General features: G+C 39.5%; 1 protein-coding gene across 5 annotated transcripts; it reads left to right on the top strand.

Annotated features, from left to right (window-relative positions):
• The first annotated feature begins 48,471 nt into the window (after positions 1-48,471).
• Positions 48,472-231,021, top strand: SMARCA2 (SWI/SNF related BAF chromatin remodeling complex subunit ATPase 2). 5 transcript variants are annotated; one of them, XM_077148315.1, is made up of 34 exons: positions 48,472-48,646; positions 61,704-61,964; positions 64,975-65,104; positions 70,135-70,566; positions 77,836-78,100; positions 86,127-86,253; positions 88,261-88,434; positions 90,454-90,627; positions 92,952-93,122; positions 101,546-101,599; positions 104,251-104,381; positions 104,600-104,657; positions 105,297-105,397; positions 106,776-106,923; positions 111,386-111,549; positions 112,886-112,952; positions 113,625-113,735; positions 116,377-116,619; positions 118,002-118,115; positions 126,096-126,203; positions 126,842-126,928; positions 130,475-130,521; positions 132,867-133,033; positions 138,624-138,787; positions 146,421-146,648; positions 150,100-150,177; positions 155,277-155,495; positions 182,292-182,509; positions 192,986-193,039; positions 205,428-205,533; positions 206,005-206,106; positions 208,376-208,508; positions 228,622-228,764; positions 230,125-231,021. In XM_077148315.1, the coding sequence occupies exons 2-34, from the start codon at positions 61,740-61,742 to the stop codon at positions 230,158-230,160; spliced, it is 4,779 nt and encodes a 1,592-aa protein (XP_077004430.1). In that variant the 5' UTR covers positions 48,472-48,646; positions 61,704-61,739; the 3' UTR covers positions 230,161-231,021. The 5 variants fall into 5 exon arrangements, with proteins under 5 accessions (XP_077004430.1, XP_077004433.1, XP_077004432.1 ...); XM_077148317.1 differs by lacking the exon at positions 48,472-48,646 and adding an exon at positions 49,133-49,366; XM_077148316.1 differs by lacking the exon at positions 48,472-48,646 and adding an exon at positions 50,643-51,016.
• Positions 231,022-268,995: the final 37,974 nt, after the last annotated feature.

The raw sequence follows: 268,995 nt of genomic DNA, 5'->3' as shown, positions 1-268,995 counted from the left end.
TGACAATCTTCTTTTCCCCTCTTCTCCTGCTATTTGCAGCCTATTATCCAATGATTCTCTTTTGATCCAAAATGAATAATTTGATTTTGTTTCCAAGAGTTAAAAATGGGAAAGGGAATCACCTTAATGGTTAAAATATAGGCCAGCCATCAAAAATCAAGTTTTATTGAGACTTTGGGACAGATCAAAGATCAAATGAATGAATAGTTCTCTAGGTCTAGCTTTATCCATCATTAAATCAATTTAAAAGAATGTGGCAACGATGACATTATCAGCCAATAAACCTCTAATAGTATGTTAATTATGTATTAACTGAAGTAACATATAATATGAGGACCATATCTCCTTAGGGACTAGGCTAAAAGACCCTATATAGCCAGATTAGGTTAGAGGCTCTTTTTCCCTGGACTACATATATTAGAGTCAAACAAGAAACAAAGGACGGGAGAGAAGTTATCCAACATGTAAATAGCATAACTGGGTATGAGAGTCGGTTGATCTGCTCCAAGGGGCTGGTTCTAAACAGCACAGAACCACAAATTACTTCTTAGCACTACCTCTGCAGTAGATTCTTAACATTTTTTATGGCTAAATATATAATGCTTCAAATCTGTATATGATATTTCCCATCAGAGGGAGAGGGCATAATCATAATGAAGTAATTGAATACTTATTGGTCTCCTGTTAAGGTGAGAGAAATTAAAGAGAAAAGTTTGCAGAAGTATGACAAATCACATTAAATAAAACAAAACTTCATGGTTCTTCCACGTCCTTGCACACTGAGTGCAGGTGGGGATGACTGAATAATTTGAAGGACCTACATTTAACAAATCTCAGATGTACATTTGAGGATCTGTGGAAGCTGAGAAATCTTTTGTCAGAAATGCTGAAGCCCATCTTCTTGAAGGCAAATGTCTCAGCAGAGTTTGTGTGAAGACCTAATCCCTTTCCCAACAACTACTTTAGGTAATTAACGGGATGGTTGGGTTCTGTTGATCAACCAGGTAAAGCCCAATCACAGCCATGCTCTTGAAAAAGAACCCGTGGCCCAGTAATGATTTGGAAAACAAATTTCTTATTACAGCATAAACTGTGATCAGGATATACCCTCAAAGTCTGTCTGAAGAGTTGTATGTATAACCAAGTGGGCATTCCTGATTTTAATTTTGGCAGGGCATGCTTTGATATTCCCCAGGTAAAATTTCCCACTTTTTGCAATTATGTCCTTTTTAAAACAATATACATTTCCTTCATTCACTAAATATTTAGTGAGTGCCTTTGAGTATACAATGTTGCAGATACAAAATTGATTAAAAAAAAAAAAAAACAGGTCCTGCTATCAAGGCATTTAAACAAGTGGAGGATTCGATTTGCAAATAAGCAATTCCAGTATAAAAAGAATTCCGTGATTTGGTGATCTACAAAGTTGAGTGGCAGATTAGGATAACACGAGTCAGTCTGTCCTGGCAAACATCCTAGAAGAAGAAGAACCATAAAGAAGTACTTTTTAGGCAGACAAAAGATTTTAAACTGTATGCTGTGAATAATAAGATACCAAGAGTTCATTGTATACAGAGTGACATAACCAAATTTAGATGGGAATTCCTGGAGGCCAGGCAAATGTCTAGAACTGCATTGCAATAGTTAAGAGAGTTGATAGCCCTAATCACTAGATACGGGGATATGTTGTTTGGGATGTGAGGAAAGAATGAAAGCCTCCCAGATTTTTGACTAGGGAAACTGGGTGAGGGTTTGAGCATATTCTACTATAAAAAATATAGGGTGGAGAGCAGGTTTTGTGAAGGATCTAGGTGTGGCTATCAAAGCAGAGAACATGTTCAGTTCTGGACATATTGAGCATGCAGTGGCTATAGGATATCCAAGCAGAATTATTTAGAAAACAGTATAACAGAACTATTTAGACCCCAAGCTCTAGGGAATTAAAGCTTGGACTAGAGACTTAGATATAAAACCTTAATAGGGACAAAAGGTCCCCAAAGGTGAATGAAATTGGAAATGAAGACACCAACATTTAAAGAGAAGGAAGAGAATTAGAAGCCAACCAAAACAATGAAGGACCAGCCAGTGCAGATGGAGGTCATCCAGGACAGAAAAAAGTGTCATGGAAGATAGAGCCAGAGCTCCAAGAATGGGAGAACAGTAAGCAGTGCAAATCATGTAAGATGAGAACTAAAAACACCTATTCTATTGGAAAGTAGGAGTTGAAGCAGGGTGGTCTCAGTGCAGTGATATGGATAGAGTCAACTTAGAATGGACCAAAGAGTGAATGGGTAATGTGAAATGATGCAGAGTGATATTAGGTGGCTCTTTCCAAAAGAATAACCATCAAAGGAAGAAGCACACGGGTGTAAAATCTATGGGACATTAAAGGGTTTTGTTTGTTTATGTTTTAAATGAAAGGGGTATGCAAAATCTTATGCTGAGGGGAATGACTCATGGAACACTGAAGATAGAAAATAGAAAATGGCGTTATTGATGAAGCAAGTTTCCTAAGGAGGCAGGGTGGAATAATAGCCGTAGTGTCTATGGGTAGATTTGTTGCCCTTGAAAGGAAGATTGTTCTTTGCTAGAGGTGGGGACAAGGTAAGAGTGGACATGGATGCCAATGAGTTTATGGGTAAACAGGTGGGAAAATGAAAGAAGCCCCTCCTGATAGCTTCTCATCTCTAAATTAGAAACAGGGTCATCCCAAAAGAGAGACAATTGAAAGCTTTGAAGAGTGGTGAAATTTGGAATAGCAGCCATGGGAAATGGGAGAAGCACATTTAATAGGACTGCCGAGTAACAGTGAAGGCACAAGTGAGATTAGTTTCACTCCAAATTTATGGTCTCCATTCTATGTGGTTGTGATTTTTCTTTTCCCTCCAGCAGAGCAGTGCTCAAGGAATGTTTACAGCTAAAGAGGCTCCATGGAGGATTGCCTGAAGGACGCGAAGTCCATCCATCTCTCCAGATAGTTTAGATCATATATCCAGATCAAAGAAAACTATCTGAATTAAATAGGTGGGCCACATTGTTTTGGCCTCTTTCATTTTTGCTCACTTTTACTGAATCACATTTTGGCACCGGGCCTTGGCTCACTTTGAGGGACTCAATGGGAAACAGTCACAGGCCTCTCACCACTGTTAGTGTCATGGGGGATCTGAGAAAGACAATAACCTTTCGTGTCCCACCCATGAGGACACAGAGAACCATTTCCCTGAGGCTCAAATACCAGGAAACAATTTGTTTTTCATAAGTAATAAGAATGTGTTTACCTGGTATAACGTGAGGGGTGGTAAAGGGCATGGTCTTAAAACCAGAATGCTTGGATTTCAGCATCTATCGAGACCCATTGACCTTGAGCCTGGCAACTTCTCTATGCCTCAATTTCCCCATCTGTAAAACAGTGAAAATAAGAGTACATGCCTCATAGGGCTATGGAGAGAATTAAGTGGAATAATCAATGTAAAAGTGTTTAGCATGGTTTCTGGCAAATCACCAAGCCTCAACAAATATTAGCTATATTGCTATTATTATTATCTTACAACTGATCATTTGTGGCTTTATTTTTTACCTTCACCCTCAATGTGGCATGGGGACCTCTGGTCTCTACATAATGTTATTTCTCCAGTTTCCTTCACCTATACTTCACTTATTTTTTAATCTTATATCTACCTAGCATCATTTTGGAATGAGACGTAATATAAGAAAGTAAAGGAGGCCTTTACAAGTCAATAAAGATAGAGATTATTCTGCCTATTTTTGTCCATTTTTCAAAAAGTTTCAAAGGTAGGAATAAGGGCTTGGAACTTTCTTATCCAACATTTGAATCTAGAAATGCAAGTTTTCTTAAAGTTCTGAAGTCCATTTCACCTGATACTGACTTTTCTTACAGTCATTCTTGATTGGTCCCTATGAGAACTTAGCCCTGACTCAGTATTTGTTCAAATACTTCTCATTGCAAATAAACAACATGTTACTCTAAATTGCAGAGTGTGCTGGTTTGAAAAGATTTATGTTACCTAGAAAAGCCATGTTTTAATCCTGCTCAGTCTCATGGGAGCAATGATTTCTTCTAATCATTATTCATCACTATAGGTTGGAAGCTTGTTTAGGTTATCTCCATGGAGATGTGACTCAATCAAGTGTGGGCATTAAGCTTGATTCTCCACCCATTCCAGGTGGGTCTTGATTCGTTTACTGGAATCCTATAAAAGAGGAGACTTCTTTGGAGAGAATGCCTTTTGAGAACGACGAGAAAGCCACAGCAGAGCGGAGAAGAACCACAAGGCTGAGAGAACCACAGAGTCCACCAGCCAACGACCTCTGGAGATGAGGAGAACGTCCCTGGGGGAGCTTCATAAAGCAAGAGGCTTGGAGAGGAAGCTAGCAGACGATGCCATGTTTGCTATGTGACTTTCCTGATGAGAGAGAAACCCTGACCATGTTTGCCATGTGCCCTTCCACTTGAGAAAGAAACCCTGAGCTTCATTGGCCTTCTTGAACCAAGGTATCCTTCCCTGGATGCCTTAAAGTGGACATTTCTGTAGACTTGCATTAATTGAGACATTTTCATGGCCTTAGAACTGTTAAGCTGGTAACTTATTAAATTCCCCTTTTTAAAAAGCCATTCCATTTCTGGTATATTGTGTTCCGGCAGCTAGTAAACTGGAACACTTAGATAGACAGATTACTGTACCTTGAAAAGCAGCTACAGGGCTTGATTTAGGGGTCAGGGGACCTGGGCTTAGATGCCACTTCTGCAACTTCCTAGCTCTGTGCATTGGAATTCTCTAAGCCTCAGTGCTTTTTATCTTCTAAGTAGGGTTACCAAAATTAATCTCATCATATAGTTGTGGGAAATAAAGAAGATCATGTATGTAGAGAATCTAACCAGGTACTCAACAAAAATAAACAAATAAATAAAGTTAAATCTTCATCCACTACAGGAGGCCACATTCAAGTAACCATTCAGAATTGTACCTGAAAAATTAGACCAAATAATTCAGTGCTCTCAAATATATATAAAGCCTACCTGAACGTACTTAACTCATTGAATTTAGTTATTTGAAATGCATATCCCAGCCACTTAAGACTAGTTAGTTAAAAACCAAAGCCAAAAAAAAAAAAAAAAACACCTTAATTCTTTTTAAAGAGTATTCTATAAGTTTAATTTTGGTATCAGAATATCAATTTAGCTAATAATATCTTAGGAGAAACGTGAAAAATATCCCAGGTTGTGCTCTCTGCTTTAAACTAAATAAGTAGCCCGTAAAACTCCTGATGCACAAATCGATCTACTTTCTCTCCTGGTGGATAATAACTTCATTGTTGTTCTTGTTGTTTGTATTGTTATCATTGCTGCTTTCCTTGCTACATAGACCTATAAGTACATGCAGAACAAAGACAGTTTTTGCTTTGCTTTGGGTACAGGGTGTGGGGTGGTTTAACCCAGGTGTTGGTATAAAAAGGATAGCAAAAGGGTTCAGGCCATTCTTTAAAGAAATAGGAGGACTCCTTCTTCCCCCTTTCAGGAGCAGTCTTGAATATCAGAGGGCGTTGTGTTGGTGGGCCACTCCTGCCTCCGCAAAGCACCCCTGAGAAATCAGTGTAGGGCAGCACAAAAAGAGCCCAGCTACAATGGTTAGTCTTCAAAGGGCCTCATTTATTATATTGCTCAGTGCCCTGCAGAGTTTGCTTCAAGCTCATAACTGCCACTGATTTCAAAGAGAGCTCTGAACTTGCACACATTCCGCGAGGCACTGTGCAGGATAAGGAATAGGCCAAGTGGCTTTAAGCCATGTTCAGACATTTTTTAATGTTCATAAATGTCTTTGGCACCATCACTTTCATATAGAAACCCACTTACCTCCTGCCACAAAGTGTGAAATAAAGCCGTTTTCAAGTTTAGGTAGGGAATGATCTGGAAATTGGGCTAAATCTTAAAACTGCATGGAGATGGAAAGTGGGATATACAGGCTGGAGCGCAGCTCTCACTACATCATTTCTAAGGTCAGAATGCCATGACAGTCTGCTTTGTTAGACACCATCAATGCCACCATTAAAGGTTTAAGACAGTAAGACAGGGTAATCTCAGGAGTTCCCAAATGACTATGGTGTTCAACTGAAGGCTGGCTTCTCCTGGCTCTAACACATCGCAAGAGAGGTGGTCAATAGAGAAAGGTGGATGCATCATATCAGTTGGGGTTCAGTGGGGGCTAAATTGGCACAACCCTGGGGATCCTTGAGTAAGGGGTTATTATTTCTACCACATTTCTCTACCTCAGGAGATGCTGAGCCAGAATGTTGTAGGAATTCAACTAGGACCCATCCAAAGGCATCCTTCTTGCCTGTTTGTAGAAAAATTAGTTGTCTTCCTCAATGCAGTTTCTGTGGTTCCCTGGTAATCCAGGCAAGAAGCAATCACTTTGTGCATTCCTCAAAGCCTTCAGGTACGCCATTCTTCAGGGAACCCACTCAATGGCTCCACGAGCACCTTGCTTTTGGAAGATGCAAAATAAAAAAGTTGCCCTATACATGTGCACTGTTCAATTAACATCTACTAAATCATGGGCAATGCATTCTATTGTGTCATCTTTAGTAAGAAACAGAATCTTATTTATTTGAGAAAGAAGAATTGAATAATGAAAAATTAGATTTTAAGAAATCAAGGGGATTTTCACTTATAGATAAAATCCATGGGCTCAGATTGCATCCTGATCAGAAATCAGAAAAAAAAAATCCCCATGTCTTTGTCTTTCTTCCGGCCTGTGAGCAGTTACAGCCATACAGGTAGATGAGGCATCACAAATAGTTTCTGTAAACTTATCAAGCCACATTTATTCACAGTAGCACCCCTAAATTTCCCATTAACAATGTTAACATATTTGACTAGCCAGTCTTTGCTTACTTCTGTTCTTAATTACTCAGTGCAATATACCAATGGGTTGCCTTCTATTTTAGGAGGAGCTATCTACCCCTTTTCATAAAACACAGTGTGTTTCTGTCCATTCTTCCTTTCTTCTTCCTTCCTTCTATCCGCCTTTTTCTCCCCTCCAGTATCTATGTTGGGCAAGGCATGGTGCATTCATATAGGTCCCACCTTAAACACAGTTATTAGTTTGTTAAGCAACTGGAATGCAATTTACCAGAAATGGAATAGCTTTTAAAAAGGGAATTTAATAAGTTACAAGTTTAGAGTCCTAAGGCCCTAAAAATGTCCAAATTAAGGCACCAACAAAAGGTTACCTTCACTGAAGAAAGACTGATGCCACCCAGAATACCCCTATTAGCTGGGAAAGCATGTGGCTGGCATCTGCTGGTTCTTGTTCCCAGTTCCATTGCTTCCAGCTTCTGATGCCAATAGTTTCCTCTGAAGGTATCTGTGGGCCTTCTCTTCGCTCCCCCAGGATGCGACTCTGGGTTCTGGCTTGCTTAGCATCTCAAAGGAAGGCACAAGGCGATATCTACTGGGTTCTGCCCCTGCCTAGGCATCTGCTTTCCCTGTTGGCACTCCAAGCATCTCCAAGCATCCATGTCTCTGTCAGCTCTGAAGCAACTGTTCTTCAAGCATCTGCATCTGAGGTTTCTTCAAAATGTTTCCCCTTTCAAAGGTCTCCAGTAAACTAATCAAGAGCCATCTGGAATGGGTGGAGTCACATCTCTATCTAATCAAAATGTCACACACACAATTGGGTTTGTCACATCTCTGTGAGAGAATCTAATCAAAAGTTTCTACCCTACAATGCTGAATCAGGATTAAAAGAAACAGTTGGCCCTACAAGATTGGGTCAAGATTAAAACATGGCGTTTCTAGGGTACATAATTTCAAACCGGCACACCACACTGAAAAATTAAATATTGATTCAGGTACTGTTAGTAGCACTGCAAAGTATAGAATGAAAGGAAATGAACTGAAAAATATAGGATGGAAGGGAATATATGGATACTTCTGTTACTAATGGCATTACTTGCAACCTGTAGTGTACCTGAGATTTTACAAAGTCCCTTCCCATTTATAATTTCTCATACAATTCTTTAAATCCTTGCTTCTTAGAAAAGTGTGGTCCACGGACCAGGAGCATCAGCATCTCCTGGGAGCTTGTTAGAAATGCAGAATCTCAGGTTCCACCTCAAATTTACTGAACCGCACTCAGCATTTTAGCAAGATCCTCAGGTGATCTGTACATACATTGAAGTTTGAGAAAATCTGTTCTAAATATTACTATGCAGAAACTCCTTTTCTTGCTTTACAGAGTGAAAAAGCAACAACTGAAATTCAGAGATGTTCAGTTATCTGATAGGATGCAGGGCTCCTGTTAGATAACTGTCAAAGACCAATATATTCTTTTCACTACACTATGTACCCTTTTTGCATACCCCTTAAAGAAATGTCTCATACCTCTTTTAAGGCCTGACAATTCCTAGTCCAGTATTTCATAAGAAATGCTTGTGCAATAATTATTGCCTGTTATTATCCTCCAGTGGTAAGTAAGCAAATACTAATCTCCTGCTCAATCATATTTTCCTTAAGTAGGCTAGCTTTGCAGCCTCTTTTCTTTAAGGTTTAATATTGATTACATCCAAGAATTTTCACATTGAACATTTTCTCCAATTTGATTATTTCTTTCCAAAGAAGAACATGTTATCTAATTAACAATTTTTTAGGTTTCTGTCAAAAATTTCCTTTTATAAACAGGCTTTAAAAGTGATATAACTTGGAAGGAAGGGGAAAGACAATAACACATAGCAAGCACTTCTTTGTGCATCAAGGTCAGGGTTGCTTATGTGTTATCTCATGATCTTCAGAGAAATCTAAGGGATTGGTTCTGTGACCCCATTTTACAGATGAGGAAGTTGAGACCAAAAGATGATACTGTGACAATGCTGGGAGTCAAGCCAGGTTCTGTTATGTCATACTGTCTACTTCCAGAAGTAAGTCTTACCCTAGTTAGCATGCAAGTTGACCCAAAGTAGAGGGTCTTTTGGCTTTCATCACCATTGATTATGAGGCAGTTTCCACCCATCACATTTTCTAAAGGAAAAAAGTAGTTGCCAAACCCGTCCCAGTTGTAGGGTAGAGGTGAAGATATGTAACTTGAATGAAATCAAACCAGAGAAACCAACCAAGGGATGCAAGCTAAATATACAGATCTTCCCCAAAAGGATTCTAAAATCAGCAGAGGAGTGTTGCTGGATAAAACTCTTTGAAAAATCCATTATAAAGATCTTATCAACTAGCTAAAATGCAGACATATGATCTAAGCAAGGACCTCCAAAAGAGTTAGTTTTAAATTCTTCTTGTTTGACATGTTTAGCAGGAAAATGTCACCTTATTCTCTAAGAAAGGAGAGGGATGAATTGATTTCTTCAAGCTGGTCGAGCTGAGAAAGTTACCTCCTGGGCTTTCTTCATGATTGCTTTAAAATATAAGACCTCGGAACTACAGTTTTCCCAACTTAGTTCTGTCTCATAATCATTGGACAGGAATGTTCTCCTGGGTTACTCCTACTGCAGACAGTTCATGTGGAAGTCTCTCTTCCAGTCTTAAAGACTAAAATAGAATTGTAAGTATTCATATTTTAATATATACTACAACTGTCTTGCTATTTTGGCACTTGAAGGATGCAAACTTTCAGATCTCTTCTAGAAACATGACATTACAAAAGGAAAGACCATAATTAGGAACAGAGCTGTGTAGTCCTCATTAACCAGAGAAGTGGTTTCTAACAGGGAGGTTTTACTTTTAGTCCAAGAAAAGTCAGGAAGGTGGTGCCATGGGAGCCCAATAAAGATTTGAGTCAAGTTGTGCTGACTGGAATTGATGGAGGTCAATGTGAAATGACTAAAAGGCAAAGAGCAACAAATACTTCAAGCAGAAGAGATCTAAGTAGGCAAAGTCTAAAGAATCATGTTAAGTTCAATCTTGTTTAAATTTTATTAGTATTTAAATCTTGATTACCCAAATTCATTCAGCCTTTACACATTGTGATAGAGTTGGCCCTATTAGCCAAGGATGTTATGGTAACTGGTTGTACAGCTAGTGCTGTGCTGGTTACAGCATGTAACCAGAATAATGCTTTCTGAATTGATGTTGGGTGTGAGAAATCTCCTGTGACTTAAAATAGCTAAGGAATGTGTATAAAGCCAAGCATAGGTGAGTCTCAAAGGTGAATGCAGGCTTTGCTTTGGTTCTTTCATCTCCACATCCATTTCCATGTTGCCAGAACTATCTATGCCAGGGCCTCCCAATGGCATGAGACATGTCATAAACATGTCCTGTGGTTTTTTACAACTGTCTAAGGGGATTTGGTCACTCAAATCACAAGCAGACCATATTATAAGCAGTTCAGTGGTGAGTCAGTCATAGGAAGAGAAGAATATTCTAATGAATTTCATTTATTTATATTTTCTGCATAGGTACTTGTGATATGTTTGCTTCCTGGGAAAGCAACAAAAGATTCCACAGAGAAACTTTTCTTTTTTCAAATAGCAGATTATCTAGCACTCTTTCTCTCTTTTAGCTGATTTCTCATCACCATCTTTCAAAACCGAATTAAGGGAAAACTACCTAATTTATTCTATGAAGCCAACATCACCCTCATACCAAAACCAGGCAAAGATATTACAAAAAAAGAAAACTACAGACCAATCTCTCTAATGAATATAGATGCAAAAATCCTCAATAAAATTCTAGCAAATCATATCCAACAACACATTAAAAGAATTATACATCATGAAAAGTAGGATTCATCCCAGGTATGCAAGGATGGTTCAACATAAGAAAATCAATTAATGTAATACACCATATCAACAAATCAAAGCAGAAAAATCACATGATCATCTCAATTGATGCAGAGAAGGCATTTGACAAGATTCAACATCCTTTCCTGCTGAAAACACTTCAAAAGATAGGAATACAAAAGATAGAGGGAATATATGAAAAACCCACAGCTAATATCATCCTCAATGGGGAAAAATTGAAAAGTTTCCCCCTAAGATCAGGAACAAGACAAGGATGTCCACTATCACCACTATTATTCAACATTGTGTTGGAGGTTCTAGCCAGAGCAATTAGACAAGAAAAAGAAATAAAGGCATCAAAATTGGAAAGGAAGAAGTAAAACTATCACTGTTTGCAGATGATATGATACTATACGTCGAAAACCCAGAAAAATCCACAACAAAACTACTAGAGTTAATAAATGAGTACAGCAAAGTAGCAGGTTACAAGATCAACATTCAAAAATCTGTAGCATTTCTATACACTAGTAATGAACAAGCTGAGGGGGAAATCAAGAAACGAATCCCATTTACAATTGCAACTAAAAGAATAAAATACCTAGGAATAAATTTAACTAAAGAGACAAAAAACCTATATAAAGAAAACTACAAAAAACTGTTAAAAGAAATCACAGAAGACCTAAATAGACGGAAGCGCATACCGTGTTCATGGATTGGAAGACTAAATATAGTTAAGATGTCAATTCTACCTAAATTGATTTACAGATTCAATGCAATACCAATCAAAATCCCAACAACTTATTTTTCAGAAATAGAATAACCAATAAGCAAATTTATCTGGAAGGGCAGGGTGCCCCGAATTGCTAAAAGTATCTTGAGGAAAAAAACGAAGCTGGAGGTCTCACGCTGCTTGACTTTAAGGCATATTATGAAGCCACAGTGGTCAAAACAGCATGGTATTGGCATAAAGATAGATATATCGACCAATGGAATCGAATAGAGTGCTCAGATATAGACCCTCTCATCTATGGACATTTGATCTTTGATAAGGCAGTCAAGTCAACTCATCTGGAACAGAACAGTCTCTTCAATAAATGGTGCCTAGAGAACTGGATATCCATATGCAAAAGAATGAAAGAAGACCCATATCTCACACCCTATACAAAAGTTAACTCAAAATGGATCAAAGATCTAAACATTAGGTCTAAGACCATAAAACAGTTAGAGGAAAATGTTGGGAGATATCTTATGAAACTTACAATTGGAGGCGGTTTTATGGACCTTAAACCTAAAGCAAGAGCACTGAAGAAGGAAATAAATAAATGGGAGCTCCTCAAAACTAAACACTTTTGTGCATCAAAGAACTTCATCAAGAAAGTAGAAAGACAGCCTACACAATGGGAGACAATATTTGGAAATGACATATCAGATAAAGGTCTAGTATCCAGAATTTATAAAGAGATTGTTCAACTCAACAACAACAAAAAGACAGCCAACCCAATTACAAAATGGGAAAAAGACTTGAACAGACACTTATCAGAAGAGGAAATACAAATGGCCAAAAGGCACATGAAGAGATGCTCAATGTCCCTGGCCATTAGAGAAATGCAAATCAAAACCACAATGAGATATCATCTCACACCCACCAGAATGGCCATTATCAACAAAACAGAAAATGACAAGTGCTGGAGAGGATGTGGAGAAAGAGGCACACTTATCCACTGTTGGTGGGAATGTCAAATGGTGCAACCACTGTGGAAGGCAGTTTGGCAGTTCCTCAAAAAGCTGAATATAGAATTGCCATACGACCCAGCAATACCATTGCTGGGTATCTACTCAAAGGACTTAAGGGCAAAGACACAAACGGACATTTGCACACCAATGTTTATAGCAGCGTTATTTACAATTGCAAAGAGATGGAAACAGCCAAAATGTCCATCAACAGACGAGTGGCTAAACAAACTGTGGTATATACATATGATGGAATATTATGCAGCTTTAAGACAGAATAAACTTATGAAGCTTGTAATAACATCGATGGACCTTGAGAACATTATGCTGAGTGAGTCTAGCCAAAAACTAAAGGACAAATACTGTATGGTCCCACTGATGTGAACCGACATTCAAGAATAAACTTGGAATATGTCATTGGTAACAGAGTCCAGCAGGAGTTAGAAACAGGGTAAGATAATGGGTAATTGGAGCTGAAGGGATACAGACTGTGCAACAGGACTAGATATAAAAACTCAAAAATAGCAGCACAATAATACCTAATTGTAAAGTAATCATGTTAAAACACTGAATGAAGCTGCATCTGAGCTATAGGTTTTTTTTTTTTTACTATTATTATTACTTTTATTTTTTTCTCTATATTAACATTCTATATCTTTTTCTGTTGTGTTGCTAGTTCTTCTAAACCAATGCAAATGTACTAAGAAACGATGATCATGCATCTATGTGATGATGTTAAGAATTACTGATTGCATATGTAGAATGGTATGATTTCTAAATGTTGGGTTAATTTCTTTTTTCCGTTAATTAATAAAATAAATAAATAAATAAATAAATAGGAAGCAATTTAAAAAAAAAACCAAATTAAGCTATGCTTCATTGATAACAAAAGGACATAGGACCAAAATCTAGGTTCCAGTCTTTGCTTTGTTACTAACTAGCCCTTTGTCTCTAGGCAAATTAGCTCACCTCACCTGACCCCACTCTGTCTTTGTTGCTTTGTTTTGTAATAATAACTTTATTTATTGACACTTTTTCTGCAGCAGGAGCTATCTAAGCACTTTGACTAGACTCTTTCATTTAAACCTCAAAATAACCCGATGGGTAGGTTCTGTTATTATCTCCATTTTGCAGGTGAGAAAATCAAGGCATATTAAGGTTGAGTTGCTCACTTAAAGTGGCACAGCTTGAAAGGGAGAGAGACAGAATTTGACCAAGTTTCCTGAGCCTATATTCTGAACCCCTAAACTACCTGTTCCTCTGATTGCTTGATTTCCCTGGCCCAGGGAGGTTTTGTTTGTTCTATTAATTCCTAATTACACTTAGAGATAATTGAGCTTAATTTATGTCGCATATCTATGCAGCTGTGTGCTGTTTAATGTTTCAGTGCCTTCATCTTGTTTCTCCAACCAGAGTAAAAACGTCTGAATGAGCAATGGAAAGACCACTTCCTATACGATTATAAGTGAGGTTTCCCGTCATTTACAGATTCCTTCCTTTACAAATGGAGCTAATAATGCCTGGCTTATAAGGTTGTTGTGAGGCTCTGTGCCAGTTTGAAAGGATTTATGTACCCTAGAAAAGCCATGTTTTAATCTCAATCCCATTTTGTAAAGGCAGGCCTTTCTTCTAATCCCTATTCAGTACTGTATGTTTGAAACTGTAATTAGATCATCCCCCTGGAGATGTAACTCAATCAAGAGTGGTTGTTAAACTGGATTAAATGGAGACATGTCTCCACCCATTCCAGGTGGGTCTTGATTAGTTTACTGGAATCCTATAAAAGAGGAAATATTTTGAAGAAAGCAAGAGATTATGAGAGAGCAAAATAATATAGCCACAAGAAACAGAGAGTCCACTAGCCAGCGACCTTTGGAGATGAAGAAGGAAAATGCCTCCCAAGGAGCTTCATGACACAAGAAGCCAAGAGAGAAAGCTGCAGATGACACCGTGTTCGCCATGTGCCCTTCCAGATGAGAGAGAAATCTTGACCATATACATCACATACCTTTCTAGATGAGAGAGAAACCCTAAACTTCCTTGGCCTTCTCGAATCCAGGTATCTTTCCCTGGATGCCTTAGATTGGACATTTCTATAGACTTGTTTTAATTGGGACATTTACTTGGCCTTAGAATTGTAAACGAGCAACTTATTAAATTCCCCTTTTTAAAAGCCATTCCATTTCAGGTATATTGTGTTCCAGCAGCTAGCAAACTAGAACAGGCGCCGAGATCAAAATGGCTATAAGGTGAAAAGCACTATGGAAATCAAATCTGTTTACTAGTATTTTAAAATATCAGCTCTTTCACAGGAAACACTCTGACTTATGTGTTGTAGTCTCCATGGCATGTAATACTGTGCCCTCAGAGTTGTGAGATGCTAAAGTGAATGTGTTGATCATTTCTTTGCTGTGTACTTTCATCTAAAAAAGAATTTTAAAATGTATTCTTACTTGTCATTGCACCATAAATTGATGTAGCAGGAAGAACTGCTTAATGGTAGATGGGAGGCATGGAGAAGTAACATTTACTGAGTATCTAAGTTTGTCCTAGGCACTGTGACCACTGCTTTTTGGACATCTCATTAAATTTCTACCATCACTCTATGAGAACGATATGAGGAAACTGAGACACAGAGATGTTCAGAAACATCCATAGAAAATGTAGCTTTTAAGTGGGAGCTAGGATTGAAACAGAAGTTTTTCTGGCTCTGGCAACTAGGTTTTCCACATTGAAGATAGGATTTTCTTTAATATTTATATGCTTAAAGTTCTGTGTGAATATTGTTCATGTATCATTTTATTTAAATATCCAACTTAATAGCAAATATGTTCATTATAAAAATTATGACGACAGAATGCAATAGTATGAGGTTTAGGATCATAAACACATACACTGGAAAAGAGCTTTAAAAAAGTCAACAAGTTCAAAAACCCACCTAATATTTTCCAGCTTCTGCTCAAATATGATATGAAACTCACTGCCTCCAGAGAAAACAATTTCATCTTTGAACACTTTAAAAGTAGTACTGCTAGGCTATCCCTCAGGCATCTCAAACTTAATATGCTCAAAATTTAATTCATAAAATAGTTTCATAATTTTGTTTATAGTTAATTGGGGAGCTGGGTTTGCCAGAGGAAAGTAAGTGCTAATGAAGGTAATATTATACCATCAATAATTAACTACAAATTACATTTCAAGCTTCCATTCATTCTTTCATTACTAAGGCCAAAGGAAAAGGTCAGTAAAAATTGTTTCCCTGATTCCTTGGGATTTCCCAAGATCACCTTGCTAGAGCATAGTTTTCGATGTATATTAGATAACAATTTTATCAGTCAGGGTTCCCAGCAAGAAATAGACAGTACTTTTAAATGGGATTTGAGGCATGTTAATAATGGGACATTGACATAGTTATGGGCAGAGTTAAAGGAAATCAACAGTTGATGGTGCAGCATCCCAAGGCTATCAACAGTGGAGTCATTTGTGCCTGTAGGCCTCAGAAGATGAGGTGAGAGAGTAGGCATCACCACGCAGGGAGAGGAGCCATAGAAGAGTCACCTTCAGATGACTGGGAACCTACATGGAGGCCTCCAACCAATTAGAAGAAGCATAGAAAGAGTCTCTGTGTATGCTAATGAAGTTAAGCTGGTATTAAATTTAAAATGCTGGTTATATATTTTGGATGGTAAATTTGATCCCCCATACTGTAGGATATATATTCTTCTCAAGTGCACATGGGTCATTCTCCATGATAGCCCACATATTGGACACAAAACAAGCCTCAACAAATTTAAAAAGTTTGAAATTATGCAAACATCTGCTCTGACCATAATGGAATAAGCTGGAAATCAATAATAGGCAGAGAACTGGAAAATCCACAAATATATGGAACTTAAATTACACACTCTTAAACAATCAGTGGGTCACAGAAGAAATTGTGATATCTTGAGACCAGTGAAAATGAGAGCACAACACATCAAAACATATGAAGGGTGCATGGGTTGTTCAGTGGTGGAATGCTCACCTTCCATGTGGGAGACTGGGGTTTGATTCCCAAACCATGCACCACCACCCTCCCCCCAAAAAGTATGGGATGCAGCAAAGTCAGTGCTGAGACAGAAATCTGTAGCCCTAAATGCTTACATTAAAAAAGAAGAAGGGCAGTGCAAGGGTGGCTCAGCAGGCAGAATTCTTGCCTGCCATGCCAGAGACCCAGGTTTGATTCCCAGTGATTCCCAGTGCCTGCCCATGCAAAAATATATATATAAAGAAGAAAGAGCTAAAATCAACGTTCTTTAACTTTGTACAACTGTAGAAAGAAAAAGAACAGCAAACTAATCCCTTAGCAGGGAGAAGGAAAGAAGTAACAAAGATTAGAGTAGAAATAAGTGAAATTGAACATTCAAAAAATAATAGAAAAATTTTAAAACCACAAGTTTTTTTTTTGAGAAAGTAAATTAAACTACAAACCATCAGCAAGACTGACAAAGAAAAAAGAATACACAAATATATAAAATTCAAAATGAGAGGTAAGAAATTACTACTGACCTCATAGAAATAAAAAAGACCATGAAAGGATAATATGAACAAATATATGCCAACAAATTAAACAACCTAGATAAATGGATAAATTCCTAGAAACACCCAAACCACCTACACTGACTCTAGATGCTATCAAAGTACCTCAACAGACCAATTGCAGGACATTAAATCAGTCATGAAAAATCTCCCAACAGATATAAATGGACATTTGTACACTGGTGTTTATGGTGTCAATGTTCAAGATTCACAATGGATAGAGGTGGCCTAAAGGTACAACTACTGAGGATGGAAGGGTGAATGAAGTATGGTGTATACATACAATGGACTGCTGAGCAGATGCAAGAAGGAATGAAGTTGTGAGGCATGCAACTAGGTTGATGAGCCTTAAGGACTGTATCTTGAATGAAATGTCAGGAACAAAAAGACAAATATTATCACACTTCAATCATATGGACTAACAATAACATAAAAACTTGGTGAACTGAAGTTGAGAACATGGGTTATCAGGTTGGGGCCTATTGTAAAGGGTCCTGGATTATAAACTCTTGCAGCAGTAACATATATTCAGGAGGTGTAACTTTTATTCCTAAACTCCGAGATACTGAGCTGTTTACAACCTGGTCATTCCCAGAAACTTCAGGTATTTATGTGACATCTGAGACTCAGAGTTAGAGCTATGAAGCTGTGAAAGTCAGCAGTACCCCACACAGGAACTGTTTAAAAAGTTGAAAAAGTGATCAGACTTCAAGTAGAGATATTAATGAAGCTGATCTGGATAGGACTAAGGAATATCAGAATACAGAGTAAATCATGATATCGTCCATATTTTAAAACTTCAACTTCTGTGTGAGACTTAAAGGTAGAGATATTTATTTGGTGCAAAATGTATATTTTAGGTCACACATTTCCTAATTTAACTTGTATGGTCAGTTTAGTTGAATACCACAAGTACATGAAATCTTGAATAGGGTGTGAGATTTTGTTGCTTTGTCCAAGTAAGTGTGATGCCTGATACATCCCAGAGCAATTTGGGTAATGAATACAGAAGTATTTGCAAAGTCCCCCAAAGGGAGAAAGGAGTAACACTCAGCTTCCCCATTTGAAGAATTTCTGATATTCTAGCAAGCAGTAGGGACAAGCAAATCAATAGGCTGGGCTCTCAACCTTGGGGTTTACTTCTATGAAATTAATCCTGCAAAGAATAGGCTAAGCTTACTTAAAATTGTGCCAAAGAGTCATCCCCAGAAAACCTCTTTTGTTGCTCAGATGTGGCTTCTCTCTCTATTCCAACTTGGCAGCTGAACTCACTGCCCTCCCCACTACATGTATATAACTTACAGGGGTGTAAATCTCCCTGGCCACATGGGACAGAAATCCATGGATGGGCTGGGACCCAGCATCAAGGGATTGAGAAAGCCTTCTTAACAAAAGAGGGAAGAAAGATATGTGACAAGATAAAGTTTAAGTAGCTGAGAGATTTCAAACAGAGTCAAGAAGTTATCCTGGAGGTTATTCATATGCATTATATAGAAAATATCTCTTTTCAGTTTATGGTTTATTAGAGTTGATGGAGGGAGATACCTGAAACGATGAGCTGTATTCTCGTAGCCTTGATTCTTGAAGATGACTGTATAAAAATATAACTTTTACAATATGTGCAATTGTGAAAACCTTGTGTCTGATGCTCCTTTTATCCAAGGTACAAATAGATGAGTAAAAAAATATGGATAAAAAATAAGTAAATAATAAGGCAGACAAAGGCTAAAATAAATTGGGTAGATGGAAATCCTAGTGGTCAATGAGATGGAGGGGTAAGGGGTAGGATATGCATGAGTTTTTTCTTTTTTCTTTTTATTTCTTTTTCTGGAGTGATTCAAATGTTCTAAAAATGACCATGGTGATGAATACACAACACTATGATGATATTGTGAGCCACTGATTGTATACCATGTATGGAATGTATGTGTATGAAGATTTCTCAATAAAAATATTAAAAAATAAATAAATCTTCCAACAAAGGAAAGACTAGGCTGGACCTGATGGTTTCACAGGTGAATGCTACCAGTCATTCCAAGAAGAATTAATACCAATCCTGCTCAAATTCTTCCAAAAATTTGAAGAAGAGAGAGTACTACCTGTAGTGGTTTGAAGATATATGTACACCAGAAAAGTATGTTCTTAAATTTAATCCATTCTTACAGGTGCAGACCGATTGTAAATAGAACTTTGGGTATGGCTACTCAGGTTGAGGTATAACCTACCTCATTCTGGGTGTGTCTCAATCCTCTTACTGGAGTCCTTTACAAGAGAATGAAGTTCAGACAAAGAGAAAGAAAGTCACAGAAGCAAGAATTTAAAAACAACAAACCGGGAAGAGAAGAGAATGATCAGTAGATGCTGCCCTGTGCCTTGCCATGTGACAGAGGAGTCCAGGATTGCCAACACCCATTCTTTGGAAAGAAAACATTTTTTTGATGATGCCCAGATTTGAATATTTTCTTGGCTTTAAAACTGTAAGCTTATAAGTTAATCAACGCCCACTGTTACAAGCCAACTCATATTATGGTATCTTTTTCCAGCAACTTAGCAAACTAAAACACCAACTAACTTATTCTATAAGGCCAACAACACCTTAATACCAAAGCCAGATAAAGATACTACAAGAAAATAAAATTGCAGACTAATTTCTCTTATGAATATAGGTGCAAAAATTATAAAAAAAAATACTTGCAAATTGAATCCAAAAACATGTTAAAAGAATTATATACCATGATCTGTCCCAGGTATGCAAAGGTGGTTCAAAATTAGAAAATCAATTAATGTAAGATACCACATTAACAAAATGAAGGGGAAAAAACCCCTAATCATCTTGATTGATGCAAAAGAGGCATTTGACAAATCCAGCATCCTTTCATGATAAAAATGCATAGAAAAGTAGGGATAGAAGGAAATGTCCTCAACATGATTAAGGGTATAAATGAGAAACCCAGAGTAACATCATACTCAATGGTGAAAGACTGAAAGCTTCCCCTCTAAGCTCTAGAAAAAGACAAGGATGCCCACTGTCATCACTACTATTCAACATTGTGTTAGTAGTTCTAGCTAGAGCAGTTAGACATGTGAAAGAAATACAAGGCTTCCAAACTGGAAATGTTCTAGCTTGCTAACTGCTGGAATGCAACACACCAGAGATGGATTGGCTTTTAATAAAAGGGGATTTATTTCATTAAAAACGTGTAGCTCTTCAGAGGAAAGGCAGCTAACTTTCAGCTGAGGTTCTTTCTTACGTGGGAAGGCACAGGGTGATCTCTGCTGACCTTCTCTCCAGGTCTCTGGGTTCCAACAACTTTCCCTGGGGTGATTCCTTTCTGCATTCTCCAAAGGCCTGGGCTGAGCTGCGAGGGCTGTGCTATGTTGAGCTCTCTCATTTAAGCATCCAGCCAATTAAATCAGACATCATTCACTGCAGCAGGCATGCCTCCTAGCTGACTGCAGATGTAATCAGCAACAGATGATGTTCACATGCCATTGACTCACGTACACAGCAACAGATGATGTTCACATGCCATTGACTCACGTACACAGCAACAGATGATGTTCACATGCCATTGACTCACGTACACAGCAACAGATGATGTTCACATGCCATTGACTCACGTACACAGCAACAGATGATGTTCACATGCCATTGACTCACGTACACAGCAACAGAACTAGGCACCATCACCTGGTCAAGTTGACACCTGAACCTAACTACTGCAGAAAGGAAGAAGTAAAACTTTCCCTATTACAGATAACATGATCCTATGTAGAGAAAATCCTGAAAAATCTACAACAAAGTCACTAGAACTAATAAACGAATTCAGCAATGTTGGTGAGGTACAAAATCAATGTGCAAAAATCAGTAGTGTTTCTGTACACTAATAATGAGTAATATGAGGAGGGAATCAAGAAAAAATTCCATTTGCAATGTCAACTAAAAGAATCAAATATCTAGGAATAACTTTAACCAGGGATATAAAGTACAAAACATTGTTTAAAGAAATCAAAGGATTCCTAAATAAATGGAAGGACATTCATATCCATGGATCAGAAAACTAAATATTGGTAAGATGTCAGTTCTATCCAAAATGATTTACAGATTCAACACAATCGCAATAAAAATTCCGGCCGACATTGCTGTTGGAAAAGCTGAAATGAACAAGCCATTTATCACATTTACTTGGAAGGGTAAGAGGACCAAAATAGCCCCCAGAAAACCTTCTTGAAAATGGAGGATGAAGTTGAAGGACTCATACTTCCTGACTTTAACCCATATTACAAAGCTACAGTGGTCAAAACAGAAGGGTACCAACACAGGATAGATATATTGAGAGTTCAGAAATAGATCCTCACATCTATGGCCAATTGATTTTTGATAAGGCTGCCATGTCAATTCAATTGGCAAAGAATAGGCTTTTCAACAAATGGTGCTGGGAAACTGGATATCCATATGCAAAAGAATCTCATAACACATAAAAAAAATTAACTCAAAATGTACCAAAGACCTAAATGTGAGAACCAGAACTATAAAACTCCTAGAAGAAAGTGAAGAGAGGCATCTACTAGACCTTGTGTTAGGAAATGGGTTTCTTAGACTTTACACCCAAAGCACAAGCATTAAAAGAAAAAACGGATAAATGAGACCTCCTAAATATTAAAAACTTTTGTGTATCAAAGGACTTTGTTAAAAGGTGAAAAGATGGCCTGCACAATGGGAGAAAATATTTGGAAACTGTATATCAGATTAAGTTTAATATCCAGAATATATAAAGAAATCCTACAGCTCAACAATAAAAAAGGCAAGCAACCCATTTTAAAATTGGACAAAAGCCATATCTTAAAACTTCAGCTTCTATGTGACACAAAAGAGACAGATGTTTATTTGGTGCAAAATTTATATTTTGGGTAGTGTATTTCCTAATTTAACCTGTCTGGTCAGTTTAGTTGAATACCATAAGTACAGGGAATCTTGAATAAGGCATGTGATTTTGTAGGTGTGTCCAGGTTAGGTGTGTCCAGGTGATGCCCTGATAAATCCCAGAGTGACTTGGACAGTGAATAAAGAATTTGCAAAGTCCCCTTAGGGGAATCGGGAGAAAGGGGGAAAGATTCAACTTCCCTGTTGGGACAATTTCTGATACTCTTGCAAGTGGTGGTGACAACCAAATCAATAGGCTGAGCCCTCGATCTTGGGGGTTACCCTTATGAAACTTATTCCTGAAAAGGAAAGGCTAAGCCTACTTAAAATTAGACCTAAGAGTCACCCCCAGAGAACTTCTTTTGTTTCTCAGATGTGGCCTCTTTCTCTCTCTCTAAGTTGACACGGCATGTGAACTCACTGCCCTCTCCCACTACGTGGGACATGACTCCCAGGGGTATAAATCTCTCTGGCAACATGGGACAGAAATCCTGGGATGAGCTGGGACCCGGCATCAAGGGGTTGAGAAAAACTTCTTGACCAGAAGGGGCAAGAGAGAAATGAGAAAAAATGAAGTGTCAGTAGCTGAGAGATTTCAGAGTCAAGAGGTTGTCCTGGAGGTTATTCTTATACATTATATAGATATCCCTTTTTAGTTTATGGTGTATTTGAGTGACTGAAACTGTAGAACTGTGTTCCAGTAGCCTTGTTTCTTGAAGATAATTGTATAATGATATAGCTTTTACATGTGACTGTGATTGTGAAAATCTTGTGGTTGATGCTCCCTTTATCTAGGATACTGGACAGATGAGTAAAAAATATGGATTAAAAAAATAATAACAGGGGGAACAAATGTTAAATTGGGTAGATGGAAATACTAGTGGTCAATGAGAGGAAGGGATTAGGGGTATGGTATGTATGAGTTTTTTCTTTTCTCTTATTTTCTTTTCTGGAGTGATGCAAATGTTCTAAAAAAGGATCATGGTGATGAATATAGCTATGTGATGATATTGTGAGCCATTGATTATACGCCATGTATGGAATGTTTGCATGTTAAGAATGTGTATGTTTGTATGTTGTTTTATCAATAAAAATTATCTCTATATATGTATTTATCCCCCCAAAAAGGACAAAAGACTTCATTTCTTCAAAAAGGATATACAAATGGATAAAATGCATATGAAAAGATATTCAGCATGAATGGCTATTGGGAAATAAAAGTCAAAACCACAATGAGATTTCATTTCACACCCACTAGAATGGCTACTATTAAAAAAATAAAAAGCAGAAAGCTACAAGTGTTGGAGAGTATGTGGAGAAATAAGAACACTTGTTCATAGTTGGTGGGAATGTACAATGGTGCAGCCATGGTGGAAAACAGTTTTGTGGTTCTTCAGAAAACAAAGTATAGGATTACTATATGACCTAGCAATTGCACTTCTAGTATATATATAGAATTGAAAGGAGGATCTCAAACAAATATTTACATGTTAGTGTTCACAGCAGTGTTATTCATAGTTGCCATGGATGAGAGCAATCCAGTGTCATGATGTCATGTCCATCAATAGGTGAATGGTTAAACTAAATGTGGTATATATACACACAATGGAATATTATACAGCCATCAAAAGCAATTAAGTTCTCTTACATGCATCAACACAGATGAACCTTGACGACATCATATTGAATGAAATAAATCAGACAGAATTTTGCAAATATTGTATTATCTCACTGATATGAAATAACTAGAATGTACAAATTCATAAAGTCAGAAACTAGAATACAGGTTACCAGGGTCCAGAGTACAGGTAAGGAATGAGAAATTAGAGCTTAAGTTGTTCATGTTTTTGTTTGGGTGGTGGGAAAGTTTTGGTAATGGATGATGGTGATGGTAGCATGATGTTGTAAATGTAATTAACAACACTGAGCTTTATATTTGAATGTGTCTAAAAGAGGAAATTTTAGGTTGCATATATGTTACTGGAAAAATTAAAAACCATAAAATTGTACACACAATGAACTCTAATGTAAACCATGGTTTATAGTTAATAGTGTAATTATAATAATATTGTTTTATCAGTTGTAACAAAGTTAGCACGCTAACATAGCTTTTAATAACAGGGAAAACTGCATTGTGAAGGGGGTATATGGCAACTGTCTACTTTCTGCAGGATTTCTCTGTATCCTTACAATTTCCATAATTAAAAAAATTTTTTTTACTCTTCCCCTTGGGAAAAAAAAAAAGGGAACAGATAGTACATTCAAGTGGGTTTGAGACATATTAATGATGGGACATTGACAAAGCTATAGGAAAGGTTAAGGGAAAAATCAACAGAGGTGGGTAAAGCATCCCAAGGCTATCAACAGTAGAGAGCCATTTGCACCTGCAGGCCTCAAAGGGGAGAGCAGGTACCACCACCCATGGAGAATTGCCATAGAAGGAGACCCCTTCCAGAAAACTACGCTTTAGGTGGAAGCGTCCAGCCAATCAGAAGTTCATCAGAGACAGAAACAGGGGAATGGACACCCTGACCTCCCTGTTCCCACCCCAGAGTTTCTGCCGGTAGATCAGAGCACTCGCTGGTGCTAACTGGAAGACAGAAGTCAAGGTCTTAACTAATACAGTCCATGCAAGTCCGTCCCTCTGTGACACAGAGCAGAGCCCTTGTGGGTGGAATGGTTCTAGAGAGGCAGATGGCGAACGTCCAGTACTGCCACATTCCATGGAAACCCATTCGTTCCCCAAATCTCGTTTTCCTTCGTATTCCTTTCATCACTTCTCCAACATTTTCTTCCATCTCCATCTACTAAATCAGTGTCAAGAATGTGGGCTGTCTTCAAAGCAGCCTTAGGTCATGGAGGGAAATGAGAGTCCTATAGCTCTAGCAGATTGTGACATGAAAAAAGGTTAGCATTTATCTTTGGACTGCACAAATGAATTCTAAAGGAAAATATGTGACCTTTCCTCCATATTTTGTGTCATAATTAGCAGACCAAACTCACTAAGTAAAAAAAAAAAAAGAAAGAAATACACACACGTATTTAGAGACTAGTATTCACACATCAAATAATTCATTTTTCTTTTTTCTCTGGTTCCTTCTCGAGACTTTCTTTAATTGTTCTTTGTTAACGCCTTTATTAGGCTCTAAACATTGGGAATGTATGTTCTAAACTTTGAATTACCAATCTAATTGCTTTCTCCCCATCCCCAATATGTTCAAAGCCTTCCCTTTTGGGAATTATGCCTGAACTAAAATTTTCTGGGGAAGGGATCTCATTATGAGCCAGATTTTTCAAAGGGGTCTGCTTCTGTCCTCAAAGATAAGAGGTCCAACAGATAGAATTTATATCAGGCAAGCCAGGCACATTAGGAGAAACAAGGAGGTCCTTTATTTTATTGAGGAATTCTTGAGATCAAGTTGACACAATTTTTTTTACTTATTTTTATTGCATAGTATAGCATATATACAAAGCAAGGAAATAAAAAAACAAAGTGGACACAATTTTAAAGACAAGTTCAAGGAAACATTTGCACCCATATTACTTGGGTGTTAGTGTGATATTCTTTTCACAGGCGTTCAGAGCTTGGGATAGTTTTTTTCAGACTGATATGAATCAGACACTTGTTTACCCCAAAATGCACGTACAATAGGTTTGACAGTGGGACAGTAATCGAGACCAATACAATTCACTGATTAAGAGGACAGATTCTTATACAGCAAGGATTGAGTAAGGGCAACGTTTTGTCTTAAAAGGTTGCTTCGACACCTGCAACTTCAGCAGTGATGTCGCCAAAGTTTCGTAATTCTTTAATGTATCTGTATTTTTCCCCTTAATGTTAGTAGTGTGACAAATACACCAAGAAATATTCCTTTTGAATTCACATACTCATTTATTTAAGTATTTATTGAGCTCCTTCTTTGAGACAAGCATGACAATAGGGGTAAGACATGATATAAGGAAAAAGGCACAATCCCTCTTCTTAAGGAACTTGCCAGGTACGTGGGTGACAGCCTCACACCAAAATGGGGGGAAATTCTGAAACCAGAAGCTTGTTTGTGACTTGGCTCAAATGACATTTTCATTTATTTCATACCATGAAACTAACAAGGGCCTGTGAGACAGTAGGGGAGAAAAGATGGGAGTTGTCAATGTGCCGCGGCATAGAGCAAATGCTCACAAAATCAATACTATTGTGTTTATTGATTGATCCTATCTCAGAAATAGTCTCACATCCATCCCATTCCTCCATCTTCTTGACACTATGTGGTTGAGGCACAATCTTCATATTCAGCTGTTGCAACAGCATCCCAACCAGTTTCCTTGTGTCTGGCTTCTCTCACATAGTATAATATTTTCAAAGTTTATCCAGATTGCAGCAAGAATTAGTATTTATTCCTTTTAATGGATGAATAGTATTCCAGCCTATCAATACACCATGTTTTTTTATCCATTCATCCATTGGTGGACATTTGGGTTGTTTCTACCTCTTGGCTATGCTGCTATGAATATTTGTGTATATATTTTTGTTTGAATACCTGCTTTCAATTCTTTGGGGTAATATATCAAGGAATGGAATTTCTGGTTTATAGAGTAACTTTGTGTTTAATGGATTGAAGAACAATCAAACCACTTTCCACAGTGGCTGCAATTTCTCCGCATCCTCACTAACTTGTTATTTCTGTTTGTTTATTTGTTTGTTTATTATTATAGTCATCCTAGTGGGTGTGATATGATTTTTCATTGTTGTTTCTATCTGCATTTCCCTAATGACTAGTGATGTTGAGCCTCTTTTTATGTGCTTTATTGGCCATTTTTCTATCTTATTTTGAGAAATATCTATTCATAACCCCTGTCTGTTTTTAACTGGGTTCCCTGCTTTGTTGTCATTGAGTTATAAAAGTTCTTTATATATTCTGGATGCCAGATCTTTATCAGATATATGATTTGCAAACATTTTCTCATATTCTGGGGGTTGTCTTTTCTCTTTCTTTATGGTATCCTTTGAAGCAGGAAAGATTTTAATTTTGATCAAGTCCGATTTATCTAATTTTCTTTTGTTGCTTGTGCTTTTTGGTATCATATCTGATAAGAATCTTTTGCCAAATCCAAGGCGGACAAGATTTATTCCTAGGTATTCTTTCCATTGTTGTTTTTGAGATTTAAGACCTAAAGTTCCAAATACTCTTGAGTACCTTGCAGGTGCAAAGAACTGTTAAGATTTCAAGAAAAACTGTGAATTGCAGACTGAATTACTAGAATGACCTTGACATAGGTATGATTTTAGTGTTAGCCTAGGTCTCAAGATTGAAGCTTCAGAAGTGCCGAGTTGGAACTGAGGTATGTTGTAGATCGAAAGATTTGGGATAGAAGTCTTTTAATATATATTACAAGATAAATTAACTGACCTCCAATTAAAACATTTAAAGCAAAAATCTAATAAACATCAAGTGGCACTTGAACTAAAAAACACAATGCTATTTGTGTAGGGTTAAATGTTAACAAATGCTCCTACGGTTATGAATTGAGTATAAAAAAAGTCATCCTACGTAATGCAGGAAAGGACAAAAAGTATTTTCTTTTTTAAAATTTATTTATTAATTAAAAAATAAGAAACAAAATAAAACATACATAATCAATAATTCACAATATCATCACCTAGTTGCATATTCATCATTTCTTAGAACATTTGCATTAATTCAGAAAAAGAAACAAAAAGACAATAGAAAAAGAAATGAAACAAACACAGGAAAGAAAAAAAAAAGATTATACCTATCATACCCCTTACCCCTTGTCTTCATTGATCACTAGCATTTCAAACTAAATTTATTTTAATGTTTCTTCCCCCTATTATTTATTTTTATTCCATATGTTCTACTCATCTGTTGATAAGGTAGATAAAAGGAGCATCAGACACAAGGTTTTCACAATCACACAGTCACATTGTGAAAGCTATATCAAATTCAGTTATCATCAAGAAACATGGCTACTGGAACACAGCTCTACATTTTCAGGCAGTTCCCTCCAGCCTCTCCATTACATCTTGAATAACAAGGTGATATCTACTTGATGCATAAGAATAACCTCCAGGATAACCTCTCAACTCTGTTTGGAATCTCTCAGCCATTGACATTTTGTCTTATTTCCTTCTTCCCTCTTTTGGTGGAGAAGGTTTTCTCAATCCCTTGATGCTGAGTCTCAGCTCATTCCAGGATCTCTGTCCCATGTTTCCAGGAAGGTCCACACCCCTGGGAGTCATGTCCCACGTAGAGAGGGGTAGGGTGGTGAGACTGCTCGTTGTATTGGCTGGAGAGAGGGGCCACATCTGAGCAACAAAAGAGGCTCTCTTGGGGGTGACTCTTAGGCCTAATTTTAAGTAGGCCTGACCTATCCTTTGTGGGGTTAAGTTTCATATGAACAAACCCCAAGACTGGGGGCTCTGCCTATAGCTTTGGTTGTCCACACTGTTTGTGAGAATATCAAGAATTCAACTTGGGGAAGTTGAATTTCTCCCTGTTCTCACCACTCCCCGAAGGGGGCTTTGCAGATACTTCTCCACTCACTGATCGAATCACTCTGGGATTCATCAGGGCATCACTCTGGACAAACCACCAAAATCTCATGTCCTACCTGAGATTCTAAATACTTATGGCATTCAATCAAACTATCTACATAAGTTATATTAGAAAATGCACTAGTCAAAATATTAATTTTCTACCAAATAAACATTTTTTGCTTTAGTCTCACACAGAAGGTGACATTTTAAAATATTAATTACCATCTATTTTCAGTACCCTGCAATAATGACATTCCTTTGTTCTTCCTCATGCAAAAACATTTTTTAAATTGTACCTTGTACATTTCATTATTATTATACACTCTAGGCATTCCTAGATTATACCATCTCAATCTTTAACATCTATCTTTCTTTCTGATTTCAATATGTCCCCAGCCCTCCTCCCTCTATCATTCTCACATGCAGCTTCATTCAGTGTTTTAACATAATTATACTACAGTTAGGTAGTATTGTGCTGTCCATTTCTGAGTTTTTGTATCCAGTCCTGTTGCACAGTCTGTATCACTTCAGCTCCAATTACCCAATATCTTACCCTATTTCTATCTCCTGATGGTCTCTGTTATGAACAAAATATTCCAAGTTTATTCACTAATGTCAGTTCATATCAACGAGACCATACAGCATTTGTCCTTTAGTTTTTGGCTAGTCTTACTCAGCATAATGTTCTCAAGGTCCATCCATGTTGTTACATACTTCATAAGTTTATTCTGTCTTAGAGCTGCATAATATTCCATCGTATGTATATACCACAGTTTGTTTAGCCACTCATCTGTTGATGGACATTTTGGCTGTTTCCATCTCCTTGTAATTGTAAATAATGCTGCTATAAACATTGGTGTGCAAATGTCCATTTGTGTCTTTGCCCTTATGTCCTCTGAGTAGATACCTAGCAATGGTATTGCTGGGTCATATGGCAATTCTATATTCAGCTTTTTGAGGAACCGCCAAACTGCCTTCCACAGTGGTTGCACCCTTTGACATTCTCACCAACAGTGAATAAGTGTGCCTCTTTCTCCACATCCTCTCCAGCACTTGTCATTTTCTGTTTTGATGATAATAGCTATTCTGGTGGGTGTGAGATGATATCTCATTGTGGTTTTGATTTGCATTTCTCTAATGGCCAGGGATGTTGAGCATCTCTTCATGTGCCTTTTGGCCATTTGTATTTTCTCTTCTGAGAAGTGTCTGTTCAAGTCTTTTTCCCATTTTGTAATTGGGTTGGCTGTCTTTTTGTTGTTGTTGAGTTGAACAATCTCTTTATAAATTCTGGATACTAGACCTTTATCCGATATATCATTTCCAAATATTGGGGAGGCTGTCTTTTTACTTTCTTGATGAAGTTCTTTGATGCACAAAAGTGTTTAATTTTGAGGAGTTCCCATTTCTTTCTTTCTTTCTTTCTTCAATGCTCTTACTTTGGGTGTATAAATTATAACATTTATAAGATATTTCCCTACATTTTCCTCTGTTTTATGGTCTTAGACCTGATGTTTAGATCCTTGATCCATTTTGAGTTAACTTTTGTATAGGGTGTGAGATACAGATCCTCTTTCATTCTTTCGCATATGGATATCCAGTTCTCTAGTCACCATTTATTGAAGAGACTGTTCTGTCCCAGGTGAGTTGGCTTGGCTGCCTTATCAAAGATCAGATGTCCATAGATGAGAGGGTCTATATCTGAACACTCTATTTGATTCCATTGGTCAATATATCTATCTTTATGAGAGTACCATGCTGTTTTGACCACTGTGGCTTCATAATATTCCTTAAAGTCAGGCAGCGTGAGACCTCCAGCTTCGTTTTTTTTTCCTCAAGATACTTTTAGCAATTTGGGGCACCCTGCCCTTCCAGATAAATTTGCTTATTGGTTTTTCTATTTCTGAAAATTAAGTTGTTGGGATTTTGATTGGTATTTCATTGAATCTGTAAATCAATTTAGGTAAAATTGACATCTTAACTATATCTAGTCTTCCAGTTCATGAACACGGTATGCCCTTCCATCTATTTAGGTCTTCGTGATTTCTTTTAACAGTTTCTTGTAGTTTTCTTTGTATAGTCTTTTGTCTCTTTAGTTAAATTTATTCCTAAGTATTTTATTCTTTTAGTTGCAATTGTAGATGGAATTTGTTTCTTGATTTCCCCCTCAGATTGTTCATTACTAGTGTATAGAAACACTACAGATTTTTGAATGTTGATCTTGTAACCTGCCATTTTGCTGTACTCGTTTATTAGCTCTGGTAGTTTTGCTGTGGATTTTTCAGGGTTTTCGACATATAGTATCATATCATCTGCAAACAGTGATAGTTTTACTTCTTCCTTTCCAATTTTGATGCCTTGTATTTCTTTTTCTTGTCTAATTGCTCTGGCTAGAATTTCCAACACAATGTTGAATAACAGTGGTGATAGTGGACATCCTTGTCTTGTTCCTGATCTTAGGGGGAAAGTTTTCAGTTTTTCCCCATTGAGGACAATATTAGCTGTGGGTTTTTCATATATTCCCTTTATCATTTTAAGGAAATTCCCTTGTATTCCTATCCTTTGAAGTGTTTTCAACAGGAAAGAATGTTGAATTTTGTCAAATGTCTTCTCTGTATCAATTGAGATGATCATGTGATTTTTCTGCTTTGATTTGTTGATATGGTGTATTACATTAATTGATTTTCTTATGTTGAACCATCCTTGAATACCTGGGATGAATCCTACTTGGTCATGATGTATAATTCTTTTAATGTGTTGCTGGATTCAATTTGCTAGAATTTTGTGGAGAATTTTTGCATCTATATTCATTAGAGTGATTGGTCTGTAGTTTTTGTTTTTGTTTTTGTTTTTGTAATATCTTTGCCTGGTTTTGGTATGAGGGTGATGCTGGCTTCATAGAATGAATTAGGTAATTTCCCTCCACTTCAATTTTTTTGAAGAGTTTGAGCAGGATTGGTACTAATTCTTTCTGGAATGTTTGGTAGAATTCACATGTGAAGCCGTCTGGCCCTAGACTTTTCTTTTTGGGAAGCTTTTTAATGACTGATTCAATTTCTTTACTTGTGATTGATTTGTTGAGGTCATCTATTTCTTCTTGAGTCAAAGTTGGTTGTTCATGCTTTTCTAGGAACTTGTCCATTTCATCTACATTGTTGTATTTATTTGCATAAAGTTGTTCATAGTATCCTGTTATTACCTCCTTTATTTCTGTGGGGCCAGTGGTTATGTCTCCTCTTCCATTTCTGATCTTATTTATTTGCATCCTCTCTCTTCTTCTTTTTGTCAATCTTGCTAAGGGTCCATCAATCTTATTGATTTTCTCATAGAACCAACTTATGGTTTTATTGATTTTCTCAATTGTTTTCATGTTCTCAATTTCATTTATTTCTGCTCTAATCTTTGTTATTTCTTTCCTTTTGCTTGCTTTGGGGTTAGTTTGCTGTTCTTTCTCCAGTTCTTCCAAGTGGACAGTTAATTACTGTATTTTTGCCCATTCTTCTTTTTTGATATAGGCATTTATAAATTTCCCTCTTAGCACTGCCTTTGCTGCATCCCATAAGTTTTGATATGTTGTGTTTTCATTTTCATTTGCCTCAAGATATTTACTGATTTCTCTTGTAATTTCTTCCTTGACCCACTGGTTGTTTAAGAGTGTGTTTTGAGCCTCCACATATTTGTGAATTTTCCGGCGCTTTGCCTCTTATTGATTTCCAACTTCATTCCCTTATGATCTGAGAAAGTGTTTTGTATGATTTCAATCTTTTTAAATTTGTTGAGACTTGTATGTGACCCAGCATATGGTTTATCTTTGAGAATGATCTATGAGCACTTGAGAAAAATGTGTATCCTGCTGTTGTGGGGTGTAATGTCCTATAAATGTCTGTTAAGTCTAGCTCATTTATTGTAATATTTAAATTCTCTGTGTCTTTATTGATCCTCTGTCTAGATGTTCTGTCCATTGATGAGAGTAGGGCATTGACGTCTCCAACTATTATGGTAGATGTGTCTATTTCCCTTTTCAGTGTTTGCAGTGTTTGCCTCATGTATTTTGGAGCATTCTGGTTCAGTGCATAAATATTTATGATTGTTATGTCTTCATGTTGAATTGTTCCTTTTATTAGTACATAGTATCCTTCTTTGTCTCTTTTAACTGTTTTACATTTGAAGTCTAATTTGTTGGATATTAGTATGGCTACTCCTGCTGTTTTCTGGTAGTTATTTGCATGAAATATCTTTTCCTAACCTTTCACTTTCAACCTATGTTTATCTTTGGGTCTAAGATGTGTTTTCTGTAGACAGCATATAGAAGGATCCTGTTTTTTAATCCATCCTGCCAGTCTATGTCTTTTGATTGGAGAGCTCAATCCATTAACATTTAGTGTTATTACTGTTTGGGTAGTACTTTCCTCTACCATTTTGCCTTTTGTATTTTGTATGTCATATCTAATTTTCCTTCTTTCTACACTCTTCTCCACACCTCTCTCTTCCGTCTTTTCATATCTGTCTCTAGTGCTCCCTTTAGTATTTCTTGCAGAGCTGGTCTCTTGGTCACAAATTCTCTCAGTGATTTTTTGTCTGAAAATGTTTTAATTTCTCCCTCATTTTTGAAGGAGAATTTTGCTGGGTATAGAATTCTTGGTTGGCAGTTTTTCTCTTTTAGTAATTTAAATATATCATCCCACTGTCTTCTCGCCTCCATGGTTTCTGCTGAGAAATCTACACATAGTCTTATTGGATTTCCCTTGTATGTGATGGATTGCTTTTGTCTTGCTGCTTTCAAGATCCTCTGTTTCTCTTTGACCTCTGACATTCTGACTAGTAAGTGTCTTGGAGAACGTCTATTTGGATCTATTCCCTTTGGGGTACGCTGCACTTCTTGGATCTGTAATTTTAGGTCTTTCATAAGAGTTGGGAAATTTTCAGTGATAATTTCTTCCATTAGTTTTTCTCCTCCTTTTCCCTTCTCTTCTCCTTCCAGGACCCCCACAACACGTATATTTGTGTGCTTCATATTATCATTCAATTCCCTGAGTCCCTGCTCATATTTTTCCATTTTTTTCCCTATAGTTTCTGTATCTTGTCGGATTTCAGATGTTCGTCCTCCAGTTCACTAATCCTAACCTCTGTCTCTTGAAATCTACCATTGTAGGTTTCCATTGTTTTTTTCAACTCTTCTGCTGTATCTTTCATTCCCATAAGTTCCGTGATTTGTTTTTTCAGACTTTCCATTTCTTCTTTTTGTTCGTTCCTTGCCTTCTTCATATCCTCCCTCAATTCATTGATTTGGTTTTTGATGAGGTTTTCCAGGTCTGTTTGTATATTCTGAATTAGTTGTTTCAGCTCTTCTATCTCATTTGAACTATTGGTTTGTTCCTTTGACTGGGCCATATCTTCAATTTTCCTGGTGTGATTTGTTATTTTTTGCTGGCGTCTAGACATTTAATTACCTTAATTAGTTTATTCTGGTGATTGCTTTCACTTCTCTTACCTAGGGTTTTCTTGCTAGATGAATTTGTTGTCTATCTGTTCTTTGACCTTCAGTTCAGCTTTTTCTGGACCTCTAGCTTAGGTTTTATTTAACAGAGGATAATTTTTCAGTTCTTGTTTTCTTGTTTCTTGCCCTGCTTGTATGGTGCCTTTTCCCTCCGCACCCTTAGGAGGGTCTACGTAGGTATTATAGACTCCAGCCGGGTTTTCCCGGACTAAACTGGCCTCCTATCAGGGGCAAGGAGTCACCTGCTTCGGTTTTCCCTGAGGGTGAGACCCAGCAGGTTAAAAGACTTTCCTGTGAAGTCTCTGGGCTCTGTTTTTCTTATCCTGCCCAGTATGTGGCACGTCTGCCTGCGGGTTGCACCAGCAAAAGATGTTGCGGCACTTTTAACTTTGGAAGACTCTCCCTGCTGGGGGCGTGGTGGAGATGGAGGAGAGGTTGTAGGCTGGTTTTAATGGCTTCAAATTGCCAAGCCCTGGGGTCTGAATTCCTTGAGGGAGGGATTCCACCTGAGTTGGGCTTCACCCCTCTCCTGGGGAAGGCACAGGTGGGAGACAGCCCTGAAAGCAGCCCGTTTCTGCCTATGTCTGGGGCAGTTGCAGCCTGAGAAGTCCTGCCACTGAATCCAGAGGCTGCCAAGTCTCCGTAGAGACACAGCCACTAAAGCCTCCATTTCCTCCCCTTTCCTCTTTTTCCATGAGCCCAATGAGCCACCTCTGCCTTGACCAGGTTTAGAGTCTCTTTCCTTTCCCTCTAGGAAGCCGGCTGTGGGGGAGGGGCACCGGCCGCTGGCCACTGCAGCTTGGGGAACTCACGGTTTTGGGGGGGCTTGCAGCCGGTCCAGCTGGTCCCAACTTGGGTACGCAGTGTGTCCTGTCACTGACGTGGCTCCGGGAGCTGTTCTGTACTGTTTCTGGTTATTTAGTAGTTGTTCTGGAGGACGAACTAAAACGCACACATTACTAAGCTGCCATCTTGGCCCCTCCCTCCAAAAAGTATTTTCTAGTTCTAAGTAAGCAAGACAAGGTGAAGACTTGGCTTATACATAATAAATGCTCAGTAAAGAGTTTGTTGTATGTAAAATGAAACTCCTGGAAAATAAGCTAACTTGTGGTGACCAATATAAATGTACTCTTTTGAGAACTGGCCTTTCAAAGTAGATTATTGATCAGGAAGAAGTAAGTGGCCACATTTTATAGACTAGCATCTCTGAAAAGAAACAAAACAGAAATAAAAGAAAGAAGAAAGCAAGCCTATAAGCCCAATATGGGGGGAAATAAACTCTTTAATGAAAGACAAATTATTCACAGCACAGAGGTATAGCCACATTCTACAGGTGGAGGAAAACCCAGCAATCATGTGAAAATAGTCTAGCATTTTTCTTATTTAAATAAGCCAGTGTAATGATTCTTTCCTCCCATTCCCTCCCTTCTTCTCAACTTTCCTTGTTCCCTTTATATTCTAAAGATTTTTGTAGTAATGAGAAAGATCAACAAGACAGAGGTTGTAAGCAAGGATACAGATAGGAAAGTGACATTGTCCATGGTCTATAGAACTAACAGTGGTTTATATAGTTTTCTGGTTTGTGTAATAAAGGCAGAGAGGGCAAATAGCAACCTCTTAAAGGGTTCTAATCATGATCACAGTGCTAATTTCAATACCAAATATGTTTGTCAAAACTCATTAAATTTTACACTTAAATGTAAGTTATATTTGATAAAGCCAATGGAAGGAGAACAGACCGGCCAGTCTAGAAAGCAGGGAGAAGTTGTCATGCAAAGAGAAGCAGCCTATTGCTCTCCAGCTGAAAAGAGGAATTTACCAAAGCTAGAGGGTCCAGCAGGTTGGTTTTCACTCTGGAGAAAGTAGAGAGAAAGACTTATTAACATGTATGATGCAGAATTTAAAATAGATCCTGCAATCTCTGCTCTGGTCCTGGAACCAAAGTCCTGTACATTAGTACAAAAATGAGAGCAACTGTAACAAGAATTCAAAAGATTTTGATAATTATCAACATGGGATCAGGGTGGTATGTGATAGAAATTCTGTCGTCTTAGCTGTTTGTTTTAAAATATGCATGCTTTTAATGAAGACCAGGAATATACAGAAGGTAGAGGGAAAGTTGGGTGAGACATCAGTTTTCTCAAAATAGGGAGAATTCTGAGCAGGTGCTTGCCTGGAAGTATAGTCTCAACTTTTCACAGTCTCCTGCACTCCTCCAACAGTAAAAAAAAAAAGCACTTTTGTAAGCTGGAGACTAATAGTAGAAAATGACAGTTAGGCATGGTATTCTAGACAGTACAAACAAATTAACAGCAACAGGACAAAAGGAACAACAGAGAAGACTACTGAGGAGAAAATAAAATTTGTAAAATCAAAAAAAAAGAGAGAGAGAGAGAGAGAGAGAGAGAGAGAGAGAGAGAGAGAGAGAGAGAGAGAGAGAGAGAGAGAGAGAGAGGTAAAGTAGCTGAGTAAGAAAGAGAAAGACATTCTGCATACAGGATGCTGGGGTATGGGGGTTCCAGCAGATGAACAGAGCTGTTGGTTCTGAGGGTTGACAGTCTCTTATAATTGAAGCCCAGAGGTGACATACCACCCCTACTCCACACATGTATAAATCATCAGTACCTCCCCGTCATTCTATGCACAAAGTCTAATTTTTCCCAAGTTCTTCTGCAACATCTTCTTTCAGGGTGATGGTTTGCAGTCATGAAAGCAATCCCTGATAGCTCCTTTTCGATCTTCCACATATATTAGGTGACATCTCAAAATCATAGAATTTGTGACTATCCCTTATAGGAGCATGAGCCCAACCAGTGGATGCATTTTAAAATATTCTTTCTTGAGCAGGCTGTAAAATCTCTATGAATGGAAAAATAAGCTAAAGAGATACAAACAGTATGCACTACTGTTGGTCTGCTATTAACTTGGGTTGATTTTGGTAATAGTGAATTGTATGTATCAACAAGACTTTTTGTAATAGAGAAGTCATAATTTAGGAGTGCTTTCACATTTATCTCTGCTACAGCATAAAGGGAATAGATTATGTGAAAATGCAAAATAAGCCCCTATTATTCACTTTCCTTCCTCCCTCCCTCCCTCCTTTCCCTCCTTCCTTAGTTATGTCTGTGTTATTGGAAGAGAACTATGTAAATTTCTTAGGACTTTTGGCAGCACTTAAGGAGGTTTATAGTGAGTTTTCTCCCCAATGCTCCTGTACTGCTTTCCTCATTATTGTAGAAAGCAGAACAGCTGTGCTGACAGGGGCATCACCATCGTCATTACTAAATATTTATTGAGCACATCCTTTGTGCTGAGATCAGAGGACACAGAGAGGTAGTGATACTGTCCCAGAGCTTGTCAAATGAAGGGCTCAGGTAACAAGTAGAACTTGTTAAAGAGAGAGTAACCACAATGGGGCAGCTGGAAAAACCTTTCCTGGAAAGGAAATAGCATCTGAGCTACAAGAAGAGTGCAAAGGACATTACAGGTAGGTGGTATGGCTTAAAGGAAGGCAATGAAGCAACTATTATTTTTGTGAGTAGCATAAGAAATAGGACAGGTTGGCCTTAGAGGTTCTGCAGTAGGAGACAAGGCTGGAAAAAATGGACTCCCGTTAGAGGAGGAGCCTCCAGTGCTTGACTAAGGAGACTGGATTTCATCTTAGGAGCAGTAAGGATTCACCTAAGTTCTTGAGCACGTGAAAGATGTGCAAAGCAGTGCTGTGAATGAGATTAAAGTTAACCAGGTGTGTAAAATGAACTGGAAGGGGGAATATCTGGAAACAGGGGAAACAGTGAAGCAATAATTTATTATGACGACTTTTGCAACGTGAAAAATTCTTATGGGATAGTTAGAATTGCAATCAAGACACAATCCGGTATGTAAACTCTGCTTACGACGGTACGAATACATATGCAATGGTAAACACTTGGAGGAACTATGAGTCATAACAGTAACTGGTCTGGTCTAGGCTGGTGGAATTACGGATGATTTTTTTCTTTAATTAAAATTTTGGTAATGTGGTCATGGTTTGATGTTACAAGATATGCATGCGAATAATAAAAAAAATGAAGTAAATGAGACGTTTGGTGGTACACTAATTTTAGATAAAATGATGAATTTTGCTTTGTGCATAGAAAGATAGAGGATTCCATGCAAATGCAAATGCCTTTTGGGCAGCTGGATATACAGGACTAAAATTTTGGAGACTGGTCAAGATTTGACACCCTGCTTTCTGAGCCGTATGCATGGCTGAGAATTCTGAAAGGGTGTTCAGAGCAAGAAGGGCTGAATCTTGCATGCTTGCCCAGGAGGGTACAGAAGTAAAGTCCATTGGGGGCACTGAACATAACTCATCTGAGAGAAAGGAGGAGTGTTAAGACCTGTTAGGACAAAGAAGCCAATTCAAGTTAGTAGTTTATAAAGTAGTTGATCTCCTACAAGAATTAGCAAAAAATGAGGCCTGAGAAAAGCCATCGTTTCCAATTGCTTGTACTGATGGAGCTGAAAAAATGATAGTAGCCTCATTTATTGAGTGTTGACTCTGCATGAACACCACAAAACATCCTTTACATCTATTGTCTCATAATTATCACAACACTTTTTGTTAGGTGCTATTATTACATGATCCCCATTTTACAGATGAGGAAACTGAGACAGAGAGCTTAAGATGGAAGGAAGCTTGGAGAGTATCTGTTCCAAGTCTCCTGACTATTAAATGAAGCTAAAAGGACTCACAGGTGATTTGGCCTGAAGAATCTCATGTGAAAAAAGTGGTGCTTACTATGGAGAAAGGTTATGCACCCACATTCTCCCTTGATTTCCTCAGGGTGTTGCTGAACCCTGCCATCATTTGTTATGGATTTTCAAAATTGATATTAAACAGACATCAGTGGTGCTTCCTCATATTTACTTTCCACTTTTTCTCAATACATAAATTGTCAAAATGTACAAATTTTGATACTTACGTTGCTCAATGCTATTTGGCTCCCCATGCACTTTTCCTGTTTCATGACTAGGAGCATTATATTAGATGTCATATATGGTGATACTTTTTAAACCTGGTAATAGATCCATCACTAAAGTTGGGATTTTTTTTCAGAGGTAGGGTGTCAGATGGATGTAGTTCAGGACAGGAGAAACATTGTCATGACCCAGTAAAGAAACACTGATTAAACATTTAATCACACAATGAAATACCATTCAGCTGTAAAAAGAAATATGTTCTGATACATGCAACAATGTCATGTTAAATGAAATGAGCCAGTCAAGAAAGGACAAATCATTGAAATGAAGCAAACTCATAGAGTTAGAATCTAGAGCATAGGTCACCAGGGACTGGGTGCAAGTACGGAATGGTGAGTCAAGGCACAAAAGGTGCAGTTTCTATTTGGTACAATGGAAAAGTTTCAGTAATGGATGGTGGTGAAGATAGCATAACACTGTGAATGTAATTAGCAGCATCAAATTATATATTTGAATGTGGTTAAATGGGGGAAATGTTAGGTTCTATACATGTTAATAGAATAAAAATCTATTTTTAGATCCGTGGAACTGCACAGCACAACACAGTGAACCCTAAGTTGAATCATGGACTATGGCTAATAGTATAATTATAAGAATGTGCTTTCAAAAAAAAAATTACATATTGACAATTCAATAGTATAAAAGAAGGTTTTTAGATTCTAAGTTGCCTCATTAATCTTGTGTTTCAATATATATGTTAATAGATGAAGTCTTAGATGGAGTTAGTTTTTAGATATTTTTTGCCCAGGTTTTTCAAAAGTTCCCTGAATACACAAATTAGCATAAGTAAGATACTATGCATTGATGGCTATCACTGAGCTGAAAAATATGATCCTAGAGTCTTCTTTTTCTCTTTTAAGGGAAACTGTGTGGTGAGTAGAAAGTGCGAGGAGCGAGGAGTGAGGAGACTGAGATTCTAATCTTGGTGGGCAGCCATGGGCAATCCATTCAACCACGGGTTCTAGTGTATTATGTTTACTTTGTGCACGGAACCTGAGGTTCACAGATTGGTATCTATTTTTTGAACCAGTGCCTATTATGAGCAGTTATACTGTTACAATTCGAAGTAAGACATTGATATATAGCCTGTGACAGCTCAAAGAATAGTCATATTAGCATTTGAAGGACGTTTGAAGGAATAGTACTTTATCTAGATCATTAAACTATGCCTTCACTATTTAATTATTTTCCTCAATTGATAAATATTTATTATGTCAGTGTCAGAAATAATAGCTCAACATTCTGGTCCTAAATTCTAAGGAATATAATAAACATTGATATTGGCCATGAGAACTGCAGAATTATCAGGCACTACTGGTTACTGTCAGTACCATCAGTTGATAAATCACACTGTAAAACTGAGGGGCTACCTAAAAACAAATGCCCAAAATAGGTGAATTATTTAAAAAATAGTTCAGTAAAATGTAAAGTTTGAGGTGTCAGCCTCTTTATGAGACGGACATATTCCCAAACCACAGGTCTTACGTATTAAACAAAGAAATGTTCTGTTATGAGAACATTATCTCATAACAGCTAACTCCTTATTTCCCCCCAAATTTAAGAAAGTCTGTTACAAAAGGCCAGAAATAGTCTATCATAGCAACATTCCAACAGATATCACAATGTCTCTGTAAGATAAGCAATTGAATATGAACAAGTCCAAACCAAGTATGAGATTTCCCTTTATGCCCAACACTTACTGAAGTCAGGAAGACCCATTCTGCTGAATTTCTCTGAAGGGGAGATAAAAAGCTTCCTGTCCGGCATGTAAACCTGGCCCCGTATAGAATCCAGACACTTGCAACCTGTTCCCCAACCTTCTTATACTTGTTTTATGTATTCGTCACTTTCTGGCTTGTAAGACTAAAATAAAGACATACCTTCAATAGTTGTGGAATGTGTTTCATCTCTGCCTGTGGAGAGGTTGACAATTTTTCCGCAAAACAGATTATTCATCTCAATTTCATTAAAGAGTCGCCTATGGTAATTGTAGTGGTCTTTTCTGTTTCATATGCTCCTGGCTTATTTTCTATTCTTATCTTGAATTTGCATAGAACATCAAGTATAGAAAAGCTACTGCTATAAGACGATATCAGATCACACTGTTGTGTATTTAACGTGAAGAAATAATTTGGTGGGTGATGTAAACAACCATGCTGGAAAAGGGCAGCAAGCAAATAAAAGGTGATGGATATAACTGAAAAGTCTGGTAGCAGCTGAAGGTGGTCTAAATACTGCAACAAAATTTAATAAAATAACATGAACACATGGAAATAGTATATTCTGCTATTGTGGTATTTGGATGAAGTTGAGGTGAACTATGGCATCACATTGGTATAGAAGCACATTATCATTCAGAGAAATAAAGTACAAATCAAAAGACAATAGTGCAATGCCCTGACAAACAAAAGTTAAAATATTGAAGCAATTTATGGCAATACAAATATCTCAGGCTCTACTTAAAATTAGGCCTAAGAGTCACCCCCAGAGAACCTCTTTTGTTGCTCTGATGTGGCCTCTCTCTCTCAGCCAACATGACAAGCAAAGTCACTGCCCTCCCCCTCTCTACGTGGGACATGACTCCCAGGGGTGTAAACTTCCCTGGCAATGTGGGACAGAAATCCTAGAATGAGCTGGGACTCAGCATCAAGAAATTGAGAAAACCTTCTCAACCAAAAGGGGGAAGAGAGAAATGAGACAAAATAAAGTGGCAGTGGCTGAGAGATTTCAAACAGAATTGAGAGGTTATCCTGGAGGTTATTCTTACACATTATATGGATATACCCTTTTTAGTTTAAGGTGTATTAGAGAGGCTAGAGGGAAGTGTCTGAAACTGTAGAGCTGTGTTCCAGTAGCCATGTTTTTTAAAGATGATTGTATAATGATACAGCTTTCGCAAAGTGACTGTGTGGTTGTGAAAACCTTGCTCTGATGTTCCTCTTATCTACGCTATGGACAGATGAGTAAAAAACATGGATTAAAAGTAATTAAATAATAAGGGGAACAAAGGTTAAAATAAATTGGGTAGAGGGAAATACTAGTGGTCAGTGAGAGGAAGCAGTAAGGGATATGGTATGTATGAGTTTTTTCTTTTTTCTTTTTATTTCTTTTACTGGAGTGATGTAAATGTTCTGAGAAATGATCATGGTGATGAATATACAACTATGTGAGCATTGATTGTTCACCAAGTATGGAATGTTCATATGTTAAGAGTGTTCATGTTTGTGTGTTGATCGCACTTATTAATAAAAATTTAATATATATTTATATATATATGTATATTTCTCAGGCTCTGAATTCACATTCTGATTCCAAATGTAGAACTGCCCCAAAATGTGTCTAAGCCTCAAAACCATGCTGATGACAGTATTTATAAAATCCTTTCTTGACTAATCAACAGTATATAGTGAAGTATTATTGAAAAAATCCTTCAGAATGAAATTTCCCTCAGAAAGCCTCTCTGGGGAAAATTAACCCATCCTTAGGGCAATTAGAATGCATTTGAATTATCTAGAATAATATTTAGATTTAAGGGGTTTTTCTAAGCCTAGATATGTTTGGGTGTGTAAAATATGTACCTTTAGTTTTTTAAAAGTCACAGAGAGATTAGTTTCTTAGAAAAATATCTGAAATCATTACAGTTACTAATACCTCGATATCAGTATTTCCTATCCTCTTTGGGGAAGATAGCCTCGAGTATCTGATAAAGGTATGGGCCGTCTCAGCAGAAAAAACACATTAACACAGCTATGGAATTTTGAACATCATTTCAGGAGGCTCTCAAATGCTCCATAGACCGTTTATATTCCATGATCCTCCCCTACCCCAATCATGGGTTAAGAATCTCGTACTGACCACAGATTATCAGGCAGTTTTTACATGAGCAAAGCAGATCACTCTGGGTCTAGAGCTGGACCAAGCTGTGTTAAAAATTTTGACTTCACTGTTTAAGTATCTCCCAATTGTTTGATCATGGTCTCCTTCCAGTTTAGTTTGGTAATGGATGCTGGCGATGGTAGCACAAAATTATGACCGTAATTAACCGCACTGAGTTATATATTTGAATGTGGTTAGAGGGGAAATTTTTAAATTGCACACATGTTACTAGAGTAAAAATTAGTTAAGAACATAGGACTGTGCAACACAAACAGTGAATCCTGTTGTAAATGAACAAATATAGTTAATAGAACAACTATAAAAATGCTCTTTCATGAACTGTAACAAATGTACCACACGAAAGCAAGGTGTAAATAGTAGGGTGGACCGTGGGAACTGTGCATGTTATGGATGATTTTTCTGTAAACTTACAACTTTTCTAATAATAGAAAAGAAAGGACACATAAAACATGATTTATGTATATTTATTCATAATATATGTATACAGTATTAACATATAAAATGCATTATAAAACATACACGAAATGTTTCATGAAACATTTCATGAAACGTTTTCATTTCATAATTGTGAAACACTGTGAAATGTTCCATTTCACAAAAACTATGAAGGAATGAGATGAAGACGATAGTAAAGTTTTAAACGTCTTGCTGATCATGATGATGTTGCACCATCAAAGGTTAACATCTCCAGGTAAAATATATTCTTAGGCCAGAATTCATCATTAATGATAGCTTATGTCTAAATTTCATGTAGTCTTTTGGATAATTGTGAATGGTTTTTAACCTTTCTCTTGTCAGATCCTGTTTTTACTTCTCAACATGGTGGACAATGTGCTATTCGAAGTTCAAGCCGCAGATCTGACACTGATTTTCACCTGGGCTGTCATTACTGGCAGTCTCTCAGTCTTTGATTTCTCTGTAGAAATCTTTTTAAGCCATTTGCTTCCTAAATAGGAGGGTTGCTTGTTTAAAACTAGAAAATATTACCTTGTGAGTCCATTTACCATCGAATCAGCTTCAGGTGATATCAATACCCAGAAAGTGAAAGAACCAGAGGGGACGCCACTGTCAGCCCTCTGTGTTGGGGACTCCTGCCCTGGCCTCATGGCCTCTGCATTCGTCAGGTACAATACAGGGTATATGGCCAGCTGACTCAGGGACCATGTAAAGGCCCCACAGTGAATGAGTGTGATAAACATTAATAAGGCTCATTTAAAAAATTTTTGCATCACTACATTTCTTTTATCATTGAAAGAAAAAGAAACAGACTTTCTAACATTCTTCCCACCTCCCACTGATTTGTCTTGCCCACTCCACTTAGGAGAACCTGCCTTAGGCAAATTATCTGTCATCTCAAAAAATGTTTTCTCATCGGTAAAATGGGTTTAATATCACAAATCTCAAAGGATTTAATGGCATATGTAAAGGGCTTTTACAAATTCTGGCATACGATTTAAAGGAGAAACAAAAGGGAGTTACTATCATAATTATTATTAGTCTATTACACAATTACCATGTATTCATTTGTGTTATTCTTAGCCTAATTAAAAAAAAAAACAAAAACCCAAACAAGCAAACTCCTCTCAATACTCTTCGTGTTATGGCAAGAGCTATAGCTTCTCCTCACCTTCTCTCCCTTAAACAAAACAAAATAAAACCCAAAAACATGTCAGCCTTTTCAGCTTAGAAAATAATACAAAGCTTCTGAACACTTAGTAATCTTGTTCATTAACATGATAATTGCTAACAACAAAGATCTTATGAATTCTCTATAATTTTAATATATGTCTCATCCTTTCATTCAACAAACTTTTTTTTTTCTTTTAACAGCATACAATGTGCTGGGCACCCTGCTAATTGCTGGGGCTTCAAAGATGAATTGAACTTGCTCTACATCCTCCAGGCACTAACCATCTAGTGGAGAATACCAAACAAATAATCGCATCAAAGTGATAAGTGCTATAATGGAGGTACACACTGGTTGCTATGGAAGCAGAATAGGACAAGGGGTCTCCTCTGCCCGGGGAAGGGAAGGAGGGCCACTGGAAGGACGCTGGGCCATTGCTGAGTCTTGGAGGATGTGGGGTGAGGACCTGCATTTCAGTCAGAGGGAATGTGGACGAGGAAGGAAGTCTCCTTTGGAACCAAAAGATAGACCAGGTTTCCCAGAGCTCAGGCATTTTGAGATGGTCAATGAGGCTGGTAGGGACCTGTCCAGGCACAGCCTTGGAGAACACGCTAAGTATGAAATTTATCCTATAATGGATTGAGAATGGACCGAGGACAAACTAGAAAGTGATATGATCACAAAGAGAATTGAGGTGGTATTTTGGAGGAATGATTGTGAGGAGACAAGATCTACTGGGATTATTGATTGAGGGGAAAAAAGGAGAGAGAGAAGTGTTTATTTCTACAATAAATTTATTTGCTAATTCTAAATACATTTCTCCAATAAATTTATTTGCTAATGCTAAATTCTCTTCATTAAATTAAATGTCAGCTGATTCAGTCTGTCAAAGCTTAGTTTCCATTATTGTAGATGAAGTACCTATTCCCTAAATGGTCTTACCTGCTCTTCTTTGAAGTTAGGCAACATTTTAGTAAACATTAACAGCTTGTCTGTTGAAACTAGAAGCTCCCTAACTTTGTGCATGGAATTTTTCTTTATGAGTATTTTGTCACTAGATATCAATTTTCAAACCCAGTATCTTACTCTTTACAGAACTAAAGCAGAGTTACATAACAAGTGAATATGGCCACACAGAAATGAAAAAGTGACTTCCATCCCTTGATGCCAAACTAGAAAGAGAAAAGCTAGTTCTGAGAACACATTATGACTCATCAAAGTCCAAAACGAAAAGCTTCATGTGAATATAGCATCCTGTGCAGCCTCCTGGAGTCCTTTTAGCCTCCAACCATATTTGCTTTTGTGTGATTTTCTGCAAAACAAAAGAATCCCATCATTTTCCTCCTTAACATCAATTGTTAAATTTTGCCTTACCTCAGAGATGAAGCTCATGCTAGGTGTTCTGCATTCTTTTTGTACCAAGTGAATGATGGTGCTCTTTCATTTCTCCTGAGTTTAGGACTTATTTTATAAAATTCTTATTTGCTGTAATGCAAACCATAAACAAGATGATTCTTCAGAGGAAAGATCTGAAGGGAGAAGGTGGTGCTTTCTTAGACTAATGTGAGGGAAAAGGAGATGAAAAATCTATATTTAATCTGTGCCCCCAATGAAGATCTTGTTTTTAAATTCCCATAGTTGTGCCTCTAATAGATGGATACCATCCTCTCCTGTAGCCCCAAGTACTACATCAAAATTTTATGTGAGCTGAAGAATACACACATATACAAAGGGAATGCTTTCTTCTTTACTTTCCCTTTGACAAAATGCCAGAAGGAATGGCCAGTCTCATCATCAGTGTCTTACTAAGGTGATGTTCTCTTTGAAATTTGGCATGGCAGGTGGAGGTGGGATAAAGGACACTCATTCGTGAGGGAATAAAGATGAAGTCATCGATTTCTGCAAGTTGGCATGTGAGGTTGGCATGCAAGGGAAGCAAAAACAAATTTAAACCTAATATTATCTAATGTAATGTACATTGTCATTATCTTACAGAGCCTTTTATAGACAACTGAGTTATCTGGCTATATGATTAGTTGCAATTTATTAGACAGTTAGAAGTTAGTATTTTTATTATACTTTTACTACAATTTTTGCTTAAGATTTCTTGCTGTATATTTCTCAGTTAATAGTTATGTTGGCCCTCAGGCAGGGAAAACAAGTTCTTACAACGGATTCTTCAGGGCATACTATACTCTATTTCACTTAGGTGTGCTATCTTTTGTTGTCTTGAGGTTCACTTTGGGCTAGACAGAAAATTAGGAGGACAAAGTTAACAATCAAGTAACAAGGCCTTGGAAAACCTCAGGATGGGGGATAATTGATACTCCTAGCCACTCCAAAAACGGTGTCTTTGCACACCAGGCTTCAGCTAGCAATGGACTGGCATGTGAACAATACCTGCCACATAATGCCACATGGAGTATTTGGTGTTCTTTCCACGGCTTCTTGTCTTCAATTTATTCAGCCTGTAGTTTCAAGCATCCTAGAACTGCATTTCAGATCTGGTTGCTCAAGTAGAGTCAATGTTGCAATAGCAAAATGGTGATAGGATAGGATTTTACTCTAGGGGAAAAAATCCTCAACCAAAGTCACAGTGCACTTGGAATGACTAATTTAAGCCATTACATTACAAAATAAGGGATAAATCATAGTTTTCATAACACTCCCGTGTAGGAACAGTTTTAATTTTAAGAGTCAAGCACCTACATTAATCTGAGTCTAAAATAATAGGCCCCTGATTTAAAATCTCCCAACATTCTTTCACACTTCATAAAACTAAAAATAAAATTGTCTCAGCAAACCCTGACCTATTGGTCCGACCAAAGTACCATGTTTCAAAGAAAATTAGAACAAGAGATCTCAAAACCGTGAAGTGCCCGAGGTTTACTATTTGTAGCCTTAATTGGTCTTAAATGTGGAGTGGGAGAGAAGAGACGATGGGCTGTAGAGAAAAAGAGATTTATTCCCCCTCTTAAATCAAAAGCAGATTCCGTTCTTCAACTGCCCCCGAGCTCGCTTGCCCCGCCCCCGCATCGGGTTGTTTTTCTATATTTTTGTATATATTTTACACGAAAATGACAGATGAGGAAGGTTACAGTGCTATGTCTACTCCACGGAATATACAGAGGGGTTAAAGCGGGCTTATTTATTTATAAGGCGTTCAGCCTCTCAGCTGTTTCTCCCCTCACTGGCATTTGGAAGCTTGCAATCCTTTGGAGAAGAGACTGATTTGGCAGGAATGTTCTTTGTGCCTGCTACCCTATGGGGGGGGGGGGGGGAGGGAGCAGATTTGTAATTACAGCCCGGGGTGGGGAACGGAGAAGAAAAAGTTTCAACCGGCACGATAATGCCCCCTTTTTTCCCCCCTCGGTCAGCACCGTGCCACCAACAGCTTTTGGTGCCACTTAGAGCCTCTCCCTGTCCCCTCCTTTTCTCTCCGCAGGCTCGCACTGGCAGGCGGAGACAGTTAAATTCCAGCACCTTCCCCACATACCCCCAAACTACTACGCGCTATTACTACGGCTTCCCTCCCTTTCGCTTCGCCTCCTCCTCCCCTCCAGCCTCCCCGGAGGCGGCCCGCAGCGCCTGGGGAAGAGGACTGCCAAGGCAGGAATAACAGACGCCCAACTCCATCAGGGCTCGGGGCTTTCTGCGTCCTGCGCAGTTTATCCGCCCCAGGCAAAAACACAGCCCTAGAGCCGGCGCCTTGCAGCCACACACGGATCCAGTACAGTAGAGCTGTCTCGGTCTACATTCTTGCACACCGCCCCCTCCTCCCCCCGCGCTCGCGGAGTCGCCGAGCCGAGCGAGTGACAGGCGCGTCCCACCAACCCGCGCCCGGCCGGGCAGGGAGGAGCGGCTCTCGGGGCCAACTGCGGCGCGTCTTCCGGCGCCCGTGGAGGCGGCGAGGGTGGGACGCGGGGCGGAGCCCGAGTTTAGGAAGAGGAGGGGATGGCTGTCATCAATGAAGTCATATTCATAATCTAGTCCTCTCTCCCTCTGTTTCTGTACTCTGGGTGACTCAGAGAGGGAAGAGATTCAGCTAGCACACTCCTCGCGAGCAAGGTAAATATAACTTACAACTCCTTTCTCCTCTTTCCCCTCCCTCGGGGCTGCCCGCTGGAGCCGCGGCGCAAACCCCCTCCAGCACTGCGCCGCCTTCGCTGGGGATTATTCATTATTCTCCTAATTATTATTTATTGTGCATGCACGGAGACCAAAACAAACAGGCGGGCCAACCGACACAACAACAAAAAAGCCCGCCTCCTCCCCGCGGGCCTCAGGTGGAATGCTCTAACGACAGCTGCCGGGCGGGTGTGGAAGAAACGGGAAAGTTTCAACTGAACCTTGCTGTTCTAATAATAATAATAATAATTACTACTTAGAGGGAGCCAGGAGGAAAAACCAACAAACCACAGCCTTGACCCTGTGTAGGCAGTCGGCAATGCGCTGCCAACTTAAGGTTGCAACACACACACACTCGGCAAGGTTGTAATCCGCCCCATCCCCTTAAAAGCCGGGGGGGGGGGGGGGAGGCTTGGGGGGAGGTGGAGGAGAATGGAAACGCGACAGTTCATCCCGAGCAATCCTCCCCGGAAGAGTTGGAAGGGGAGCGGGAGAGGAGGACGAAGAGTCCGGGCAGGCGGCGGGGCGCCAGCGGACGCGGCTGCCACCGCTCCGGGGGATTTGTTTAAAGGGCTCCGACTGCGGAGACGCGAGTGGATTGCGGCGGGAGAAGCCGAAGCTGACGCGCGGAGAAAGCGGCAGCTACAAGCCGCCGGGCTGGTGAGCGCCGGATCCGAGGTGTCACCTGCACTTTCCGCGTTCCCTCCGGCGGGGACGGGGCCGCTGGCAGATAGACAGCAAGGCCTTTGGGCAAAGCGGCTACGGGGCGGGGGGAGGGCGGGGGGTACGCCCCGGGCGCTGCGGGCATCCCTGCTCCTGGTACCTGGCGGCCGTGCAGGCTCGGGTGTTGAAGTTCGGGGTGTCCGGCCCCGGCAGCATCGCTGGGAGGGAGAGAGGAGGCCCCGAAGAAGGAGGTCGGAGGTGCCAGCCAGGTTCAGTTACACTACCCTCCCCCTCCCCGGGTTTGTTTTCTTTTGCTTCGCTTCTTTCCCTTGGCTAGGGCTTGGGGAGCAGCGGGCGTGGGTCGCCGGTGATCGTTCGGGTGCTAGGGGCTCGCTGGGGCCCAGGAGAGCCAAGGCGGCTGCGGGCCGAGGAGGCCATGATCCGGATAATCCTCTCTGCCTGACTGTCACAAACAGAACTCTCACGCACCCGGGCAGCGGTGGTGGCGTTCGCCGGCTAAAAGGGAAAGGGCTGAGGGGGAGGATAGGGGGTAGCGAGGGAGGGAGGCTGGGAGATGGGGTGGGAGCTTCCTCCCAACGATGACACGGACCCCTTCCTTCTCGCTCCATGCTTTCGAGTTTGCTTTATTCCCATCCCAACCTGGTTTACCCCTTACTCAGCTCTTCCAACCCCCCTTCACCCGCCCGCCTTCCCTCCTCCCGTTTGCGTTGCAAATGCTGCCATGCCATCTGCAAAGGTGTCGCGATGCACTTCCCCAAATAACCGGTCCGGCGCGCCAGTCCCCGGGCGCCCACCGACCGCAGAGCACACGCCGAGCCCGGTGCCCTGGTACCCTGCACAGGCCTCACAGCCTGGGCGCAGTTGCACCTTGTGGGGCGGGGCACAGCAGTGCGGGCTCCGGGACACCCAGCGCGCTGGCCTGGGCACTCGCGCCGGTTTCCGGTACACGCGGGGAAACCGCCTGCTGCCAGTGTCTGCGCGCTTGCCCCCGCCTCCGCCGCCCGATTGCTATTATTTTTATACGGTCGCCGTTTGCGGCGTATGGTGGTGAGCGCCAGGCTTGCCGGGCTGCTTGGGGGTTGGGGGTGGAGAGAAGTTGGACGTGGATCAGGCAGGAAAAAAAAAAAAGTTTGGCAGGGAGGCTAACTACGGTGGAGGGATGGGAGGGGGCGGCGAGCGCCAGCAGCTTGCGTCTCGGCGCCCTCGGGGCCGGGGCGAGGGTGCCTGCGCGTGAGTGTGAGTGTGCGTTGTGCGCGTCGGGGCGAGTGCGTCTGGAGTCGCCGCGCGGGCAGCCGCTCCCGCCCGCGCCCTCCCGAGGAGCTCAGGGAGGGAAAGACGAGGTTTGGCGGCGGGAGCTGCTGGGGGTGACGTGCTCGTGTGAATGTGAGTGTGTGTGTGCGCGCGCGAGCGGCAGAGAATCAGGAAGTCACAGCAGCGAAGCGCACACAGACATGTTTGATCGCCGTGACATGACGCGCGCGAGGAAGGAAGCGGCGGCGGGGGCCGGGCCCCGGGCTCCGGCGCGGGCCTAGAGCTCTGGGGAAGAACCACGCTCCGGGCGGTGGACCGCGCCGACCCCGCAGGCTCTCGGAGTCCCAGCGCCGCTTTTTGTTCCGAGTCCCCCAGGTAAGCAGCCTGCGCCGCCACTGCCACCGCCCGCGTTGTGCGGAGCTTTCCAGCTCTTTCCCTGCCGGCCCCCTCTGATCTCCCCGCTCGCCTTTCCTGCCTGCAAAGTCAGGCAGGCGGGGGGAACTGGCTCCTTGTCCTCCCATCGATTGCGTGGAAAACTTTACAGCGGGAGGCACCGTGGAGGAGGAAAAAGAAGGCCTTGCTGGCTGCTGTCGCTTGTCAGACCTTTCTCCTTCAGGTCCGGAGAGTGTGAGTCGCTGCGCCCTGGGGCTGTTCCACCTTCAAACTTCGGGCCTAAATGTGCCTCCGACTCTCGCAGGATTTGCTCCAGCAATAAGATAAATATTCAAAGTCGTCCATTTGGTCTGGTCAGGCGTTTGGATTTTTTTAAGGGAAGAAGGGAGTCGAGGGAGTGGGGGTGTTGTGCAGAATCCATTCCTTATTTAATATCTGCACCGTGTGTTATGTAATTTTTGTAGCACATGGGTGCAAAGCCCATACTGGGCTTCTCCCCTCCTTTGTTTATATAACTTTTGGGAGAGTTTTGTACGGTTGTCGTCTTTTTTTCTCCTTCCCTAGCTTGGTGAAGGTTAGTGCTTTTGAAAAAAAGCAAGCGGCCCGAATTAGTATTTTTTGAAGCGGTGTCATCATTGTCTTCTGGTCATTATGGAGACACGTATTCCTAAATACTCACCAACTGTGTAATGTTAGAGCGTAAGGAAGACATTAAAAATCCACGTTTGCTTGTTTACTGCATTGAGTCGCTTTTTACGTCTATGTGTTACCGATAGCTGAGTTAACTTTTAAAATGACATTTCAAAGGACTTTTTTTTTTTTTTATGTCTGTTTGTGTGCTCTGCTTGAGTGGACAGTATTGTTGGCTGCTTCTTGAGTAGAAGACAAATTTTCACCAACCATCTAAGACTCAGAAACTCCTGACAGCTCTATCAAAATAAAAGCCATGTCCAATGTTATATGTGTGTATATACTGTATATACATATTCAAATATTTTCAGATTTTTTTTTCCCAACAGTTGTTTGGGAGCGGTAGGGGGCTGCTGACGGCAGCACTACCCAGGCTTGCTTGCCAGTATTGCTTCCAGGCTACTTCTAGCACACTAGAAAGAGTTAAGGGGTGTGGTGGGTTTGAATCTGAGTTGGTGCATTGTTATGCAAATTGAGACACACTTTCTCTTTTAGGAATCTAATTGCCCTTTTATTCTCCTGAACTTTTTCTTTTAAGCTCTTTCACAACCTATTAAGTTCAAAAGATATATATTTATTGAAGTAGATGGAGAAAATACACCCTATAGATCAGAGGTCCATTTCTCTTGCTGGGGGCATTAACCATATTGGTTTACAAAAACACACATTTGAAAGTAAGTTAGGAGTTTGGGGTATCCAAACCCTTGACGACTTGGCAGAAGTGAGGGAGAGCTTCCTTCAATGCAGCTTTTCTCTTGTGAGTTACATCCCAGCATCAGAACTAGCTGCACTGTGGTGTTTCATAGAAAATATTCACCGCAAGAGTGTGTTCAAAGCAGCCTTAGATCTTTTCTTTTGTTCGTTTTTTAAAGTGGTTTTTGAGCATTTCTTGTCAAGTTTCTTGAAAAGTGCTTTGACCAACACCTGAGGCTTGGAATTGACACAAAAAAAGTGTCTCAGCTTGCAGTATATTGTTAATGCTTGAATTCTGCTTAAAATATTCCTGACACGATAACTAGAAAGTGATACTCTTGCAGATAATTATTTAAAACTTTTTTCTTTAAGTTTTAAACATTATAGTGCATCTTGTTCTCTTTCGAGAGATAATTTAGATACCCCTTATTTTACTGAAATGTTTAGATATTTCATTTTAAAGACATTATATATTGGCACAAGACCATAAAAGGGAAAACTTTCGTAAATTATAAAAGTGGCTCTGTCCTCCAATGTTTTCATGTTTTGTTTGTTTTTCTTTAAAAGTCTTCCTTTGTAAACAAGGCCTTTGTTTGTCAAACTCTTCTAGGTCAGCAGCTTTTTGATACTCCAGAGAAGTAATAAATCATACTTTATGACATCTTGCTATGCTGCCATGAGAAAGACTAAATTATCACAGATATAATAATGCTAAAGCGTATTTCCCAGCACTAGCAAATGAGAATCCTCATTTAACCACAGCAATTTGGATTCTAACTGTTTCTGGTCAAGATTATTTTAAGGGAAGTCATGGACAAATAGTTGCTTAATGTGAGTGCCCTTAGAAACATTTCTATGCCCGAGTCACATTGCTTTTCTGCAGCATTTATACAATCAACTCATGAGAAAATTCCCCAATGTGAAAAGCCATACTTGGGAGGTACTTCTAAGTTTTACATTATTATTATTATTTTATTTAAAAGCATTAGTTTCTGAATCATTGCTTTTTTGTTAAATGTGTTTGTAGATTATTTTTGACTATAGGAGATGCCAAGACTTGAAAGACTTTGTTTAGCAGAATTTTAATCTCTAGCCAGTTAATAAAGTGATGCATCTTTCCATACATAGGTGGGAATAAAAAAAATACAGATGGTAGTAAGTTTTTGGAAGAGAATTTAGGAAGGCCTGGGATGTTTATTTTTCTATGTAGAAAATTGTGACTTTATATTTGCAATGAAGTATAGGAGACTAAAACTTAGAACTGCCAGTCAATAGGAAGGATAGTATATTTATTTGCCTAAGATATTTATCATAAATTCAGTAGGATCTTGCAACAATCTGGATTTGGAAAACTTTACAGCTTTCTGTTTATTGTAGCTTTATTATTTTTTGCATTACAGTAAGATATTTGAATGATTACACTTAAACAGCAAAAAAAAAATGTGCTGGTAAAATTCAGGGGCTATAGAGAGCTGGGTCTTTTGAATGTTTGATATAAACCTCCTTAATTCACTAGTTCAAAATGATGCTTTAGATATGGAACACAGGATATTTGCCTTAAATCTTGAAATAAGTAGTCCCTTTCTAGATTTATATAATACATTAGTTTGTCGTCGAGGCCTACTGTGAATGTTGTTTTATTAGATATAAAAGACTTTAAGGAAATGTAGACAATTATTATCAGGCTGTATGTCTGTATGACTTAAAATGTCTTAAAATATTGCAGTATTCTATTGTATTTTAAAAATATGATCTACATCTGTGCAAACACAAAGGTTTTAGAAACTTTTTACAAACTGCCCTAGTTGAAGAATAGGCTGGCCCTTTTGTAAATTGATGAATGGAATCTACAGACATTCAAATAAACATTTAAAGTTGAAAAAATCTTTACTATAATTATACCCCCACCCTGCTTTGTTGTTGTTGTCAAACTGAATTCAGAATTTGGGAGTTAAAATTACTTAAAAGGAGAAATTGAGGGAATATATTGGTTTGCAGCTTAACAGTAGTCCAAAGGACATTTTTTTCCCCCAGGTTGTATTTAGATTGTCTTTTTCTTGTTTAGAATGGTTATAGATTTCTTTACCTATGTGGTATGGAATATTTCAATTTCCAATATCCCTTTGGGGTGATAAGTCATCACGTCTGTAGACAGAATGTCTCAAGGGAGCCCTCTCCCCTTCTTCCCCCTGTTCTACATTTAACTGGGCTTATAGTAGCTTTGCAAATATTTGCAGTTGTTTTGTGGTTTGCTGCCTCGCTGTGCTCCTTTACATGTTGAAATGCTTTTAAGCCAAGTCAAGAATTCTGTAAAAAATCAGATTATCTGGAATTGAGAATTTATGTCTTTCAGTGAATATACGTGAATATTTAAGCATACAAATAGCAAAGGAAAAGCTCAGAATGAGTTGAATGGGGTGAGGTTGCGGTGGGAGGAGGACAGGAGTGGGGGGGCGGGGTGATCCTCCCAGATCTGAAGCCCTGAGATCACGGGAACCAAGCCTGAAGAGGCTGTGTGAAGAGCACTGTACTGGTTTCACTGGGTTGCCTGAGACCAGAAGTATCAGTAGGGGAAAATATTCAGAAGTTGATGTTGGTGATTCTAGAAAGACTTCACTTCCAAGCTAAGGCATGAGTATTTTATCCAGTGCATACTGATGAAGTTTTGAGCAAAGGAAATCATAAGCCAAGCAATATTTTAGAAAGATTAATTCGGCGGATTGAGGATTCAAGTGGTGGATCAGAATGGAAAACCATAGAAGGACCTGGCAGTACTACACAATTGTATGCTATAGCTCACAAAGTCTCTTTATATCTAATATATTATTTGATTCATATCAAAATTGGGGTTGTAGCCAGCTACAATTATATTTATTTTGTAGATGAGGAACTTGAACCTCAAAGAAGTTAAATGAACTATGTGGTGATAAAAAATAAAGGCACATTAACATTGCAAATGGCCATTGTCCATTTTAATTGCATTTAAACTTGAAGGGTTCCTTCTTGAATTTTTGTTGCTACTATGAAAGTCCGGACAAGTGGAGCTTATCAAAATGCAGCATATCAAAGCTTGTGCATCAAGCTTGGTTCATATAATAGTAGAAGTTACTGCCAAGTAAATGTGTGCCAATTCAACCAGATACATTTTAAATGATGTATTTCAGACTCCTACCTCTTTAATATATAAATAAAATCATCTTAGCAGGCAAAGAATGAAGTGACTTTCATCCATTCCTAGCATTCAAGATGAGGCTGCCTTGCAAAGGGTCCTAACCTAATTTAGGAGGGGCAGGCATAAGTGTAAATATATGTAAATACGCACGAGATATTACATCTCAAGGTGCCATGCTTTGAAGTTAGGTCGGTTTGGTTTGGATTGGCGTAGTCTTGGTCAATTGCCTAGCAGTTTGGGTTCAGCTGAATCTTAGAAGTGGTAGTTTACCCATGATTATCTTTATATCTACCGACAGATGTGTTGGGTTAGAGGGCTGCTTTGCTGAAGTGCTGCTTTGTTGAGGGGCGTCTAGCATGTTTTAAAACAATTTTTTCCTTTGTGGGTCCTCACCAAGGAGGTGGTCGGATTGCGTAACAAGTGGATCTTCTGAGAAGGTAGCTTGTGGCATCTATAGGGGTGATCCTATTTTAAGAGCCAGAATCTGTTAAGGCAGAGCTGGGGTGGGGGTGGGGGCTCAGCAGGACAAATTAGCCCCTGCAGAGTTTATCTTCTCTTCTGTTGTACACAGAGTTGCCCAGAGCCTTTGCCAGGCCTGACGCCCTGGAAAGGACAGTTCCCAGGGCAGTTTATTTAAACTGAGGGCAACAGCTCCCATCCTAATGTTTCCTTGATTGAAACATGAGGAGTTCACAGAAGCCAAAAAAACAGCACATTTTTAATTGAACAACTTTTTAAACACCTATTTGAGTTTGAAACGAAGGGTGGACTGATAAGAATAAGTCCGAGCATGCGGAGGAAATGTTTTTCTAGCGTTTTGATCTCGCGGCTTATAATGTCAACTTTAAGCTCAAAGCGGTTTTTATCCATGTCGCAGATCATGTGGCGCCCAGTTTAAAGTTGTTCGGCTCCGGCCAAGAAGCAGCGTGGGACTTGGTAATGTTTCACCACCTATCCAGACAACCTTGGCCTCCAACAAAGAAACGTCTTAGATTTATTTCCTTTATCTGGGTGGCTGCCCTCCTTACCCTCTTCCCACTCCAGCATTAAGAATGAGAGTGCTCGTGTCCCAGTTCTAGAAATGTTGCTACTTCTTGTGGTGAGTGAAGTATCAATTTACGGAGAAAGCTACATTAAAAAAAAAAAAAAAAGCCAAAACAAGAAGAAGCCTTCGGGAGAGGGGGGGAGACAAATAGACATAAAAAGAACTCTTTCCTGAGCCTTGTGGTTGTCCTGTAAGGCCCAGAAAACCTTAGAAAGACTGCATTACTCTTGCGGATGTGAACGAGACCTGCTTTTTATTTCTAATATTCCAACTTTAACCTGTACTTTGAAGTCTTTCCCATAAAGCTAGCAGTGAAGAGCCAAGATTTCCCCTCCACTTCCTCATTAATTTAAGAGGTATTGTCCAGTCAAGGTTGTGCTTCTCCAGACTCTTTCTATGATTAGAACAGAAATTTCTAGGAAACGTTTGTGTTTCGTTTTTCACTCCAGGGCCTAGCTGAAATGCCACCTTCTGCATTAAGCCTCCCCTAATTCCCCATCTTCCTTCCTCCACCTCTCCAAGCTGAAATTAATCTCTCCCGCCCTGTGATTGCATTGGACTCTTAGCTAAATCCTTTCTTATCTTACAGGATCTTCCTTTTTTTTTATTTTTTTTTTATTCTTGTTACTATTTATGTGTAGGTCTTATTTCCTTAACAGACTTTAAGAGTCCTGGGGTAAGCCCTCTGCTGGTTCTGTACATCCTACACGCCTCTTACCCAGGACTCGGTAAAGTTGGGAATAGGTCAATGAAACAGACTGCATGTTTCATCAAACCTCACAGCCCTCTTCAGTTCATGACGATGTCTTCATCTCATATCCTTTCTAGAGCTTCTCTGTCCCTTAATAAATGAAACTATTTTCCCAGCCAAATCCTAGTCCTGGCAAAATCTTCCTCCCATCATTTCTTTCTCTGTTTCTGTGTCCTCTAGCCTTCGTTCCTGGGCACAGCTCTGGCCCAAGTGACAATTGTCTAACCTGGTGGCTGGCCTTACCTGATTGGGTTAAGCAGCTCGGGAGTCAATAGATAAAAAGTTCTTTTTGTGGTTTCTCTCCTGAAATAGTGTGGCTTTGGGTGAGCCAGGCGTCCCTTCCTGCTTTACAGCCTCCATCATTTAAATGAGGATGTGACAAGATGTCTCAATTTAAGTCACTGAAAGTATTAAGAAGCATGTGTGGGCATATTTAAATATTACTGCATATGTGTGGAGTCTGTGGCATTTCAGTTGATTGCAATAAGACAGTAAGGCGAAGTTTTGTCATGGTCATCGTGGTTGGACTGGTGACCCTTAAAATTCCATGAAGATGAGCTCCTTTTAATATGCAGGTGTGTGTCTTGAGCTTTTCAGCTAAGGTGATTTGAGCTGAGGGAGGATGGTGTGGTGTCTGGGGTTGTAGGAAGCTCCTAGGTCTTTTATTTTTAAACACACACACTTGCCAGTTATAAAGGAAGGAAAGTAAGAGCAAAAAGAAGACAGGATATGCTACAAAAAAAAAAGTCTTGGCTGTGGCCCTCAGGGAACCCTGATCTGAGATAGAGGGAGGTGTAAAGTGAAAATAATATAGGAGGCCAGGAATGCACTTGTAGGGGGAGGTTTCTGTACCCCCCCACACACATTTTATTCATTATATTAGCCACGTAATTGTGGAACAGATCATTCTTTCCTGTGACAGTGTAACTCCCTTTTTCCTCCAAACCAAAATAAAAACAGATTTTGAGTTATAACCATTACTCTATTGAGTTATTTTGGCCCTCTCCTTCCCCCTCCCACATATACCCACCACACTGTCAGCACCCACCCCATCATTTCATTAGTGCTTTGCCCCCATGCCCAGAGGAGCCACTGCAAAAGTTGGAGAGGAAAGAAAGGGGTTAGGGTTTGCAGGGATACCAGCCAGGTTGGTGAGGGAGACGTTGCGTTGGCCAATACTGGTCCCTAAACGTTCACCATACTAACTTAGTAATAAATGCCCCTCTGCTTGAGACTTAGAGCTATTTGTAATTTGTGCCTCCTTCATACTGTAAAATGAAGTTGTTATCAGAAATGAAGAGGAAGGCTGAAGAGGCCAGGACTTTTGGAGGAGTGATTCCTTTGAGTGTTCCTCCTCTTTGGTACATTTGGATGATGGTAGCAAGGGCTGGGTCCTAGGACAGCCCTCAGTTTACCATGGGGGTTCGGTGATAAACCTTACCATGCACAGGTGGGGAGGAATCAAATACTCTGGACAGCAAGCACGGAGTCATGAATCGGACCTATGAGCCTTTGTAGGTAAGGACACCGACACCCAAGAGAAAAGCATTTCACCCAGGGCCCTAGAGTTGGTGGTGGCCCTGAGACTAGAACCCAGGTCTCTGGACTCCCAGTTAGAAGCCAGCAAGTTTCACATTCAACTTTTAGGATAGTCCAGATGCCTGCCACACGTAGGTGTGTGGCACGGGGCAGGTGTCCCCATTTGTTAAACTGTGTGCTTTCTTTGAGCCATGCACATTCATTGCATCCAGGCTTCTGAAGGGTCTCTTTTTGTTTAAAAGTATTCCTATATAACATGTTACTGTTTTAGCATTCCAGTTATATGCCCATAACGTTCCCTTTCTACTAGGATTTTTCCCTTTACAAAATTTTTAGTAGTTTCCTTTAACAAAGGTGGGAACATTTTTATGGGATGTATACCAAGATTCCAAGATGAAAGTGATAATATGTATAGGGAGCATATATATTTAATAGTATTTATTAAAATAGAAAACACGAGAAGTAGAAATATCAGGCCAACCAAAGTATTTGTATCTTCATTGTTCAAACTTGCGGTATATTACAAGTAATACCTACTAAAGCTGATTTCAAGGTAAACCGTAACAGGAAGTAAGCAATTTCCTTTTATTCATTAAAAATCGAAGGGGCGTATTAGTTTGCTAATGCACATGAAAGAACATTATAACTTGTAGCACCCCTGAATTGACGTCAGCATCCTAAATTTAAAATGCTGACTGAACATGTGTGTGTTTATGCGAGGGGGTGGAATGCAAAAAAAAGTTACTTCCGCCTGCTTTGTTAATCACGTAGAATAAATAATAACACTAGCTCTGTAGTGAATTCAAAGCTATAATTCTCCTTCGGAGCTCTCCTGTAGTTTTAGAAACCACTTGAACTCAGTTCTCTTACCCCCACCTTGCATCAGCAAAACTGATTGAGTGATACCTTGCTTGTAGTCAGTCCACAGTAGCCTTACCTGCTTTCTGTTTTTGACCTAATTTATTTATCAGAATGACCTAAATTCTTGTCTACCCTCTTCAAGCACTGATTACTTTCTAGTTTTCATTTATAAAAATAATTGACCCTATTAATAGTTCGCCACTGAAATTTTGCCCGCAGTCCATTCATTCATCAGATATTTTTCGGGCACTTTTTTTTTTTTTTTTTTTTAAAGGAAAGACAGAGAGAGAAGGAAGGAAGGAAGGAAGAAAGGGAAACATTTTTAAACATTTTCTTGTTTTTATTGTATTCTGTTTCTCCGTTTTTGTTACATGGGCTGGGGCCGGGAATCGAACCGAGGTCCTCCGGCATAGCAGGCAAGCACTTTGCCCGCTGAGCCACCGCGGCCCGCCCTTTCGGGCACTTTTTACATGCTGGCTCCCGCTGGACGTGGGGGCTCAGGAGTAGTGGAGAACAAAAGGACCTGTCCTCACTGCCCTCACATTTCAGAGATTCAGCGAGTGGGGATGGTAGGTAGCTGAGCTTGGAATTAGTGGGGTTTTTGAATTTCCCCTTTTGACTGCTCACTTCACTGTGGAAAGAGCCTTGCCTCAGTCCAGCGTTGTCCCTTCCGCTGCATCGCTAAGCAACAGGTAAGCAAATCACTCCGGCTGTCTCGGTCTGTATTTTGTGAGGTTGACAGCAGACAACCCTCCGCTTCCTGTGTGGACAAGTGTGTATCTCCAAGGTAACATTATAATATCTAACAGTTACTGTCACTAGTGGTATTCTGCTCTCTTGCTGAGATCACTGATCTCTGTTGGAATTTGGAAAACAGCTAATGTACTTGTTCTGGCTCACCTCCAAGGTGCATTCATACCCACCCCGAGAGGCCATTCCCCAGTGGGGATGCCAGGAAGTCTTGGAGCATGGGTGATGGAGAATTACTCCTCTGAAATTGGAGAGGTGGAATTCCCACACCTAGTCTGTGATGGGCCCCCATCCAGCAGCCACTGTGGGCAACTTCTCTTGGGCTAGCTTGTCTAGGGACAGGCCTGGTACGAACCCCTTGCTTAACTGCCCGGCTGCTGTCTACTTCAGTTAATTAGCTGGCAGGAAGACGTCTTGCACTGCCCCTTCCCATCACTTCCAGGACAATGGGGATGGTTCGGGAAAATGATGCTAACTGAGACTGTTCTATGCCATACACAGGGCTGTGTTTTTTCACATTGGGTTTAAATGCCAGAATAGGAAAAGTTAAATAAGTAGCTAGTCATTGTACATTTGGGTGCTTGAACCCATGTTTGTCCGACTCTCATAGCCTCTGCTTTTTCCGTGATTGGAACTTCTCTTTCTCAGTTCAAGAAATTGTATCCCCCTACCGCCTTTTAACTATAGAGAGTGCTTTGTAAAGTTGGATGCCCACTCACTTATGAAAATGGGTCCTGGTTGAATACTGTTTTAGGGGGTTTATATTTGAATGGCTTGTGGGGGCTAAAGACACAAGGTGCCCAAGCTACAGTAATGGAGAGCATCTATAGACTTCAATAATACATTTCTAACTTGTTTGGAATTCTGCTTATGTGTTAAATCTGAGTTTCTCTAGTGCGTCTTTTGGTATCATAGATGATTTATATCTTTCTGGGGAGTCATTTAGAGTTTGTTTTTTTGTTTGTTTGTTTTTTAAACAAGTGGTCTTCATAAAAACTAGGGCATACAGATATATATATCACAGTCACTGGAACATCTGGCCTAGACAGGGCTGTTCTGTTTGATGTTTTTTGCAAAAATGACACCATCAGATTCTAACAACTGTTTCATCCTGATCTTAGCATCATGTTTAAAATATCCCTTTCTTTTTTGCTTCTTTCCACCTTAGCCCTGCTCAATTGACAGGCAGAGGCAGTAGAAGTAGATGTCCACACCTACAGACCCTGGCACGATGCCCCACCCGGGGCCTTCGCCAGGGCCCGGGCCCTCCCCAGGACCAATTCTCGGGCCTAGTCCAGGACCAGGGCCATCCCCAGGTTCCGTCCATAGTATGATGGGACCAAGCCCTGGGCCTCCGAGTGTCTCACACCCTATGGCATCGATGGGGTCTGCCGACTTCCCACAGGAAGGCATGCATCAGATGCACAAGGTAAGAGCGTGTTCTCCTCATTGGGTTTATCTTCTGTGTTGTGGATAGTGAATATTCTACAGAAAAATCTTTGTTTGTTTTTTTTGTCAAACTTGTTAATAAGAGAATCAGGCTATATCTCTGTCTTGTCTTGCATATGATTAAAACACACATTTTGAGGCACTTTTATTGTTACAGATGTTATACCAGTTGGTAAGATCAGACCATGGATTTTTAAAATACTAGATAGAAAACGCAGTTCTGACAAGTAGATTCTGTGATTTGTAGGTTGAAGGCATTTTGGCTTGGTGAATAAGTACGTAAATGAACACATTTTGTTTTCTTTCCAACTGTGTGTGTTGAAGTTTGTTATTCACTAATGAACATATCGAAAATGTCTTCCCTGAAAATGTAGACTTTTATGAAAAAATTAGATCCCAAAGGGTACAAGGAGAAAGAGTCTTTTCCTAATGGATTAATTTTTTTAATGGCTTTATTGAAATAATACTGTTTCTAGAGATTTCTTAAAATGCACTTTGCTCTCTCTTTCCCGCTCTCTCTGTGTGAGGCAGTTTTATTCTGATTTTGGGAGAGGGTGCTGATCTTGCACAGCCCAACTCTTTGTTTCTAAACTAAGGTTATAATCACCTTCTATTTATGGGTTTGCATTGTCGCTGTTGGGATCATATCAGTACAGTTTGGGGTATTATGCCTTCGTAGGAGATGCAAAGAAGAGAGAAGAGCCCTTTGAGAAAGTAAACAAGATCCTCTGCAACAGTTTACTTTGAAAATTAACAGTAGCCAAAGAAAATCTATGAAGCCACTGCACATTCGGAAGGTTTGCCTATGAGACAAGTAGAGATTTTATATCCAACTGGACGTCACAGGGGGATGGGACAGTGGGGATGCCTCTTGGCTCAAGTAGGCAGTGGTGGAAGATACTGGCTTAAAACAGGATCACCACTCAGGTGGGAAAATCCTTCAAATTGTGTAGAACTTTAGGTCAGTTTAACAGAGTTTATTATGAGAAGTGAAACAATGCTGAAAGAAATAAATGGTTAATCCTAGCTTCACCCCAGGCAACCGATGTCAAGAGCCTATTAAACATTCTTTTCACACCTTACTGTTCTCCTTGCCTAGTTAAAAAAACTGTTGTACATGTGTACTTGTACATGGGAGTGATTTTTTTTTTGCTTTTCTTTGACTATAAAAGTTGTATTACTCCTGTTAATTACTCTGAACCTTTTTCCTCTTTTCATTTAACAGTATAATACTGATATCCCTATAATATCCCCCTCCTTGTTTTTTCAAATCCAGTTTTCACTTGTCAGATATTTAAAGAAAAAGATGTGCTTGCTTTTTATATCATATCATATATTTTAGAGGGAATAATGAACATATTGACATATTGAAGTCATTAAATTTTGTTGTATTTACATTAATTACGTTAATTTGGGAGAGTTATATTAGATCTGATCTGTCACTTGTAAACCTCAGCCCAAGTGGGTCAAATAATTTCAGAATGAGTTGAAGATGTCTCTCCTCCAAAATGAAAGATAAAATTTGTAGGGAATATTTAGCTAACCCCCATTACTATATAAGCATTTTAATTCAATGTGAGTGAGTTGGGGCAGTGATTATGTTTTTGCACTGGATTATGTTTTATCAATCGTTTTCTCTTCTGATCCCTTCCTTGTATTTTGTGACCTAGCATCTTTGCCACACTTTCCCATATTCTGTACTCCCATCAGTGTTCCTTTTTTTGAGTTTTAGTTTAGTTTTGCTCTTGTTCTTTAAATTTTGCATTTTTTGCCTTTCTGTTTTTCTTTACCCCCTCAGCCCCTCAGAAGGCCCAATGTAGGAAGAGATAGGTAGGTGCCTAGAGCTCATACCTGCTGACCAGATGCTCTCCCTTTTTATTCCTTGTCTTTCTGCTCCCTCTCCATCTGAGATTGAGAGCTTTTTGCTTTTCAGCATTACTGGAAATAAATAAACAAGTGCCCTAAATACATCTGCTTGGTTGCTTTGATTTCCTCTCTGTTATTACTGTCTAACAGACTTGGTGACACCCTTTATGCCAGATTCTTTCCATTTTTCTTCTGAACATCCTCTTTATGGTACATTTTTCCTCTTTTTAAGTATATGCTTTTGACTCTGCAGAAATTAAGTTTCTTTTCTCCAAAACTGCAAACACTCATACTTTCTTGCTTGAAGTCATTTGGTTTCTATAAACTTCTGGAGCTATTCCTTTCAGGCTGTTTTGATGAAAATTGCTATTCCAGTTTGGGGAGGAATAGACTTTTCCTCTTTCAAACACATGCTCCATGGCCCAATTCTGGATTGGATTAACAACAGTTCAATAGCTGTTTATTGTGTGTCTGTTATGTGCAAGGCCTCAAATCCTGTTTTGGCCCCTGGGTTCCTTATTTCTTTCCAAATTGTGCCTTTGAGCTTTTACAGTCTTCTTCCCATCTGTATTTGTCCCACTGTCCTTCCCTTTCCATATCTTCCCCATTCGCTGCTCTACTCCGTCTGTTCCTCTCTTCCCAACTGCCATGGAACCTTCTGGTTGCAGCTTTTAAACTTTCCATAGTTCTTCCCCTCTGGTGAAAAAAAAATTACCAAAAATATAGATCGTCCCAGATGTTTCAAGTCCTCTTCCTTCAGACTTCAGACTAACGTCAACATACAAAAGATTTCAAGACATATTTAAAAGGGTATGGAAAAATAGCTTATATTTATCCACCTTGTGAACAGGACTTCGTTTTTATTCATAGGTTCTGACAGAAGGACCCAAAATTCAACTGTTTGACTAAAGCCCTAACCACCGCCTGACAGACGGATTTTCTTATGCTGTTGGTGTAGTTTGTGTGTGTGCCCCTACCAAGGGGATGTAAGAAGGATGAGTATGGATGGGAAACAAATAGTAGTGCTTCAGCCTTGAAAACCCTAGGGAACGGTTTTAAAACTCTAAGTAAAGATACCGTACCGTGAAGAAGTGCCTCCTAACGGATGTTGCTTAACGTTGCAGCCCGTGGACGGTATCCATGACAAGGGGCTCATAGAAGACATCCATTGTGGGTCCATGAAGGCCACCGGTATGCGGCCGCCCCACCCAGGGATGGGCCCTCCTCAGAGCCCAATGGATCAACACAGCCAAGGTCTGTGTCTGCTGCTCATCAGTTTGGTTCCCTACCCCAGTTTCTCCATCTTTCCTATTGCTTAGTTTTAATTCTTACTTCCAAAGAATGCGCCTGAGAAAGGTTGAATGTCCCCCCATCCTCCCCAACACGACTTTATTGTTGGCTATTTTAATATAATGGGCAATTTTATTTTCAGTACCCTAATAATTTTACTAGCCACCATGTGTCCAAGTACTCTGTTAAGTGATGTATGTACTCTATCTACAGTCTTTAACGTGATTTGTAAGGTGAATAATGGTACTTGGATTTTATACATGGGAAAACTAAAGCTCAGAGAATTTACTTTATTTCCCTAAGTTTACATATCCAATAAATGATGGGACCAGAAATAGAATCCAGGTTTGCCTCCCAACAGCAGCATAAATGTTAAGGTGAGATGGACCATTCTTTTCCCTTCAGATACACACTTGTCAACTGTGTATAAGGTGGTGTTTCTCTGGTAGTGGAATCACCTGCCATTACTGGTGGGCGGCTAGATTGGTATGTGGTATGTCTTTTCTCCTTCACGCCATACCTGAGCATGTCTTCTTTCCTTTATCCATTATTGAAGGCCTATTGGGATAACTCAGAGCTTTTGAATATACTGTAATCTGTGTTAGAATCGTTGTGTGGCCATTTTAGCATGTAAGGCATGGGTAAATCTAGCACTAATTAACACTAATATGTAGATTTCTACTGTGGGGATTATGGTTTATGCATTTCTGTATATACGCCTATATAATTAATGTGTGAGTTTTTTCTCCAACCATGATCAGATATCCAAGATTTTGGCAGTGAAGATTTTTTTTTTTTGCATGGGTAGGCAGGGGGACTAGAACCCAGGTCTGCTGCATGGCAGGTGAGAACTCTGCCACTGAGCCACCGTTGCCCACCCAGTAGTGAAGATTTTCATGCAATATAAATAAACATTAAAATAATGGAGGCAAAGGAGTGCTGATCAACAAATAATTGAACAGGTTTTTGAACACCCCAGACTTTGATACGAATTTTGGCGTCAAACTGGCAAAAGTGTTATTGACAGCTCATGGAATCTTGACACAGATCAGAAAAATAGTCCGAAAGACCAGGATTTTTTGCAGCATAGAAAGAAAAAATTTGACTGTTCAGTGTTAAGAATGGATTAGGATAATGCTTCCCAGACCTATCATTTAAATTCTAAGGAGCCAGGTGTGTTCACAGATGTAAATCTCATTTTTAATGCCTTGGAGGTATAGATGAGTTAAAGTTAGTGATTTTCGAAGACAGGTGCTTGCTCTGTCTGCTCCTTACTCCAGTTAGGGTGTTGCAGTATCTCTGGGAATGGGGTCCTAGAAAAAAACCCAAACAGAACACTGAAAGGCATGAGTCATAATTGAGAGGACTTAACATCTTTTAAAAATTCTCTGATCTCAGATTGCTCCCTTCTTCAACTTAAGAATGATGTCTGATTTATCTTTGGCTCTTTAACACTTGGCACAATGTCTAGTACACAACTGGATAGAGTCTAGTCAGTTAGGTAGAAGAGTGATTCTCTTCATTCGAAAGTCAGTGATCTTGAAATATATTTTAATTTTAATGTAATCTCAGTAAGTGGTAATTACTTTGAAATGTAGGGGACTGCATTAAATGGCATCAGAATGAACATATGTACTATTTTCCTTTAATAATAAATTTCACTTACTATTTAAAAGCATATTTTTGAATAAAGCAGTATTAATACATCATATTAATGTATGTCTTATTCTATATAATGTCAGTCTTATTCTATATAATGTTTTTTAAAAAATTAGACTGTGTAAATAGCATGGGTCTTTAAAAGCTCCATTGTGTGAATCCATTTGTAAACACAGGTAAAGAGAGGTGTAGTGTTGATCGGGAGGCTGCCAGTTTTTACTATCCAGCAAACTATTAGATTATTTTGGAGTATTAGTTGAGAAGCAAAACCATTTCCTTTAGTAAATACTGAATCGTGTACCTTATCCCAATAATAACATTGTTTATTTTTTGTCCATTGGATGGAAAAAGCCTTCAAAACGGTATATAATATTTAATGTTTGTGTGTATGTGTGTGAAGAGAATATTCACATAAAATTGGCACTTATATGTTCAAGAGTTTTAAAAGGAGAGAGGTTGTTGCTTCTCTCTGAGGCAAGGTGAAACTAGGAAGATGGGTCCTTGAAGACTAGGGAAGGAAACTGCCACTTTTTAACTACTTTTTAAATGAGCAGATCAAACAAGATTTTAAAAAGAGCAGATCATGCTGCTGTCCTACAGACAAATATCTATTCACTCTAAGGCAATTTCCTCACTCTGTGTTCTCAGCTAAAGATAATTACTAAAATATGTTATGTTGTTTCATCATTTAGATTCTGTCTTTCCTCTAGTTTTATGGAATGCTAGTCATGTAGAAAAAAATCTGTCTTTTCAGCTGAGACACTGTCACATTCTTAATGTCATACTGTGACAGAATGATTCTTTTAACATGCCCTATAAATTCTGGGAAATAATTTTTTCCACCCCCAGTTTCTACTTATCAGATTTGAGGTAAAATTTCGTTATATTGATTAATCCTGGGAAATGATTTTTATCCTATTCTTGGTTTCTTTTTTTATCGAATGTGAGGCACAATTTCTTTCATATTGATTTTCAGGCGACCGAGTTTTCTTTTCAGAGCCTGAATTATATGCTTACTGTAACTGTCTCACCTTCGTAACTGTACATTGCCCATAGTTCATAGTTTAAAAGTGATTTGGTAAGCAGTGTTACGCAGTTGAGTATAGACTACATCGTTTGTCATGTTACTTTGTATAGATCCTATAGGATTAAAATATTTGGTCCCTTGTGTAATAGGCATCCTATGACTTATCATGGGTGAGCTGGAACTAAGGATCTTAGGGAAGATGCAGGGCTGGCCGGGAAGGTGTCAGGAGGTGCTTTCACAGGGTCCAAACCACTATTTGGCATGAGCGTTACAATTGCAGGATGAATATAAGCCCAATTAAGAAGGAAGAATGTTAAGGAAGATGTTAAGTGAACACTATTGACATTATCTAAATGTTTATTGTTATAAATAACATGCCGAGATGTAAATTTCTGCTCTTCTTGCAGGCTGATTTCAAGGGGATTTGCTTGGCTAACTTATCTGACCAACTAGACCCTAATGATCGCCAGGTTTTTGTGCTCCTTAAGGAGCAGGGATTTGGGGATTGAGAGTTCGCAGCCCTTCCATTTCTCTTCCGGGCAGATTTCTTTGAATGAAATTCTGCTTCTCACCAATTGATAGACCAAAACTTATGTTTGGCTTCGGGGATCATGCTAAATTTGTTTCCCTCTCCAAATGGCAATTTGAGCTAAAAGAAACTGTATCCTTTAGTTTCTCTAGACCTGTGAGTGTTGAAGGGAATCCTTCCTGGGGTAGTTGGCAGGTATTCTTGGGCCTCTGTGATTCAGCATAAATGCACAGAGCTGTTTCAACTCAAACTTGACCTCAGTCCAAACACAGACAGGATGTCTAAACACCGGTGATGACTGTGTTAATTGCGGCACCTATTAAAGGGAAAAGACCTCTTAATGAATACATCTTACGTGTGTTGTAGGACTCCTTCGAGCTGATTTATCAGCACTTGTTTGAATTCGGTGCAACATTTTTGATCGCTGAAGGCCACTGTGTCCTCTCCCTCATCTTGGGTCTCCCTCCAACAGCACTTAGTCGTATGTTCTTCTAGGAATCCTTTGGCCAGGCTATACAGAGCATCTCCTGAAATAAGTTCCTTAAGATTTTTGTGTATTTTGATTTTTTTTTCCCGAAGAGAAGTGTTCTGTGACTTCCCATTTAAATCTCTTAAACCCAAACAGATGACTTTCAGCTTTATGGTATATCGTAAATAGTTCTGGATGATTTTTGACTTTCAGGTCTTTAACTTATTTTTATATAAACAAATTTGTATTAGATCTTGGAAAGGACACACATTACAGTCAGACAGACCTTGGTTTGAGTCTCGGAAGCTGCTCATCTTTAATTGTGTGACCTTGGGTAGCTCGCTTACTGAGGCTCAGTTTCCTTGTTTTCAAAACTGAAGTAACTGTACAAATCTTCTGAGATTGTTGTGAGGATTGAAGAAACCATGCATGCCCCACTCACATCCCCTTAGGTCCCCCTTATACTAGCATGTAGGCTTCTGGTACCTTCCTTACCACACAGGGCAAGGTCCTTGGAGACTAATTCTCCCCAGAGCCTCACCCCACATCTTACCCTTCCACATAGGATTGCTCTCCCATCTCCCACGACTACAGGAGTTGGCTTAATAATGCACCCCTTAGTGACTATCTTTCCTTTGTCACACAGCTGCCAGTGTCCTTTCCTCTTCCAAATAAATTAGCTGTACCAGTGTTCTTCTCATGCTCTGCCTCTCGAGGAACTCAACTGAGATAGTATGTCGTGTCTTGCCCAGTACCTGCAATAGTATAGGCCCTTAATAAATGTGAATTATTCATAAAATGCATGATAATAAACCAAATAATATTTGGTATCTCAGCAAGAGACTCTTCATGCCCCATTGCGGTATATTAGATTCCTTCAGGTTTTTTTTCCTCCAGATCGCAGGGACTTTAAATGTAAAGTACTATCCTCCATTTCTTTCTTTTAGGGGGAAAATCATCACTCGCCATTTTCCTTCTAGGTCACAGGTAGCTGTGACCACTCAGTCCAAACTGAGATGTGCTATACATGTAAAATACTGGGTTTTGAAGATTTACCTTGGAAAATAAAATATCTCATTAATGATTTTTAAGTGTTGGAAGGATAATATTTGAGATATATTGAGTCAATAAAATAGACTATCAAGATTAATTTTACCTGTTTGTCTTTTGTTAATGTGGCTATTAGAAAACTACAAATTACATACATTATTAGACAGTGCCGTCCTAGAATGTTATCAGAGTATTCAGGAATGCCTCTCTCTCAAGGTCGTTGGGGGCAGCCTGTGATCTCCTTTTCTGTGTTATTTTAGGTTACATGTCTCCGCACCCATCTCCGCTGGGAGCCCCCGAGCACGTCTCCAGCCCCATGTCTGGAGGAGGCCCCACACCTCCCCAGATGCCGCCGAGCCAGCCAGGGCCCCTCATCCCCAGTGATCCGCAGGCTATGAGCCAGCCCAGCAGAGGACCCTCGCCTTTCAGTCCTGTCCAGCTGCATCAGCTTCGAGCTCAGATTTTAGCGTACAAAATGCTGGCCCGGGGCCAGCCCCTCCCCGAAACACTGCAGCTGGCGGTCCAGGGGAAAAGGACGTTGCCCGGCATGCAGCAGCAGCAGCAGCAGCAGCAGCCGCCGCCACAGCCGCAGCCACAGCCGCAACCACAGCCACAGCAACAGCCGCAGCCACAGCCCCAGGCACAGCAGCCGCAGCAGCAGCCAGCCCTTGTTAACTACAACAGACTATCCGGTAGGTTCATATGCAGCCAAATGACTAATGTGAGGGTCCAGCTTGGATAAGAAAGACTGCTCCCTCCAGGGAAGTTCAGGGTTGGTGTAAGCCCAGGGCTGACCCAGCCTTTTGTTGCACCTCGCTCTCTTTTCTACATCAGTTGCTCCACTTAGATGCCCAAGATTCTAGGTCTCCTCTCACTGCAAGCTCTGGACCAAGGAACAAAGCACTAACACCTACAAGTTTGCATTCTCTTTCAAAAAGTTCAGGGTTTCTCAGAAGCCCATCCCCAGGTCTCAGGTTAAGAACCCCTGCATCCTTCACAAAATAGAGCCTTTTGTGAAGGCTCTATTAGCTATTTTGTGTTTGTTAATTTATTGACTTATGCCCCTTTTGTTACAAAAAGCATTTAGAGAGGCTTACAAGAAACGTACCAGCAGTAAAATAATTATGAAGTAGGAAATCAGAAGTGTGAGGGAATATATAAAAAGAAGTCATTGAAGTCCAGGAATGTGGGGGCCACAGAGTTGTCACAGGTACTGTCCTTCAAAGACAACTTGAGTTTTCTAGAAGAACCAAAAAGAGCCAGGGTCAGGCACCACATCTCGCCATCAGGAAGGAAGCTGCTTACCAGTTTCACAGAGGACGGTGAGCCCTTTCTAGCATGAGAGTATGAGAATATAATACAGATTTCCCAGGTGGCGTCATATTTTTTTTAATTACTGTTATTATTATTACTATTATTGAAGTACTGCATGATAGAGACATGAATAGCATTTGTTCCTAATAAATAAAGTAACAGATTCCACCTGGCCTTTATCTTATAGTGCCCTAGGATGAATTCTGAGACTTTGCTGTCATGCAGGGGTGGAGATAATACAGTGCTATGGTGTGGTCTTCTCATGCTCAGGCTTGATCCCAGTGATAGAAATCTGACGTCCCAGGAGCTGTACAGTGATCTTCCATGAATCTCATTTTCTCTAGGAAAGCTTCATTAAGAACTGGATAAGCAGAGAGTTTCCGGTTCTCCTCTTAGGAGAACTTTGGATTCCAGGGAATGGGATGCTTCCTTGACCCTGACACCATTTCCTATGAATGAGCCTTACTCATTTGAGCAGCCTTGACCTGCTCAGCTTTGCAGACAGTCAGTTTGGGATATTGGTACATTTTCTAGTATTTGGCACATTTCCTGGAATTTGGCACTTAGCCAATGGGAGAGAATTCAGCTAACTTTTTTTTTTTTTTAACATTTAACCTTTTGATTTTCTTTTTCTGGTAGAAGAAGCTCCAAGAATTGTCCTCCCTTACAGATAAACTCATGTGTTAATAGCAAAAAGTAGCCTTGAGAATGTGTTTTTTAAGACCAAGAGTGCATCATTTCATCCCTAGATTGCTGTGTGGCTACCGTGCAGCTATTTGGTAGGTAGAGGGTTGTATAGAGCCAAGCAGCTGAGACCGAAAAGGTCAGACCACACCGAAAATGGCAATTTGAACACTCACCATACTTAGAGGTTTTAAAACTGCAAAACCCAGGTCTTGGAGGTACAGCCAGGTATAAGAAGAAAAAATATATACATGTATGTGCATGGCTTATACTTACCAAGTGCCCGCTAGCTTACCTCAGGTCCAATCTCAGTCATAAGTGCCTTGCCCGTGTCACACATCTAGTGTGCAACTGGAGAGCTGGGATTCAGACCCCAGCCGTCTGACTTGGGAGCACGTGTCCTTAACCACTTCCCCGTACTCGCTCCTTCACAACAGAGAGGCACATGAACATATAGACAGGGAAAGAAGCTGTCACAAAGTGTGTGTACTAAAGCTCACACATTTTACTCCTGTGTGCCAAGTGGAGGAGTGTCTCAGCTCCTTCCTCAGAGCCATTTTACTCTTACTCTAGACACAGTCCTAACAACTCTGATGACCTTTACATCCCACATCTTGGCGTGGAAGGGGTATTAACTAGAAGGATTTTTGTAGCAACCAGAGAGCTGACACCTTGACAGGGAAGGAAGTCCTGAGCCTCCCTAAAGGTAGCAGTCAGGGGTCTTATTAAAGTTTGTTCTGGGGTATCACCTTAACACAGACCTTCATGTCAGTGGCATTTGTAAAAATAACACAGACCCAACAGGAAAAAATTCAAATGTATTAAGAAGGCAGGAAGCAGAATGATTCATCTGAGAAACCTTTTAATCTAAAGTTCAAATAATGAGAGGGAATGAAGTTGTAAAATTTAAAGGGTGAAGTTTCAGTTATCTGAATACTTATCCATAATTAAAATTCCATGTCCTAATAAATACCATCCTGAGTGCATTTTCTGGATCATTTCCAGAAGAGAGGGCACCTTTTTTTAAAAAAAAAAAAAAAAAAACCTAGCTCCAGTTCCTAGGTCTTCCCTCATCAGTCCCCTGCCATTACAGGGAATTCATTTTATTACCCACCGCTCATGTCTTTTGTATTTCCAGCAGTTGGGTTCATTAGAAAATGAAAATATTGGGGCAGGTAGGACTTTATTGGAGAGTAGAAAAGAAGGCTATGGATGGAGAAGGAAAGAAAATATCTCCTTCAAAGAGCATGAACCCATTCTTGCTACTGCAGAAGACATTCTGTCTGGCAGCATTGCTGAACTTGTCCCCAAATTTCAGATTTCATTAGGGAGATGGATAACTTGACAAAGACTTTTTTGGGGGATTGATATTTAGGACAATTTAAAGTGAAGCAAGATTACTTTTTATAGTTACCACAACACACTATTTATTCACTGCTTATCTACCTCTTGCCCCATGGAAAAAAAAAAAAGTATGATTGCTTACAAACACCCCTACTGATATGTTAGAAAAAAATAAATTTAAGTGCATGAACTTATGGAGAGGTAGCGGCATTTCCGTTTTTCTTTTTTCCCATTTTCTAATGTTATTCATGTGTGAAGAGAGACTTTTTGGTTGGGGTGGTCTGCCTCAAACCTTCTCCAAAGTTATAATTCACCAAAAGCGACACCGTCACATCCACTACCAGAGAATTACGGTTTTACTTGAGAAATTGCACACCAAACAAAATAACTCTTCAGCACGGTGGTTTCCCCCGCAGAGTGTCAGCCTCTCTTATAATGGACTGTGTCCTTGTCTGCTCTAGGTTTCACTCAAATCTAGCCCATCATTTTTCTTTTCAGTGTGATTCACTTTTCCTTTTAAAGATTACAGCAAAAGGGGAAAAAAATGGAACCTGAAAAATAATTCTTTTTGTTTTGGAGTGGGGAGCTGATGGTAGAAAATAAAAGTTTTATTGCTCTTTTTTTGTTGTTTTTAGTGATTCCCTCCCACTTCCCTCTTGTTTTTGGTTATCTACAATTTTTTGGTATGTTCAATTTACAAATACCTCATTACGTTTATTTTTTTCAGCCTGTAGAAAACACTTAAATTCTTATTTAACACATAGAACTGTTATTTGCATAAATAGCTCTGTGTGCCAGTGACAAAATAGGAGCAATGAATGCACAGAAATTCCATGCATGTAAAATGTATATATTTCAATGTTTGTTTCCTTATTTCTTAAATTCAGGCATAGGGATGCATCCAATAACCCCCTACCCCACCAACCACCCATGGGCTCACCTCAGGATTGTATTTCCATCTTAACCCCTAAGGTGAGAACTGATGATAAAGCAGAAGACATTTTGTACCTCTGAGAATTAAACTAAGATTGTTTATGGTTGAGAGGGAGTAGGAGATAAGCTAAAGGATGTGATTTGTCTTCCACTTGAGGGTATCAGGACAAGGTCTTCTCATTTAGCAGGCCAGCAGGCCTGGTGTAGAGCAGATGAGTTCTGTTGATAGAGAGGACCTAGGAACAGTCAGGCAAATGAACCCAGTAAGCTGCCTGAGGGACAGGCGTGCAAGCTAATGAACAGGTAGTTATTTTCTGGGCATGTCTAATCTCAGCAAGCTGTGTTCAGTTCTTTAGCCTCTGTAAATAAAGGTTTTTATACAGTCTGTAGGAGGGAGGAGAAAATAGACCCACGCAGTAAATGAACTTGTGTTATTTAGTTAGGAAATGGAGTTTGCTTGTAAGCAACTCTTAACAGCAGATTAGCGAGAAGCGCATGGCAAGCCAAATTATCCAAGCATCTGTGTTGAGAAGTCTTATTAAACTATAGAAACATTTTTTTTTTAATTTTTGTCTGTAGAAGCATTTTGAAGTTTTCTATAGGGAAAAAAAAGTTACCAAACATATATATATGGCACCAAATTTTCTTTTAAAAAGAAGGCTTTTCCATGGACTTTTTCGTAAAGCTGAGTAATTAAATTAGACTTCTCTATCTCTGTGTCCTTGATGGCAATAAAAAGGACAAGACCCCAGGGGTGAGTGCACACACAATGTCTCATTGAATCTTGCCCATCATCCTATGAGGTGGATACTGTTATTATCCCCATTCTACAGATGAGTAAAACTGAGGCACAGAGGAATTAAGCAACGTGTTCCTACTCACAGCAACTTATCAGTGATGGAGCTGAGTTGAAATTTATCTTACCTTGTGGAAGTATACAGGTTGTTTTAAATGGGCCTGTTTTGTTTTCAGCAGTTATAGCACTTTTTTTTTTTTTTTTTTTTTTTTAAGGAAAGACAGAGAGAAGGAAGGAAGGATAGAAGGAAGGAAGGAAGGAAGAAAGGGAAACATCTTTAAACATTTTCTTGTTTTATTGTATTCTGTTTCTCCGTTTTTGTTACATGGGCTGGGGCCGGGAATCGAACCGAGGTCCTCCGGCATAGCAGGCAAGCACTTTGCCCGCTGAGCCACCGTGGCCCGCCCTATAGCACTTTTACATTGGGGATTTGAATAGATTAGTCCATGTTTGGGTTTCTCTCTGCTTCTCAATGTTAAAGGTGAATCAATCAGATAAGAATTTCCTTATATTTAGAGAACAAGACTGGCCATATATGTATCAAATAGATTTCGGAATCATGGAATAAAAATGTCTTAATTGTAATCCAGTGATTACTTGCTCTGGTTACTTTCCTTTGGTCAAATGCCATTTAAAAAATAGTGACTTGAAGACACCTCAAAGAGCTTTCATAGGCTTTCTACATAGATCTTTACAAGGAGTAATGCTAAAGAAGTGAGTGCGCACAATAAGTGAAATGTGAACACATCTATTGTACATTAACTATTCATACTGTTTGAACTTTGAAAGGAGGAAAAATACTTTGAGAACTATATTTAAAGTAATTATTATGATATCTTACTAGAAAGACACATTTTTAAAAAAATTAAAGGTGGTAGTTTTTACAGAACCTAAATATATTACATTCATAATTCAGTATGCTTATAGCAAGACTTCAAATATATTTAATTCTACCAGTTTCTTGAACTTAAGGAGAATCATAGAATCCCAGAGATTTGAAAAAAGTGTTAGAAATCTCAGTCTCCTCTCTTTTGGCTGGATCATACAAAACCTAAAACAACTCAAATGAAAGGTTACCCTGTTTAAAGAAATTATTCTAAAACCTCCCTCCATAACTCACTCCTATGCTTAACAATCCTGAAATTTAACGTTTAAAGGTGGGCTTCTCTTATATATGGATGAAAAGAACTCTCAACAGAAAATGTTATGAAAAGCTATGCATTATGTAAAGGACTTCCCATTCAGAAAAAAATTAGAAACTACTTTAGATTAAAAAAAAAACCTCTTTGTTATGATAGTACATCTGCAATACCTACAATAAAAAATAAAAAGAAATACATTTTTCCCCAAGAATTTTTTCATTACCTGCTAGAACCAGGGCTACAATTAACTCAAAAAGAAATTTTATCTAGCCCTTCCAGATTTTGGAAGGTCTGGTAGTTTTCCCTTATTCCAGAGGGAGAGGGAATAAAGAACACATCACACACACACACCACACACACACACACACACAGACACACACACACACACACGCACTGTAGTTTCCTAAGCAGTTTGTTCTGATTTTTCCCATTTCTCCTGTCAAAATGTTTACTTATAGCTATCCTTGCATTGCCATTTAAACCCATTTCTAAATTGTGCTTGCTGGAAATTAAATACATGTGTCCAATTTTTCATAATGTATGTCTTTGTATGGTTAATTATTAAGTTGCTCTGAAGTAGTTAGACTATTTTTTTTTTTTTAACATGGGCAGACACCGGGAATCAAACCCGGGTCTCTGGCATGGCAGGCAAGAACTCTGCCACTGAGCCACCGTGGCCCACCCTATTATTTTTGCTACCACTTAATAACTTTAATTTTTCTGAGAAAGGATATAGAAAACACTTGGAAAGAATACCTATTAGTAGTTTTAGCATCTACTTAGTGAGATCCCTTTTTTTTTTTCATTTTACTAACTTGACTCATCTGGTAGAATCATTAACATTTTTATTTATAATTTTCAGTAAGTAAAAATTTACCTTCACTTTATATGAAGCGTTTCTTGGTTTTGGTCCCTGCTTGGAAATTAATGTAAACTCTTGAAATTTAATGTGGTAAATTATTTTAAATTAAGTACGTTTTGATAAGCTTGATGATTGCATATTGCTTTATTCAGATAACATGAGAAAAGTGTTCTTATAACTATTAATAATTGCTAATTTTTATTAGGTGAAATGAGCAGATTTTTTTTTCTACACTGAATGTTTTTAGAAATATTTTCTACTATATAGTAAATATTCTTAAGTTCCCGAGACTCACTCAATAACCTGAAAGATGTTTTATAGTTTGTTCAGGAAAAACGCGTACTCTTTTTAGTTCAAATCATTGGACAAAGTCTGGACAAGCTCTTTGCCATGTGTGTAAAGCAGTAGTTCTAATAGCAGGGCTGTTCCACCTCGGGATGGAAATATGCCTCTCTGAAGGGATCAGGGTGCAGTGGATAAAATGTGATTTCAGGACTATACCCAAATTGCATCTGATGATTATGTGACTCCCTTCCTTTTTTGGAATTCTGATTACACTTGTAATTCTTTTTTAAAATCCACTATAGCACTAGATTAAAAGCTGGCAGTCCTTTCGTAACCAATTTATTACTTAAGAGTCATTTCTTGGACCACTTTCGCCAGTGTACATTAGTGAATACCATTTCCCTATGGGGAAAGATGCCAGGTTCTTTTTCTTTCCTTTTTTCTCTTCCCTCCTTCCCCCCTTCTTTCTTTTTCTTTTTACCTTTTCTTTCCCCTTCCCCTCCTTTCTTCCCCTCCTCTCTCCCACTTAGATGTTTAAGACAGTCAGTTGTCCCCACTCTTGGCTCTGGGAGCAACTGCCCATGTCTCTCTTGTCCGGCAGGCCCGGTGTCCGAGCTGAGCGGCCCGAGCACCCCGCAGAAGCTGCCGGTGCCCGCGCCCAGCGGCCGGCCGTCACCAGCGCCCCCCGCAGCAGCCGCAGCTGCGCAGCCACCCGCCGCCGCCGTGCCCGGACCCTCGGTGCCGCAGCCGGCGCCGGGGCAGCCTTCGCCCATCCTTCAACTGCAACAGAAGCACAGCCGCATCAGCCCCATTCAGAAGCCCCAGGGACTGGACCCCGTGGAGATCCTGCAGGAAAGGGAATACAGGTAAACGCACCCCCACCACACACACACACACCCCGACCGAGGGGCAGCTCCGCTTGTGTTCTAGCAGGAACCCTAAATCCTGGGTGAGTGTGTGGACAGGGTGAAACTCAGGTTACTGAGAATGACTTTCAGGACAAAGTCCTAAAGAAATTTGCTGTGGAGGGGCCTTACCTTTGGCTCTGGGTTGGAAGGACTATGCTTTTCACCCAACTTCAGCCAGAACAGTTTCATCTGCCCCTGTGACGTGCCAGGCGTTGGGCTAGGCCCTGGGGATATACAGATCAGAGGCCCAGGCTGCGGGAGTTCACGTGGCTCCAAAAAAGTGGGCGTCTCACCCTTAAGAGTATGCAATGAGAAGACTGGACACTGAGAGTGATGTGTTGGCCTAAAGTTAATGTTACAACCTGTGACACTCAAGCATGCTTTGGTTGCTTGTTATTTAGTCTTTGTTTTAATTCATGCATTTTCTGACCATGGCCTGGTCCAGCTTTATGTAAGTGTCTTTATATGGGGTTTACAGTTAAAATCATACTAAGAAAACTTAATTTCTTCCTGATTTGGCACAGTTATCTGAATCAGGGGTCAGCAAACTTTTTCTGGAAAGGGCCAGATACTACATATGTTAGGCTTTGTGGGCCGTGAGGCTTCAACTCTGTCCTTGTGCTGTAAAAGTAGCCGTAGACAATAATGGACTGGCCATGTTCTTATAAAACTTTATTTATAAAAACAGGCTGCAGGTGGGACTTGACTTCAGGCAGTAATATACAGAGCCCTGATATAAGTGGTTAATATTGAATACAAAAAGGAGTACAGCATTGAGTCAAGATAAAACAAAGCTTAGGGCATGCTGTCTGAAAGACTAACATATTCTTCCAGAAAGGCAATATAGCTAGTGAACGCTGCCACTGACTGGCTGGCTGTGTTACCTTAGTCAAGATATACCTCCTTTCTGTGACTCAGTTTCCTCATATGTTAAAAGAGTCTTAGTATTGTCTCTTATAGGGTTGTTGTGAAGATGAAATGAACACAATACCTGATATGTAGTATTTGATAAATAGTTGTGATCATTATTGTTTCCCAAATATTACTCAATTTAAAAGAAAATCCAAGTTTAAAAATTATAGAGAATGTTAGTAAACAATGCCTGGACTCCCTTTTAAAACATTATTTTATTTTATTTAAAGGCACATAACTTGTTTGTTACAAGATTAAAATACTGAGCTACCAGGTTTGAGGTTATTTGCTATTAGATATGTGTCATCTTTTGGATAAATAGTGTTAACTTTAATCTCATTACTATTACTATTCATAAGGTAAGAGTTTTTATGTTGTTGTCTCCAACATTTCAAGAAGCCCTGGTGTTTTAGTGTCCTGGCTGCTAAAGCCAATACCACACAATGGTTTGGCTTAACATCAGCAATTTATTGGTTCACTGTTCCAGAGGCTAGAGGGTTTGCTTTTCCCAGGGTCTGTATCTTCTAGCAGACTGGAGATCTTTGGGGTTCCTTGGCTGTTCTGTCACATGGCAGTGCACATGGTGGTGTCCTCTCTCTCTTCCAGGTTCTGTTGACTGTTGTCTTCTGGCTGGTCCCCACTGCTAATCTTTTCATGTCTGATTTCCTTTGCTTAAAAGGGCTTCATTCATGTTAGATGAAGGCCCACCCTCATTCATTTGGGGCACACCTTAACTATTAACCTTTTTAAAGGTCCTGTTTAGAAATGGCGTCACACCTACAGGACCAGGGGTTAGGACCCGAACACGCCTTTTTCAGAAACATGATTCAGTCCCCAAGACCTTTAGAACTGGATACTCATCATCAATTAATATTTCGGTGTTGATAGGCAAATTTTGTTAGGTGAATAATTGCTGTGTTTTGTATATTAGCATGTATACTCATCTGGAGCAGAAAAGCAGTACTTTATGTTGCTTTTGAATAAAAAAAATTTAGTCAAAAGTGTTGAAAGATAGTAATAGCTTAGGGAGCTATCATTTAGTTATTCCAGAATTTTAACTTCCTAAAGCTAACACTTTTTTCCCTATCTAGAAGGTATTTGTGCTACCAGTACCTTTGTTAAATAATGCAAAATGCCCTTATAAGTTAGATACTCGATACTTAGAAATTTTATATAAAACATCTGGATTTTTTCATTCTTCAGCCTCCTTTTTGTTTGTGTGCGTATGTTTTGAACTCTATTTTGCTGACTCCAAAATTTTCTTTATCACTTTTGTCAGAATTTTAACTGCAGGCCTTTCTCATCTTGAGCTCATTTTAGCACCTTTTTGGGAAATGATTCCTATGGATAGTCTTCCAAAGTACATAGTATCATGTAGTTCAGTTTAACCTATTCCAATGTGTAAAAAAAAAACATTTGTCCTTCACTCTTGTATTAATTTTTAAAAAAAGTTTATTAATGTCTTATAAGTTATAAAACATTGCAGAATATGGTAAATGGATATTTTTCATAGTATTATTATTATTTCTTAATAAATAGCTTTTCCGTTGTAAAACTGCATGGCTTTTGGAACAATTAATCTGAACAACCCTTGGTCCAAAAAACTGGTGTGTCCTTTGTCCTAAAATTTCCCATGGCCATCTGTAGAGGAAGCATAGATTTGTACTGGGAGCATTGCAGGATATGTTTTATCTTTAGTTATAGAGCAATAGCTGGTTTCTGCCTGCATGAAGATGAATTGTTCAACTGCAGAGATTAGTTAAATTCATCCCTTTAAAAGGGTTAGATTAAATCCCTTAGGCACTTGTAAAAGACAGCTGAGAAACAGTTTTCCTTTTGACCTTCTGCAATAGAATGACTTATGAGCCTTTAGCACTGATAACTGGAAAAGTCCTGGGTATCTTAATCATCGGATGGGCAATTTGAGCAAGGTCTTTTAACAAAAGCCTTTTACAATTTGATGAACTTTGAGCGAAAATTATCTGTCAGAAATTCTTTAACAGATGTTAATTTTTTTGACTGTCCTAATATCACTTACCTTGTCTGAAAATTGAAAGAAAATTGTCAGAATCTTAATTTTTTTAAAACTTTTAAGCCACTTGGCTGCTTTTCCTTGAACATCATAAAATCAGAATGTTGGCAAATTAATCCTCTTTGTTCATCATAAGTAAGTTTCTTTATATGAATACTTTGCCTCAGAGCTGTACGAACTCTCCAGTTAAATATTTTTCCCCGTTTAAATTGGTTCCTTTCTTTTCAACTAGCTTTCTTTTACGATGGAAGTTTACTGCTTCCTTCTAAGTGGTAGAAAGACATTCCATGTGCTTTATTTTTTATTTTTCTTTCTTTTCCTACATTCTCAACTTTAGTTTCTTCCACTTAGAGTTAGATATTTGATCAAAAGAAATTGTCTGATTGGCTTGTAAACTAATTCCACAATGCTTTGCACAAAAGAGGTGGCTCTCCCTAAAGAAGTTTATTTGGGGAAAGCATCTTTGAATATGTCACTCTTCTTTGGTATCAAGTCAGAGTTTAGTACGAAAACAGTAGTATGTCCTCCTTGTTTCAGGAGGCAAACATAGGCTGCTTACCTGTGATTTTTTTCTTTCTTCCATTGCGACCCTGAAAATTCCTCCTCAGAAATTACCTACGACCACTTTGCCAGCAGAGTTACAAAAAAGTCAGTCTCTCTCTTTAAAGTGTCACTCAGCTACTTGAAGGAACAAAATGTACCAGTGTCATTTTCTGTTCAAATAACTCTCCTACAAGAATCATGAACTTCTCCTTTGGACCTGAACAAATATCGGTTGCCTTTAACGGAACTCTTTTTCTTGCGAGAACAGTAACCAACCCCTCTTGATTTGCTGTTCAATCTGTATGAAAAACGTGAGTGACCTAATTCTGCTTCAATTTTCTGTACTCGTGATGACAGTAAATGAGCCTCCTGCAGTTATGCAGTATTACATCTTGTTGTTGTTTCGGGAAGTTTAGAATCCTGAATCTCTTTATCGGACTACCTGCTGAATCCCATTGATGGGGAGATGAAATTGTCTGGAGAGGAGCATTATTTAAAATGAAGATTTCTATTAACAATAACAACAAAAAGATAAATTGTCTATGTTAAAGGAAGTCCCTCCTGTCCCTTTGCTACCCACCCCCGATGTGCTGAACCGAATGCGTGTAATTTTACTATGGAATATCTTTCCAGACTACCGAGCCCTCTTCTCCCATAGTCCACTTCGAAGTTCTTGCCTCCCTTTCATAAAAGACAGACTTTTTTTTTTTTGCTGGGGAGTCTGAGATTCACTTATGAATTATTAGGCACTTTTGAAAGGGGCCCAGCTTCCCACCTCCTCCACTGCCCCAGCCACCTTACTCCTCGTCTACCCCAAGCCTCACCCAACCCCAGCTCCCACCTCCCAGGTCAGTGTGATTTAATCTCTACAGTATCAGCCTTTGTTGTCCTAAGCTTATTTATTTAGTCCTAGTTCCATACATAATTCTTTGGAAGATTAGGGGGAAAAATCAGCTATTCCTCTAATTCAGCACCTGGCCACTTTTTCAGAGAGTAAACCAGAATACCAAAGGGTAATTTGAGTTCTAGGATATTCAAATACGAAGGATCTGTAATGAATGTAGAACCAAGGAAGTAGGATAACCACTTCCTTGGACATCACTACACACTACTATACTTAATTTTCCCTTTAGTATGGACTTCATCCTACAAAAGTAAAACTGTGGGGTTTTTTACCCCTTTAAACTGTGTATTTGAAAAAAAATATCGGCGGTGGATTTTTGTCTTAACATTCTAATTGTTAAGTTATATCATCTGTTGCTGTGTTTTGAGGTTTTTGGCTATGTGGATATTTAAGAAGCTGAATTGGATAAGTGAAGTAGGCATTTGTTCCATATGGTAAAAAAAAAAAAAATTGATGATAATCCCATGAGCATTCGTAGTAAAAGGAATGTGGAAGAAAATTGGGAGAGTTTGAACAATGTTACCAAAAGAGAAAAATGATGAAAGTTTATTGTTGTTTGAACAAATTTTTAGGCTGTTGTGTGGTTAAACCATGTTAAGGTGCTATTGTTTGTGATGGTATTCACAGTTAAGTAATGAAAAGCTAGTGATAAAACACTGTGATTATAAATTATTCCATAAATCAGAATCAATGGTATGTGTGTGCCAAATTAAATAGGTATCTCTCAAAAATATTATATTCAGCAAAATCAGTGAAAAAATAAGCGTTTCTTTCACTACGATTTTTAAATTTTTGAGAGAGAAGATATTTTATTTCTCTCCCAAACCAAACAACCAAAAGTTGTTAATAAGCACTTTTCTTTAATATTTTTATTGAGAAATCTTTACACACACCTTCCATACATGGTGTACAATCAATGGCTAACAGTATCATCACATAGTTGTATATTTATCACCGTGATCATTTTTTAGAACGTTTGCATCACTCCAGAAAAAGAAAAAAGAAAAAACTCATACATACAATATCCCCTCCCTCTCATTGACCGCTAGCATTTCTGTCTATCCATTTATTTTACCCATTGCCCCCTATTATTTATTTATTCTTGAACTCATTTGTCCATACCTTGAATAAAAGGAGCATCAGATACAAGGTTTTCACAATCACGCAGTCACATTGTAAAAGCTATATAGTTATACAGTCTTCTTCAAGAATCAAGGCTACTCAACCACAGCTCAACAGTTTCAGGCACTTCCCTCCAGCCACTCCAATATATCATAAACTTAAAAGGGATATCTATAAAATGCTTGAGAATAACCTTTTGACTCAGTTTGAAATCTCTTAAGCCACTGAAATGTTATTTTGTCTCATTTCTCTCTTCCCCCTTTTGGTCAAGAAGGCCTTCTCAGTCCCTTCATGCCTGGTCCTGGCTCATCTGGGAGTTCTGACCCACGTTGCCAGGGAAATTTACACCCCTGGAAATCATGTCCCACACAGGAGGGAGGGCAGCGAGCTTACCTGCCTGAGTTGGATAAGCACTTATTTTAATAGGAGAAGCTGAGGGTGGGAAGGGTGGTGTTTTGGTTTTGCTAAAGCTACCGGAATGCAACATAACAGGAATGGGTTGGCTTTTACAAAGGGGGTTTATTAGTTTGTATTTTACAGTTCTAAGGGCATGAAAATGTCCCAGTTGAGGCATCACAAGGACGATACCATCTCTGAAGAAAGATCGATGGTATCTAGGACAACTCTGTCACATATGGGAAGGCACATGGCTGGCATCTGCTGGTCCTTGACTCCCAGCTTCCATTGCTTTCAGCTTCTGATTCCAATGGCCCATGCTCTCAGCTTTTCATGTCTTTCATCCTCTCATAAAGGACTCTAGTAAAGGATTAAGAGCCACCTTGAATCGGATGGGTCACATCTCACCTCAAACAAGCGACAATCACAAGGTCCCACGTGCATCCACAAGAATGAATTAAAGGAACATGACTTTTTCTAGGGATACATAACAGCCAAAACTTCTGTAGGTGGGAAAGGGTATATGGAAACATTGTACTTTATGTGCAGTTTTCCTGTAAGCCTAAAATTACTCTAAAAAAATATATATAGTCTATTTTTATATTTGGGCTATATGAAGTATTAAGGTATTTTGCTGCATGTAAGTCTCAGGAAGTTTTTCTTTTTAATCTTAAATTTTTAGCATCATAGAAGTTGACAAAACCATTATATTACTTTTAAACAGAATCCCTAATTATCAGCTTTTATGGTGGCGGTCCAGGGCTAGAAAGTATATTTTAATTATCTGTAGTGTCATTACAGTGGCTTTGGGGTCAGGTAGACCAGGATCCCAGTCTGGGCTCCCTGCTTGACTAGCTCTGTGAGGTTTAGATGTTTTACTACTTCCAAGTTTCAGTTTTCAGTAATAGGGGACTATAAGAGTATTTACCGTATAGGGGTGTGTGTGTGTGTGTGTATGTGTGTGTATATGTGAATGGGAGAGAGAGAGAGAGAGAATTAAATAAGATTGTACATTAAATGCACTTAGTGCAGTTAATGTTAACTTAGTTTAACTTATTACCATTTTTATTACAATTCTTTCTTTTGTTGGAATATATTCTAATATAGTTTTGCCCCAAATATGGAGAGAATTCTAAAAATAGATTGAAGTGGAATATAATTATTTAGGAGATTAAAATGTTATTAGGATTCAGGTAAACTCTAAAACCAGGAGCATATATAGATACTAATAGGAGAGTCCTAAATGAATGATGAAAATTAGCTATCTATTATTTTCTATTCTGCTTTTATTATGAGGAAGAACCTATAGTTATAGTTTTGATGGTCTCTAAAATGAAGATCCCCAGCAATTCTTCATAGAAACTCTAATAGCTTTAGAGTGTTATTAAGTATGATAGTATTTTTTAGTACTAAATACGGATTTTTATTTAGTAAAACTTGATTTTTAAAAAATGGCCTAATTTGCCTTTTCTTTCTGAAGCAAGCCCTGCTCACAGAGGAAGTGGTTGTGGTTGGTGGAGCTCTCACTGAATGTTTCGGGTCGGCTGCTCTCTATGGCCTGGGTGCCTAACACTGCTCTTGCCTGCTTTGCCTTTACCGCTGTCATGGTTGGCATCTTGGCAAGGCGGGTAAAGGGCCCTGCGCCTTAGGGCAGAGCTTTAAGTTTAGAAAGAAAACAGTTGTCTCGGTACTACACTCTGATTAGATGGAATTTTGGAGCCAGTTAAATTTTCCTTGCTCTTACTTTTCTCTCACTCTTGGAATAAACAACAGCATTTGACTTTCCTCCTAGAAGTCTTCTTAGCCTTCGTTCCTCGATGTTAGGGAGAGGTTATGTGGAAACTCAGAGGGTTGTGTAACATGCAGCACCTGCCTGCATTCTTGCAAAGGTAGCTTTTCTCTGCATGACATCGGAATATCTAGTTTGGTGTCAGAAATCACCCATCAGTATCTGAAGTATATTTTGCCATGAACTTAAACCTAAGGTTATTGTTTATCATTTAAGACTAAATTATAATTTATATTCCTGCACCCCTCTCTCCCCCACCCCCAACCGGTTTTATTATCTCGTTTAGACTTCAGGCTCGCATTGCTCATAGGATACAAGAACTGGAAAATCTTCCTGGCTCTTTGCCACCAGATTTACGAACCAAAGCAACCGTGGAACTGAAAGCACTTCGGTTACTCAATTTCCAACGTCAGGTAATACCTTTTCCCCAGTGAATCTGAGATGTAGGAAATAAATGTAATTGTTTGTAGAGTGTGATCCATGCGTTTCCTTTAAGTCTATTCGAGATTGTTATAAAAATATAAACTTAATAAAATAGCAGCATGCAGCTAAAAGTAAGGAAGATGAACTACTATATTATTCTGTTTTTCTTTTCGGTAAATCTGGAATATTTTTTCTCGTCTATAGTTTACAAAGTTAAAGTTATAACTTTTGGTTACTGTGTATGAAAGCTGGGAAACAAATGGGATAGCTCATGTTTGCCTTTATGACTCCTAAGAAAAATAAGTAGGTGGCAGATTGGAGCTTCTTTAGAAGCACATATATAAAACATTAGCCATGATTATGAGAAAACTTAAGCAAATGTGATAGCCACTCTACTGAATGAATAGCTCGTCATTTATACAAACACATAAAACCATGTTTGTAACTGTTGATTATTTACCAAAACCTAAGTTTGGAGCAGATCCATATTTTGACTAATGAATATTTTAGTGACTTAGTATCTGTTGTTCTTATGGTTCATAGTAGTCACTTATTAATAAAAGTTGGTTTAATGTTAGAATTCATGAGTTCTAAATCAGTAATAGGCTAGTGGAATGAAAAAGAGCTAATTTCCACTTTGGTGAATTTTGGCTTGTGGACCCAAAAGGAGTGGGTCCTCTATTCCACAGACTGCTTCACTCAGCCAAACGGGATAACGAGGGTTTTGTTCTCGTTAGGGTAGTTTTGTTTTGTTAAGGCCTCAGGGCATGAATTAATAATGACCAAACGTAGTTTGGAAGTATTGGATTGCATGACTTGGTCTGTTGGAGGATGTGACTGAAATCACAAGGCTTTCCCCACTTTCTATGGTCGTAAGAATTTGGTGTACATTTGAGTTACTGGTTCTAATATCACAAGAGGACATCAGAGATGGTTAGGGCCACTTGGCTACAGGTTTGTGAGTGTAGATTTAAAATTAAATAGGGAAGGGAAAAAAACCTCTCCATGTTCCATGTGGTTCTTTCTGAAAGGTAACTTCAAAATATGCATTAATTGGGTGGGTGATGGTGACACAGTGGCAGAATTCTCGCCTGCCATGCTGGAGACCTGGGTTCAATTCCTGGGGCTTGCCCATGTAGAAAAAAAAAGCACTAATTAAGTACTTAGTAAAAATTTGTTAAATGAATGAATACTAATAATAAAATTACATTCAGATTAGTTTCATTATGCTGGACTCGTAATGGTCTCTGATTTTTGTTTAATATTATTGAAAAACCTGTTCTCTATGACATTTCAATTAATTGCAATTGTTGCAGATTTCAGATTCAGATGAATTATTATTTTAATGTATATTCCCAATCCCTATAACTGCTGTCACAACATAACATAAACTACAGATATTATATTTATATCATGTGAAATAAGTCCATGATTTAATGTAAAATTAAATATCTTATAAAGAATATATCATTGTAGGAATGGAAAGAAGCTACAACTGATACATGCCATCCTTTATATGAGACTGAATTAACATTGTTTGAATACCTGCTGCTACCATACAACAGGAACAGAAAGTAATTCTTTTATTCTTTTTGCAGAACATCATTAAAGTTAATCCTTAAGCACAAAGGGAATGTTAGTATCGTATTTAAAGTAAAGTGAAAATAAAATAGGCCTACTAACTAATTAGCATCATTAGAATAATAAAATAGGATGAATTAATTTGTTCAAAAGCCAGGACAACATTTACTCATTTTATTTTACTATGACAGAGCTATAATTAATCTGAATTGTTATCTGGAAAGAAAACGTATACCATCTTTGAAAATACCGTGTATATGTGGCATCATTGTGTTCCTGCATTTAATAAAAGCCTAGCTGCGATTGAGAAACTCGTGGGGAGTCCCCATTCTGCTCCATTAAATAGAAAAGAGAGAGGGCCGGGCTTGGGGACTCGGGGTCCGTGTGGGGAGGCTCTGACTGTCACCTCCTGACAGCTGCGACAGGAGGTGGTGGCGTGCATGCGCCGGGACACGACCCTCGAGACAGCTCTCAACTCCAAAGCTTACAAACGGAGCAAGCGCCAGACCCTACGGGAAGCCCGCATGACGGAGAAGCTGGAGAAGCAGCAGAAGATTGAGCAGGAGAGGAAACGCCGGCAGAAGCACCAGGTGCTCAGACACCCTGCTTTAGTTTCCTAGGGCTACCGTAGCAAATTACAAACAAACGAGGGGGCTGGGGTCGGGGGCTTAAACAACAGAAGCGGGTCTGGAGGCTGGAAGTTCAAAATCAAGGTGTTGGCAGGGCTGGTTCCTTTAGGGTCTCCGAGGGAGAAACCTTCCGTGCTGTCTCCTAGCCTCTGGCGATTGCCCGCGGTGCTGAGCCCCTTGAGGCTGGTGGCTGCATCCCTCCAGTTTCTGTCTCCTCCTCTCTCCTGGGTGGCCGTCTTCACCGTCTCTGTGTGTGTGTCTCTAAGTCGCCCTCTTCTTTCTCTTGTCAAAATACCAGTCATTAAAGTTAGGGCCCACCCTAAGTCCAGATGGCTTAATCTCAGGATCCTTAACTAATTAAATCTGCAATGACCCTCCTTTCAAACAAGGTCATATTCTGTGGTTTCAGGTGGACATAAATTGGAAGGGTGGAGGGCATTATTCAGTCCAGTACAGACCCAGGCCTTTTCATAGCCTCATTTTAACAGATGGAGTCGTAATGACTGAGAAATGTACCATGGGGATGGTGAGGAGATCGCAGGACAGAAAGGTTCCTTACAAGTTGCATAGTCCAGCTACCCCAGTTTATAGATGTGGGCGCTTAGGTCAGGACAGGTGTGTGGGTGACGTGCTCAGGGCCAACTGATCGATCAGTAGCACGTAAGGCAGGTGTCGTGTTCTTGATCCACGGTGTCCTTGTTTGCCAGCTGCTGTGACAGATAACCACCAAATGGATTGGCTTAACCACAGGAATTAATTAGCTTAGGGTTTCGGAATCTTGAAGTTCGAAATTCACACATCAGCCAGGCCAGGCTGTCTTCCCAAAATCTGTGTCGTGTGCCCACGCTGGCCTGCTGCAGGCCTTGGGGACTCTTCCACCTGCACTTCTGCCTCTTGTTGCATGAGAAGCTCTCTTCCGGTTCCTGCTGACTTGCAGTGTCTGTCTCCTGCCTGTGGCTCTCTCTGTCTCCGGCTTCTGTTTTCTTCCCTTTATAAGGCCCCCAGTGCTAGGGATTAGGACCCCCCACCCTTTTTCATTGGGCCGCAACTTAACTAAATGCAACATCGTCAACATGCCCTGTTGACAGTGGGTTCACAGCCACAGGGACATGGATTAAGATGAAGAGCATGTATTTGTTGGGGTGCCTAATTTAACTTAGCACACATGGTCACCTGCTAACTGGTTGGCATGGGTGGGTTTTCCTAACAGAAAATCCTGGGGAAAGGGAACTTGGAGAAGAAAAGAACACAGCAAAAAGTTGTTTTTGTAACATATAAATTTAGTATCCTGGGCTCTTTTGAGAGCCCAGTTAGAGGTTTCACAGGGGTAAATATTTCAAAACATTCCTTTCTAGAGGATGGAAATATTTTGATGTAGGATTTGATTTTGTGTCATAATCCTATAAATTTTTTTGTTTGCTTTTCTGAGCCTAATATAGTGCTCAGCTTAGTTTTTAAAAAATGTTGGATTTTATTGTAAATAGGGTACACATTTAAAAAGGAAATACAAATTGTGTCCATTTTAGATCTGTGTAAACTTATTTTGAAGCATTAAGCAAATTTAAGTTAAAACAGAAGAAACATTACCTTTGTAGCACCGTTCTGTTTTGTTTTTTGTGTGTGTGTGTGTGTGAAAATACCTGTCTCTCTTCTCAGGTTTATTTTAAAGTGATTTGCTTTAATTTTTATCATAGTCGTTATTTACAATTTCTCTCAGCTTCCTCATGTTTATACGATCACATGCTCAAAGCTGAGAAGGGTTGCAACAAACAAACAACGCTAACTTTGAGAGGTTACCTTTCTGTGAGTGTGAAGCCCATACCTCAGCTACCGAGACACGTGAGCCCACCCGTGTGTCTCGTTTTCCATTTTTGTTAAATAACACACTGGGGGTTTTCTTGGACTGCATTGGAACCTCCTGGGATATTTGGATGTGGATATTAAGTATCATCCCTCCTTCCCCCCTTTGGATCCTTTTAGGAATACCTGAACAGTATTTTGCAACATGCGAAAGATTTTAAGGAGTACCATCGGTCTGTGGCAGGGAAGATCCAGAAGCTTTCCAAAGCAGTGGCAACTTGGCACGCCAACACTGAAAGGGAGCAGAAGAAAGAGACAGAGAGGATTGAGAAGGAGAGAATGCGAAGACTGATGGTAAGGGGCCCACCTGCTGGAACCGGGGAAAATGCTCCATTCACATCCTCTCTGTGTTGAGGAGGTTAAATATGGGGATAGTAGGAGGAAAATGTGAAATATGCTTATCAAAAATATTAAGGAATTTCTTTTAATTTCAGGAGGATTGAGTAAAACGTTTTATCATTCTTAAACAATAAATGCCACAAATTCGAGGGCACAACGGACAAGTATATTTCTATGTCCTGTGGTGTCATTGCTGTTCAGATCATAGCTTGTCAAATAAAGCCAGGTTCAATATTTTGCAGGAGTTTGATAACCAGACATTGGAAGGATGGAACTAATGACACAGGTTGTCAATAAGCAACTCATTAAATTGTTTCTTGAAAACTAAAAAGGTCTCTTTTTGCAGCTTCTGGTGTTTATCTTACTTTCTTTTAATGGCCAGAACCATTTATTCTCTAATAGTATAAACAGTAGTGTTTTTAAAAGTTAATTTTGAAATGCTGCTCTTTTGGCAACAGCTATATTATGTCGAAGGCCATTCTCGGATCATTGCATTTGCGCTATGATCTTTTTAAATAGCTAGCCAAACACAGAAGGTGTTCATTGTAATCATTAGCTTGAACGTTCGGTCTTATTGACCATCTTTTTTTTTTGTGGTCCAACCTCAGAGTTTACAGCCTGGATTTTAGAAAAGTGTGTGTGATCTATAAGGATAAGGTACCCACAGACCCCATCTGGGACATAATATCTGACAGGATGAAGATAAAGCCATCAGCCAACGTCCATAATTATGTCCCTGGCAAATTCTCAGTGACGCTATCTTCCTTGATGATATGCATTTTGTTTTCATTAATTTCTTTTGAATTAGAATAAAAACCATATTTTAAAGGCTTCTGTGTCCAGGTCCTGCTAAATCCTGCCATCTTATCCTGGGTCCTTCTCCTTTTTGGGGGAGGGAGGGGACAGTCCAAGAGATGTCAGGATAGTTGGTGTGACCATTTTATACTAATTTGAACAGTGAGCAGCAAATTTGTCTGATTCAACTGAAGTGAAACTATATTAGAACTTCAGAAACAGATTGGTTTGACACTAATGATTAGACATTTGCAAATCATTAATTTTTGTAATTAAATGATGGAATATACAGATAACAGAGAAACTGAAGGTTTTTTTTTTTTAATCACTCTTTCTTCAAGTGAGATCAACCATAACCAAAAGCAATTAGAGTTATAATAGCATTCGAGGCTCGTGCTCATCCGCAGGGTAGACGGCAGCTAGACTGAGTGATGAAATTGCTGTCACTCGGGCGAATGCTAGCGTGACGCCTTGGACGGAAGACCCTAAGCTTTTCTGTAATGGAGTTGCCTCTTGAAGACTTTGCTGAAGATGTTTCTTTTATCCTGGCATCACAGGAGAAGAATATTTTTGCGTGTCCTTTTATTGGGATGCATCCTAAAAGATTTCTCTTGGGATGGTTCAGAGTACATCCGTGTTTTTATTCCATTTAACCTCATCATGTTACTTACTGAGAGGTAGAGGTGGGAATTACTGTATCTGTTTCATTGCCAAGAAATACCAGACCTCACGTGCTAAATGATTGTCTCCTGTCACCAAGGCTCATAATTCAGTGCTGGCCTGTGACAAAAATCTCCCGAATCTGATCTTTCCTATCAATTACATTGTTTTTAGTGCCAAAGAAGTTGCCTTGAGCTATAAAAAGTTATTTTGTTAAAAACTCTGTTGATTCCTTATGGTTGGAAATACTTCTTGAAATATTTAAGAATGAAAGGATATTTTGTCTGGAATTTGCTTCGAGAAAATCCGCTTTGGTGCTGGTGGTTAATCTGGAGGCTGGAATGGTAGCAATGAAACAGGTGTGACCATGAGTTGATTTTTGTTGCTTGGTGTTAGCTATATGAAGGTTTACTATACTGTTTTCTCTGCTTTTGATTATATTTGAAATTTTTCAAAATACAAACTTAAAAACAAACCAGTTGGTGACTTGTCAAATTGTAACATTTTTCTGTGTGCATTTCAAAAACATAGAAAAAAAGAACAGTTGACTCAAAGTGCTTGCTCACACCATACATCCCTTGGTGCTGGTCTGACAGTGGGAAATGTGTCCTAACTTTACCAGGAGCCCCCTTTTCCTGGCACTGAGGTGTCACTTTGCCCTGCCCTGCGCCAGACTGCATGTGATGGCTTGTGAAGCCTGGCTCATTGCTTTTCTACAATCCCTGCCAGTCCAAGTTCAAACCATCAAGGGCAGGGATGGGTAGAAAATGGAGTTGTCTGCAAACTTTCCTGACGCCCTTAACATGCCCTCCTTTCTCTACTAGGCTGAAGACGAAGAAGGCTATAGAAAACTGATCGATCAGAAGAAAGACAGGCGCTTAGCTTACCTTTTGCAGCAGACCGATGAGTATGTGGCCAACCTGACCAACCTGGTTTGGGAGCACAAACAAGCCCAAGCAGCCAAAGAGAAGAAGAAGAGGAGGAGGAGAAAGAAGGTGAGTGGCTCCCTGCAGTGCCTGCTGAGTCAGTGATAAAACATTGGCAGGGCATGTTAAGCCATAGATTATTCTTTCAAACATACTACATGCTGTACTCATAGAAGGATTAGATGATTGAATTGCAAAAATTACATGGGGATGGCATGAAAAAGTCAATTTGGTATTTTAGACAACATGCTAGAGATGAGGGCATAATGGATAGGATGCATTCAACTGAGAAGATTCAGTTCGTATTTCCATTGTTTAGTACCATGTTTAAAAATTATCTTGTGACGTAAAAGGAAACATAGGAAGTATGAACATACATATAAGCACACACAGATGCATGCATGCTTGGGGGTATGGTAAGAGGAAATGGGAAGCATGGCTGCTAATAGTACTTGCTTAAGTTTATTGTCAGTGTGGTCAGGAACTGCTGGACTAAGAAACTAGAGAGAAAATTAAGAAGAAAATGCAGTGTGCAATGTCCAAAGGAAGGCATAAGAGATAGCTGTGGGATCCTTTTGGAACATTTCAGCCTAGTTATTTGGACAGATGCCCACGCCAAAATAGTTCATCCAGTGCTGCTGCTGTGGTGTCACAGCAAGGTACGTATGCAGAAAAGAATTTTAAGTAGTTACAGAAAAAAATAGTCTTATGTAAAACATATGCTAATTATCATGAAAAAGTAAAGGGTAAGATTTAGAATCTCTTCTCTGGAGATATTATAATTCAGTTTAGGGTAATCCGCTGTGTGCAGAACTATGAACATAGATCATCTCTGAAACTTAGGTAACCTGTAATCCAGTTTTTGGTTGATATTTTGTTTTCATGACAGTATCTGATTGGGTTGGGTACAAACATCAATAGAAAGTCTTCATCAGAATTGGGGGGATTGAGAACTTGGAGCATTTAATCATTTATTCTGTGCACTGAATAACTGAAGAAGATGTTTTTCAGAAAATAATTAATTTCATGGCTCCTGAATTCTTATACCTGTTTCATAATTAAGGAGGAAGAATAAATGATTGAGAAGGTGCCTCATTCTACCTGATTTCTTTAGTGTAAGATAGCTTACCTTATTGTGAAGATAAACGGGGGATGACTCAGGTCTTGCATTTAGACATTTAGTTGGTAAGAAATACCTTATTTTCTTGTCAGTGTGGCATTATAGACTTTGCAGAATCCCAGCTTCCAAATCCTGACTTAAAAGACTTTTTCAGAGTGGGTGAAGAGCACACAGGCAAACAGATACAATTCTATAATATCCCATATGTGGACCAAGTAAGTGGCAGTTGTAGAGGTTGTTGCAGAAATGTGAAAGGTCTCTGTTAGGGTTTTAAGTACCAGAGGTCATATTCTATATTTCCACATGATTAAAGGCTAATGGCCCTGCTTTGAGCTTCTGGCTTGCAGCTAATAGATTTTTGTCATAGCATTAGATAGTTGTATCATCATAGGCAAGAAAAGATATAGAATAGAGTGTTATTGATTGTGCCTGTATTTTTGTGTTAATTCATACAGAGCAGACGCACCTGTCATGATATTTTTCATGGTGCAGTCTACATTATCCATAGGTGGACCCTTCACTTCAAAACTCTCACCTTCAGGTTTATGAATAGCATTTATTCTTTCTACTCCATACATTCAGTCAGCACATATTATCTGAGCATTTACTAGGAGCTAGTGTGAGACCATAGAGGAGGGGGTGGGGAGGGAGATGGAGAAAGAGAGAGAGAGAGAGGAGATACATTAATCAATATGTACCCATTTATGTAATTATAAACTATGATAAATGCTATGAGGGAAAATTAGGAGTCAAATTGGAAGTGAGATCTTCTTTCCTGGCAAATGAATAATAGATACCAAAACAAATGTGGTCTGCCTTGAGGATATCTCTGGGCATCTACTGATGCTCTTACATGATTGAATGTGCAGAATTATTACTTTATGACCAGCCATCTACCTCTTCCCCTGCATGATCTAAGGATCCCTAGCCTTTGAACAGTTCCTGTCATCAGCAGAACTGAGGAGCAAGGGATGTCTGTCCTTCCTGGGCCATCTTGCTGGGAGAAGTGGGATAAAGAAGGAAAAAAGAAGCTGGGTACCTTCCCAGTCCTTCCTGAAACCTGTCTCTTTTACTGGCTTCAAGATTTAGTTCCAAGTGAATGACCCAATTCCAGATTGGGTCCCCTTTATTCAAGTGCAGATAAAATGGATGCTTTCAAAAGCTGATTATTTGCTATTTTGTATTATCTGTAGTTCTTCTCTCCTCCGTTAGAGTGAATGATTGAGAGTTGCTTGTTCCAGCTTCTCTATGGTAGAGGAAAACTTCTTTGTAAGCTTCCACATTCTGTGCTATCCCTTTCAGCATTTCTCTACAATAGTAAATATTAAGCTCTTCCTAGCTGCAGTTTTTTTTTTTTCAATTAACTAAGGTTGGATCATATTTCATTCCTTTTCCATGTGAGTATCCCCTTATTGCAGTACCATTTGTTGGATTTTTGTTTGGTTGGTTTTTTTTTTTTTTTTTTACATGGGCAGGCACCAGGAATCGAACCCGGGTTCTCAGGGATGGCAGGCAAGCACTCTTACCTGCTGAGCCACCATGGCCCACCCTGTTTGGTTGGTTTTTTGTTTGTTTGCTTGCTTGTTTGTTTGTTTGGAACGTGCATGGGCCAGGAATCGAACCCAGGTCTCCCGCATGGCAGGTGAGGATTCTACCACCGAACTACCCTTACACCCCCATCAATAAACTTTTGTTCTGAGAAAACCTCTATCCAGTGGGGCCATAGGATTGAGCTGTTTAGCAACATTTATAGTTAACTAAGATACAGATAACTCTAAGAACTGTACTATTAAAGATGGGTGTGGTTGGCCTTAATTAGAGAAAGATTACTTTTTCCCTTCAGTGTCAAACTAGTGTACAGTTTTTAGAACTGGGTCCTGGTATAACAGAGAACGCCTTTTTCTTTCTTGTGTATTTTATTGATTTTATTTGTTGTCAGCGAATAATAGGTGGGCTTCCTTTAATGCCATGACCTTGTTTAATTTTCTCTTCTCATTACTCAAGCTGTTTCTATGAAGTATACATTTATCAATCAATTAGAAACTTCTTGTTCCAAGGCTTGTCTTCTACTGATGCCCTTGAAACAGAAGAAGAGAAGTTAACTATATGTACTTTGTTAAATGTCGCAGGAGGAATAATTTTAAAAGTACTGAAAAATCTCATTGTGTGAAACGATTCTGCAGTGTTACGGGATAAAGGTGCTATTATGTACTCTTAGCACGACCCTGAAATGTCTGACCTCTGTTGTGGTTGTTCTCTGACATTTGCAGGGTGATAATGGGGGACAGGCAGGGATCGGGCCAGCTAAAGCTACCAGGCTTTGTTAACGAGCATGCTAAATTAGTACATTAGATGAGCGTCCAAATCATGTTATAAGCATAAATTCATAGCTGCATAATAAAACAGATCATACTAACTTGCTGTCATCCCTTTGGAGGATATTTCATTAAAAGATCTATAATCCAGTGCTTCAGTTTTTTTATCTGAGGAAGGCGGTAGGAACGGTCCTTGCTTCGTGTTGTGACGATTACATGGGAAAGCTTATCTTAAGCATTTAGGCTACTACCTGGGACATAGTAAATGCTTGATAAAATGTTAATTTGGGGGGCACACAATTCTGTAGCACAAATGTGGGATCGTGATGATTGAAATATGGTCATAAGTTATTTTGAAAAAAATATTATTTGCGTACTGTTTGTGATGTTGGGTTTTTTCCTAGTTGAGGATAAATAGGTTATTTGTAGGTAGGATGTCTTTTAGGACAGTGTCAGATTCCTTTACCATTGAGGCATGCAGAAGAAAAATGAGCATTTTGTTGAATTCTCCTTATGACTCCCCCTCCCACAACTCCCACAAAGATAATTTTTAAATTATGCGTCCTCTAATTTACACTGGTTCCATGTGATAACCAGGCATTTCTGGCAGTACCTTAGGGACAGATTTTCCTTAAACGGTGGGTAGGAATTCATGCTAGGAGTTTTGGCCCTACTGCTTTAAAGGCAGACACTTCAGGAGTTCAGCTTCCAGAGCTGTTGACTTCAGGCCAAAAATAAATATTTAATTCCACCTTCCAGATCTTACTGTAGGAGGCATACCAGCAGAACTATGCTCATGTTATTTATTTGTGACATTTATTTGGAAATCCGTGACACTGATAGGAATATACTCAGAGAATACGTTGGGCAGTTCTGGGCCAGGTGTCTTTTCATTGTGGTGACTCTCTCTCTCCTTATCAACCACTCAATTTATTATTTATTGTAAGTAAATCTCAGGACTGTGAAGTAGTGGAGGAGGATCTTTGCAGGCATAATGTACTGACCATTGTGCTGATAGAAAATGTGTTTTTATCCTTCTTAGGTATCAAAAGTCAGAAAAGCCCCTTAGCGTAATTTTTGGTGGCAAGAGAATGAAATGCAAAGTATGAGGGTTAAGACATTTGCTTTAAATTCAATTATTCTCTGATTTTTCTCAATTCTTTTCTCTCTAACTTTACCCCCTAAGATGATATAGTTTACTGCAGCTTTCCTTAACAAGGAGATTTTCGTAGGTGAAAGAAAAGTCTAAGGTAGATCTGCACATTTGTGTGTAGTGACTCTCATCAGCCTAGGTGAACACAATACCACGGTGATTAGATTTATTTGATTAGTTCAGCATCAAAATGAGTGAAACCAGAAGTTTGGATTAGGGTCCTGCTTAACTGGATTGACCAGTTACTTGAGTAAAAATGTTCCGATTGGTTTTCTCTGCATGAAACAACCAAAGAAATGTGCAAATGCCTGTTAATTTGATATTCCTGGGCATTTTTTTATTGCCTGATCACCTCTCTTAATGCTTAAAGTTCCACTTAAATGATAGGGAAAATAACCCAAGTGGTTTCTGAAAGCTTAGGTTTCCATTGAAGCAGAATGAGTCAAGATGCCAGCACATTTGAATGTTGTTTCAGTGTATTATAACAACACCTGCTGGGGGATAAAATGCCTTCACTTTGTAGTGTGTATTATAAAATATTTGTTATGAAACTGTTTCTTTACACAGTGAGGCTGTTTGTAGCCTGGGCTGTTGAAACCTAAATGAAGAGTCTCATTGAAGTCTGTTTTCTAGTGTTCAGCTGAGATGGGGTTCCCATACTTAGGACCCATTTTGCTCCTTGGCCGTGCCATTGGTTGTTTTATTTGGTTTCTGCAAGGAGGATGGGGAGCCGTGCACATGCCTCTGTGTATTTGTGAACATTCCTAAATGGAGGGTGTGAATTGACTTTGGCCTTGGAAATTGGGAAACCAAATAGTCTTTTGTTATGTGTAATTTGTTTCATGTTCCCTAACATGACTGGGTTAATTACACTCCTTCCTCCCTAGATGAGCATAATTGGTTCCAATTTTTGGCAGATAGGAAGAAGCCAGTGCAGGAGTTCCTTCAGTCCCATTATGATTAATGTGTGAACTGTATGGTTTTTGTTTGTTTGTTTATTTAAATCACTGAAAGTAAGCTCAGGCATCAACCGGTAATATTGATAGCATATGTTTGTAATTATATGACACAATTAACTATGCAAAACTTCCTCAAGAGGCAGGAGATATGGTAACAGCTGCTACATCAGCACCAGGCCATTTCAGCAGGTGCGAAGAGACTGAACAAGGGGTGCTCGGACAGTAGCACCAATCATGGTGGGATTGGAGATAATTTTGAACCACAAAAGGGGAGGGTCTTTTTATTTTTATTATCTTTTTTAAGATAAGCACCAGTTTGATGTAAGAACCTGGATTCATGGAAGCAAAGCTACGAAAGATGATCATCAAACTGAAAGACTCCAAAGCATGATGGGAGAACTGGACCTGCCCTGCCATAAAGTAGACTGCCTTCTGCTTTTCACCTCCTATAAGAGCAGAGCAGAATTGGGTGTGAGTTCAGAGCATCTCACAGGAAATCTCATAGAGTGTGGTACAGCAAGGAATTGTGTGTGTGTTCTCAACTGCTTTATGACTTGCAAGCACCTTGGCACCTAATTACGGTAATAACTCATGGTGCGTGTGTGAAGTGGAAGGCGTTGTCCTCGGTGGTGTCATTCATTTGCCTAATGGTTGGTGCCTCTTCGGTGCCAACACTCTTTTAGGTGTGGGAATACACCCGTGCACAAAACAGACAGAAATCCTTGACCTCAAAATTTTAAAAGACAGCTTTCAGACAGAATCATAGCCACTCTTATTAGAAACATAAAGGAATTGACCTTGGATTAGTGTTGACTGTTTTTCTGTGGGGAAATTCAAGCTCGCAGTGTTCGTCACGTCACATGTAACCTTGGATTGTACCTACTGGAGTAGTGAGCCGTATGTAACATAGGCACTGTCATCAGCCATTGCTGTTTTGCAGAAGCGAGAACCAAGACATAAAGAGATGTTCTTAAGATCACACAGCTGAGGTCCCTTGTGCTTAGTGATAGAGCTGGGATTCATACTCAGTTCCTGATTCCAGAACCTACTTTCTAACATGTGCTATTACATTGCCTCTCAAATTTGATTTCCGATGGAATTGTTAAAATTAGTTTAAGGGACTTTAAGTGATGAAAAGACCTGATTATGAGACACTTTTTAGACAACACTCCAGGTAGTCTATAGCATATTCAGATGAGATTATCTTTTAGAATAGCTTCGATTCTATTCATTGATGGTGCTTCAAGTCTATTCATGTACTACTCATTGAAATAGTGATCCATTTTCTCCTTGGTAGAGATTTGAAATTGGCTTATTCATGGAGTCTCATTTGATTGTCTTTGTTGGCCAAATTTGGAGCTTATTTCTAATTTGTATGGAAAGAATAGTGGGATTAATTGACTTTTTCCCATTAATTATAACAGTCGCCAGAGTGTAGTGTCTGAGAATTCAAAAACTGGAACCCTCAGTGCCTGATAGCAGGGACGGTATCTTTTCTGACCTGAGGGGTTCTGGCAGTGGGTTTTCTGCCTGGTGCATCCGTAACCTAATAATAGGGCCTAGTTCTTTGAGATGCCAGTCTGTCCTTTTGAGCTTGTAAATGTTTTCAGTTTGGGGTGGCAGAAACAGGAAATTAAATCTTGGGAAATTGTAACTGAAGGGAGGATTTTATTTCCTACTTTTTGGTAGTAGCTATATTTTTGTGTCTTGTGCCTGGGCATGCATACATACGTACATACACATGTATAGGCATTTTTATGAAAAAGCAAAAAAACTGAACTGTGCTGTAACTGTCCAAACATTTATGGAATTGGTTTTCTTCACTGTGGATAAAAGACTGGATTTTTAGCATTAAACCCTTTCTGCACAAGATTTTTTTTTTTTTGGTTAAGAAACAATTAAGTTGTTTTCACAGAAGGCAAAACTGTGTTATAGAATCAATGTCTTAAGTAAACAACGTTGACTTAATACTGATTCTGTATCATTATATATATTTTTAATTAACTAAAGGGCCCATGGAAGGAAGGCTCATTTTCTTAAATGTCTTGATAAAGGAAATGACTAAAGCTGTTTTTTGTTTTTCATTTTAAATACACAGAAGTAGTTTAAGATTTTCAGCAACAACTCTAAAATAAGGATGCTGTGAAAGTGATATGGAAGATTTCACTTGTTAGACGGATTGTTATGAATTTAAGAAATTTTAGACTGTTTTGTATATAATAGAGATGAGTGTCCCTCAGGTATGTATAAAGTGCAACATAATCCTAGCATTTCATTTTGGTTGTTTTTGAGGCACATAGAGATCAATGGACTACGATATTGAAATAGTTGAGAAACGGTACTGGGCAGAATTTTCAGGAGTTCACAATATCTGCATTAAATTTCCCCATATACTGTATAGGGACATACCAGATACATCACGAGAGCCAATTAGGTAGCATTAAAAACATCCAGAGAACACACAGAATTTTGCATTATTATACATTTTTTATGACTAGGAAGGGTGCATGACTTGTTCTTGTTGGACATTTTTAGACCGTGGCTCTTTAGCACTGACGCAGACTTGCTTAGGGGATAAGAAGGTTGCGTTATTTCCCACCAGAACTTGTCTTCACAGTACCAAACCTGAGAAGAATGTTTCAGAATTTGACCGCTATCGTGATGCTGCCACTTCTTAGGCTTCTCTGGGTCCCTGAAGACAGAATTCACAAGCTTCTAGTGTGTTGACCTCGGACCTTACGTGACTTTAAATGACTCTGTGCAAGTTGTTAATGAGATACACACGGCCTTAGCTTGTGAAGAGAAATAGAAATAAAAGGCATCGAGTTTTGCTAGATGGGGATGTGTAGGAATGAAATACTGTTACATATGAAGAATTGCCAGGAAATCCTTCCTGGACCCATTTTCTTAATTTACCTATAACATCTGACATGGTTGTTTTGCAGAAGGCTGAAGAGAATGCCGAGGGAGGGGAGTCTGCCTTGGGACCAGATGGAGAGGTAAGGGGTTTCTAAGTATTGCTGCTGTGTTCTGCGCCATAGCGTCCCTTCCATGTCTTTCGGCACCATTCTGTGTATAATAATTTTCTTTTTCCCTCACCTATTCATTTTTAAGTAAAAATAGTAACCTATTAGCCTACTAGAAAATTAGGATTGTATAAAATGACATATAGGGAAAAGTTATTATAAAATGACATGTTAAGGAAAAGTTATTTACCTCCATCTCAGCCTACCAGTCAACTAATATTAAGTTTCTTTGTGAACGATTCCAGAATGTTCTGTGCAGCTATAAGCATATATTTATGAATATGTAGAATATGTAAGAATCCGAGGTGATTCTATAATTACATTTGCATAGGAAATAGTACGGAATCATTAAAATATGACCCAGATTCTCTAGTTTTATTACTAGTTTGAAATTATGAAAGTGCGCGAGGCGAACCATTCACATATTTGGTGAACTATTTTTTGACATTTTCTATGAGTTTACAATATAGTCTCTATTTGTATATTCACTGGCATATTCCTTAATTTTAGTTCCTCTTATTGCCACTATTCCCCAGAAGCATGCGATTACAATTTTATTTATTGGATATTTTCCTGAAAGCTCAGGGTCTATGTCAGTGTTTTACAGTGAGGAGGCACACGCCCAGAGCAGGTTGGGAAGGGAGTTTGTTTCAAACTGCCTTTCCTTCTCATAGATTGTGATAAACGTGCTTGGAGGTTTAGGGTGCGAGGTGGGTCACCCCTTCCTGGTTCTAGAACCATTGTGCATGTAAAATGCGCTGTATTGTGAATGCAGCCTGGATGCAGAGAAAAAGGTTGAAATTACCATTGTATGCAGAAACCTCTTGAACAATAAATGGTGCTTAACCACTGTAATCCATCACAAGGAAAGAAAGGATTGGGATAAGTGTCTAATGCGTAGGAAATTCTCAGTGGGCTGGTTTGGGGGGAGAATACCGTATATTAGAGCACTTAGAAACAACTCTAATTTGTGAAAGCCTAGCCTTACCTAAGCATGCCTCACATCGGTCTGTAATTAACAAGTGCACAGGGAGGGATTTAACATGTTAGCGTAATAGTGCTCTTATCTCTTATTACCTCTTGGAAAAATTAGCTACTGATCTTGAGCCTGTGACATATGCCTTTTTTTCCTCCTTAATCTTAACGCATGTCTTCTGTTTGCTGAAGTTTGCAAGGGGAACATCTTGCTCAGTTTCTTTTGAAATAATGCTCTTTTTACACTCTGCTGTGCTCATTCAGTGCTTTTGCTGAAGTTCTAATTCCATCCACAGAGATTTCCAATTTTCCTTGAGGCATGACATAAGCAATAAAACAAGCTATATTATAATAGTTAAAGATAATGGAATATGATTTTTCCAAGGGAAATGATGGCAAATGGTAGATTTCCTTCTTTATCTTATGCGTGTATAGATGACCTTTTACATTAATGAGGAAGAAGCATCATCTTGGCTTGAGAAGTAATGGTGTTCGCAACCATTGCTTTAACACACATAAAAGAAGGGGGATAAAACCATCTGGAGTATGCCTTTTCTTTTTTAAAAGGTTATTTTTGTGGGTAATCGCTAATATATTATTTCTTATTCTTACAGCGCTTTGTATAAAGAATAGGGGGATAAAACCATTGTTTTTGGCATTTCTTACAAGAAACAGAAGATAACCCACAGCACACTGTTTTCCCGGCCATTCTTGCTGAACTCCAGTTAAGGATACGTTAGGGAAAAAATCTTTGGAATTAATGAATTGTCTAAACATTCCATTTCATTACTTTTAAGGAGATGGATGACTTGAGCTACGTACAAATCAAGCATTTCCGAACAGAGGTCTTGCCTAGGGGTCTCTTCCTAGAAGAATGGTCACCCTGTAATCAGAAGCATTTATTTGCATAAGATTCCTCCGTTTTAGGCTTTTTAAAACAATGTATTGCCTGAAGTAAGCTACACAGAGCCTCAGCAATTTCATTTTCTCTCTTAATTTTCTGAACAAGTAATTTTTCATGGAGAGTCTAGTAATAACCTTCAGCTCAGTCTTGGTTGATTCACCAGGTTGCAAATGAGCAGAGCTTTTTTCTTTGTCATGCTGCACCTACCAACACGGTGGTTTGGTTTTGCATAATAGACAGTAGTTCTGCAGAAGCCTAACCAATCATGAATGAGATGATTTTAAGTAAGAAAGGAATGTATCCACAGGATGTTGGCTAACTCATCGTATCTCCGGTAGGACTAGAGAACCCAATTTAGGGCTCCATGCAGCGTTATGCCATATAGCAGGTCCTGTCGCTGCTTCAGAGAAGAGGCAGTAGCTTGGCAGTAGGAATACCACTACAGTAGCACTGCTACCACTGTTGTCTGCCCTTGCAACAAGAAGTTCCTGTCGGTCCCCAATTCCTTGAATTGCTAGATCCTAATTCAGAGCCTAGGTGGGTCCATCCAGGTCTTGTGTCTATAGCCTAGCCGCAAAGGAGGCCCGCAAATTTTCCCACTGTGGGAGGTGGCTTCCCACTTCCCACCAAGACTCAGAGTATGGTGAAATCACCAGTCACAGAAAGAGGTTTGAGATGATGAGCACCCAAAAAGCTGAGGAACATCTTACCATCAGGAGATGATGTGTGTTTTCCTCCTTTCTAGCCCATAGATGAGAGCAGTCAGATGAGTGATCTCCCTGTCAAGGTGACTCACACAGAAACCGGAAAGGTCCTTTTTGGACCAGAAGCACCCAAAGCCAGTCAGCTGGATGCCTGGTTGGAAATGAATCCTGGGTAAAGCAGAAACACTGGTGTTCTTTTTGTCTTTTTTATTTTAGTTGCCCTTGTAAAATCTTGATGTTTAAAGAATATGGCTCTTTCTGAAATGGCTGAAATTGACATTTGCATTTGTCGTTTGCACTTAGAACATATCAGTTATATTGTATGTATAGTTATTGTTTTTAATTTAAAGAACTAATTGTCTACTCTCTACCCCCCTTCTTTTCCTGTAGCTACGAAGTTGCCCCTAGATCTGACAGTGAAGAGAGTGATTCTGATTATGAGGAGGAGGTGTGTATGTACAGTATACAAATTCTGTATTTGTGAATTCACCTCTATGTAGAAATCTGTTTGTAGCCCCCAAATCAATACCTAGTTGAGAGGTGGAGGTAATGAATCCTTTGCCAAGTTGAGTCTTAATCTCAGAACTCAGAAATGGGGGATGTGAAGCAGCCACAAAAAGCAGCATGCTTACAAACCCCAGTTCCTCTACAATGAACACATGTGGGGCCATGAAAGTTCCATCAGCATCATCAGGGATAACGTTTTTATTAGAAGGAGGTTGTTAAGATGTTTAAAACCTGTCTTTGAAGAGAGGGTTATAGAATTTGGCTAAGTAAATGAAAGCAGATGTGGTCTGCAGGACTCTTTGATAACCAAATAATGATAAATCTCCATCTTTCCCACATGATCTTTTCATATTTATTCTTAGGACTGTGGGTTCTAGGTGATACCCAGGGGTCCCTTTAGTTCTCTGATTCCATGATTTAAACAGCAATGGAATCATGTATTGTGTACTTTAGATAGACTATACATTTACTTCCTCTCTTGGTTGTATTTCTTTCATTTGTGAAGTTGAGTGCTGTGTAATCTGACTTCAGAGAATGTCAGTCATACAGAGTCTCTTGTTAATCTTTCTTCCTTCCCTAGGATGATGAAGAAGAGTCTAGTAGGCAGGAAACCGAAGAGAAAATACTTCTGGATCCAAACAGCGAAGAAGTTTCTGAGAAGGACGCTAAACAGATCATTGAGTATGTATTGCTCAGAGTTTTCTTCCTTGGAAATGAGATTCATGAAGACATCGTTTTAGAAATTTTCTTTTGGAAAAATTGTGCAAGGAAGGAAGTAGACTTCATGCCCACACTGCACTTACCATCAGATCCCAGGGTTTCAGGCTGTTCTGCTCCTCCCTTCCATCCTCTTTTCCCTCCTGGATCCCCTCCCTGCAGCTCTCACTCCTGGCTGCACCCCTGTCACTTGCATTGCCATCCCAGAATGAACTGATCACACTTCCCCCTGTAGTGGGTTGCTTTGCCTGCCTTTCTTCCCTCTCTTAATGATATCAGCATTTACCCAGGAACAAAAGTGTGAAGTACTGTTTTCTTCTCTGTTGCTGAGTGCCCCAGCTCCGTGTCTCACCGCTTTCTTGTCCATCCTTTATACCAGCGTCTACAAATCCTTTTGCATGTACAGCTCTAATATTAAAGAAAAATTATCGTGAAACAATTTGCAAAATGGGAATTCAAAAAGGATGAGATTTTTAAACAGGAGAAATAGAAATGTTTCATCCTTTTATTCCTGGGTTGTGGGTCCTGCTTTAGAAACGCTTGTTTTACTGGTCTGCCCGGGCCCCTTTCCTGGAGGTTTTCAGAAGCTTATTTATAGGCTCCTTATTGCCTATAGAATAAAATAATGTGCTTTTTAACAAGTCGTAGAAGATGAAAGACTACCCTTCTTCTCTTCTATCTCTGTCATCTTCGGCCCTGTCTCACTTGCCTTCCATGCCTTAGCCAGGGGTCAGTGAATAGAATTTATCTTGGTGTCCTAAGACTTTAGGAGAAAGTTGGCATAGTGTTAATCTGTAGGTGCCGGGTGCAAGCTCTTCTTGGTCATTTGAGGTCAAGCAGCTCTGTCTTCAAATCCTGGTTCCACTTCCTTTCAGTGATTTGACCTTGGGCAAATTAGCTACCCTGTGAACCTCAAGTTTTCCACATGCATAAAATGAGAAGGATAACGTCGCCCACCTTGTTTAGTTTTGGTGAAGATTACAAATAATGTATGTCAACTGCAAGGCATATAGTTAGTGATATATAAACCATACTTATTGCAGCTATTTTAGTCTTTCCATTCTTTTTGTGTGCTTGTGTGTGTGCTGTATGGTGGGGGTCACATTTCGTTCATTTCCTTGTGATTGTCCCATTATTGCAAAACCATTTGTTGAATTTTTTTTTTTTTTTTTTTTTGCGGAGGGAGGGGGCAGTGCTTGGGCTGGGAATCGAACCCCAGTCTCCCACATGGCAGGTAAGAATTCTACCACTGAACTACCCTCACACCCCTCCATTTATTTTTGAGCAAAGTTACATAATACCCAAAATATCTGCATGTGATTCTCCACTTTCCCTGTCCCAGGACAGCCAAGCAAGACGTGGATGATGAATATAGCATGCAGTACAGTGCCAGAGGTTCCCAGTCCTACTACACCGTGGCTCATGCAATATCTGAGAGGGTGGAGAAGCAGTCTGCCCTCCTCATTAATGGAACCCTAAAGCACTATCAGGTAAGCGGTGTGGTTTGTGTTTCCTTGGCAAAGCAGTCTTTTGATTGGAGCATGTCATAGACACATGGTAACTGCTTAAGAGGTTTTGATGGGGGAGAAAAATTTCAGGTCAAATTGCTTAAAATATTGAGATTCCCTCCATTATTCCCATAATTCCACTTTTGAAGTACTTCCATTTTACCTTCGTTACTAAGGCATTCTGGTTTTCTCTTTTATGGTTTTGAGATGAATTTTATTTTTAAGAAATACTGGCTTAACATTTGAAGTAGTTTCACTGCAAATTTCTTCAAGATGGGCTATGTAGCCACATTGTCTTGGTGTAGGGAATATCCATGCCTCATCTTGAAGTAAAATGGAGTATTTCTGTAAAATTTTAGTTGTGGCCCTAATTTCATGCTCTTGATTCAGCCACCTACGAGTAGTCGTCTACTGCATTTATGTTTTTTTTTAAGGCACAGTAAAGTTGTGAGTATCTATGATTATGAAAACTGCTTTGTAAATAGATATTTCATTGTCCTGGATGGATTGAGGTCAGCTCTTCTCTTGTCTTCTATCTCTTACCACTTGTTTTCCTTACACCGTCTAGTGTTTCTCAAATGGTATTCCTTGGAACATTAGTTACATGAGCCATTTTCTCAAAAAGAAAAATAAAAGGTCCCATGTTCAAATAAATATATGAAATAGTATCAGTTGAAACTAGAATCACTACATAATTTACTGTTTCAAATTCAGACTTTAGAGAGTGAAAAGAAGTCCTTTATTAATAAAAGGCATAACCCAGTACTGTCCTGAGCCCACCAACATATGATCACCGTGCAGTGCCCTTTCTTGGTCATCCACGATGCACAGCCATATGCTAACGGCTCTGCAGGGATAAAGTTGTAATCTGTAATTGTACATAAGCATCCTGCAATAAAACAACTTGTATACTGTCTTATTTCTCAAACTGCTTTGACCACCAAGCCCCCTTTCATATATCACCTACTAAATAATTTCTGTTGTCTTCTGGAATCTACTTGAGGAAGTGCATGCTTTGTGTACCAGTTGTTCTCAAACATTTTGGTCTCAGGTCCTCTATATTCTTAAAACCTATCGAGGACCTTGAAAGTGTTTTTCTTATGTGGGTTATAGTCATAAGTATTTATGATATGAGCAATTAAAACTAAGAATTAAAAAATACTTAGTAATTCATTAAAAAATAACAGTAATATATTACATGTTAGCGTAAGTAACATATTTTATATGAAATAAAGCAGAAAATTGAATTTAGTGGGAAGAATGGCATTGTTTTACTGTTATGTAAATATCCTTAATGTCTGGATTAATAGAAGACACCTGGATTCCCATGCCTGCTTTTTGCATTCACTATGTTGTCATATGTTAATATGGTTGGAGTGTATGGAAAAAACTCAGCTTTAAGCGGATACGCAGTTGGGAAAGAGAACAAATTACAGTTTCGTATAGATTAGTTGCAATTTGGAATCTGAAACCATATTACATCAATGAACTTTTCATACTTTATTACATTAAATATCCATTAAGTCATCTTTGAAAGGTTATTTTTCCCATGCATGATTTTGAATATCATGCGTTGGTCATTTGGAAAATCCTGGTCAGTTGAGCTGTGATCTTCCAAATGTTGACATGTTTCATTATACAATATTAAAAAATTTAATTCATTGATGACACCGGAACTCAACTGGAAACATCTTTCAGAACTGAGAAATTATCAAATTCACAGTGGGAGAATCAAATTTTCTAATATTTTAATTTTTATTTGAAAGCCTGAATTTTATCATTGGCAGCAAATACTGTCAGTTGTTTTTCTTAAAGCAGTAGGCTCACTTAGTTCAGGGAAAATATCTGGCATTTACCCAAGTCTGAATAACCAGTCATTCTTCTAGTTAAAGATGTTGTATCATGAGAAAAGCAGTGATGTTAGCTCACAACTCAAACAGTGGCGTAAGTGCTTTCCCTTGAGACAACCATCTTACTCTGGTATGTGGCTGAAGTGCTTTATATGGTGTGCTTTCCATTTTGTCATGCAGAATTCAAAAAAAACACATGCACTCGAGAGGCAAGGTTTATTGAAATTAGTAACTTTGACTACCTCTTTTACGGCATTCCTAAGTGAAATTGGCTCTATGTTTAATGCCATTGTGTGTGTGTGAAGAATGCAATGACAGTGTAAGGACTGCCTCTTCGATTTGTGCTAAGGGGCCATTGGTGTTTACCCATCACTGCTTTTGCATCACCCATAGAAATGTCAACACAGTGAGAAAGGCAAATACTGCCTTTGCCTTATTATGGAAATTGTTTTTATCATGCAAACCTTCCTGAAAAAGTCTTGGGGACCCCCAGGAGTTCCTGGAACACACTTTGAGAACCACTGGTCTGACCTCAGTAAAGTCACATTTTTTCCCAAAGACCATGTCACTTTCTTGAGGTCCAGATTAGTTTTTATCTTGTTTGACATAGCTGCCAACTCATAGTATGCTCTAATAGGTGTTTTTCTTTTTTTTGATATGTCTGTGTATGGGAGGTCCATTTCTTTTATTATTCCTAAGTAACGTTTAATGCCACTTTGATTTCCTCCTGCCATCCAGCATCTTTTCAAGCACTCTTCATGACTATCTTTCCAAACCAATCTCCTCCTACTTTTATAGATATATGAATTGCTGTAGATTCCCTGAACATGCCTTTTACTGTCCTGCTCTGAGTTTTTGCTTCATGAAGTTCCTGCTCCCTCAAATATGACTGTGCATACCTGCCTGATGAGATTTTTCCCATTTCCCACAAACCAGTCCAAATTGTGGCTCAAAACCTTCCCTGATGACAAGTTATTATCTAATTAATAAATATTTAAGTTTGACCTAGCTGAGGCCTTCCTGCTGTCTGGAGCACTCCAGAAGCTCGGTTCAATTCCCAACCCCCCAACTCCATGACTTGGGAAAGTCCAAATCACTTCCCACAATTTTGGAGAATTTCTTGTTCTCTCTTGCTGCCAGTTTCAGCTTCTTTTTTTTTTTAAATCTGCAAATGATTCAAATGCAAATATAGACCCCTTTACCAATGCTCTTAAAAAAAGAAAGAAAGCTTCTGAGTATCCAGATTCTCTGGCATTTAGTTGACTTTCCCAATGGTCTGGTGGTCTCGGGATTATATGACTGGCACACAGCTCTCCTGCCCTCCTGCTTGTGGTCTCCAGTCTTTTCCCCCGTCTCCTGTCTTTTCCCCATTCTCTCCCAGATGCTCTTCTTGTTTCTCTCCTCATCTCCTGCTGGTGCTATAGTTCTCCCAAAACTTTTGGGAGACCTTGGGGTCTTGCATGGTACTAGGTACCCCAAGTGAATTGTAAAAGTATTTCCTCAAACCATTACCATGCTCCCCATGAGAAAAATTCTGGTCACTACAATTTTATGCACATAACAGTGATGCTGTCAACCACTTCCCCTCGGTGGGGTGTATGCATGATTGGCTTGTCTTCCCCTCAACTCCTTACACACCTAAATATTCATCTGCTGGTCCTTTGCACAGAGTAGTCATTTAATAAATATTTAAAACAAATGAACCACTTGCTTTGGTCTTGCATAAAACAAAGTAATATTAACATTTCCCTAAGCATAACTTCATTAGGAAGCTAAATTGACTTTAGCAAAAAAAAACCAAACACACAAATATATATAATTTATCCTGCCATTTAAACTCAGCATCTATGGTGCGATAGTAGGAGGAAATTGGGGGCAGAGGTGGGATTAGTTATTTTTTGTTGTCACCCAACCTGTCTGGTATTCAACATGGGAAATCCAAAGCTGAGTCCCTGGTGCAGTGTTTTCGTACTTTAAATATACGTTGCAAGTGTTTCTGGACACACAGCCGTCAGCATGCTGCCTGCGGGGATACCCACATTGCAGAGTCCCTCCACCAGGAAGAGAACTGTGCCCCCTGGGCCCGGAACAGTGTGCGCTGGCCCTAGTCACCCTTACCCAGCCCCTTCCTTGGGGCGGGCTATTCACTACCACAAAATAGTGTTTCTATTGATCCGTGACTTGCATTCCAAACCTGCCTTCTGGTTTGTCTTTAATCCTCACATTGGCTTTTGTTCTTGGAGTGGTTGGAGTAGATTTTGGTTGGGATTTCTTCATTGATAATAATTCTAGAGTACCATATACTTTGAAATGCTAAGTAGGGATGAGTGGCAAAGCTGCTTGAAATCCCACCAGTTTGCCCTGCCCGTCATTTCTAAATCTGATTAACACTCGGCACCTGCCAAGCAGCAGGGATTATTACTGGCTCGTCTTTTAGATTCTTTTTGTGCTGCTGGTGCCTCCCCACTTTCCTACTGTGGGAAACCCACCCTATAGCACCGAGGAGCTAAGAAGTCACAGCCTCACTTGAGTTGTATTTGTATTAATTACCTGTGCAGATCTTGGGTAATTGAAGCAATTACTCTTCATTTCAGCTCCAGGGCCTGGAATGGATGGTTTCACTGTATAATAACAATTTGAATGGAATCTTAGCTGATGAAATGGGGCTAGGAAAGACCATACAGACCATTGCACTCATCACTTATCTGATGGAGCACAAAAGACTCAATGGCCCCTATCTCATCATTGTTCCCCTTTCGTAAGTAAAGTCATTTATTCCACAGTCATCTTTCTGTGTATTGTAGATTGCCCTATTAGTAGCTTGTCCTTGTTTTTCACTCAAGGCAGAATTGTAACATGTAGCAGATTGCCAAGAACATGCATTCTGAATTTAAGTTTCCATTCCTCCCCCTCAGAGTGGTTATTAAAGCATGGGACCAAGTGATTTGTCAGTTATTAGCATTGCAGTCTACACCGCCTACAAAGTGGGTCTCCTTAAGTGGCTCACGAAGGAGAAAAGTTTTTTGTTGTTGTTGTGTGTTGTTGTTTTTTTTTTAAGAATTCTTTTTGCCCCCTTATTCCAATTCCAAGTTTTTTTCTGTAGTTTATATATTCTTAAATCTTCCTTTACTGTAGCTTTTAATGCATAGCCTAAATAAAAATCATAACCACACATTAAACTGACCTCAGTAAGTGCAGCTTAGGTTTTAGTGATTTTGCTGCTTCCTAAGGACAGGTCTCTGCTGTCCACCATCGTATTCCCAGTGCCTCGCCCAGCGTGTGGCTCTTTGTAGGGTTTTTCAGTGGGTGCTCCCCAGTGAAGGAATAAGTAACAATTCACAGCCCCTTCCCTTGGAGTTTAGTGTACCCGGCCATAGGTGTTAGGTTGTAGCTTTAGTCCCTGAGATGTTGTTATAGATCTTATTGCTAATGCAAATTTAGACCTTGAGTAAAAATAAGGTTTCTCTTTTTGTATTTTTGTCAAAATTTTCTAAATAACTACTGTTGCAGCCCTTTTTATCTCGACTGATTGGATCTATAATATTTAGGCATCCTCAGCATTTTATCTATATTTTAATTATATTTTGCTTTTTACTAATACTTTGTGTATTCTAGCTCATTTATTATAGTGACAATTGAAGGGATTTTTAAAAAGTCATTCAGTATTTTTTCCCCTTTCCTTATTGGGAGATTTAGTTCATATTTTCGTGTGGTTTTATGATTTCTTTTTCCTGACTCAACTTTTCTCCGAACTTCTTTGGCTGTTTCTAAAGACTCACAAAATCATTCTGGCAAATGCTGTTTTTCAGTACCATAATGAAACTTAGGTTTTTGCCCTCTCAATTTATGTATTCTTTAATTTTTCTTGTGAGATTTTTTTTTATGAGCTGCAAACAAACGTGTCATGCTCTGTGGCAGCTTATTTTTAACTTATCTCTTATTTCCACACCTTTGAAATAACTATGTATTTGAGATATTTTATATTCACTAGGCCTTTTCCAGGTGAGGCCTGAAAATGAACAAGAATATCTTTTTAACCACTGATTTTTATACAAATGTTTTTTTCTGTGTTCTCTTTTGTTGTTGTTCTATAGGACTCTATCTAACTGGACATATGAATTTGACAAATGGGCTCCTTCTGTGGTGAAAATTTCTTACAAGGTTTGGAATGCTGTATTTATATATAAATGCGGAAACGCAAAAAATAGACCATACTTTCTTCATTCCATATGCACATCTGTGAACTGTATTTGGTTGTAAAGTTTTGTCATGTACATCATGTCCTAAACAGTGAGAGTTAATCATCCCAAGAAGATTACTGTAATAAACCGTAATTACTTTCAGATAGTGAAATGCAGAAGAAAATTGTTAATTATCACATTGCGAGGTTTCTGATGAGAGCAATACAAATGACAAATATTGCACATTCTGTGCGCCTCTGACGGCCTCGCTGTCGGCTGCTACCGTTCCAACTGTTCCTGCAAAGTCAGGCAATTACTGCGACGCCCGGGCCGCCTGCTGTATTCTCTCCCATAGAAATGGAGCCTTTCAGGGGATCAGCGGGTTCTCTATGACTGCAGAGTCACCGTAATTTCCTTCTCTGTCTTTCCCCTCCCTCGGCCCTCATTGGGAAAGCCTCTCTGTGAGGTTCTGAAGAGTGTCAAGAGGCAGGCGTGCTTAGATAAGCCCTTTCTTCATAGATAATGGGTGTGTGTGATAATGCATAGATGCACACTCCTTGGTCACGTGTCTGTGCTCCATTAAGCTGTGAATGGTGAGAAGGAAGGCACTGTTACCTCCATTGGGTAATATGTGTATTTTCTTTCCACTCAGGGTACCCCTGCCATGCGTCGCTCCCTTGTCCCTCAGTTACGGAGTGGCAAATTCAATGTCCTCCTGACGACTTATGAATACATCATAAAAGACAAGCACATCCTTGCAAAGGTATGTTGAAAAAAAAATTCTTTCATCTCTCATTATGGGCCATCACACCGAAGCGTAGAGTATTTCCCAAATTATATTCACTAGTATAATGTGATGGTTAGATAGATGGCTTGTCTCTTTCTCTCTCTTTTTTTCTCCCCAAAGAGTCAGGTAGAATTTGGTTATGGGGCTTTAATTTGCTGCATGCCATATGTTTTGTGTGTGTGTGTGCTTCATCCTGGGACGCATACTTATCTTCTCAAGAGTTAGTGGGTTTGCATCTCTTTAAAAAAAGTCACCTGGATTCCTTCTGCAATCCTTTTCTCCCCAGCAACCCTAAATGTGCTTGTGAAAGAATAATTGTTTTTGTTGCCCAGGGTTATTGTCAGTAGCATTAACTTCATTTCTCTTAGGCTTTGTTTCTCTACAGACAAGGAGGCACCTCTCCATATGGTCTCCTCCGAACGAACATTTATCTGAGCTGTGGCTTTTTGTGCTTTCCCAGTTTTAGGTTTTTCCTGGTGAAATAATGGGTTCTTACGTTTTTTCAGAATTACTCAGGGCTGTTTCTGTGACTACTTATGTAGTCTTTTCTCCCTACAACCTATATGTGTCTCCTGATTTGAATGTCTTAAGCTATCTTGTGTGTATGAAACATGATTTTGTTTCCACTTATATTGCCTTGTTTCCTAATATTTGTATGTAGAATGATGGAAGTAGTTTGTTTCAGGGAGCAACTATGAAAGCTTCATTTTTTTTCTTTGGTCACTTCTTCTACCCCATGATATTTAGAAAGCACTATAATCTGAAACTAAGTTATGGCCAGAATGGAACAGAATCCCTATTTCTGGGGTCTGTCTCGGCATTGAACCTTTGCTGTGGAAAGTGAGATTTCCCTTCATGGCACAGGAAATATCAGAAAGAAAATGTGTTCCTGGGGGGGTTAATAATTGAGATGGCACTGGCAACAATGCTGTGTTCCTATTTCTTATAGTCAGAGGTGAATTTGGCAGTGTCAAAAATGACAGGTTTTCAGTATTACTATGGGAATGTGTTTGTGCACTAGAGATCTTCTTTAAAAAAAAAAACTCATATTGTGTCTCCTGCATATGTATTTCAAAATTCATCTGAGATGCCTGGTAATGAGATCCATTCTTTTTATTTGTTACTGGAGAAATGGAGCTATAGAAAGGGGTAGTAATTTTTTCTGTGTGGAAGACCTAATTAGTAGTAGACCCAACAGCAAAATCACAGGCCTCTGATTCCTTGTTTAGTATTTCATAAGCTAAATTAGGCAGGAAAGTAGATTTAGAATAATTATTGAAATACGTTTCCTGCCAGTGTCGTGGCATGCTGTCGGTAGGTTGGGACAGTTGATTGTACAATTTTAGTTGTTCTTGAACTCTTTCCTTGGAGGTGAGGAGGAGGAGGAGAAAATCAAAATTCTCGTAAAAATTTCCTTAACTTATATATCCCAGCCTGACTGATGATTTTCCTCCTTTTCCCCAGCTTCTAATGAGGAAGCAAGGACTGTATAGAGAACGTCACTCATCTCCCTCCTCTTTCTAGGAGCTTTGCAGTGGGATCAGGGGACATCTGAGCACCAGATGCTATTCTTGGCCGTTGCAGCGGTTTTGTAGGAACACATGGGCTGAGTGTAACATTCCTCATTGTTCTCACTTTAAACAGGGAACAGTGGTTGTACAGAGGGCTGATGAGGGAGGTATGAAAGAAGGAAGAGACCGGGTGTGGACTTAGCAAGGAGGACTGTGTTATATAGGCATTCTTGACTTGTAAGTAGTCATCATGTTGAGGAGCATGGTTGTGTTTTCATTCTGCAGTTTTGGCATAAAGGGAGGAATGTTATTTTCACATTGCCCTCTCTGCCAGTGAGTATATCCTTTCATTTTAGGTATCTTACATCAAGAGTCCCAGGTCCAAATTCCCACAGGGCCTGGCAGGTAAGGCATATGCGTGAACTAAGAGAACCCAGTGTTGCTAGATCTTATAGGGTTTTTTTTTAGAAGAAGCTGTATGTCCAGATTTTTATGTGAAATAGTCCAAATTTTAAATGTTAGCGATTAATTCACATTAAAGAAGAACAACAACGCTGAGCCAAGCCTTAAAGCTAGTAGCCAGCCAATGTAGTAGAGAAGGCGTGAAGCCAAGAGTATCTCTGCCATAGATACCTGCTAATGCCATCTGGTAAAAATCAGTCATTAACAACTGCTTCAAATGGAGATCTGTTTTCTCTGCTTATCATGTGCAGGGGTAGTGTGACCATTACCTCTGGGGTAGCTGTCGTGGTGTAGTGTAGTGTCAGGAGCAGTGGGTGGGGAGATACAGCATCTAATCCCGACCTTGCTGCTGGTGAACTGTATTGCAACCATTTGGTTCTGAGCCTGTTTCCTCATTTGTAAAGGGTGGTTTGGAATCACATGACCCCTAGGGAACATTGTTGCTTTAACATCCCATTACTAAATGGTGTTATCTGCCAGGCATGGAAAAGGGTCTTTGTTGAGATTCTTGTATCTTAAGGAACATCACACTCTGCCATGTGCCAAGTGTGGGCTCTTGGTTTCTCACATCTCCCACTTGCCTGCTGGAAGGCACTGGGCTTGCTGTCACATGCCCCGTGTCTGTCCTTCCGCTTGTGTTACAGATTCGGTGGAAATACATGATAGTGGATGAAGGCCACCGGATGAAGAATCACCACTGCAAGCTGACTCAGGTCTTGAACACTCACTACGTGGCCCCAAGGAGGATCCTCCTGACCGGGACCCCACTGCAGAATAAGCTTCCTGAGCTTTGGGCCCTCCTCAACTTCCTCCTCCCCACCATCTTTAAGAGCTGCAGCACGTTTGAACAGTGGTTTAATGCTCCGTTTGCCATGACCGGAGAAAGGGTGCGGTCTAACTTTTGTTTGTTTCACTCCCTGACAATGAAATGAAACTCAAGGGCCGAAAGCTGAAAACTTTAGGGCCCCGGAAAACCCATCCAGGGGTTGACGGTGTCCCTTCCTTTATGAAGCAGATTGGTCAGGGCCCACGTTCTCTCCCAGTCATTATCCCTCCTAAGAAAACAGATTGAGTAGTATGTGGGGTATCCTAGCCCCTTGGTGCTTTTGTCAGCAGGTAAGCCAAGCTACCAGAGAAGGTCCCAAGGTGGTGGGAATGCATAACTGTGATGAGTCATAGGAAAGAAGAACATGGAGATGTTTGCTGAACTGATTTAATCAGACGAATCCAGCCAACTGAACGCAATCCTTAAAAACAAATATTTCCTTGCTATAAATTGGGACGTCTCTTTAAAATATTTCCACCTAAAAAGTGTGTGTGTAAAACATAACCAATGTACACTTGTACAATGTACAATGTACACATCTTCTGCACGCTTTTTTTTTTCAGATCTTCGTATGAGCTCTCTAGTTTTGTGTTTTTGTGTGTATATAAATATTCCTCAAATCCTGGAGTTGCCATTTCAGATTTCTTAATTAGTATCCCATTCATTTCTTCAACTGTTTTCTCTTAGAGCCCATTTATGAAAGGAAGACATGGGCCATTGTAAGAAAAGAAACGGGTATATGTCATTTTGATTAGTGGTTTCCTAAGTCTGGGAATGAAAAGCCATGGCAGAATGTTCTAGGAAAATTTATGTTTGAACTACTTACCCCACTAATTTTTGAGATGTAGTAGAGGTACATGTGCCGTTTGTCAGTAGGTAATTGGGTTTCCAATTTGTAGAAAGTAGTGTCAAACAACTCTGCCCTGGGCGGGCTAATAGAGGAAAGTGAAATAGAAAGCAGGTTTTATAAATGTTGCTGAACTTGAACAAGATGAGGCCAGAAAAAAGAAAACGAGTGTGTTTAGAGGAACTTAGAGATCCACAGGCATAAACTGGATCTACTCTTGTTCTTCCTCTTTTGTTGTTCTTGTCTGAGAAAATCCGTTAAGGGCCTCAATTAATACTTCAAATTTAAGTAAGAACACAGTAACTGTGGTCGCTCTTCTCCCTTTCTGTCCCATTCTGTCATCAACCTTTAATTGCCAATCCTAGCTCATAAACTCAGCATTAAGACAAAGGCACCCATTTATAGGCTGTTTTATTACCACCGTGTAGGCAGGTAAGAAAAGAATCCTGTGATGTAAATGACAGGTATAAACCTGGCCTTAATGCAAGTAAAATTTCAATTCTATGTTGAAATTAATAGTATATGTATAATCTACGGCTTTAATACATGAAACATCTTTTTTTTAAAAATCACATTCATCTAAGATTCTCTTGTAGGTGGACTTAAACGAAGAAGAAACTATATTGATCATCAGGCGTCTACATAAGGTGTTGAGACCCTTTTTACTGAGAAGGCTGAAGAAAGAAGTCGAATCCCAGCTTCCAGAGAAAGTATGTGGCAAATTCAAAAGTTGTGGCTTTTTTGCCCCTGTGAAGTACCTGCACCTGATATTGTGTTTCTAAAAGAGGTATATTTTAATTACAGGTACGTTGGACATCATCTCAAGTTTTACAGAGCTAGAGGATTTAGTATAGAGAGAAGGGAAATTTCAGCATTTTCAGCCAGTTTCCAAAAATTCTTCAGGGCAGATTTGAAAAATTACTACGTTCATTGAGTCTCATTACATTTTAAACTTGTTTTATATATATTTTTTTCTTTTCCTTAACTGACCTGGGTGAATACTTCTTGGCTGCAGGAACTACAGAATTGCTCTGCCTGTAAGCCAAATAAGGATTTGGTTTTGAGACTTGCATCATCATTGAAGAACATAGTAAACATTTGCTAGGTTTCCTGAATGTTGATTAAATATTTGATGCTTGTGATGTCACAGTTTGATAGTAAGGGAAAAATAGAGTTCCTGCAAATTACAAGCACATGGTCTAATTATTCTGGGACATGCTTGCAGCCCTGCGCCATAAAAACTAAGGTCCTGTGAACATTTTATGTGAATATTTTTCAGATTGATTTTTGGCAACTGAGTGTTCGGTGCTTGAGAATAATTTTCAAGCCCTAAGCTCTATGTTTTTTTTTATTAGATTCGAGTATTAGTTTAATGTTTCTAATCATATTTGGAACCACGCACTTTTGAATTCTGAGTTTCATTCTTTCAAAGATGGATTGTTTGGCATTGTGTATACTCTCTGTTGCACAATATCTGAGTTTCTTTCTTTCTAAATGAGCCAGTTCTGAGACATTTTATTTTGCATTATTGTGTTTTTCAATGTAATAACTCGCTTTTTGGACAGATTGATTCTTCTTGTTCATTTCTAAATGGGAGTTGGCAAGATAGTATATAACACTGATCACTTTAAGAGGAAATTTTATTCCCTAGCCCCCTACTCATTAACCGTTAGAAAAGAAATAAAAATGAAAATAAGCAAGAGCCTAAACATTTAAGGATGAGCCCTCTTTTCTTTGGCTTGTGATTGCATCTTGATGCTATTCTTTGACTTCCTATAATCTTGCCCCTTTGAGTAACACCCTGTCTGTTCAATATGGGGTTTAGTCAACCGAAAAGATAAACCGGTGAGTCATTAGAGTGGCCTGGGGTGCTGTCAACTACAGAACTCTTATAACTGTAACTGTAATACCCAGCAAATTACAGAAATGAAATGTTAGGGGTTTTAATTTGTCCCATACTTCCATTTTTCATACTTCCTTTTTTTTTCTTTAAAGAAATTAGAGAATGAAAGGTAATTAACTGAAACCCCTCATTTACTCTTTCCATAAAATTTTAAAATCTGGTTTACTTATTTCCAGGACTCACCAATATAGATTTTTTAAAAAACATGTTACAAGTTGAAAGTGTGTCCTATTTTAAGAAAATCCAGCATATAAACTTCCAGATTTTTATGCATAAAGATTATGGGTTGATCAGTTATATCTTTGCTTTAGTAAAATATTTATCTCATGGCTCCTTCTACAAGTGAGCTTCCTACTTCCCTTGAGGGGTGATATACTTTAAAAAATGTATTTACCCTTCGATTTTCAAGAGCATGAGTCGGGCATAAGGTCCTCTTTTATACAGAGGGATGTAAAATACCCCACACGTGGGTGGTATTAGCTGTGGAGGCAGCTGGGTAGAGTAGAAAACACGGACTCGCCCAGTGAAAGGGGGTGAGGTCCCAGCTGCATTCTCTGGCTCAAACTAAGTGTGTGAACTTAGGCAAGTCATTTAACCCAGAAGGATCTCAGTGTTCCCATTAGGGAACTTGAAGATAAATATCTGCCTTGTAGGATTGCTCAGAGTGCTGTGCTATCCACGTGGTAAGCATACAGTTAGTGACAGAGCTACTGCCCGAGTCCTTATTTCCTACTTGCCTTGCTGTTTCTGTTAATTAATCAAGAGTTCCACTTTCCTGTTCATTCAGGTTCTTTCTCACTGCTCTCTTGTCCTTGCACTTTCTACAGCCCTCCCACATCTCTCTACCCATAAACCTTTCAAAGTGTGTGCATAATCACTGTGTGTGTGTGTGTGTGTGTGTGTGTGTGTGTGTGTGTGTGTGTGTGTGTGTGTGTGTGTGTGTGTGGCTTTTGTTGATGTTCATTCTCTCCTTTGCTGCCTTATTTGTATTTTACCTGGGGAAAATTGGCCATGAAAGATCAACCTTTTGGGTGAGGAGATTTCTTTTGCCGCCATCTGCTTATGGCCACAAGCAGTGTGTCTATTTCACTCAGCCTGTACTAAGAATCCAGAAAGGAATTATGCCTGATGGCAGGAAAAATGAAACTGTACCAAAACAGTAATTCTCAAACGTTTTCATGAGAAATAATCATTTGGGGAATTTTTCAGAATTTTTTATTCTTTAATTTGCATGCAGTAAAATTCACTTTTTGGTGCATAGTTGTACAAGTTTTGATAAATGCATAGAGCTATGTAATCACCCTTAGAAGCAAATTACAGAAAAATTCTATCACCCCTCCCCCCAGATTTCCTGGTGCCACCCGTTTTTAGTCAGACTCTTAACCTCTTGCAACTAGTAATCTGTTCTCCATCCCAACAGCTTTGCCTTTTCCAGGTGCCACATGAATGGAATTAGACAGCATATAACTTTTTAAGTCCGGTTTCTTCTTTCACTGAGCATAATGCACGTGAGATTCATCTATATTGTTGCATGTGTCAAAAGTTGATTTATTTTTGTCTCTGAATAGTATTCTGCTATATGGATGCCCCTCAGTTTGTCCATTCAGTTGAGAGACATTTGGCTGTGGCTAGTTTTTGACAGTGATGAACAAAGCTGCTAAAAACATTCATGTGCAAATTTTTGTGTGAACATGGGTTTTCATTAAGCTCCTAAATACCTAGGAGTGTGATTGCTAGGCCATATGGTAAATGTACACATACCTTTATAAGAAACTTCCAAGTTATTTTTGAGACTATCTGAACAATTTTGTAGTCCCTCCAGCAGTGTATGAGAGTTCCAGTTCTTCCACATTCTCGCCAGCACTTTGTATTGTCAATTTTAAAAAGCTGTTTAGCCGTTTTAATAGGTATGTTGTAAAGTAAATTTATTGAACTGTATAGGTTAAATATATTATACGATTAAAATTTTGTAATTTTTATTTGCATTTCCCTAATGTCTAATGATGTTAAGCATCTTTTCATGTGCTTATTTGTCATCCATATATCTTCTTGGGTAAAGTGCTGTTCGATCTTTGGCCCCACTTTTTATTGGGCTGTTTATTTTCTTATTGTCGAGTTTTGAGATGGAAAAACTCTTAAAAATACAAGATATCAGCCTCAGTAAGTCTGATTAAACACATCTTGAGTAACCTCAGAAATCTGTACCTCCTCGGGGAACCTAAAGCAGGTATATAAGGTCCACACTTGATAAATACAGCTCTACTGCGTTGAAAAAGTAGTTTTACTGTTAGTGTAATGAAACACCTAATAAGCGAGGAAAATGTAATGTGCTTCCCCCCTTCAACCAACACAACGTGCTGCTGGCATAAAATCCATTCCTTATACATTGGAAAGAATGCCAATTCAGAGAGAAGGGATTATATAAAAAGAGTTTATTTTGAACAAAAATTGTCACTTAGATTTAGCTCCCATTTGGGGTTTTCTGTTCTGACTCTTCCCTTTGTTAATTCAGATCAGGAAATAACTATAGTTGCAACAGTTGCATATATTTCAACTTTTAAATAAAATATAATATGTATGCAATGTTTGAGGTTAAATAGAGATTGGCCTACCAAAAATTGATCCTGATGTTGATATAATCTATTGTTTAGATGGGCAACTTGTATATTCACTGTATAAAAGTTTGGAAAGTTTGATATTATTAATCTGTTTGTTCTTCCCCAGGGCCATAGATTCCAGAACCTGGGGCTTTCATAAATTGAATCATATTATTTAAAAATTTCAATTTACAAAGTGCTCATACCCCACATACGTTACATTGGATCCATATTTCAATGTAACTAGATTGGACCCTTATTTCAAGTAGCCAATCCAATGATGTCTAATTTTGGGGGCCAAGCCCAGCTAGAGGTCCTAAAATGTGGCTGATGAAAACTCAACCAGGAATAGATGAGATGGGGCTGCCTTTTCCCCATGTTTACCTATGCATTATATTATTGCGTTATTAGTGTTATCTTCAACCTACAATTCCTCTGTCCACTCTAGGGGCCAGGGGTGCTAGTTTAGTTAAAATTAGACCATCCTGAATCTGCTTATCTGGGTACAGGTAAGCCACAATGCCTCACATTGTGTCTAGATTGGATGGGTCCAATCTAGTTACAGTCTAGTTACATTGCTCTAATAGTACATCTTTTTGAAAGGGAAACTATAAGTAACAGTATTCAGGCAAAAGCTATGAATAAAGCTTGAATACTTCCACAGGATTATATGAGAAGAGATTATGAGCCAATATAATTGCCTGCTTTGGCACCTTAAAGAGGCCCAGTGTGATCATTTACCCATATAAGATTCTCAGGAGATAATTATCATGTGTATGAGGTTGCACCTTAGCACTACATACAATGTGAACAAAATAGCCACAGTGGCTCTCAAGAGCCTAACTTTTTGTTGGGATCCATCATTCCTATGAAGGAGTCACAAATTCTGTTTCCTCCAAGCCTGGTGTACTTTGAGGCACTTTCCCAATTATGAATTATTCAGGTGCTGTCACCTTTTGAGGGGTGAACTCAGACCTGGTAGAGCTTCAGATGTTGTCATTATTATAGAAAACTCTCACCTCTTCACCGCTGGCCTGCGTTTCTGCTTGAGAACTGCTCAGTCTTCCCCTTCCTCAGCTCATGGCCTGTTGTGTGCATTGTGCTGCACTCGGGCTGGGGCGGAAGGTGCATGAGCTGTGCAGAGATGGAAGGGGTAAGGTGGGGTCAGCAGACTCTAGGGGCTGGTGTGGGGGTGAAGTGCACTCACACTGACCCATGGCGTGACAGTGAGAGGCAGCTTTATTCAGACAATCCGAAAGGAATCTCCAGGTTCTCATGCGCTTTAGGGCAGGGACTTCAGAGCACAGGCTGGGTGTGTGTGCTTACTAGTGATCCGAGGGGTGCAGGAAGAAGATACTTGGATTTCCATTTGTATTTATTTCCCTCTTAAAAATAATAAGCTTTTTTGACATTTAACATACGGATGGACTCCAGTGCCCCACTTAGTGTGCATGTCCCAAAGTCAGTGGGGTGCCCAGAGTAGACTAAGCATGTTATCCTGACAGGAGTCTGAGCTGGAAGCGCCACCGCGCAGAGGACCTGACAGCTCATTCACCTTCACTGCCTGGTGCCTTCACTTTCTGCCTGCTGTGAGGCATTGTGGCTTACCTGTACCCAGATAAGCAGATTCAGGATGGTCTAATTTTAACTAAACTAGCACTCCTGGCCCCTAGAGTGGACAGAGGAATTGTAGGTTGAAGATAACACTAATAACGCAATAATATAATACATAGGTAAACATGGGGAAAAGGCAGCCCCATCTCATCTATTCCTGGTTGAGTTTTCATCAGCCACATTTTAGGACCTCTAGCTGGACTTGGCCCCCAAAATTAGATTTCATTGGATTGGCTACTTGAAATATGGGTCCAAATCACCTGCCTTTCACAATGAAGCGTGCCCTAAAAGTGACATGTATCTGAGACAATATTAATGAATGCATGTAATTCATAAATTAATATATGGGCATATATTGGGAAGATGTGCTTTAATATGTCTTCCTGCTAGGGGAATGACATCCAAAAAAGTTTAGAGATCACCTTTGGGAGAGATATGAAAGGAAAAATTGACATGGCATGATATATTGACTGGGGAGGACCTTAAAAAGAGCCCTCAAGGTCTAGCATTTCAGGGATAAAATGTAAATATGAAGCTTAGGGCAGTGATCATGTACCTCAAAACCAACTTCTGTTACCCCTGATCATGGGAAGGAGGAAGCTTAGGGTGACTTAGCCTTCCGAAGGGGCCATCAGGTCCTGGAGATGAGTCCACCTCTCTGCTGACCCCACCTCTTTGACAGTGTGTGATTATTGTCAACATGGCGTCCATCATTCACCAGTCTTGCTTCCCAGCTACTTCACCTCCAGCCCTTTACTGTAGCCGACTGAGGAGAAGGGAGTTGAAGGTTCTGTCCCAACTTCCATATCTGCTTCCTCATGATGAACTTAAAAATAAGCACCAGCCATCTTTTCCACATTTGAGGAAGTGTGGGACCAAGCTAGTGAGTAGGCTTAAAAGGCAAAGAATCGAGTGTGTCACAATGAGGGCAGGAGGCCCAGGATCCGGTGGACAAGAAGGCAGAGCCAGGAAGCCTAAATGTCTCCTGGGCCATCTTCAGCATAGTGCTAAGAGAGGGCTTCTTCCAAATCCTCACTGCACCACTTAATTGTGGTATCATTTGGGAGCAGTTGCTTAACCTCTCTGACTCTCTGATTCCTTAGCTATAAAGTGAGGAGACATAGTGTAACTACCTCATAAAGCTCTTATGTAGATTAAATGAGAGAAAGCAAAGTACTGTGCACAGTACCTGGGACACAGATAGAAAAAGCTCTATCATATTAGCTATTGATGTCATTTTTACCATTTTATTTGTTGAAGTCTGAAGTTGGTTGACATTTTTCTTCATCAGTGATCAAACTGAATTGAGACTTAATCACTCTTGAAAAAGATGTGCTTTGAAAGTGTAACATGATCGGGTATTGAAAACAAAAAGCCTATATTCAAGTCCATCCTTATTTATTAAATTGATTTCCTCTTTGGTCTAGAAGGTCATTAAGAATTAAAACAAGTTTTTGTTAGATCACCTGTTTTTCTTAATTTTCATGCGAAAGGTAAGAATCTAACCTGATTTGGTGCATCATGCATCAAAACATGCGATGAAAGATTATTAATTTTGTTGCTAAAGCAGCAGTTGAATGAATATTCAACTTCTCCTCATCTGTGACCCTCCCCCCCTTCCTGGCCCTTAGAGCTGAAAATAACCTGATCATTTTTAATCAGTCTGTTAAACATTAGGCTGCTTGCTGATTTACTTTTAATCACATTCTGCAGATTTCTAGATGCGAATCTGACGTTTATTATGAAAATCACACATTTGTATTCTTGGGGTTGTTTTTCTTTATGAAAGACAATAATAGGAAATAATCAAGGCAGATTTTATGATTTAAGAGTATGCTAGAAGCATTGCAGGTGTGTCATAAACCTTAGGCGTGTGAATTTCCTTTAACTTTGCAATTGGCTTTTCACAGTATTGCAGCTGGAAGCGTATAAAACCTTGTCCTCCTTTAAATGGTTGGAGAGTCGCATCCGAATGTGGATTAATTCCTCCCCTGCCCCTGTTGTCCCGACTAGATTGTATCCTCTCAATTCTCAAAAACAGAATCTAATGATATTCAACCTAGTGCTGATATAAAGTTTATTTGTGGACTAGTATTAGGGGCTAGTCACATAGGACCATTTCAAAAATGTTTTCACAAAGAAAATCATAGGATATGGGCCAGCCACTGTTCTTCCTAAAACCATTCTGTTTATATGAAAGAGGGGGTATAGTTGAGAAGCAGAGGAAATAATGAAAATGGATTGGTCAACTTGGAATCTAACAACTTGCAAGCCACTTTCAGAAGTGGGACAAGATAAGAAATTTCAGAAAACATACCCAGAGCCTCAATTGCATATAACCTTTTGAAGGTTCCCACTTTATTATATATCTTTAACAATGATGCCATAATCTCGTCCACCCCTTACCATCACCCACTCCATGAACCCAAGAAGGGGAAAAAGATACCTCAGGTCCCAGGAATGCCGCTCATTTTCTTAAAGCAAAAGGCCAGCAGCCATATCTCACCAGTCTTCTTGGAACAAATGTCTTCTCTCTCCTGTTCTTATCTCCTTCCTGTGTGTTCTCTTTTCCGCAGGTTGAATATGTGATCAAGTGTGACATGTCAGCTCTGCAGAAGATCCTTTATCGCCATATGCAAGCCAAGGGGGTCCTCCTCACAGATGGTTCTGAGAAAGATAAGAAGGTGCGCTGCAGAGGTGATCAAACTCAGGGCACCATAACATGCCTTCTCAGGGCAGAGACATTGAAAATTCCCTCCAAGCATCCCTGTGAATCCTACTTGATTATGGTAAAATACCGGGCCTTTTCTGTGGCTGTTACAGCAGCGAAAGGAAATCTCCTGACCTCTTAACTGCAAACTACATTGGTGGGAGAAGGGCGTGGGTTGGAGAAAGAAGTCGTAGTTTCATATCACCAAAATAGTTAGCTGTGCTCGTGCTCAACTCCGCAGAAAACACATTCCACCTTAGTGTGGGGTGGCATTTAGAAGGTTTTAAAATCCAGTTTTACCCCCTGCACATCTGTTCTGTGTTTCTGACTTTCCAGAATCCTAGAGAATAGACAGTCATGTCACAAAGCCATCAGTTTGACATAATTCCCTGAGGTTTAATTTTTCTGTAGGGTAACCGAAATCACAAGAAAGATGTTACGTTTGAATCTAAAATCTGCTAGGTAGTAACAGGAGCTTTGGACCACAGGCTGTGTAGATTACTGAGAAGACCTTATGCTCCTTGTCTTCTCTGTAGAAACCAGTTTTGAATAGTTGGAAATATTTGATCAATTAATAATTTGTTCTATTTTTTATTCCTCACTCTTTCTTAGGGGAAAGGAGGAGCTAAGACACTTATGAACACTATCATGCAGTTGAGAAAAATCTGCAACCACCCATATATGTTTCAGCATATTGAGGTAAGTCTGTATGCCTTTGCTTTGGCCTTGATCGCTCTGAGCCTGCTAATGCTTGTTTAAAAATGGGGTTAAAGCATGCGTGTGGAAGTTGAAACAGAATGATCCGATGGCTCGACACGCAGAATTAACAAACAGGAATTTTCTGGTTATGGTTTCACATGGGCACCTAGCACTTGAGCATTTGAAATTTTATAACCATGAGTTTAAAGTAGTGGGAAAATATCCCAAGCGATGTCTCATTATGTGGGTTTGGGTAAGTGCTGTGAATTGCCTTGTTATGGTAGCAGCTCTGAAATTGAAGATAATGATAAATACATCGAGCTTCCTCAGAGGGATATGGTGCAGAAATATTAAAATAATGTATTTATAACTGTTGAGGACAGAGATATCCTTTAAATATTTTCTTTGTGAAAGGCACTGACTTTAGTCTGTTATTTAGAGTTCTTCCCAGTCTGTATCGCAACGATGTAAATTCGTGCTTTTATCCTAATGCTCTAATCTCTAGAAAGCTATTTTTAGGAAAAAGGACATTTTCTTCCCTGTTCACTACATGTGAACAAGTTTCCTAAATTGACAATGTTTCACCACAGTGGGAGCAGTTGACTACAGCAGAGATGAAAAGGGGTCACAACTGTAGTCCCCGTTTTTCAGTGTGGCTGCTGACGCGCCCCGTCCTTTTGGCAATTATTTGTCAGTGTAATGCTTGCTTTCCACTGCAAAGTGAGCAGGAGACGGGGAAATTCTCTGCAGGTCTCCAGTGTCTGCGATTTATTAAAAAACAAAACAAAAAAAGCAGGCTTCTGGAAAATTAAAACTTCATGATCACAATATAAAAAATGAGGTGAAATATTTCTGGCTTCAAAGATTCCTTCTTACCCTTATTTTGGCAACAGCACTTGTTAGGTGGCAGAATTTACTGACCCCTCCCCCACCTCCTAGAGTTCCAATGTGGGGGAACAGGAAGATTCCCAACACTCCTGCTGCCCTCATGTCTAAAAGGGAAGGGCATCTGTGGACTAGTTCTAAATAAAATGACTATAGCAGCAGTGGTGAAGAAAATAAATTCCAGCAAGTCACAGCTCTTTAGGTACATTGTGGGAGAATCAGGTGGACAGTTAGGAGCCCATATCCCAGGCCGCCTTGTAACTGCGACAGGCAACGGGGGTGAATGTGTCGGAAGGTGGTCAGTGTGTTGGGGGGGGGGTGAGTGCATGTGTTGAGGTGACTCAGGCTCTCCGAGCTTTAGCGTGCTTGAGGGTGAACGGGACCCTGTCATCTACAGGGTCAGTGGGAGGATGACCTTTTAAAAAATGACCGATAAAACTTCCTGTGACTTGGCAATGTGCTAAATAAGTGTCAGGTGTCAGTGGATTCGTAATAAGTGTATGTTGGGTCGTTGTGCAGAAGGGGGAGTGGGAAAAAGTATCTGATGATAAAAATGATAGAGTGGGGTCATGTCAGGTTATCCCATCACCTACCATCCCATTTTCTCCTAAAAACAATTTTGAAGACATTTACTCTGATATACAGAAGGCTTGGGTCACTTAGAAATCATGAAGGATAAGTGTCAATCTTACTTCATTTTGGTCATCATAAGAAAATTAGCCTTTGAAATACACTAGCCATGTCGGGAAGGAAAGGAGATGGTGCCTTTTATCCCAAACCTCAGGCTGGAACACGGGGCCTGGACGGAGGGGGAGGGGATGGGAAAGAGTTTAAGTAACAACCCCCACCCCCACCCCAGCACCTGCATACATATATTTTAAGTAGCGGTCAGTAGAAAGGCAGGCTTTGATTTGCAAGTTTTTTTTTACATTAAAAAAAATAGAAAAACTTTTGGGATCATATTTCTAGAAATGAGAATTCCACAGTCACTGGCAAATCTATTAAGTATTATGGATAAGCAATGGTGTGGGGTGTGGGAATTTTGCCTTTGCCTTTTGTTTTGTTTGCCACAAAACCCTTTGTACTCATTCATGCCACAAGTCCAGTCTCTAAATTCAACTTACTGTTTCCTTGGGGAACCTTCGAACTAGAAAAATAAAAACAGTACTTTAAAAATGAGGCTACACCATGCTTCTTGATGGTGATTGAATAATGGTATAGCTTTCACAATGTGACTGTGTGATTGTGAAAATCTTGTGTCTGATGCTGCTTTTATCTACCTCGTCAACAGATGAGTAGAACATATGGAATAAAAATAAATAATAGGGGGAACAAATGTTAAAATAAATTTAGATTGAAACACTAGTGATCAATGAAAGGGAGGGGTAAGGGGTATGGCATGTATAGTCTTTTATTTTTTCTGTTTTCGTTTTCTTTCTTTTTCTGTTGTCTTTTTATTTCTTTTTCTGAATTCATGCAAATATTTTAAGAAATGATTATGATGATGAATATGCAACCATGTGATGATACTGTGAATTACTGATCATATATGTAGAACGGAATGATCGTATGTTAAGAATGTTTTTGTTCTTTTGTTGTTAAATTTTTTTTTAAATAAAAAAAAATGAGGCTACAATCTAATCTTTTCAGGGTCCACTGACGCATACCCTCTTGTAGGTTTTCAAAGTCCTCCTTACCAATGGCGATGGAACCTAAAGTCCTCAGAACCGCCACTCACAGAGAGAGAAGCCTTTGGAGCAGTCCCTGGGTGTTAATTCTGTGGGTTGGGCCAGTGTCCCGAGGTGTCAGAGCCTACCATAAGTGATGAGCATTTGTGAGAGTTGAGCCCAAAGGGAAATCCTGTCCCTTGGAGGAAACAACAGTGGTTAGCAGGGAAAGAGGGGGAAGCAGAAAAGGGAGAGAGCTGGCATAAAGTGAGAAGCTGTGGCACGCTCTCCTTTGCCACAGGTTGTCTCCCTTTCGGTAAAGAAAGAATGGAGAAATCACAGAGAGAACAGTAATACATATTTCTTCCTCAGACCTGGTGGGGAGAGTACTCTGTGACCACGTTCTGTGTTTTAACAGTGGAAGCAGACACCCAGGGGGTGGTGTACACTTAAGGTCTTATCAATAGTAGAGAAAAGCGCCTAGGGGAAGCGATGTTAGGCTGTAACTTGAGTAAGAATTGCAATATATTATAATCATTTCTTTTCATGTAAAGCATTCGCACAATATATTCATTAATGTTTACCTGTTAATTCAGACCTCTCATTGCTTGTGTTAAGCTCTTCCTCCATCTTGGCTCTAAACTCCTTGAGGGTATGCGCTGGGGGGGTCTGTGGAGCCCCCAGCACCTGCCTGGCCCAGGCCTGGGGCTGTAATGCTCAGAATCACTTAAGTGAACCGAGAAGCCATCCCCCAAGTATGAGGATCTAGCAGCGCCTAAGCAACTCACAGGGCACATTTCTGGCAGAACGAAAGCCTATAGTCAAAGACATTGAGTTTTCAGTTCGTACTGTAACAACGATTTGCTTGTTCATTTATTATTTCGTTTGTTCTAACTGTATTCTGGTAAAGATAGGGTGACCTCACATGAAAAAGAATAATCATTGAGCTAATAATTATCTTTATCATTTTATTTTCTCTTCTCTTTTTTTAAAGGAATCCTTTGCTGAACACCTGGGCTATTCGAATGGCGTCATCAATGGGTATATCTTAAAATTCTTTTTCCCCCACATAGTGTTATTGGTCCTACTTAAACTCCTCTCTGCAGTGTTTCTTATCTTGCAAAAACCTGCAGCCAGTTACCTTAAAGATCTCCTGTCTCCTCAGTGGAGGTGCAGAAATTGTTAAACGAAATGCTATCAACATTCTCTTTTACCTTGCTGGCATAAATTATTACTTGCCTCGAGCAAGTAGCTATTAAAAGGACACAGGTCTCCTTTCACAGTATCCTGGTATTGAAAAAGTGTTGTTGAAGCTTCAAAGGGATTTTACTTATAACCATAGTGTAACCTGGGCTCAAAGAGAACTTATCTTATTACATTTCACATAGATATTTAACATTAACGTGCATGAGAGGAAATGTCTTATCTTCCATAAATGTGCCTAATTTTACACTAACTTGTTGCAGCATGGTCTGTATGAGAGATGTTTTTCTTTAGCAGTGGACATGGAAGAGAATTCAGCCTTGCCAAAAGAATAAAATTGAACCTTGTGTCAACAAAGTTTTTGAAACTTGGTTTGCATGACGGAAAATTTATTAGTGTGTGTGTGTGTATATATATATATATATATATATATATATATAGAGAGAGAGAGAGAGAGAGAGAGAGAGGCTCTTGGATCCCAAGAGTAGAAAGTGTTACTGGGCTAGGAACCAGGAACCGAACCCATCCAGAACCAGTGTCACTAAGCCCTCCCAAGTTCTCCTTGGCTCTTTCCTTAGGTGGTCAAGGGGTCAGTTTAGTGACCTCACAGAACTTACTTGTGCTGAATAATGCAGTAGCACCTCTGAACCTTCAGTGTCAGAGTCTCAAGAGAGAGAACTGGATTGCCTCAGCTTAGATCCTGTGGTTATTCCTGGTCCCATAGCTTGGCTAGGGTTGTGGAGGTAAAACATGGCCCCACGTGATTGGAAGATGGTTCTCAGAGCAGGGGATAGACCCCAGGAGAGCATTCATTTGAAAATGTGTCTGTTAGAAATAACATAGACCTTGTGGTAAAACAGACTACCAGGTGATATATTTTAATGTGCCTTGGTGAGTTGCCAAGCAAAATCAACCCTAAAATTAGGTTTTATTATTTTAACACATCCCTGTTGAAAAAAAAAAAGAAATTGGGTTTATTGTGGAAGAAAAGGGCCCGACTTCAATTTGTCGTCCACTTTTCTCCATCTCTGTGTACAAACCACCATCATGTTTTTGACTTGTGCTGCTATAGGAAGCCAGTGCCTTTGTCCCCTCCCCAGTCCATTTGCATACAGTGTCTTGTTTAAAAGATGAGCCTAATCTCATCATTCTTTGGTTTAAAGCCCATCAGAGGCTTTCCATTGTACTTTAAGACAGAGGACCGTAGTAGTGACCATAGGACCCAAGCTGAGATCCACCAGGCTCTTTTACTCCACAGGGCCTTTGCACATGCTCTTTGCCTCCCAGAAGTTCCTCCTCCTCACCCCGTTCTCTTATTTTTATCTGGCTATTTTTTCTTCATTATTTCAGGTTTTAGCTAAAATGTTATTTCTTCAGGGAGGTTACTCCTTACCCTCTAAACCAGGAGTTGGAAAATTTGCTCCATAAAGGGCCCAGTAAAGAATACTGGCTTAGAAGCCATAAAGTCTTTGACACATTGACTCAGTCCTGCTGTTATAGAGTGAGAGGTGTTATAGACAAAACGAAAATGAGTGAACATGGATGGCTGTGTTCCAATAAAGCTTTATTTACAAAAGCAGGTGGTGGACCAGATTTGCCCCTAGGCCAACGTTTCCCAAACTCTGCTCTAATCTAAAGCTATCACCTGTTATATTCTCTCAAAGCAGCTTCCTATTTTTCTTTATATCACTTGACCCAACTTGTGACGCTACAGTCAAAAGGCAAGAATTCTGTCTGTTTTGCACATTACAATACACATGCCTAGCTAGCATTGTGCTTGGCATATAGGTGGTCAGTATTTGCATGACTCTTAAGTACCCTAAACTAATAATCTTACACACTTAAGAAGTAGGGATTTAAGAAATACATTTACATGAGTGTGTATCTATGTGCATGCATGTGAAGAGAGAGACGGGGAACATTTAAGTTACTAAGAACGTGAAAGCATTTCCTCCTCTTCTTTCTAGAACCTGTATAATGCACTCTTTATGCATTTTGTATGAATATATTTACTTTTGTCCGTTAAGTACTCTCATTGCTTTGGAGTTGATTTCCATTCGTTCCAGAGTTCCTTATTAAATGTTTAGTATGCATAAGGCAATCTGTGGAAAAGCACAGCGATACCAGGTCTTTTGAGAAGACAGCAGTAATACTGTCTGCTTGTTTTGCTTTTCTGGGCTCAGGGCTGAGCTGTACCGTGCCTCGGGAAAGTTTGAGCTGCTTGATCGTATCCTGCCCAAACTGAGAGCGACTAATCACCGCGTGCTGCTTTTCTGCCAGATGACGTCGCTCATGACCATTATGGAGGACTACTTCGCTTTTCGGAACTTCCTTTACCTGCGCCTGGATGGTAAGTATGAAGAGAAATCGAGCTCAGAAGAAGCCAGGACATTGAAGATGAAGGGATAATGGGCACTTAGAGCCAGTGTCAGCCAAAAAGGAGGGGTAAAACTGTTGAGGAATTAACTAAGTAGGGTGGGTTGCAGTTATTCTAGATAGCTACTTTTTAATATCCTTAAGCTTAAACTGAGCTAAAACCATTTGCATGGCTGCATGCCCCACATACTGACCCCACATACATGGATCCAGAGTATGTATTCTACATGTTACATTGGTATGGCATCGGTGGTTGCTGGATTTTGCCAACTATGTAAAATGTCTGCCTAACTTTAAGAATTAAATTTAAATACCATGTCCTAAAAATTAATAAGAAAATATGAATGGAACAAAATATGAATTTCAGGAAACTCCCTAAATTACTTTATGATTTACAATATGATTATTGCATAACATTTTAAAAATTAAGCATGTCAAAATTTGCATACTATGACAGAGGATGAGGCACTCAAAGAGTTATAAATAGGACTAGTAACTGATTGACAGCCCAGGATGCCGTTTAATCTCCGGGTACAAAACAATACAGTACTACTGACACCAGTCTTTATCTACTGCAGTGTTAAAGTTATTGTAAAATGCGGATTTTAAAGTTTGTGTTTCTTTAAGGTTTTGTTTACTTTCAATCTAACATTTGTCCCCTTTTGATATTAAGTATAAAGGGTAATGCGGTAGTTAGGTTCAGGTGTCAACTTGGCCGGGGTTGATGCCCTGTTGTTTTATTTCTGTGGACTTCAATCATCAGTATGTGAAATTCATCTATGATTGATTACATTTGTGGTTGGCGAAGGGGCGTGCCTTCAACAATAAACTACCTTAATTTAATTAGCTAGAGACATAAGAGAGAGAGAGGTCAGATGAGAGCTCAGCATACCTCATCTCAGCACTCGCAGCGCAGCCCAGACATTTGGAGATGTAGAAAGGAATCGCCTGGGAAAAGTCTTTGGAACTCAGAAGCCAGGAGGGAAGGCCAGCAGATGTCAACCTATGCCTTCCTGTGTAACAGAGAACCTCAGAGGGAAACTAGCAGCCTTCCCTCTGAAGAACTATAAATTTTTACCTAAATAAATTCCCTTATTAAAAGTTGATCCATCTCTGCTGGGTTGTATTCTGGCAGCTTTAGCAAACTGAAACAGAGAAGTCTTTCTTTTTATTTCTCTATAAAGACCTGTCTACAGTTATAGTAAAACACTTGGGAAAGTTTTTCTATATGTCAGAAGTTTCATGTGATCCAAATAGCCATTATTTTCTCAAAATTTTTGATAAGTTAAATAATTTTTGAAGCCCTTTTTAGGCAAGGTTTATCATACTCATAAATAATAATAAAATGGTTATACCAAGCTCAGGCTTGCCGTACATTCCTTTGCTCGATTTTTAGATGACTTCTCTTTATTATTACCTCTTAGGATATTAATTTTTTTTTCATTTATTACACCATCTGACAGACTTGATTATTTTAAACTTTTTTTACCTCTCCCCTCCAAAGTAACTGAAAACAGATGAATGGTTAACTGAATGTTAATTTTTAATTCATAGACATTGTTAAAGCATCCAGTTTGTCTTTTCTGGCAAGTCATCTTCTCAAAAAAAATTCTGGTAAGGGGAAAGTTTGCCTCTCCTTCAGTGCTCTTCATTTGAAAGACACACCCTCCTTTAACTGCTGCTTAGGTGAGGTGCTGCAGATATATTTTCCCCTGGATTTACAGCCCCCCACAGGTGTTATACATAAGTATGGTTTATTACTGTGTAGCGCTTGGTTTTGATTTTTGTAGATATAACAAGATAATATTAACAGTAACCACTCTCTTGTATCACTTCCACCCGCGTCCCCTCAAAAGATACAACCGCCAGACTTGCATCAATACCCCAAACTCATTCCCAATTTGTTAATTGTGGTGCAAACTCACACACACTGAGGAGGAGGGGAATCTAGTGCTGAAGAGTCCCTGGAGCTCCAAAAGCCAAGGTGGAGGGTGCTGGTCTGTTCAGAGCCCCCAGCTGTGGCTTAGGAAGCTGCAACCAAAAGCTAGTGAGCTGGATCAGCCAACAGGGGAAGTAGAAGCCAGATGGCTTAGCTCAAGAAGCTGTCTCCTTCAGCATCTCCACTCTGGAACTCTGTTCCCACCTGTCCCCAGCCCAACTCGCTGCCAAGAGCAGGGATGTTGCAGGGTGAACGATAGCTGCTGTGTGGACAAGGCCAAGAGACAAGGCCTTCTCTTCCCACTGTCCCACCTGAGCCACCTGGTTCTCCAAAACCCAGGTAGCTCTAGGCAAGAAGTCTAGAAGCCTAGTGAAAAAGAAGCTTCTGGGGCTTCCGACTGAGGATCCCACCAGAGTGTGAGAGCAGCCAGTGAGCACTTGGTTTTGAATCTCAGCTCTCTGAGGACAACAGCCTTTGGAATATTTGAATCTACAAAATTGGCTAGAAGCGATTTCCTTGCAATAAATCTCTTACATGTTTTCTTACCGGCCTGAGAGATTCTCTTATACAGTCGAATGGTTGCTGTCTTTGCTATTGATCATAACAGTGGTAGCCCCTAGTGTTTGTGCAGTGCTTACTATGTGCAAGACATGAGGCAAAGCACTCATGTGCATTATTAATTTTATTTTCTCAAAAAGCTAGGTACCATTGTCTCTGTTTAGCAAAGTGCTAGTATCATCCCCATTTAACAGATGAGAAAACAAAGGTTTAGAGAGATTAGTTAACTTGTCAAAAGTTACATGTTAAGTAACTGGTGAAACCAGGTTCTAACTTGGATCTCTGATTCCAAATTCACTCTCTTTAAGCAGATCCAGTGAGATATGCCCCATCCCTTAAAATACAAACTGCTTTGCTTCTCTAATGACAGCATTTTAGGAGTGATTTTGAGCTTAACCACTTAACGTTTTTTAAATTGATTAATTGAAAATGACCAGGCCCTTGAAATACAAGATGAATGAGATACTCACTGTTCCTGGTGCCACACCCCATTTACCTTAGGTTGGAGGAGACAGGAGAGTAAGCATGTTCCGTCAGTGTTACAGACCCAAAAGCGACTTCAGGTTTTCTTTGCTGAGTTTGATGTCTTAGATTTTGATTTGATGAAAAATCACTCGACAATTTTTTTTTTCTGCAAAGATTATGGTTACACAAATATTTTCTCTACTATTGCATTGCAGTTTTTGTTTTCACTGGAAATGGTTTTTGAGGGAGAACAGTGATGATGTTTCATCCCAGCAGACAAATTTTCCACAAGCAGCTGAAACTAAGTTAAAATCAGTGATCATGAAAGCCTAGCTGCGTGTTCCTTCTGGCAAATTCTGTAATTTACAACACAATTATATCCTTATAATTGATTGTGTTTGACATCAAAGTCTGAAAGAACGTGAATCCGATATCTGTACTAGCATGTTAAATACTGGGCCATCTGCAGGGCGTTTGCCTTTTTAAAACCCTCACATGGTAGTTTGAATCTCCCTGAGCAAATTGTTGAAGATAAACAAAGATCTTGACTGGTGAATCTTTGAATAATGGGAACGTAGTCCAGCAAATTCTGAGCCTTGTGTTAAGAAATGCCATAGCTTTTCATGAAGAGAGGTTTAATCTTATTTTTTTTCTGGTTTTATGATTTGTCATGCTCCCAGCTACTCATACAGCTTTAGTATACACCAAGGTGTTGATATGCCTTTTGGTTTTCAGTGCTTTAATTTATATTTAGGGTTATTTCAGCCCATTACAAATGAATGGTTTTATTTGTATCTTATTCCATGTGATCCTTAATTGATTATTTTTCAGTTGATCAAACCTTGAACTCCCACCCTCACATTTGCATAGATGCACAGTGTTTATACCCTGATTTCAGAAAACAGATGACATTATCTCTGGAAACCCCTTCTTCCCTCACATTAGAAATATCCATTGATTTTGATGGCTTTTTATTCAATTTAAGGCAGAGGGTAAATGGCAAATTATTAAACTAGATGAGTAGTTTAAAAAAAAATTATTCCAGCTATAAGGATGACGTAGAGGAAAGGTTTTGTGCCGAAACAGAACATGTCTTCATTTGCAACTTGAACAAATAATTCACCAGGATTTGGGGAAGTTAGTTCTGAAAATAGAAAACAAGACCCACATGTTTGAAACTCTCCTCAGCAAAACATATTTAAAACCCATCCCCAAAAGTATAAATTCTTACACTTCATTGTTACAGGATTTGAAGTTCACTCTACTTGAAATCTATTTAGAAAGTAAACTGAGCTCTAAAGAACATTGCTTCATCAAATGAGGAGCATCCACAAGGCCCCTTGTTCCTAATCCTTGTTTGCTGTCAGCAGGGAATTGATTTTTCCTTCCCCTCCTCAGGAGTGTACTTGTTATTTTTACTAAATGCGAAAACCAGATCCCACCATGTTTGGAAACTTGACTCCCATAGTAACTTGATACCATGAGCTATAGTCCCTCAAATGTTTTAATCCTCTGAAATAAATTGCTGGTATATTTTTATCCTTAAAAAGAACAACATGTAGAAACAATATTTGTATAGCAGGCAGTGAGGGACTATCATGTATCATTCGTACATGTTTCCCAACAGCCGAAAGCCTTTTACAAAACTCAACATCAACATTTGCCTGGTGAGAGATGTTCAGATAGAATATGGGTGGATTTTTTCCCCCTCTTCTCAATGCATTTTGTGAAATGGTGGGGTAAGAACCTGGTATGTGATTGAGCAGCCAGTTCCGAATGTGAGGTTGGGTACCTTTGTATCCTGAAGGTGAGGGCTGCATGCTGGGTGGCAGTGCTCTTTGCTTCCTTGGGACCCTCCTTCAAGCTCCTCGGGCTGGGCGGACAGCAGATGCTTAGAGTGCTGCTCTGTCTCACTGGCTGTGGTGTAGCATCCTCTGAACCCAGCAGAGCACAATGTTAACATGAGGAGTGGACTAAGAGATTTCTTACATTTTTTTGGATTATGGTGACTTCAAGTCTTGCTAACAAGGATAAAAATATTCCACTGACATTTTATGTTTTTACCAGCCAGACCATATTCAGTAGCAATCTACATGGTGGGACAGTAGAAATCAACTTTTGTTTTCTTTCCATTCTCTTGGTATAAATAAGTCGCCACTATAAAGCTTGTCAGCACCGTTGCTTTAAGCTGTTATGATCATCATTTTAGGTGATTTTTAAACCACTTGGGTGGGTTTAAAAATTATTCAGTGTTCTAAAGCGCAGAAATAAATCCAGAAAGTGTTTTCATTAAGTTTCAGGTTAGAGTAGTTTTGCTATGGAATGTGTTAAGTTGCAGAGAGGCCCAGCCAGAAATGTTGAACTCTTTCAGCATTTTGGGAGCATAGTTGGTGGACAAAGTGTCTGCTCCTTTTTTGATTTGAGAAGTTTCTTTCTATCGCACGCTCTTTTTTTTAAATTGCAGAATGTTCAGAGTTCCTTTCAGAAGTACAAAAACCTTGGGGAATTACCTCACCGGTGTTAAGAGGAGACCGTTTTGTCTAGTTCTTTGCCATTTTCAGACAGGAATTAATTGGCAGATTTATTTTCCTCGTCCCCTCAGGCACTACCAAGTCTGAAGATCGGGCCGCTTTGCTGAAGAAATTCAACGAACCCGGGTCCCAGTATTTCATTTTCTTGCTGAGTACGAGAGCGGGGGGGCTGGGCCTCAATCTCCAGGCCGCTGACACCGTGGTCATCTTCGACAGCGACTGGAATCCTCATCAGGTCTGCATTTCCCTGGCTTCAGGGCCGAGGCCCCCCTTCCGCAGCGGGGCTGAGAGAGGGGATCAGTTTCCTCATTCACGTTTATGTGGCAGAGCACGTTTCTCAACGCGTGGGCCATTTCTCCAAGTGGGAACCTGTCCAGCTGGTTATTTGTCTCTATTTTCTTGTCTCTCTTGGAGTAAAGATGTTGAGGTGTCTCACTTGTACCTTCGAAGAGCTCAAGTTTTGGGTAAAACAGTCTGTTTCTGCTTAGTTTGAATCCCATCCTGTCTCCTGGAATTTGCCAATGAGCAGAGTATACTGAGTGAAGGGTATATTTAAAATGCTCCAAAATAATAACATTAGCAACAATAACAGGTAACATTTGTTGGATCCTTACTCTGTGCCAAACCTTTCCAAGCGTTGTTTCGTTCAGTTTTCGCAACAACCCTGTGAGACAGTTAATAAAACTATTTATGTTTTTAAGTTGAGACTGAGGATCGGTAAGGTTGTGTAATTTCTCCAAGGTCAATTAATTAGTATATAATAATACTTTTTATTCTGAGTGTTATGCTTAAATATCATCAACAAAAAATATTCTATTGCACATCTACTACTCTGAGTTCTATTAACCAGGTACATTTAAAGTCATTCTTTCAAAGGAGCACTTGGATGAGTTAAAAAAAAAAAAAAAAAAAGATAGAGATTGGATACCCAGTGTCACCAGTTTCCTAAATTATTCTGGGAGATAATATGTCTGCCTGAAAGATGTTGGGTGGAATGATGTAGTCAGGATTTGATTCGTATTGTAACAAATATGGCATATTTGATATGTAAAAAGGAGTAAAAGACATGGAATTGTGTAGTCAGGATTTTATGCATATTGGAACAAATGTTGAATTCACAATAGTAAAAAGAAAACAGCAGTGCTCACGGATGCACATGAATTCACATCGACTTAACCACAGCGCCTCACTGAACCTCAGTTTCCTCAACTGTAGAAATGTGAAGAGTGAAACAAACTAGGTTCCTGAATTGTCAAGATTGAGTAGAAAATGTTTACAGTACTTGTTTGGGGCAGGAAGTAAGGGTTGGGGGTATATTAAAATTATGAGGGAGCTTTGCAAAAATATATACTCACGCTCTCCCTTCCCTACCACCACCAACTTATGCCCCAGTTTTCTGATTTAGCAGGTCCAGGTGCTTCGCAGACCTCTCTACATTTGAGAGCTGCCCAGGAGCTCCTGACATGGGTCGGTGGGTGCAGTTGAGGAGACCCACTGAAAGAGCAAACTGGTGGTTTCAAACCTTTGGAAGGCCCCCAGCAGTGGACCTACTGCGGATGCCCAGCCGCCATGCTCAGTGAATGAGCTGAAGTAGAATTATTGTTGGGATTCTGTCACCTTAAATAGGGTTGGGAGTTCCCAGCACAGAGTGTATTAATTCTAAGTCTGCAGGTATTTATATATATATATATATATTCCTACATCATATCTATTGTTCCCTACACGCCACATTCCAACGTTTGGCCATTAGTTAGTTTAAGCTCAGGCAGAATTCGTGTTCCTGTGAGACATCTGTGGCTTTCCTTTTTACCATTTTGAATTCAGTATTTGTTCCACAAACCTTTATTGCTTTACTGTTATGCAGCAGGCAGTGGGCTCAACTGGGTATCTAGGGGGTAGAAATACCTGATTCCTCTTGTCATGAATACTCAGCGTGGTTGGACATTTAGATTTCCCTACTTGCTTGGGTGTAACCCTTGATTGAGAACTGTCAGTAGTGAATGGAGAGTTCACTAGATTTTATTTTCCTAGGTTCCTACCTCTCAGGTGTCCCCCTCCTTTGATGCTTTAAATTTTTGTTAAATTCTAAGGGCCAAAGAAAGTCAGTTCTTCTGGAAATGCTAACTTACCATCAAAAAAGATGCTGGGATATCTATACTTCTCTCTCTTTATCTGTTACAAACTTGGTGGGTATAAGTTTATTTGCAAATAGCTAAAGCTGGAACTCCAGGATCAAAGTGCATCATGGGAGCGCTCAGGAGTTCACTCTTTGCATGGAAATTAAAACTGAGGCAACAATGTTTCTTGAAGATGATTGTATAATAATACAGCTTTCACAACGTGACTGTGTGCTTGTGAAAACCTTGTGTCTGCCGCTCCTTTTATCTACCTTGTCAACAGACGAGTAGAACATATGGAATAAAAATAAATAATAGGGGGAACAAATGTTAAAATAAGTTTAGATTGAAATGCTAGTGATCAGTGAAAGGGAGGGGTAGGGGTATGGTATGTATGAATCTTTTTCTGTTGTCTTTTTATTTCTTTTTCTGAATTGATGCAAATGTTCTAAGAAATGATCATGGTGATGAATATGGAAAAAAAAAAAAAGACTGAGGCAGCAAACACAGGGCCTCCCATTTCCTCTGCTCTGATTTACCGTAAGTTCCTTACACTGGGCCTTATACGTCCGCAGGTATTTAGACCTGCCACAGGTGGATTCATTTACACCCTATTTGGTCAAACTGGGCTGTCCAGATTTTTCATGTCTGTCATGTAAACATGGCCCTTAGTTTTGGGCAAACTTTTTTTCATTTTCAGAAATCTCTGATCTTAGAGTGACACCAGTGAGTACTGAGTTTTCATTTAAAAGGTAAGGGAACTAATATTTACTCAGGAAAGCTCTATCCGAAATAATATTAGATACTTTCCATACCTCAGTTCAGGTAATCCTCAAAGTATTTTACATGTAAGGAAACCAGTTTCTTTTAACTTGCCCAGGAGCTTACAGCCACGATTCAAAGTTCTGTGTGTTTGGGTTTTCACAGACACTCTGTACCTCTCCATGCCCCTGCATATATATTGCATAGCCTCCATTTGAGAGTTGTGGAACCCTTTTTACCTTGTTGGTTTCTGCATTCGTTAGAGAAAATTTTCTCTGAGTATTTTCTATTATGTTGAATCAAAATTAAGGCAAATTAATGATCTGGAAGGTTTCTTTGATATTGGTTGACAGATTGAAGATAGAGGCCCTAAAATTACTGGTTGGAGGCCCATTTTAGAAGCAAAGATAGAACCCATCAATGTGGAGTTAGCAAGAAATCCCTCAGAATTGCCAAGAATCTCTTTACAAAACTGTTGATTGGAAACATTCGGTTGGTACTTTCATTTTATTTTATTTTTTTAATATTTTTATTGACAAATCTTCACACACATACAGTCCATATGTGATGAACAATCAGTGGCTTACACTGTCATCACATAGTTGTGTTTTCATCACCATGATCATTTTTAGAACATTTGCATCTAAAAAAGGAATAAAAAGGAAAATCTCATACATCCCATACCCCTTACCCTTCCCTCTCACTGGCCACTAATATTTCAGTCTACCCAATTTATTTTATCCCTTATTCTCCCTATTATTTATTTATTTTAATCCATATTTTTTCGTTCATCTGTCCATACCCTGGATAAAAGGAACATCAGACACAAGGTTTTCACAATCACACAATCACATTGTAAAAGCTATATTGTTATATAATTGTCTTCAGTTACTTTTATTTTTAGCCCATGGAGCTGAGGCTGTATTATTATTATAGAATGGTTAACCACAAACTTACCTCTGAGACCATGTTCTTGTCTTCAGATATTAAGACAAGATATGATGTTTCAGCCCACTTATTAAGACCTCAGAGTAATCCATTCAGTAATTACAGCACTTACCTCTTTGTCATGATATTGTTGTTGTTTTTTTTTTTCCCATTTTTGCTTATAGGCTCACAGGCTTACATTCCATAAATTTCTCCAGCCTGGAGACATTTTTACTCCTTTCCAAAGAGACATAAAATCTTAATCTTAATCATACACATATAGTATCGCCACCTCCAAGCAAAACTAATTGCAACAACTTCTCAAGGACTCAAGAACTTATTACCCTGTTTGTAGATTGCCCATGCCCTCTGCTTCCTCCCCTATCATACTCTGCTACCATCTGCATTTCAGTATTTCTGTGATTTGTCAACATCTTCTATGACAGGGGTCGGCAAAATACCACCCATGGGCCAAGTTTGACCTGCATCCTGTTTTTGCACACTAGGAATGGATTTTTACATGTTTAAAATAAAAAAGAATATTAACCTTTTGGCAAGAACAGTTGAACAGTCTTACCTCTTGGCACACGAAGTCTGGAATATTTACTCTTTGGCTCCTTACAGAAAAAATTTGCTGACCCTATTTTAGGACCCACATGCAAGCCAGATAATCAAGAGACTGATGACATAGAATGTTGTCATTTTGGCTACTACTCAGCAGTTCTGGTGAAGATGGGTTGAGAGAGAAAATGAAGTTTGGGTGTTTTACTCCCACCCCTTCAGAGTTTAATTATCTACCTTACATTCTACTCTTTAGCACGATTTTATTATTTGGGTGGATTCCAGCTGTGTTCATGGTTCAGCACTATGATCATTATATTAACTTATTCAAATATTTTCTGAGAAAGAATTTTGGCCTAATTTGTAATTTAAACTTTGAAGGTCCCTGCAGCAAAAATAAATTCCCTGGGCAGACTTTACTTGCTGCCGTCCTGGGCTCCACTGGTAGCCAGGGCACTGGTCAGGTCAGGAGGGCGAGTTGAATGCCAGCCCTGTGCAAAATATGGGGCTAGGCAACTCTGCAAGTGAAATCATTGCCATCCCCCTACATGGAACATGATATCCAGGGGTAAAAATCTCCCTGGCAACATAGGAGAGGACTCCCAGGGATGAATCCAGACCTGGCACTGTGGGATCAACAATTACATCCTGACCAAAAGGGGGGAAAGAAGTGTAACTAACAAAGTATCGGTGGCTGAGAGAGTTCAAATAGTTGAGAGAGGCTACTCTGGATGTTGCTCTTATGCAAACTTCAGTTAGACCTTACTCCTATCATAACCTGCCAACCAGGACCATTCCAGCCAATCCCAAAGAATACTTAGGGCAATATACAAGATTCCTCAAGGGTTCCAGGCACTAGAGTAACTTGCCAGAAACTTACAACCTCCAGAGGGGTCCCTGGTCCAGATAAGTCCTGAAACCTAGTCCAAGCCTCTCCAGAACATCAGATAGTTCCATCTCCTTACCCCATATCAGTGACAGACCCTTCCAATATCAGAAATTTAGAATTGCCATAGCCCAAACAATCCCAATGAGAGGTATGGAAAGATCAAAGGTGATGGTGGAATTATACAGAGAATATAGGACTTAACAAATGAATATGAATGCTGTATCATTAAACTGACATTTCTTTTAGTCTCTAGTATTTTAGAGCAGCTAGAAGTAAAAACCTCAAATTGTGAAATTGTAACCTATGTCAAAGTCTGAAATATGTTCTACAACTAGTTGTGGTGCTGTGCTTGGAAATTTATAGCTTTTTTTGTGTATATGCTATTGTTCACAAAAAAAGAAGGAAAAAAAGTCGATTGTGATGATAAGAAAATATTTAAGCCCTCTAGCCTCCTATATTCTGGATCAGCTAGAAGGAAAAATATGGTGGCCCATGACAAACTCTGGGATCTGTCCTGAAACTACTTTTTGAGGAGTGCTTTGAAAACCATTGCTTTTTTATTTCTTTGCTTCGTATATATGTTTTACTATACAGTAAAAAAAAAAAAAAAGAAAGAAATATTGCAAAAAAAGTACTTGAGCTTGAAATAATTTTAGGCTATTTTCTAGCATATTTTTAACTTATCCACAAAGGAAAAAATCGCGCTCATGCTAAAATCCTCCTTCTCCTTCTTTTAAGAATCCCTTGAAATTGAGGAAGGAAATGAAATGATTTTTTGCTATTTGTCTTACCTTAAGAGTTGTAAAAGCCACACTTTTAGATTGGAGTATCTCAGTTGACTTCATGCAGAGTTGGCTTGCTGGCTACAGTAGCAGACAAACTTCAGAGAAAAAATGTGTGCTCTGCTTTCCCCTTATTCCTAAATGCAATGGATACATATGACATGGCACAGTTGCTCAGAGCAGGCCCTCAGATAAATAATAATTGACTATTGAGGTAACAGTAAGTCAGTAAGCCACATGTGCTGTCTACTTATCTTGCACACACCATATGATTTGTTCATTCATTCATTCACTCATTCATTGCACATGTATTGAGTGTGTACTTTGTGTCAAGTCCTTCATTGACTTCCTTGAATACAGATATGAATAAAACAGCCTCTCTGCTTTCAGGAAGCTCTCAACCTGGCCAGGGAGATAACCAGTAGTAAACCTTTACAATCCAATGGCAGAAGAACCTAGAAAACACTGTATAGAGGTGTTTAATGATACTATCTCTATTTACAGAGAAGCAATAAATAATGGCCTGTAGGATCTGGTACCAAAAAAATAAAAAAATATGGGGCTAAGGCTAGGGAGATGCAAGAGATCTGCCTTTGCCTAAAAATGAAGGCAGTCTAATAGAGGACACATGTCAACAGCTAATTAACACTGGCCCAGATACCATCACCTAGACCAGAAGGAATACAAATGGCATAAAAAGAAGTTTTGATTGATTTTATTGTTTTTAAGTTGTTATTGTATAGCTGTAAAATCAGTTAACTCTGTTTCATAGGTTTAAGGACGTTTTAAGATGTAGTTAAAAACTTTTTATATCATTATACACATAATATACATTTAAGACAAAAATTTGTGCAAAAGCACATGTGAGCAAACACCTTTAACCTTATTACCTGGAGATAAATGTTCTGGGCGTGTCAGTATATGTCCTTCCTGTCTTTTTTCTTGGTATCAATAATGTACATATTCATTTATAATTTGTAGTTTTCGCTCAGTATATAATTGCATATTGTAACTTTGTATCATTAAATCTTCTACAATATAATTTTTTATGGTAACATGTTGGTTACCAAACACACAGTAGACTCCTGCCGCTTATTTAGCCAGTCTGTTATTGTTGAATGTTTACTTCTGCCTTTTAAAAAATTATTATTTGCAATAAGTAATGCCAAGAGTTACATCCTTTCTCTAAATCTTTGTGCATATTGTGATTATTTCCTTAAGATAAGTTTCCAGAAGTGAAATTTCTGAGTCATGGGTTGTACCCAATTCTAAAACTTGTGATACGTAGTCCCAAATTTCTATCCCCCAAAATACACTAATTATTTACCCTTAGAGCTTCCCAAACTAAAGACCAAGCCTTTAATGGGGTTAAGTCCCAGGAAATTGCAAGCTGAGCAATCGGTGTATCATAAATATGAAACTGTATAATTCAGTGACATTAAAAAAAATCATCTTTAGTATATTGCATCAGAGGGAAAGTGTTTCTTGCAGCTTAAGGCTAGTTATAGGTGATAGCAAAGTCATGATTCTATTAGAAAACGTACAAGGCTTTTCGTCTTCTGATAGCGAACCTAGGAACAGCTAAAGACATCCTGAGTCCTAGATTTCAAAACCTGAGCTGCATTTCCCTTGGCTTGTCTAATATGAACCAAGGTTTCCTCAACTAGGCATAACCTTGAATTTTGCCAAAGAAGGCAGCTGGTATGTTTTTTTTAAATGTAAGCAAAATCCTACACTGGCAGAGGGTGGATTAAATAACCCGCCCCTATTTCCCTCTTGGGAAGGCAGCTGCTTTGCTCAATTAATCTGGATACTTTGGCCCCTCGACAGGACCTGCAGGCGCAGGACCGCGCGCACCGCATCGGCCAGCAGAACGAGGTGCGGGTACTGCGGCTGTGCACCGTCAACAGCGTGGAGGAGAAGATACTCGCCGCCGCCAAGTACAAGCTGAATGTGGACCAGAAAGTTATCCAGGCCGGCATGTTTGACCAGAAGTCTTCAAGCCACGAGCGCAGGGCGTTCCTGCAGGCCATTCTGGAGCATGAGGAGGAAAATGAGGTATTCTAGAAAGCCATGTTTGTGACTCAAGCCCTGCCTGCGCCTGGTTGGGTCGCTGGAGGATTAAGAGCGACCTCTTTGTTCTTTAAAGAATTTCCTGGGCCGGCATTAATTAAAATTAATAAAGTAGCTGCCAACTTATATTCCAAGCACTTAAACCCCCTGAACGTTATCCAGATTGTGTCCTAAAAGCTGTAACTAAAGGCATCTCGAGTCTTGGCTAGTGGATGCTCCACTTTTGCTCCCCTTGTGGTACAACCTGCAGGCTTTATTGTCTTATAAATTCTGCCCTCTGTAGGGCAGATGGAGAAGTGCAGAGAGACTGCTGGCTGGGACAAAATCATCTAGACGAGAGGACCGAGATTGAAGGGTCTCTCCTTTCCTTTTCTTTCTTTGAGTCTCCAGAACCTTTCATCTCTTTTTTGCCTTTAGATCAGGGATGGCAGCACTTATACACATGTGCAGGAGGAGGCTTCACCGCCGTGTTTAGTTCATTTAGCTGTACTTGCACTTGGAACGGCGACCCTAACCTAACGACTCATTTCAGATCTTTCTGTAAGAGCCGGCCAAAGACTGAGAAAATTACTGATTAAAAAGTCTCTCTTGATGTGCCAAGATTGTGGGAAGAATGCATCAATGTTTGTTTCTTTTCAAGGATCTTTGGGTGGTTGTTTATATTTTTGTGGGGGGACCTGCCAATTGTAATAATTTTATACTAAATTTCATTCCAAATGGATTTGAGATAAATTAAAATAGTTTTTGTGTAGTCTAGAAAACTGTATAAAATGCCAGTGCTACTCCTTGTCACAAAACTGGCTGGGGAAGGACAAATTTATTTTTGTGTACCTACCCATATTTGTAAATTGAGAACTGGGTTTACATACATATTCACACAGAGTAGTATTTCCATTGCATTTATTAGATATAGTTTGATTTTGCCTTATCTAGAATATGTGGTTTAAAAGTCTCCTAAAATTATATACCACATTCCTTTAAAAATCTCATATATATATATATATATATATATATATATATATTTTATTTTCCTGAAATGAATTTAATTGTGAGGTAGGGCTTGATATTTAAAGGAATCCCAATATGAATCCTTTTGCAAATTGAAGAAAACTTTCTTTCATACTATGTGTCTTAATTTGTCTTTATTTATTTGATTAATTATCTATTAGGTTTCATTAAAGTGATGAAAAATACATATTACATATACTCCTTCATCCACACACATTTTAAAAATTTTGATAGCAAATAATTTCCCATTTCTGACTGTTGAAATTGAACACTTGATGCAGATTCAGAATCAGATTGCCAGGTGTTTTTATTGTTTATACTCTCGGACATTTCAAAAATACCAGTATGGTGGGTGGTATATACTTTATTCAGCTAGTAGGCTCCAGGACCTTTTTGCTTGTTTGTTTTGCTGAGGCCTTGTGAAAATGGTGCCTGACCTGGTCCAGATAGGGTGTGGGGTAGCCCGGAGCTTTCCAGCCTTCCTCAGCCACCTGGAGGTGCTGTTCTCTCCCAGGCCTGAGGGCTGCCACGTGCAGTCTGGAGTGGAATCGGGCTAGGTGCTTCTAGCCATGAACAGCCCTGTCTGGGGCTCAGTTCCCTTCCAGCAAATGTTCCCATTTTCCGGGTGGGCAGCACCCTGTTGGGGAGGCATCTGGGGACACTGCTAGACTGCAGCCAAGATCCAGAAGCAGCAAGGACAACCATCCCACCCCAGTTGACATGCCAAGAAGTGTAAGCACACAAAAAGCCCAGGGGAGTTCACTGAGCACCTCTCAGCCATGAGGTCCTCTGTGCATGCCCAGGCCCCTGGGAAGCTTCACATCAAGGGCAGGGGGCCCACCTGGCCTCTCACTGAATATGTCATGGGGGGGAAATCATGTGGCTCTAGAAATGGTTTGCAAAGCAGGACATCTGTTTACCAGAGGGTAAGTTAACCAGATACTTTGTATTGTGATGTCTCAGCTCATTCCCAGCTAGTGAGTGCCTTTGTGATGTGAAATTTAATAGACAGTTGACATTAATCAGTCTGGAGTTGAACTCCAGTAGAAGGCTTTTCAGAAGTAATTATTATCTTGAATCCCAGGTCTTTGGACTTTATTGAATTGCATTCATTTCTAACACTCATTAAGTTACTACAATGCATAAGATGTCATGTTGGGAACTGACGTAGTCATCTAATTTAAAGCGGCTATACTGTCAGACCCTTTCTAAAACCAGTTGCCTCATGTTGAACACATGCTTTGGGAAATTACATGGTGGAAGTTCTGTGTTTTCTTTCTTTCTTCCTTCTGCTGATACACTCGAAATCCCTGTTTGATTTTTAACAAGCTCACTCAGCTTATGATAAAAATAATTTTGGAAGATAAGTTCTGTAGTATATGTTCAACTTTCCAAATCATTTTTTAAAGTGTGGGAGTCAGCACAGCATTTCTGAAAAGCATGAAACAGTCCTTGAGAACTGTTGATTTCTGAAGATTAGCAGAGAGCTGATGGTTAGCCCTTGCCTGACATGCTATAAAAATGCAGATTTTAGTCCTTTTGTAATTGCTTTTTCTGTTTTATTTAAATCATTTTAATAAAATATGGTTTTGTGGGGTTTTGGTTATTGATTCCTTTTGATTGTCCTATCCAGAGCTCTAACTACTAGCATAATGCCTGCTGAAATACACTGGTAGACATATCTTAACAGCTGTATAGTTATTTGTCACATTCTTAGACTCTTGTTCAGTGCCTAGAAACAAAATTTCACATTCGTGTGCTTTTTGTAAGGTTTTCAAAATAGGCATTTATCTTTGGGATGAGGTTAATGAAATTAATGGAGTTAACACAGTCACTTTTTTTTTTTTTTTTTTAGAAAGAAAGACAGAGAAGGAAGGAAGGATGGAAGGAAGGAAGGGAGGAAGAAAGGGAAACATCTTTAAACATTTTCTTATTTTATTATATTTTGTTTGTTTGTTTGTTTTTTACATGGGCTGGGGCCGGGAATCGAACCGGGGTCCTCCGGCATGGCAGGCAAGCACTCTTGCCCGCTGAGCCACCGCGGCCCGCCAACACAGTCACTTTTTTGCTTAGATTGCCTCTTTTAATTCTTACATCTTCCCCAAGGCAGATGCCATGCCCACTTTAAGCAAAGGTTATTGAAGCAGAGGCACATTAAGTAACTTGTTTTAGAAATGGCAGAACCAAGACACATGCAGAACTAGCATTTCTTATGGTAGACCGTGTTTCCTCCCTAAACTGATTATGCCCTGGAAAGATAGTCTGAATAGTAATGGCAAGTACTAAAGCCCTTCTCTTTTCTTTCTGGCCTGAGAAATGTGGCCCCTGTGGTCTGGAAGACAGGCTCACCTTCCTTGTTTGTAGCTTGTCCAGGTCGTTCAGCTTCTCTCCTAAAAAGCCTATTAAATCATTCTTTTCTTAACCCCAGGAAGAAGATGAAGTACCTGATGATGAGACGCTGAACCAAATGATTGCGCGAAGAGAGGAAGAATTTGATCTTTTTATGGTAATGTCGCAGAAAATAATGAAAACAGATGCTCATTCCTCTGCCCCTTTTTCTATTAACGCAAGATGTTTGGAGCCTGCATGCCCTGGCAGAACTTCACTTGTGAAGCCCATGCCTTTTTTTTTTTTTTCCAGTTCCGGGGCTGCAAACTGGCTGGATTTAGCCTGCAGACATATTTTGTTTGGCCCACACAGTGTCTTTGAAAGTTTTGAATTAGATGCCAACATAAAAAGAATCCTGATTTCTGGCTTCTCTTGAAAAATGAGATGGGGCACTCCGGGGCCCACTTCTTTCTGGGCTAACAATTGGCTCGAGTAGGGTAGCAGCTGTACCCTCCAGGCCCAACACGTGGTCTGCAGTTTGCAAGCCGCTCCCCCCCCCCCCCGACTCCGCCCCCTGTTCCCAGTTCATTGCAAATCACAGGCCAGCGAGATTCAGGAAACCTACCTGGCTCCCGCAGGCATTTGGGACTACAGCTGTGCCCGAGCTGTCTCCTCACTCTGGATGGAATATGCTCACTGTGGTGGGAGGGGCTGGACAACAGCAACAAAAACAACCCAGCTGTGCCTCTCTGATTATTGATGAGAGCCTGCTTAAGCAACCAGGTGTGTATAAAGTAGCCTCCATCCAAAGGTCAAAACTGGTTGGGTTTCGCTGGTGCGAAGTAGGTGCAAACAAACCTTGGCATTTGAGGATTAAATGCTCATGGGTTCGACTGTGGCTTGACGTTCCGTGATATGTACTCATCTGTAATTTTGCTGAAACCTGAGTTTGGTTTCCGTGTGCTGCCTGCCATAAGGCAGGGCTGACCAGGAGCAAGGCCCCCAGCTAGGGAGGGAGGGGGTGCAGAGGCCCCCAGGCCTGATACTGCACTCTTAAGGTATCTGCGTGAGCTGTTTTTGCTTATCTCTGTATCTCCCATGCTCAGAGCAGTTCCTAGAACGTAGTGGCTTAGTAAATGCTTATTGAATAGATGGTGGCAGTTGCAAATTTAAAGCTTTAGTGAAGGTGTCAGGGTGGATCGGATGTATAAAAGTTGTGAGTCTCCCTCCAATGTCTTCGACCACTGTGGAGTCCATGGAGAAATGTAAACTATAACTAACTCTGGTGGTTGAATGCAGCAGAACCTCAAAATCAGGAGTGCCAACTCTGAGTCCACTCAGGCCTCAGATGAGTACTTTAAGCTGAGTGCGGCAAGTGGCCAGGGGTGGGTGGGACTGGGATGAACTTGAGATGCTTTTTGTCGAAGGGGAGCAAGAGCTGCAAGGTGGAAATGCGAGACCCCTGCTGCCGGCAATTCCAGTTTTTCAAGAGAAGCTGGGAACCTAGGTTTTATATGCAATCTCTGAATTTCTATATGTTTGCAACTCATTTTTTTTATTATATAACACTGCAGGCCAAACAAAACACTACTGCAGGCCAACTATGACCCACTGGGCCTGCAATCTCGGCCATTTAGCCTAGATTGTCTTTGAGAATGGAAATCCAGCTGGTGGAGGCTTACGTTATTTTTGTTATTTTGTTATTTTTTCCCCCCTAGGGAACACTGATTATGTCCACACGTAGTGATTCAAGATAAAAGAAATATAATTCTTTCTCAGGAAACCTTTGGGTGGTCATAGGAATAACTCCAAACCTGGGCTGTGGACTCTCCCCTCCTGCCCCCCACCTCTGCCCCACTGATAAACCACCTTTTTGGAGAGACATGTCAGAAGAAAGACGACAGTGTGGTCAGTGTAGGAAATTCATAAAACCTGAATTTCTTAACCAGTGCTGTTGATCACATTTGTAGATTATGCTCTATTTAGGGAGGTTAGGGATGCATACAGGAAACTGACATGTTTTCTGTCCTTGAGGAACTTGCTAAAATGTAGAGTGTGGGGAATACTGAGGCAGGAGGCCCTCACCTTCTCTGGCTGATCACTCATTGGCAATAATTTAGATGCCATAGCCTCACTCTGGAGGCCCTGGAGAAGATAAACTGCCTGAGTTACACAAATTAGATTAGTCCCAGAGATGAAGAATTCCACCAGCCATCCTTCATAAGGTGCGAAGAGTACTTACCCTTTGTTACTTTTGGGCTGGGTATTTATTTGTAGAAATAGAAAGCCTAAGGAAAAAAAAAATGGAATCATGTCTGGCCAAGGCACAGTCTTTTTTTAATTGGGGAATATTCTATTCTACCACACAGATAATTAAGGCTTGTACAGGCAAGACTGATTAGGGAATATCTTTCTTGTAGGCACTTTGCTTTTGCAAATTTTTTACGCGTTTATTAAAGGTTGATTTTGAGTGTTTGAATTGTACAGAGTTTGGTTTGATTTTTTTTAACATTTTTACTATTAAATATAACATCTATACAAAAAAGCAATAAATTTCAAAGTACATTTTAGCAAGTAATTTTAGGATAGATTTCAAAATTTGGTATGGGTTACAGTTCCACAATTTCAGGTTTCTCCTGAAATTTAGCTGCTAAATTTCCTGACGTTTGGCTACTCCAAGACACTGGAGACTAAAAAGAAATATCAATATAATGATCCAATAGTCATCCTCATTTAAATCCTAACTTCTCTGTTATAACTCCTCCTTCTCCTTTGATCTTTTTCGCTTTTTAGGGATATTTGGGTTATGCTCATTCTAACTTTTTTCATGTTGAAAAGAGGGGTTGGCAGTATGGGATAGGAAGATGGAACTGGTTGATGTTCTTGGAGAGACTGGCACCTCTGGGTTTCAGGACTAATCTGGCCTAGGAACAGGTTTGATTTATTTTTGTATTAAACCTTGCTTTAATCTTCTGGCTGCCTTCAGCTAATTCAGTGTTCATTAGCACCTCCACCAGAGGGCAGGAAATAACATTTGACTTCTTGCCAGCTCCTCTGAGATTTATTTTCTCATTTGTTAAAAATTTAGTGAGAAACAAGAATGGAATGCAAACTAGAATTAGTCTCTGGATTTTGAATATTTAAATTCTTTATCCATAATTAATTTAAAAATTGACTTTCCATATGTGGATACAAACATATGATTTTAGATCAAAAACATTGTAAACAACACATAGTAGGTAGATAGTCTCTGTAAAACTTTCTTTTATACATTTTTCTTGCTTGCTTTTTCTAAAAATATGACTTCAGATAAAGTTATCTTCCATACAGATTACCTATGAATTTACCTAAAAATATCTGTAGTTCAAGATGCATATCTGAAACATTTTGCTAATATCCAAATGTTAAGATTTTATTTCTCTAAAAGGGTAAAAAATATTCTTGAAAGTAAACTACTTGTGGGTGATGTGATGGGCTCAGTGGCAGAGTTCTCACCTGCCATGCTGGAGATCTGGGTTCAGTTCCCTGTGTCTGCCCATGCCAAAAAAAAAAAAAGTAATTTACTTGTTAGTATAAAGCTTACAATTGGGTCTCAAGACAAACACATTCATGTAAAGGCTTTTTCTTAACTTAGACTTAAGATTTTGTACTGGTATTTCTACAGGTAGAAATGTCTTGGAGAGCAGCAGTCATTGGGTCTTTAAATTCATCTTATTAAGTTGCATCTACCCTTCCTAAAAGGAAAGAAAAAAAAAAGCAATGCAGTGTTTTCTTTTACATCTGCAAAGATTTACTTTCTCATTTGTGGACAAATGCATGGCATTTGGTGTTTATAGGTCTTGGACAAAAAAGTTACAATAGCAATATTTTGTCATCTTGTTGTTGTACATTAGAAATTTTGGTTTTTCTTATTAGCTATCTATTAACTATAAAGAGGTTGCCTCACGAAGCCCCTTTTTAGTTCCCACTGTAAACAAGGCATCTTCTCTGTGCTCGTTATGAAGGTTCAGTGGATCCCATTTCTGATACCAGAGCATTAGAAGGTAGGATTGAGAACAGCCTCTTGGGCTAACTATAGCATATGACAGAGCAGAATGACCACAGTTTTCTACCAATGGGACTCTACCGTCCTGCAAGCCCACCCCATCCTGGGAATATAATGATTTCCTAAAATGTTTAAGCATAGTTTAAAAACAGGATTTTTGAACTTGAACTGTTTATAGTAAGTGTTAGAGTTCAAATTTGAGTTTGAGCAGAAGATATTTCATTTACATTTTGTTATCAGTTTTGGTTTTTAAGAAAACAATTGTATCATATCCCTGTTTCATACAGTAGAACCGAAGGAAAAGAGAGAAGGTAAACAATTTAATGGATAGTGGTCTATTTGGTTGTGAAAGTAGTGTATCTAAATAGTGATATATCCAATGTCTATAGAGATTCGGTGGAAGTTTTATTTGCTCTTTTTCAGCTGTCAGATTGTTTAGTTTTAGGTTAGAATCAAGTATTTATTTTTCATAAGTAAATTGGATTTTAAAAAGAGAGCAGTAGGTAGGGAAATAGGCATTTTAGGAATATATAATCTGAAAACTATGAAAGGAAGCCACTTCACTTACGTCTTCATCAGTTGAGATGAGATTATCTATGAGGTTTGCCTCTCTACAGTGTATTTTCAAAAAAGCTAAACTTATAAAAGGTATAGAATTGAGGGTCATTTCCCACACAGTGCCTTTGTGCACCGAAAATTCAATACATTCGTGGCTGCCTAGCTAATAAAACCATGGAGACCCCACATCTCCAGCCGAGTTTACAGAGCTACTGGGGTCACCCATATTTTTCTCCCAATTAACTAAAAGCATGAGCCCTATTGCATAAAAGGAGATTTTAAAAATGAAATGACTCACTTATATGCTTAAGGATGCTTTTATCTCAGAAAAGCAACAAATTGCCTAATTCGAGCACTGGCCTGTATTTTTAAAATATATTCCCAATATGAATTTTCTCACTATTACTTAAGGGGAAGCTTTGCCCATGTGTAGATTAAGAAAAGGAATTTTTAAAAAGAGTATTTGTAAGTGAATAAGTAGATTTCAAAAGATGGGTACACAGGAAGGAGTTATACTGTCTTTTAGGGATGAGCTAGAATGAGGCAATCCTGATAGAGGGGCCAAAAGTGACCCTGCAGCTATGAGGTGGCCTGTGAAGGTACCGCGTGCCAGGAGGTCTGAATTTGGCGGGCTCAGCCTTTCCCTTCGGTGAAACCTCTGTTCATCTCCCCAGCGTATGGACATGGACCGGCGGCGGGAGGATGCCCGGAATCCAAAGCGCAAACCTCGCTTGATGGAGGAAGACGAGCTGCCCTCCTGGATTATTAAAGATGACGCCGAAGTAGAAAGGCTCACGTGCGAGGAAGAGGAAGAGAAAATATTTGGCAGAGGGTCTCGCCAGCGCCGCGACGTGGACTACAGCGACGCCCTAACCGAGAAGCAGTGGCTGAGGGTAGGTGCGATTTCCTCAACTGCCTTTCCTCGGTGGCGCAAAGCAATCGGCAGCCTAGAGCTGGAAGTCTTTGAGGGGGGTGAAAGGGGGCCCCATGCAAAGAGAGAAACTCTGTGTGCTATCGTGATGCGTCCATTCTGCACTGCAGGACAGTGCTGGAAAAAATCCTTTTTTTATTTTGGCTACATTGGAATTGGCCATTGAAGCACAGGATGAGTAGAGCTGTGGGACCTACTAATGTTTTATAACTAATTACCTGATCATGCCTCACTCATGCAAACTGAGAATCAGCATGTGGAAGAAGGCCTGAGAGGTATTTTAAATGGTCTGCCCACTCCCCCTCCCCATTTCATGGTCTTCCATCAGGGTGTTTTTTACCTTTCCAAGGCCGGCAGACAGTTCTGGGATAGTGGCAGTGCTTAACGGCGTGGTTGTTTGGTTAGAGCTGGAAGGTGCCTCTGTACTGTCTTGGTTTTACAGAGAAATCAAGGCTCAGGGAGGTGAGGAGACTGTGCAGGATCACACAGCTGGCTAGAATCAGTGAGTGCTGATGCATTTGTGTGCTTAATTTTGGCTTGATTGTACCTGTCCATCACCTTCACAGACTGGAGCTTGCTACTCGAGCTACTCATGCTTGGAAATATTGCTCTAAAGCTTTTTTTTTTTCCCCCTGGAAAATGTTGTTTTCTGATTTTGGTGGGTGACTGAAATCTGAGACTGCTTCTTGGGGAGCACCGAAATAATACAAATGCTAAGAGGAGCCACTTGTGAGAATGTCAAGGCCAGGGTGAATTTTTCATTTGAAGGTTTAGCTCTACTTTCCCTTCTGGGAAGCAGGCTTAGTACCTAGCGCGATCTGGGACATGCATTCCTGACAGGGTTGGCAAAACGCACTGGAAATAGTAAGTGCAATTGGGTAAAAACCAAACAAGATAGAAGCTTTTCTTTTGAGTGCTCATTTGATTGAGAAGGAATACGATTCCCATGCTTTGTAAGACATGCATTTTAGGACCCAGATTGTAAGTAGGTAGGTGGCTGGGAGAGGCATTGGGAAGTATTTGGAGATTGGATATCAAAGGCAGGCCAGCCTTGGCACCACTTGAGATGTGATTTACTCATGATGTTGTATGATGAGAGGGACATGACTTGAATTTTGAAAAGATTGAAGGCTAGGTAGTATGCTGAAAAGAGAGAGACTAACAAAGCACTTTGCTCATGTATATGGTTGAACAACTGTATTTAAAATTTGACCTTTGTGCAATTGTTTCACTACCCTAGCCAGTTACATATTCCAGTGACCTCAATGAGGTTTTATGAAATTTTTTTTGTTTTACTCTTGGAGGTTATAGTTGTATAATTAAAATTTATTCTATAATGTGAAGGTTTTTTGTTTGTTTGTTTAGAGTTCATTCTTGGGCGGACCATGGTGGCTCAGTGGCAGAGTTCTTGCCTGCCATGCTGGAGACCCGGGTTCAGTTCCCACTGCCTGCCCAGGTTTAAAAAAGAAAAAAGGAATTCATTCTCAAGCTCAAGAATATTCTGTTCTCTTTCTCTTTTCCTTAAGCAATAAATTGAGTACTGGAGTATTATAATAGGAGATGAGACAACAATCTAGGCCAACATTTTTAAGTCAATCTTTATATAATTTCCAGAGATTACAAGCAAAATATTCCCTTTTTACTGCTATTGGGCAGGAACATAGCTGAATTTATCCTATTTTATTATCATTGGGAAATGCTCTTCAAAAAAGTAGATTTATGAATCTTATGAAATTTTCGAGTGTAAAATACCAAATTTTATTTTCTTTTTCATTCAGTTTATATGTCTAATGATTAGCACTGTGCCCAGCACATAATAGAGATGCTGAATGTTTTTTGAAAATCAAAGTAGAACCTTACAAGAGAAAACTGGAAAGTATAACCAGTAAAGTTAATTTGGTACCTTCTTTTTAGTATATCTGGTAGGCTTCCTTTTATCTATGGCATGCACAGCTAAAAATGGTGGAAATTGAGATTGCTTTATTGTAAAAATTGATGTAAAAAATAAGTTATAGTCATAGATATTCAGATAGATGGACATAGAAGGATGAAACTGTTTTTAGTACAAATTGACTGTAATATATCTTTTTATAACTACTCTTTTGAAAATTGTATGTCCATATTTGGGATGAGCTGATAACTTGCTGCTAACCAGGATACACAATTAACGCAGACTACCCCATGGCCTAAGCATTCAAACACACGCCACTCTCCTGTGTTTCCTTGTTCATCAGCAGCAATTCTGGTTAATAGCAGTCTGTTAAGCTTTTTTTGTAATAAAAAGTTATTCGAGGAGTTCTCAGAGAGTAGATTATAAAGAGATGTTCCCTACTGACATGATTTGAACTTGTCAAACGAACCCAGCCAACACAGCCTTGAAAGGGAGTTTGGCAAGGCCTCTTGTGTAAGAAATGCTGTAACAGAAGTAAAATAATTCGTCTTTTCCCTGGCAGTGTTGTACAAAACCTGCTTGGCAGAGGCATTGCAGATGCATAGAATCTCAGAGTTGGAAGGCAGCTGAATGGAACATCTACCCATCCCGTGCTTAAATCACATTCTCTGCAGCGCCATTGCCAAGAGCCTGTCCACCCCTAAAAGCAAAGACACTGCCTTTTTGTCTGCATGGCTCTTCTAGTACACGGTCAGCCCTGGTTTTTAGTTCTTCCTGCCTGTCAACAGAATCCTCTTTCCCTATTTCTTCTCCTCTCTGGCTTTTTAATTCTATTTCCTGGGGTGAACAGAACAATATATATTTTTTTCTTTCTAGCTTTAGCACCACCAGCCCTTAGACTAAATGTTTTCAGATGTTCAGTGTGGAATGAATTTCCCCTCCCCTATTCTTTTGCTCTCTTCACATCCTTCAAGGCCCTACTCAATTGCCTCCTCCTCTTTGAGACTTTCCCAAGTAAATACTAATTACACTTTCTTCCGTGCTTTCACATTTCTTTGCCTGTCCTTGTGTCACAGCTCCAATCCAGCCTGTTAGTATTCTTGCTAGCTGACAGTTCACGTGCTTTCCTGAACACCTGGTAAGCTGGCTCTGTGTCTTATTAGAACTTGGGACTTCTGTGTGCAAATAGTAATGCCCATCGGTTGCCAAAGTGAAATAGCACCAAATCCATTGTTAGCGAGTATGGACTAGGGCAGAGGTCACAGCTGCAGGAGATGGACCTAACCATGTACAGTGGCTCAAACCCAGTAGAAATGTATTTCCTGTTCACACGAAAGTCCCAGGTGTGTATTCCTGTGTGCTGGGGACAGCTGTTCTCCACGTGGTCCTTCAGGGACCCTGGCTGACAGAGACTCTGCCAGCTTGGCAGTCTCCATCTCCAGGAGCCTAAAGGGGGAGACATAGCCTGGCAGGTGGGTGAGGTACTGTAGTGGACCAGGGCCTGAACTGTGCCTACCACTTCCGCTCCTGTTCCATTGCTAGAACTCCATCACTTGGCCACGCCACGTAAGGGCGCCTTGGAAAGGCTGTCTGGCTGTGGGCCCAAGAAAACAAGGAGAACTTCGATTTTGGCAAGTAGGTAGTGGTCTCTGCCTCACAACACTTCAGTTAAATTTAAGTGGTATGGCCATTTTCTGTGAAAATTTCATCACACACAGGCTTTATTGTATAACCATAGCATGCTAAAAATTCTTACTGTGTTCTTATAGAGAAGCTGTTTAGTTGGAGGATTTGTTCTTATTTTTTCTGTACCCGTGTTGTTTTTCATGAGGGGAATCACGATTTCAAGCACAGCTCACTTGAACAACAAAAATGTTTAAGTGGCTTTGAAATCGTATTTCCATTGAGGGAACTTAAACACCTTTTTTGAGGTTAACCTGTCTCACGTTCATGTCATCTTTTTGGGCGAGTCATTTCAACATCTACTTACCCAATGGGATGTTTCTCCTTTTTCCCTGTGCTCCCATCCCATTCTCATCCCCAAGAAGGTATCTGAATCAAGGTGGAAGCAGGCTTTTCATCATGGCATGGGGTGGAGGGGGGTGGGGTGACCTGGCTCTCCTATCATCCTGTGGGTCTCTGCTGGTCTCAGGGCAGGAAAGCTGGTCTGGTTGCATATCTGGAGGGACCCTAGGTTTCTGAGGTGCTGGTGGTCCCACCTCATTCTTTGGGGTACTTTGCTGGCAAGTGCTGGTAAAAGTCTGGGGCCCCTGCACAGTCTTTAGCTGGAAGCTTTCCTTCATTCTGAGGTCTCATTAAGAACCCTGGCCACTTTAGGCTCATGATTTTCTCAGTTCTTTTGTGCCCCGTTTGGGATTCTGAAAACTCTTGGGTGCTTTCTTCACGTTGTACTGAAACATGCATGCGCTGGCCCTTTCCTCTTCAACTGCTCATTCATCACCAGGTGATCGTCAAGGCTGAAGCTTCTACAATTTGATGGTTGGGGGGCAGAAGAGGTGGAATCTTTTAGAAAAACAGTGCGAAAGTATCTTCTGTGAATTTTGTAAAAGAATCAACCGTATGCATACATATCGAGGTACCTTCCCAAACCTTGGATGGGGTCTGTGAAGTGAGAGGCTGAAGCTCAAGCTTCATTAACTTCACAATAAATTGACTTCTGAGCATTTTATTGCCTCCCCCCACACACACACCCTTAACACTGCCTGTCCTCCCCAGCAGCCCACCCCTAGTTTAGGCCCTGAAGAAGTGGCAGTAGCCCCTGTGCTGGTCCCGCATTTGTTTAAATCCTCATACAGGGCACTGTTCTGTGGGGTCTCTCCTGCTGGAGGCCCAGAATTTTCCAGAACTTCAATTTCTGGTTTCTTTGTACCCAAGAGTTCAGTTTTCAGCTTATCTCTTTCCTGTCACATTTCACCATAAGCTGCGAGGAGAAACCAGGCTGCACTTTCCACATTTAACTTGGAGACCTCTTCTGCTAAATATCCAAGTTCATGGCTTTTAAAATCTGCCTTCCAGCCAAAGCCACTAGTCAATTTTACCAGATTATCTGCTAGTTTAAAACAAGGAACACCTTCCTTCCAGTTTGCAATAACACATGCCTCGTTTCTGTCTAAGGCCTCGTCAGAGGTATCTTTAGAGTACACATTTCTACCAACAGTCTCTACAAAGCATTTTAGGCCTTTTCTATCAAGCTCCTCACAACTCCTCCAAAACTTTCCCCTTACCCGTTTAAAAAGCCGTTCCAAGATATTTGATATTTGCAAACCTCAGCAGCACCAGACTCTCTGGTACCCAGATCTGTTCTAGTTTGCTAGCTGCCGGAGTGCAATATACCAGAAACGAGTGGCTTTTAAAAAGGGGAATTTAATAAGTTGCTGGTTTACAGTTCTGGGAATTTAGTAAGTTGCTAGTTTACAGTTCTAAGGCCAAGAAAACGTCCCAATTAAACAAGTCTATAGAAATGTCCAATCACAGGCATCCAGGGAAAGATACCTTGGTTCAAGAAGGCTGATGAAGTTCAGGGTTTCTCTCTCAAGTGAAAAGGCACATGGTGAACACAGTCAGGGTTCCTCTCTCATCTGGAAGGGCACATGGTGAACACTGCGACATCTACTAGCTTTCTCTCCTGGCTTCCTGTTTCATGAAACTCCCCGGGAGGCATTTTCCTTCTTCATTTACAAAGGTCGCTGGTTGGTGGACTCTCTGCTTCTCATGGCTCGGTCATTCTTCTCTGCTCTCTCTGAATCGCTCGTTTTCTCCAAAATGTTTCTTCTTTTACAGGACTCCAGTAAACTAATCAAGACCCACCCAAATGGGTGGAGACATGCCTCCATTTAATCCAGCTTAACAACCACTTGTGATTAAATCACATCTCCAGGGAGATGATCTAATTACAGTTTCAAGCATACAGTGCTGACTAGGGATTAGGAGTAACAGCTGCCTTTACAAAATGGGATTAGGATTAAAACATGGCTTTTCTAGGGTACAGACATCATTGCAAACCAGCACAGCCCCTCTCTGACCTCTTTCCTCTCTCCCTCTTAACTCCCTTTCTCTCCACAGCAGAAGCTCTCTCCCTTGTCCTCCTGTCGTATAGCAACTTCCTTTACCCCATGTGTTATGGACAGAGAGCTCTGCGTTATGGCTTCTAGTGCAGCCTCCCTATCCACCAGGTGTGGTTCCTGATTGTGAAGAAACTTTGGAATTGAGCAAACTCTTTTCTCTATCAACAAAGCCTAATTTAGACTGTTGTCTGTCAGTGGCCTCAAAATTCCCGTTCTTGAAGTCAGAGGTGTTATTTGTCTTTTTTAGTCTTTGCTCTCCAACTTTATCTTAATCCTTCTGGCACAGTGGATTTCTTTCCTAAACAGAGGTTCGAAAGTGTGAAAGAAACAAGGGTTAGTGTGGTTTAAAACTACTATCTCCATTATTATTTTATAGCTTCCCCATGGCGAAAGCCACCCAAGGTACAAACTGTGCTATATTGTGTATTATATATGTACATGTATTTGTGTACATACCAAAATGGGCCCATCTTGATAATTTTTTTGCAAAGACATCTTGTTTATGTGTGAGAGTAGGCTCTCCGTCTACCTAAATTGGCAGAGGCATCTCATAAGCCTGGCAGGCATGGTTTTCTCAATTTCACTTGAGCCACATATGTACTGGCAGGGATGTTTCTAGCATTGTCACACAGCCATCATTATTAGGCAGGGCTCTGTAAAATTGTGGTGCCTGGAAAGCTAAAAATTGGGCTGCATAGTGATTTCTAAAAGGCCTTGCTTTCTGTTCTTTCTATTGCTTTGGTCCTGCGAACTTCAGAATCCTCTCCTTCCTTAAAACATTTACTGATATCCCTGAATTTATTTAATTGCAAATGAGTGATTTTTGCCCCACGGCTCTTGCAGATAATTGGAATGCAATCTAAATTATGTGCTCTGTGTAATATTTAATTGCCAGCCTGTTGGAGGGAACGAACGTTGAAGAGTGTGCCTTTGTCTCACAGTGGATTTGAGGTCTCACAGCTGTAATTTGAAAAGGTCCTTCTTATTTGCTGTCTCTTTGCCACCTTTCTGTGGCAGCTCCCGTCTGTGGTGGAGCCATGCTCAATGAGTATGTGGCTGCTTCTTTGGTGTAACATATGTGCTCCTGTTGGTAGAAGGTAATGCCTTGTATGATCAGGCCCCCAAAATGGTGATTACACTCGTGGCCTCAGATCTTAAAATCTGGTGCTAGATGCAGCTAATTTTAGAAGCCGAAGGGTTTCTGGAGGGACCTTGAGGAACAGCATAACACCTTCGTTTCCTTGACCTGTCTCACCAGATGCAAGCTTGAGCTCCCCGTGACTTATGTGTTTGTATCAAGTCCCTGTAATCATGTCTATTGACAACAAGAGGATTGGGGTATTTCCTCTTCCCACAGCTCAAAGTGGGGAAAACAAAGTAGTATAGTATATAATAATAGGAGGTAATCAGTAACGTATGGTGTAACACTTATCAATGGAATTTACCTTTGCATCTTGCAAAGCCACACAACACCGGGATGCAAATATAGGCGTAGATTCTTTGGTTGATCTCCCAACACAAAAAAATCAGAGATAGAGGTGGAGAGTTAGTGGCACAGAACTAGGAAAAGTGTGGAGAAAGTTTATTTGAAACATGTTGACTGTACAGTGAGACATGAAAACAAAATATTTGAAATCTTGTGTCGAATACAGTGAGAGATAACAATGTTTCCTTACATGTAGGAAGAAGGCGGCTGTGAATTTTTTCCTCTCTAAAAAAATCTCTGAAATAGGATAATGGCTCCTCTGTTTGGGCTGGATTAAGTGTGATACAGCCTGAAATCAGAGGCAGGGGCTGAAATAGCTCGGCTGCATCTTAACTGAAAGCATCAGTGATTCTGTGAAATGATACTTCTTCCCCCAGTTTTTTTGTACTGGCAAGATTTATTTTGTATCCCTGGTTTAAAGTATGATGCACATAAAAAAATGTAATATTTTGCTGCTTTTGTTTCCTTGCTTTAAATAAGCTTTCCTCTGTGCTATAAGGAGATGTAAGAAGACTTGTAAAACTGACCTTTTTTCTTTTATTAAATGCCATTTTAACTCTCAAAATTGGGTCGTCTTTTCACTGGGGCAACATTTTCTAGCAAGCTGCATTTCCGTTTTTATACACAAGGGAGAGCTAAGGCCCCAGTAAATAGATTTGGGTTTTGCCAAATTCCTGGTTCTTTGGTACTTTAGGTCAGAAGTACTGACTAACTAATAGTGTTTAGAGTTGTGAATTGTGAATAGTTTGGAGAAATATTTGATGGTGGTAAAAGAATTCTGATAACTTTCTAATCTAATAAAATAGATTTATTAAATCTATTAATAAAAAATAGATTTTATTTTAATCTATTGACTGGAAATCTATTGACTGGATTGTTTTTAACAGCAGTTGGATTTCAGTATGCTCCCTTTTGTCAAAATTCAGTAGAGTGGATTCAGCAAAAAGTTCCTCACAGGGTCAACTAAAATAAATTTTAAAGGTTGAGAAATGACAGACTCGTTTTGATTGATTATTTTAAGACTCTAATGCTTTGAAATACCTGGAATTTGTGGTCTCAGGTTTGGTCTTTTGAAATTGGAATTCAGTCATTAAAAGAACAGTGAAATTGGATCTGGCCTGCGGATAATGAGACCAGATAAGTTCAGATTACCTTCATTTGGAGTAAACTGCTGCAGAGAAATAAATGGTTTTAGAAATGTGTCCTTTTAGAATCAAGACTTGCTTTTGGTCTTGTACTCTTTTTGTTTTTCAGTGCATTTATCAACATGACTACGTGATGGAAATCTTTACTCATTGGGGGCAGATGAGGGTGGAGTCCAGTTTAGGAAGTTAAAAACAGGGCAAGGTATAGGTGGTGCAATGGTGGCCCAGTGGCAGAAATCTCACCTGCCATACCGGAGACCTGGGTTCAATTCCCGGAGCCTGCCCATGCCAAAAAAACACAAAAAAATAATGGGGCAGGGTGACTCACAGCCACTGTGGGTGGGTATAACTGTGGCTTTAGATTTTTTTTTTTTTTTTTAACATGGGGAGGCACCGAGAATCAAACCCGGGTTCTCTGGCATGGCAGGCAAGCATTCTTACCTGCTGAGCCATTGTGGCCCGCGCAATAACTGTGGCTTTGATGGCTGTTGGTCTGTCTCCCTGGCTAGTTTAGGATATAGTCAGTTAAAACCCTTAGCCTTGGAATCTGATGAACCGGGATTCAAATCTGAGCTCCACTGTTTTCCTTTTATAAAATGGGGGAAAGAATAGCACCAACTTCATAGGGTTTTCTTGGGTTTTAGATTTCACACACAGCACTTGGCATATCAGAAGTATTCAAAATGATATATTGGCTATTAAGAGAAAGCATTAAACCCTTACAAGAAGACCTAAGACATGATAGGAAAAGAAGTTCTCCTGTTCCATGTCTTAAAAGACAAGGTTTGGGGTGACAGGAGAAAGGTGAAAGGAAAGATAAAGAGGCAACTTTGCCCATTCTCTGTTGGGATTAAAGGGGTGATAGCTGTATTCATTTCCTGGGGCTGCTGTAACAGCGTCCCACAAAGTGAGTGACTTAAAACAACAGAAATGTACCCTCTCACTATTCTGGAGGTTAGAAGCCTGAAACCTGTTCCATGCGTCTCTCCTAGCTTCTGTGGTTTCTGGCAATCCATGGCTGTCCTTGATTTGAAGACCCATCACTCCAGGAACTGCCTCACTGGTCACATGCGCTCTCCCTGAGTGTCTCTGCATCTGTGTCCATATTTCTCTCTCCTTATAAGGACACCAGTCATATTGGATTTCCGGCCTAATCCAGTCTGACCTCATCTTAACTAATTATTTCTGCAAAGACCCTATTTCCAAATAAGGTCACATTCTGAACTTCCAGCAGGGCATGACATTTTGCAGGGAAGCTATTCAACCCAGTGGGATATGTTGACTTGTGAAAGATGTTATTGGACATAGCCACAGGCTTGTTCCCCTCAAGCCTACCCACCTGAACCCACTCAGATGTCAACCATTAACTCCATACCTGCAGGTATAGCCTGGCCGAATGGGAAGAACTCTGGGGCTCGCAGTCAGGAACTTGGAATGCTGGCCCTGGCTCTCAGCCAGCTAAGCTGTGATCTTGGACAGGTCCCTTGACCCTCTGCAGAGGTTGAGATGCATCGTCTTTGAGTGGCAGGGTCCTTTCCACCTATCTAAGGATCATCTCCAAAATCACACAAAGCTGCTTTTACTGTGGATGGTTTTGATAACGATCATCCCCTGCTTTCCTATCAGTGAGTAAATTCATGTAGGCTGTTTAAAAGCAAATTCAATTCAACACACATTCATTGAATATTGATTAGGTTGAGCCACACATTGTGCTGGGCCTGGGAAAAGTGGTGTCAACCATCAAGTTTCTCTTCAGTTGTGGCTGGCCAGCCTTATTAGTGCAATTAAGACTCAGATTTGAGAGGTGCTGTTAAAGATAATATTGCACAGTTAGCCACCTTGAAGAGCTTGTATAGAGCAGGTCTCCGAGTGCACAGAGATGTGAATTAACATAGATTAGCATACATTATGGATGCTCTGACTTGTAGGCATCTTAACTGTTCAGGAAAACAGCAGAATTTAAGCGTTTATTCTTCATGGTAAAGTTTTAGTAACATCCTTTTGGGGATGTTATTTACAGTTTTCCCTCCCCTGTTCTCAGATGGCCAGGGTTACGAAAGGGTAGTCATCTGTTTTGGCTAACAGTATGACTTCCAGACACAGAAGATACTCCGGCTGCTGCTGGGACGCTGAAGCCTCCATGATAGCAGCACCTGTAATAACGTGGGTATGACAACTCTGATGGGCCCCAAGCAGAGGAGAAATTCCAAAAGAAAAATGATTCAGGGACTTACGTGCCGAAATAATGAGCTGGACCACGTGACGTTTTTGCAGCTTCCTAACCTTTGGGAGGATAGTTTTCCTCTGTGTTCACAACACAACCTAGTGGAGGAGGCTGTACAGAGATTGGAGGGATCTTTCCAAAACAATATCAGCTCTGATCACCCCTGCATAAAACCCATGGGCCTCCCCTTGCAAGTGCAATTAAATCCAAACACGTTAAGATGGATTTCGAGGCCCTATCATCTGATCTTCCTGGCCCCAGAGTCTCGTCTCCTCCCTTTGCTCTCTGGGCAACTGTCCGTCTTTCTGGCCCTTGAACAAGCTTCTGGATAGTCCATGTAAGATTTAAAATCGGGTTTATTTGGAGTCATTTCCCCTACCTTAAAAGCATAATGAAAAAATACAGGAGAGTAAAAGAAACCTAACAGAAACACCTGTCATCTCATTGATTTCCATGTATCCAGGTTGGAGAAGACGTCAAGTCATGGACAGAGCTATTTCCTTGTGGTTGGTTTACAGATTATCTCTAACCTGTTATGAGGTTAAGCAACTTTGTAATAGTTTCGTAAATACCAACCCATGATCCCATAGTGTTTCCAGCCTGCTGTTAGTGGTCTTTGCATCCCCTTAACCCATTTGGAATTAAGAATGCCCTGTTTTGTTGGGTGCTCAGTACCAGAAATGGCCACTGAGTGAGCCAAAGATGAGTCCCCATTGTGCCCTTGCTCTTCCTGGATAAGGAACCCATTAACAAAAGCCTGGATTTGTTCTTTTTTTTTTTTTTTAAGGGCTACTAAGGATATGTGGGGGCATGCCTTCCCACGCTGGAATAGCGATTCTGGCTTCCCATCCCTAAGCAACACTTTTGGTGGCTTCACTTGAAGTTTCGCAGGCTGTTTCCCCTCTCTTTGTAAGCTGACTTTTCACCTCTTGTGTTATGAACTCAGTGTCTTTTTACTACTATAAAGTTGACACACATCCCATATTCCCCTCCCCAGGACTGAATTCTTAAACCAGGTTCAGTCCTGTAGAATTTTCAGAACTCTTCTTGAGCTTTCTTTTCTGTCCCAGACTCTGCTAGGCTGTGTGCTATAAATACACGTGACATTTTAATCCCCTTAAAACCTGGCATCCGTGTGTTTTCTCCCATTTTACAGATAAGGAATTAAGCCTCACAGGTATCGTTTTTGTGTAGATTTGGGATTTACTTCATAACAGGATTATTTATTTGTTTAGTGAATGTTGAATCTTAAATTCATTGCCTTCTGTATTTGGAAAATGCATATCAATGGAGGTCTGTGGCCCCAGGTGGGGAATGGTTTGGTAAAAGACAAAGAAACGACCTACCGCTTTGCAACCCCTTGACCACTGAGCCAATCTCCGCCTGGCTTGTGAATTGTGGCCGTGTCTTCAAAAGGTGCCGGAGCGCAGGTCCGAGCAGCAGCAGGTGAGGCTCGTGATGACTCTTGGAGGCCTTGCTCCTGGAGAGCTTGAAAACGGTCCTCCTAGAGAAGGCAAACTCCGGGAAGGCTGCCGGCACTCTCCGCTCCCAGAGAGGTGGCAGCTTCTAGGACTTCCTTCTGTTGAGCAGCAGGACTCTGGGGGCCTTTTAGGACTACAGGTCAGTTTCTCCACCCTTCTTATTCACTTGTTTCTAGAGAGGCCAGGGCTGCTGCTTGTCCTCTTCTGTACCGTATTCAACTGAGTTGAAGACAGGGCTCTGCCTTTGAACAAAATGCGGCTGCTTTTCATTGCTTCCTTGACCAGGAGTGCCTTTGCATGGCCCTGTTTACACAGAGGTTGGAATATCTTATTCAAGCCATTTAACTCTCAAAGGTAGAGAAAGACAAAAGATTGTATAATCACCAGCTAAAAGAAAGGTAGTTTAAAGGAGGTAGGCTGAAACAAGGGCAAGTGGAAAACAAAAATCTTCATTTTGCCCCAGTTATTTAGCTTATTTAGCTCATTTTTTGAATTGTATACCCCTCCTTTTAACTATAAATCATTTACCCAGTGTTAGAATGCACTTTATTGGCAAGCCCTACCATTTTGAGAAAACGGGCAACTAAACAAAGACTTGCTTTTTAGCAAGATTTAGACTTTTTTTCTTTTAACCTGAAAGGGGATTTCAGGCTGATAGGAGGTTCAAACATATATTAAAACAAAAACAAAAAAACCCAAAGAATTAATCACTGAAGGTACTATAATACATGTGAAAATACAGGAAGAAGTCATCACTTAAGAGAAATGGTGCTTCAGTCCTTTCTTAACAGGTGAACGTGGTTTAAGTAGACAAAGGATCAGGTGGAACAGAACTCCAGGCTAAGGGAGCCCAATAGAGAATTGAAAATACCTGACTCGCACTGTTTAACCCTGCGTGTTGGAGCATGGGATTTTTATAGGGATAGAACCGGATGGGGAAAACGAGGCTAGAGCCAAAACCTGTCAGGTATGCATGACCAAAGATTCTGGGCTTTATTCTACTCTATAGAAAGAATGTGGAGGCTGAAAGTGCTTGAAAGGGTGTGTGAGTGCTGTTTTGAAAATGCATATCAATGCAAGCAAGTCTTGGGACTATGGGGGTAATGGTTTGGTAAAAGACAAAGAAATCACACAATGATTTATAATCGCTTTAGCCCACTGAGCCAATTTCTGCCTGGCTTGTGAATTCTGGCTGCTTCAAAGGATGCAGCCGCACAAGTCAGATCAGCAACAGGTGAGTCTCTTGGCGACTCTTGGATGCTTTGCTGCTAGAGAACTTTTTAAATTATGCTGTAGTATGTTGTTTTAAACTTATTTTTAAGTAGGGAGAAGCTAATTTTTCACATTGTAAGATAATACATCAAAGGGGCCAAAGAGAGAAGGCAGGGGGAGCCATAAGGGACGCCATTATATTTGCCCATGGGAGAGAGGAAAAGCTGTCTGCGAGCAGGGAGACTAAAGGAAAAAAGATTGCTGAGGAACTATCTTAGAGGCAGACTACATGGTGCCAGAGCATAAAAGAAATTGATACTTGTAAAGTAAACTGGATAATTTGGGGGAATGATGCTGCCCTTAAATGAGATAGCAGGAACCAGAAGATAAATGTCTGTTCTGTTGTAGGAAAAGCATTGCATTTAATTTGGTACATTTTTGGTATAACACTGAGAATCCTGACTGGTAACTCCAAAGAGAAATGTAGGCTAGAGAATTTTTGGAGCTGTATTCATCCGGACGGTACTTTAAGCTATAGGGGTGGGTTGGAGTCCCTGTGGATGGTCTTGCATCTGCAATAGGGGACTGGTTTCCTCTCAGGTACCTTCCATCAATAGTTATGGGCTGCTCAGAGAACCTCACCCAGATTGAGGACTGTGAGTGTATCCAGACTGTTAAAGGAAGTCCTCAAAGGAAAACATTCTCTAAGAGTGGCAAGGTTAACAGCCTTCCCGAGTTACTGCTTCTGTCCTTACCAGGAGGGCAGTTTCGAAGTTCTTAGCGGCCAATCCTCCAGGTTTCATCAGGAGACTCACCTGTTGCTGATCTGACCTGAGTTCCTGGATTGGTGATTGGCGGGTGCTGTGGACCCAGAACGGGCACTGGTTATCTCTGACTGCATATTTACAATCCATGAGGATATAAAAAAGGGGGGGGGGGCAAAGAAAAACTTGGAATCTGCATTAATGGGAGAAAGTGTGGTTAGAAAAGGCACGGAAATATAAGACTGTAGCATTATAGGAAGGAGAGATTCTAAGTAAAGAGCAATTAAGGCGAAAGCATATAAAACAGGTTTTAGAGAAGACTAGTAGGGAAATTAAGAAACCTTTGGAAACTTTTGAAAAATATTAATTTTCTTGGCAGGAGATTTTTTTCAAAAATCAGATTTCTGGGTACTAAGGAACTTTTCTGTGTGGTGAGGATCTAGGATTGTCAGTGTAGGTAACTCCTGAGGTTTTGACAGTAAAGGGAAGAAGAGAAATGGAATGATCGTTGGAAGGTGGTGCAGGAAAGAAAAGTTTGATGCTAAATTTTATGGTTTTGTACTTGGAGGAATATAGAAATATCCAGAACAAACACCTGAAGTTGGCACTAATCTTTATTAAATTGGTACATACCTAAAAACAGTTTTCCCAGGAAATCCTGTGTAAAAGTCAAATTAGTATCCAACTGCATTTACAGGACCTAACTATGTGGTGGTGGTTGTCTAACTGAGAAGCTAGGACTCGGGGTATGATTATGACTGCTGAATCATTCATTATATAGATATTCCTTCTTACTTTCTGGTATATTAGAGTAGACAGAGGGAAATAATTGAAATTGTTGAGCTATGATCCAGCTGCCTTGATCTCTGATAATGATTGTGAAGACTGTGTTGCCCTTATCTTGTGATTGTAAAAACCTGTGATTGACCCCCCCACTTGTACCCCCTTGTCCTGTTGTTTAACTTCAGAGTCTTAGGGTCACTAAAGACAGCCCCTAATATTTGTTAATGAAAGGCCTGGAGTCAGCCCAGGACGGACCACCCCAAATCCAAAATTATCTTGCTAGACAGAGCTGGATCTAATCAAAATTGGCCTGCCTAACCTGCAGAGTAGCTTAGACTTTAACCTGTGAGTGACTTATACCTCATTAAAATATTAAAAATGGCACCAATCAATAGGCCACCATTTTCTTACATTCTGTAGCAAAGCATGTAATTAATCTGTACATGTTCAATAGATCATCTCTAACCTTGTCATCTCAATCCATTGTGCTCATTATCCTAAAACCTCCCCATCTTTTGATACTATAAAACTAGCAGAGTTACTGAAGTTCTGGGAGTCCAAATTTGGTTCCGAAAGGCCAGCTGATCTCCTGTGGCACCCCTAGCTATCAACTCCCTTTCTCTCTCTTTGGGACCCCAGTGTTTCACGAACTGGTCATTAAGCACATCAGGCTGAGAGCCCACCACTTCTGATTGGTGTTAGTGGTTCTCTCTCATGACGGTGCTAGATGCTGTGGGAAAATTGAGAAAAATAAGGCATGGTCTGTCTCCTACTTCCCCACCCGCCCCCAAATCAAAATGATCTGCCAACAGCTGGGGAAGATTTTGAGAGGGAAGTGGCAGCTGATGTTGACACATGGGTTTAATGTACCCCAGCTGAGGTAAGTCACAGCAGTGGGGCCAGCCATAGCGGGCAATGCTTAGGTGTCAGGTGTGTATTGCTGGTACTTGCAGGCGTTCACGTGGCAGGAAATGTGGCAAATAAGACGGTATAGGATCAGCTTGAAAGTCCTCAGAGTCCAGGCAGGGAGGCTTGGGATTGTTACACTGAAGATAACCTAAGAACTTGAGTAGGACAATAACTATGAAGAAACAAATAGTTCAGATCTGACCAATGGGATGTAGCTCATAAATTAGGAGAAAAAATGCAGGAAGAATCAGCGTTAAGTATCACTGAAGTGGGGGGAAGGACTGGATGACAAAAGAGAGCTAGCAAGGTAATGAGACCTTCCTTGTGACCCACGCCCCACATCCCCAGTTCCAAAAGGAAAGCCCAGTAGACTCTTGATCTGAAAGACTCAGAACTATGGTGAGTCGGTCAATGAAAAGATCAGCGAAGGTGAGACGGTTTCAGCTGTTACATAACTTATATTTACATGAAAATTTTAATTAAAGCCATATATGTATAAATGTATATTCAGATGCCACATTTTTTGGTGTAAGGTGAGCCCACCTCCTTCAGTCTGCTGACCAGAGTACTGTGAGGCTTTTCTTGTATAAACGGCATCTGTAATGAATCATTTAGGGTTTCCGGTTTGGGTTTTGTGAAGTAAGTAAAACTCTTGATACTCACAAAGCATGCTTATTTCTTTCCTGAATTATTAAAACAACGTTTTATTTGCTTCTGTTTTTGTTTAAAAAGCTCTTTTGTGGGGTCTTTCAGTGTACTCAGTGTTTGTAGAAGAACCCTATTTTTGCAGTTTTATTTCATTGACTTTGTAATATTTAATTGAATTATGTAGGTCTGATTACAGGTATAAACATTTGGGAAGGACAACTGATTCTAGGCATATGACCCAAGGGGTGGGACTCCTGTCTGTGCTGTGGACCTAACCTTAAGTTAAAGGTCAGGGAAGACGGCCTCTTTTAGCTTCTGTCAGATTTAGTGACATTCAAGTTTGCATCCTCTAAAATTTTCTCTAGACACTGTTTATGGAATGCATTTTAGGGAATGTTTGCTATATGTGCATGCCACTGTGTCTTTCTGTTCCTTACAAATTGCTGACCGTGCTTCCATTGACCTAGTCTCCTGGTGTCTCCTCTGCCACTTCACTCTGCTGGTGTTGCCTCCCAGCAAAACTCCCTGTCTTGGCTTAGAAGGCCAAAAAGCCATTGGAGCCATGCAAGGCCAAATAGTGCAGAGATTGTTTATTAGGAACACCTTATCACATCGACTTCTGATCTTGTTTGTGCTTTAAAGGTAGATTCGTTTTATGTTTATTGCGCAGCAAATTGTGTTGCAGCCTGTTCATAGTGTTTAACCAGTGCTCAATATTTTTTTTTGAATTTTAGCTTTATTGACCTGGTATTAAATAAGATAGGACTGTCATACCTGATAAATAAACTTATTTATATTTAGAAGCACTTCATTGGAATAACTTGATTAACTGAGGATCTAAAAGTATTCTACATTTCCAAGTTGGCCTCTCAGTTTTAATTACAGCAGACACTCCTCTCCTTACAAGATAAATATATATATGCATGTACATATATGCAGATTTGTGTGCGTATCCAAGAAGCCTAACTATTTATGCATGCATACACATATATACATATATGTATATACATACAGATATGTACATCTGTGTGTTTATGATTAGGCTGTATGTGTGTATCTTCTATCCACATGTGTATCTTCCCGTGAGTGTATGTATACACGTAGGCATGGAATCACAGCCTCCCTGGGAGCAGCTATTCTTTTTCCTTCACATGGAATACTCTTTGTCGTATCTCCTGTTGTCTTCTGCTTACTTTGGGTTTCTGCTCATAACATGTCTGGTTATCTCATGACATGCATTCAGCTCCAAGTCCCACACCAACTGGACATTTTCATACTTGCAGTTCAAACAAATTCTTAAAGCAAGGCAAACTGATAAATTCAGCCAATCACTCTCACTTCTGTTTGTGCAGAGCTCCTTCTTCCAGGTCCTGCACAAGACAAGAGATCTCACCCTGGAAATAGTGAGATCAGGACAGGGAAAAGTTGCCTGATGTAAATATGGATGCCCAGGGGGGCAGTTCCCCTTAGATCATAGCATAGGCACAAAAGATAAGGGCTGCTGTCCCTTACCCAAAGGGGTGTTACACACACAAATACGCTCACACTCGCCCTGCCCCTCCCCCTACACAAGAGGCAGTCCCCACTTTCTACTCTTTTAGTATGTATGAATTTTCAGTATCACAATATAGCTGATTAACTTCAGCCCCCCAACAACAAACTTCAGTTACCATGGTATATTAACTGTGAGTCTCTGCTAGCTCTTCAGTCCACAAATTACTTTGTAAATCACAGAAGTGGTTGGTCACTGATCATTGTGCATATCACTTCTTTCAGAAACCTGTTAGGAATCATTCACTGTGCATGTCATTCAGCTCATGCACAGACAGCAAAGCCTGTAGTTGTGGTGCCACCTTGTCTCGCAGTGATAAGCCCACATGATAGTTTGCAAAAACAAATAATCAAAAGAGGGAGTTGGCTAACAAAGCTGAAAGTGCGCAAAGAAAGGAAAAGCAGTAAGACCGCTAGTGAAATTGGATGTGAGTAAAGATTTGAAAATGGTGACATTTGAAAACGGTGAAGGGAAAACAGGTCTAGATTTGGACCTGTGGGAACCATGTTGAAAATGTCCAATGAATATTAAAAACGAGGTAACATCACTTCAGCAGCTTTTAGCTTAGCAGTCACTTATGGTTGAAATTGAATACTTGCTTCTACTTTGGACTGAGGACTACAATGGTTAAATAAAAAAACCTCAATGAGTTTGCCTGGCATTCAGGCCAAAGTGTTGACATTAGTTGCTGCGTTGAAAGAAAACAGTAATTAAGGAGACTGAAGAAGCTTTTACTGCCAGTAAAGGCTGATTTCCTTGTTTCAGAGGCAACATGAATTGATTAATATTAATAATAGTCTGATGTCATTGCTGATGCAGATAATGACACAGCTGTACAATTTGCACCCAGATTAGAGGATTGGTTAAGGCAGGTGGTTATGATGATAATCAGATATTTCATGTAGATGAGACTGATCTTTCTTGTAAGACCACCCTCTCAAGAACCTGTGAAGAGGGCGGACCACGGTGGCTCAGTGGCAAGAACGCTTGCCTGCCATGCCAGAGGACCCGGGTTCGTTTCCCGGTGCCTGCCCATGTAAAAAATAAAATAAAAATTAAAAAAAGTTTCAAAAAAAGAACATGTGAAGAAAGATGAAACTTCGCCACGTGGCCATAAAGGAGGGATTCTAGATGTTCAGAGGAGCTTAGTGAAGGCAAACGTACTGACATAAGAGAGGAAAGCGGTTATGAAGAAAAGGATGAGGAAGTCCCAGGGCTTGTGATGCTGGCAAAAAACTTCACTTTAAAGGGGTTCTTGGAGTTATTTCACAGCATCCAAAGGGCAGAGGAAGAAAGGTTGGGAGTTGAACCAAGCCTAAGAGCATGACAGTTTGCAAAGACAGAAAAGATGCTCACTCTACATCATCAGTTATTTGAGGAAAAGGCAAGTGCTGTTCAAAATACTCTGGAAAGGTTTTCACAAAGAAATAAAATGCCTTAATTCTATGTTCCTTATGTTTTAAGATTACAATGTACTAAACAAATATTCATTTTATTTCTTGTTTCATTCTATCCATGTATCCATAGTCAAAGAGTTTTAATGTTGTGACAGATATGTTTAAAGACCATGGACCATTCATAGTTTTCCCATTGACTAAGATTGCTTTGTACAGTTTCAACTTGCACAGTAATTTTTACCTTTCCACACTACCATGCAAAATAAGGACTGCGTGTCTGTGTGTGTATTTATATATGGCTGTATACATTGATCTGTATATATTTATATATCCTCTTGGCTGGAAGTCTTCCTAAAATGTCCCATGTTAGGTAACCTGCATTATTCACCTAAACCTAGCAAGCATAATTTAGCCTTTTGTTTTGTTTTGCTTTTTATGATTCAGGGTTATCATTGACAACAATGATTATGGTTTTATGCTACAAAGTAGTATATTGTACAAGTTCAGGGTTTGGTCTATGGTGCCAAACTTGCAAGGTTGAATCCTGGCTCCTGCCACTTAATTATGATCCCCTGAACCAGATACCCCATTGTTCTGTGCCTCGGTTTCCCCGTCTGCAAAGTGAGGGCACCAGTAGTACCGACTTCATCAGGTTATAGTGAGATTGTGAGTGAATGTACCTTGAGCACTGAGTGCCTGACTACATGGTACACGCTGTGTGCGGCTGTTGTTGTGAGTCATTGTGATGCGTAGCAGTGAGAGAAGTGATGTCCATGTCACTGCAGGTCCCAGAAGAGTTCCTGAGGTCTGGACTCTCAGCCCCTCTGTTAGGGGGCTTCACACAACTTTGCTTTTGCTTTCTCGTGTTGCTTTTCTTTGGTGTTCTCTTCCTAAATTACCAAGCTTTAGTGGTCATTCTTTGCATCTGCGTCTCGCTCCCACCACCCTCTCATTTTACAGTTAAATGCTTTCCACCACTGTGGGCTGATAGAGCAGAGACTTTTGCTCTGGTGGCATGTGGACCCTGGTGAAGGTTCAGCCCCTAGGAGCCCTTTATTTGGCTCAGGCCTCGCATTCGGGGAGGGCCTCCAGTTCGCCCTTCCACATTCTCTCCAAAGGAGCTTATATGCATAGTCATTGTATCTTACCTGTCTGTCTTAGAAGCACTAACTCATTCTCTGTAAGGAGTTAGTATGTGCCACAGTTTATTATTATCCTCCCTTGGAATCTCTTCACGTTTCAATAGACTGAGAAGTGCCCAGCTCTGTCTGAGAAGTCCTGCTGAAGACTCAGTGGGTGGTGGTCCTGGCTGGGTTATGGGAAGTTGAGAATAACTGGATAAATGGCATCAGGATAAGAAAGTAGAACTGTATTTCTTTTTATTCTTTGTTGTTTCTCTGAGCCTCTTGTAGCCTCCCAGATTGTCTCAGGTTCTTTGATTTCACCCCAGGGAGCTGGAGCATAGCATGTGCCTAACTTGTAAAGAGGAGGTGGTGTCTTTACAGAGGGTTTGTCATGTGGTAGGGCCACAGGGCCAGATGTTTTGGAGACGAAACTCTACTAAATAATAATTATTCTCTGAATAGGGTTCGGTGCCTAATAGTGCTTGAAGGGTTGTTAGTTGATATTATGATTGAAACAATTTTTATATCTCTGTGGTCTTTTTCCTGTCCCAACCCCAAATTGCTTTCACCTGAAATGTGTATCTTTTACGTTTCTAACATCCACTGCCTTAGTTGTATAAGCTGTGGTTTCCCTTGTCCCTGTGCTTAGTTTCCTTATGCCATAGTTGGAAAGAGAATGCCTTGGTTCATTTTTGTGAAAGTGATCTAAGATTGTTGAATAAGAATCTGAGAAGTGCACTCTAGCAGAAATGAAGTTAAATTGAAGCTCAGTTTGCCTCCCCTTTATGGTCAGCATTACACAGTTCAGCCCCAACTTGGAGCTGGGAGTGCAGCTGGCATCTGAGTTCCTTGACAAAATGAATGAAATAAATGAGAGTCTATCGAATTTGTATCATCAATTTACTGTACCACAGTGGGAAAAAACACTGTATCATTAGCCTTCACATCAGCTTACCTCTTTTCTTGAATATATGAAACATTGTTAACAAACCGATAAAATTTCTGAATAGATATGTTCTATATACAGGTATCTTCTTATACCATGTATATTTCCTTAGCGACTTTTGAATGAGTAAATGGGGATTTTTGCAAACACTGCTAGTCATTATCCAGGACAAGACTGAGCATGCTTCCTGAAGAAATGTTAACAGGTCTGAGTTCTGAAAGAAAAGTAGTGAGATTTCACTAGGATTATGTACTGTGCTGCTGGTTGTAGGAACATGTATGAACCTGTGGTTATTGAAGGTCTACCTGCCCCCCCCCAATATTTAGGTAATTTTATTTTATGTATACTTTTTAACTGGTTGCTGTTGGAGGTGATATTAGTAAAATACTTACAGTGGTCAAAGCCCTAGGTTCAAAGTTCTCCATACAAAAGTGTGACTAAAAAGATGGGGCATTTTTGATCAAGAACTCCGTGTTCGGTCTTTTTGTCGTTGTTAATAGTCCCATTTTAAGAACTTTTCTCATATATGAGACTTTCAACTTATTTAAAAATTCCACTTTTTTGTTGCTGCTGCTGCTGTTTGGGAGTCATTGCTGCATTATTGGCTTCCAGGGACTCGTCTTAGCCTCAGCAGTACTTGAGAGAGGTGCAGCCTGACTGAGTGTTGGAATCCGGTTTGGCGCCCGAGTCCTCAGGAGGTGCTAGCGTGGACGCGTCCTGTTGTTTTACTAATCCAGGCTCTGACGCTGGGCCATCAGCTCTGGGACTCGACCCCACCTCCCACAGCAGCCCTGGGTCTTCTTCGCAGGCCCCACTAGAGCTCCTAAGGGTCTCCTTCAGAAAAAAGGAGAACATATTTGTGGGCAGAAATGTCATTAAATATCAGCGTTAATAAGTATCGGAATATTAGATTTCCTGTTTCTTCTTTTTTTTTTTTTTTTTCATAGTTCATAGCCAAGAAATTTCCCAGGCGTTGTCTAAACGTCTGGAATTGCGCCTTTAAGTTTTTCTCGAGGTGGTCTGTTTCACTGGCAGGGCGATGCCAGCCGGCCCGGTGGGCGTAGAGATGCCGAGGTGGAAAAGGCAAGGCCGGTGGATGGGTGCGCTGGCGTGGGCGCGCGCCTTTGTGTTTACTCGCCCCGTCCACCTCTTTGTACTCATGGGTGCGTCCTGCGTGGCCCCGGGAAGTCATGTACGACAGTACCGCCTCACGCCACCGGGTGGAGAGGAGAAAGGGCAGTGCCACTTTCTGCACCCCCCGCCTTTGGGTTGGCGGTGTGGTGTGCGTCAGGGTGGCAGAGAGGGGGCACAGCTGGGGCCCCGCGGCCAGATTCCCGGGTCTGCCATGTGCTTCGCCGGCAGCCAAGTGTTTCCTCTGAAACAGCTAATCCTACAAGAGCTGCTGCCTGCATTTTGTTATCAGAACTTAAACGCGGCTTTCTTAAGAACTAATTGAAAATGCAGTCAGTTGGTATCTCGTTCGTGTATACTGTGTGTCGTGAAAAATGTGTTCTTTAAAGAAAAATGGAAAGAAAGGAAAGGAGAGAAGGAGGGAGGGAAAGGTTGCCATCCAGTGGAGGAAAAAGTAACTCCCGGCTTCATTCAGGAAAAAATGCAAGCTGAAATATGCCTTACTGTTTTAACTTGGCGGAGGAATTTATCACCATATGGGTTTTTTTGTTTGTTTTTTTTTTTTAGTGACGTCCGGAGCCAAATGGGTGCAGTGTGCCTTTAAGAAAAGAGGTGCCTCACCAAACTTCGCTGTAGTTGTACCTCACCGTTTTGGGTAGGGAAGGAAAGTGTTAATTTCTTATTTGTACACTTTTTTTCCCCCCCGACTTCCTTCCTATTCACTTCATTAAATCTAGAGGCAGTTCAGCATGGGAGCCGTCTGTATGTTGAATTAGGGTTCGAACTCTTGCGCAACACGACACCAGTAGGAAACTGGGGGTTTGCTTCTGTGACTTATTTTATTTATTGTGCTGGTAAAAGGTTTGGAAGGGAATTCTTTTTTGGGGGTAGTACTTTAGCACTATGTAGCAAGTTTTCCTTTTTATCTTTTTTTTTAATTTTTTTTTTTTTGGCGTGTGCCCCCTCCCCCTAGCATTGAGTTTAGTCAGTTGAGCCAGTTTAATATTTTTTTAAAAATACAGTTTAAACCTCCATGAATAATTTTACTTACATGCAGAAGTAATCTTACTCTACTCTTTAAGTGAGAAAAGCATTGCAAAATATTTAGTGAATTGATTTCCATTAGAAAAAGACCCTTAGAAATCACTGAACATAAAGCATTGCATATGGATGTGTTTGGGGTCTTTGGGGAGGAGGGAAGATGTTTTGTAGCTCTCTGCATTCCTGCATAAAATCTGAATTTAAGGGGAATAATAGTCAGTACTTTGTGTGTTTCTTTTGTAATTCCAAAATCTAGATTTAGTAAGAATCTGTACGTATTAGCAATTGTAATAAAAATGGTTTCTTTAGTTCTGTTTGCAATTTAAATTGCTTTCGCTTCTTGGCTACTCACAGATTTAGAGATTTCAAAGTCCAAATATCGCAAGGTTATGCTTTATTTCTTTTTATCAAAATTAAGGGGGGTGAGAGTAGAAGTATCTTTTTCAAAACTTCCCCCTCTTCATTTATCCTACTGAAAAGAAAAACAATGCGAATTTTTACAGCATGAAACTGAAAGTGAAGTGTCACAGTTGTTCAGGATTTTCTTTGAGAAAGAGTAACATTTTGCCTTAAAATATTTGAATTTAAGAATGTGCACATTGCTTTTACTTGTATACATTTAATAACAAAAAAAATTTCTCTTGCTTTAAAATCATTTTAGAATGCTCCAAAGCCACACAGCCCCCCTTTTTTTAAAAAAAAAAAAGGCACTAAAATTAGGTTTTAAATTAAAAAAAAAAGAGCATACCTTGTTTTAATTTTTTTTTTCAGTAAATTTGAATATTAGTTTGTTTTCTTATTGGCTTAATAACTAAAATGCAAGCAAGAATCAGAAACCACCTGAGCTAAAATCTCTAATTCTGCTGCCTGGAATAATAAGGGGGAAAAATATGATAAGTAGTTGTCAATATTAAAACAGGCTGAAGGAGGAAGGCTTCGGGCCTTGTAGTAGGTAGAATGAAACAGCAGATTTGAGTATCCACAATCCTTTCAGTATTAAATTTTCAGTAAAATAAAATTACTTGTATATGAAAACATAGCCTTTCCCCAGCTCTCTTTTTTTTCCTGATCAGCTGATGAAGAGACTAGCAGCTCGCTGCTTTGCTGGCTTGTTAATTTTATCCCCACTAACTGTGATTTCCGATAGCCGGCCTGCTGATAGTGGTAAGGTAAATATCCTTTTTCGTTGCCGTCTTGAAGATTCAGTAGAACTACATCCCAGGCATGTGTAGGTGTGTAACACATCAAAAGCCGGTGTTCTCCGGATTTCTGTGTGCAACTGGGTGCTTGAGGAGAGCAAGACCATTAACTGTTGACAGCCTTGCATGCTGCATTTATTATTAGCATGTTCAGCCTCCAAGATCTGCGGGACAGTTTCCTTTTCTTAATCTTTGCTTAGCTGCAGTGTGTTTAGCTGTATAGTGGGTGTCCTGCTTTTAGGCAAATGAATATTAATGAAATAACATGGAGATTTTTTTTTTCCTTTTTTTTCCTCATAACTCATCAGATATCGTCTCCTTCGTAGTGGTTATCTGAACACTGTGAGATCGTGATGGAAATTGTCTTTTGATTATTAAGGCCTAGGCTGACTTTCCCTTAGGATTCTGTCTGTGCTCATGTTGCTTCTATGGATTTACACATTGGAGGATGCATAGGAAACATTTTTTTTTTAATCCTATTGGCATTTTTTAACATGCCAGGTTGTTTTGTGTTCTGCACCAGGTTTTCTTCACAAACCCTTTCTTTTTCAGGAGGCATTGTACACAAGTGAAAGAAATTATGTGAGCTGTAATCACTCTTTATATTGATTGTTATACTCACATGATCATAAATATTAGCCATGTTTGGTGCTGTGGAGAAATGAAGGTAATTGCCTTATGATTAGAGCTCTTTCAGCTACGAGAAAGGATTGATTAGCATTTGCATACTGGAGGCAATATTGGGAGGCAAGAGGAGCAATAATCAACCTCCGTTATTTTGTGTGAGAAAGCAATCTTAAAATGTAATTTCAAGACTTTTTAAAAAATGTCGTTTCCATGGTCAGATTTTCTCTTATTTGTATTATTGCAGGTTGTTGTTTTTTTTCCCCACCCCTTTCATTTTTCTTCTTAAGTTTTGAAATTTACCAGAAAAAAAAAAGTTTAAACTTCTGGGTCTGTCACATGGTTCTTTTAGCCATTTGTGAGCAGGTGTCTTTTTATACCTGGTTGTTTTTATAGCTGTTTTATTATCTCTCTGCATTAGTGCTGCTGGCTCTGGTTTAAAGCAAGCGTTTGCAGGTAACTGGAAAAAAAAAGTGTTTGTTGTTTGTGAGTGTGTGTGTGTTCCTTATCAGATGATTTAAGTATGTTTACCCAAGGAATGTGGCTTTGTACTTCCCCGTTTTCTTGTTTACTAATTGCTACGTTAGAAAAAAAAATCTGGATGGGATTGTGATGTATTTTGTGAATCATGAATAAATTGATGTAAAACCTCAAAGAAGAAAAGGGTGAAGCTTGTATGACTGTAAGAATGCATTCTTAGGGAAATTTTTTTTTTTCTTCACCACCTCCTTTTTTTGTTTACCTTCCCCCAACCCCTTACAGTAATGAGACAATTAAGGTCTTTTTCTTATGCTGAGCTAAAATTTCATTTGGATTTGGTTCTCTTCAAACACTTGAGTGTCTGATCTTTTCATATTTGTCATACTTTTATTTGCTATTAGTGACTGGGGCCTTCGAGGTATTTTGCCCACGAAACAGACTTGGTTTAAAGATGCATTTATCCAATGTGATGGCCGCCACTTTTCCTTCTTTCACCTCTGATTGCTGTTAACTTTTAGTGTTGTTGTTGGGTTTTTTTGTTTAGTTTGCTTCATTTTATCCTAATTATTCAAACTGTATTTTTTCTCTTGGTTATTACTTGGTCTTGAATTTTCCCCCTTCCTTTCTGCTTAACAGGCCATTGAAGACGGCAATTTGGAAGAGATGGAAGAGGAAGTGCGGCTTAAGAAGCGAAAAAGACGAAGAAATGTGGATAAAGATCCTGCAAAAGAAGATGTGGAGAAGGCTAAGAAGAGGAGAGGCCGCCCTCCAGCTGAGAAACTGTCACCAAATCCCCCCAAACTGACAAAGCAGATGAATGCCATCATCGATACTGTGATCAACTACAAAGATAGGTGGGTGCTCTGTCCACTTGACTTTAGTATCTTTCAGCAAGAAGATAAGCAGTATTACCTGAGGTTCACGCTGTATTGAGATGTACATTTGGATTTATGATTCTTTTCTTTGGGTTCCATGACTTTCTTTCCAAAGAAAATATACCCTTTATACCATGTTCAAAATGGCTCCTAGTTTGCGGAATGTTTCGTCAGTATTGTTTAATATATTTGCAAACAGGAGTTTAGGTCACAATTAAAAAAAAAAAAAATCTAAACAGAAGGATTTTTAAGGATCTTTGAGATCCCATCATTAATTGTGGAAGGAATTGGATTAGAGTAAAACTAATTTCTTGGATTGAGTTTCTGGAAAAAGAAGAATCCTAATATTTTTAGGGTAAATATTTCTCGTTAAAGCTCTGTTTAAAACCAAACAGATGCTTCACTGAAAATACTATCCCCTATTTCTTCCCACTTGAAAATCTCAACACTTCTCTGAGCCAGCCGCTTCTTAATAATACTAATAGCTTGGTGTTTTCTGCAGGTGTACCTTTTTTAAAAGTGCTATTTGGCTGTGAACTATGAGAAAGCTGTGCTGGACAGTCTCTCCAGGCTATTTTAAGCAATAAACAATGATTTGGAGACCAAAGCAGAGGCATTTACAGTATCAGTCAAGCCTGTGCAGCAGATAGAATAGTTAGGCTACATTTTGGTTAGTTAATTTGATTACCACTTGATTATCATGTGAGGAAGTTTTAAATTGAACCTTACAGCCTGTTTCACTTGGAAAAATTAACAGTAAACAAAACCCTTTTAAACATTTCATTTCTCTAAATTGTATGGGAGTATCTGTCAGTTTCTAGTTACCCAAAATTTTTGGCACTTGTCAGTGTTCTTTATACCCTGAAGTGCTTTTAAACACAAATAAATAAATTGTGATTTTAGTTTTTCATGTGGTTTAGTATATGTTTAATGCAGGAAGAAAATTTTATTGTAAAGATTAAATAGTATAAAAAGAGAAACTTCCTACCATGGGGTTTTGTTCTGAGGCATCTTCATGATCTGTAAGGAGTCTTCAGAAATGGTGAAGCCAGGGAGGGGCGGGTAGGAGGAGATGTGTGTCAAAGTGTCAGAATTTTGTGCCCCAATTTTCCAAAGATTGGTAAATGTTTCATGCTTAACGTTTAGTGGTTTTGCTTTGTTTTTACTATTTTTCATTTTTTTAAAAGTGCATCCCCTTTAAGGATTCTGAAGTGTCCACAAAGGGAGCAGCCCCCGTATATTGAGTTTGGATTTGCTCTTCTGTGACAGGGGAATGACCGTAATCCCGGAGGGAAAATTTGAACATAAGGCCATTCTGTGCCCAGAGCGAACACGAAAACTTCCTTGTAAACCAAGAACCAGTGGCTCTGTCTAGTTTCTGTTCACTCCCGAGCCTTACTGGTAGATGTGCCGTCGGCAGGAACTGTTTTCAGGAAGCCAGCTTGGCTATTATGCCTAATTTTATCAGTCCCTGGTGTAAGGAAAATATTACTAAGTTTAGAGCATCACTCATATATACCTCTGGCTTTTTTTTTTTTCCCCCTTGTCTCAAGAGCGTGCAACAGCTGTTTCTTTGGCCAGGTATGCCTTGATATTTGAAAGGCATTTTGTTCATTACTTGCTGAGTGAGTCTAGGGCCATTGTAACACTGTGAAGGGCCAAGAATGTCCTTGGCAGTTGATAAAACCAGACCTGTCATTCCAGGATGATGGCTAGTCGTCTTCTAATGGTGTTAAAAAGGTCACTGACCATTGGACCGCATATTGCCCACAGATAGTTTCATTTGGTTTCATGTTGTTTGGGGGCAAAAAAAGAACAGACGTACAAAACTGGAGAGAGTTTTTGTAAAACCCCCCAAATTTTTTTTTTTTTTTTCCTTTTTGAGAAACCTAAAAATCTGGCAGTACTTTGCCTACCTTTCCTTAAGGTAACAGTGAGTTGGGAGTAGGGAAATGGCTGCCCACTTTATGTGGGGCAGCATGCTCTGGTTTGCTCCAGTCCCCCCTGCTGTGGTTTATCTCCCCAGTGTGGAGTTTCACTTGCCACTCACCATCATGCTTTCTACACTTAGTGCACCTCGCGTGTGTACCTTACCTGCTGGTTCCGTAGGCTTTTGACTTGGTGACTTCTTGGCATGACATGGCTATGGACTGAGACTTTCTGGTAACCATCCAAAGATACAGAGAAGTATGAGGTTGCACCTCTTAAACCTCAGCTAACCGTAGCAGAGTGGTTTAGAGGACAGACCCTCACCTTGAGTGTAAATAACTGCCTGTGGTTGAGTCCTGACTCCAGCATTCACTACCGTGTGACCAATGGGAATTTATTTCACCTCCCTGAGCCTCAAGTTTCCTCACCCACTAAATGGGGATAATTACGGTACCTACCTCTAGCATCACTGTGAGGAGTTAATGGGTTGATATACCTCAAATTCTTAGGACAGTTTATTAATAATCAGCCTTTCAGATGATGTGTAGCTAATCAGGTAGATGAACGGACTGCTGACCACTATAAAGAAATTGTCCTTGCTGACACTGATTTCCATCTTCTTATTTTCAAAAACAGAAAAGGCAGTTTTACTGGGACTTAGAGTACAACTCAAGACGTTCTCAATAATAAGGAAAAGATGTTTAAATACTGTAACAATTTTTACCTCCTTTTTTCTGATTTTATTTATTTATCCCTTTTACTTTTCCTTGAAAAGGACCCTTGTGAGGCCATTTGTTAGTTCCCACATTTAGGTACCTTCTGGGAAGTATGTACTAAATTTCTCTCCACTGCATGTGGCATTGTAACGTTCATGTTAGGAATCCTCTGGAAAAAGAACTTTATTTATATTTTGTATCTTTTTTTTTACTAACTTGGTACTCAAGTAGGAGGCACTCAAATTAGGAGAGCCTTAATTAGATACAATCTCATATTTTTGGTTGCTTTTAAAAAATGCTCCTCAGAAATGTACATCTCACTGTGTTGATTTTTTTGCACAATTAAAGGCAGTTATTAATATAGTGATTCAGCCTACCTGTGAAAGAAAATACCACCTGTACTAAACCCCAGCTATCCCTTCAGTTCAAATGTAGAGCGCTGGCAATTGCATAGATTTGCAGTGTATTAAATAAGAACTGCCATCTATATTTAACAGATATGTATGAAGCATTAATTAGTTCTCAAGCCAGGTTTTTTTTTCCCCAAAAAAATTCTTGTATGATTTGGGGACAGATGTATCTTTGTATTTTTATGAAGGGCTAGTATTGAGTATCTATGCATTGCTATTGTGTCAGTTGCCAGGACTCATGATTTAAAAGGAGAGATACTTCTCAAAATGTGACCCCAAAGAGCCAGTGTTGTGTGATTTATACATGTGCAATCATTTTATAGTAATTGCTATGTGAAGCAGTACTGGTCTGATGTACCTGTTCCCCTTAGTATATTTACCCAAATAAAAAACAAAAACATTGTATTCATAGTATTAGAAGGTCTTGTTTGGATGTATTAAGCATGCTTTGTTTCCTGTTTATTTAGGCTTTTTAAAATCATGGTCTTGGTGTATATAATATTTAGCATGAGGCATTCTGTTTCTTTACATGGGATACTCCAGTTTTGAAAAGGGACTCATCCTTGTTTGCATTTGTACCTTAGAATTTAAAATCACCCCTGGGATGAGCTGTAGAATAAAATAGAAGAATAGGATCTAGTGGGGCTATTTCAAGTCTAGAGACCTGGTTTATAGTTGCTTGGATAGAAGAAAGAGGGTCTTAAGATTGGAAAGCACTTTGGAAATGACAGGTTCAACTTCCTGTACCCAGTTGTGTCCCCATGCACCACCTCTGGCACACTGCCACGGAGCCTCTGTCTGGACACTCCAAGCAGTAGCTCGCTGATTTGTGCTCATGGCATCAAAGGATACCTGTAAATACAATAGTCATTCCCGATATCAAAATCGTCTCAGCCCTGTGATGTCTAGCTCTTTGTTCTAGTTGGACTTTAAAGAGTGAATCTGTTCATTCCAAAAAACATCCTTTAAAATATTTGGAAAGACATATTCAGCTCAGGACATTTCTTTTTTGGAGCGAAACACTTCACTTTGCCTAGTGATACCTAGACTTTTGCCTTTTGGTCCCCTTCTTAGCCACTTCTATTTTCTTAGCAACCCCTTTAAAAGATGGCACCCAGAACTCCAAAGTATTCTGACTACTAATGCAGGGCAGTTAGCTTCTGTTCTAGTTTGCAGGCTGCCAGAATGTGATATACCAGAAACAGAATAGCTTTTAAAAAGGGGAACTTGTTGGGCCACAGTGGCTCAACAGGCAGAGTTCTCGCCTGCCTTGCCAGAGACCTGGTTTGATTCCCAGCGCCTGCCCATGTTTTAAAAAAAAAAAAGTGGGGGGGGGGGCTATTTATTAAGTTGCAAGTTTGCAGTTCTAATGCCATGAAAATGTCCAAATTAAAGCAAGGCAGAGATGTCCAAAACTAAGGCATCCAGAGAAAGATACCTTGGTTCAAGAAGGCTGATGACTTCAGGGTTTCTCTCTCAACTGGAAAGAAAGGCACATGGTGAGCACGATGATGTCTGCTAGCTTTCTCTCCAGGCTCCTGGTTTCATGAAGCTCCCCCAGGGGCATTTTCCTCCTTCATCACCAAAGGTTTCTGGCTGCCTGGGCTCTAGAAGTTCTCATGGTTCTGCTGCTCTTTCCAAAATGCTTCCTTTTCAAAAAAAAAATTCCAGTAAACTAATCAAGACCCACCTGGAATGGGTGGAGTCACATCTCTGTCTAATCAAAGAGTTATACCCATGATTGGGTGTGTCACCTCTCCATGGAGAATCGAATCAAATTTCCAACCTACAGGACTGAGTAGGGATGAAAAGAAATGGCTGTTCCCACCGAATGGATCAGGATTAAAACATGGCTTTCCTAGGGCACATAATCCTTTCAAACTGGCATGGCTTCCTTATTCTGGCCACTAAAATTCAAGTTAATATGACTCAAGATTGTGTCAAGTTTTTCCAGCAACCTTGACCAGAGGTGTCTTACATTGAATATGTGGCTTGTTAAATACCTCCCCACCCAGTGAATGCTGCCCAAGTTAGTCTTCACCTAAGCTTTGATGTCTTCGAACATATCCCAATTGATTGTGTATTCTTGTCTCTTCATTTTAGCCTGTTAATGTAACTGAGTTTTGATTCACCTTTTTAAGTAATATTTACTTGTCTTTCTAAGCGTTTTTTTTTTTTGGGTCGAAGAAACAAGATTTGATGTGACTGGTGAGAATGTTTAAAAGGCAAAGGGCAGATATCTGTAGCTTGCCCCTGAAAATCATATCAGGTGGACAGTAACTTATTAACAAATAGTCTTTAAATTTGCTGAACCATCTGTGAACCTATTTGGCCGTGCTGCCATGTTAGCAACATTTATCTGTTCTTCTAAAAGTTATCAAGAAGGGCTAAGACTAAGATACATCACACTTGTGGTCTTTCTAATCAGTCAACTAGAAACCCTGCTGGAAAGTAAAATGAGGTTAGCTTGGCATGACTTTTTTTCTGAGAGACCCCCTGCGGTTACCTAATGATGTGATTTATCTTTTTTACATAGCCCCATGGCATCTAAAGAATTTCTTCTAGATTTTTACCAAGGGTCAACATCAAGCATTTGCTTGTTTCCACTTCTATTCTCTGTGATTTCTGAAACACTATTAACAGAAACAGTTGACACACTCTTTCAGGATGTAATTAGTTTGCAGTTGGACACTTGAACTCATTTGAAGTGGCTTGATATGCTCTTTTTCTATCAACTTGCCTATCAGGAACTTGTATTTCAAAGCATTGTTCTCTTTCCTGAAGAATCTGGGAACAGAATATGAGTAGGGTATTGCCACCTCCTCCCTCTCTATTGTTCGAAGACTGTAGCAGCATTCCACCAAAACTAGCATTGCTGCCCATAAAGGGGGTTTGGATCAAGCTTGAAGGTGGATGCAGTAAAGCAGTGAGGGCTGCAGGAGATACCTTGGGCAGTCCCATCAGCAGACAGGGCCCTCCCACACAGAGCAGTAAAGGGATGGCAGTGGCATGGCTCCCACCTCCCTGCAAATATGCAGCTCTGTTGTCCAGCTCTATAGCCCTGTATAGAGCCACAGGGTGAAAAATTCCTCGTACTTGTCCCCACTTGCTCACTGTCCACTTAAGGAAGTAGCTTTCCTATCAGATTTTTACTGAGCAGTGGCTGGCCTGGGGAATTCAAGGAAGGAGGTGTCATTTGAGCCAAGTTTTATGAGGATGCAATGACATTATCCTTTGTTTATGGTTGCTTCCGGAAAGGATTTATAACATAACAAAAGTGACCTAAAAACATACAGCCAACATTTCCAATTACAGCCTCTTTCCAAGGACGTAGCATACCACAACTCTAAGGACTAATAGTACTTGCTTAATCCTATACAGAAATCATTCTATACAGAAAATCATCTGTAGCATTTACCTCTTTTGAGTGAGCTTGAGCAACTCTTTTTGAAGGCCCACATATAATCAATCCATTCTACAAAAGGGTTGGACTCTTATTGGAAAGGGCTGCCTTTTCCAGGTTCTTCTCAAAGGGTTTCACCTGAAGCTTATTGATTATTGTCCCAAGATTTCAGTCCAGTGTATTTGTACTGTCTTTCTAAAATTTGTAGTAACCTACTTTTTTAACCAAATCATACCATTGTTGCATCTGTTTTATGTTGCTTTGTTTTATTTTTTTTGTACTTTAATTTTTTTATTCTGAGCTGATCAGATTGCTTGCCTAACTGTAGGTCCATGCCTATGTACTCATCAGGCTCATTTAAAATTGTTTTGCTAGAATGTCCTTTGTTCGGAGTCTTGCATCCCCATTGAATTGTAAGCTCTGTCAGTCTGAGATGATCACAGAACACCATGCTTATCTTTTTTTTTTTTTTTATAAAACAACATAGAAACACAAGCATTCTTAACATTTGAGCATTCCATACTTGGCGTACAATTAATGGCTCGTAATAGCATCACATAGTTGTATATTCATCACCATAATCCTTTTTTAGATTTGCATCACTCCAGAAAAAGAAATAAAAAGAGAAAACTCGCACATACCATACCCCTTACCCCTCCCTCTTGTTGACCACTAGTTTCTCCATCTACCCAATATGTTTTAACCTTTGTTCCCCCTATTTTTTTCCTATATCCCTTATCTCTCCCTTTCATTGATCACTAGTATTTCAAACTACTCAATTTATTTAACATTTGTTCCCCTTACTATTTATTTTTTATCCATATTTTTTTACTCATCTGTTTATACTGTAGATAAAAGCATCAGACACAAGGTTTTCACAGTCACATAGTTATATTGAGAAAGCTATATCATTATACAATCATCTTCAAGAAACATGGCTACTGGAACACAGCTCGATACTTTCAGGCACTTTCCTCTAGCTTCTCTAATATACCTCAAACTAAAAGGGGGATATCTATATAATGCATAAGAAGAACCTCAGGATAACCTCTCGGCTCTGTTTTAAATCTCACGGCCACTGACACTATTTTTTATTTTTTATTTAAAAAAAAATTTTTTTTAACATAATATACAAACACGAACATTCTTACCATCTGATCGCTCCATTCTTGGTATATAATCAGTAACTCACAATATCATCACATAGTTGTATATTCATCACCGTGATCATTTCTTAGAACATCTGCATCAATTCAGAAAAAAAAATAAAAAGGGGGGAAAAAAAGCTCATACATACCATACCCCTTACCCCTCCCCCTCATTGATTGCTAGTATTACCATCTACCCAACTTGTTTCCCCTATTTTTTTTCTATACCCCTTATCACTCCCTTTCATTGATCACTAGCATTTCAATCTACTAAATTTATTTTAACATTTTTCCCCCATTTATTTATTTTTAATCCGTATGTTCTACTCATCTGTCCATACCATAGATAGAAGGAGCATCAGACACAAGGTTTTCACAATCACACAGTCACATTGTGAAAGCTATATCATTATGCAATCATCTTCAAGAAACATGGCTACTGGAACACAGTTCTGCATTTTCAGGCAGTTCCCTCCAGCCTCTCCATTGCACCTTAACTAACAAGGTGATATCTGTGTAATGTGCAAGAATAACCTCTGGGATAACCTCTCAATCTATATGAAATCACTCAGCCACTGACACTTAATTTTGTCTCATTTCTCTCTTCCCCTTTTTAGTAGAGAAGGTTTTCTCAATCCCTTGATGCTGAGTCTCAGCTCATTCTAGGATTTCTGTCCCACGTTGCCAGGAAGGTCCACACCCCTGGGAGTCATGTCCCATGCAGACAGGCGGAGGGTGGTGAGTTTGCTTGTAGTGTTGACTGGAGAGAGAAGCCACATCTGAGCAACAAAAGAGGTTCTCTTGGGGGTGACTCTTAGGCCTAATTTTAAGTAGGCTTGACCTATCCTTTATGGGGATAAGTTTCATTTGAGCAAACCCCAAGACTGAGGGCTACGCATGCCTGTCTTTTTATTGAGTACTTAAAATGTATATATTTTTAATGTCTGCTAGCAGTTCCTTTTCCTAGGCTCCTCTTCCCTCACTACCACGCCCTCTGTGAAGACACCGTCTGTTTGGCTTCTACGTGGCCTTGGTTAACATCCTCAACCCAAGGTGCCAAACGTGAAACAGCAAAAGCTTTCCCGAGTCTGTCACTTATTTCTAATTCGCACTCAAATACCTGGTCCCCTCCGCCTGCTCTTCCCGAGGTTCCTTCTTCATCACTTTCTCATTCAGCTTTTCCCGACTCTGGTCTAGACCAGGCAGCTGCCATCCCCCGTGGGACCCCCGCCAGTCCCTTCCTCCTCCTGGTCGCGGCAGACTGTTACTTCACTGTCGGTGGCCTCACCCTGCCCACTCTTGCACGATCGAGCTCCTCGGCACAGGAAAGATGGGCTTTTGCTTTCTGGGCCCAGTGGCCTTTCCAACTTTGTTTTCTGCCACTCCCCTCCCAGCTTTCCCTACTATTTCAGAAATTCCAAGTGATTCTGTACTGCTAGAATATGATGTGTGCTTTCCAGCTCCAGCCCTCGGAGTTCGTGGCCCAGTGGCTTTGAGGTGGTTTCTCAGCGTCCCAGCGTAGGCTGTGCATGCCGAAGGGTGCCATCTTCAACTAGAATAAGATCTAGATGGGATGGACAGTTTTCCCAAGGTTTGTCCAACATGTCAGCAGCTTCCCTGCCACTATACAAAGGGAAAATGATGGAGCAGTTTAAAAAAAAAATCCCTTATCTGGGCCCAGAAAGACCTCAGGTGGCAGTTTATTTCCTCCTCCAAGTAAAGGTCTTTCTGTCAGTGTTCTACCGTTATCCCTTCTACGTCAAGAATTTCCCATCAGGGTTTCGTTATGTTGCAAGTTGCATAAGACATTAAATGGAATTTGGGGGGCATTTTGCAGAAGCAGCAGATGACACACAGAGGCTAGAAATGTGCCAAGTTTAAAACAAAAAAAACGGCGGTAGAAATGGTAGACTCTGGCATCATAAACGAGAAAACTTACTCCTTACGTAATTCCCTAAGGGAAAATGAAGGTGAAGGATCTACCTCAAAATATTTTCAGGACAGCAATGGCTAGTTTGAAAAATTGTTTAAAGGTTTGGCCTATGCAGTGTAAAAGCAGCAGGAGAGGCAACATCTGTTGATCTATGCTTTTACACTGCATAGGCTTAAACCTAGAGGCAGCTAGGGAGTTTCCTGATACCCTGGGGGAAATTTTTGGTGTTTTTTAACCTGGATTTTCCAGACTGTGGGGTTCCATGATTGGAAAGGATAAGTATTTAAAAGAACAGAGTTCTGGGAAGTGGTCAGCTGGCTGTTTAGAGGGCTAAACAGTTCAGACACTGAGCCTAGCTGTTGTTCATAGCAGCTTCTGTGTACCGGGTGCTAGAACATAGCACCTTATCCCAGTTCATTTCCATTCCAACTTTCTGAGGTAAGTATTCTGCCCTTTGGTTAAAACTACTTTCCTAAGATCGCCTCCTGCCCACCTCCAACCCTCCATCCCCACCCCAGCAAGTGGTTGCCGGCCCTCTACCGCCTCTGGAATGATGGACAGAATATGGAATGGGTGCCCTAAAGCAGGTGGGAGTGGGGGGGTTGGGATGCAGAGGGGACCAAGGTAAGAAGCATTTACCTGTGGGGGAGAAGAATAAAGAGTCCCAGGAAAATACCCTAAGCACCATTAGGAAACCCTATCCCACCCTCGCCCCCCATTTCTGGAGAACTGTATGGTTTTTCACATAGAGGTTCCACCCGTAATCTGTGTGATCCCCCAGCCGCGCTGCGAGGTCGGCTGAGCAGGTGGGTGAGGAGACAGAGGCTTGGCAAGGTGAAATGAGTTACCCAGGGTCACCAGGCTGGGACCAGAACCCAAGTCTTCTGACTCCAGTGTTCTTTCTACTCTACCACAGGTGTAACGTGGAGAAGGTGCCCAGTAATTCTCATTTGGAAATAGAAGGAAACAGGTCAGGATCTGTCTTGTATTACTGTGTCTCTAAATACAGGTATCCCTTGGTACGTGAAACAAACCAATGCGTAAAGGGTCGCCTTTGAAAGCAGATGTCTCCAGTCACCCCCTATGTGGGTGGGGAAACAGAGGCCTGGATGTTTAAAAACACCTGTCGGGGACGTTTGAAGTTGCTTGCGGTGTGTTTTAATTTGGGTGTGTGTTCTGTCAGTGCACTTCTTACCAAGGCGCCGGGAGCCGCTGCAGGTCTCGCCCTACCAGCAGCACCTTTTAGGTCGCTCCTCCCTTCCTTTCCAGCTCAGCTTCCATTTCATGTCCCGCAGGCTTCTTAACTTTGCCCTGTCTTGATTTACAAGCGTAACGAAGGGCACCTAGGGTGACCTGAGCTCCTGTAGTACAGGAAGAGGCACGCATTTTCAAGCCGTGTCTGACATTCTGGAGTTAACGACTTCATACCGAGGACGGTTGCTGAGTCCCTCCTGTTTGCACACAGGTTTGGATTTCAGGGTGTGATTTCTGCTGCCACTTTGTCGCGTATGGTCCCAAGCCAATCTGCTGAATCTTTGCATGCTTCTGCTTCAGAAATGCATTTCTCTTAGCCATATTGGGAGGACTTGATGATGTTGATTGAGAGGGAGAGATGGCTGTTCATCACATACCAGGGTTAGGAATAATTACTAGATTAAAAATAAAATTTTCCCTTTCAGGCAGCCTGTACTTTTTTTTTTTTCCCCTGACATTGATATAATCCATATTTATCTTCTGTGTTCCAGTTTTGTCAATTGACCTAATAATGCCTTTTACAGCATTTTGTTCGCACCATCATGGAATCCAATCTAGGGTTGGGGCAGGAAAGGGTGGGAAGCGGGCAGGAGAATTGGCACTTGTGTCCTGTATTTCAGAATGACACTGATAACCAATTGTTATGGTACTCTTCTTTATATAGGATATAAAAACCTCTTTATGGAGGTGAAATTGTTGGGCAGGATTATCAGCTTCTGATATTTCTTATGGTGTCCAGTAAACAACTATTGCTACTGGAAGCCAGACACACAAACTACAGTGTCCACTGAGAAATGCAGAAGTTGTGTTCAGTTTGCAGCATTATGGGAAAGAACCCGGTCTGGGTTTGAATCTGGGGATTGAAATGACAAAGAACATAGGTTACTAGATTGGGTGGACACCCCCACTCCCTCTGTATGGAAAGAAGGCCTCGCAGTGTGAGTGGCATGATGATGTGGAAGGAACGTCGGCTGGAGTTGGGCACTTGGTGAATGGGGATACTCATGAGTTCCTTTTCCCTTTCCCCTCTTCTTCTCTTCATGGGAATGATCGTGTGGCCATAAAAAGTGGATTAATAGCTTTAAAGGGTATTGCAAGCCCCGAATTTCATGCCTGGGCCTTCCAGGGGGGACGATATGTTCATATGTAGTCATGGCCTAGATAAATCCATTTTCACCGAAGATCTGTTTGCACTGGGACTTCCAGAGGCACAGTAAAGGGCTGGGCATCTGCTTCCTTGGGATTCTCTGGAGTCTGTCTTGTCCATTACAGTCCAGTAACACTTCGTTTTCCTATACGTTTCAGCTTATAACTGGTCTCAGAGGTTGTATTATGGCAAATTAATGCTTCTTTCAGAGCAGTTTTTAAGTTCTTTCTCTATGTGTTTTCAAGAGCACTGAGCAATTTCTGTGTGTGAGACTCTGCAACTTTTGAGAATTTAAAAAAAAAAAGGTGGCGCGCCATGAAGCACAGTTGGAGAAACAGCCATAACAAGTGACTGCAAGTACAGAGGGTCCCACTGTATGAGCAAGGTGGATGTGCTGTGTGGGAGGGACAAGTGGGGCAGAAGTGGCTTTGGTGGGCTGAGTAGAATAGACCAAGTGGACTGTGGAAAGGGGCAACGGGGTGGTAGAGAAGAAGATGCCCTCCATTGCACGAAGGATAGGCAGCTGTTAGAGGTGTAGGAATGCGGGACCCCATTAGCGACCACGTATATTTCAGTATGAGTAGATCATTGGTTCAAGGGAAGAACAGGGAATGAGGCCTGGAAAGGGGCAGCACAGATCCCAGGAAGCCTTGAACTCAGAGTTGAGGAACCTGGTTGTTATCATCTAAGACTAGGATCTCAGTGCAACCCCTTGTCCTTCATATTGATGACTCCAAGCACCCTTTTGAGAAGGAGACAGATCAAGGGGGCATCTGAGAATGCTGCATTCAGTTCTTGGTGTCTGTCTTGGGAGAGGGGACACCTGTGAACATAAGATTTCTGTAGTAGGAAATAGACAGCCAAGAGCAAGCAGGTCCTAGGTTTCCAGTCAGAAGTGTGTTTTGGGATTGTCACTGCAATCGTATTGTGAAAGACAGATTGAAGGAGGAATGAGTTAGGAGGAGAATGGGAGGTGAAAGATACGACCTTAAAATAAGGCAGTGGTGGTGGGTATGAAGACAAAGAAATACTCGGAGTTCATGATTGACAAGACTTAAAGGCCACCTGGACGTGAGCAGGGGAGGAGTTAGAGAAGTCAAGGACATCTGCCCTGAGTCATGAGTGGTGGTACCATTTACAGAATTGGGGAGGGGGTATGGGAGAGGTGGCCTGTAGTGGGGAGCACCGCACTCAGTACACATGTGGGGTGTGTGTGTGTGTGAGAGAGAAAGAAAGTGTGTGTCATCCCACGTACTCCATCACAGGAGATCTAAATTCTATTCATGGCTATTAACAGCCCTTGACGTTGTGATTATGTTGTTAGTATTGACCACCCCTTCAGGACAAACCAACAAGCTCTTTTAGACAAAATTTATTTTTAGCATCGCTGGCACCAGATCCTCCTTATTCCTTTAGAGAGGGGAAGGGAGGCTGAGACTATGGCTAGGAAGCCCAAGCTCCTTTGCATTTAACAGCTCTCATTAGATTACAGACAAATTGCCAAGAAACAGTAGTGTGACCAACTGGATCCACTTTTAGATAATTTTAGTTCTAGGTCGAGAGCCTTTCCTTACTTTTTTTTATCTGTTACTTTTAACCGAGTGTCAGGGTTGACACCTTATCTTGTGTAGTAACGGTGTGGTGAGGTCAGAGCTGCATGTGTTCAGTCTGGGAAGATGCTTCCCAAAGAGGGGTCTTCAAACTCCCGTCCTATAGCCCCTCCTTGGAGATTCCCAGTTCAGTTAGAGACTCTGATGCTTCTTACTGTGAAGTGACCACTTTAAATATGTGTGCCCCAGTGTTTCCCAAATTCATTTGACGGACGAATCCCCTTTTTAGCGAACACCATTGATCATCGGCTAAGCTAGTATTCCATGGAGCACACTTCGGGAAATGCTGAATCAGAGCTCCGAAGTTGCATTTTGGTCCAGAAAGAATCTGCTCGGGTAAATGTGGATCCCAGTGCTATATTTTGCCATCGTTAAAAGTATTGATACTTTTAAATGTTTCCTGGAAGAGGCTGCTTTGACTTCTTGTGACTTGACACTTACTTCTGGTGCTCAGCTAATTATACCCACATACTGCAGGTGAGCAGCCCACAAATAAACTTTCCTCGTCTGCCTTCTGGGGCGTAGAAGGCCTCCGTGGGGCCTCCAGCCTTTATCTGGCCTGGAAGCCCCTCTCCCCAGGGTGTCTGCACCTCAGGCTGGAGGCCAATGCCAGCAGAAATGCGCCCCCCACCCCACCCACCCCCCTCAGGGAGGGGGAGAAGTCCTAACTGGAAATCACAAGACTCATTATCTCACAGAACTGTTAAACTGTCTTTAAAACCATTCAAAATGTTTTGATGACAATGGATTGCTTTGAAAAATAGCACTTATCTGGACATATATGTTCTCATATATTCATGGGGGAGAAATCTGTCTGATTTCTTTAGAATCATACCTCCTGTGCCTTCCTTAAGAATTTACTTTAAGTGGCCACTAGGAAAAGGCAGTACTCTGCCTGCTTCAACCCACCGTTTGGCCAAGCAACTCTTAGGACCTGTGGCTTAGATGGAAAGGTATTTGCTTTTGTTTACCTGCAAAAGCTTTGTCCTTTTGAGTTTGAGCACAATGCAGCCAAATGTTTTGGAGTGTTTTTACCACTTAGAAGTGGTAACACAGCGAAGGATCGAAGGACAGAATATTTAGTGGAAGGAAGGAAATTGCAGGCTGTTAAATCTAGGAACGTAGGCATTCTCTGAATCCTGTCGCTACAGGTGATGAAATACTCGGAGGCAGCAGGCCTTTTAGCTGTCACATTTACACAGATGGACAGTTAGAATTCTACACCTATGCCTGATATTCTGAAACGTTGCATGAGAAAAAGATTGTAGGAAACTAGATGCCCTGAGTCAAATATTTTTTAAAAGTCAAGTGATAGATGGTAAATCTTCTCAAAAATGTCTTCTCAGAATGCTTGTGTGTATGTGTGGGGGGGGATAGTACTGTATCTCATGTCCTGATGAGACCTTTGTTTTGTTCTAATAAATACAAGGAGAGCATTCTAAAGAAATAAAGAAGTAATTTCTACATCAGATTCTGATGGCTGCAGTATATTAAATATGTCTTCATTTGTTTATTTGGCTTTATATGGTATATGGTATAGTTACAGGGTATCAATTGGTAAGACATGCTGTTTGGTATGATATGTCATTTATATGGCGATATATATAAGTTAGTCATATGACCCTTAGAAAGTGTTTCTCTGGGAAAAATCAAGTTAGATTTTTGATTTACAGCATATTTTCAAGGAAAGTAACTCAAACATATTTGAGTTATGATTCCTAATTGCATTAGACTGAAAGTCTTCGTTTTGTTGAATCATATTTATTAATGTTTTATTTTTGTTTTGGCATATCTTGTACCTTTCCTAAAACCTAGTTGAAGCTGTACTGCCTTTACAATTCGATATCCTGCATTTTTCATTGAATATCATAACATGCATTGTCTCATTCTTTTGAAACACATAGTTTTAAGCTCTCTAGCATTCTATTCCGTGTCCTTTGCCCAGTTGTGAAAATATTTTGGCTGCTTTGAATTATTAATGATTTTAAATAATGCCGTGATAAACATCTTTTATATGTAACTTTTTCCATATTTCAGTCTGGAGTGGATTACCAAAAATAAACTCCTAGGTCAGAGTGAGATTATATTTAAGACTCTGATAAAGCCTTGGTACTTTTCTTATTGAATTGCATTGTCCCTTTACAGTCTCACGTGGGTGCATTTAACTTGACCTGATGTCTTCCTTGGTAACTCAGGGACATTATATGTCTACAGTTCTTAACCACCCTTAGAGTGATGTTTAACAGCTCCCAGTTGTACAACCCAAGTGAGCTACTCCCCACATTTTCTGTTTTGCCATTGTTTCTTTTTTTTTTTTCCATGGGCAGGTTCTGGGAACCGAAGTCGGGTCTCCAACAAGGCAGGCAAGAGCTCAACCACTGAGCCAGTTACCCACCCTTTGCTGTTGCTTCTGATGGGCTTTAAGAGGCTAGGACATCAGATTTCCAAGCTTGTTAGGAAATATCGTCCATCACTACTCCATAAGACTTATATGAGATATCTCAGTAGAGAATACTGAGTGCAGGTACTTGTGACGCCTGTCTCGTGCCTGGCTCAGGTTCCTGGGGGTTCTCTGGATAAGTGGAGGGCCACTGGACTCTGAGTGCATTTTTAAGTGGTACGTATTTGACTTCACAGTACTTGACCCTGAAAAGCATGCTTGCACCTGCTACTCTCCAATGCTGATTCAGTTTTTAAATTTTCTTCACAAATGATTTCCTGTGTTTGATCCTTTTAGGACAACAATAACTCTTCCATAAAACCCTTCCAACTTCAGCTGGGCATTCTGAATCTCAATATATCATTTTCCTATGGAAAATGAGAACCACATTGTTACATTCATTAATTAATACAATATAAACAACCTATTTTAACTAAAGCCCTCTTTTAAAAGTATGCATTAAAAATTCTGGTCAACAGCTCATATTAGAATTTCTAGCATGGATGTAAAAAGAAATTATAAAACAGGAAAATCCTTCATCCAATTTCATATCTTCTTGTCGTTTCAGCTTATTGTGAAAAAAATTATTGAAAGACCTAATAGCCAGTGTTTTTTTTTAACTTTTTTTTATTGTATAGTATAACATTTATACAAAGCAAAGAAATAAAAAAACAATAGTTTTCAAAGCAGTCTTCAAAAAGTGGTTACAGGAGAGATCCCAGAGTTTGTCATGGGCTACCATATGATCCTCTCATATTTTTCCTTCTAGCTGTTCCAGAATATAGGAGGCTAGAGGGCTTAAATACTTTATCATCACAATTGACTTTTTTTCCTTCTATTTTTGTGAACAATAACATATTTACAAAAAAGCTATACATTTCCAAGCACAGCACCACAATTAGTTGTAAAACATATTTCAGACTTTGACATGGGTTACAGTTTCACAATTTTAGGTTTTTACGTCTAGCTGCTTAAAATACTATAGACTAAAAGAGATATCAGTTTAATGATTCAGCATTCATATTCGTTTGTTAAGTCCTGTCTTCTGTGTGTAATTGCACCATAACCTTTGATCTCTCCACACATCTCATTGGGGTTGTCTGGGCTATGGCAATTCTAAATTTTTGCTGTTGGAAGGGTCTGTCACTAATATGGGGTAGGGAGATGGAACTATCCGATGTTCTAGAGAGGCTGGGCTAGGTTTCAGGACTTAGGGTTTCTGGAAAGTTACTCTAGTGCCTAGAACCCTTGTAGAATCTTATAAATTGCCCTAGATGGTCCTTAGGATTGACTGTAATGGTCCTGGTTGGGGTTTGGCAGCTTATGATAAGTAGTAAGGTCTACCTGAAGCTTCTGTAAGAGCAGCCTCCAGAGAAGCCTCTCAACTCTATTTGAGCTCTTTCTGCCACTAGTACTTTATTAGTTACACTTCTTTTCCCCCTTTTAGGCAAGATGGAATTGTTGATTCTATGGTGCTGGGTCTGGATTCATCCCCAAGAGTCATCTCCCACGTCACCAGGGAGACTTTCACCCCTGGATGTCATGTCGCATGTAGTGGGGAGGGCAGTGATTTCACTTGCAGAGTTGGGCTTAGAGAGACTGAGGCCACCTCTGAGCAACAACAGAGGTCCTCCAGAAGAACCTCTTAGGTACACCTATAGGTAGGCTAAGCTTTTCCACCACCTACATAAGCTTCACAGGAGTAAGACTCAAGATCGAGGGCATGGCCTATTGATTTGGGTGTTCCTAAAGTTTGACACAGTGTCAGGGGATTCCCTGACGGCAAGGTTTAATAGTTCCATAGTCTTTCTCCCCTCCCTCAGGGGACTTTGCCAAAACTTTTTGATTATCTGGTTAATATACTTTAGGATGTTTCCAGGCATTACAGTAATCTATACAGGATTATAGATGGACCTCTTTCTCATTCTGTGCTCTCTCTGTTTCAGTTGTTCAAATGAGCTATACGGATAGGTTGAATTAGTTTATGCACTACAGAAAATTTCAGTTCCAGACCAAATAAACCTTTCTTCCATTGGTCTTAGAGTATGTGTGGTTCTGAAATAATAGACACTGTCTTCCTTACCCCTGTGTTCTGAATTACTTTAACCCCAATCTGTTCGGTTTTGTTCTTATCTCTAAATATCAGATTATATATATAAAACATCCTCTCAAAATCCGGAAATAATAATCACCACTCCAGACTTAATGTGTCTGCTCTAAAAGCTTACAATCTAGGCCCGTTTTCTTATAAGCATTTCCTGACGGTGACCATACCGTTCTTGTTCTTTTGTTTCTGGCTCATTTTGTCTCAACAAATGTCCCACATGTTCATTCACATCGTTGCATGCCTCAAGACTTTGTTCCTTTTTGTAGCAGCACATCCTTCATTCATAAGTATACATCATCGTTCTGCCAATCTACTTCTCTATCAGTGCATCCTTCAGCCACCTGCATTCATCAGGCATCATGTAGAGGCCCAAAGTCCGCAGTCCATCAACATTCTCAATTTTAGATAAATTCATTGTTCCTAAGAGACAGAAAACCAATAAACACACCCTCACCAAATAGGAGATCTAAACCACCTCTTGGCTCTTGGCCCTGACCCCATTATTCACCTCTGCTGTTGCTGTGGTAGTGCTGATAGTTTCCTTTTGAACATAGCTCATAGCATGCAATAGCAGTTTTCCCCCTGTACCCTGAACTTAAACACACTTTATACAAGAATCATATCTTTGAAGTAATTCTTACAAGAACTCATTCATGTTTCTAGTGTGAGTCAGTGGGACATGTAAGTCTATACGACCCCTTTCAATCGTGTTCATCTTCAATATGATAATATTACTTCTAGACCCACTAGAGAATCACCTTTGCTCCTATCTATTTCCTTACATTGGAGTTCAACCTCATTAGGTAATAGTTCACCCATCTTTAGCTTCTGTGTATCTCTAAGTCCCCTGTATTCTATAAGTCTCTGATTATACCTTTATGCTGGTCATAAAAGTATGAATCGTACAGTTTCTGTCTTTTTGTGTCTGGCTAATTTCACTCAGCATTATGTCCTCTAGGCTAATCCATCTTGTCATGTGCTTCGGGATGTCATTTTGTCTTACTGCAGCGTAATATTCCGTTGTATGTATATACCACATTTTGTTGATCCACTCATCTGTTGACGAGCTTTTGGTATGTTTCCATCTTTTGGCGATAACGGCCAGTGTTTTAAAAACTTTTTTTGGGCTGGGGGTGGGTGGGGGGTGGTGGTGCATGGTCTGGGAATCGAACCCGGGTCTCCTGTATGGAAGGCAAGCATTCTACCACTGAACCACCCATGTTCCCCCAGTGGCCAGCATTTTAAACGAGTGGGTTTCTTAGATAGCATTTCCGACTTTCAGAACTCTATATCTAAAATGTAATCACAGGTAAAACTGGTATTTGTGATGTTTATAATGTATGCAGTCACTGCTATACTATACTCCTAGTAATAGTATAGATATGAAAGTAATGCCATTTGGTTTGTGGAGATAATGGAGAAAAGAATGGTTTCCCAGATAAAGCAGAATAAATCAAATCTGAATATTGTATGTTTGTGTGTGGACAGGCATACATGTGCAAGCTGTGCACGCAGGGTTTGTCAAATACCGCTTACACAGGGGTGCCTAGGACTTTTCTGTCTCCCATCCTGTGACGTTATGACCATATGTTCCTGAACCAGACATGTCTGTGAAGGGGAACCGTGCCTCCCCACCAGCACCTGTAAACTCTCAGGTTTAGTGTTTTCTTTGAAATTTTGATTTTTAGACCCCATCCCCTGCCTAGCCCATGTCTTATCGAGGTCATACCTCTTAATATGAGAGAGGTAATGAGAAATAAACTTGAAATTCCCATCACTCAGTAGAACCCAATTTTTGGAGGAGGAAGAATCACTTTTGTTATGGGACATAGCACATTTCTTTGTGGGCCTTAAAATGCATAAAGTGACATAAATGGACAGTACGTTGGGGTAGGAATAAACATTTCAGCAGAAACGGAATACTGTCTGCAGACCATTGTACAATTAATCCATTGTTCTGTATTTTAAAAAAAATTCCAGCACTGGGGGAGAAAAAAACCCCACACTTGAAAAGGTGTATTGCAAAAGTCTTGGCTCAGCACAAGTTTGAGGGTAAAAAAAATGCTAAGAATTCAGAACTTATATCAGGCTCCACCAATACCAGTTCTTAAACTTGCAATTTAAGAAAAAAGAAATTACTGCAACAATCCATTAGCATGTAGTCCTAGTAATGCAGTGCATCCTCTGTGCACCCAAGACTACCTGACATTTCCTGCCTGAGGAAACTGCCAACAGAGCTGCTACCTCTAGAGGTAAATGGGGGGTGGGTGAGGGGTGGAGCTGAGTCAGCTGCCTAGAAAATATCCCCACCCTTCAGGGAGGAGAGGGAAAAAAGGATTGAATTCTGCGCCATGAGGTGCCAAGAATAAGTATAATTAACATTTAGAAGAATTTTTTTTTTTTTAAGTAAGTGGAGGATGGGTATGTGTGATCCTGGAAAGATAATAAAGTATTTGAAAGGGGAAAGGATAGAGAAGCTTCCAGAAGCGGAATAAGAGAACGGTCATGCCCAGGGTGTCAAAGAGGGACAGGTTGGCAGAGTACTCAGGTATGCAGGAGAGAAGCTCGCCCAACTGGAGGGCAAGTAAAATGGTGGTGGAACCATCTGTACAACCAAAAAGACTTCCTTAGATAGCTCCTGGGTCTTTTTAGTCCATGTTTTCTGTCTTAGGAGGAGAAAAAAATAAAGGGGGATAGGAATGTTAAATCCAGCAAGCCTTTCTTTTTTGAACAGAATAACATTCTTAATTTCTCACTTTAGTGTGGTGCTGAGTCTCAGAATATTCAGCCCTCTTCATGGGCACAGATAGTACTGGACTTGCCTCCTTATAGGGTCTAGAATGTCCAGGACCCAACTGAGATCTCAGACCAAGACTCCTTTGCCATTTTGTCCCTTGTTAGAAAGAGCTTTTCCCCCATTGGCCCAACCTGTCCAACTAATTTTACCTGTAGCACAGCTCAAACTAAGAATTTGTCTGCTGCAGGTGTACCAAGCTAAGATGTGCTTGTATTATGGCCATAGAAAAGTGACACCATCTGTTGGCGATGCAGAAAATGACACTGAGGGTCAGGAGGTGAATCTGTACTTACAGGGGGGTCTGACTTTGGGGGGTGATACTTGGTTATAAACAATGCTAGTTGTAAAGCAGATACCAGTAGAATATTTATAAATCCCTCTCACGGTCTGTAAGATGTCCATTTTCAAACAGGTACAATGTTTGCGTATAAAAATCTCATATTGGTAGAAAAAGATCAGACCAGCAACGTGACCCTGTCTTGAAGATGGTAGTAAATGAAATAATTTTGTCATGTAGTAGGGGTATAATTTATGCAGCTACAAATGCATTTCTCAACCAGGAGGGGTGATTGTGAGGGTGAGAGAACACCTTGGCTCTTTCTACAATGATCTAAAAATCCACTTCCCTGTTAGAACGTAGTCTTCTCAAACCTCTTGTGTTTGCCCCTGATTTTAGTATTCATGAGGCCCGTATATACGTTAGAAATAAAATAAAACAAAACTGACCTAATAAAGCAGAAAGACTCACCCATCCCTTTGACAGAAGATTTTTCGGTTAATTTATGCAAGCCCCTTTGCACTTCAGCATTTCCCCACTGGTTGCTAGGCAACCGTTTGAGTTACTGCGCATGGCTTTTTTATGATAACTGTCATTATGATTATTTTTTAATTATACAACTGGGACTATGGATTAAAGCAGCATGTTGTCACGCTTTGCCATTACCTTTCAGCATTCTTGTACACCACTTACAATCACCTTCTGAAATTTACATGGCAGTGACTTATAATTATTCTTTGATATTTAAGGCTTCACAAAGGAAGTAGAGATGGCATAATAGCGGGAGTGAGATTTTTGTGAAGAAAGACTGTACCATACCTCACTAGCTCTTATTGATCTGTGGTAGGTTTAGGCCAAGTCTGAAATTAGGATCTTGAAATGGAAAAATGTGTAATTTTGTTCCTTTAACCATATCTGCTGCCACCATTGAGTGACGTTAAAAGCTTCTATTGCATTATAGTCTGTTTTTCAAAAGTAGATAACGCTGAGCATTTGTTGCTACTAAATATCTGCTCTAAATACCCCACCCCCACTCCATGAATTTGGAGGAGGATATAAACTAATCCCAGAAATGTGAGGCATCTACACTAGCTAAATAACATTTGTTCTTTTTTGCCCAAACTGCTCCAAAGAATAGTGACGCTATTAGGTGAGATGAGGTGTGTTCCTCTGGCATATAATAATAAAGGTATGTCTGATTCAGTGAGGACTGTTCTCTAAAAGGGATTTAACTCAAAAGAGAGAGACACTGTCACTAGGTATTTATAAAAGCTTTTCACTTGCTTTCAGAGTGTACTCTAACATAATATTTTGATGATTTTCTAAATACAAAGTGAATGTAAGAACAAAGGAGTATGGGAATAAAGTCTCTGGATTATTGTTTGATCGATTCAATTGTGAAATTCATTTAAAAATGTAATTTTTGATTGTTTAGGGTATTTTAAATATTTCCGTCAAGATGGAGACTTTTGCCCTGAAAGAGCCATAGGCTTCACATATCATGTGTAATCCATCAGAAGTGAGGACCTAATAGCGTTTTAATGTGACGTTCAGGTTAGCACAAGGGGCACTCATTTCCAGTGTGGTTGTGGGATTTTCCTTTATTTAAAGAGCCCCATGTCTTTGTGCCAGGGATGTAATTTGCTTAATTGACATTTTCTGAAAAGAAAGCTCTTTCCTCAGTAGTGCTTAATCTGTTTTTGCTTTTGTTTCCCACATCCCACAGTTCAGGGCGTCAGCTCAGTGAAGTCTTCATTCAGTTACCTTCAAGGAAAGAATTACCAGAATACTATGAATTAATTAGGAAGCCAGTGGATTTCAAAAAAATAAAGGTAGATATTTTGCTTTAAAACTTTTTTTTTTTTGACTGAATAAAAGACGGGCAAAGTCATTGAAATGTTATAGCTGGGATTTGGTGGTGGCATCAGGCCTGACCACCACCCATCCAGAGCTCACCTCTAGAAAGACTGGGCATGTCCTTTGCTGTTCCAGGTATGGTATTTGGTCAGTAGGTTGGGAGCTTATCTTGTATTATATTACATTTTATATAAGAAGTTTCAGACTCTTCCCCCGACCCCATTCCATTTCTGCTTCCCATCAGCTGCTCCTTCCTCTTCCCCTTACCAGAAGGAAGATGGGTGGGAGGGCATTCTGTATGAATGGTGCCCTCTGGAGTGGCGCAGCCCCACAGCCCTGGCAAGGCTGTGTTTTGGGAGAGGGAAAAAGCCTTGTTAACCAAGTAATGATTGTTGCATTTTTTTTCTTCCTCTGCATTCCTCTATTTTATGCAAATTTTCTTTTAGGAAAGAATTCGTAATCATAAGTACCGGAGCCTGGGCGACCTGGAGAAAGACGTCATGCTTCTCTGTCACAACGCCCAGACGTTCAACTTGGAGGGATCCCAGGTCTGTTTTCTGTTGCCTTAAAAGTATTTTTAGCCTTAAATGTGCCTATATTCTTATAAATAAATGTTTCATTTCTACCCTTCAAATCATTGCTACTGTTACTACTCTGGCAGATAAAAAACAAAAGCCCATATCCCACTCTCCCTGTGTAAGTCAGTCGAGCCATTGGCATTTTCACATCACTGCCAGCTCCTTTGTGCCATAGCTGCACCAGCTCCTACCCAAGCTTCCCTCAGAGGCTTGGTTTCTAATTAGAGGAGAAATGCAATTGAAACATTTAGGTAATGCCGAAAGGTTGGCAGTACAGGTTTTACTGTTATAGAGATTATACATTTGATTATTTTTATATTCATTTATCTGATTGTAACCTCGCAACAGGAGTTGAAACTTCCCCAGTTTAAAACAGAATGTACACAAAAAGCCACTGCTTTCTTCTAATTGCTTTAAAAAGAAATCTTCCTTATCAGACCAATTGCAATTCCCTTTACCCCCGACCCCCTTCTCTATAGTTGGTGAGTCTAAGGGTATAAGTTAGTGATGCTGAATTTTTTTTTTAATAACTAGGGGAAGGGCACACTGATCTTTTGGAGGAACTCACATTTTCCTATCGAATTTCTTGCCTAAAAGTCTGGTAGCCAGGAAGAAAAAGAATAAGACGGGTCAGTGTGTGTGCTGGCATGTGCAACGTCAAGCCACCAGTAAATACATTGCGCCTCTTTCATATCTTACTCTTGACCTTTGTGTCAGTTCTGGTTACCAAAGTGGTGGACGTGGGTCTCCTCAGAATATACCTTGAACAGACTATGCCTTGCCAGGCTGATAGTGTTATTCTGATGAAAACAGTAGGCCTCAAAAGCAATCCTTCTGTTTTCAAGACACTCTGCAAAGAAAGTTAAGATGAAAGCTAACCTGTCGGTCCTAAGGATTTGAGTCAACAAAAAAGCCTTTTGTGAATAATTTAGGTGTTTTTATTCTGTATATCAGTATGGTATGTGTAACTATTCTGATTCTTTTCCAAGCCTATTCTCTCCCTAGCTGACAACTTCCCTTCCAGTCCATCCCAGATACAAGTTTCTTTTGCTAGCCATCCATCTTATCCTGTCCATTTACTGCCCACTAACCCTTTCAGGTTCTGTGTCCTATTTGATCTCTGCAGACTGCTTTCTAAAGTTTATACCCTAATCTAATTCTTTAGCTTCATCTCCTGCCACTCCTCAACCTAAACACATAATGCTCCAATCAGGCTGGTCCTAAGCACCCCTGCCTCCCCAGATGTATTTTTTTTTTTAAACTTCTTTCTTCTTTGAAATAATTGCAGACCCACAGGCAGTTGTAAGAAATAGAGAGATCCCAGGTTCTCTGCATACCTTCACCAAATGATTACATCTTGTATAACCAGAGAACAATATCACTGCCAGGAAATTGACCTTGGTACCATCCCAGATGCGTCTTTGTATTCTTGCCTTCCCAGTTTTCTCAGGAATCTCCTCTCCTTCGTCACCACCTGATGGACAACTCGTCACTTCCAATATCCTCCTCACCTCTGACGTCACTAGAAAACTCGGTCCCAGTTGCCCCATCCCACGTGGTTCTCTCCCTGACATTTTGTTGTCCTGTTGTACTCGCTGTTTACCTCATTCATTTGAGGCTTACCATAAATTGTCCGGTCAGTTTTTTGAGGGTTTAGCTTATCTGCACAATAAAGAATATAGTCATAGACAGCAAAGACCAATTTCAAACTTTATCTTATTCTCGGCACCTATGCAGGCCAGACTCAGATATGCGGCACTGAATACATAACGTTGACTGGGTGTGTATTAGGGGAAAATCAAGTGCTGAATGGATGAGAATTGGCTGGTACTGATAAATTCAGTAATAGAAAAGAGCCTCCACTTGGTTACAATTGCATTTTAAAGACGGTTGCTTTACTCTACAGTATTATCAGAGTATTACTAGGATATTTCATAGAAAAATTCAAAGGTTTTCTGTAATGCTGTTTCTGTTACCAGGGAGGAGAAGGATATCTTACAGAGGTCCACCACCTTCCCCCCAGCACATACATAACCTTTGAAATTATTTCACCTGCATACCGATCTCTCTGTCCTGTAAGACACTGCATGTCTATATTCGGTGTTTTGCTATTCGGTTTTCATGTAGACAATAACCACACCAACCTCGACGTCTCTACTAAAATTCATGTACGTGCTATGATGGCGGATCTTTGGGCCTCAGCTTGCAGTGTTGAACAGATACCATTTTGACCCTTTAGATCTATGAAGACTCCATCGTCTTACAGTCAGTGTTTAAGAGCGCCCGGCAGAAAATCGCCAAAGAGGAAGAGAGTGAGGATGAAAGCAACGAGGAAGAGGAGGAGGAAGACGAAGAGGAGTCGGAATCCGAGGGTAAGCCCAGGCATCTCTCCCACTTCCTTGCCCCTTCCCGCCTGCATGGATGTGTCCAGAGATGTTAGAGGAGATGTTTTGAGAACGCACAGTAAGGTCAGGAAGATGTGGGGTCAGCTCCCTATTCCACCATGCAGGGGCAGAGGACTTAACCCCGCTCCTGCTGGGTCTCCCCATCTGCCAAACTGGGGAGGTAAAGAATGCACCCCAGGCACAGGGCTGGGCTCAGAGAAAATCCTCCGAGAATGTTTTGTTGAAGGAGAGTGTTCTATTCATTCTCTTTTCTTCCCACATGGCTATGTAATGATGACTCCTGTCTGTTTGGCACAGTTGGCTCTCAAACCTGCAGGGCTGGTTAGAGCAGAGATTGCTGGGTGCCAGCCCCACAGCCTTTGAGATGGTTTGTGAGAGGCTGCACTCTTAATAAATTCCCAGGAAATACTGATGCTGCTGGGTAGAAGACCACACTTTGAGAACTGCTGCATTAGAAAATGTCACAATGGACCAGAACTGTGGTCTACTTTATCCATCATGGAAATTTTCTGGTGAGAGGATACTGTTCCTGTCTTTAACATTTTGATAGTTTGGTCATCATGGATTTGGGTGCATTATAGTTTTTTCAGGATTGCATTAAAATTGTATTTTCCTTGATTGCTGGGTTTTGGGGCTCCCTTTAAATTTTGTATCCAAGGCAGAGGCTTTTCTGGTCTTACCCTAGTCCTCTCCCTCCTTAGTATCACTAATATTTCACAGGTAAAAGCCTGAGATTTCTTTTTGCCTAATTATATTTACACCCTGTACTTCCTCTCATGGTGATAAATCCTACTATTTTATGGTCTGAGGTATAAAAACATATAGGCATGCTTTAAAGAAAACGTATTAGCTTTGTTTCCAATTATATACCTAGCACAGAAAGAATTGGAAAATATAGGAAAAAGACAAAATTGTATAATTCTATTACCTAGTATATATTTAACATTTTGAGAATTTACCTTCCAGGTTTTTGACCATACATAAATATTTCCTGAATGGAAGTATAGCACAATATTTTGAAGGTGATTTTTCTGCTTACTATAGATATTTCCTCATAGCAATAGGTGTTCCTCTACTGAATGGTATATTTAATATCAATCTGGTAAACAAGTTAAAAAAAAATTCTGAACAGTTCCATGCTGAACATTCTTACACTTGCATCAGATGTTTTTAAAATGCTTGTGATGATGTATGTACATTGCCAACAGAATGCATACATATCACCACCAGCTGAGTAGGGGAGTGCTCGTGTGGGTTTATAAAACAATCACACGTAAAATACAGGATTCCCATATTAACACCTTGCATAACTGTGGTGTATTTGTTACGGTTGACAAAAGCATATTTTTATAATTGTACTACTAACTTTAGTCCATGGTTTGACTTATGGCTCACTGTGCATTATAGTTCTATGGATTTTATTTTAAAATTTTTATTCTACCCTATGTATAAACCTAACATTTCCCTCTTTTAACCACATTCAGATATTTTTCATTACTGTTAATTACATTCGCAATGTGGTGCTCCCATCACCATCATCCATTACCGAAACATTTTCATTGTTCCAAATAAGAACCCTGGACATTTTAAAACTTCCCATTCCCTATTCCTACTCTCTCCCCTGGTAGCCAATATTCTAGGTACTGACTCTGCAAGTTTATTTGTTCTAGATGTTCAGACTCAGGCAGATCATCCTTTTGTATCTGGCTTATGTCACTCAACATGATGTCTTCGAGGTTCTTCCATGTTATTGCATGCATAAGGGCTGCGTTCCTTTTTACAGCTGAATAATATTCCATTGTGTGGATATACCATGTTTTGTTTTCCATTCATGAGTTGATGGACACTTCGGTTGCTTCCATCATTTGGCTATTGTGAATAATGCCGCTGTGGACATTGAGATGCAAATATCTGTGTCCTTGCTTTCAATTCTAATGGCAGGATCAACAGGTCATATGATCATTCCATACTTGACTTTCTGAGGAACAGCCAAATGGTCTTCCGCAGTGGCTATATCATTTTATAGCCCCATCAGCAATGCAGAAGTGTTTCTATTTCTTCACATCCCCTGCGACACTTGTAGTTTTCAGCTTGTTTCAGCTCCTGTGGGTATGAAATGATATCTCATTGTGATTTTGATTTTTGGCATTTCCCTGATAGCTAGTGATGTTGAGCATCTTTTCACGTGTGTTTTAGACATTTGTGTTTCTATATTGGAAAAATACCTCTTCAAGTCTCTTGCCTCTTTTTACTTGCATTGTTTGTCTTAGTATTCTTGAGTTGTAGGATTTCTTTATATATTCTGGATATTTAACCCTTATCAGATATGTGGGTTCCAAATAGTTCCTCCCATTGAGTAGGCTGCCTTTTCACTTTCTTGACAAAAGTCCTCTGCACAAAAGTATTCAATTTTGAGGAGGTCCCAATTATCTATTTTTTTTTTCCTTATTGCTTCTGCTTTGGGTATCTAAGAAACCATTGCCTCACACAAGATCCTAAAGAAGCTTCCCTATGTTTTCTTCCAGGGGTTTTATAGTCCTGGGTCTTATTTTAGATCTTTGCTCCATTTTGAGTTAACTTTTGCATATTGATTATGATGTGTGGCCTTCATTATTTTGCATTTAGATATACGGTTTTCCCAGTACCATTTGTTGAAGAAACTATTCTGTCTCAGTTGAGTATACTTGACACCCTTGTCAAAAATCAATTGGCCATAAAGGTGTGAGGGTTAATTTTTGCACTCTCAATTCTAGTCCATTTGTCTATATACCTCTCCTTATGCCAATACCATGCTGTTTTGATTACTGTGGCTTTGTAATAAGTTTTAAGATGAGAAAGTGTGTGTCCTCCAACTTCATTCTTCTTTTTCAAGATAGCTTTGGCTATTAAGGGCCCCTTACCCTTTCATGTAAATTTGATGATTGGCTTTTCCATTTCTGCAAAGAAAGTTGTTAGACTTTAGATTGGGGTTGCAGTGACTTGATTTGAGTAGTATTGACATCTTAGCAATAGTTACTCTTCAATCCATGAACATGGAATGTTCTTTCATTTATTTAGGTCATCTTTGATTTCTTGTAGCAAAGTTTTGTAGTTTTCTGCATGCAAATTCTCTGTGTCCTTGATTGGATTTATTACTAGATATTTGATTCTTTTAGCCACTATTGTGAATAGAATTGTTTTATTGATTTCTTCTTCTACTTGTTCATTACTAATGTATAGAAACACCATTTTGGCTGTTAATCTTGTCCCCAACCATATCGCTGAATTCATTTATTAGCCTTAGGAGCTTTGTTGGGGGTTTTTTTTTTTTTGGATGTTCTGTACATAGAATCATTTCATATATAAACAGGGAAAGTTGTACTTCTTCCTTTCCAATTTGGATGCCTTGGATTTCTATTTCATGCCTAACTGCTTTGGCTAGAAGTTCTACTACAAAATGTTGAATAATAGTGGTTACAGTGGGCATCCATTTCTTGATTTTAGAAGGAAAGCTTTTTGTCTTTCACTAGTGAGTATGAGGTTAGCTGTGGGTATGTCATTTATGGCCTTTATCATGTAAAGGAAATTTCCTGCTCTTCTTAGTTTTCATCAAGAAGCGGTGCTGGATTATATTAAGTGTTTTTGTGTATCACTTGAGATGATCATAAATTTTTTTCCCCTTCATTCTGTTAATGTGGTATATAACATTAAATATTATGTTGAACCACCCTTGTGTACAAGGGACAAATTCCACTTCATCATGGTTTATTAATGTGCTGTTGGATTCAATTTGCAAGTATTTTGTTTTTTGGAAGAGTTTGAGCAGGATTGGTATTAATTCTTCTTGGAATGATTGGTAAGACTCACCTGTGAAGCCATCAGGTCCTGGGCTTTTACTTTTGGGGACATTTTTGATGAGTGATACAATCTCTCTACTAGTGATTGGTTTGTTGAAGTCTTCTATGTCTCCTGCAATCAGTGTAGGTTGTTATGTTTCTAGGAATCTGTCCATATCATAGTGACCTAATTTTTTGGTAGCCTTTTTATTTCTGTGGGGCAGTAGTAATACCCCCCCACACACTTTCTGATTTTATTTGTGTTTTCTCTTTTTTTCCTTTGTCAGTCTAGCTATGAGTTTGTCACTTTAAGAAGATCAATAAAAGAACCACCTTTTGGTTTTGATTATCTTTCCTGTTTATTCTCTGGTGTGTTAATTGCTGTAATGTTTATTTCCCTCTTTCTGCTGCTTACTTTGGGTATAGTTTGCTCTTTTTCTGGTTCTTCCAGTTTTAAGTTTAGGGCTCTGATTTGAGATTTTTCCTCTTTAATGTCAGCATTTAGAGCTATAAATTTCCCTTTTAGCACTGCCTTTCACTGCAACCCTTGACTTTCGGTACGTTAGACGGGAATACCTTGTCTTACTTTGCTTCACACGTTATTGTACTTCACAGATACTGTGTTTGTGGCAATCCTGTGTTAAGCAAGTCTTAACAGTGCCATTTATCTAAAAGCATGTGTTCCGTTCATGTCTCTGTGTCACATTGAAATTCAGATATACACATTGTTGTTTTCTAGAGACAGTGCTATTGCATGGTTAATAGACTACAGTATAACATAAACCTAAGCTTGACATGTACAAGGAAACCCAAAATTTCGTAGGAACCAGTTTGACATAATTACTTAGTTGCAATGGTCTGAAACTGAACTAGCAGTGTAGTATCTCCAAGGTATGCCGGTATTTTTGTTTTCATTTGTCTCAAGATATTTACTAAATTCTCCTGTGACTGTTAGGCCTGGTTGGTTTAGGGTATTGTTCGAGTCCTCTGTTTCTTTATTGTTCTTCAAACCTCCTACCACTAACATAGAACTGTCAATGTCTCCCTTCAAATATGTCAGTATTTTCTTTCTATATTCCTATATTTGTTAGGTGCATATATTTATAATTGTTACAACTTCTTGTTGAAGCGACCCCTTCATCAGTACATAAAGACTGCCTTCATCCCTCGTAACCGTTTTTGACCTGAAGTCTATGTTATCTGAGTTAGAATAACTGTTTGTTGGTTACCTACTTATATGTATTTTTTCCCCATCCTTTCACTTCCAACCTGCCTATGTCCCTAAATTTCAGGTTTCTTGCAGGTAGCATCTAGTTGGATCATGGTTTTGTTTAATCCAATCCTGTCCACCTCTGCCTTTTGACTGGAGAGCTTAATCCATTTATATTTCAAGTCACTACTGATAATACAGATCTTTCTTCTGCCATTTTGCTCTTTAGCCTTTGGGAGTCTTATTCCTTTTTTATCCTTAACTTCCATTAAAGTCTCCTTTATATTTACTTGATTTTTTGTGTGTTACCACATTGAGTGTCTTCTCCTTTCTATCTGGATATATTTCAGTTGTCTTGGAGTTTTTTAATTCTTCCTTCTGCCCACTCCGATCTGTTATTGAAACCCTCCTAGGAATTTTTCATTTCTATTTTTTCTACTCCAATAGTATTTTTTGGTTCCTTTTTAAAGATTCTCATATTGTTCATTTGTTTTCCACCCTTTTAGTTCTTACTCTACTTTCTTTTGTCTCTAAAGTTTTTGTCTGGTGTGTCTACCTAGGGGCTGGTCATCTTCCTTGGTGTTTTCTGGATTTTTATTCGCTTCCTTTGAGTATTTTGCCATCTTTTTTAACACTGCCCATTTTGTGTATTTTTAAATGTTAACTCTGAGATTTATTCCCTGAGATGTCTGTTTAATGAATTTGTAACCAGATGATGATATGACAGATTTTCTCCTATCGGGAAGGTCTGCCCCAGGAAGGGTCCGCCCTGTCTTTACTGGGCTTGTGTCTTGTCCTGGGCGTGTGCTCACTGGTTGTTTAGGAGTTCCTCTGTTTACAGGAATCTGAATGCCCCTTCTCCTTCCCAAAATGCAGATCTTTTCCCTTTCCCATATATTCCACTGTCAGATATCAAGCAGGTAAATGTTTGTCCAGGGGTGAAATTCTTAAAATACAGACAATGTCCTCTTTACCTTTGTGTTCTGATTTACCTTAATCCTGACCCTCTCAGCTTTGCCTTTATGTCTGATTAAAACCTGATCATCTTTCTTTCCATTTCTTTAACAGTTATTGTATGTGGCAATGCTGCCTTTTTAACCTGCAGAACTCCTGCTCTGAGCTTGAGGTTACACATAGGTATCCAAAGTTCCAGAGAAATACCCAATTATACCTATGTGGCACACACGTCTCAGAACCTAGAAGTAACAATTACAGCTCTGGACTAAATGTGACTGCTGTGAGAGCTTGCAGTTTGCCATTCTACTTCTCATTCAGTGTATCCTTCAGCCACCTCCATCCATTGAGCATCATGTATAATGTCCAAAGTCAACAATCCATGCCTCACATTATCCTCACTTAGTTGTACAGTCATCATCAGTACTCTGTTTTGACTGTTTTCATTACTCCAAAGAGAAAAAGAACACTAAGCATAACCTCACGAAATAGAAAATCCAAAACCTCCCCTTAACTCTTGTCCTCCCCCCTTCCCCAATATTTATCCCTGGTATTGCTATGGTATTGTTTGATGTTGTCCTTTAAACATAGACCATAGCATGCAAAAGTGTTTTCCCCCCTGTACCCCAATATTATTTATCCTTTGTACAAGATTGATACCTTTGAAGTAATTCATGCAGGAACTTGTTTATATTTGTTGTGTCAAGTAGTGGGGTACATGGCTCTATACAACCCCTTTCAATCATGTTCACCTTCAATATGGCAATACACCAGAAATGGAACAGCTTTTAAGAAGAAATTTATGAAATTGTAAGTTTACAGTTCTAAGGCCATAGAAATGTCCATACTAAGGTATCCTCAACCCCAAAGAAAGGGCTGATGACATTAGGGGTTTCTCTCTCAGCTGGGAAGGCATATCATGAAGTCTGCTAGCTTTCTCTACCAGCTTCCCTAGGGCCATTTTCCTTCTGCATTTCTAAAGGTCTCTGGAATGTAGGCTCTAAAGCTTTTTCCAAAATGGTTCCCTCTTAAAGGGCTCCAGTAAGTGACCCCACCTTAAATGGGTATGGACACATCTCCATGGACACCACTAATCAAAAGTTACTGTTCTAGTTTGCTAGCTGCCGGAATGCAATATACCAGAAATGGAATGGCTTTAAAAAGGGGAATTTAGTAAGTTGCTAGTTTACAGTTCTAAGGCTGAGATAATGTCCCAATTAAAGCAAGTCTATAGAAATGTCCAATTAAAGGCATCCACGGAAAGATACCTTGGCTCAAGAAGGATGATGAAGTTCAGTGTTTCTCACCTGGAAGGGCATGTGGCGAACATGGTGGCATCTCCTGGCTTTCTTGTGGCTCTACAAAAAGGAACTTTCTCCAAAATGTTTCTGTATTTAAAGAATTCCAGTAAGCCACTCCACCTTCAATGGGTAGAGAGACACCTCCATGGAAATCATCTAATCAAAGTTACCCCCCACAATTGGGTGGGCCACATCTCCATGAGAACAATCAAAATGTTCCCACCCAGCAATAGTGAATAAGGATTAAAGGACATGGCTTTTCTAGGGTCTACCACAGATTCAAACCAGCACAGTTACCTTCCACAATTGGTATGGAAATGATATAGTCATAAGGCTCCCACCCAGCAATATTGAATGATGATTAAAGAACATGACTTTTCTTGGGTACACAAGTTTCAAACCAGCACATTACTTATAGACCCACAAATGAACTGTTTTCACTTCTATCCCTTCCCTTACTTTTAAATTCAACCTCATTAGGTCCCCTGTATTCTATTATAAACCTCTGTGTTTACCTTTACCAAGGTCATAAAACAGAAATCATGTCCATTTGTGTCTGGCTTATTTTACTCAGCATTATGTGTGTGTATATATATATGTATATACATATATATACCACATTTTCTTGATCCACTCAGCTGTTGATTGGGTGCTTGGATTGTTTCCATCTTTTGGCAATTGTGAATAATGTTGCAATGAACAGTGCTGTGCAAATGTATGCTTATGTCATTGCTTTCAGCTCTAATGGTATCTACCAAGAGTGGTATTGCTGGGTCATAGGGCAATTTGATATTTAGTTTTCTAAGGAACTGCCAGACTGTCTTCCATAGCAGCTGTACCATTGCTGGAATTATACATTTCCACCAGCAATGCATAAGTATCTTAATTTCTCCACACCCTCTCTACCGTTTGTTTAATAGCAGCCATTCTTAATAGGAGTGAGGTGTGGTATCTCACTGTAGTCCTGATCTGCATTTCCCTTATAGCTTATAAGATTGAGCATCTCTTCATGTGCTTTTTGGCCATTTGTATTTGCTCCCCAGAAAAATGCCTATTCATATCTTCAGCCCATTTTGTAATTGGCTTGTTTGTTCTTTTGCTGTTGGATTGTATAATTTCTTTGTATGTACAGGAAATCAAACCTTTGATATGTTACTTCCAAATATTTTCTCCCATTGAGTTGGCTGCATCTTCACCTTTTTGACAAAGTCATTTGAGGCACAAAAGCATTTGATTTTGAGGAGCTCCCATTTGTCTATTTTTTTCCTTTTGTTGTTTGTGCTCTGGTTGTAAAGTTTAAGAAGTTACCTCCTGTTTCTAGGTCTTGAAGGTGTTTCCCATATGTTCTTCTTGGAGTTTTATGGTACTGGCTCTTATATTTAGGTGTTTGATCCACTTTGAGTTAATTTTTGTATAGGGTGTAAGGTGAGGGTCCACTTTCGTTCTTCTGGCTATTGCTATCCAGTTCTCCCACACCCATTTATTGAAGAAAAAAAACCTATTCTGTCGCAGTCCATTGGATCTTGTCGAAGATCAGTTGGCCATAGATTTGATGGTCTATTTCTGCACTTTTGATTTGATTCCATTGGTCAGTACTTCTGTTTTGTGCCAGTGTCATGTTGTTTTGACCACTGTGGCTTAATAAAAAGCTTTTAAATCACACAGCATTAGTCCTCCCACTTCATTCTTCTTAGGCTTAACTGTTCGAGGTCTCTTTCCTTTCCAAATGAATTTGGTAACTAGCTTTTTGAAGTCTTCAAAGTAGGTTGTTGGAATTTTGATTGATATTGCACTGAATCTGGAGATCAGTTTGGGTAGATTTGACATCTTAGCTATATTTATCTCTCCTGTGCATGAGCAGGGACAATCTCCTTTGTTTTCTTTTAGCACTGTTATATAATTCTCTGTGTACAGGTCCTTTAATTCCTTGGTTAATTAATTGTCTTCTCAGTTATATCATTGCTTGTATATTGAAACATTACTCATTTTTACACGTTAATTTTATATCCTGCCACCTTGTTGAATTTGTTTATTTGCTCAAGAAACTTTGTTGTAGCTTTCTCAGGACTTTCCAAGAATAGGATCATGTCACCTGTATATAATGAAAGTTTTACTTCTTCCTTTCCGATTTAGATGCCTTTTATTTCTTTGTCCTGTCTGATTGCTCTCGCTAGAACTTCCTGTACGAAGTTGAATAGTGGTGACAGAGGGCATCCTTGTCTTGTTCCCGGTCTTAGGGGCAAGCTTTCAGTCTCTCTGCATTGACTACAATGCTGACTGTGGGCTTTTTTCATCTATGCCATTTTTCATATTGAGGACGTTTCCTTCGATTTCTACTTTTTGAAGTGTTTTCTCAAAACAGATGCTGAATTTTTTTTTAATGCTTTTTCAGCATCAATCCAGGTGATCAAGTACTTTGTTTCCCTTTCAGTTTGTTAATGTGCTACAGTACAGTGATTGATTTTCTTCTCTTGAACTGTCATTGCATTCCTTGTATAAGCTCCATTTGGTCTGGTATATAAAATTCTTTTAAGGTGTCATTGGAGTCCTCAGTTGTTTCTTGTGCTGCTTTTGCCTGGAGGGCAAACCAGGGGCAGAGGGTTTAGGGCATGACTGAGAAGTTTCCCAAGTCAGTCTTCCTAGCTGAAGCAAAGGAAGCTCTTGCTGCCTCCAAACTGCCCATCTCTCCACCATATTTTTTGTAGTGATTTTGCCCCTTTTTTGTTATTAACTTAACACCTCTCAATTTCACATGGTGAATTCCTTGTTCTAATACCCTGTTATCTGACTAATAAGTCTACGTTTCTATCTTAGTGAAGAATTTCATTATTGTAGAGCAAGATTGCTGCTAATCTCTCTTCACACTTTGGGTATTTGCTTTTTATTGGTTCGGAAACCATATCACTCCAAATTTATCTTACAGTTCGTTAGGTGATAAGTCTGAATGGGTCTTACCAGGCTGGGTTCCTTTCAGGAGGTTGTAAAGGAGAATCCGTTTTCTTGCTTTTTCTAGTTGTTGGCAAAGTTCATTTCTTTGTGGTGGTAGGACTGATCTTCCCTTGACCCATCTTCAAAGCTGGCAATGGCAGATCCAGTCCTTCCCATGTTTTCTCTCTGACCCTCTTCTTTCTACCTCTTCTCCTTCCACTTTTAAGGACTCATGGGACTAGATTGGCCCCATGTGGATAATCGTCCATATCAAGGTTATCTGATTAACAAACTTAATTCCCTTTCACTATGTAATACATGTCATAGGTTCCAGGGATTCGGACATGGACATCTTTGGGAACCATATGCTACAGCCCAGAGTTGGTAATTAGAGCTTTTCATGGGTAAAGTCATACCAGGGTATCATATAACCTTAGGATAGTGTTTAAAGTCCTCCCCTGATGGTCCAGTTTATCAGCGGGCTTGTGCCCAGTAGCCTGTCAGGTGGATGTTTTTTGAAAGGACCATTCCAAAAAGCCAAAAGCTTTAGAGCATTGCATGTTCCAAAGGCTCAATTAGGTGATGTTCTTGAGGATACTTCACCTTTGCTGACATTTCCTTACCTTTCTGCCCTTTTATACCTTTCATGGATTTCTTAAAGTCCATGCCACAAACAACTACACCTGTGTAGATGAAGATATTTCACTCTCTTTATTCTAAATTATTTAGAAATGCCAAGTATGACTGACTTCTAACATGGATTTTTTTTTTGAGATCCCCACATTTTTGTGCCTTTCCATTTGTAAGTATACCTTTTCTCCTCAATGTTTTCTTCTTGTCTGTAAGTTATCACACCCAAAGCAAAAGACCTGTACTGTGTAGCTTGTGAAGCAGTAAATATTGGAGCACAGTAGATGAAATCCTTAACTATGAGGACTATTTTGTGACCCAGGATATGCTGGCCTGTGCCCTATTTTGGGTGGAGGGAGAGGCAGTAGTTTCTACTACCGTTCAAAACAGCCCCACTCTGTTCTCTTTTCTTAGCTTCTACTTTCATGCAAGACCTCATTTTAGTAAATGTTTTGTGGCTACCTCCAGGTCACAAAAGAAATCTGAAAAATCCCCATCTCTAAGATTCCTTTTGGAGTTCTGATTCCCTCCAAGACAATATCTAATTCTAGGAGCCTTGAGAACTACCAAAGGGGATGTTCTAGCAAATATGAGAAACGATAGGCTATGGGAGTCTGGCGCAGAATGCTGCTTTACAGTACGCTGAGTATGTCCAAGAAGTTTTGTTTCTAACCTCACAGTAACCTTGTGGAAAGGGTGCCGTCTTTCTAAAGGCTAACTTGACAGAGTACTGGTAGAAATTTGCCATTTAGGTATGTTCACCGCGGTCCCCCAGAAAATTCTGCCAAGGTTAACAAGTAGGTTTACTGCAGCCTTGTTCTTACTGGCAAAAAACTAGGGACCTGTTACTTTCCACTGTACCTGTAAGATAGAAGATATCCAGATACTAAATAAAATTAAGCAGGGCAAGTGCACTGGTTCCCCAGCATCAATCGAGGAGGCAGCAGCAGGTCGGGAACAAACTGTAGCCATGTCCACGCTGCCAGCCTTACCCTTGGAATGTTCATATGCTCCCTCTGCTGTCCTGACCTCCTTGGAACATATCTTATACCTGCGGGACTGCAGAGAAAAACAACTCAGACTGCTGGGGGTGCGGGGGAGGAGGGACGGAATAGACAGTCAACACTTCTGAACATCAAACTTGCCCCAACTTTACCCTCCTCTATCTCCCCAGGCTACACACTGCCTGAGAGACTTGACTTGGTAGTGTTTTGTTTTGTTTTTTTATCTCCCTCTTCCTCTCTCCCAGCCCTCATAGACACCAGCTGGCCAAATAACCATAAAGGAAACACTCCTAATAACCAAGAGGTCCAAATCACTCATCCATCCTGAGGATCAGCCCCCAGTACTATCTTCCATTGTTTTTCCGCCAGTCTACTCACAGCTCTTTTTAAAGCTTGCTGGTTAACCAACAGGACAGCATAAGATGCTCCAAGGTTCTGTTCTCCCCACAGATATTTGAACAACTCACAAAACGCACAAAGCCGACTTCCTCAAAACTCTGAAAAACATTTAAAGGGTTCGAGTAGCTGACCAAGGACTCCATTAAGAAAAGGCAACTTTAAAATGATAGAAGTTCGCAGCACCCTTGCTGGGCCCTCCTGCACACCCTCCCCGGTACAATGTGAGGCTACCTTATCTCCCTTTGCGGAGCTGTGGCCCTGAGCAGAATAACCCCGTGTGTAAGCTGGAGTGGCTGTGTGTCAGAGCCAGTCTAGTTGTTAGCAGCCTGAAATGCTGCACCCAAAGCTCATCTCTGGCTTGCCCTCCCAGAACCTGTCCTCCAGGAAAAAGCAGCTAGTGGGCAGCTAAAAGTATTGTAAGAAATAAGTCAAAGTGGCCTAGGCTAAGGGCTTGTTGGCTTTAGACTTAGAGCACTCAACAGAGTGTCAGTGTATTTCATAAGGGGTAAAGGGGATCCTTGGACTCCTGGAAGTAGCAGGTATTCTAAGGCCACAAGTAAGAACAAGCCAAGGACAAGAGGCGGACTCAGAGTAAATGGAGACGACCCTATACTTCTCTGTCACTGTGGCTGATTGTCTTGGTAGGAGGGCAAATTCTAAAGGAAAGCACCAGTCAGTACAGAGCCAATTTGAAAAGACTATGAAAGGTGTTTTTGTGTGTGTTGATTTGGTTGTTTTTTTGTTAGCTTCTAACACTCAAGGAAATCTCATTTCACTAGTGGAATACACTTAGGGGGCAGACAGCTCAGAGGCTAAATCCCAGAGTTAATAAAATAAAATGTATAGTGTAGAACAAAAAGATTACAAGACAACCAAGAAATGAAGGTCCATTCAAAAGAACAAAAAATGTCAAAAACCACCAATGAAGGATACCAAAGATTTTTTTTAATGGTCTTTAATATGCACAAAGTTAATATAAAGACAAAGAACTAAACGATCTAAGGGAAACGATGAATGAACAATATGAGAGTCGAAATAGATAAACATTTTTGTTTTTTGTTTTTTTACATGGGCAGGCACTGGGAATCAAACCCGGGTCCTCGGACATGGCAGGCAAGCACTCTTACCTGCTGAGCCACCATGGCCCACCCTAGATAGACATTTTGAAAAGGAATCAAGCAAAAATACTGGAATTGAAGACCATATGGCTGAAATACAAAAATTTCTAGTGTTTCAATGGCAGATTGCGGCTGTAAGGAGAAAGAATCATAGAACTTAAAGACAAGACAATTAAAATGATTCAGGCAGAGGAGAAAAGGGGGGGGGGAGGAAAATGTGAACAGAGTCTGAGACATGGGGACACTATCAAGTGTTTCCTTCTAGGAGTCCCAGAGAGAGGGAAAAAGGAGTAGTTATGGTCAAAAAATAATGGCAGAAAACTTCCCAAATTTAATGTACAACATTAATGTGAACATTCAAGAATCCCGCCAAACCCCAAGAAAGATAAACTCGAAGAGAACTCTTCCCACATACATCGTAGTCACAGTCTTAAATACCAAGGATGACCAGGTTCTGAAAATTGCAAGAGTCCCAAGAAGACCAAATCCCAATTTCTTATTGGAAACAGTGGGGGCAAGAAGGCAATGGGATGAAATAATTCAAGTACTGAAAAAGACAACTGCCACCTGTGGTGGTTTGTAGCTCTGTGTACCCCAGAAAAACGTGTTTAAATTTAATCCATTCCTGTGGGTGTTGAGCATGTTGTAAGTAGGACGTTTTGATGAGGCTACTTCGGTTAAGGTGTGACCTACTTCAGTCAGAATAGGTGTTGATCCTATTACTGGAGTCCCTTTAAGCACTGCCTTGATGACACCTTGATTTTGGACTTCTAAGCCTCAAAACCCTGAGCCAGTAAGTTCCCACTGTTTAAGTGAACCCATTGCATGGGATTTGCTTTAGCAGCAAGGAAACGAAAATACCAACCAAGAATTTTTTGCCTAGCAAAACTGTCTTAAAAGGATGAAGGAGAGATTCAGACGTTCCCAGATAACCAAAAGTTGAGGGAGTTTGCCACCACCCACCAGACTGCCCTGCAGGCAACACTCGGAAGGTCTGATGACTAAAGGTAAAGGACACTGGCCGGTGAAAGCTCCTTCATGAAATAAAAGCCTGCAGTAAAGGTAACCACTTGGGCAATTATATATGCCAGTATTATATTTTTTGGTATGTTTTCTTCTTACTTCCTACTGGTGCTAAATACAATTGTATGAAAGACAATGCTAAATCTAGATTTTTGAGCGTACAGTATACCAAGATATAAGTGCTAACAAGTACAAAAATGGCAGGGGGCCAGAGGTAAAGGAACAGTATGCTTTTGAAGTTCACTTGGTTTCAAATCAAATGTGTCTGTTATAGATTGAGGGTGTAAAATTTAAGCCCTATGGTAACTACAGAGAAAATACATAAGTGTACACAGAAGGATGCAAAAAGGGACTCAAAATTATATTACAACAATCTTGATATAGCTTTCACAATGTGACTGTGTGATTGTGAAAACCTTGTGTCTGATGCTCCTTTTGTCTACCTCATTGACAGACGAGTAAAACACATGGAATAAAAATAAATAATAGGGGAACAAATGTTAAAATAAATTTAGATTGAAATGCTAGTTATCAATGAAAGGGAGGGGTAAAGGGTATGGTATGTATGATTTTTTTTCTGTTTTTATTTCTTTTTCTGAATAGATGCAAATGTTCCAAGAAGTGATCATGATGATGAATATGCAACTATGTGATGATATTGTGAATTACGGATTAATGATCAAAGTTAAGAATGTTTGCATTTGGTGTTTTTTTGGGTATTTAAAACAAACCAAAAAAAAAATTTTTTTAATTATATTACAAAAATCAAATCAACATGAAAGTAGGCATTAACAGAACTAAGGGTCAAAAAAGGTATAAAGCTTACCACCCCCCCCCCCCGAAAAAATGGCAGAAGAAAGAGTAATACCAATCCTGCTAAAATACATCCCTAACTCATTCTGTGAGGCTCGCTTCACCCTAATATCAAAACCAGATAAAGAATCCACAAGAAAAGAAAATTAGACCACAACCCTAAATAATATAGATGTAAAATTTTCAACAATATATAAGCCAGTTCCATCCAGTAGCACACTAAAATGACACCACAATCAAGTGGATTTTATCCAAGGTATGTAAGGCTGGTTCGGCATAAGAAAATAAGTAATGTAATAGAACAAAGGGGGAGAAGAGGTCATGATCATCTCCATCGAGCCAGAAAAGGCATGTGGCAGCAAATAACACTCAGAAAACTAGGAATAGAAGGAAATTTCCTCAAAGTAATAAAGGGCATATGTGAACAAGCCACCACTAACATCATTCTGAAGGGTGAAAGACGGATGGAAAGCATTCAAAGATCAGAAACAAAGACAGGGATGCCACTGCCACCACTGTTACTGAACATACTGGAAGTTTTGTCCAGATCAATGAGGCAAGAAAAAGAAAGAGAAGGCTTCCAAATAGGAAAGGAAGAAGTAAAATTTTCCCTGTTGGCAGATGACATGATCCTAGATACAGAAATCCTAAAATATCTGGGGATGAAAAAAAAAAAGCTACTAGGGCTAGATAAATTCAGCAAAGTGGTGGCATACAAGATCACACAAAAATCAGTAGTATGTCTTTCTATACTTTCTATATACTGCTAACGAACATTCTAAAGAAAGAAAATAACTTTAGGTATGATAACAAGGAAAGAAATAACGTATGTAGTAATAAATCTAACCAAGCATATAAAAGAAACTAGAAAACACTGTTGAAAGAAATCATATACGACCTAAATAAGTGGAAGGACATTCCATATTCATCAATTTGAAGAATAAATATGATTAACATGTGAACTCTAACCCAAGGTAATACACATTCAGTGCCATCCTAATCGATATTCTAACAACCGCTTGTTCTGAAATGGAAAAGACAAGCATTGAATTCATGTAGAATAGGAAAGGGCCCCAAATAGCCAAAATCACCTTCACTAAGAAGAATGAAGTTGGAGGACTCGGGCTTCCTGATTTTAAAACTTATTACACAGTTAGTAGTAATCAAGACGGTGTGTTACTGGTGCGACGACAGCTGCATAGACCAATGGGTTTGATTTGGGAATTTGGACATAATCACTCACTTATGACATTGATTTTTTTTTAAATATTTTTAATGAGAAATAGCCACACCCAGAGTCCAACCATATTATACCATAATGGTTCACAATATCATCACATAGTTGTGTAAATATTTTTAGAATATTTGCATCATTCCAACAACAAAAAATGATACATTCTGTATTCCGTACCCCTTACCCTTCCCTCTCATTGACCACCAGTATTTCAATCTACCCAGTTTTTACCCTTTATCTCCCTCTTTTTTTAATTATATTTATTAAATTACCATCATATAAGCACAAACATTCTTACCATATGATTATTCCATTCTACATATATAACCAGTAATTCACAATATCATCACATAGTTGTATAATCATCATGATCATTTCTCAGAAAATTTGCATCAATCCAGAAAAAGAAAAAGAAAACAAAAAAATTCATACCATACCATACCCCCTATCTCCCTCTATTATTTATTTTTACCCTTTTTTTTTTTTTTTATAAACTCATCTGTCCATACCCTGGCTAAAAGGAGCATCAGACTCAGGTTTTCACAAACACACAGGTGCACTGTAAAAGCTATGTAGTTACATAGTCATCTTCAGGAATCAAGGCTACTGGAACACAATTTATCAGTTTCTTGTGTTTCCTTCTAGCTACTCCAAAATACTATAAACTGAAAAGAGATGTCTCATAAGGCATAAGAATAACCTTCAGGGATAACCTCTCTGATATCTCTCAGCCACTGACACTTTATTTTCTCATTTCTCTCTTCCCCCTTTTGGTTAGGAAGTCTTGATCATTCCCATGATGCTGAGTCTCATACTTTTCAGGGAGGTTTACACCCCTGGGAATCATGTCCCAGGGTGGGAGTTCACCTGCCAAGTTGGCTTAGGCCATATCTAAACAACAAGAGGTTCTCTGGGGGTGACTCCTAGGCATAATTTTAAGTAGACCTATCCTTTGCGGGAATAAGTTTCATAGGGGCAAGCCCCAAGATTTAGGACTCGGCCTATATTGGTTGTCCTCACTCTTTGCAAGAATAGCAGGAATTCCTCAGATGGGGAAGTTGAATATTTCCTCCTTTCTCCCCAGTCTCCCAGGAGACTATGCAAATACTTTTTTACTCTTTGCCCAGATTACTCTGGGATGTATTGGGGTATCGCACTAACCTGGACAAACCAACAAGATCTCATGTCCTATGCAAGATTCCATGTACTGATGGTGTTCAAGTAAACTGACCATACAAGTTAAATTAGATAATGTGCTACCAAAAATACAAATTTTGCACCAAATATCTCTCCCTTTGGTCTTGCACAAAGGTTGAAGTTGTAATATGGATGTATCATCTTTTCCCGAGTATTCTGATTTACCTTAGTCCTGTCTAGATCAGGTTCATTCATATCTCTAGATGAAGTCTGATCACTTTTACAGCACTTTTAACAGTTGCTGAATGGGGTAATGCTGACTTTCACAGCATCAGTGCTGTAACTGAGTCTCAGGTGACTGATTTTTAACAAGGGGCCAAGTCCATTCAAGAAATGGTGATGGGAAAACTGAATGTCCATATGCAAAAGAATGAAGGGGACCCCTATTCACACGATGTGCAAAAATTAATTCCAAATGGTTCGAAGAATCAGAACTATCAAACTCCTAGAAGAAAACGGCTGGAACATCTTCTGGGCCCTTTGTTAGGCAGTGTTTTTGTTTGTTTGTTTTTTTTTACACACCATAATCGGGTGGGCTCCATTCCAGGAATGCAAGGTTGGTTCAACACGAGAAAAACCATCAATACAATACATCACATCAACAAATCAAAGGAGAAGAACAACATGGTCATCCTGGTTGATGCAGAAAAGCCATTTGACAAAATCCAGCATCCACTCTTTTTTCTTTTTTTCCTTCAGTGATATTTTTTGACTTTATACCAAATGCACAAGCCACAGAGGAAAAAGTAGATAAATAGGCTTCATAAAAATTAAAAAACTTTTATGGATCAAAGGGGTAAATCAGGAAGGTAGTAAGTCAAGCTTTGCAATGGGAGGAAATATTTGGAAGCCACATATCTGATACATTTTTAATATTCACAATATGTAAAGAACTCCTCTAACTCAATAGAAAGATAACCCAATAAAGAAATGGTCGAAAGGCTTCATTAGACATTTCTCGAGAGGATACACAAATGACTAAAAAAAGCACGTGAAAATTGCTCAACATCATTAGCCATCATGGAAATGCAAATCAAAGCCACAGTAAGATACCCTTTCACACTGACTAGAATGTCTATTATAAAAACATCAGTGGGAATGTAAAATGGTACAGCCAAATTATTAAATGTAGGGACTTGAACAGATATTTGCACATTGAAAGTCATAGTGACATTATTCAGTTGCCTAAAGATAGAAGCAAATGTCCATTAACCAATGACTAGATAAGCAAAATATGATATAAACACTCAATGAAATTCTTTGGCCCTAAAGTGAAATGAAGTTCTGAAACATGTGACAACATGCATGAACCTGAAAGACATCAAGATAAGTGAAATAAGCCAGACAAATGTTGTATGATCTCACTGATTTGAAATAATCAGAATATGCAAACTCAGAGGCAGAAACTAGAAGACAGGTTACCAGGGGCTGGAATCAGGGCAGGGAATTATGCTTAATTGGTACAGAGTTCCTGTTTGTGGGTGAGATTTAAAAGGTTTGGTAATGGATAGTGGTGACAGTAGTCCAAGATTGTTAAATGGTACAACACCACTGAGTTGTATTTTTAAAAAATACTGAAAATGGGAAATTTTAGTTAAAAAATTTTGTTCTGGTAACCTGTGTACAAATATACTGTTTGTATAACACAGTGGACCCTGATGTAACCTGAATTATGACATATAATTATAATACTGTTTTATCAGTGGTAACAAAGGCTCCACAGTAGTGCAAATTATCAGTAACAGGGAAAACTGCAAGGTATGGATTATGTACATGTATAAAGTATATAAAATGAGATAACTGTATAAAAATTAAAATTATATACACATACACTGATATATATGAGTGTTTTTGTTTTTACTTTCCATTTTGTATCTGTGTTTTTTTGTTTGCTTGTTTTTGTGCAGGCATCGGGAAAAGAACCCGGGTCGCCAGCATGGCAGGCAAGAACTCTGCCACTGAGCCACCATGGCCCGCCCCCTTTCTGTGCTTTTTAAAAGTAATTTAACAAGTCAAATTGCCCTCATCTATACAATAAAATTACTGACCTTTAAAACAAAAAAAAACTTTTACATTTAAAAAAATTACAAATATATGTAACGTTCTATTATGCAAATACCCACACAACTGCACAAAACAGGAAAGGTATTTCTCATCTCTCTGTAGGAAGAGCTGATCCTGTTCAGCCCTCAGGGAACAAACCCAGTCCTGCTGGCCTCTCTGAAACCCTGTGTTTCTTGTTGCCTGTTTAGTGTAACCATATAATTTATCATCCAAACTAAGAAAGGTGCTAACCAGACAAGACAATGGAAAATGGTGACAACAGAAAATGGTCATAAATTGAGAAGGTTCTGGGAACTCTGGGATGCTTGGCTTATCTGCAGGTAGGCAATCTTTACTACCTGTCGAGAGATTCCTCTATGCTTCCTCATTCCTCTCTTGTTTTCTTTGCAGCAAAATCCGTGAAGGTGAAAATTAAGCTTAATAAGAAAGACGAGAAAGGTCGGGACAAAGGAAAAGGCAAGAAAAGGTCCAGTCGAGGAAAAGCCAAACCTGTAGTGAGTGATTTTGACAGTGACGAAGAACAAGATGAAAATGTAAGTGGGGCTGGCTGGACAGAAGCACAGTCAATCCTTCCCTGTACCTGACATGTCTCCGTGCCCTTTCACACCTTTTCATCTTATTACCCAGGATGAAAACATAAAGGTTTGGTGAGATGTCATTGCTGAGGGAAGTGAACTGAGCTATATGGTTTGTAACAAAGATTTTAGGTCTTTATTATTTTTATCGTAGTCTTCAGAAATGAAAAATACTAAAGCAAGTTTCCCTTTTTTCTTTCTTCTCTTCCCCTGCTGTATTTTTCTCCATAGCCTGCTATTTTATATTCATGACACTCAGCATGGGGTCTAATATATAACAGTATATGAAGAATCCTTGCCTGCCATGCCAGCAGAATTTTTGCCTGCCATGCCAGAGACCTGGGTTCAATTCCTGGTGCCTGCCCATGCAAAAAACAAAACAGAGCAAAACAAAAACCAGTATTTGATATTTGCCAGAGATCTTTTGACTTCAGTCACTACTTATAGTGCTGTACAAACAATCACCGTGAATTTTTAAGTATCTAGAGGGTCCTCTATTTGGAAAAATCAGAGCTAAACCCTGTAATAGGTACCTTCCTGTATGTTGTCCTTTGTGATATTTACAGCCGCATCATGTAATAGAGTTCACTCTGAACTTATTACAAATGGGAGATTATTCAGGTTACGTGTGTTTTTTCTAGGTCATGTCCCAAGTACATAGCAGAAGCTGAATTCAGTCCCAGGTAGCATAATTCATTCTAGGACACTATCCTAGACTGTTGGGGCAACAAGGGAGAACCACTGACAGTCTTCTCCTACCTTGACTTCTGAAGGTCCTTCTATTTCATTCACTTTCCGGGACAGCCTGGGTTCCCTGCCACCCACCCCCTACTTTTTTTTTCTCCTGGGAAGATACTTTTCCATTCTAGTATATATGCTGGTTTATTTCTTCCTTCAACAGATTGCCACTGCGATCTGAGGTAAAGGTTTCAGCATTAGTGTCCCACCCTAGACTTAACCCTTGACACAGCCTCTTCAAAGAAGGACTGTTTTTTTTAGAAGACTTACTAATGAATAGATAGCACATGAATATTTTTTCTCCCATGAATTTTTATGAAACTGTTAAAAATAGAAATTATTATCCAGAAAGTTTTCATTTCAAAGTGAAAAGTAGTAAAACCCTACCATCTGTAGACCCAAATCACTTGGGGATTTTCAATGAAAAAAATCCCTTTTGGTTTAGAGCTGATTCTTCTTTTCATTTTATTGTGGAATGAAGAGGCTTAGAGGGCTATTTCAGTAATGTCATTTCTTTTCTATTTTGCCTCTTCTATTTTTTTTTTCTTAAATGTGACTTTTCTTACTTTTTTCTTTTTAGGAACAGTCAGAAGCAAGTGGGACTGATGATGAGTGATTGACATGGACCTTTTTACCTTGGTAGAACTGAATTCCTTCTTACTCTCTTTTATTTCTACCCAGTGAGTTCATTTTGTCATATGGTCACTGGGTTATTTCTATATCATCATCATATATAAACTAGCTTTAGGATAGTGCCAGACAAACATATGATATCATGGTGTAAAAAAAACACATACATACACAAATATTTGTAACATATTGTGACCAAGTGGGCCTCAAAGATTCAAGATTTAAAAAAAAAAAAGCTTTTGATGGAAAATAAGTGGATGGATAGTATATTTCTATGGGTTGGGTCTAATTTGGTAATGGTTTGATGTGCCTGGTTTTATCACCTGTTCAAATGAGAAGATTTTTGTCTTTTGTAGCACTGATAACCAGGAGAAGCCATTAAAAGCCACTGGTTATTTTATTTTTCATCAGGCAATTTTTAAGATTTTTATTTGTTCAGTATTGTTTTTGTTTTTTGTTTTTTTTTACACTGTGGTACACATATAAGCAACTTTGATAGGTGATAAATGTACAGTAGCTAGATTTCACCTGCATATACATTTTTCCATTTTATGCTCTGCTCTGAAAAAAAAATGCTTTTTGAACTGTATAAGATTTATGCCTACTGTAAACACTGCTTAAATTTTTTGCTCTTGATTTTAAAAAGACAATTTTGTTGAAAACGCTATTGAATATTGCAATCTATATAGTGTATTGAATGGCTTCTGTTGTCAACCTGATCTCCTTTCTGTTACCAATGTGTATCGTCAGCGTCTCCCCAAAGTGTACTTAATCTTTGCTTTCTTTGCACAATGTCTTTGGTTGCAAGTCATAAGCCTGAGGCAAATAAAATTCCAGTAATTTCAAAGAGTGTGGTGTCGGTGCTTTCCTAATAAAGAGATAATATAGCTCAACAACTGTTGCCTCTTATTTCTGAGTTGTAAGGGATTGAAACCCTCATGCTTAATTGACAGTCTCTTGCAGAGGACTTGGCAGGGAGAAAAGAAAAGAAAAAAAAAGCAGGCACCAGTCTCCTGGAATGGGTCAAGTATGTCACAGAGAGAGGAATCCATTACTTCCAGACTTGAAACTATCAAACAAGATGAGAGACGCTGTCAGCCTCTGATAGTAGCTTAAATTCTGTTTACTAGCCACAAAATCTGTATGGCTATTAATACCTACTTTGAAACAGTAGTTCAATGAATGCATATATACCCTGCCAGTAAGATTCGAAACAGTGGTTAATATCCACCCCCTTTCTTTTTCAGGTAAGCTATCTGAAAATAAGTCACAGAAATAATGACCCTTCTCCCCTAAATACCTCCACCTGAATCTCCTGGTCAACCACGGTACCACTATCAAACCAAAGGGAATTAACAATAGTTCCCCAATAGCTAATATGCAATTCCAGTGTCACATTTCTCCAGTTGTCCCCAAAACATATTTGTTTTTAACCAGGATCTTTAAAAAGTTCATACTTAGCGTTTTATTATTTTAGTATTTAAGATCTTTTTTTTAATTTTTTTGTTTGTTTTTAAGATCTTTTTTAAAGTCTTGTGGTTCTTATGGAACTGATGAGGAGAGGACCACAGAGGTCATTGATGGGTTGGTGAAAACATTTTCACCAAGTTTCTCTCCTGAAGAGAGAACTTCAGGATCCTTGTTTTCATAATATGAGAAATTACCACTGAATTATAACTTGAATTATTTTAATTGTTTTTTTAAATACTAAAAAAACGCAAGCATTCCTATTTTGATCATTCCGTTCTACACATATAATCAGTAATTCACAATATCATCACATAGTTGCATATTCATCATGATCATTTCTTAGAACATTTGCATCGATTCAGAAAAAGAAATTTAAAAAATTATACATACCATACCCCTTACCCCTCCCTTTCATTGATCATTAGCATTTCAATCTAAATTTGTTTTAACATTTGTTCCCCCTATTATTTATTTTTATTCCATATGTTCTCATCTGTTGACAAGGTAGATAAAAGGAGCATCAGACACAAGGTCTTCACAATCACACAGTCACATTGTGAAACCTATATCATTATACAATCATCTTCAAGAAACATGGCTACTGGAACACAGCTCTACATTTTTCAGGCAATAACTTGAATCTTGAAGGAAGTTTGAATCACACGGACTGCAATCCTCCTGAGAAACTTCTTTGTCTAAGTGTCATCTCTCATTTCTGAATTCCTGTCCAGTCTGTGATTTACAAAGCTTTGACATTCCCTTCTTGGTTTGTTTCCAGGGTTTGCTGACCACGATTACGACTAGAGATAAACCATGAAAGAATGAAACTATCTTTTTCTTGCTGAGGTGATTTGATAGCATTTCAAAGAGAAGAGTCGTCTTTCTGCTTCCACTTATATGGTCTCTCTATTTTATGACCTCCTTGGAATCTCCTCAGCTTCACAAGCATTGCTGTTCAGATAGTACCAAATTGTCTTCATGGTTCAGGATTTCTATAGCATAAAAAATGTGTAGTCTTTCTGCTGCCTTTATTTTCTCCCTACTCTACTGGAAATGGGAGGTGGGGAAAGGGCCAGTGCAATGGGAACGTGACTGCATATTACCAGGAAGCAGGTTCTCCTGAACAGTGGTATCAGCCCATCTTACCTCCTCAGGGTTTCCAGAAGTAGCTTAGTTCTTTCAAAGTCAGTGGTTTATTAGGTAGGAACGGAGAAAGAAATCTAATAATAGTAGGCTGTTTACTGAGTTCTTCAGTGGTATTATTTTATTTAATTACAGTACCTCTATGAAGAAGACAGTTTCTGACCCCGTTTTGCACATAATAAAAATGGAAACAGGAGTTTAAATAGCTGTGGCAAGTATTCTGAAGCAGATTTTGGACATTAGCTCTGTTTGACTCCAAGGCATAATCCCATGCAGCTTCCCCACCCCAACCTATCTGGTTGATAAGCTCCAGGCAGCTATTTACCCAGCCTTTTCTAGTACAACTGGGCCTCAAATAAGTTCTGGAATAGTTGCCCTTACTGAGAATGGTGCTCTCACCTGATACCCAATTTTCTTGGCTGGACCCTACTACTCTGGCTCTTACTACGTAGTGACAAGCCACTCTGCAAGGGCCAGGACATCAGTCATCCCTCAGGCCCCAGCTGCAGTTGGGCCCTGTAGGCTACTGAGACACAGCTGACTTGGATGTGACCCAACCATCAGATAGGGGGATGGATATAGGCAGTGACCACGTTCCTATTTGCCTCACCTAATGACATCACCTAGGGGTTGCTGTGAGAGGTCTTTAGAGCCCTATAATCTCCATCAGCACCCTAACATGAATGCTCAGTGTGCAATTACAGCTTCAAGTCAAATCCTCCAATTCCACATCCAACCAGACTGCCGAGTTCCAGTCCAGAAATTCTAGAGCTGCCACAAGCCCTACCCTTATAGGCATGCAAATTAAATTTGTCATGGAAAAAATCCAGAAAGACTCACGAAATCGAGGATTGGATGAGATAGCTTCAGAGAGCCATTAAACTATTGCTTCTCAAATTGTGATCCTACCTGTTAGAAAATGCAATTTCTCAGACTTCCCCCATCCCATACCTATTAAATCAGAAGCTCCAAGGGGGAAGGAGGAAGCTGAAACCTGTGACTTAAAAATCCCTCCAGGTGATTCTGATATAGGCTCAAATTTGAGAAGCATTGCTCTACATCCATCAGATTCTGAATAATCTCTATTCATCTTTGGGAAATAATATGAGATCATACCTACATGCCTTGATTTAGATCACTATTGCAGGCATATATACTCACTGCACAATTGTCTTTCTAGTAAAAAAAAAAATCAACATAAATGGGAATAACTGAAAAGGCTAAATTTTTTATCTCTGACACAGCTTTAGTATCATATATGTTAGAAAGTAAAAAAATTTAATTTGTGCTTGACTTGAAACTCATTCAGATTGATATGATATAAATACATGGGGGAAATATTTTTGGTCTGCTTAGCAGAAAATGTAGAGACATATTTTCCCTCCTATAAATAAGTGTAGTCATCAAGAGAACTTTAAATTAACATTAAATCTTACTGAACAGCTAGCTATCTTGGAGGAACACACAAGTCTGTTCTTTTCTTAAAATTGACTAAATCAAAGTTTTATTGAACCAAGTAAAGTACAATTTCTGTCTTTATTCACTAGTAGATGAATCTGAGTTTTAACCTCTGATGTACTTGGGGAGGAGTAATAAAAAATGGTGGGTTGGAAGATGAAAAGGAGCCTCTAGAATCTAGAATCACTAGACCTCGGTCCCAGTGAGCTGTATTCATCAGTGGTGTGGCTTAGGAGGTGGAGCTTAGTAGAGGGCAGACGTGACATGTTCCAGTTGACTGGGCCTTTATGTAAGGTGTCCATACAGTGATGACTGTTACTCATCACTTTCAGGAAGGATCTTTCAAAGGGGTTTTCCAAGTTTTCCTTGCTTAGAAGCAAGGCAACTAAGTCTGAAGAGTACGCCAAAGACAGTTTCCTGTTTGTAAACACTGGTTTTGCTATGTACAGGGACAAAGACGCCCATTCATCTGTTAATCCAAGAACAGTTAGGAAGCAAGGTTTACTGTAGGATTATAAACCTCAAAAAAAAAGGGATTTATAGCCCCTCAAGCAAATCCATGTATATTTTTACTCCTGTGAAATATTTCATTCCTCTTCCAGAATTATGAAATGGACGTGGCTCCATCACCATCAGTGAAATAATAAAAGGAAAATTAATTTAGATTGCAACCCTCGTACAAATGATCAGCTTTAATGGGCTCACATGGTTACTTCTCCACCATTCTTGTTCATAAAAATACAGGCCAACATATACATTGACAAATGCCAGCTACCCTACTATCACCAACAAAACCTGTTAATAAAGACAAACTTCAGTTTATTGCTTACTTTGGAAAAAGAGAACATCACCTTGAGTGAGCTTTCATAGTTTCTCTGAAGGGGAAGGGCTAAGTCAGAGTCTATTGAAATTGTATTTAAGGTGGTTCTTTCAATTCAAGGAACTAATCAGCATTAGATAAATGTCATGATATAATAGTTTAACCAGAGATACAAGGATGCTTTCTCCTGAAGAGTTACTGTGTCCTTCAGAAAGTTCCTATAATGAGCAGTATAGTTTATTTACCTGTGCAAGAGTCTCTTGAAATAACAAAGTTACGCTAATGAAGACAATAGAATGGTAAAGCCATGTTAATGTAAGCCACATAGAGGTGGACAGCTTCCATTTTCACTTCCAACTTAAGTATGTTTTTTTTATTGTTTTGGTTGTTCTGAGTTTCTAATATCTGCAACATGCCTTTCTCACTAAACAATACATTGAATATTTTCCTCCAGGTCAAAAGATAAAAGTTGAACTCATTCTTTTCATTTTTTTTTTAAATCTTAAAGACCATTTTCCTTTTTCCGTATAAAAGTAATAAATGCACATTGTAGAACATCTAGAAAGTACAAAGAAAAACTAATGTAGGTAGACATTAATAGAAGGACTGAGGAACAAAAAAGGTATTAGACTTACATAATAATAAAATAGCAAAAGAAAGGCCTGCATTATCATTAGTGACTTCAAATGTAAATGGATTTAACTCCCCAGTCAAAAGGCAGATTAGAAAAATGGGGAAAAAGTATGACCTAATTATAAACTGTTTACAAGCCACTCACCTTAAATTCAGAGACATAAATATATTAAAAGTGAAAGGATGGGAAAATATATACCATGCAAGTAGTAAGGAAAAGAGAGCTATGATACCTCTACTATTATCAGATAAAATAGACTTTCAGTAAGAAACTGTTACAAGCAACAATGAGGATTATTATATACTGACAAAGGGGTCAATTCAACAAGAAGACAATATATATGCATATAAATACATGCATCTAGAAGCAGAGCCCCAAAATATGTGAAGCAAATATTGACAGATTTCAAGGGAGAACAGACTGCTTTACATCAATAGTAGGAAAGTTTGATACACCACTTTCAAAAGTGGATAAAATATCTGGACAGAAGATCAATAAGGAAATAGAAGACTTGAATGATCATCTAAACCAGCTACACCTAACAGACATAGAACACTTCATCCAACAGCACAAAATACAGATTCTTCTCTAGTGCACGTGGACCAATCTCCAGGACAGACCACATGTTAGGTTATAAAACATGTTTCCATGAATTAAAAAAACATTGAATCAAACAGTGTATCCTCTCCAATCACGATGGAATGAAGCTAGAAATCAGTAACGAGGAAAAGTGGAAAATTCACAAATATGTGCAAATTAAATATTGTGCTCTTAAAAACTTATGAGTCAAAGAACAAATCACAAGGGAAATTAGGAAATAAATTGAGGTGAATGAAAATGAAAACATAACAAAATTTATGAAATGCAGTAGAGCCAGCATGAGGAAGGAAATTTATAGCCCTTAAAATAGAAATGGGGGAGGGGCAAGTGTTAAGATGAGGTTTAGAGTTCCTATTTGGTGAGTGTGTGTTTATTGGTTTACTTTCTCTTGGGAACATTGAATTTATCCAAAATTGAGAATGTTGATGGACTGCAGACTTTGGGCCTCTACATGATGCCTGATGAATGCAGGTGGCTGAAGGATGCACTGGCAGAGAAGCAGATTGGCAGAACGATGATGTATACTTATGAATGAAGGATGTGCTGCTACGAAAAGGAACAAAGTCTTGAGGCATGCAACGATGTGAATGAACATGTGGGATGTTTGGTGAGACAAAATAAGCCAGAAACAAAAGAGCAAGAATGGTAGGGTCACCTTTAGAAAATGCTTATAAGAAATCAGGGGCCTAGATTGTAAGCTTTTAGAGCAGACACGTTAAGTCCGGACTGGTGATTATTATTTCTGGATTTTGAGAGGCTGTTTTATATATATAACCTGATATTTAGAGATAAGAACAAAGCCTAACAGACTGGGGTTAAAGTAATTCAGAACACAGGGGTAAGGAAGACAGTGTCTATATTTCAGAACCACACATACTCTTTGAGACCAATGGAAGAAAGGTTCATTTGGTCTGGAACTGAAATTTTCTGTAGTGCATAAAGTAATTCAACCTATCTGTATAGCTCATTTGAACAACTGAAACACAGGGAGCACAGAATAAGAAAGAGGTCCTTTAATCCTGTATAGATTATTGTAATGCCTGGATACATCCTAGAGTATGTTAACCAGATGATCAGAAAGTTTTGGCAAAGCCCCCTGAAGGATGGGAGAAAAACATGAACTATTAAACCTTACCATTAGGGAATTCCCTGATACTGTGTCAAGCTTTAGGGACACCCAAATCAATAGGCCATGCCCTCAATCATGAGGTTTACTCTTGTGAAGCCTATGTAGGTAGTGGACAAGCTTAGCCTACCTATAGGCATGCCTCAGAGTTACTTCTGGAGGACCTCTGTTGTTCCTCAGATGTGGCCTCAGTCTTTCTAAGCCCGACTCTGCAAGTGAAATCATAGCCCTTCCCCTTACATGAGACATGACATCCAGGGGTGAAAGTCTCCTTGGCAATGTGGGAGATGACTTCCAGGGATGAATCCAGACCTGGCACCATGGGATCAACAATTCCATGCTGACCAAAATGGAGAAAAGAAGTGTAATTAATAAAGTATCAGTGGCAGAGAGAGCACAAATAGAGTCAAGAGGCTGCTCTGGAGGTTGTTCTTATGCAAGCTTCAGGTAGACCTTGCTACCTATCATAACCTGCCAACCCCCAACTGGGACCATTCCAGCCAATCTTAAAGAACACCTAGGGCAATACATGAAATTTCACGAAGGTTCCATGCACTAGAGTAACTTTCCAGAAACCTGCAACCTCCAGATAGGTCCCTGGTCCAGATAAGTTCTGAAACCTAGCCCAGCCTCTCGAGAACATCAGATAGTTCAATCTCCCTAACCCATATTAGTGACAGACCCTTCCAATATGAAAAATTTAGAATGGCCACAGCCCAAACACCCCTAAAGAGAGGGATGGAAAGCTCAAAGGTGATGGGGGAGTTATACAGATATAATATATATTTGTTAAATATATATTTAACAAATGAATATGAATGCTGAATCATTAAATTGATATCTCTTATAGTCTCCAGTATTTTAGAGCAGTAAGAAGTAAAAACCTAAAATTGTGAAATTATAACTCATGTCAAACTCTGAAATCTGTTCTACAATGAACTGTACTCTGTGCTTTGAAATTTATACATTTTTTGTATATATGTTATTTTTCACAAAAAATGAAGGAAAAAAAAGTTGATTGCGATGATAAAAAAATATATTTAAGCCCTCCTATATTCTGGAGCAGCTAGAAGGGAAAATATGAGAGGACTGTAAGGTAGCTCATGACAAACTCTGGGATCTGTCCTGTAACTGCTTGTTGAAGAGCACTTTGAAAAAAAAAGTTGCTGTCATTGTTTTTTAAAAGGAGAAGTATCTCAAATCAGAGACCTTACTTCAAAACTAGAGGATATAGGAAAGGAAGAACAAACCAAACCCAAAGTGAGGAGAAGGAAGGAAATTAAAAAGATTAGAGCAGAGATAAATGAAATTGAGAATAAGAAAACCATAGAGAAAATCAACATTTGTGTGCCAACAAATTAGACAACTTAGATGAAATAGATACTATCCTAGAAACACACGAACAACATTTACTGACTCTAGTAGAAACAGAAGACCTCAACAGACCAATCATAAGCAAAGAAACTGAATCAGTCATCAAAAACCTCTCAAGAAAGAAATGCCTAAGACCAGATAGTTTCGAAGGTAAATTCTACCAATCATTTCAAAAAGATTTAATACCAAGCCTCTTAAACTCTTCAAAAAAAAAAAAGGTAATATTTCCTCCATTGCAATAACTCTTTCTATGAAACCAACATTACCCTAATACCAAAGCAAAATAGAGATACAAGAAAACTACAGATCACTCTAATGAATATATGTGCAAAAATCCTCAACAAAATATTTGCAAATCAAATCCAAAAAACACATTAAAAGAATTATACACCTATGATCAAGTAGGTTTTACTCCAAGTATTCAAGGGTGCTTCAACACACAAAGAATCCATTAATGGAATATACCATATTAGCAAATCTTAGGGGAAAAAACACATAATCATCTTGATCAATGCAGAAAAGACATTTGACAAAATCCAGCATACTTTCTTTTTCCTTTTTTTAAACTTTTTTATTAATTTTTAAATTAAAAAATGACAAGAAAGAAACAGAAGCATTCTTAAAATATGATCATTCCATTCTACATATATAATCAGTAATTCACAACATCATCACAAGGTTGCATATTCATCATCATGATCATTTCTTAGAACATTTGCATCAATTCAGAAAAAGAAATAAAACGATAACAGAAAAAAAAGTATACATACCATACCCCTTATCCCTCCTTTTCATTGATCACTAGCATTTCAAACTAAATTTATTTTAACATTTGTTCCCCTTATTATTTATTTTTATTCCATATGTTCTACTCGTCTGTTGACAAGGTATATAAAAGGAGCATCAGACACAAGGTTTTCACAATCACACAGTCACATTGTGAAAGCTCTATCATTATACAATCAACATCAAGAAACATGGCTACTGGAACACAGCTCTACATTTTCAGGCAGTTCCCTCCAGCCTCTCCATTACATCTTGAATAACAAGATGATATCTACTTAATGCATAAGAATAACCTCCAGGATAACCTCTGGACTTTGTTTGGAATCTCTCAGCCATTGACACTTTGTCTCATTTCACTCTTCCCCCTTTTGGTCAGGAAGGTTTTCTCAATCCCTTGATGCTGAGTCTCAGCTCATTCTAGGATTTCTGTCGCACGTTGCCAGGAAGGTTCACACCCCTGGGAGTCACATCCTTCATAGACAGGGGGAGGGTGGTGAGTTTGCTTATTGTGTTGGCTGGAGAAAGAGGCAACATCTGAGAAACAAAAGTGGTTCTCTTGGGGGTGACTCTTAGGCCTAATTTTAAGTAGGCTTTGTGGGGTTAAGTTTCATATGAACAAACCCCAAGACTGGGGGCTCAGCCTATATCTTTGGTTGTCCACACTGCTTGTGAGAATATCAAGAATTCAACTTGGTTAGGTTGAATTTTCCCCTGTTCTCACTATTCCCTGAAGGGGACTTTGCAAATACTTTTTTATTCATTGATCAAATCACTCTGGGATTTATAGGGGCATCACTCTGGACAAACCAACAAAATCTCATGTCCTACTCAAGGTTCCATGTATTTATGGTGTTCAATTAAGCTATCTACATAAGTTATATTAGGAAATGCACTAGTCAAAATATAAATTTTGTACCAAATAAACATTTTTTGCTTTACTCTCACACATAAATTGAAATTTTAAAATATTAATTACCATCTATTTTCAGCACCCTGCAGTAATGACATTCCTTTGTTCTTCCTCATGCAAAAACATTTTTAAAATTTGTACATTTAATCACTATCATTATACATTCTAGGCATTCCTAGATTATACCATCTCAATCTTTATTGTCTATCTTTCTTTCTGATTTCATTTGTGCCCCCAGCCCTCCTCCCTCTATCATTCTCACATTCAGCTTCACTCAGTGTTTTAACATAATTTTATTACAGTTAGGTAGTATTGTGCTGTCCATTTCTGAGTTTTTATATTTAGCCCTGTTGCACAATCTGTATCCCTTCAGCTCCAATTACCCAATGTCTTACCCTATTTCTATCTCCTGATGGTCTCTGTTACCAACAAAATTTTCCTAGTTTATTCACTAATGTCAGTTCATATCAGTGAGACCATACAGTATTTGTCCTTTTGTTTCTGGCTAATCTCACTCAGCATAATGTCCTTAAGATCCATCCATGTTGTTACATACTTCATAACTTTATTTTGTCTTGCAGCTGCATAATATTCCATCGTATGTATATACCACAGTTTGTATAGCCACTCTTCTGTTGATGGACATTTTGGCTGTTTCCATCTCTTTGTGGTTTTAAATAATGCTGCTATAAACATTGGTGTGCAAATGTCTGTTTGTGTCCTTGTCCTCATGTCCTTTGAGTAGATACCTAGCAATGGTATTGCTGGATCATATGGCAATTCTATATTTAGCTTTTTGAGGAAACACCAAACTGCCTTCCACAGTGGTTGTACCATTTGACATTCCCACCAACAGTGGGTAAGTGTGCCTCTTTCTCTACATCCTCTCCAGCACTTGTTATTTTCTGTTTTATTGATAATGGCCATTCTGGTGGGTGTGAGATGATATCTCATTGTGGTTTTGATCTGCATTTCTCTAATACCCAGGGAAGTTGAGCATTTTTTTATGTGCCTTTTAGCCATTTGTATTTCCTCTTCTGAGAAGTGTCTGTTCAAGTCTTTTGCCCATTTTGTAATTGGGTTGGCTGTTGTTGAGTTGAACAATCTCTTTATAAATTCTGGATACTAGACCTTTATCCGATATATCATTTCCAAATATTGTCTCCTATTGTGTAGGCTGTCTTTCTACTTTCTTGATGAAGTTCTTTGATGCACAAAAGTGTTTAATTTTGAGGAATTCCCATTTCTTTCTTTCTTTCTTTTTTCAATGCTCTTACTTTGGGTGTAAGGTCTAGAAAACTGCCTCCAAGTATAAGATTTATAAGATATCTCCCTACATTTTCTTCTAGCAGTTTTATGGTCTTAGATCTAATGTTTAGGTCTTTGGTCCATTTTGAGTTAACTTTTGTATAGGGTGTGAGATTCATTCTTTTACATATGGATATCAAGTTCTCTAGGTACCATTTATTGAACAGACTGTTCTATCCCAGGTGAGTTGGCTTGGCTGCTTTATCAAAGATCTATTGTCCATAGATGAGAGGGTCTATATCTGAACACTCTATTCAATTCCATTGGTCAATATATCTATCTTTATGCCAGTACCATGTTTTGATCACTGTAGCTTAATAATATGCCTTAAAGTCAGGTAGCATGAGACTTCTGACTTCATTTTTTTTTCTCAGGATACTTTTAGCTATTTGGGGCACCCTGCCCTTCCAGATAAACTTGCTTATTGGTTTTTCTATTTCTGAAAAGCAAGTTGTTGGGATTTTAATCAGTATTGCATTGAATCTGTAAATCAATTTAGGTAGGATTGACATCTTATCTATACTTCATCTTCCAATCCATGAACACGGTATGCCCTTCCATCTATTTAGGTCTTCTGTGATTTCTTTTAACAATTTCTTGTAGTTTCCTTTGTATAGGTCTTTTGTCTCTTTAGTTAAATTTATTCCTAAATATTTTATTCTTTTGGTTGCAATTGTAAATGGAATTCTTTTCTTGATTCCCCCTCAGATTGTTCATTACTAGTGTATAGAAACAGAACAGATTTCTGAGTGTAGATCTTGTAACCTGCCACTTTGCTGTACTCATTTATTAGCTCTAGTAGTTTTGCTGTGGATTTTTCAGAGTTTTCAACATATAGTATCATATCATCTGCAAACAGTGAGAGTTTTACTTCTTCCTTTCCAATTTTGATGCCTTGTATTTCTTTTTCTGGTCTAATTGCTCTGGCTAGAACCTCCAATATGATGTTGAATAACAGTGGTGATAATGGACATCCTTGTCCTGTTCCTGATCTTAGGGGGAAGTTTTCAGATTTTTCCCCATTGAGGATGATGTTAGCTGTGGTTTTTTCATATATTTCCTTTATCGTTTTGAGGAAGTCCCCTTCTATTCCTATCTTGTGAAGTGTTTTCAACAGGAAAGGATGTTGAATTTTGTCAAATGCTTTTTCTGCATCACTTGAGATGATTATGTGGTTTTTCTGCCTTGATTTGTTGATATGGTGTATTACATTAATTGATTTTCTTATGTTGAACCATCCTTGCATACCTGGGATGAATCCTACTTGGTCATGATTTATAATTCTTTTAATGTGTTGCTGGATTCACTTTGCTAGAATTTTGTTGAGGATTTCTGCATCTATATTCATTAGAGAGATTGGTCTTTAGTTTTCTTTTTTTGTAATATCTTTGTCTGGCTTTGGTATGAGGGTGATGTTGGCTTCATAGAATGAGTTAGGTAGCTTTCCCTTCTCTTCAATTTATTTGAAGAGTTTGAGCAGGATTGATACTACTTCTTTCTGGAATGTTTGGTAGAATTCACATGTGAAGCCATCTGGTCCTGAACCTTTTTTTTGAGGAGCTTCTTAATGACTGATTTGATTTCTTTACTTGTGATTGTTTTGTTGAGGTCGTCTATTTCTTCTCGAGTCAAAGTTGGTTGTTTATGTCTTTCTAGAAAGTTGTCCATTTCATTTACTTTGTCATATTTATTAGCATAAAGTTGTTCATATTATCCTCTCATTACTTCCTTCATTTCTGTGGGGTCAGTGGTCATGTCTCCTCTTCCATTTCTGATCTTATTTATTTGTATCCTCTCTCTTCTTTGTTTTGTCAATCTTGCTAAGGGTCCATCAATCTTATTGATTTTCTCCTAAAAGCAGTTTCTGGTTTTGTTGATTTTCTCAATTGTTTTCATGTTCTCAATTTCATTTATTTCTGCTCTAATCTTCATTATTTCTTTCCTTTTGCTTGCTTTGGGGTTAGTTTGCTATTCTTTCTCCAGTTCTTCCAAGTGGACAGTTAATTCCTGTATTTTTGCCCTTTTCCTTTTTTGATATAGGCATTTAGGGCAATAAGTTACCCTCTTAGCACTGCCTTTGCTGCATCCCACAAGTTTTGATGTGTTATGTTTTCATTTTCATTTGCCTCAAGATATTTACTGATTTCTCTTGTAATTTCTTCCTTGACCCACTGGTTGTTTAAGAGTGTGTTGTTGAGCCTCCACATATTTGTGAATTTTCTTGCACTCTACCTATTATTGATTTCCAACTTCATTCCTTTATGATTTGAGAAAGTGTTTTGTATGATTTCAATCTTTTTAAATTTATTGAGACTTGCTTTGTGACCCAGCATATGGTCTGTCCTTGAGAATGATCCATGAGCACTTGAGAAAAGGGTGTATCCTGCTGTTGTGGGGTATAATGTTCTATAAATGTCTGTTAAGACTAGCTCATTTATTGTATTATTCAAATTCTCTGTATCTTTATTGATCCTCTGTCTAGATGTTCTGTCCATTGATGAGAGTGGTGAATTGAAGTCTCCAACTATTATGGTAGATGTGTCTATTTCTCTTTTCAGTGTCTACCATGTATTTTGGAGCATTCTGACTTGGGGCATAAATATTTATGATTGTTATGTCTTCTTGCTGAATTGTTCCTTTTATTAATACATAGTATCCTTCTTTGTCTCTTTTAACAGTTTTACATTTGAAGTCTAATTTTTTGGAGATTAGTATAGCTACTCCTGCTCTTTTCTGATTGTTATTTGCATGAAATATCTTTTCCCAACCTTTCACTTTCAACCTATGTTTATTTTTTAGTCTAAGATGTGTTTCCTGCAGACAGCATATAGATGGGTCCTGTTTTTTAATTCATTCTTCCAGTCTATGTCTTTTGATTGGGGAGCTTAATCCATTAACACTTAGTGTTATTATTGTGCAGGTAATACCTTCTTCTACCATTTTGCCTTTTTTTTTATTTTTTATTTTTTTTATTAACGGAAAGAAAAAAAAAGAAATTAACACAACATTTAGAAATCATACCATTCTACATATGCACTCAGTAATTCTTAACATCATTACATAGATGCATGATCATTGTTTCTTAGTACATTTGTATCGGTTTAGAGGAACTAGCAACACAACAGAAAAAGATATAAAATGTTAATATAAAGAAAAGAAATAAAAGTAGTAGTAATAGTAAAAAACAACAACAACAAACAAACCAACAAGCAAACAAAAACAAAAAAAACCCTATAGCTCAGATGCAGCTTCATTCAGTATTTTAACATGATTACTTTACAATTAGGTATTATTGTGCTGTCCATTTTTGAGTTTTTGTATCTAGTCCTGTTGCACAGTCTGTATCCCTTCACCTTCAATTACCCATTGTCTTACCCTGTTTCTAACTCCTGCTGAACTCTGTTACCAATGACATATTTCAAGTTTATTCTCGAATGTCCGTTCACATCAGTGGGACCATACAGTATTTGTCCTTTAGTTTTTGGCTGGATTCACTCAGCATAATATTCTCTAGGTCCATCCATGTTATTACATGGTTCATAAGTTTATCTTGTCTTAAGGCTGCATAATATTCCATCGTATGTATATACCACAGTTTGTTTAGCCACTCTTCTGTTGATGGAGATTTTGGCTGTTTCCATCTCTTTGCAATTGTAAATAATGCTGCTATAAACATTGGTGTGCAAATGTCCGTTTGTGTCTTTGCCCTTAAGTCCTTTGAGTAGATACCTAGCAATGGTATTGCTGGGTCGTATGGCAATTCTATATTCAGCTTTTTGAGGAACCGCCAAACTGCCTTCCACAGTGGTTGCACCCTTTGACATTCCCACCAACAGTGGATAAGTGTGCCTCTTTCTCCGCATCCTCTCCAGCACTTGTCATTTTCTGTTTTGTTGATAATGGCCATTCTGGTGGGTGTGAGATGATATCTCATTGTCCATTTTGCCTTTTGGATTTTATATGTCATATCTAATTTTCCTTCTTTTACCTTTACTCATAGTCTTCATTTCTACACTCTTCTCCACACCTCTCTCTTCTGTCTTTTTGTATCTGTCTCTAGTGCTCCCTTTAGTATTTCTTGCAGAGCTGGTCTCTTGGTCACAAATTCTCTTAGTAATTTTTTGTCTGAAAATGTCTTAATTTCTCCCTCATTTTTGAAGGACAATTTTGCTGGATATAGAATTCTTGGTTGGCAGTTTTTCTCTTTTAGTAATTTAAATATATCATTCCACTGTCTGCTTGCCTCCATGGTTTCTGCTGAGAAATCTGTGCATAGTCTTATTGGGCTTCCCTTGTATGTGACAGATTGCTTTTCTCTTGCTGCTTTCAAGATTCTCTCTTTCTCTTTGACCTCTGACATTCTGATTAGTAAATGTCTTGGAGTACATCTATTTGGATCTATTCTCTGTGGTGTGTTGCATTTCTTGGATTTGTAATTTTAAGTCTTTCATAAGAGTTGGGAAATTTTCAGTGATAATTTCCTCCATTAGTTTTTCTCCTCCTTTTCCCTTCTCTTTTCCTTCTGGGACACCCACAACACATATATTCATGCACTTCATTTTGTCATTCAATTCCCTGAGTCCCTGCTCATATTTTTCCATTTTTTCCCCTGTATTTTCTTTTGCTTGTCAGATTTCAGATATTCCATCCTCCAGTTCACATCCTATCTTCTGCCTCTTGAAATCTAACATTGTAGGTTTCCATTGTTTTTTAAATCTCTTCTACTGTGCTTTTCATTCCCATAATTTCTGAGATTTGTTTTTTCAGAACTTTGATTTCTTCTTTTTGTTCATTCCTTCCCTTCTTTACATCCTCCCTCAATTCATTGATTTGTTTTTTGATGAGGTTTTTCCATGTCTGTTCGTATATTCTGAATTAATTATTTCAACTCCTGTATCTCATTTGAATTGTTGGTTTGTTCCTTTGACTGGGCCATATCTTCAATTTTCCTAGTGTGATTTGTCATTTTTTGCTGGTGTCTAGGCATTTAATTACCTTAATTAGTTTATTTTGGAGATTGTTTTCACTTCTTCTGTCTAGGGTTTTCTTGCTGGATGAATTTGTTGTCTGTCTGTTCTTTCACATTCAGTTCAGCTTTTTTTGGACCTCTAGCTTAGGTTTTGTTTAACATAAGAGAATTTTTTAGTTCTTGTTTTCTTGTTTCTTGCACTGCTTGTATGGTGCCTTCCCTGCCCCACCCCCCCCACCCTTAGGAGGGTCTACTTAGGTAGACCCCAGCCAGATTTTCCCAGACCCAACTGGACTCCTGTCAGGAGGAAAGAGTTACCTACATCAGTTTTCCCTGAGGGTGAGATCCAGCAGGTTGAAAGACTTTCCTGTGAAGTTTCTGGACTCTGTTTTTCCTATCCTGCCCAGTATGAGGCACTTGTATGCCTGCAGGTCCTACCAACATAAGATGATGTGGTACCTTTAACTTTGGCAGATTCTCCCTGCTGGGGGTGTGGTGGAGACAGAGGAGAGGTTGTAGGCTGGTTTTAATGGCTTCAAATTACCAAGCCCTTGTGTCTGAATTCCTTAAGGGAGGGATTCTAAGTGAGTTGGGCTTCACCCCTCCCCTGGAGAAGGCACAGGCTCCAGACAAGCCCTCAAGCAAGCTTGTTTCTGCCTATGCCTAGGGCAGTTGCAGCCTAATAAGCCCTGCCACTGTATCCAAAGGCAGTCAAGACTTTGTAGAAACACAGCCACAAAAACCTCTGTTTCTTTTTTGTTTTTCTTTTTCCATCAGCCCTGCCCACTTGGCACTGGGCCAAAAATGAGCGACCTCCGCTTTGACCAGGTTCACCTGAGCTGGGAGCCTATTTTTAGTTGTCAGAATTTGTTAATTAATCCCACAATTGGTGTTTGGTTGGGCTCAGCCCTTGCTGCTGATAAAGTCTCTTTCCTTTCCCCTCTGGGAAGCAGCTTGTGGGGGAGGGGCGCCGGCCCTGTGGCTTGGGGAAAGTGGTTCTGGGGGAGCTTACAGCCAGTCCTGCTGGTCCAGACTGGGGTACGCTGTGTGTCCGGTCACTGATGTGGTCCCAGGAGCTGTTCTGTACTGTTTCTGGTTATTTAGCAGTTGTTCTGGAGGACAAACTAAAATGCGTACATTGTTAAGCTGCCATTTTGGCACCTCCCTCCAGCATACTTTCTTGATAAAAACACTTCAAAATATAGGAGTAGAAGAAACTTACCCTGATAAAGTTCATATGTGAAAAGCCCACAGCTAAGATGGTACTCAGTGGTGAAATACTGAAAGCTTTCCCTGTATGATCTGGAACAAGACAGGGATGCCCACTGTCATCACTGTTACTAATATGGTGTTAGGAGTTCTAGCTAGAGCAGTTAGGCAAGAAAAAGAAATAAAAACCATCCAAATTGGAGAGGGAGAAGTAAAACCTTCTTTATTTGCAGATGACATGATCCTATCTGTAGAAAGTCCTGAAAAATCTACAACAAAGCTACTAGAACTAATAAATAATTTCAGCAAAGTGATGGAGTACAAGATCAATATAAAAATCAGCAGTGTTTCTATAAGCTAGTAATAAGCAACCTGAGGAGGGGATTGAGAAAAAAAAATTTCATTTATAATATCAACTAAAAGAATCACATATTGAGGAATAAATTTAATCATGAACGTAAAAGACCTGCACACACACAAAAACCTACAAGACATTGTTAAAAGAAATCAAAGAAAACCTAAATAAATGGAAGGAGATTCCATGTTCATGGACAGGAAGAATAAATAATGTTAGGATTGTTTAGATATCAATCTTACCCTAATAGATTTACAGAGTCAATAGAATCCCAATCAAAATTCTGACAGCCTACTTCGCAGAAATAGAAAAGGTAATCAAATTTATTTGGAAGGGAAAGGGGCCCTAAATAGCCAAAAATCTTGAAAAAAAAAAATGCAATTGGAGGACTCATATTTCCTGACTTTAAAGCATATTTCAAAGCTACAGTGATCAAAACATAATGCTACCGGCATAAAGATAGACATATTGGTCAATGGGATTGAATTGAGAGTTCAGAAATAGACCCTCACATCTATCATCCACTGATTTTTGACAAAGCTGCCAAAGCCATTCAACTGGGACAGAAGTCTCATCAACAAGTGGTGTTGGGAGAGCTGGATATCCATATCCAAAGGAATGAAAGAGGTCACCTATTTCACCCCATATATAAAAAATTAACTCAAAATGGATCAAAGACCTAAGTATAAAGCCAGGGACATATCTCCCAGAAGAAAATGTATGGAAGCATCTTTAAGATCATCTGGTAGGTGGTGGTTTCTTAGACTTATACCCAAAGCACAGGCAATGACAGAAAAAAACAGATAAATGTGACTTTCTCAAAATTGAATACTTTTTGTGTTTCAAAGGACTTTATTAAGAAGGTGAAAAGGCAGCCTGCTCAATGGGAGAATATATTTGGAAATCACGTTTGATAAGGGGTTTAATATGCAGAATATATAAAGAAATCCTACAATTCAACAATAAGATAATCCAATTTAAAAATGAGCAAAAGTCATGAATAGACATTTTCCCAAAGAGGAAATACAGATGGCTATAAAGCACATGAAAAGACACTCAACTTCACTAACTCTTAAGGAAACGCAGATCTAAACCACGAGATATTTCACACCTCTTAGAATCGCCACTATTAAACAGAAAACTACAAGTGTTGGAGATGATGTGGAGAAATAAGAACACTTTTTCATTGATGGTGGGACTGTAAAATGGTACAGTCACTGTGGAAGATAGTTTAGCAGTTCCTCAGAAAGTTCAGTATAGAACTGCCATATGATCTGACAATCCCACCAGTAGATATAACCAGAACTGAAAGCAGGGATGAGAACAGACATTTGTACACCAGTGTTCATAGTGGCATTATTCACAATTGCTAAAAGATGGAAACAACCCAAGTGTCCATCAATGGATGAATGGATAAACAAAATGTGTGTGTGTGTGTGTGTGTGTGTGTGTGTGTGTGTGTATCATTATATATATATATAATCATAAAACATGTGACAACATGGATGAACTTTATGTTGAGTGAAGTAAGCCAGACACAAAAGGGCAAATATGGTATGATCTCAACATGACTACTCTGAACTAAATATAATGAGCAAACTCACAGAGTTGTTATCTAGAATAGAGGTTACAGGACGATAGAATAAGGATAGAGAATGGGGCACTGATGTTCAATCTGTGCAGAATTTTAATAAGGTTGGTTGTAAATGTTTGAAAAGAGAGTTGATGGTAGCACATTATCAGATATGTAAACAATAGCACTGAATCATTTGTGGTTGAAAGAGGAAATTTAGAGTTGTGTATATCACTAGAAGGAGAGCAAGAGGATGAAGTAGCAGACTGTATAACACAGCAAACCCTGTTGTGGATGACGAAGGGGTTAATAGTATAAATCTAAGAATGCTCTTCCATGAATTAGAACAAATGTATGTCATAACCCACAAGGTGTTAAAAATAGGGTGGTATGTGGAGGGAAGTATACCTAATGCAAACTATGGATGATAGTTAACAATAATATACTAGTTTTCTTCCATCAAATGTAACAAAGGTACTGCACTAAAGCTTAGTGTCAATAATAAGGGGGTATAAGGGGCATGAGACTTCTTTTTGCAGCTATGAAAATTTTCTAAAGTTGCTTGTGGTGATGTAAGCACAGCTCTTTGACTACACTGAAAGCCCTTGATTATATGCTTTGGATGAATTATGTAGTGTGTAAATAAAATTGTGTTAAAAAAAAGAGAGAGAGAGATGAAGTAATTTTGCTCAAGCTCACCCAGCTAGTGAAGAGGTAGAGCTAGGATATGAACTCTGATGATTTGACTCTCAAATCTGTATTCTTATCTCTAGGTGGAACTAATAATTCACATAGAAGTAAGAGAGGTTATGATTCTTTCCCCTAAGGAGCTCGTAGTCTGTGGAGATGCACATTGTACATCTGGATGGATCATCATTGCAATGATATTTCAAAAATATTACATGACACTGTAATGCCCAGCTGAGGCGGCCTCAGGGAGGAGGGTACACTCTGGGAGAGTCTACCTTCCAAGTATCAGCGAGAGGTAACCTCTGAACTGGCCCAGAAACAATGAATGAGACTGCGACAGATGCAGAACAAGGGAAGAGCAGCCCCAGGACTCACCAGAGCTGAGAGCAGGTGAGCAAAGGTGGAGCTCACTGAGAGAGGACAAGATGAGCCTGGAAATAAAGAATGACATCTGGATTGAAAGTCCTTCCGCGCCTCCCTGGGACTTCATCCTCTGGGCAGTGAGGGAGTCTTTGAAGGCTTGTACCAGAATGTGAAAAGACCAGATTTCTATTTCAGGAAGATAGTAATGCGGTAGTGGGGATTGCTAATAAAAGAGGAAGAAAGGAGAGGCCAGAGGGCCAATTTGAATACTGTTATAACTTGACTCAGAGCTACTGACAGTGCAGTGAGAATGCAGTGAGAATGGAAACTGCAGGGGTGGGGGTGAGGTTGGGGATTGAATGTAAAATTTTATAATCAGCAAACCACTGGAGGGAGAGGGTATGGGTAAGGTCCCCCCTCCCCCCGAGAGGGCGAGTAGAGCAAGAAGAAGATCTTAAAGACCAAGCTGAGAACCCTGACAAATACTAACTTCTAAGGGAAAGTCAGCAATGTTACACAAAGGAGTGCTGCCAGATTTTCTAGCAGGAGAACAAATGAAAAGCTCATTTTATTATTTAAATACATTTGCCAGGACTGATACATGTCATGAGGTCATGTAGCAAAAATAGTTCTTCCTAGACTAAAAGCATTTACCGGATACAGTGAATATACAAATGTATTGTTTTCCAAGGAAACAGATAAAGGACACATAAATTAAAAATGCAGCATGGAGGTTGTTAGGGATTGAATCACGTTGCCTTCGAAAGACACTGATAAGTCTTAATCTACATCCCATGTGTGAACCAATTTATAAATAGGACTTTTGAAGATATTATTGTTAGTTAAGGTGTAACCAACCTGAATGAGAGTGGGCCTTAATCCAGTATGGCTGAAGTCCTTAGAAGAAAAATAAACTAGACATGGACTAGAAATATGAGAAATCAGGGAGAGAAAGCACCATCTGATGAAAGATTTCCATCACAAGAAGCCCATAATCTTTAGAGAAACATGGCTTTGCTGACACCTGAATTTTGGACTTCAAGCCTCTAAAACTGCATGCCAATAAATTTTATTGTTTAGGAAAAAAAAAACAAACATAAAATAAGAACTAAACCTCCCAATAAAGAAAAGCCCATGACCAGATGGCCTCACTGGGAAATTTTATCAAACATTACAAGAACAAATAACACCATTACAGCTCAAAAGATCCAAAAAATTAAAGAGTAAGGAACACTCCATAACTCATTCTGTGAGGCCATCTCCCTCATAACAAAGCCAGCAGAGATACTACAAGAAAACAAAGCCAGAGATCAATATTTCTTATGAATATAGACGCACAACTCCTCAGTAAAATACTAGCGAACCAAATCCAACAGCATATTCAAAAGAATTACACACCGTGATCAAGTGGGTTTTATCCTGAGTATTCAAGGGCGGTTCACCATAAGAAAATCAATAAACGTAATACAATGCAGTAACAGAATGATGAAAAAACCACAACAACAAACAAACATGATCATTGCAACTGATGCAGAAAAGGCATTTGGCAAAATTCAGCATCCTTCTTGATAAAAAATTTAGAACACTAGGAACATAAGGAAACATCTACAACATGATAAAGGGCATCTATTAAAAAAAAGAAAAAAGAAAAAACAATAGCTAACATGATATTTAATGATGAAAACATGAAAGCTTTCCATCTAAGATCAGCAATAAGAAAAGGATGCCTACTGTCACTACTGCTATTCAACCCTGTGCTAGGAGTTCTAGCTAGAACAATTAGGTGAAAGAAATGAGATGCATCTGAATTGGAAGAGAATAAGTAAAACTTTCTTCATTTGCAGATGACGTGATTATATATATAGAAAATTGTGAAAACTCTACAATGAACCTACTGGAACTAATAAGTGAATTCAGCAAACTGGCAGAGTACAAAATTAACACCCCAAAATAAGGAGTATTTTTATATAATAGTAATGAAAAATTTGAAGAAACCAAGAAAAAAATTCCATTTACAGTAACACTGACAAAGAATGTAAGAGACTTGAGCATGGAGAACTAAGACATTTGTGATCAACTAAGGTGTGTCTCCCACAAAGGAGATAATCATCAGTTGAAGTATTTTAAGGAAGAAGAGAGACTCTTTCACTGCTTTCTCAGCCAGCAAAGTTCTTCTGTGGAGTTCTACCAGACACTTCATCAGAGTTGCCAGCTTCACAGCCAGTCTGTGGATTTTTGGACTCTTCCATTCCCACAGCTGCATGAGACTTCTTTATAAACCTCATATTTACAGATATCTCCTGTTGGTTCTGTTTCTCTACAGAACTCTGACCAATACAGATCACTACTCAATGTCATTTACAAATTCAATGCAATTCTAATAAAAATTCCAACAATCTTCTTTGCAGAAATGGAAAAGGCAATGATCAAATTTATATGGAAGGATAAGGGCCCCGAATAGCTAAAATCTACTAGAAAAAGAGGTTGGAGAAATCATACTTTTCAATCTTAAGATTTATAGACCCCATGGTAAGCAATACAGCATGGTGCTGGCATGAGGACAGACATACAGACCAATGGAATTAAACTGAGAGCTCAAAAATCAACCCTCACTTTTATGGCCAAATGATTATCTTTTATTTTATTTTACTTTTTTTGGGGGGGGGGAGGGGAGAGAAAACTAGAAGAAGCTGAAAAAGGAAATATCAAGAGAAGGGGAGAGACCAAGATGCTGCCATGTTCCTTGCCATGTTGGCCAACTGATTTTTTAAAAATTTATTTTGTATTATCAAACCAAAACAACATACAAATATGAACATTCTTACCATACAAACATTCCGTGTCTGGTGTACAATCAGTGACTCACAATATCATCACATAGTTGTCTATTCATCACCATGATGATTTTTTAGAACATTTACATCACTCCAGAAAAATAAATAAAAAGAAAAAACTCACACATACCATACCCCTTACCCTTACCTCTCATTTACCACTAGTATTTCCATCTACTCAATAAATTCTAACCCTTGTTCCCTTACTTTTTTTCTATACCCCTTACCACTCCTTTTCATTGTTCACTAGTATTTCAACCTTACTCAATTTATTTTAACATTTGTTCCCCTTATTATTTATTTTTAAACCATATTTTTTACTCATCTGTCAATATCATAGATAAAAGGAGCATCAGACACAAGGTTTTCACAATCACATAGTCATATAACAAAAGCTATATCATTATACAATCATCTTCAAGAAACATGGCTACTGGAACACAGCTCTGCAGTTTCAGGCACTTCCCTCTAGCCTCTCTAATATACCTTAAACTAAAGAGGGAATATCTATAAAATATGTAAAAATAATCTCCAGGATAACCTCTTGACTCTGTTTGGAATCTTTCAGCCACTGCCATTTATTTTGTCTCATTTCTCTCTTCCCCCTATTGGTCAAGAAGATTTTCTCAATCCCTTGATGCTGAGTCCCAGCTCATGCTAGGATTTCTGTCCTACATTGCCAGGGAAGTTTACACCCCTGGGAGTCATGTCCCATATAGAGAGGGGGAAAACAGTGAGTTTGCTTGGCGTGTTGGCTGAGAGAGAGTTAGGCCACATCTGAGCAACAAAAGAGGTTCTCTGGGGTGACCTTTAGTCCTTGTTTTAAGCAGGCTTAGTCTATCCTTTGTGGGGATAATTTTCATATGAACAAACACTAAGATTGAAGGCTCAGCCTATTGATTTGGTTGTCCCCACTGCTTATGAGAGTATCAATTCTCCAAATGGGGAAGTTGAATTTTCCCCCTTTCTCACCATTCCCTGAAGGAGACTTTGCAAATACTTTTCCACTCACTGATCAAATCACTCTGGGACTCATTGGGGCATCACTCTGGACAAATTTACAAAATCTCATGCCCTTAAATGAAATCAGAAAGAAAGATAGACAATAAAGATTGAGATGGTATCATCTAGGAATGCCTAGAGTGTACAATGATAGTAACTAAATGTACAAATTTTAAAATGTTTTTGCATGAGGAAAAACAAAGAAATGTCATTACTGCAGGGTGCTGAAAATAGATGGTAATTAATATTTTAAAATTTCAACTTAGGTGTGAGACTAAAGCAAAAAATGTTTATTTGGTACAAAATTTATATTTTGACTAGTGCATTTCCTAATATAATTTATGTAGATAGCTTGGTTGAACACCATAAGTACATAGAACCTTGGGTAAGACATGAGATTTTGTTGGTTTGTCCAGAGTGATGCCCCAATGAGTCCCAGAGTGATTTGATCAGTGAGTGGAAAAGTATTTGCAAAGTCTCCTTCAGGGAATGGTGAGAAAGGGGGAAAATTCAACTTTCCCAAGTTGAATTCTTGATATTCTCACAAGCAGTGTGGACAACCAAAGCTATAGGCTGAGCCCCCAGTCTTGGGGTTTGTTCATATGAAATTTAATCCCACAAAGGATAGGTCAAGCCTACTTAAAATTTAGGCCTAAGAGTCACCCCCAAGAGAGTCTCTTTTGTTGCTCAGATGTGGCCTCTCTGTCCAGCCAACACAACAAGCACACTCACCACCCTCCCCATGTCTATGTGGGACATGACTCCCAAGGGTGTAGACATCCCTGGCAATGTGGGACAGAAATCCTGGAATGAGCTGAGACTCAGCTTCAAGGGATTGAGAAAAACTCTAGAATGAGCTGAGACTCAGCTTCAAGGGATTGAGAAAACCTTCTCCACCAAAAGGGGGAAAAGTGAAATGAGACAAAGTGTCAATGGCTGAGAGATTCCAAACAGAGTTGAGAGGTTATCCTGGAGGTTATTCTTATGCATTGAGTAGATATCACCTTGTTAGTCAAGATGTGGTGGAGAGGCTGGAGGGAACTGCCTGAAAATGTAGAGCTGTGTTCAGTAGCCATGTTTCTTGATGATGATTGGATAATGATATAGCTTTCACAATGTGACTGTGTGATTGTGAAAACCTTGTGTCTGATGCTCCTTTTATCTACCATGTCAACAGATGAGTAGAACATATGGAATAAAAATAAATAATAGGGGAAACAAATGTTAAAATAAATTTAGTTTGAAATGCTAGTGTAGAGATAAATGAAAGCGAAGGGTAAGGGATATGGTATGTATAATCTTTTTTTTTCTCTGTTATCGTTTTATTTCTTTTTCTGTTGTCTTTTTATTTCTTTTTCTGAATTGATGCAAATGTTCTAAGAAATGATGAATATGCAACTATGTGATGATATTGAGAATTACTGATTATATATGTAGAATGGAATGATACGTTAATGTTTTTGTTTGTTCTTAATTTTTTAATTAATAAATAAATTAATTTAAAAACACAACAACAACATACAAACATTCAATATATGTTGTACAAGCAATGGCTCACAATATCATCACATAATTGTGTAGTCATCACCATGATCATTTTTTTGAACATTTGAATTACTCCACAAAAAGAAATAAACAGAAAAAAGAAAAAACTCATACATACCATACCCTTTACCTCTCCCTCTCATTGACCACTGACATTTCCATCTATCCAATTTATTTTAACCTCTGTTTCCTCATTATTTATTTTTTATCCATATTTTTTAACTCATCTGTCTATACTCTAGATAAAAGGAGCACCAGACACAAGCTTTTCACAATCACACAGCCACATTGTAAAAGCTATAGCATTATACAATCATCTTCAAGAATCAAGGCTACTGGAACACAGCTCTACAGTTTTAGGTACTTCCCTTTAGCCACTCCAATACACCATAACTAAAAATATTCATATATTGTGTAAGAATAACTTCCAGACACTTTGTGTTTTCTCATTTCTCTCTTCCCCCTTTTGGGCAAGAAGGTTTTCTCAATTTCTTGAGGCTGGGTCTCATGTCAACCCAGGATTTCTGTCCCATGTTGCCAAGGAGATTTGTACTCCTGGGAGTCATGTCCCACCTAGAGGGGAAGGTAGGCACACTTTTCCATACTTCACTTTTTTCCCTTAATTTATCTTGGGGGCATCTATCAGTACATAAAGAGCTGCTTTACTCTTTCTAACCTCCACATATATTCAATTGTATTATTATCATAATTTATAAAATCAATTCCATACTGTCGGGACATAGTGGCTATTTCTAGAGTGTTTTTACTTATCATTGCCAAAAATGTAAATGTTATGTGAAGGGTGGGGGAAAAGTGCCATGGGGCATTGAAATGGAAGAAAACATCTCTGTTTGGAGGATTTAAAGTCTTCAACGGGGGATAAGACTCTGGATTGAGATCAGAGAGAGGGTGAGACACGAGACAGGTCAAACTGCAGTGGCTAGGTAGTGAGAAAGAATTCACCATCTGCCTTTGGAAGAGTGGGATTCCAACAGGCAGATTTTAAACAATTCATGAGAAATGTCAGCTCAAAGCCTAGTCAATGACTATGGAAGATTAATGCCCATCTCACCATCCTGAGACAGCACTGGAAATAGTGCTTGCTCTCTTCCTTCTTTTATCAGGCTGACATAATGACACTTGGAAATAGATCTGCAAGAGGAGATACCGAAGGTCTAACTATTTGATGACAATTCAGATTACACTGAGAAATTTGTTGTGGGTTGCTAAGGAGAAGTGAAAGCTCGAATGCTGAAGACTGCAGGACAGAATTAAAGAAACTGTTAATAGGAAAAGAGTACAATCAAAGTAGCTCCAGGCTTAAGAGAACTCCATCTATTCTGTCCTAAGTCCAGACTCAAGAGTGCCAGGATTATAAAATAGCACCCTAACACCAGCCTTTAATTATTGAATGGAGGCTGGCTAATTCCTCAATTCAGCAGCCTCTTTCCTACAATCTTCTTTGGATAGTGATATCAATGGCTGATATCACTTAAGCCCTTTACTTACACTAACTCAGTTAAATCTTTGTAACAACCCTATGAGCTATGCACTACTATTATTCATACTTTACAGATGAGAAACCTATGGAGACTTAGGTTACATAACCTGCCAAAGGTCACTCAGGCAATAAGTAGTGGAATGGGGATCCAGACTCCAGGCAGATCAGCTCTGGAGTCCTTGTTCTTAACTAGTACTCCACCTAGAACTCCAAACTGCCTCCCTACATCTCCTTTCTATACTAGACTGCAACCCCCTTTGAGAACACAGACCAGGCTATCCATCTTTGGGTGAACCCTCCTCCTCCACCCAACTAAGGAATAGATGTATTAACTAGAACCACACAATGTCAAAACCAGTCCAGCATCTTCCAGCTGGATTACTCCATCTGGTGTCTGTGTATCGTCTAGCACCCGTCCATTGCCTGAGCCACACTCTGGTCAGAAAGTCTTTCTAAAAAACCAGGCCGATTTATTTCACACTGTTCTAGATCATTTCAGGGTCTCCCATTGTCCCCAGGTTCTTTGGTATGGCTTATAAAGTCCTCTTAGGCTTGTCCCTGCTTATCTGCTTCAGTCTCACTAACCCACACCCTCTGCCACACTAACTATAACCTAGATGAGTGCTAAGCAACAGAGTTGTAAACATGTTACTTTAAATTTTTCTAGTAGCCAAATTTTAAAAAGTGAAAAGAAGCAGGTGAAATTAATTAAATATGTTTTATCTAACCTAATATATCCAAAATGGCATTTCAACACATAATATTAAAAGTTCTTTATAAACTGTATAACTTTTTACTATGTGACCATGTGATTGTGAAAACCTTGTGTCTGATGTTCCTTTTATCCAGGGGATGGACAGATGAGTGAAAAATAAATAAATAAACAATAGGGGGTGGATAAGAGGTAAAAAAAAATTGGGTAGATTGCAATACTAGTGGTCAATGACAGGGAGGGGTAGGGGTATGGGTACGGGAAGTATGAGTTTTTCTTCTTTCTTCTTTATTTTTCTGGAGTAATGCAGATGTTCTAAAAATGATCATGGTGATGAATACACAACTACGGAATGCTTTTGTGAGCCGCTGATTGCATGCTTAGGATGGATTATATATGTGTGTAGATATCACAATTAAAAATATTTTAAAAAATTATTTAGGGATGGGCCATGGTGGCTCAGCAGGCAGCGTTCTCACCTGCCATGCCAGAGACCCGAGTTCATTTCCCGGCCCCTGCCCAAGAAAAAAAAAAATTTAGAAGATATTTTACATTTTGGTTTTCAAAAAAAGTCTTTGAAAACTAGTATGTATCTTATACACGGAGCTAGTGCAAACCACATGTCAAGTATTCAATAGCCACATGTGGCTAGTGGCTGCTGTATTGGACAGCTCTAAAGTCGGAGATCACAAACTTAAGCTGTGTCAGAATCACCTGGAAGATTTATAAACCACAGACTGCTGGGCTCCACCGCCAGAGTTTTTGATTCATTAAAAGTCTGTGGTGGGGCCTGAGAATGTGCATTTCTGAAATGTTAGTCTCTGGGGGGTACTTTAAGAACCATTTTTCTAGACCAGAGAATATAAAATGGTTGCCATAGGTTGAATCCCGCTGCCAGACCATTTTATTTGAACATGACAGGTGTTCAGTAAGTATCTGTTGACCAAATGAATGAAAGAAGCAATAAAACTACTAGAACAGGACTTTATAATAATATCGTCCACCTTTGAGTTTCTCCTAGGTGCCTGCAGTGAAATCTTAGTTTTCTTCTTGATTCTAAAAAAGCAGCCTGTCAAATTTAATTATGTTTCTCTTAAAAACTGCAGTGCGAAGAGAAAAATAAATTTATACTTGTTAATTATTTAAAATATTCCACTAGCTTGAGCTTTGGCTTGAGTATTATTACGCCATGCTAGAATTTGCTGAAAACCAGAAATAATGAAATTAAGAACAATCTTATTGCATTGTCAGGTACAGACTCCCGTTATGTCCTTTACACTTTGCTATCATTTTACTGGTTTAAATAGAAAATTATTTCCTTGAGTTAAAAAAGTTTATAATAGCATCAATATTATTTTTCTAAAGAATATGACACTAAAAATTTAAAGGATGTTCTCTTTTATTTAGCATACCCCATAGCGAGAGAGAGACAGTGCTTGTTTGATTCTGTACCTACGTCTGACCAGCCAGTATGGAGACATTTAGACATTTCAGAATGTCCCAGATATGCAAAGGTATAACTTCTACTCTTGTCAAGTTCATTGTCCAGTAGAACAGGTAAGATATGGCTGCAACTGTGATACACATTAGGAACAGGTCAGAGTCATGTGAAAGGTGTAGAGTGGCATATGGAAATTCAGAAAGATAAATTATTCCAGCTTGGGGAGGATCTAGAAAGCTTGCTTGGTATAGGCAGCATTCAACATGGTCTTGAAACAAGATTTATAATGTCTATATACTTGAAAAAAAATTAAATTTCTTCTCAAGTGAAGATTGAGATACACTGAAATATATTTTAAATCTCTTTTTCAAAATTTATAATCTATAAGAAATTAAGTTAGCGTAAATGAAAAGAATGCTGTGTGAAGATTCTGGAGCAAGTTTTTAGACCCAACTTTATCAGAAGCTAGTTTTTGACCTTCAGAAGTTTCTTAATCTTTCTGGACATGAGTTTTCTCATCTGAAAGCTGAGCTGAAACAAATGATCTTTTAAGCCTTTTCTGGCTCTAGCATTCAAAGAGTGCCTATATTCTAATCTTTCATACTGATTAGACTTTTGTGGTTAAATGCAATTAGTTTTGCTATGTGCTTCACAATAAATTCAGGCTTCGGAATCCTTCATTATGCCACAGAGGCAGTCATGTCTTATTACTTAGGAGACAAATGAATTGTCAACTTTATTCTGAAGAAAGTGATTACAGATTATGTGTCTGGAGGGGAAAAGTAACTCTTATATTCAGAAGTGAAATAATAACTTCAGAAGATCCTGAAAAGACTATTGAAATGTTCTCTGGTGTCAGATAATTAAAGGAAGATTGCATGACTAGTTTCCCAGATGCAATTGAAACGGGCAGTGCATATGCCATTAAATAAATGGTATTTCATTAGCCCTGACTAGGTAAAGGGGAAAAGGAAGGAAGAAAATATGCTGCTATAGTTTGTCTGATGTATTATTAAATCCTTAGAAATGGTATTTAATCTATTGCAAGAAAAGCCTTTGCTAATGAACGCGACCAGAATTTGCATACTTCCCTGTTTACTTAACACCAATCTGTCACCAGTGCAGATGTCTGGTATTCTTTCTTTTAAGCAAGGCTCAAACAAACAAAATTAAATAGCCCAGGAACAGATAGGTAGAAAACAAATTGGAAAGCACCTATGCAACTTCATTCTCCAGTGATACTGGACTATACCTGGTATATACAAGGTAGTTTTCAGTGACACTTCAGGGCAAAGATGGAATCACTCTTCCATTTACAACAAAAAGTATCTCCAGGAAGCAAGACATGGTCACAAGAAACCTCAAATTGACTTGCTATTTTTAAAAAGTCCATTGCTTTGCTGAAATCTGAGAACACAGGAAGTATTCTCAAACAGCAGGATGCCTAAAGAGAGGTGACATTCCAGTGTCTCTCCTTTGGAGCTTCAGTAAAAATACAGCCCTCTCTCTGATCCATGAAATGCAAACAAATCAAAGGGAAGGGGAAGTTCAGCTCAGGGAACACCCAGGCCTGCGGCCCCCCTCCTCAGCCAAGGACACAGCGTTAGCTACCCCACAACGAAGGGGTGGTCGGACAGCCATGGTCAAGAGGAGAGAGCCCCAGAAGCAGGTAGGGTTGGGGAATTGGCAAGGATACTGAGTGGTCTGGAACTAATGTTAGATGAGTTTGCGCATAACAAAGAAAAGAAAGCTAGTGTTTTGCCAGTGTGCTGTAGACGTTTGTTTTACTTATTTAATCCCCAACACTATCCTATGAGGTGGGAATGGTTTGCCCCATTTTTCACAGGAGGATATAGAGGATCAGGAAAGTCACCCAAGGTCATAGAGACAGTAAGCGGCTGCAGATGGAAACAAGCGCCTGGTCCTGCCTCCCCACATAGCTCACTGTGTAAAGGTGGGCAGAGAATCTGTTTTCTTTTTTGGGAGGGAGCATGCATGGCAGGATTGGAGCCCCACGGATCTGGATGAATCCCGATAAGCTGTGTAATTAAATGAGGTCCCGCATGTGAAGCGCCGGCCTTGGAGATGACACACCGTGGGTGTCGGTTTTCTGTTTTGCACAGACCCCTCCCCATCTACCTGTCTCATGGCAAACCTCACTGATGAGTGTTTTCCATTTTCACTACGGGGATCAAGAGCAAACTTTCCTGGGAGGGTGCAAGCATGTGGAAAAGACAGCTTATGCTTACTCAATAACAGAGATGTCATGTGTTCTATGCTGTTTGACCCACATTTTACCAAATAATAATCACTACTTTTATTGTGGCTTCCAATGTACTAAGCAGGGCTTCAAGGGCTCTTCTAGAAATAATCCTGAAAATATGTCCACACGTCAGAGAGTATTATGATTCCTATTTTAAAGGGAAGGACAACAGGCAGGGAGAGTAAAAAACTTCCCTAAAGTCATGTGATAGGTGGTAGAGCCAGGATTCCAGCAGACAACGTAGTGTCAAAGCCCCTCCCTGGTTTTATCATTTGTTTGTTTGTTTTGTTTTTAGGTGCATGGCCTGGGAATCAAACCTGGATCTCCCGCATGGAAGGCGAGCCTTCTATCACTGAACCACCCATGCACCCTCCCTCCCTGTTTTAAAATCTTTTGCAAGACTGCCTCTTAACATGTACATGTTCGTTTTTATTACTGCATGAAATAAATCTAAGGCATTATTAATCAGATTATAGAAATACACAAAATAAATAGGCTTATTTATTATCCACTCTTTAAATTTATCCAAGGATAGATTAAAGTTTATCCTTGGAGGAGGATATGATTACATAATCCTTAATTATTCAATAAAATAATTGGTCTGTGCTTTCATTGTCTTCTGCTTTCCCTCAGAGACATACATTTCCACAAAGTGTCTCAAGAAAAGCCACACTCATTGAATCATGTGTTATCCTACATATTATCATTCATTTATTCATTCAACAAAAGGAATTAAGGTTATAATATGAACATAGTATTGTATAAGTCATGCTAGCATATGTAGGGATGAAAACAAATAGAAAATATGACTTTGAAAACTAAAACACTAGTGAGAATTATTGGAATCAATAATTTTGATTATTACTTTTATCTTTGGTTTATTTCAGGTCAAACACTTGCCAAGGAAAAAACTGGAGGTTATTTTAAATAAAATAAATTTTTGGCTGCCTCAAATACTTTAGAAGCATCGTTTACACACAAAGATCAATATTGTGGTTGTTATTTATTCTTACTTACAGTTGGCATATTTTAGCTGTCTTAATAGCCCATCCCCCTTTACTTGATAGCCCATCCCCCTTTTGCTCAGTGTCCCGGCTGGAGGTGTGAGCATGGGAGGCTATGGGTGTCTGAGTTAAAGCTATCTCCTTGGCAGCCACAGCCCAGGGGGCAATGGTTGGTCTCAGCTAAACTGAACAAATTCTCCTTCCCTTGGGAATCTCAACTAAAGATACAGTGACTGTATTTAGGGGTTGTTGGATTTGAGACAGTGGCAGAACCTAGAAATGAAGAAACAGAATCTAAAGCAAGAGAAGAGAGAAAATATGCCCAGAGAGAATTAGGGATTAAAGGTCAGGCAGACTCTTGAGACAACCAAAATCCTCAACTTCGTAGTTTTAGTTTCTTTGCAATCTGCTTGAAGAAACAAAGACTTTAGACACATAATTTAAAAAATAATACTTGGTCACTACCCAAAGGAATCACCAACTATTCTCAGCTCACCATGTGGTCAACAAAAAGAAAGGCCCTACGAAATATCCAGGGAGGGAGGGAACTACTGTTATAAAGCTCTGATAGGGAAGTCAGGTCTTGAGGTCATCAGTAAGTATATTTCAAAGGAGCTATTTAGAAAAGGATGGCAATGTTTGTCATTAAAACACGAATCTATCCTTGTTTTGATAATTTTTATTTCTTTAACTACTGACATGGAGGGCTGCTTTATTTGGCATGGCTTGCTTTCTTATCTGGACCTGATTACACATCCTTGGATGTTCGGGAGATCTCATTGCCTTTTATTACTTTCAACACACTCCTAGGTTGGGTTCTCCCAGAAGGAGACAGCCAACAAAGATTTGAGTGCAAAGAGTTCATTCGAAAGGTAACTTCCAGGAGCATCGTCAGGGGGATGGGAAATTGAAACAAGGAAGGGAAAAAGCCAACATAGTGTCCATCAATGGCACACTTACCTATCCGGCCACTGAGATACATTCCACTGGGGGCCTCTAGGAGAGACTGTGTCTGAGCTGTGTCAACAGAGGGGTGAGGAAGGAGAGGCATTTCTCTACCAACTCGTATCTCCCACTGTTTGAGGCTTTTCCACAGGAATGTTTAACTTCCCAACACATCTGTTCTGTGCAGTGTTAATCTAATGCATCTGTGGCCTGAGATAGCCCCTACGTGCACTTGTAGTAACAACTATTGGCACGTAAGAGCCAGCAAGTGCTGGGGAGGTACAGGTGGGGCACTGTGAACCTCCGCTGTTCCCACCTAAATCCCTTTACGTAAGCCAATTTGAGTGAGTCCTTCTTTGCAACCAAACAGTGTCTTACCGGAATGTTCCACAACATTGGTTGCAGAGTTAATTCATAATTTTTTTTAAGGGAATACATCTTCCCTTCCGAAAACCATATCTTTCATTCATTCTAACTGGTGTCTCCCTCCCTAAGCTCCCACAGTCTGAATTAGTGTCATTTTATTGCATTCTTGGAAGTTGATTCTACATTGTAAAAATTTCAATAAAAAGTTGCAGGAAGGGAATGGAAATTGGACTTAAATCTAATGGCCTGACAGTTTTCTTCACCAGAAAAGTCCCCTTTCATTAATTATTTATAGACTGCTGGCAGGAGCGAATCGTGAATTAGGATAGCTATACAAGACATCCATCTCCCAAACTAGAAATTAATGACAAAGCAAGACCAGACAGACATGACTAGACATGCACTATGCAAAGTCTCTTAATGTTCACTATAAAAAAATAGCAAGAGGGATCAGAGTCAATGAGAACAAACATTTATTTCACTGTATGGAAACATGGAACCGAATAATGACTGAGTAGGAAGGCCAAGGCTCAAGCATCGATAAGTTATTGTCCTACCTCAGCATTACTCTTGCTGCTAATATGCAGGTCATCACTTCATACTGCCATGTTCTATTAAAGAAGCGTGTTAACCCAATTATTTGACCAAGTGATAGGCTTTATAAGTTAGAGAATAATAACATAATTTAAGACCCTGCAAGGGAAAGGCTGGGAATATCAGTGAGTGAGAAAGAGGTGACAGCCCATCTCTTCTGACAGTGGTTTTTCTCGCTAATATATTTAGAGAGTTTCATCCAGTTCACCTTCAAGAGACCCTAGGAGAAATATCTTCTACATTCTTTCTAGTCTCTCTTTCAATATCACATTGTAGAGTGCTACGTCAACGCTGCATTCTCTAGGTTTGGAAATTAGTAGACCCCATTTATGTTGCCTATCATTCCATCCTGGAGTCTGGTCCAGAGTTTGGAACCGAGGGTTCTGTGATACATTTGTTGGCTGAATGAATAAATGAATGAATGAATAACAAGTGTTAACCTTCTAGCCTAAGGAATTTCGGTTGTAGCAAATACAGGTAATTGTTAACAAACTCATAATGTGTTTTGGAAACCAATTATATTTCACTATTTTAGTTCACTTATCTAGAATTCTTAAGAATTTTTTAGATGGAAAGGAGGCCAGAGTACAGTTGGATACAGTTGGGAAAGTGCCAGGAAAAAATTCAGGGGTTTGGGCCTTTAGAATAAACGTTGCCTCAAATTTAATGGGTAATCCTAGACATGTCGCTCCTATCATGTCACTTCGGCTCTATTCATCCTTCCAGTTTGGACAAAGCTGTGTCTTCCAATTCATCTTCTGTGCCATTCTAGGGTGGGAGACTCAAGGATCACAATTTACAGCGATGATCAAGATCTGAACAGTCCCTGACTATTCAACTTTTGAAATGAAGGACGTTCCCTTTGGTTCTTTTTTCTTTTTCCCTTTTGCTTTTTGTTTTTAATTAGAGAATTTGTAGGTTCACACAAAAATCACGCAGGAAACACAGAGTTCCTATATACCCCCCTTCACAAGCATGATTTTTCCTATTGTGGTAACTTTGTTACACCTGATGAAACAATATTATTGTAGTTAAGCTATTAACTGTAGTCCATAGTTTACATTAGGGTTTACTGTCAGTTCTGTACAGTCCTGTGGTGGTTTGTTTTGTTTTTTAATTTTTATCCTAGTAACATACATTCAACCTACAATGTCCCCCTTTAACCACATTCAAATGTAGTCCAATTGTGTTAATTACATTCTTACTGCTGTGCTGTCTTCACCGCCATCCATTACCAATACTTTCCCTTCTGGTCCTTTTTTTTTTTTCTTTTTCTTTGATGGGCAAAGACCAGCAGTGAGGCCCTCAGGCAAGATGGGGACTCAGCAGTCATCTGGCTGGCCCTTTTTTCTGCAGAGGTCTCTTAGAGGGAGAGGCTTCCGCTCCGTTCAACTTCACTTAGAGGTTCTAGCTGCTGCTCCCAAGCTGGGGGATGGGGTGTTCTCGCTAAGTCTGTACACCAATAATGCTTTTGTAGCTTGATGGCTAGAAGTGGGTGAGAAACCACCATTTTCAAACTTTGAACAGATTCTTTTTCTGGAAGCTCAGCCTTGATTTCGCCTCTGGGGGGCCTGTGATGCTTAGCAGGGAATGAAAGGGGTAGGGCAGATCATGGTTTGGGCCTTTCAGTCATACGAAACCTAAGACCATGATGATAGCTCTGCTTGAGACTGAGAGGAAGAGACTGTTCTCTGTGTATCACAATGGAAAATTCTGTCTGTAAGCAGAGCTGCAGCTCTGAAACATTCCTCCTTCACTATTCCTTTCTATCTGTAGACCTCAGAGATCTGATCTCTGTGTAGGAGAGGCATGGGTAAGGCTGGAAGGAGTAGAGTTGGCCTCTGCAACATGACATCTAAGCAGAGAGATGCCCAGTAAGGAATCCTACAGAGAGGAACCACCACATCCCGTGCCCAATTTGAGATTCTCCTTTCTGCTTGCAATTCCCTCCGTTGTTTCCAAATGTTACAGCCCACTACTTACTCTGCTTTGGGGAATTCAGGAATGGGCTTGCATCTAGACTTGGGAAAGGGCCCGCAGATGGCCACATGACTGAGCCCAGCACACATTCAGGGAGACGGCGCCAATTCCCACACACCACACATGAACTGTACCCCTCAATGCTGGGGTTCAGGGGCCATGGGCAACCAGCCCAGGTGCAGCACTTGGATACATTATTGGGAAATCTCAGAAATACTTTGGGCAAGGAAATTGACAGAAAAAAAAAACCAAAAACTGGACTTCTAGAAGTCAAGAGAGAGGAAGCTTTAGATTCAAGCCAATTGGGCATTGAAGGGGAAAAGATGTCTGACCCCCCAGTGGCCGGACAAGTCGGGGCACTGGGTTGTACCTGTCCACTCTCCTTAACCATTCTCCTTGCCTCTGTTTCTCCTCACAGCAGCCCCATCTCACAGCCTCTGCAGGCTGATGGGCCTTACCCTGGCTCCTTGCCCTTAGACCAGCTGTCCAGGAAACTGAGCTCTACTGGCAGTCTCAGAAAACTTCCCACCCAGCTTCTCTGTGAGCTTTCCAAGAGTCCCCAAAACTGTAGGATTTTTTGCTTATAACTTGATGCAAAAGTGGGAACTAATAGTAGGGGCAAACTAAAAATACAAAGATTAAGTCTCTGAAGCTCCCTTCTACTTTCTGAATGAGATGCTGCCGGTTCCTTAACTGCTCGATCAGCTGTGAGATCCTAAATGGCATGGGAGGTTTTTTCCTTAAATATTTTGGCAATGAGGACGGGATCTGAAGGTGACTTGACAGCTCTGGAGACAATGAGAAAGACAGGCGATGGTGCATGTACCCTTTGAGTTTTCTGTCCTTGCTGTCACCAAAGTTCATGGGTGAGTACCTCTCATATCCAATCTTCACTCTTTGTGTTCAGGCTCTCCAATCTCCCTAGCTTTTAGTCTAAGCATTACCAGGCCAATCTTATTGATGAGAATGCTCAATTTTGGGATTTGGAGTCCCTAGGCTTTTGATGCAGTCCAGTTTCATTTTTGCTACTGCTAGTTTCTTTTCCTGTGCACAAGGTAAGAAGTGAACCGATAGAGATGGGATCCTCAAACTCTTAATCTGTTGATTCTTCCACTCTCTGGCACTCCAGCATATTATGTTAAAAAATTATGGGGCCAGAAACTGTGCCTGTTTAACCAAAGAACGAAATATCACCAAAGACAACCTAAGGTTGCCATGGCCCATTAGACAGATTTACTCATCTCAGAGGTTCACTCAAGGAAAAGGGCTCCCAGATTTGGCAAAATGGGATGCCTGTTTTAATCGGTATTCAAAGTCTACTAAGAAATTACAAGTCTCTAAAACAGCTTATAGAAACTAGTGAGTTTTATATTTCTATGTTTTCTGTTTTTGTATCTGATTCATGGCTGAAAAATTTTAAATTGAAGCTGTAAGCTCTCTATTTGTGTCTGTATGCTTGATGTATGATATTTTCCTACCTCCGGATGGTATTACCAAATTAACTTATGAAACTCCTTAAAAGGGCTCCATTCAAATTGGCTTGAAATTAAATAAGCAGTTATTTATAAATTAATACTCCTAAAATCCTAGAAATTAAGGAAATCAAACTTCCAATATTTCTGATGAAAAAAGAGTATTAGCAGAACTAAAACCAAATTAAAAAAAAATTAAAGTTCACATAATTCAGATAAAACTTTTATAAATGGGCCTAATTTAATATTGTTAAACAAAAACAGCTATGCCTTCTGTATTTTCATTGGTAAGTATCACACAAGCACAATTTTATTCTACTTGGATATGTTCTCACTAAATTTATATCACTTACTAATAAAATAAGCTAGCATTA

The sequence above is a fragment of the Tamandua tetradactyla genome, chromosome 2, assembly GCF_023851605.1.
Source record: "Tamandua tetradactyla isolate mTamTet1 chromosome 2, mTamTet1.pri, whole genome shotgun sequence".
Taxonomy (NCBI): domain Eukaryota; kingdom Metazoa; phylum Chordata; class Mammalia; order Pilosa; family Myrmecophagidae; genus Tamandua; species Tamandua tetradactyla.
Note: the sequence above shows the minus strand (reverse complement) of the source record. Positions and strands in the feature narration are given on the sequence as shown.

Bases quoted from the DNA above. Each gene is read 5' to 3' on its own strand.
- SMARCA2 (XM_077148315.1), top strand. From the start codon at position 61,740: ATGTCCACACCTACAGACCCTGGCACGATGCCCCACCCGGGGCCTTCG. The intron at 90,628-92,951 runs GTAAGGGGCCCA...TTTCTCTACTAG, and splicing joins AGAGAATGCGAAGACTGATG to GCTGAAGACGAAGAAGGCTA. The intron at 138,788-146,420 runs GTCTGCATTTCC...GCCCCTCGACAG, and splicing joins GCGACTGGAATCCTCATCAG to GACCTGCAGGCGCAGGACCG.